General features: G+C 48.5%; 5 protein-coding genes, 1 long non-coding RNA gene and 1 other non-coding gene across 12 annotated transcripts; 2 read left to right on the forward strand and 5 right to left on the reverse strand.

Annotated features, from left to right (window-relative positions):
* Positions 1-930: 930 nt before the first annotated feature.
* On the reverse strand, positions 931-1057 carry LOC119626662 (small nucleolar RNA ACA64). Its single transcript, XR_005242815.1, has one exon. It is a non-coding gene; the product is annotated as a small nucleolar RNA ACA64 (small nucleolar RNA).
* Positions 1058-16558: 15501 nt separating this feature from the next.
* Positions 16559-19377, forward strand: RNF26 (ring finger protein 26). Its single transcript, XM_008021193.3, has one exon. It carries the CDS (start codon positions 17180-17182, stop codon positions 18476-18478), a length of 1299 nt encoding a protein of 432 aa, XP_008019384.1. The 5' UTR covers positions 16559-17179; the 3' UTR covers positions 18479-19377.
* Positions 19378-21007: 1630 nt separating this feature from the next.
* Positions 21008-23422, reverse strand: C1QTNF5 (C1q and TNF related 5). 2 transcript variants are annotated; one of them, XM_008021198.3, is made up of 3 exons: positions 22758-23422; positions 22247-22503; positions 21008-21910 (listed from the first exon to the last, which is right to left on the reverse strand). In XM_008021198.3, the coding sequence occupies exons 2-3, from the start codon at positions 22458-22460 to the stop codon at positions 21393-21395; spliced, it is 732 nt and encodes a 243-aa protein (XP_008019389.1). In that variant the 5' UTR covers positions 22461-22503; positions 22758-23422; the 3' UTR covers positions 21008-21392. The 2 variants fall into 2 exon arrangements, with proteins under 2 accessions (XP_008019389.1, XP_072877856.1); XM_073021755.1 differs by lacking the exon at positions 22758-23422 and having other exon boundaries at positions 22247-22674.
* A 155-nt stretch (positions 23423-23577) lies between these two features.
* On the reverse strand, positions 23578-32241 carry MFRP (membrane frizzled-related protein). The gene is made up of 14 exons (XM_008021195.3): positions 32144-32241; positions 28529-28614; positions 28342-28444; positions 28116-28229; positions 27843-27998; positions 27489-27702; positions 26948-27078; positions 26695-26820; positions 26373-26449; positions 25879-26027; positions 24944-25074; positions 24667-24798; positions 23939-24066; positions 23578-23853 (listed from the first exon to the last, which is right to left on the reverse strand). Exons 2-14 carry the CDS (start codon positions 28580-28582, stop codon positions 23629-23631), a joined length of 1740 nt encoding a protein of 579 aa, XP_008019386.1. The 5' UTR covers positions 28583-28614; positions 32144-32241; the 3' UTR covers positions 23578-23628.
* A 4422-nt stretch (positions 32242-36663) lies between these two features.
* On the reverse strand, positions 36664-63321 carry USP2 (ubiquitin specific peptidase 2). 5 transcript variants are annotated; one of them, XR_503381.3, is made up of 14 exons: positions 63217-63321; positions 54265-55079; positions 41650-41700; positions 41015-41138; positions 40709-40820; positions 40502-40612; positions 40251-40315; positions 39628-39731; positions 39459-39539; positions 39234-39312; positions 38958-39065; positions 38666-38786; positions 37306-38392; positions 36664-36891 (listed from the first exon to the last, which is right to left on the reverse strand). XR_503381.3 is itself a non-coding variant. In XM_008021202.3 (13 exons), exons 2-13 carry the CDS (start codon positions 55036-55038, stop codon positions 38305-38307), a joined length of 1818 nt encoding a protein of 605 aa, XP_008019393.3. In that variant the 5' UTR covers positions 55039-55079; positions 63217-63320; the 3' UTR covers positions 36664-38304. The 5 variants fall into 5 exon arrangements, 4 of the variants coding, with proteins under 4 accessions (XP_008019393.3, XP_008019395.3, XP_008019394.3 ...); XM_008021202.3 differs by having other exon boundaries at positions 36664-38392; positions 63217-63320; XM_008021204.3 differs by lacking the exon at positions 63217-63321 and adding an exon at positions 60720-60827 and having other exon boundaries at positions 36664-38392.
* A 200-nt stretch (positions 63322-63521) lies between these two features.
* On the forward strand, positions 63522-181616 carry LOC140712963 (uncharacterized). Its single transcript, XR_012094831.1, has 4 exons — positions 63522-63647; positions 79101-79274; positions 154006-154172; positions 179719-181616. It is a non-coding gene; the product is annotated as an uncharacterized lncRNA (long non-coding RNA).
* Positions 89222-94166, reverse strand: THY1 (Thy-1 cell surface antigen). Its single transcript, XM_008021201.3, has 4 exons — positions 94059-94166; positions 91882-91942; positions 91064-91399; positions 89222-90523 (listed from the first exon to the last, which is right to left on the reverse strand). Exons 2-4 carry the CDS (start codon positions 91916-91918, stop codon positions 90411-90413), a joined length of 486 nt encoding a protein of 161 aa, XP_008019392.1. The 5' UTR covers positions 91919-91942; positions 94059-94166; the 3' UTR covers positions 89222-90410.
* Positions 181617-284565: the final 102949 nt, after the last annotated feature.

The raw sequence follows: 284565 nt of genomic DNA on the forward strand, positions 1-284565 counted from the left end.
TGGTAAAATGCACATAACAGAGTTTTAGCCAATTTAAACGTCAGCATTCCGTGGTATTAAGCACATTCACAATGCTGTGCAATTATCACCATTATCAAGTTCCAGAATTTTGTCTTCACTCCAAGGAACTAAAATTTGAACCAAGTTTTATCTAACTAACTCCAAAACCTGCACACTGTATGTGTAATAATTACAACTGAATTAAGAGCTCAGTTGTGTGGTAAAGACAGGAAGTGCGACTGGGATTCAGAAAAGGGGGTGTCAATGTGGACTGTGCTGGTTGGGAAAGTCTTTCCGGAAATATGAAGCCTTCAATGAAAGGTCAGGTTTAGATAGGGAGGAGTGAGGAATGATCTTTTGAGGTAGGGGAAATGACACAAGCAAAAAGAGAGAGATGGGACCCGTGAAAGGGGCACCTATATGGACAACTACAGAATTTCCTTATCAGAAAGTGTCAGAGTAGCCCCATCCGGCTAGAAGATGGAGTTGGTGGGGAGGCTAGGTGACTTGTCTTGAGATTATATTCACATAGCAATCCCACTACTTTTTTTTTTTTTTTTTTTTTTTGAGACAGAGTCTTCCTCAGTCGCCCAGGCTTAAGTGCAGTGGCTCGACCTCAGCTCACTGTAACCCCTGCCTCCTGGGTTCAAGCGATTCTTCTGCTTCAGCCTCCCGAGTAGCTGGGATTACAGGCACACCACCACGCTTGGTTAATTTTTGTATTTTTAGTAGAGATGGGGTTTCACCATGTTAGCCAGGCTGGTCTTGAACTCCTGGCCTCAAGTGATCCGCCAGCCTCAGCCTCCCAAATTGGTGGGATTACAGGTGTAAGCCACCTCACCTGGCCTAGTCCACTACTTTCATTTCCAGTATCCATTTACTTGGAACGCATTGAGGATAGCTTTATTTATGTATTTATTTTTATGTGGCGCCTGTCAGGGCCTGGGTTTCACTGCCACACACAGGGCAGTGCATGGTGAGCTGAGGCCCCTAGAAGCTCTGGGCACTGAATCTCACTTGTGGCCACTGGCAAAGCCCAGGATGATTTTCATCCAACCCCGGGCTCCCCAACCACCAGAGGGATGTGGGTGGTTGACGCAGCCAGATCTACCTAAGTGGAGAGGGGGCTAGCTTTAGCTATACCATTACCCCTTGGCATCACCCTTATCAGTTACATGGCTAAGCAGAAATTCAGCACGGTAGAAGGTGCATGCACATGGGAGCTTGGGCAGATGAGATGGGCTTAGGTTATAAGGGAACAGCTTAAGATAGGGTGGGCAATGGGGAGCCACTGCAGGTTCTTGAGCAATGGAAAAACGATGTGACATTGGAATTTAGGTTTACCATGGTTTCTTGATTTCATCTTGGCCTGAGAGCACCCCCTGGTGCCGCTAGTTTGAATTGTTTTCTCATCTTACAGAGCAGGTGGGAGGATGGGGGACTGAAAAGCAGGATTGATGAATTGCAGAAGCCAGACTCTTGGGTCCTATTTCACTTCATCCCGGGTAATGACAGCCTTGCAACAAAGCTAGGCATGATATGCGGGCAGACAGGATTTGAGGTCAAGAGGGGCATCGTAGTTCCCTTCTCTGTCTCATAACTCAGTGCATATGTGTATTGTGATTTGGGATACAGCACACTAGTCAGGAACTAAGCTGGGGGCTGGAGACAGGATAATAACTAAAAACAAAGGTCATGTGCTTGAGAAACGTACAGTCTCGTGAGGGCGACAGACAAATAAATAATTATAACCCAAAGAGCTGCGTACCAGGGTGCGAATATGCACATAAAACAGTTACTTAACCCAGCCTGAGGTGATGAAAGAAGGCTTCTTGGAAGAGTTGATGCCTAGCTTCATTTTAGGTGATGAATAGGAGGTAACTAGGTAAATGGGGGTGGGCTGTGTTGTCTGAAGTGTGACAGAGCTCGCTATGTGCAGGGGGCTGCTAGGAGTTGGTTAATATTCTTCAAGGGAAGGCTGAGGTTAGTGAAGGATGAGGCCAGATTACAAAGGATTTGTAAGCCATGGTCAATTACTCAGAGCAACAGGCTGTGTATAAATGGTGGTGTTAAGCAAGGGAGCAACCACAAGTGACTTTAAATCCATTAGAGCTCAGGCCCCAGAGAGACAGAACAAAAGGCCCCTCTTACTAAGTTTCCATTTCCCTTCTCTGATCCCTCCTTTCCCTTGGGTGATGAGGCGGAAAACAGCCAATCCCTTCTGGGGAGCCTGCCTCCTGCACACTGAATGTGGCCTTGTTTTACCTCCAACAAACCAGTTCATTTTATCATAATAGTCCCACAGTAGAATCAGAGGTAAGTGTGGGGAGGGGGGCTCTTCCCTTATGTCATCCAAATGTGACTGAGATCCCCTTGGCAACCTCTTGGAGGTGGGATACAGCACTTCACCGAGTCCACTAAAAACAATCCTTGCACCAACTCCACACAGTGGAGTACTATGCATCTGTTAAAAGAATGAGGACAGGCCGGGCACGGTGGCTCACACTCAACACTTTGGGAGGCCGAGGCAGGCCCATCACTGGAGGTCAGGAGTTCGAGACTAGCCTGGCCAACATGGTGAAATCCCCTCTCTGATAAAAATACAAAAATTAGCCAGGTATGGTGGTGCGTGCCTGGGGTCCCAGCTACTTGGGAGGCTGAGGCACAAGAATTGTTTGAACCTGGGAGGCAGAGGTTGCAGTGAGCCAAGATTGTGCCACTGCACCCTAGCCTGGGCAACAGAGCAAGACTCTGTCTCAAAAAAACAAAAACAGAAACAAAAACAAAACAAAAAACAGTGAGGACAATCTCTATACACTGGTGTGGACTATAAGGGAATAAAACCCATTCAATTTGAATAAAATAGGAATCCATGACTCCAAACTGATAATAAAAAGATATCCATAAACAGGCCGGGCACAGTGGCTCACGCCTGTAATCCCAGCACTTTGGGAGGCCGAGGTGGGTGGATCACGAGGTCAGGAGATTGAGACCATCCTGGCTAATATGGTGAAACCCCATCTCTACTAAAAATACAAAAAATTAGCGGGGCATGGTGGTGGGTGCCTGTAGTCCCAGCTACTCGGGAGGCTGAGGCAGGAGGATGGTGTGACCCCGGGAGGCAGAGCTTGCAGTGAGCTGAGATCGTGCCTCTGAACTCCAGTCTGGGCTACAGAGCCAGACTCTGTCTCAAAAAAAAAAAAAAAAAAAAAAAAAGATATCCATAAACAAATAAATGAGAAGGGAAGGCTATTCTTTACAGTCTTTACTGAACATGATTTTAAATTAAAAAGATAGGTATATGGCTGGGCAAGATGGCTCATACCTGTAATCCCAGCACTGTGGGAGGCCAAGGCAGGTGGATGGCTTGAGCCCAGGAGTTTGAGACCAGCCTGGGCAACATGACGAAAACCCATCTCTACCAAAACCCAAACAAAAAATTTCCAATAATTAGCTGGGTGTGGTGGCACACGCCTGTAATCCCAGCTATTCAGGAGGCCGAGGTGGGCGGATCGCTGGAGCCTGGGAAGTCAAGGCTGCAGTAAGACAAGATGGTGCTGCTGTACTCTAGCCTGGATGACAGAGCAAGACCTGTCTCAAATAAATAAATAAATAAATGAATAAATAAATAATAAAAAACATAAAAATAGCTACCTAAAGAGGGATAGAAGGAACACCCTCCACCCTCATAATATTTGTGGAGATAGGGCAGGGTATAAATGCAGGCTGTCATATCATACATCTAAATATTTGAAATATTTGAAAGTTAACTAGCTGTTTGGTATGCTCTATCTTCCTACCTTGACAAATATATCTTCTAATGACAAAATTTAAAAATATGTAAAGCTGCCTGTAATCCCAGCACTTTGGGAGGCCGAGACGGGCGGATCACGAGGTCAGGAGATCGAGACCATCCTGGCTAACACGGTGAAACCCCGTCTCTACTAAAAATTACAAAAAACTAGCCGGGCAAGGTGGTGGGCGCCTGTAGTCCCAGCTACTCGGGAGGCTGAGGCAGGAGAATGGCGTAAACCCGGAAGGCGGAGCTTGCAGTGAGCTGAGATGCGGCCACTGCGCTCCAGCCTGGGCGACAGAGCAAGACTCCGTCTCAAAAAAAAAAAAAATGTAAAACTGGCCGGGTGCGATGGTTCACGCCTGTAATCCCAGCACTTTGGAAGGCTGAGGCAGGCAGATCCCTTGACGTCAGGAGTTCAAGACCAGCCTGACCAACATGGTGAAATCCTGTCTCTACTAAAAGTACAAAAATTAGCCAGGCCTGGTGGCACCTGCCTGTAATCCCAGCTACTCGGGAGGCTGAGGCAGGAGAATCACTTGAACCCGGGAGGCAGGGGTTACAGTGAGCTGAGATTGTGCCATTGCACTACAGCCTGGATGACAGAGAGATACTTTGTCTCAAAAAAAAAAAAAAAGTAAAGCTATGGTTTTTGTATGATCCAAATTCAACAAAATATCCAAGATAAGTTAACTTAGCTATTATTGCATATATTATTACATATATTATTGCCTGGGTACACTTATGATGGAGTAGCAATATTTAGATGAGTAATAAAGTGATACACAATTCATAATTATCTATTTATTCCATAAATTAATTTTCCCTGCCTTCACTTCAGGAAATTCCTGAATTATGTTGTTATAACAAAACATTGCTCATAATTCATGTTCTATTGCCAGTAATGCCAAATTAATTGGCCTTTCTTGAGTCATAGTTGTTCTGAGGTCTTCAAAAAACATATATATATATATCTTGAGACAGTCTCGCTCTGTTGCCCAGGCTGGACTGCAGTGTGTGCGACCTCAGCTCACTGCACCCTCTGCCTTCCAGGTTCAAGTGATTCTCCTGCTTCAGCCTCCCAAGTAGCTGGGATTACAGGCACATGCCACCATGCCCTACTAATTTTTTGTGTTTTTGGTAGAGACAAGATTTCACCGTGTTGGCCAGGCAGGTCTCCAACTCCTGACCTCAAGTGATACACCTGCTTTGGCCTCCCAAACTGCTGGGATTACAGGCATGAGCCACTGTGCCCCGGGCAATTTGTTTTTGTTTTTGTTTTTGAGACAGGGTCTCACTCTGTCACTAGACTGGAGTGCAGTGGTGCCATCTCAGCTCACTGCAACATCTGCATTGCAGTGCAACCTCTGCAACATGGGCTCAAGTGAGTCTCCCACCTCAGCCTCCCAAGTAGCTGCGATCACTGTGCCACCACACTCAGCTAATTTTTGTTTTTGTTTTTTTGGTAGTGATGGGGTTTTGCCATGTTGCCCAGGCTGGTCTTGAGCTCCTGGGCTCAAGTGATTTGCCTGCCTCTGCCTCCCAAAATGCTGGGATTACAAGTGTGAGCCACCGTGCCCGGCCTTAAATAATAAATTAATTATTATTATTATTTTTTGAGATGGAGTCTCATTCTGTCACCCAGGCTAGAGGGCAATGGCACGATCTTGGCTTACTGCCAAGTAATCTCTGCCTCCTGGTTTCAAGCGATTCTCCCACTTCGGTCTCCTGAGTAGCTGGGATTACAGGTACCCACCATCATGCCCAGCTACTTTCTGTATTTTTGTAGAGAGGGGGTTTCACCATGTTGGCCAGGCTGGTCTTGAACTCCTGACCTTAGGTGATCCACCTGCCTCGGCCTCCCAAAGTTCTGGGATTACAGGTACGAGCCACTGCGCCCGGCCAAAAAATTAATTTTAATATGGAGAAACTGCTCTGCTGAGGCCTTAGCAAATAAAATTATTACTAATATGTTAAGCAAGACTTAGATTCAGAAAGGAATCATAAATTTTGTATGTCATGTTCAAATATTTTAAGGAGGCTACATATAATAAATATTTGATCCCAGAAAATATTTGAAAATTTTTTTTTTCTTCTTCTTCTTAGTTTTTTGAAACAGAGTCTCACTCTGTCACCCATGCTGGAGTGTAGTAGTGCAGTCTCAGCTCACTGCAGCCTTGAACTTCCAGGCTCAAAGTGATCCTCCCACCTCAGCCTCCCAAGTAGCTGGGACTCACAGCATGCGCCGTCACACTTGGCTAATTTATTTACTTATTTTAACATTTATAACAAACCTGCACATATGTTTTATTTATTTATTTAGTAGACACAGCGTTTCACCATGTTGCCCAGTCTGATCCTGAACTCCTGGCCTCAAGTAATCCACCCACCTTGGCCTCCTAAAGTTTTGGGATTATAAGCATGAGCCACTGCGCCCGGACTCATTTTTTAATTTTTTGTAGTGTTGGGGTCTCTCTCATTATGTTGCCCAGGCTGTAAAATTGTTTAATCATATATAAATCTTTATCGTTTATGGTGTAATTTTTTTTTTTTTTTTTTTTTTTTTTTTTGATACGGAGTCTTGCTCTGTCACCCAGGCTGGAGTGCAGTGGCCAGATCTCAGCTCACTGCAAGCTCCGCCTCCCGGGTTCACGCCATTCTCCTGCCTCAGCCTCCCGAGTAGCTGGGACTACAGGCGCCCGCCACGTCGCCCGGCTAGGTTTTTGTATTTTTTTTAGTAGAGACGGGGTTTCACCGTGTTTGCCAGGATGGTCTTGATCTCCTGACCTCGTGATCCGCCCGTCTCGGCCTCCCAAAGTGCTGGGATTACAGGCTTGAGCCACCGCGCCCGGCCTATGGTGTAATTTTTTTTTTGCCATCTCTTAAATCATTTCTTAGGTTTTACTTATTTCAAATTCTTTAATGCTGAGTTATAAAGAAAACCTCAAAAGGGAGTATGTGGCTACATTTCTTCAAATCTCTCTTCATTTGAGACTGTAACTTGATGTTGGCCAGAAAATTAGTTTGGAAATTATTGGCATGTGAATTTTTTCCTTCATAGGTTATGGAATATATGGAGAAAGAGAGAGAGAGAGATTGAGAGATAAATGACATCAAACTTAGAGAAAAGTTGCAAGGATAGTATGAAGAGTCCTCAAAGACGCTTTACCTAGAGTCACCAGCTAATAACAGTTTTTGCTTTTTCTTCATCACCATATCATATGTGTGCAACATGTGTTTTTTTTTTTTAATGAATTACCTGAGAGTAGGTTGCATACATCATGTCTCTATACCCCTTAATACTTCAGTATTTCCTAAAAACAAGGATTTTCTCTAATATAGCCATGATACAGTTACCAGATTTTAAAAATTTAACTTACCCAGGCACGGAGGCTCATGCCTGTAATCCTAGCACTTTGGGAGGCTGAGGTGGTGGATCACCTGAGGTCAGGAGTTCGAGACCAGCCTGACTAACATGGTGAAAGCCCGTCTCTACTAAAAACAAAACAAAACAAAACAAAACAAAATTGGCTGGGCATGGTGGTATGCACCTGTAATCCCAGCTACTCAGGAGGCTGAGGCAGGAGAATTCCTTGAACCCAGGAGGGGGAGGTTGCAGTGTGTCGAGATTGCACCACTGCATTCCAGCCTGGGCGATAAGAGCAAAACTCCATCTCAAAGAAAAAAAAAAAATTAACTTAATGTAATACTTATTTCTAATCTATAGTCCTTATTCCAACTTGACAAGAATACCAATAGTGTTGGCATTCTTGATACTTTTCCCCCTGATACTGTATCCAGTCTAGAGTTCTCTGCTGCATTTAGTTGGCGGGTCTTATTTACTTTCCTTTAGTCCAGAAAAATTTCTGGACTTTATCTTTCATGTTTGTCAATTTGGATTTGCCTGATGTTTCCTTATGCTTAGATTATGGCTGTGTACTCCAGGTTGGAGCAATGCGTAAGTAATATGTAGATTTAGCATCCCTTGGTGGTTCTAGCCTGAGCCAGTCTTTACTAGGATGGCTGTAAAATGGTGATTTTTTTTTTTTTCCTGAGATGGAATTTTGCTCTTGTCGCCTAGACTGGAGTGCAGTGGTGCGATCTCGGCTCATTGCATCCTCCGCCTCTCAGGTTTAAATGATTCTTCTGCTTCAGCCTCCCAAGTAGCTGGGATTACAGAAGCTCACCACCACACCCAGCTAATTTTTGTATTTTTAGTAGAGACGGGGTTTCACCATGTTAGCCAGGATGGTCTCGAACTCCTAACCTCAGGTGATCCACCTGCTGCGGCCTCCCAAAGTGATGAGATTACAGGCGTGAGCCACTGTGCCCAGCCTAAAATGGTGGTTTTAACCTCCAGCATGTTCCTCCACACATGCCAGCCCACATTTGACTATAAAGAAGAGCCCTCTCTTCTCGTTTGTTTATTGGTATCTTTTTATAATCAGTTTGGACTCATGGACTCCTATGTTATTAAATGGGCTTTAGTCCTTGACTCTTTATTTCTTTTGATGCTGAAATTAACCCAGATCGGGCCACCTCTGAGCTGGCTCCTATGTCCTTTGATGCCCCCCACCCCTTTCCCCCAACAATTTTTGGGATCACTTTTTTTCTTTCTGGCACACTTGATGTTCCAGGTTTACCTTGTTCCTTCTCTGCCCCAGCCCTGGAATCACCCATTTTCCCAAGGAACCCTGGTTCCTTTTAGGGGGAATGGTAATTAGAAATTAAGATCTGGGGCCGGGCGTGGTGGCTCAAGCCTGTAATCCCAGCACTTTGGGAGGCCGAGACGGGCGAATCACAAGGTCAGGAGATCGAGACCATCCTGGCAAACACGGTGAAACCCCGTCTCTACTAAAAAATACAAAAAACTAGCCAGGCGAGGTGGCAGGCACCTGTAGTCCCAGCTACTCGGGAGACTGAGGCAGGAGAATGGCGTAAACCCGGGAGGCGGAGCTTGCAGTGAGCTGAGATCTGGCCACTGCACTCCAGCCTGGACGACAGAGCCAGACTCCGTCTCAAAAAAAAAAAAAAAAAAAAAAAAGAAATTAAGATCTGGGCACTAAGTGTGCTCATTGCTACTAGGGTGCTTGTTGCTTTTGGGCCCATTCAGTGGACAGAGCTAGGAGAAACAAATTATATATTATGCTGGTAACTTATTTATTTATTTTTCTTTTGGAGACAAGGTCTCACTCTGTCACCTAGGCTGGAGTGCAGTGGCATGATCAGGGCTTACTGCAGCCTGGACCTCCTGGACTCAAGTGATCCTCCCACGTCAGACTCCCAAGTAGCTGGGACTACAGGGACACACCACCACACCGGGCTAGTTTTTTCATTTTTTGTAGGAGAGGGTGTGTCTCACTATGTTGCCAGGGAATGTCTTGAACTTCTGCACTTGAGTGATCCTCTCGCTTCTGCCTCTCAAAGTGCTGGGATTACAGATGTGAGCCACCTTGCCCAGCCCACTGGTAACTTCTTATTTTGATCTTGCTCAATAGGGCTTTACCTTGCCTTCCTGGATTCTGTTTATGCCTCCTTTCTTCCAAAGAGCTCTGGCTCCCAACAATATTTACTCATTTTACTCAATCCTATAGTATATATAAAATAGCAGTTTCAGAATGACTACCTTCATATCTCTATGGAAAACAAATTAATACAAATAGTTCAAGGGACCTTTTCTCCCCGCAGGCTGAGGGTCTACAGTTAGCTTGTACCCCTCCCCTTTTTGTGTGGATATATTATTCTATACGAAGCACAGCTGCGTTTATTTTTTCTATTTGCATGTTGGTTTTTTCTTTCTCATTTCTATTGATTTAATTTAATTTTTGAATATATAGAACATTAGCATTCTTCTAAAAGTCAAAATTAGGCCAGGTGTGGTGGTTCATGCCTGTAATCCCAGTACTTTGGGAGGCCGAGGCGGGTAGATCACAAGGTCAAGGAGTTCTAGACCAGCCTGGCTGAGATGGTGAAACCCCGTCTCTACTAAAACTACAAAAATTAGCCAGGTGCAGTGGCAGGCGCCTGTAATCCTGGCTACTGGCGAGGCTGAGGCAGGATAATCGCTTGAACCTGGGCGGTAGACGTTGCAGTGAGCCAAGATCGCACCACTGCACTCCAGCCTGGGTGACAGAGTGAGACTCTGGCTCAAAAAAAAAAAAAAAACAAAGTCAACATTATACAAAACCAGTATACTCAAAGGAGTGTCACTTCCTCCCCATCCCTTCCATTCCGTTCCTCCACCCCCCCACCCCTTGTAGTAATTAATTTTATTTCTGGTTTAACCTTCCTGTGTTTTTATTTTTTCAAAATTAAGCAGCTTTCAAGAGAATAAGAAGACAGGCTACACACTGGGAGAAAATATTTGCAATAGACACATCTGATAAAGGACAGTTATCCAAAATATACAAAGGACTCTTTTGTTTGTTTGTTTGTTTGTTTGCTTTTTTTGAGACGGAGTCTCGCTCTGCCGCCCAGGCTGGAGTGCAGTGGCCGAATCTTGGCTCACTGCAAGCTCCACCTCCCGGGTTCACGCCATTCTCCTGCCTCAGCCTCCCGAGTAGCTGGGACTACAGGCGCCCGCCACCTCGCCCGGTTGGTTTTTTGTATTTTTTTAGTACAGACAGGGTTTCACCGTGTCAGCCAGGATGGTCTTGATCTCCTGACCTCGTGATCCACCCGTCTCGGCCTCCCAAAGTGCTGGGATTACAGGCTTGAGCCACTGCGCCCGGCCTTTTTTCGTTTCTTTTTAATACAGGTTCTCACTATGTTGCCCAGGCTGGAGTGCAGTGGCTATTCACAGGTATGAGTGCACTACTGATCAGTACAGGATTTTTGATCTGCTCTTCCTTTCTTTTTTTTTTTTTTTGAGGTGGAGTCTCACTCTGTCACCAGGCTGGAGTGCAGCAGCACGATCTCGGGTCACTGCAACCCCTGCCTCCGAGGTTCAAACGATTCTCCTGCCTCAGCCTCCTGAATAGCTGGGACGACAAGCGCGTGCCACCGTGCCCAGCTAATTTTTGTATTTTTTTAGAGACGGGGTTTCACCGTGTTGGCAAGGATGGTCTTGATCTCTTGACCTCGTGATCACCCACCTCAGCCTCTAAAAAGTGCTGGAATTATAGGCATGAGCCACCGCGCCCGACCAATCTGCTCTATTTCTGACCTGGGCTGATTCACCCTTCCTTAGGCAACCTGGTGGTCTCCCACTCCTGGGAGGTTACCACATTGATGCCAAACTTCGTGCAGACACCGGATTGGCATAGTGCACTACTGCCCAGAACTCCTGGGCTGAAGTGGTCCTCCTGCCTTAGCCTTCTGAGTAGCTGGGACTATAGGTCTGGCATAAAACAAACTCTTAAAACTTAAAAATAAGAAAACAACCCAATCTAAAAGTGGGCCCCAAGCCTTGACACCTTATTAAAGAACATATACAGATATAAAATAAGCATATGAAATGATGTTCCACCCTAGGTACTATCAGGGAAATGTAAACTAAAACAGCAATGAGATACCATTACATACTCATTAGAATGGCCAAAACCCAAAACTGACACCACAAAATGCCGAGGAGGATGTGCAGCAACAGGAATGATCATTCATTGCTGGTGGGAATGCAAATGGTACAGCCACTTTAGAAGATAGTTTGGTGATTTCTTGCAAAACTAAAAATACTCACCCCATACTTATGATCCAGCAATTGTGTTCCTTGGCCTTTACCCAATGAGTTGAAGACTTATGTCCACCCAAATGCACATGCATGTTTATAGCAGACCTTCTTCATAATTCCCAAACCTGGAAGCAATCAAGATGTCATTCAATTGATGAATGGATAAATTAGCTAGTACATCCAAACAATGGAATATTGTGTAGTGTTAAAAAGAAATGGGCTATCAAATCATGAAAAGATATGGAGGAAACTTAAACCTATATTGCTAAGAGAAAGAAGCCAATCTGAAAAGGCTATATATTGTACGATTCCAACTATATGATGTTCTAGGACAGGTAAAACTATGGAACCAGTAAAAAGATCAGCGGTTGCCAGGAGTCTGGGGGGAAGGAGGGATGAATAGGCACAGCACAGATAATTTTTAGGGCAATGAAACTATCCTCTATAACACTGTATGATGGACAAATGTATTAAACGTTTGTCAAAACCCATAGAATGTACAACACCAAGAGTGAAGCCTAATGTAAACTATGGACTTCAGTTCATAATAAAGTATCAATATTGGTTCATCACTTGTTTAAAAAAATAAACAAATGAACAGTATTTTGGTTACACTTTTATCAATACTATTCATACTAAGAAATCATCTCAAATATCTGTGGGTAGCGCACATGCAGGGGTAATTTGATTTTCCATTTGAGACCATAATTTGCTCTTTGTGAATCTTCTTAACTCCGCTCAGTCTTCTAGTTTCTCCTTTCCTCCTTCCCTCCTTCCCTCCTTCCTTCCTTCCTTCCTTTCCAGGGTCTCAACCCTGTTGCCCAGGCTGGAGTAAAGCGGTGCAATCACAGCTCACTGCAGCCTCGACTTCCCAAATTCAGGTGATTCTCCCACCTCAGCTTCCCAAGTAGCTGGGACTATAGGCACATGCCACCACGTCCAGCTAATATTTTGTATTTTTAGTAGAGACAGGGTTTCACCATGTTGCCCAGGTTGGTCTTGCACTCCTGGGCTCAAGTGATCCACCCACCTTGGCCTCCCCAAGTGCTGGATGAAAAACAGGTGTGAGCCATAGTGCCCAGCCCTTCTAGTTTCTTGTCTAAATTAAATCGACTTGTTTTAACAGCATTTAGCCAGCATTCCCATCATGTATCCAAGAGTAGTTGTACGGTCAATTGTGATATAGTTTTTTCCAAGATATTTCATCTTTGGGCACATCCAGAATATTGCATAAATCTTTTTAGTTTTTCAAAGATGCCATTATTATCAGCACAATTAGGCTGTGTCTTCTAATAACTAGTTCAACTATGTTCCACACAGGGGACATATCATCAAAAAAATGCTTCTAGATTTTTGGCCAAAATCCTGGCTTGTTCATCTTTATTATCTTTACTAACCATGTCATTGCTGTTATCAGACTTGCCCTTGATAATCTTTTAAATCAAAGACTAAAATTGTAAGTAGGTTTTTTTTCCTTAGTGCAAAACTAGGGAAAACTAGTTTTTCCTTAAGTCAAAACTAGAATGTAGCTAAATACACATGCGTGTTTCTCTAGATTTACATATATGCAAATTTAAAGAGAAATAGGAATTAATATTGAAAAATGTTCCTTAGCCACATTGCACAAACCACGTTAATTTCTTTTCTTTTCTTTCTTTCTTTTCTTTTCTCTCTCTCTCTCTCTCTCTCTTTCTTTCTTCTTCTTGTAAGATGTGTAGGACAGAGCCAGCATGGTGGCTCAGGCCTGTAATCCCAGCACTTTGGGAAGCTGAGGTGGGCAGATCGCTTGAGGCCAGGAGTTCAAGACTGGCCCGGCCAATATGGCGAAACCCCGTCTCTACTAAAAATACGAAAGTTAACTGGGTGTGGTGGTGCACGCCTGTAGTCCCAGCTACTGACGGAGACTGAGGCACAAGAAGCACTTGAGCCTGGGAGGTGGAGGTTGCAGTAAGCTGAGCTTGTGCCACTGCACTCCAGCCTGGGTGACAGAGCAAGACTGTTTCAAAAAAAAAAAAAAAAAAAAAAAAAAAAAGATGTGCAGAATTGCTGAAGAGCTTCTTCGGCCCTGAACCGTGTTGTTTGCAGAGCTGATGTTTGGGGTTATAGGCTTTTCCATACCAGTAACGAACACTGGATCCTGACTGACAGAGGACCCCAGGTGCTCCTTTTTGGAGATATTTTTGGCTATGTTTGTAATACTTGGGGTCCTCTGAAGCTTGGGTGGCACTGGGAGGGAACAGGGTAGAGGGTACAAGGATGAAAGCAAACCTTCTGTGACTGTATCTTTTTATAAAGTTTTGACTTTGGGACTCTGTAAATGATTTGCATAATTAAAAAAGAAAATATAAAAGACCAACCTAAAACCATGGCAATAATATAGATTTTACTGAATGATTGATAAGGAGACGATGGGAAGGGCCATAATACACACAATAGCACAAAACAAAAGCCCTGAATTAGACATTCTTTTCTGGTTTTTCCAATCTCTTAATCCTCAATCCTCATAGTCTCTGAAAATCCCTTCTATTGTCCCAGCTAGAATCTTACGCTGAGCAAAACAAAACAAAACAAAACAAAACAAAACAAACCCTGAAGTTAGCACAACAGCAGAAATCAACTGCCGCCAGAGCACGCTTCCACAGGGCTTTCCACTGCATCTTCCATTAGAAAATACTACAAGAGGCCAGGCGCGGTGGCTCACCCCTGTAATCCCAGCACTTTGGGAGGCCGAGGCGGGCGGATCACAAGGTCAGGAGATCGGGACCATCCTGACTAACACAGTGAAACGCCGTCTCTACTAAACATACAAAAAACTAGCCGGGTGTGGTGGCGGCGCCTGTAGTCCCAGCTACTCGGGAGGCTGAGGCAGGAGAATGGTGGGAACCCGGGAGGCGGAGTTTGCAGTGAGTGGAGATCATACCACTGCACTCCAGCCTGGGCGACAGAGCGAGACTCCGTCTCAAAAAAAAAAAAAAAAAAAAAGGAAATACTGCAAGGATAGAGCTTCAGGGTGTTCAGCTTTCTCAATATCTCAATATCTGGCTTATTTTCTTCTCAATCCCTGGGACTAACATTGTCAAACAATTTGAACCTGGGACTAACATTGTCAAACAATTTGAACTTCCTCCCTAAAGCCAGTTGGAGTCTTTTTCCCTGCCCAAAGCAGGATTACCTGCTAGGTTTCCTGGGAGTCAAGGGTTGTGGCTCATTAAAGATGGCTTTGCATTAGTGAGTCTCACATCACTCAAAGGGGAGGTCTTGGTCCTAAACAAATGGAAATACTCTCTTAGAGGATCCTGCCAACTCTGAGAAGGCCTTTACATGCTTCTTGGTGTGTAAAACTGGCCAGTTAATTGCACATAGTGCAGGCACAGCACGTTTGCCAAGTTTGACTTTGGACATAATGAGTAGGAAGCACCAGTGGGATACCCAGGAACTCTTCATGTCCAGGAAGCAGCTGGAGCCTGAACTTTGCAGGACAGGTTCAGGCTGAAGACACAAATTTAGAAATCATTGTGTACACAGGAGAGGAGGCTATGATGGAAACAGAAAGAATATAGGAAAGGGTAATGCCTCTGAGGCAGGAAGTGGTCAGTGGTGTCAAGTGCTGCAGGAAGATTGATTAATAACAACACAGTGTTCACTGGACAAGTAAGATCCCTGAAGAGGAGATGGTACGGGTGATGGGATCAAGTGTCTTGAAAGGGAAGTGGGCACATTCTCCAAGATTTGACACTAGCAGGAGGATGCAAGTGGGAAAATAAAAACATCAGCAACACATCACAACACAACAAACCATAACCTGGGCAGGGCCTGAGAGCAGCGAGAGAGAAAGGGTAGGAAGAAGCCAGAGGAGTTTCAGCGCCTGCAGTCCTTCCTCTGCACCTTCCTCTGCGTAGCCGCTACCACGACCCCACGGCCTCAGTAAAGGTTTGCTGCACGCCTCAGCTTCTTATCAGTGATGCTTTGGAGAATGAAGGACTCCGAGGCAGTGTTCAGGGCAGAGTGAAGGGGGATGGACAATTTGAGGAGCCCAGGAGTGGAGATGGAGAATTCAACGCAAGTAGGAAATTCAGCAAAGGTAACCAGGGGAAAGATAAGTCCGCTAGGAGTCCGCTAAGTATCCTTGGAGTTAGTAGAAAATCCCAGGATTCCCAATATATTTGGGATGGGGTTTCAAATATATTTTGACTATTGTTTGAGTATTAAAGAAAAGGGCAGGGCCAGGCTTGGTGGCTGACGCCTGTAATCTCAGCACTTCGGGAGGCCGAGGCGCGTGGATCACGAGGTTCAGGAGCTGGAGGCCAGCCTGGCCAACATGGTGAAACCCCGTCTCTACTAAAAATACAAAAATTAGCCGGGTGAGGTGGTGGGCGCCTGTACTACCTGGCAGGCTGAAGCAGGAGAGAATCGCTTGAACCCAGGAGGCAGAGGTTGCAGTGAGCCGAGATCGCGCCACTGCACTCTAGGGTACGAAGGCCGAGGGTAGGAAGCTGAGCTGTTTCGAAATCTGTAGCCACCTTTTCTCAGTGACAATGAAGTAATCTTCCAAGATGTTGACAAACCTGGTGCAGAAAGTTTGGAGTAGCAGTTTGGGAATCCCCTGTAATAATCTGCTTTCCCTTGTGAACCTCAGGCACTGTCTTAAAATTTTTTGTATCCTCAATGCACTGTAGGAGCTCAACAAATGATAGAATAGATGAATAAATAGAGGAGAATGAGGAGACGGATCTGAACAGGCTGCGAAGGAGGTGCTATTCCAAAGCCCAGCCCAGAGGCAGTGACCTCGGACCCAAGCCAAAAAAAAACAGCTCGCGTTCAGAGGCCGGGAGAAAGAACAGCTCCCAAATTAAGGGGAGTCCAAGGCCTTGCTCTTTTAGAGGGCGGGGCTAGGAGAACGTATTCCGGCGCTGCCCGTCAACGAGCCAATCCCCGCCTCAAGGGGGAGGGGATTTAATCTGTCGCCGCTCCTTCCCTTTGGAAAGTAAATACGTTCGGGCGCCGTTCAAACGGACCAATGAGTGATTGACGTTGTTGCGGTTGGCCCTCACCGATTGGCTGGAGTTTGTCGTCCCTCCCTCCTCGTCATCCCTCTGGCTCCACCCCTTTGCACACAAGATGGCGGCGCCCAGCGGAGTAGGGGCTGCGCTTGGGGTTTGCTGAAGCTGGTTGCCTCTCCCACTCCCCTTTTGGGTGCAAAGCGCCGCTAACGGGAGGACGGGGGCCGGGCGGGGACAGGGGCACCTGCGTAGCTGGACTGCGAGCCCGCGCCCAGCTTGCGTCGACCCCACCCGGCCCCGGCCCGATCCGACCCGACTCGACCCGATCCGATCTAATCCGATCCCATTCCATCCGTTCCCCGTCTCCTCCCGGTCTGACCCATTGCCCGGCCGTGGTTCGCCACACCAGGCATCCAAAGCTGAGGTCGCTCCTACGGCCTGGGCTCGCCTTCGCTTTGGAGATGTTTGGGCTCTTCCCTCCCAAACGGCCCATCTTCAAAACCTGGACTCTTGGACTGGCACCTGGCCCCCTTTCCCTCTACCAAGACTCCTCTTCCCTCTTACCCACTTCTTCTTCAGATTCTTGGTACCCCCTGTGTTGGAGACTGCTCATTTTCCTTCCAAATTAATCCCAGACCCCCTAAAATATTGACAACCTTGACAACCCCACAACCGAGGAGCCAGACTTTCTTTTGGACTAACCTCCATAGCCCTATCATGGAGGCAGTGTACCTGGTAGTGAATGGGGTGGGCCTGGTGCTGGACGTGCTGACCTTGGTGTTGGACCTCAACTTCCTGCTGGTGTCTTCCCTCCTGGCTTCCCTGGCCTGGCTCCTGGCCTTCGTCTACAACCTGCCGCACACGGTACTGACTAGTCTTCTGCACTTGGGCCGCGGAGTCCTGCTTTCATTGCTGGCCTTGATCGAAGCCGTGGTCCGGTTCGCATGTGGGGGCTTGCAGGCCTTGTGTACCCTACTCTATAGCTGCTGCTCTGGCCTGGAGAGCCTAAAGCTCCTGGGGCACCTGGCCTCTCATGGGGCACTGCGGAGCAGAGAAATACTGCACCGGGGCGTCCTCAGTGTGGTCTCCAATGGCCATGCTTTGCTGCGCCAGGCCTGTGACATCTGTGCCATTGCCATGAGCCTGGTGGCTTATGTGATCAACAGTCTGGTCAACATCTGCCTCATCAGCACTCAGAACCTCTTTTCCCTGGTGCTGGCCCTGTGGGATACAGTGACCGGGCCTCTGTGGAGGATGACGGATGTAGTGGCTGCCTTCCTAGCCCACATTTCCAGCAGTGCTGTGGCCATGGCCATCCTCCTTTGGACACCCTGCCAACTAGCCCTGGAGCTGCTGGCCTCAGCTGCCCGCCTCCTGGCCAGCTTTGTGCTTGTCAATCTCACTGGCCTGGTGTTGCTAGCTTGCGTGCTGGCAGTGACGGTGACTGTGTTGCATCCGGACTTGACCCTGAGACTGGCTACCCAGGCACTCAGCCAGCTCCATGCCCGGCCATCCTACCACCGTCTTCGAGAGGATGTCATGCGGCTCTCTCGCCTAGCACTGGGCTCAGAGGCCTGGCGCCGAGTCTGGAGCCGCAGCCTGCAGCTGGCGAGTTGGCCGAACCGGGGGGGGGCACCTGGAGCCCCCCAGGGTGACTCTATGAGGGTGTTCTCAGTTAGGACCCGGAGACAGGACACTTTTCCTGAAGCGGGGCGCAGATCAGAGGCAGAAGAGGAGGCCAGGACCATCAGAGCGACACCTGCCAGGGGCCGAGAGAGGCTCAACGATGAGGAGCCTCCAGGCGGGCAAGACCCATGGAAGTTGCTGAAGGAGCAAGAGGAGCGGAAGAAGTGTGTCATCTGCCAGGACCAGAGCAAGACGGTGTTGCTCCTGCCCTGCAGGCATCTGTGCCTGTGCCAGGCCTGCACTGAAATCTTGATGCGCCACCCCGTCTACCACCGCAACTGCCCGCTGTGCCGCCGGGGCATCCTGCAGACCCTCAATGTCTACCTCTGAAGACTCCTTCCCTACCTGCCCACCCCTCCACGCTCCACGCAGGCACTCACGCTAGGATAGCATTAACACCTCATCTCCGGGTCCTGGTCTGAATCCCTCCTACCCCTGTGGCTGTCCTGCCAAGCCTCCAAGCCATACATCCAGGACATTGAGATGGAAGACTATGATCTGGGTGGGGGCAGGATAACATAGCTTCTCCTTACCCAGTGGGTCCCTTCGATGCTGAGGGTGGTGAGTATGTCACTATGCAAGGGCCTTGAGACTGTTTGCTGTGGGCTCTCCTCCAGCTTGCCCAGGGCCCACCCAGCTGCCTCTGGGGTTACCCCTCTCTGCTTCTGGTTTTTCTGTTGGAGATCTGTAGGTCCTTTTCCTGCCTCCTTCACATTTCCTCCCCAGCTTTTGTGGCCACAACATATCAGTGTTATTTGGGTGTTTTGGCAACTCAGGGGCCTTCAGATGATCTTGAACCTTTGTGTTCAGCCAGAGCCCCTGTGCCCTGGTAGGCTTTGGGGTTAGTATCTCTCAGGTACCCTCAGAGCCACCTCTGCCTGTCATCATCTGATGAGGCTCCCTCCCAACCTGATCCAAAAGCTGGGCTCACGAGTTTACCCCTGGGATGGGGGAATGCATCTGCACCTGACTTTGGGACCATATGCTCTCTGGCACACCAGCTCACTGCAAGTCTCAGGAGGGATAACCAGATTTCTGCTCATTCCCCTTTCACTCCCACATCACACAGAAAAATGGCATTCGTCTCTGTCTCTCCCTGGCATTGGAGAGGGCAGACTGTGCACAGTTCACTAGGGTCCAAATACAGAAGGGGCCAGGGCCCAGGGGCTTGCAGCTTCCTGAGGGGTCTCTGGCCCAGTTTCCTATGAATAAAGTTATCTTGACAGCTCTGACAGTCTCTTGTGCATCCCTGCAAGGGAGCAGCTGGTCAAGGCAACAGACCCTGCATCAGGGTCCTTCAGCCCTGCCGGAGTCAGAAGTGTGGGCTGTGGGAGTACCTGGGCTTTAGTGGGGGAGACAGGGAAGGAGCTAAGATAGGCTGGGAAGACTGTGTCATGGGGAGAGTGCATGCCAGGCGGGGCTCTCTGAGCTGTCATCCCTTCTGATTTGTCCCCTTGCACACGTGGCTTTTGAAAAGCCTTTGTATTTTTTCTATTTTTGCCCAAATTAAGCCCTTGTAGAGAGGAATGTGAACCATCTCACCCCTTGAGTCAGCCTTCCCAGCTCCTCCCCCGGGCCAGTCTTCCTGGGAGGGAGCATGGGGTTCCTGCTGCCTGGAGTCCAGTCTTACCCTCGGATCCCAGGAGGAGCTGGTGTGTGTCCCTGTGTGTCTTAGCATGGGGTCTGGTGCAGGGTTGGGTTGGAGTGTGGCTGCGGGACCTCCTGATGGAGGCTGCCTGAGGCCTGTCTCTAGCTCACATTTGGGGCTCAGTCCCCATTGGCTGTATCTGCCCTCACATGACCAGCGGAAGAGCAGGGGCACTCCCCCATAATTGTATGTTCTGTCTGGGACCACAGTGCCTGGGACTGCCTTCAGGAAGGGGGCGCCGGTAGCTCAGGAAGAACTCTGAGGAGAGGCCCCCCTTCCTTGGGTTGAGGCTGTGCAGATGGGGCTGGGCAGTCCTGGTTTGTTAGTCATTGGGTTGGAGGTGGGCCCCCGGGGTGGGGGAGCTTTGAGGGGCTTTGTGGCTAGCCTCAGACACAGTGGCTCGGCCCACCCAGGCTATGCCCAGAGCAGTGGGGGAGGGCTCCTCATCTCCACCTCAGAACTGGGAGGCCTAGGGAGGGCTTGGCACTTGCTCTTTCCTTCCCTCAATCCGGGACAGGAAGCTGAGCAAGGGGAGGCCCGGCTCCTTCCAGTCTCTGTTTAATGTGGGGATAAACATTTTATGATAGAAGATAAACTTCCTGAGTTGGGAGTAAAGGACTCCCCTTTTCTTCCATCTGCATCTGGAATTCCTTTGGCCGACCTCAATACCCCTCCTCCCCCTCACCACCCATAGTCAGGAGCTCAAGCTACCCAGTATCCCTGCGGCATTCTGGGGCCAGGGCACCCCCTTGTGGTCATCTCAGAAACTACTTATCTCTAGACGCCCATTCAGGCCACTCACTCGGGTTACAGAGCAATAGCTTTCCAGTCATCTGGGGACCAGGCAAGCAGCCAGGGCAATCATAGACGAAAGTCCTCGGCTCTTTTTTGTTGGATCAGGGCAGGGATATGTGTGGTGCAGGCAGCCCCTATGTGGTTTAGTTGGCATCTTTGAATTAGAAAAAGGTACCCCCTTTCTTAAGGGTGGCTGGAGCCCTACACCAGGAGGGCATCCTGCTGTCAGACACTCCTATTCACAACCTAGGTGGCAGCTCTGTGGAGCCTCTCATTCCCCTGAGCTGGCTTCCTGTATATCTGTCCCATATCTCTATTTCATCCAAGAACCCTCCCTTCTACCTGAGTACCCCCTCCACACCATGATCCCAGAAACAGAACCCCCACCACTAAAGAAGAAAGGCTGGAGCCAGTAGGAGTGTTCTTAGATTTATTGAGTGATCTCTGAGTAAAGGGCCGGCCCCATGCGCAGGAGGGGGTGAGGAGGATCCAGAGAAGCAGAGGACCAGGAAGAGAGCACCCCACCATGGGCTCCTGGGCCAGAGCAACTGGGGGACTCACACTTGCCAGCACAGCACACTCCTCTGGTCTTGGGCAGAAATCCAGTCACTGCCCCATGCTGCCATACCTGATTGCAGACAGCCACTGTCCCCATTCCTTGGCAGCGGCAGGACGGAGAGGCCCCTACCCCACCTCCCTAGTCATTCACAATATTCCAGGGGGCCAGCCCTCCTGGATGACCTGGTTGTCAGCGTCACACCCTCCTCCTAGGAGTGAGCGTGAGCCCACTTTGCAGTGGCATTAAGCAAAGACTGGGGAGCTGTGCCAGTCAGAGTACACCAGAAATCCGGAGAAGGTGCTGTCTGTCTTGATGCTGGCATAGATGCCAATGTAGTCACCCACACCCACCTGCACCCACACTTGGTCCTCGGGCTCCAGCCTCACCATGGCGCCCCCCGAGAGCGAGGCTGGCTTGGGCCAACCCCCGAAAAACTGGAAGAAAGAGGCAATGGATTCGCCGTTCTTCACCAGATCAAACTGCAGGCTGGCCCGGTAGACAGTGGCATGGACGGCGAAGTAGTAGACCCCAGGCACCTGGCAGGTGAACTTGCCGGTGACGGCGTCGTAATGTCCCTGCTCGTTCACCAGCACGCGGTCGAAGGGCAGGGGAGCATCAGACGGCGGAGGCAGCCGGCTCTCGGAGCGCTTGGCGCTGAAGGCGGATCGCGGAGGCACAGAGCACTCCCCTGCAGGCCCGGTGGGTCCCGCGGGTCCCGCCTCTCCTCGCGGCCCGGGCTCCCCTCGAGGTCCCGGCAGTCCTGCGGGGTAAGCGGGGCGGCAGGTTGAGCGTAGCGGCCGGGTCAGCCCGCAACGGGGCGGCGACTCTAAGGTCACCGTACCCCTCCCCGCCCCTGCCTGAGCTTCGGCCAGCGCCTCCTCCCGCACGGGTACCTCCTCCACCCATTCCCGCAGGGCAGATCTAGGGGGCTGGCCAAGGGGGCGCCCGCCGCCTGGGCCCTTCCCCCGCTCTGGGCTGCAAAGCTCAGGGAGTGGCGCCCCCTGGCGGGAGCCCCGAGCCCCGGGCACTGGGAGTGGGAGCTGCGGCGGAGCCTGCTCGGACGTCGCCACCTACAGCCCCTGCGGTGCCTTCTTACCCGGCCTCCCGCCCTCGCCTTTCTCTCCCGGAGCCCCGGGCGCGCCGTCGCGGCCGTCGCGGCCATCGCGGCCCGGCAAGCCCTGGCTGCCGTGGTGGCCCGGCGTGCCTGGAAGGCCGGGGTGCCCCGGGCACAGGCTGGGGATCTTGTTGTCGTCCAGTGGGGGCGAGCCGGCCGCCAGGTCCAGGAGCAGCAGGACAAGGAGCGGCCTCATAGCGCTGGCACCGGGAGCCCGAACGCCAGGGTCCTCTCGCGGTCTGTGGGCCAGGCAGGACTGGAGTCGGGACCCAGAATCCTGGGACCTACCTCGATCCCCACCCGGGCGCGGCCCACTCGGTCCCCACCCCACTGCTGTGCCCTTGAGGCTGAGCGCCCGCAGGGCCGAACACCGGGAGAGCACAGGCAGGCGAGAGCGGGTAGGAGCGGCCAGCCCTCCCTCCCACCGCCGGCCCGCGTCAGCCTTTCCCACAGTCCCCTCCCCAGCCCCTTTCCCCTCCTCTGCCAGACTCACCCCCCCTCCCGGCTCCCCGATGGCCTCCTTCGGGGCGCTCGCTACTCCGGACCCTCCAGTCGGTGGTGCTCCAGCCCCTGCGCCTCTCCCGGGCGAGGCGCCCCCTGCCCTGCCGTCACCTCAGTCCTGGTTCGCTGCCTGCCGGCTCCGCTCTTCTCCTCCCAGACTCCAAGAGGAAACCAGTTGTTCGGGGGCCAAGAGCTCCCGGACCGGGAAATAGCTGGGAAATAACTAACTCGTGGTGTCGCCCGGCGGCCGGCCAAAGTTTAGGGGGAGAAAGGAGGGGTAGAAAGACTTGAGCCGGGCACAGAGAGGCAGAACTTCGAGAGACGGACACACAGGGCACCTCCTGTTCCCAGGGCCAGAGGAGAGGCGGAGCAGTGGCAGAGACCAAGGACCAGACCCCATTTCAGGGAGAAATACGTAGGGAGATGAGGGTGGAGAGTTCTAGAGGCAGACAGCCAGTTGGATCCCTAAGGCCTAGGACAGGGCCTGCCACATGAGTAGATGCTCAGTACATTTCTGTTGAATCAAGGAAAAGGTCAGAAGGCAGGCGATAGAGAAGCTGAAAAAGCAGATGGAAAGGGGAAGAGGCAGAAGGCGGGAAGTCTGGGTCAGAGGCCTGGATGGGAAGCGGTCTCGATTGTCCAGTGGCAGTGTGGGGCCAGTCAGCAGCCTGGGGCCAGTAAGGGGACAGGAAGGTGCAGGGAGGGTCCCATGAGCCCCAGGTGAGGACTTCTCCTCCCCCTCCCTGGGAGCCCCAGAGAAGATAGTTAGAGACCCTGCTGGTGCCGCTTCCTTTTTCCCCTGTGTGCCAGTCCTGACGGGCAAAAGAGGACAGGCAGAAAGAGGGCAGGGGCTGGCTTCAGGGTCAGGGCTGGGAGCAAGCTTCCAGACCAGCTGCCTCTGGCAGTCTGTTGCAGTTGAAGGGCCAGGGGGTGCCCAGTAGTGCCAGGCCAGACTGGCACTGGTGCTCTGCTTCCTGGCAGACAGAGCGGCAAGGGGGCAGAACACTGCCTAGTGGGGTGCAACGGGGCACAAGCAGCCCACACAGGAGCCTCCGGAAATTCTGGTAGCAGGGCAGGCTTGTCAGGCTCTGCGGAGGGACAGCGGCCTTCAGGCACCTGCTCCCAGGCTCCCTCCCCTCCCAGGCCTGCCCTCCTTCCCTCCACCCAGAAGACCTTGTAACCGCTGAGGACTTCTACCACCTCCTCCTGGGTGGCCATGCCCACCCAGATGTTAGGGAAGGCCGTGGTGTTGTAGCTCAGACCGAGGCACATCTCCACCTGGACAGGCTCACAGGCCAGCTCTGCAGGGGTGGAGGGGAAGGCCACTGTGGGGACTGCTCACTGGCTGTGTGGCCTGTGGCAAGTCACCGAATCACTCGGTCCTGTGTGTACGTGGGTCCAATAGGGGTGGTTGTGAGGAAGCAAGAGGATAACAAGGAGAGAGGCTGTACACACACTGAGGATCCCTGCCATCCCTGAGAGCCTGCTCCAGCATCGGTTGCCAGCCCTGGGCATCACGCAGGCACGTCTTTGATCTCAGGGAACATGGGGCACCCGCGTTTGCAGGGACCGCTTGGGCATCTGGAAGAAACCCCCTGCTCTCTGTAAGAGGATGCCTTCATCTTACATGGGCTGTGGAAAGGGGCTCTGGGTGACAGAAGGGACTGGTTCTTGGAGTCCCACCACTGATTCCCAGATTCCCATTTCCCTTGGGGTGACACTCAGTGCCATTGCCACCACAAGCCGAGTGTCTTCCAGGACTCTGCGAAGTGGTCCCAGAGTCAGCTGGCCCCGCCCCCTCAGAGAGAATGGGATGGGACGGGACGCTATTCAGTATAGCAGCAGGGTTCTGTGAGGTGAGCACCCAGCCTATTCAGGGTCCCCAGGGGCAGGCCTCTCACCTGGGGGTGGGAACAAGGGACGGCTGCAGTTGTCATCGCTGCCATCGGTGCAGTCTCTCCACATGTCACACATCCACTGCACACCCTTACACCCTCCTGCCTGGCAGGAGAGCTCACTGGGCCCACAGGGGTCTGTAGGCACAAGGGGCATGGCAGTGCCTGGGGACATACCTACACTCCCAGTACCCCCAGAGTGTCTTGACCAGGGTCCAGAACCCTTCTCCGTCCCCCTGGAGGTGCCTCTACTGTCCACACCCACTTGCCCAGGGGCACCTACTCTCCGTGGCATTGAAGGCCAGGTAGGTGGCTGAGAAGCCTCCACTGCTGATGCCATGATCTGTCCTAAAAAGCACAGCCAGCTCATGGTGTGAGGAGACGAGGTGGGGGGGTGGCTCTGCTCCACAGAACCTGCCCAAAGCAGACAGCAGATCTGGGCACCAGCCCTGGCTGACTGAGGGGGCACTGCAGCCTCCCACAGGCCTGGCTCTGAGCTGGAGCCCTGGATGATGCCAAAGTTGATGGGAGACACAGGGTTAGGGTCTGGTGAGGAAGACACACATATTCAGCAGGCAAAGCATTAAACAAACTGCTTGAACTTGAGCCACTTCGAGATGGGGAAAAATCAGCGGGACAGCCTGGCGTTGTGGCTCACACCTGTCATCCCAGCATTTTGGGAAGCCAAGTCGGGAGGATCACTTGAGCCCAGGAGTTTGAAACCAGCCTGGGCGATATAGTAAGACCTTGTCTTTACAAAAAAAATTTAAAAAATTAATTATCTGGGCGTGGTGGCATGTGCCTGTGGTCCCAGCTACTTGGGAGGCTGAGGTGGAAGGAGCACTTGAACCTGGGAGGTCAAGGCAGCAGTGAGCCATGATAGTGTTACTGCACTCCTGCCTGGGTGACAAAGTGAGATTCTGCCTCAAAAAAAGAACAAGAAAAATCAATGAGGGTTTGTAAGGGAGGTGGAGGTGGCCCCTGCCGGTGGGGATAAACTGGGGCAGGGAGAGGTTTGGGGAAGGACCTCCTGGGGACAGGGAGAGTGTGGGGTGAAGGTTTTGAGGTGAGAGCTGTCTTTAGGGTAATGGTGAAGAGACCCCCGGCCTAGAGTAGCAGAAGAAAGTGAAGCTGGGGAATGTGCTGGGCTGACACAGAAGGCGGGGGTGGCAGACTGCGAGGATGGAGTTATCTGTGGCTTTTCCCTGGCTCCTGTACCTGCCCAGGAGGCTGAAGGCCCCTGAGCTGCTGGTCTCATACACCTCCACGTAGTCAAACTTGCACTCGTCCTGAGCCTCCAGGCTGAAGTTGTGGAACTGCAGTTCTATGCTGTGTCCAGCCGGCACCGAGATATGCCAGGTGCAGAGCTGGGGGAGGGCACAGGTGGGCAATTCATGACCCCTTCTGTCTCATCCTGGGCACCCAGGCTGAGCTCCAGAAGGGTCTTCTTCCCCCACTGCTGGCTGGGGGGTGGGGTCGCGCTTTCATCACTGGTGGCTCTTAAGGGCCTGGTTTCAGAGGTGAGTTGACCCAGTGTGGGCACATCTGGGTACACATCAGGCACTTACTAATATCCCCCATCCCCCGTCTGCTTGATCTCTGACCCTCCCAAGTAGAAGGTAGTGTCTATCATGCCGTTCCATTACACTGACTTGGGTGCTCAGGTGCTTCCATGTGTGCCCCTCCCCCTCTGCGTGGAGCACCGTGCTTACCTGTTGGTGAGGGTACTGCTGCAGGTAGTTGGGAGTAGAGAAAGTGCCCTGGAGCCCAGTCAGATTCCCCCCACACCCTGTAGAGAGATGAAAGGGCTCAGGAGTTTGCCAGGATCCGCGCTTCCATCCAACAGTGATTGTGGGCAGTGACTGCAGAGCAAGAGTTTTGGCCATGCCCATGGGAAGCAAGTTCTGGGCCAAAGAATGACAAAGGAGGAAATGCTGGCAGAGGCCCTGGTTTGAGGCTGGACCAGAGCTGGGGGGCCCAATTTGAACCCAGATCAGATGCCTGAAGAGAGGACCCCCCATGCCTGGCCCGTACCTGAGAACTTGGCACTGCAGTTGGTCTCATCGCTGCCGTCAGCGCAGTTGGCAAAGCCATCACACACTGAGTCAGGTAGCAGACAGATGAGCTGGTCACAGCGGAACTCATCATGGGCACAGCTCCCTGGGTGTGGGCACCAGGAGTCAGGGAGGCCCCGAGTCTCCACCCCTTTGGCAGGGCTGGGAGTGGGTGGAGGGGAAGAAAGTGGACACTCAACAGGCAGCTGGGGACATGGTGGGAACACACTCACCATGCCCAGGGGCCACAGCCTGGTACCAGGCATGGAAACCAAATCCTTCCACACTGCTGTCAGAGACGAAGACCACCAGGAGGTGGCTGGCATTGGTGTTGAGCGTGGGGGGAGGCACCCTCCCACAAATCCTGCAAGAAGCCGGGTTGGGGGTGATGGAGGCTCCAAGAGCAGGGCCAGCCAGAGAGGAGTTTGCCTGGGCCTTGCAGTCCTATTAACCCCCAAACTGGTGACCATGTGGTCAAAAAGTCTCCTCTGATGTCCCAGGGAGCTCTGACCTTCTTAGCATCTGCACATTTATCCTTGTAGCATTTACTCATAGGAAGATAGAAAGGAGATCCATGTTACAGACTAGGAAACAGGTCAGAGAGGGGAAGTGATCTTCCTCATGGCATACAGCAAGGTGGTGGCAGAGCTGGGCCCAGAGGTCTAGTCTCTCAGTTTCTTCCTCGGTTAGCCCTTCCCCCTGCCACTCCCTGATTCTGCTCTTTAGATAGTGGTTCAGGACACGGTGGGATGTCCTGGGGACAGAGGGACCTACCTGAGGAGGGAGCCTTCAGGCTCAGGGGAGATTTCCAAGCGATCAAAAAGGCAAGAGGCCACACTCTCTATGCTGAGGGCTTCGATTTTGAGCTGTATTGCATGGTCTGTGGCCACCTGGATGCGCCACATGCAGTGGGTGTTGGGGGGATAGGGGTCTGGGTAGTTGGGACTGCTGAAGAAGCCCCTTGGGCCAGAGAGGAGGCCTCCACAGGCTGCGGAGATCGAGGTCAGAGTTCAGAGGTCAAAAGGAGTGAGGTCCTTTATTCTCCGAGGTGCCTCTTCCTCACCCTCCCCTCACCCCCACCCCATCATCTTGGGCCCTTCTCCGGGAAGACCTGCCCTGAGTACTCACTGGCCTGTGGGGAGGGGCTCACACCTGACTCCTGCTGCCCTTCAGGGGTCCCAGCTGCCTGAGAGGTGGTGATGGTGGGGGTGGTGGGGGTGGTGGTAAGGCCTCCGGCAGGCAGTGGGCTATGGGAGGCCCCAGGTGGGGGTGCAGCCTGCAGCTCTGGAGGCGGGAAGATGGAGGGTGGCGTTCAGAGGAGCTGGATCCTGGGAGGCTGGGAGAGCGGCTGATGGAATTTCATTCCAAAGCCCTCCTTTCAAGTTGTCCCGGGGTACTTACGGGCCAGGATGATGGCCACCAGCAGCCCGAGCAGCAGGAGCAGCAGGCTGGCGAGCAGGAGGACACAGAGCCAGGAGAAACGGCAGTCTGGCCGCAGCCCTCGAGGACGCCGACCTGTGAGCCGGCAGGTGGGGTTTTGAAAGCCCCTTCTGTTGGGCATTTCTCATGCTGCCCTTGGCTCCTGGGCCTCTCTGTCCTCCCCCAGGTCACCCCTTGGGATGGTTACCGTGCCAGGGAGCTGGGACACTATAGCTGGCATCCTCTGGGAAAGCTGGGGGAGGGCAGGATGGCCCAGACTCAGGCTCGAAGGCAGGATTGCAGAACTCGGTCTGGAAGGGAGAGACTTGAGGGCTGAGGCAGTGGTGGCCACTGGGATGCTGGGTCTTAGGAGCACGATTCTATGTGGCCCTTACCTTGCTCGATTCTGTTGCCTCCACGCAGAGGATGACATCTGAGTAGTCCTTCATGGCCCAAGGCTCTGCATGGCTTTCTGGAGTCCCTGTGACAGCCCAAGACCCCCAAGGGCCCACTCTCTGACCACAAACTCCCTATCAAAGGGGCAGCCTCTACTACCCAAGGGAAAATGTTGCCAGGCTAGACCAGCTCTTGGGCTGTCCTTGGTAGAGTGGTTTGGCCTATGGGCTACTCTGTCTCCGTGTGAGGGAAGGGATGGCAGCCAGGAAGAATTCACAAAGGCACGAAATGGTCCCTTAATCCCACTCAGCTGAGGATGCCGAGGCCAAGTCCCTGGCACAGGGTGGCCGTTCTTAAAGGCACAGGCGGTGGCTGAGAACACCCAGCAGAGGAAACTAGGTGCTCTGTGCAGGGGTGTGACGAGGGGAGCTCTCCATCCCCAGCACCCAAGGCACTGAGTGAGCACTTGGGGGGTCGCTGGGAGAGGAGAGAAGTTGTAGGCAGAAGGGAACCTTGGGTGGTCTGAGAAAGAAGCAGGGTGGAGGGAGTGGACAAAGCCAGCTGCCCACCTTTCCTCCCCACCAGGGTTACAGGGGCATTGGCCAGGTCGGGTCTTTGGAAGGGCCCTGGTAGATCACCAGTGGGTGTGACCAGGACAAGGAGAGAAGGACATGGCGTGAGCCAGTGACTGACTGCTCATTCCTGGGACCCCTAAACCCGCAGGAGAAAGGACAGGGAAGGGGGAGAAGGTGCCCAGGTCTTAGGGAGGGTTGGGGTGTGGAGTCTAGCCATCGGGGCTGTTGCACGGTAGGAAACCCACACACTGCAAACAAGATGACTGCACGCCTCTTTCTCCATGGGCGAAGTCCTCTTGGAAAATCCCAGCCTAGCCCTGCTGTCCTCAGGGAGAAAGGAAAGGGATTGGTAATCTGTTTTGTGTTAGCCATGCTTAGGCCGAGAGTTTGGCAGGGAGGGAAGTGGGGAGAGAGCCTCATATTTCTGGCTACTATTTGTAGAATGTCTGGGCAAGAGGGCTACATGCAGTTTCCCTCCTTTCGTAACTATAAGGTAGTGTCACCATTTTACAAATGCTGGTGCTGGGCTCTGAGAGGTTATGTCACTTTCCCAAGGTCACACAGCTGGTAAGATACAGAGATGAGAGTTGAGCCTAGGACTGGATAGAGCTCAGGCTCAACATTTTCTATGATGTACCTCTTTCACCCCACATTGGGGCTGAGGCATGCTGGGGTAGCGGAGGGATCAGAGTGACACGGGGGCAGAGTGAGGAACCCCTTGGGGATGGAAGCAAAGAGGGCAGGCTGCCCTCCTTGCACTCAGGAAAGGAGATGCCTCCACCCACACGTTTTTCTCCATTTGTTACTGGAGGGCCTTAGTTTGCTTTTGTCTAGGAGGTCAAGCTATTTCCTGGAACCTTGGAAGTCTAATGGTACTTGGTCTTTAGGGAAGAGACTTTTTGGGAGCTGTAGGGACAGGTGCTCTTGGAGAGGATCAGACAGTTCCTGACCACAAAGTACTTCTCATTCTGGCTGGATCAGGACAGAGCAGGATCCCCTGTCACACAGTATGTTAAGAGCCTCGCCACAGGGCAGCTTCATGGACACAGTGGCCCTGCGCTGAGCTTTGAGGATGATTGGCTGGGCGAGCCATGCCCCTGGGTCTGCTCCTCTGAAGCCGCTCGTTCGCTGTCATCATTGAGAGAGAGGCTGCTGTGCCGGGGTTTGGCTGGGCACTGGGCTCTTGGAGCTGACTGAGACAAGGTGCCCTCGTCTCAAGGAGCCCCTGCTCTGCTGTGACAGCTCTCAAAGTGGGGCTCGGGGCCTTCTTTTAGAGGGCTTGAGAGCTTAGAACTAGGCTCATAATAACACTAAGACATGATGTGCCTTTTTCACACTCATTCATGTTTTCCAGACGCTCCGTGACATATGATATGACATCGGGTTGAATGCTGAAGGAGACGCAAGTCCAGCTGCCTTCTATTAAGCCAGATGCTAAAGAGATTTGCACAAATGTAAAACGATGCTGCCATTCTTACTAATTTTTTTTTTTTTTTTGGAGATGGAGTTTTGCTCTGTTGCCCAGGCTGGAGTGCAATGGTGAGATCTCAGCTCACTGCAACCTCTGCCTCCCGGGTTCAAGTGATTCTCCCACCTCAGCCTCCTGAGTAGCTGGGATTACAGGTGTGCACCACCAAGCCCAGCTAATTTTGTATTTTTAGTAGAGACAGGGTTTCTCCATGTTGGTCAGGCTGGTCTCATACTCCTGACCTCAGGTGATCCGCCTGCCCAGCCTTCCAAAGTGCCAGGATTACAGGCATGAGCCACTGCGCCTGGCCCATTCTTACTGTTTTTTTTTGTTTCAGAAAATATAGGTGTTTTTTTAAAAAAATTATTATTTTTATTTTTTTTTAGTTATACTTTTAGTAGAGACAGGGTCTCACTATGTTGCCCAGGCTGGTCTCAAACTCCTGGACTCAAGTAATCCTCCTACCTCAGCCTCCCAAAGTGCTGGGATTATATGGTTTTTAAAAAAATTATTGGCCGGGCGCGGTGGCTCGCGCCTGTCATCCCAGCACTTTGGGAGGCCAAGGCGAGTGGATCACGAGGTCAGGAGATTGAGACCATCCTGGCTAACACGGTGAAACCCCATCATCTCTACTAAAAATACAAAAATGTTAGCCGGGCGAGGTGGCGGACGCCTGTAGTCCCAGCTACTCGGGAGGCTGAGGCAGGAGAATGGTGTGAACCCAGGAGGCGGAGCTTGCAGTGAGCCGAGATCGTGCCACTGTACTCCGGCCTGGGTGACAGAGCAAGACTCTGTCTCAAAAAAAAAAAAAAAAAAAAAAAAAGAAAAGAAAAAAGAATGTAAGGGGGTTGGCCAGGTGTGGTGGCTCACGCCTGTAATCCCAGCACTTTGGGAGGCTGAGGTGGGTGGATCACCTGAGGTCAGAAGTTCAAGACCAGCTTGGCCAACATGGTGAAAGCCCATCTCTACTAAAAATACAAAAATTAGCTGGGTGTGGTGGTGAATGCCTGTATTCCTGGCTACTTAAGAGGCTCAGACAGAAGAATAGATTCTGTCTCAAAAAAAAAAAAGGAAAGAATATAAGGGAGTCTTTTGAGAAGTGTGGTTCACTGGACAGAGATGAAGACAGTTTACTGGGCCGTAAGTCCAGAGATTAAATGCTGTGTAAACTGAAGAAGCAATGACTTCCTCTGATGGGGCCAGCAGGAGGACTTCCTGGAAGAGATGAGCCTTTAAAGTTTGAGGGTTGAAAAGGATTTGAACAGGCAGAACTTGGGGGTTGGGTAGGGAATTCCAGGAAGGAGGAGAGGCTTAGCACTGCGGCCTGAGGAACTTGGTCACAACTGGGTCTCAGAACTGTTCCTGTGAGTGGGGAGACAACAGAAGGGAGGCCAAGGGAAGGCCTGGAAGACCAGGAAGTTTTTCTCTGCTTTGCTGTTGCCCACGGCCATCCTGGACTACACCCAGGACTCTGTGGGCACAGACACTCCTGCACCTGGCTGCGTTATGAAGGGGTTTCTGGAGGAAAGGAGGGAAGCCAGAGGCCAGCTCAGGGTTGGGGAGTGGCACACCTGAAACACACTGAGAGTGAAATCCACTGCAGACCCCTCAGCTCATCGCCTCATTTCACCCTTATTTCAGTCCTGACGGCAAGAGGAGGGAGGTGTTTTCCTCTCATTTTCTGGATGTCATCGAGGCTCCTGGAAGTTAAATGCCTTTGCCCAGAGTTGTACAGCTGCCCAGGGGCAGGGCTGGGTTGCAGAGCTGGAGCTGTTGGAGTCCTGGTTTCCACTTTTTTTGTTTTTGCTTTTTGAGACAGGGTCTTGCTGTGTCACACAGGTTGGAGTGTGATCACAACTCACAGCGGCCTCCACCTCCCAGGCTCAAGCAATCCTCCTACCTAAGCCTCCCAAGTAGCTAAGACTACATGTGTGCACCACCATACTCGACTCATTTTGTAGAGAAGGGGGCCCCCTATGTTGCCAGGTCTCGAATTCCTGGGCTCAAGCAATTCTCCTGCCAAAGTGCTGGCATTATAGGCTTCCCTAGTCTTGAGAAGCGTGGGACCTAGAAGCTCAATCCCATTACTACCTCCAAGAGGCAGGTGCCCCCAAATATCGGGAAATTGGAAAAGCCAATTCCTTGATTTTGGAATGCCTATTTAATGGGCATTCTGTTTAGTTTGGGCAGTGCCATACTTACCTACATCAAGTGTATTGTTCCGGAAAAGAAGGTAGAAGCATCCAGAGAGATGAGAGGAACTAAATATTTGCTAAATAGGGACAGTGTTGGTTAAAAAAAAAAATTTGCTGAGGATCACCCACCATGAGAATCTCAATGGAGCTTCGATGGTGTAGTCCTGGAAATGGAAGTGGGGGAAATGGACATTTGTGGAGTTGCTGAGTACCTACTATGTGCCAGACACCCACCCAAGCCCTCCCCTCCCCACTCTCTCCTCCCCTCTTTCCTTTTTCCCTTTCCTTTCCTCTCTCCCCACTTCCTTCGGGGTGTGTGTGTGTGTGACAGGGTCTTGTTCTGTTGCTTAGGCTAGAGTGCACTGGTGTGACCATGGTTCACTGCAGCCTCAACCTCCTGGTCAATTGATCCTCCCACCTCAGCCTCCCAAGTGGCTGGTACTATGCCTGGCTAATTTTTGTACTTTTTGTAGTGACGGGGTTTCACCATGTTACCCAGGCCGGTTTCAAACTCCTGGGTGAAAGTTATCTGCCCAGCCTGGCCTCCCAAAATGTTGGAATTACAGGCATGAGCCACCGTGCCTGGCCAGACACTGTTTTTCTTAACTGGCACTCACAACTCTGAATAGGTAATGTTATGCTCAGATTACAGATGAGGAAATTGAGGCTCAGAGAGATTAAGTAACTTGCTTGGGCTGTGAATGCCAGTCTCTTTCTGCTGCCTCCTGCATTCCTGCACAGGTGCTTGTTTCTGCTCTTACAGCAATGAAGGATGGGGACCCTCAGAGGTGTCTAGCTCAGACAGTCCTACTAGGGCCCAGGTAGGAGGCAGATCGTGGTGGTTTTGCCGTTGGGTGTGTGTGAATGTCACACTGCTGTTTGGCTCAGTTCCTAATAGATGCAGGGTTGGAAAATTTACTGCAGAAAGTCCTGCAAAATGCTGTCAAGTATTCAAACTAAAGGCAGAGTACTCAGATGGAAAGAGAACTGGATAGGCAGTCAAGATACCCAGGTTCCATCCTGTCTCTGCTCCTGACATGCTATGTGGCCTTGAGCAAGCCTTACTCTAGGGCTCAGTATCCTCACTGCCAAATCGAGATCATGGACAAGGTGACCTCTATGATCTAACTCTAAAGCTTTATAGAGGCCGGGCATGGTGGCTCACGTCTGTAATCCCAGCAGTTTGGGAGGTCAAGGTGGGCGGATCACCTGAGGTCAGGAGTTCGAGACCAGCCTGGCCAACATGGTGAAACCCCATCTCTACTAAAAATACAAAATTAGTCGGGCGTGGTGGTGCATGCCTGTAATCCCAGCTACTCAGGAGGCTGAGGCAGGAGAATCACTTGAACCTGGGAGGTGGAGGTTGCAGTGAGCCGAGATTGCATGACTGCACTCTCAGCCTGAGTGACAGAGTGAGACTCCATATCAAAAAAAAAAAAAAAAAAAAATATATATATATATATATATATATATGGCTTTATAGAAAGAAACAAGCATTCTGAGCATTGGTCACTTAAATAAATTCTGTAAACTGGAACCAGGGAACTAGAGCTAAGTTCCCTATCTTAGGACTTGAGCATGTATTTAGAGAAAAGTGACATAGAATGATTGATAACACGGGAGTGGAGACCTTCAAGACCCATAAGTCCCATCTCAGTAATTTGCAGATGAGGCACAGAGGCCCAGAAAGAGGGAGGTTCCTGTTCAAGGTCACACAAGAGCAGTCGAAGGGGAAGCCCCTCCCCTAGGGAGAGGCCAGCTGGATCAAGAGCAAACAATGAGGGAAGAGAGCCAAGTTGCTAGGAGGCAAAGCTTGATGGACAAAAAAACGTGGGGACAGACCTGTGTGTGTTTGTGGTCTGTGTAACACTAGGGCCTGTTGCCATGGGGATGAGAAAGCACCACAGATTAGTTACTGAAGAGCTGCGAGCAAGGGTGGCGGGCCTGAGTGGAGCCCCTGACCTCAATGTCACCTAGAGCCCATCTGTTCCCCAGTGGAAGACAACAAAAATTATAGGGCTGCTTCTACCTCCAGTGAAGAACTAGTCAGAGTACAGCTATTCACTTTGCTACAAGCCTAATGTTTTTATTTTGAGGGGATCCTGTTTGCCTGTGGCTTGGGGGCAATCATCAGGTTAAGATTTCCAATCACACCCTGGATCAGGCCACCCTCAGGGCAGGCCAGGGAAGTTTGGGTCCCTCAGGGAGAAATTCCAAGTTTTAAGTCACTGTTATTTTCAATCCCTCTTCTTCACTCTTGGGAAATGCTTAGAAAAATGCCTGTCTCCCTCCATGAGGCGGGTTTGATAGCAGCACACAGGCCTTACGTGACAGCAGGTGCTTCTGTCTCAGCAAGGATGGAATAGTCAGGCCTTTATTTTTTAGTGTCTGGAGCAGTGGAGGCAGTGAGGAAGAATCCTCATGAAACACTCTAGGATCACCTGGTGGAGCCTTTGGCTTCCCTACTTCTAAGACCAGCAGCAGAAATGGAAAAACTGAACAGTGCTAATGAAGAGGTGAGACCAAAGGAGACATGGGTCACCGAGTGCACCAAAGACATTACCTCTTTTAGGGGTTAAATCTGAAGTCTTGAGAAAAAGCACTTTAGGGAACAAATCCTATAACATAAAGGTAACTGTTTCTAAGTATTAGGGGGGAAAGCTGAGATCTTTGATCAAAGACTAAGCCCTGGCTGGGTGCAGTGGCTCACGCCTGTAATCCCAGCATTTTGGGAGGCCGAGCAGGCAGATCACCTGAGGTCAGGAGTTTGAGACCAGCCTGAGCAACATGGAAAAACCCCGTCTCTACTAAAAATACAAAATTAGCTGGGTGTGGTGGCGCATGCCTGTAATCCCAGTTACTTGGGAGGCTGAGGCAGGAGAATCACTTGAACCCAGGAGGCGGAGGTTGTGGTGAGCTGAGATTGCGCCACTGCACTCTAGCCTGGGCAACAAGAGTGAAACTCTGTCTCAAAAAAAGAAAAGAAAAAAGACTAAGCCCTGGTCACTCCACATCCAGGTAATGATACTCTACTCTAATAGCAAGTTTTGCTATATTTGACATCTGCTGGAGAGATGTATTTTATCTCATCATAGGTCTGTGAAGACACCCAAGTGTTTCTTTTTTCATAGAGACAAGGTCTCACTATGTTGCCCAGGCTGGTCTCAAACTCCTGGCCTTAAGCCATCCTCTCACTTCAACCTCTTCAATTACTGGTGTGAGCCACCGTGCGCGGCCCCGAGTTTCAACAAAGAATTAAGAAAGTAGCCCATACCAACATTAAAAAGTAGACAGTTCACTAAAAAGAAATGGATATGTGAAAACCGTGTCACATAGGAGAATGTCCTGATTCTTAGGAGATGTATACTCAAGTATTTAGAAGTGGTGATATAACACCTCACCTGTAAATGTTTCGGCAGAGAGAATAAAGTACAGTTGACCTTTGAGCAATGTGGGCTTGAACTGTGCGGGTGGATTTTTTCAACCAAATAAGGATAGAAAATACTGCATTTGTGAGATGCAAAACCCACGTATATAGAAGGCTGATTTTCATATATGCAGGTTCTGCTGGGGTGACCTCAGGACTTGAGCATGGTGCAGATTTTGGTATGTGTATCTTGGAACCAATCTCTCTGTGTATACTGGGGGATGGCTATATATTTAAATGTGTATGTAAACAAGTGGTGAATCCAGATGAACAATATAGTGTCCAAAAGATGTATTGTTTCAGTTTTAAAAAAATTAAACTTAAATGTTCAAACTAAAAAGTGGGTAACTTTTTCCAGAAACTTGGAATTTACGAACTGGTTGAAGCAATGAAATAGATGGCCCCTAATACACTAGGAACCCTTCCTAGGTTCAAACACTCCCAAATCAAGATTCCAACATCTGCCAACTGATTTCTCAAAGCTATTATTTATTCTGTACAAGGTTCCACTGTACATTAGACATTCTTCTACTCTTGCTTACACAGTAAACAAGTGTATACTTGCCCTTGGGCTCAGGTTCACAGGTCTTCCCTGGAGAAGGGTGTCAGGCCAGTAAAACTCAGGGTGTCTTTCTCTGATGCCTCCTCCTGGGGGCCTGGAACGTGCCAGGCTCCGTGGGGCACAAGCCGGGCCCAGCTGTGTGGGTGAACAGCTTTACTCACTAGGACAGCACAGAGCTTTGTCCAACTATGTAGGGCAAAATTGAGCCCACAGGAAAGAACCATACAACTGAGGGAAGATGGCCCCAAATACCCAGGCTCCAGCTCCCAGGGCAGGACTGGAGACCAACGCCAAGAAGGGCTGAGGGGCGGCCTGGGCATCCCTGAGAAACTCGGTCCAAAGGGCCTATTGTCTAGGAGGCTCTGAGAAGGGGGCAGGGGCAGGAAGGCCGGGGGGAAAGGGGTGTTAAGAGAATAAATAAAAGGGGAGAAAGAAGCTCTAGGGACGAGGGGCTTGTGCTATCCTTCAAACAGCTGGGGAGCAGACCAGGGGTGGGTTAGAGGACGTGGGCGGGAAGAACTTGATGCACCGTTGGAAGGAATCTCCTACCTGCTTTCTTCTTCGCCTCACTGCAATGCACAACGAGCCAGGGCTAAGGGCAGGATCCCTTTCCCGGGCGGGTTTGAACATGGCACTGGGGAAAAGGGAAGAGGCTGAGGGATATTTCAGGGAGGGGCAGTTACCCCCTGGTCCCCAAATGCTATAAGGCACAATTCTTGGAGGCAACTAAATTCCATTCATAACATTAAAAAAAAAAAAAAAAAAAAAAAAATTCCCGAACCCCCCAAACAGAAACTTGTTTTAGATCCCAGGTCTACTGTGGCTGTGCTTGGGGCCTGGCCAACGCCCACCTAGCACCACTGCTAGCATTAGAAAAGTTGTACTTGGAAAAACAAAGGACCAGTGCAATGTCCCAGCTATGAAGAGGCCTGAAGGAGAGCACTCCAGTCTGAACACTTTAGTTATGGAAATTAAAAAAAAAAAAGTTGGGCTTTTTAAAATCCAAAACCAGCGTTTTCCAAAGATGTCCTTTCGTCTGTCCCCTGGAGTTAGCAGCGTGAAGAGGGCTCTTGGCTCATGGGTGTTTTCGGGCTCTGGACCGGCGAGCGGTGCGGATGGAGATGGGCGCCGGCTTCTCCGAGGCGCGGGCGTCCAGGCGGCGATGCTCCCAGCAAGCTCCAGAGGGCGCTGTCCCCTCGGAGGCGCGGGCACTGCGGCGGGCAGCGGCGCAGCGAGGGTCTGCTCCCCACAGACGCGGTTGTTTCTGACACATAGGAAGCCCACAAGTTTACAAATGCAAACGGAGACGCCGAGGGCACGGGGCGACGCTGGCTCCACGTCCAGGCGATCTTCCCTGCCGGGCCACAGCTCATGAGCCCGGCTGCTTGCTCCAGACCCTGACCAGGCTGCGTCCACTCCTGCTCGGCAGCTTCACGTTTGTTTTTCTCGTCAGGTTTGTGTGTTGTTGTTGTTGTTGTTTTTGTCTTTTTAAGAAACTTAGGGAGCGGGGCCACCACGGGGAAGGGAGAAGGGACGTGGCTCCTGGCGCTACATTCGGGAGGGCGGGCTGGCCAGTTCGTAGAAGAGCAGGTAGGCGTCGCTGGTGCGCACTTGGCTGGAGGACATGGGAGTGACGCTGCGGAGAGAGTGGGGAGTCAGCCCGGAGAGGGGGCAGGACCCGGAGACCCCGCGCCGGCCTCTTCCGGTGCCCCGGAAGCCGGCCGGCCGGCCTTTCAGGGAGGCTCCCCACGGGCAGCGGCTTTGTGGCCCTGAACTTTCCCATCCATTCTAGGTGTAAGCCGTGGGGGGTTGGGGGTTGGTGGGGGTGGGGGAGGGTGGGGGGGGGTGGGGGGAGTGGGGGGGGGTGGGTGGCTCCAGCCAGGGGCTCCAGCCCTGCCCTGGCTCTCACCTGGAGTCGTTGAAAGTGTGCCACTCGCCTGTCCCTGGGCTGCGACAGTAGGCTGTATAGTGGCCACCCATGGTGGTTCCAGAGTGATTGGACACAGCATACAGGTTGTAAACAGCATGGTCTGAGGAGGAGGCAGCCGTCAAGCCCCCGAGGCCCCCCTGCCCAGACTTCCTCCAGCCTCTCCTTCCGCGTCTCTCAGCAGCTAGAGCTGGCAGCGCCCCTTCCTCCTGCCCTCCCTCCGGCCTTGCACACCTGCGTCTTCATTCTGCCCTGTCTACTGGAAGATACTCACTGGTGTTTTCTGAGGCAAATTCTCTTAAGTCCAGGTCTCTTAGGGGGAAGTTCACAAATGTTGTGAGCTTGCTGGTTCGGATCCTGGATTCTGAAAACCGCTTCAGATCTGGCATTGACGTGAGTCAAGGACAGTCAAACCAATGCAGAAGGGCAGACAACAAAAGGAAAGCCTACACGGTCCGTTTCTTCTGACTCTGCTCCCCTCACCTGTTGGCCCCTTGTCATCAGTCCCCCTTGGAAGTCATGTCCCAGCCCTGATGGATCTTAAGGATACGGAGCACCAAGATCTTTGGGAACCTCTGGATGGAGAACTTCTTTATACACCGTTTTCTGCCTCGGCAGCGACAGCATGTCTGAGAGAGAAGACAAACAGAAAGAACTTGTGGGGGAAGTCAGTGGGCCCCAGTCCAGTCACTCCTCAGCTGGATCTGCTGGTATCAGCCTCTTCCCAGTAGGTCCCATGGAAATTTGTTCTTGCTATTACTGAAGGGTGACTTACTGGCTTTTCATCTCCATCAAGCACATCCTCTTTGGTGAAGAGCCTCATGCAATCCATTAATGTCACCTCAGGATAACCTCGCTGGGAAGGGGAAAAAAAGCAAAGGTCAGAGGTCAACATGAAAGGACGGGAGAGGGAGTTCAACAAGGTGGGAAACTGGGGTGCATACCTTAGCAATGGGCAGTGAGAGGTCCCAGAAGGGGTCGAAGACTGTAGAACAGTAACCACAATCTGTACACGTCAGGGAGCTCTTTAGCTGCCCAACAAAGAGATCTGGGGAAGAGAAGGCCATGAGATGCTGAAATACAGGAAATAGAGCATGGTCTTCTGCACAGCATCTTTTATTTTTTTTTGAGATGGAGTTTCGCTCTGTCCCCCAGACTGGAGTGCAGTGGCGCAATCTCGGCTCACAATAACCTCTGCCTCCTGGGTTCAAGTGATTCTCCTGCCTTAGCCTCCCAAGTAGCTGGGATTATAGGTTCCCACCATGGCTCCTGGCTAATTTTTGTATTTTTAGTAGAGATGGGGTTTCGCCATGTTGGCCAGGCTGGTCTTGAACTCCTGACCTCAGGTAATCTACCCGCCTTGGCCTCCCAAAGTGCAGGGATTACAGGCATGAGCCACCACGCCTGGCCTGCACAGCATCTTCTTTCTTGCTGTTCCTGCTTTGGTTTGTTGGACACTGGGCAGAAACAGGCTTCCCCGGGAGAATGATTCTTAGGGCTTTTTATGCTCCACTCAGGCAAGAGCAGGCAACAGTGAAAACAAGCATCTTCTCTTCCATGTGCTTACCCCCGATCCTACTGTCTTCCCGTTCTAGATATTTTCTCCACATCTGTCGGCCTTTCTCGTCATCTCTGGGAACCGGAGAGAGAAGACAATTCGGTCAAAGCTCAAAACTTAAGTTTAAGGGTCTGTCAATCTAGATCCTTCATCTTCAAAAGTAAATCAGATTCTTCCCAAATCATTAACCCCAAAGTGGTGGGTAAAAATCTCGAGTTCACAAAAGTTTTGCTTCCCCACAGAATTCTCCTCTTACTTACGGAAGATGATCGAGGTTCTCAGGGTTGGACTTAGGCCTCAGTGTCACTCGGTTCACCTCATTATGGAGCCCATCCAGAAGAAAGCGAAGGAACTCCTGAGCGTCCTGCTGACTGAACCCAAAGGAAGGAGGGTGAGCAACACCTCTTATCCTAAGAACCTGCTCCTGCTGCCACCCACCCTGGAGGACATGTCTGCAAGGCCCTTACTTATAGCCGACAAAGCGCGGTGCGTATCTCTGGATCTGGGTCTTGAACTCAGATGGGCTCACCACATCATTGGGGGATGAAGTCCATATGGTCTGAATTAGTTTTGCAAACTCTATTGGAAGGAGAGAGTGTATAGGACAGCTGAGATATTTTCTATAAGAAACTCTGAAACTAGAATCCCAACAAAAAGCAAGCAGAGAAAGAAAGACAGGATAGGAGTGTCTAAGACACAACTCCTAGAACAGCCCCAGTGGAATGGAGGACCATCCAGGGGTAGGCAGGGGCACGTGACAGAGGGCCCCTCACCTTCCATGAGGGCTGTGTGTGCATTGCTGCTGTGGTGCAGGTCCCGCATGTAGAGCCTCTGGAGGCAGTAATCTCTCAACTCTCGGGTGTTGCTCAGGCACTGCAGAATTGAGTTCATGAAGCACTGCAAGAGATGACCAGGCAATCAGTGGGGAGATGAGAGTCCCACCTTCACCTCTGTTACTTACTACCAGAGGCTCTCTGGTTCATCTACCTAGAAATGAATCCTTTCATAGCCTCAAGTTCCTTTTTTCATAAGTGAAAGGGGTGAAGTGAGGCAAATCCCCACTCCAGGCATAGGTAATGTAATTGGTTATTTACTATAGGGGTGCACAAAAGGGCATGGATGCGACGGACAGAAGTGTGTGGGAAGTGATGGGTGTCCTTGAGGGGAAGGATCCAGGAGAAGAGCAGGCTGACGGGTAAAAGAGCAACTCCCTTTTAGCAGTGCTTCCTGCTGGGGATGGGTAAAGCACAGCCCAGCAATTCTGTGAAACACCAGCCGGGAAGGGCGAGTGCCAACTAGCTAAATGGGTAGGAAGTCAGCCACAACCAGGAGGGAACTCTGGTTATATGGCTCCAGTCAGGATAGTAGGGGGTGGGCCTGGGGAAGAAGCAGGCCAGGAGGAACTCACCGTGTTCCCAAGGTTTCGAAGACCAGCCAGACCCTGGGCACTCTTAGAATTCTGCAAGCAAAGAACATATGGCGATAAGGTGGAAGCAAAGATGACAGGCCTGTGCGGGGCTCTCTTGTTCAATTTTCTAACCAGCTGGGGTCACAGGCAGCAGGCCACACATAATATTCTTTCTTCAACTTTACCCGTCTATGTACTTTGTAGGAAAGAGGATTGAGGAATGCCTGTTATTTTCTTTCTTTTTTTTGAGACAGAATCTCACTCTGTCACCCAGGCTGGAGTGCAGTGGTGTGATCTCAGCTCACTGCAACCTCTACCTTGTGGATTCAAGCGATTTTCCTGCCTCAGCCTCCTGAGTAGCTGGGACTACAGGTGTGTGCCATGACGCCCAGCTAATTTTTTGTATTTTTAGTAGAGATGGGGTTTTGCAATATTGGCCAGGCTGATCTTGAACTCCTGACCTCAGGTGATCCAACCGCTTTGGCTTCCCAAAGTGCTGGGATTACAGGCGTGAGCCACCGTGCCTGGCCTAAATGCCTGTTATTTTCAACACCCAACAAAAATATTCTTCAGGGCTTTGCTTTATTGAGTATATATTGACTATGTATCTCCCTGTCCCCCATATTTATGTTATTCTCCATTCTCTGCTATAATGGAGACTGGGAATTCACATATTTGGTACATATTGACTCCTTACTATAAGAAATTTTGAGTCCCAAATCCAGGTGCTATCTCAAATGACCTATATTTGTACTCCTAGAAGTCCAATATATAAAGTAGCTCTCATAATAGACACTTTGAGGAGGTTTTGAAAAGTTAAATAACAAAACACCTTGAGTTTCGATCTTCAGTTGGGAAAAACTCAAGCAAGCCTGCCATTCTGAATTGCCAGAGACAGGTGAAATTCCTTCCAGCTGAGATCAGCTCCTAAGGGCTGATTAAAGGCTGGGAGAATCCTCCCTGCCTGGCTCAGGTTTCAACATCCTGACTGGCCACTGGCTGGGAATCCTGGAGATGGCAGATTGGGCCCGCAGAGGCAAGGGCCTGGCTGAAAGTGCCACTCTTGCTGTTGGCCCTATAGCGGAGGCAGGTGAGGGGGCTGGAGAGAGAACAGGTGCTGGATTGAGGACTCTGAGCTTATTTGTCAAGGTCTCTTGGCTAATCCTGGGCATATCTCCAAGGAGTCAGAAAACCTTCAGGCTCAAAGGGTTAAAGAAACAGTTTGCAGATGAGTCTGCCACCCCCTCTCTCAGGGAGGGGACTGGGAGCAGGCAACTCTGGAGCAACACTGGGGCATGCGTGGGGCCAGCTCAGCCCTGATCAGAACAGGAGCCTGAAATAACTCAGCTAAAATTACTCATGCCGTGTGCTGACAGCCTATGAGGCTGTCAGCAGCTCAAAGCCCATGAGGTTGTCAGCTGGGGGGGGGGGGCGGGGAGGGGGGTGGGTGGGGGAGGAGCAGGCTGAAGGAGGGCTTTTCTCAAGAACTGCCTTACCGATCCCACAAGTAAGAGGATCCCTTCCTGGCCAGCTGTCAGGGCTAGCCCTAACAGGTAGGGAAAAAAAATATACCCAGAAAAGAGACCCAGTTTAAACCTGCAGCTAGAGAGAAAAGCCAATTGGCAGCAGGTGGGATATAAGCATCCTTGGAGAACTTGGCTAGGGCTGGCAGTATATGGCCCCAAACAACATCTGAATCTGACTTATTGACAGTAACAAGAGGGCCGCAACAGAGATAATTCCCTGGGACAAAGACCTTCTCAGCATTTTCCAGAATAGGTGAAATGCTGCAAAAGTCTCCATGTTGCCCACTAGGAACTGAATGTTGAAGCTTGCCCCCAACAGAATACTCACCCTTACGTCTATTTTTGGCAGTGCTTTATTAGTTCTTAGCCCCCGTGCCTCAGATGACATCTGTCTAAACAGGCTGCAGGGGAAAGCATTCTACCACTGGTGACCGTGTCAATGTTCACCAAAGCAGGCCCTCAGCTGAGACAACAGTCACTCAGCGCTAATGGGGGTGGGGAAATGGGAAAACGGAGTCATCTGTCTACAGAAGCACTCCTGTGGTGTTTTAAGATGTTGACACTTAATTCTCACCCAGCAGTGAGGGGCAAGAAGGATACCTTGTCACCCACGATTACTATTCTTGACGATCTAACCCCTCTGTTGGCCTGGGGAGTGGGGAGATGGGAGAAGCTCCTTTAAGGCATCGTTAGGACCCTTAGTTGTTATGTTTTAGGGTGGGAGTTGATGCCTTTGTCTAAAATTTCCTGAGCTGAAAACCACATGCCAATTTCTAGGTGCTCTGTGTAGAAGGCGGGTGGATAACAGGAGTGGGGGCGACAAAGGATGGGGGAGCGGGGCTGCTCTATGCCCAGCCAGATATTCTTCTGCCAAGAATAGGAAATCAGGAGCTCCAGGGAAAGTCAGCACTTTTCATTTCAGAGGGGAACAGAATGTCCCCAGAGTGACCTTTCTTACAGGACAAACAATCCTACCTCAGGGTCGACAGAGAGAAAAGGGGCTAGAACTTCAGAAGGTGGGAGACCCTGCAAAGCCAGCCTCTTTTGGGGAAAGCCAGAGAAGGAAATGACCCCAGGTGTGTTATACTGGGACACATGTGCAAAGAGTTGAGAAAGTTTGGACCCAGTCTTCCTTCCACTGAGCCATCAGCAAACCTAGTTTTGACTCAGTAGCAAACACTGTTGCAGGGAGCAGATGGCACCTCCACCGTCAGCAAATAGCATTCACCTTCTAGAGGAGGAGCGGGGGCTCAGGAGAGCCCTGCCTGGGTGAATGCGGAGGTAGCATCTGGGGACCCTTTGGTAGGAGAGGCCGAGGTTTGTGTCTTCACACTTGAGACCCCAGTCAAGGGCTTTCCCGCCTACCTCACCTGTGTGGTGAGGGTCGCCTCAAGTCCTGGCTGCAGCTAGGAAGCCTGGTGTGGCCCTGGCACGGGGCAGGGCATGCACTGCCAGCATGGGAGCTGGTGCCTGTTACATAAGACCTGTCAAGCTCGGGCCCCTTATCCCTTCCCCAGGCCGGCAGCGCCCAGCCTCGGCCCCGGCATTCCCCTGGGGGCTGCTTCCTCGGAGGGACCCGCTGCCCGCTGCAGAAATGGAGAGGACGGAAAGAAGGGGAAGTTACCCTCTGTCACCTGTCTGCACCTCCTCTGCCCTTCACAGGGTCAAAGGACCCCCGTCACCAACCCTTGGGAAAGAGTCCTTGGTGGACAGTGAGGGGGAGGCGGCCCCTTTCTGCCCAGCCTTCCTGGCCGGGGTTTGGCCTCGGAGGAATACCCCCGCAGGGTCCTGCGTGCTGCCCTAGCACACCGACCGAGACCCAGTCAAGGTTATGCTTTCTTGCACCTGTCCTGATAGGTGCCAGGAATTGAGAGGCCAAGAGCCACCACCTGGTGCCGGGGTCACCGAGAGGGAGGGGGAAAGGGGGGCTCGTCGGACATCCACCAGGGGAGGGGACCGCGAGTAAGCGTGCGATCACCTGGGGAGGGGGCATTCCTTGCCAGGAGACCCTGGGAAAGGAGGGGTGGGGGCTGGGAAGAATCCGTCCCTTCACCTAGGGGCGCGTGGCGGGCAGGGGCCAGGGAGAAGGCGGGACCCCAGGCTCTCGGCGCGGGGGTCCCAGAAAAGGGCCCGCGTACCTTGGCTTTGTTGAGCAGGAGCCCCACGAAGGTGGAGAGCAGCAGGGACGGGGAGAGAGGGGAGCGCGGCCGCAGCTCCTTGGCGAGGGCGGGAAAGGGGGCGGCGGGGGGCTCCTCGGGCAGGGTCACGGTGTACGAGGTGCGCATGCTGGGGGGCGGGCGGCGGGCTTTGGCCCTCGCTTAACGTTGGCAGCGGGGGCGCGGGGGGAGTCCCCGCGCGGTGCCACAGTCCGGACGCCGAAGCCGGCGGGACCGCCACAGGACACTGTCCGCGGCGCCCGGAGGTAACCGTTACCGCGGGGCCCGAACGCGCGCTCTTCCGCCTCAACCTCCCCGGCGTGCGCCGCCAACCGCCCGGGTCCCTGCTCTCGCGCTCCGGCCGACTGGCTGCCGAGCCGGCGCCTCGGGATCCGCGACGTCAGCGCTGGGGCGGGGCTAGGCCCGCAGCCCCGCCCCACCCCGCCTCCGTCCCGCCCCCGGCGCCAGCACGCGGACCCGAACGAGGCAGCAAGGTCGGTCCTCCCCCGCCGGGCCTTCCCCGCGCTCCGCGGCGCCCCCAGCCCGCTGACCCCAGGCGAGGCAGGCCCGCGGGGGAGGCAGGACCGGAGCCCGGAGGCCCTGGCCGGCCTCGGGGTTGAGGCTCAGCTCAGGATAAGTGATCTTTGGGGCCCGTAGAGGACGTCTCCCCAAGACCCAGTGTCAACCGGGTGAACTTCCCCCAAGGCAGCATTACACTTCCTAACTCTTGGGGGGCTGCAAACCATTTTGAGAACGTGATGAAAGCTCTTCTCTCTTCAGGGCGAAATACGCATATGCACAAACTTTTGTCTAGCGTTCTGGGGGTGCTCAGGCCCTGGTGAAGCCCCAAATTCATGCAGTCAGTGGAGGTCAGTGGGCCCAGGTTAAGAAGATAGACCTTCACGGCCTAGGGGCTGAGCTGCCCTCCTCGTAACAGTCCTGTCTGGCCTCTTTCAAGAGAGGCAGTGCCCATATTTTATAAGGCCCAATAGGTCACCTTCTCACTTGGCTTCTGAAAAGAACCTTTTCTGGTCTCTTCTAACCAATTACCCAGCTCCAGCTGTACCCACTTTCAAATTTGACTTGTTTTGGAGAGCTGGGAAGAAAGTAATAAATAGTGGGGAAATAGGCGCTCAGCTGGCATGGGGGCGAGTGTTCTACTCTGACCCTAAGCACAACCATGCTTGAAGATCAGGGGTCTTTAGGCTTCATTTCTGATGCTCCACCCCTCCACCTAACAGGGAAGCTCACGAATCTGCCTAGAGAAAGTGTCTTGTTTGGAGCTTGCTGGCTATTTTTAGCCAGTATTTTTAGCATTTAAAAATACTCCAAGAGGCAGCAGTGTATGCTGTTACTCATCTGTGGGCTCCTTCTGTTCCTTCTGGTGTGCTCATCCCCACATGTACACGCACACATGACCACAGCTACGTGGGGACTGTGTCCAGGACACATGTATGGCGGTACCCTAGGCCACCCACAAAGCAGCAATTTCATGCCAATGAGAGAGGAGTGGCGACAGTTGCCCCCTCCCCTGTGTGCCAGCAGTGTGGTGGGAGGAGGGGGCAGGGGATAGGAACCACAGGCAGTCTGCTTGTGATCAGTGAGAGTGGGCATGTGAGGACGGGTGATCTCTACAGTCACTGTCCTCACCCAGACTCTGACTGAACCTGGACCCTGGACAAACTGCAGCAGCCTTTCTCCAAGCCTCCTTTCCAGCCAGACGCTTTCAAGCCAGCCCTACACCATCTGAAGCAATGTTTGCATCTGATCATCTGATCACAACTAGAGCACCTGCCCTTGCATCCAGTCCCGAAGCCTCAGGTAGCCTTTCTCCAAGGCTGTCTGTCCACAGGCCCACCACCCTCAGTCTTCTCTGACCCCTGCTGTCGACCAGCCTGTGCTTATCCTCTGCTGAAAAACCAAAACTGCCACTCATTAAGTACTTATTAGATCCCAGGAACTGGGTTAAGGGTTTTATATATATTATCCCAGTTAATTTCTATAATAACATCATGCTGTAGTAACTACTACCTCTATTTTATTTATTTTTTATTTTATTTTATTTTTTGAGACAGAGTCTCGCTCTGTCGCCCAGGCTGGAGTGCAGTGGCACGATCTTGGCTCACTGTAACCTCTGCCTCCCGGGTTCAAACACTTCTCCTGCCTCAGCTTCCGGAGCAGCTGGGATTACAGGTGCGCACCACCATGCCCGGCTAATTTTTGTATTTTTAGTAGAGATGGGGTTTCACCATGTTGGCCAGGCTGGTCATGAACTCCTGACCTCAAGTGATCTGCCCACCTCAGCCTCCCAAAGTGCCAGGATTACAGGCGTGAGTCACCGCGCCCGGCCTATTACCTCTGTTTTATAGGTGAAGGACCTTAAGCCTAGAGAGGTCAAATGAATTTCCAGGACTGCAAAGAATAAATGACAATGTGGGGCTTTGTCTTACAGCAAAACCCACGCTTTTAACAGGAAATTCTGAGATGTACTTCTTGCTCTCTGCCAATTACCTACTTGTAAATTCTGCCTAAAATTTGCATCTTCCAAAAGACTTCCCTAATTAACTCCACCCAGCTCTAAACTCTCCATTACTGCACATCCTCAGTCTATGCGCATTCAGTTTGCATGGTGTTAATTTATCTTAATATGCTTATCTTTGTTTTATAAGTGTTTCAAAGTCCTTTATAAGTGTTTCAAAGTCCTATAAACACTTATAAGTGTTTATAAGTCCTATAAATGGTCTTAGATTGCGTGTGGCTTGTCATGGTTGTGCCCGCACACCGAAACCTCCTCAAGGGCAGGGTTGTGGGTTCGGTTCTCTTAGTGGGTTCTTAATAAACGGTGTTGATCTTGTCTCTAAAGAGGGCCAGACCAGGCTCTGCTGGGAATCCTGGGAGTCCCACTAAGCCTCAGAGGGTGGGGTGTGAGTCTGGTTTTGCATGTTGAACACATGTGCTGCTGGGCTTGGGGGGACCTGCCCAAGAGGTGCTCACCCACTATAGCATTTGGCCTGTTTCCCCATGACTTAGACACAGTGATGTAAGCACTCCCACCCAGGACATCTGGGTGTTCTGCTAGCTTGCTCTCCCTCTTCCCTGGGATTTAGGAGGTTAGAGGGGTTGCTAGGAGCAGGGAGGGCCAGAGGCGAAAGCTTTAGTGTGGGAGCACTTTGAGAAGTCTGGGGTGGGAGGAAAGAATTCACACAGGGTCCAGTCTAGTCAAGCAGGTCTGACTGCTGCAGGACATGGCCACAAAGGACCTTGGCTCGTCTCTCAGCCAGCCAGGTCTCTGTGAGACCCCTTCTCTTCACTGCCATTCTTGGAGTGGGATGGATACAAAGGATAGAGGCTTCTGGCATCTGAATCCGGCTCTGGCTCAGTGACTCTCTGTGCTTCAAATACACTAAGCTAATCTGAGCTGGGCTCATTCCTGCATCCGGACTGCTGTTCCTCAGAACCTGGGCTTGGCCTGCTTCCCCTGTAGGATAAGTAATTGTTTTCACCTTAAGTCCTTCCTGGCATGAGATGGAGTGATATAAATGAAAGTCAGGGCTAGCTCTATGAGGGCTGGGACTGAGAGTATCCTGCTTCTCTCAGATCTGCGTGGGCAGCTTGGGCCAGGGTTTGGGGACACTGCTGGGGCTAAGGCAGATGTCTCAAAGCCTGGCTCCCAGCATGTGCCTGCGATTACCACAGCAAATGGAAAGACCGGTGGCCTGATTGATTGATGGATGAAAAGGTAGGGGCTCTGAGTCCTTGTTAAGGGTTGGGCTTTTGCCCCACAGTGCACCTTGGGGAGAGAGGGTCAGCCCATCCTCCCCACTCTGTGTAGGAAGGTCTGCTTCCCTGCATGACATGGACCCCAAGAGGCCAAAAGCTCTGCACTCCTTTGAGGCCAGGCAGTCTGGCCTGAACCAGCTGGATTCCAGAGGCCCACACACCTCCTTCTTTTGCATATATCTCTGTCTGGGGTGCTAGTTTTATGTATATATTGAGGTGAGAAGGTACAAGGGGCCACGTGTGCAGCTTTGGGCTCTGAACATGACGTTCATTTCTGCAGCCGGTGGTCAGTGGAGCGGCTCCCCCAGGGGCAAGGAACATTTTGCCAGGCTTGGATTAACTTCTGCATTGCTGAGCCCCACCCCAGCACCACATTAACTCATGAAGACATCCTGGAGTGGGGGTGGAGGAGGAGGTGGGAGGAGGGTGCTGAGCACCGATTGAGAAATTGAGCCTGGATAAGGCAGCACCAAGGCTAACAGCCAGGATACAGCCCACAGCCAGTCTGCAAGGCATGGCGACATCAGTGTCTTGCTGATTCTAGTCGCAAACCACAAACCCACTGCCCTTTCCTTCGCAGCAGCTAGTACAGCTCCTGGTCAAGGGGTCCCTCTGGCTTAAGGTCCTTTGGTGACCTTCTCATGCTGCCAACACAGATTCATGACTTCAGGAAGTTCAACCTCCTCAGGGTGGCTGAGTGAACCTGGGGTGGGAGTAGGTGAGGACAGACCCCAGGATCTCAGGCTGCCAAGCTGGACAAACAAGGCAGCAGGGATGCAGGCCAGTATGGCTGCGTGAACGGAGCGAGAACACAAGGAACGAGAGGCGAGTTGTACTTCCCACCTAGGAGCTCCAGGACAGCCCCTGCTATCCGCAACTTGTTCTCTTTGGAGTAACCTCCGCTCACTGCAGGGCAGCATTCAAGTCCAAAGTCCCACCCGAGGGAAAAATCACATGACCTCAGCTTATATAATCTCTCTGTCACTGAACAGCTGGAACCCAAGGCTTCTGAAGATGAGTCAGCAGCCCCAGTGGCAAATAGGACCCAGGTATTCAGTTTCCCAGACCTTTTGCTCCTAGAAACAGATCCTGGAGCAGAGGGTAAGGGTGTCGAAGAGACTGGGTGGGTGAGAATAGGCTGGGCCAGACTCTGAGCCTCAGCCCTGGCTCTGCGTCCGAGTTGCAGGTGCCCAGCTTGCTGACTGTGCTCTGGAGGGCCCTGGGCCAACCCCTGGCTCTTCTTGGGGAGAGGAGAGGGTGGCCTGGGCAGGGCGGGGCAAGGGCTGGGCAGAGGCCAGCGGGCAGAATGCCAGGACTAGGGAGGAGCAGCTGGAGGGGTGGAGCAGAGGGGGATTAGGAAGGATTGTAGGGGTTAAAGCGCAGCCCTGGCAGGGCTCAGTGGGAACAGCTTGTCCTTCCATAGGCCCCGGGAACAGGAGAGGTGGGGTGGAGTGGGGAGATGACAGGGTTGGGACTCGGGCTCCTGGCTCTCTGCAGGGCTGAACCACCTGGACTGACTTGGAGTCCCCACTGGGGGTAGTGAATGCTTTTTTTCCACCATCACTGTTCCTCCTCTCTGCATTTTAAGCAGAAGGTGGAGTCTCAGGAGAGGCCCTCGTTATAGAAGTGCTGAGCTGCACCCCCCTGGCCTGGCATTTTGTTGGTGCTTACACAAGCATGGGGAGGGGATAATTCTGAATTTATGTGGTGCCCCCTGCCCCCCGCCCCCGCCAGCTCTGTACTCATGCTCAGCTGAGTCTGTGATATTCAAAGGTTCGTTTTGAATGTTACTGTTAATGAGGGAAATAAGTCTGGCTAGAACCGTTCTCCCTGGTCACAGCCTGCGGTTGACCTCCCTTAATGAATGCCAGCTGTAGCTCCGGTCAGCTACCCTGAGAACCCCCTGGGACACAGGATGTACTTTTTTACCTCTGTTTCTCCCACGGGGTTGGTACGGGGGAGACTTCCTACTCTAATCAGCTGCCAAATGCCCCCTTTCTATGATCTCTTTTTCCCCCTTAAGTTTAAATGACCTCTTCCGCAGCATTTTATTGATTTCACATTCCTCCACCTTCATTATTTGCTTTGAGCCTCACGGCATGCTTGTGAGGTGGGCAGGGCAGGCGTGATTGTTCCCTTTTATAGTCTAGGAAATACAGCCCAGCTGATAGGTGTCCAAGGTTAGAGCAGCCAACTGTTCCTTCCACTGGTCACGAGCAGCCTGTCCCAGCCTCAGATGACCTCTCCCTTTCCCTCCACCTGTGACACTCAAGAACACCCAGGGCTGCCCTCTCATTGTACCTATTTAATAACTTATTTCTCGGCCAGGTGTGGTGGCTCACACCTGTAATCTCAGCGCTTTGGGAGGCCAAGGCGGGTGGATCACCTGAGGTCAGGAGTTCAAGACCAGCCTGGCCAACATTGTGAAACCCCATCTCACTAAAAATACAAAATTAGCCTGGTGTGGTGGTGCATGCCGCTAGTCCTAGCTACTTGGGAGGCTGAGATAGGAGAATCACTTGAACCCGGGAGGTGGAGGTTGCAGTGAGCCGAGATCACACCACTGCAGTCCAGCCTGGGTGTGACAGAGCGAGACTCCATCTCCAAAAAGCAAAACAAACTTATTTCCCTAAGTGAATTGTGAAGGCACTGAGGGCAGGGACTGTTGCTCACACACATCTCTTGCCTCCCAAAGCACCGGAAGGGTACAAGGAGGACTAACATTTATAAGGCAACATGCCAGGCCCTTTCACATACATTATGTTTTCATTCCTCAAGTAATCTATGAAGTGGGAACTATAATCACTCATTTTATAGAGGAGGACACAGTTTCAGAAGCTAAGGGGCCTATCTGAGGTCACACTGCTAGTCAACTGAGCAACACAAATGAGTGCCTCAGAAGGCAAGATCCCCAGATGGAGATCTAGAAAGAAACTGGAACCAGTTTTAGAAAGAAGTGGTCCAGGCCCCGCGAGCAGGGTTGTTCTCACCTCAGCAAGATGCACTCTGCTCCAGGAAATGAGGATAAGAGGGGTGGAGAGAGCGGGGTGAGGTTAAATAAAAGTCTTGTACCATTGACCCTGGAGAGGCCTCTGCTGGTTGGCAGTATCTTCTGGGGCATGAGCTCAGAATGAAACACTAGCTCAACTGCAGGGCATTCCCGGCTAAAGCGCCTTATGAGTTGCTTCTGGATGAAGGTGGCTCAGTTTGTCCCAGGGCAATCTGCCACTTCTTTGAGATCCTCTCTCAAAATTCCCTTCACCTTGGCCCTGGAGCCGTGGGGAGGAGCCAGGGTTGTCCCTTCTGGAGAGGTGGAGGGCAGCAGACTCCCAGGAGGGTTGGGCCATGCCTGTGCCTGGAGGAGGCGGATTCCCAGTGGAATCTGACCCCCAGTAAAGGGGAATACTGACTGCTCTCATGGTTGGGGCTGAGGATGGGTCTGTAGTTTAGTCTGTGGTGAGGTTTTGCATCTCAGCAGGCCTAGAGATCACCCAAAGAGCTTGTGGAAAGAGCGGCTTCCCAGGCCCCATCCCGAGAGAGTTTGTGTCAGTGGGTTTGGGTGAATCGTTAAGCCCTGCAGTGACTCTGACACAGGCAGTCTGCAGACCCCACTTTAAGGGGCACTGCTGACCATGAAACAACCCTTCTCTTCTGAGCAAGGGGAGGGAGCCCTGCAGAGGCTTCTAGGACCCAAACCCCTCTGAGGAGAGCCATATTCTAATTGCCCTGGGGATGCACAGCACCAGCCGAGTCCAAGTGAATCCTGCTCCACCACAAGCCCAGTATGTGGCCCCCTGAGAGCTGATACTTTCCCCCCAGGCCAGCTCTGTCGTGACACACGTCTCTTCTCCACTCCTTTCTACAGTGGATCCGGCCCTGCCTTGTCAGGTTCTGAAAGCTCTGGGAGGCACCAGCATTTCTATCTCCTGTGCCACTTCACAGATGGCATAGCAAAGCCAAGACTCCCTAAGTAATAGTATCAAAGTTGCCCTCTCAAGATGTTTACTTATGCAAGCTTCAAGGTCCTGCCCCTAGTCCTGAACCCCTGCTGCATTTGTCTGGATCAGCCCTCCAAACAGCATTTCTTGCTGTGGCAGGCTGTTGTTTTCAAAATGTACTTGTCCTAGCAGTAGGGAGGGGTATGTAAGGTAATGGAGGAGACACAGCACCCAGCCCTTCTGTCCATATGCTTGCCTGTCCATCTGTCCACCTGCCACTACCCGTGTATCCACCCACCCACCTATGCCACCACCCACCCATCCATCCATCCATCCATCCATTCATCCATCCAATCAGCAGGTCAGCTCCCGTTGTGGGAGGCACGTGGCAGGGGATCTAGAGACAGGATTTCTTTTTCCTCCTCTGAGAGCTTGCCACCTAATGGGCACACTAATAACTACAGAAAGGCAGATGTCGTCAGTGCCCCAAGAGAGGCGCGTTCAGAGATTAGTTGCGAGCAAGGCCATGCCAGCCCTTGGTCAGTCTCCAGCAGAGCCTCTTCTCTCATTCCAGCTGAGGCAGGGCTGGAATAGAGGTATTGGATTGTCTCAAACCCTAGATAAAAATTTCTCCACTACTTTCTCCAAAGCCAGATGATAAGCCTTGCTGTCTGATACCCTAGTCCTGAGCATGCCAGTGTCACTCAGAGGAGAGTCCCTCTTCCCCTGATGTCTTATGTCCAAATGTAAAGCCAGGCCTCGGGGCTAGGGAATAAAACCTGCACAAAAGGGGAGATGTAACCGCAGCAAGGACGTCCTCCTGCTACTGGGTGCACTGGTGGTCTGGGGCCCCCACATCCAGCCCAGGTCGGGACAGGGCCTGCAGGAGGCACTGGCATCTCAGATGGAAAAGGAGAAGGTGAGAAGAGTGGTTCACTGGGGGCAGCGGAGCATTCCTGAGAACACTACTGGACTATCCTCAAGTGCACAGGCCCTGAGTGGACTTTCTAGGCAGAGTGGGAAAGCCCCTCCCCTTGGCACGGAGCCCCAGGGGCACCAGATGTGCTGGGATGACCTCTCTTGTTTGTCTCCACCAGGAGCAGCCACCGGCTGCCGTCAATCATCAGTTAGGTTGGAAGTCAAGCCCTCAGCCTGGCTGTTCTCCAACAGTGGCTGCCTCCCCAGCCCATCCCCGGTCCCCAAGGGTAAACTCACCATGCTGTCTCTCCCTGGGGAGCTGGAGCGGCTGGGCCCAGGGGCCTGACCCTTTCCCTTCTCCCACAGCGTGTAGCGGCCAATGGGTCGGAAGGTTGGGCTGAGGATTTCAGGGACTCGTGAAGGAGGGGTCTGGGAGGGCACCTGAGATGCACTGCCCTTGCGACCATAGTTCTCCAGGTAGTCCACCAGGTACTCAGGGTGGCTGGCTGCCTGGTAGAGCCCCTGCAGGGTGCAGAGCTCCTTGCGCGTCCGGGCCAGCATGGGGCTGCGACCCAGGTTCCCAGGGTCTATCCGGTAGTTATCTGAGGTCCGGAGGCTGGAGAAATCCCGGGCCAGGTCTGATTGGCTGTCCGACTTCTGGGTTAGGGTCACCCCCTGGTCATAGGCATTCATGGGCAGGTAGCTGAGGCAGTTGTTGCTCACTCCATAAGGGAATCCACTGCCCCCACTGAGGCCACTGCCTGAAGGCCGCTCAGTACCCCGGGTCTGGCTCTCTGCTCGCTTACCTCCCCCAGTGATGTCAGGTCTCAGCAGGGGGCGGCCCCGGTCATAGTCCAGGATAGAGGAGGGGCCATAGGTACGGGGACGGGTGAGGAAGCTGCTGGCGGGGACCGGCTTGAAACCAAATTTCTCTTTCTCCAGTAAGGAGGCAGCCAGGTTGGCCCCGTAGGAGGAGGGGGTATAGGCACCATAGCCCGACTTGGAATAGTGGGCATCTGTGTAGTGGGCTGATTCTGTGTAGCGCTTCAGGGTGGAGGAGAGCTGGGACATCCTTCAGGGTCGCACTCAGTGGGGACTGGGAGCCTCATGGGCTGAAAGACAAGGAGAGTAGTTGTCAGAGGGCCCTGCCAGGTGTCGGGCTCCCACAGACCCGCTCCCCATCCCTAGCTGGGCCAGAACCTAAGAGCTCCCAGTCCATTTCCACAAGAGACAGGCTGGCTGCTGAGAAACACACATGCACACAGGTGTGCACACGGGCTTGCTTGCACCTGTGTGTTCACGCCTCAGTGAGAGTGCAAGGGATGAGGTGGCTTTTATATGCCACCCAGGGAATCAGCGCATCCTGGCCATTCAAAGACTCAAACACACAAGCAGGGGCTACCCGACCTCCACAGCCCACCAAGCCGCGCAGTCTTCCAGCTCAAATCCCATTGCCTCAGCAACTGCAGAAACTCTTGAGCTGGGGGGATGCCACAGACCCCTGGGTTGAGAATGCTGGATATTTCCGGAGTTAAGACCACTTCTGTCCCTTCTGACTTATGTGATGAGCAGCTGTCTTTTTGGAAACCTAGACTGTGCTGGAATGACCTGAAGATCATTTGGTCAGATCCCCTGTGAGGCCAAGGAGGCTCAGGAGAGGAAGTAATGGGGTGTGGGTGGGCAGGGGAGGCCGTGAGTGAGCATGCAACAGCGAGGGGCCAGAACATGGTCTCCAGACCCTTTCCCCAGACACCAGCACCTGCTGCTGGTCCCACAGTGAGGAACACTCGTGAAGTAGAACCCACTCACATCACTGAGCTAAGCTTCTGTTCTAAGTGGAGTTAGGGCCCTGGGCCTCCCAAGAGTTCCTCTACCAACACAGGGTTCCTCTACCGACATGGATCCGGATCCCAAATTGGTCCTGGTGATGTTTGTGCAAAGGGGGCCCCCTACAGTCCCAAATCTTGCACTGCACGTGGCATTCCCAGTCCTTCCCTGTTCCAGTCCAGCAGCTGGGGAGGGTCTAGTGAAGGAACTGCTGAATGTGGAGCTTTGAAAGCCCCAGAGGATCATGAATTTTAATCTAGCTGTTGTACAGATGGGAAAAGTGGTGCTTATTTCTCCCCAGCCACACACCAGCAGAGCCAGGACTGGAATCCAGGTCTTTGAAATCCTGGCCAGTGTTCTTTCCACTTAACCTTGAGTTACCACCCCCTCATCAGATTTAGGGTCAATTGGGGACCCCCAGAGGCCTTCCATTGCTGTAAACGTGCAGCCTGTATCCAATGGAGCTGGAGTGGCAGAGGAGCAAGTAGGGTCAGAAGCCTGTCCTCGAGGGCATCAGGGGCTCTTGGGGGGCTCTCTAGGGGGACGGAAGCAGAGCCATCCAGGACTCTCAGAGTGGTGGGACTTGCCCTGTGATAGACTAGCTGGGTGATCTTGCACTAATCATGTAACCTCTCTGAGCCCCAACTTCCTCATCTGTAAATGAGTAAAACCACCATCCTCATAATTCCTACCTCACAGGGCTGTTGTGAGGAATAAATGAGATAACAACACGTGAAGGGCTCCACAATGACAGTGGTTACCATCTCCTCCCCGAGCTACTGCGAGGCAGCCTGGCTCTGCCCTCTGTAGGTCTATGATAATATCAGGGCTGGCTGTCTCCCAGCCTGGCCAGCCTCTAGCCTCAGCTTGGGACACCAGGCCTCCCCAGGCAGCCCCCAGTGAGAGAAGCAGGCAGTGGGCAGACATCTGGCCACTCAGCAGACACTGGCTGGGCAACCCAGCCCATCAGGGCAGAGAGGAGATGGTGCCAAACCCCAAATGCAAGGGCTTGGCAGAAAGCTCTAGAATCCCAGTCCACACAAGGCTTTGGGGTAGGTACAGGGGTGAGAGATGAGCAGGTAGCTTCTATATAGGACCCAGAACAGCATTCCTTGACCCTGCCTGAGAACTCCAGCAGTTTTCAGTCCAGGCTGACATCAGAAAGGCCTGGTCCATCTTATTGTCCTTTTGCCACCTGGCCCAGGGGGCCCCGGCCCTCCACGTATACTTCTTTGCCCACTGTGCCCAGCACAACTTTCACCCCTTTCTAGGGAAAGGTAACTGGGGGATGACATCACACAGGGTTAGAGGGAAACCGTAGCGGGAGAGACAGACAGAGGCACAGGGTGGGGGTGGGAGGCCCAGTCCTGCTCTATTTCGCTTTGGAGAACTCTATCAATAATGCAAAGTCAAAGAGATTCCAGGTCTCAGGAGCTGGGCTCTGGGACACCAGGCAGCCAATCAGATACAACCCCCACAATAAGGGTATGAGCTCATGGCTCCTCCCCACAGCTCTCCCTCCCCCTCCTCCACACTAAGACTCTCAGGGAATTGGTATTCTACGGGCAGCGCCCCAAGCCCGTGACATCCCTTGGCCCTGGTGATGACGCAGAAGTGCTGGGGCCAAACAAGGTCCAGAGGACAGCGACAGACAGCTCTGAAAGGCTTTAGAGCTGGAGTTGGGGCCACACCTCTGGCCCACAGATTCCCAGGAAGGCTCCCAAATCCCCACTCTCCTTTCCATCTGGCAGGTGATTGCCAGACCCCTCCCCCTCCTCCCAGCAGCCCTAAGAGTCATGCCATCACTAATACTCCATGGAAGCTGCTTCTCGGCTCTGACATCTAGCTACAATTCCCATGTCTGGGGAGAGGGTTCCTATTGGGGTGGGGGCCTTCCACATGTCTCTCCCCTCCCACAACCCCCAGTTTCACTCTCAAAGGTCCTAGCACCTTCCAGGTGAAGGCACAGCCTGGGTTGGTGCCCCTTGGCATTACCTGCACAGCTGTCCCTGGAGGCCACAGAACGCACTATGGGCAGGAGAGCGGGCTGGGGCCCTGGCCGGAGTCTCGCCGCGCAAGACAGGGACAGGAAGGGCACTCACATGGCTGCGAGTCTCCCTGTTGCCACAGGAACAGCCTGAACTGAATGGCCCTTTCATGGGACAGTGGGAGGCAAGCCGATTGGCTGGGATCCCCCATACCCCTCCCTGCCCAGTGCGGGGCCCCTGTTGCCCAGCTTCTTTCACTGTTTACCCAGAGCTGGCAAGTACAGGCACGCAGCTCCAGGCAGCGCCTCCCCAGGTGTCTGCCACCTTGGACAACGGGGGCAGTCCCCTGCCCAGCTCCTCTTCCTGGCCATCTTCACTGAGGTGTCTGGACCCTTCCTTCTCTGTCAGAGATTCCTGTCATTTTGCACAGTTTCCCTCTCCTGGGAGGTGCAGCAGCACTCCTCTGCACAGAGGCCTGGGCTTCCTGTCAGGACATGTGAGCCAAGCAGCTGTCACCCCAGCCGGCTAGTGCTGGTCACCTCTGAACCAGGCCCCAGGCATGCTGAGTACTTCACATGCAGCTTCTGAGTCCATCTTCTCTGCAGCCTTACATCAGCTCTCATTGGCCCTCGCCATGTAACGCATTCTTCTAGGTGTGCTTTATGCACAGAGCACCCCAAAAAGTCTTAGTGCAGGTTTAAGCTGGAGTTCTTTCAGACATAAATGTCTCCAACTTACACACCGCTTTGGACAGATTAAATTATTTAAATTAAAATTAAAAAAACCTTCACAGTTAGAAAATAAATATATAAGACATTTAAATATGGAAACTTTCAAATGAAGTTTTTAGCATTTGTATTTCTGAAGTTATTTAAGCTTAAAACTGCACTAAGGCTTGGGACACAGTGTATTAACTCACTGAACCCTCCCGACTCCTTTAAGCGGTAGGTGCTGTTATAATATCCATTTACAGATGAGGAAATTGGCGATGCTGGGAGTGATGTGGATTCCCCAAAGTCACACTGGGAGCAGTGGCAGAGCTGGGCTGGACCTGTGCTCTATGCTCTGTCTGCTATAGCTGGCCTGAAGCCCAGACCCCTGCTTCACTCTTCCCTGGCTCTCCATGGGACGGGTCGGGACTGGGACCTGTAGGTGGGGTTTGAGGGAAGGACCGCCACAGGATCCAGGTGTCCGCCCTCCGGCATCTCTACACTTCCAAGACAAGGCAAAGAAATGGGCCTCTAGGCAGAACTGGATCCTTAAATTCTCTTTTCCAACCACCTATGCACAAGTACTCTCCTGGCGTCCCCTCCCCACGGGAGAGCCCTGGTCTCCTTCCCTCTCCTCTAGGTACAACATGGGGTGTACAGACTCTGGCAGGAGCAGCCTTCTGGATTTTCCACTGCAGGCGAATGAAAGTGAAGCCAGGTGCAACTCGAGCCCTAGAACAATACTGATCGGCCGCGAGATGGTCCAGGAAGCCTCCATTTCACCCACTGTGCCAAGCCCCTGTGTGTTCCCTGGCAGCAGCATCTACCCCAGCTCAGAGCCTTGGGTCCCTGGCCTGGTTATGAGCAAGTCCCTAGCCTCCTACCCTGGCTGCAGCTTGGCCCACTCCTCAAGGTACCCATGCTGGGTGAGTCAGGGGTTAAAATGAACCCCGTCCCCCTGGGGCAGCCAACCCCTTTGCTTCAGCCACTGTCACTTCCTGTTGCTCATGTGAAGGGCTCCCTAACCTGCCGAGCCAGGGGAGGGACTTGCTCCCCAGGAATTCCAGGCACTCCTGGCCCCCAGGCTTCTCTCTGCCTTCATGGCTTCTCTCTGCCTTCATGGCTTCTCTCTGCCCAGATCTGCTTGGCTTTCTGAGGGTGAAAGCCTGCTTTGCTACTGGGGCCTGGATAGAGAACCTCTAGCTGAGTTTCAGAAGCATGCCTAAACAGGGTTAAGTCTTCCCTCCTACTCAGGTGCCCAGAAAAGGTGAGTGGGGAGTCCCAGCCAGTCCCGCCAGGTGGCTGGGAGTCTCCACAGTGGTGACCTCAGAGCCTCCTGAGGCCACTTGCTAACAGAATCAGAATGTGCTGACCTTGAAGGACAAGGCGGGTGAGAGGGGCCCTGTCTCCTTCCATCTGCACTCTGACCCGCCCTCCCAGCTGCTCCGGTCACCTGCTGCACTATCTGGGCACAAGGGTCTGGTCCTAGAGGATGGGATGAGGGAATCCTGGCAGGTGTAGAGGATGTGGGTAGAGTAGGGGATTGTGGGGGCAGGGGCATATTTATGCTCAAACAGTCCTTGAACTCAGCCTACTCCTCTCAGGCCCCAGGGCCTCAGCTGGCCCCCTCCTCTCCAGCCTGTCACTAGGCTCTGTCTATCAGGGGCTAGCACCCACTGATCCACCAGCTTAATCCTCTTGCCTGCCCTGGCAAGGGGTCATCCAAGGGAATTTGGGTCCATTTCTCTTTCTCCTGCTCCCAGTAGTTACCCAAGAGCTGGGGGAGGGGAGGAGGTAGGATAAAGAGATTGGAGATTAAGGCAAGAATCCTGACTGGTGGAGAAGAAGTGGGTGGGCCCAGGGCAGTTTCTATAGGGTGCTCCTTGATTTGGGGTTGTGAGTGGGGTGGGCATCTCTATGCTTCCAAGACAAGGCAAAGAAATGGGCCTCCAGGCAGTATTGGGATCCTTAAATTCTCTTTTCCAACCACCTCTGCCCAGGTACTCTCCTGGTGTCCCTTCCCCAGGGGAGAACTCTGGTCTCCTTTCCTCTCCTCTAGGGCCTTATCTTTCCTCTGTTCTCAGCCTCCGGAGGAGCCTTTGGTCTTGCCCCTGACACCCACCAGGCCCACTGGAGTGGCCTCTTACATGCTATCCTAGATACACTGATGTCTTTCCTCTAGGTAGAGTCCCAGAGAAGCTCAGATACCAAAGGGGCAGCTACTGACCTGTGTCCAGGGGCACTGGATGGGAGCTGGGGGCTTCTTCTTCCACAGCAGGGCAGGGAATGCAGTGGAAAGTCCAGAAGCTGGAGCCTGACTCCGGGCTGGGTAATCCGGAGCTCAGGTTACTGACTCCGATATATATAGTATCTTATCTGACCTCGCACACTCGCAGAGATGGTGAGCGCAACTCACTTGCATTCCAAGCCCTGGGAGAATTAAAGGGGCAGTGGCGTACCCACCCTTGAGGGGCTGCCCTTTCAGGCCAGTGCCAGCCAAGGAGGTCTGCAAGGACTCTTGGAAGGGGGGCATTTTGAAGGGGAACAATGGGGAGATTCAAGAGGAAAGAGGACTGAAAAGAGCACGGAGGGGTGGGGGTGGAACTTGAGAAAAAAATACAGAGAAAGTGGATTTTCCAGAGCAGTCAGTCACAGGATTAGAGAACAGGAAGAAGCCATACCGTTAGCCCCACTCTTAATTTTGAGATAGAGTAGACCTAGAGAAAGAAAGCAGCTTGCTCAAGGGCATATACAGATAGCCAGAAGCAGAAAGGGGACTAGTACTCAGGTTTCAGTCCAGTATTCTTTTCTAATGGACGTCAGGGCCTGGGCTTGGAGGCTTTCCCTTATTGGCTCCGAAATAGTGGATAAGTCACTTAAGTTCTCTGAACCTTAGCTATTTAATCTACAAAACAGGAATAATAATAATAATGGTCTATCTCAGTTGTGAGGATTAAATAAATGAATATTTGTAAATTTCCTGGCCCATAGTAAGAGTTCAATAAACATGATGATTATATTGAATACTTCCACTTATTATAATTAGTGGCATTATTAGTAATGGCACCTTACCAGGAGAACTTTCCTAGGGAGAAAAGGAAGGTTACTCCTGGGAAAGGAAGGGTTCTTTTCTTTCTTTCTTTCTTTCTTTCTTTCTTTCTTTCTTTTTTTTTTTTGAGACAGAGTCTCCCTCTGTCGCCCAGGCTGCAGTGTAGTGGCGTGATCTCGCCTCACTGCAAGCTCTGCTTCCTGGGTTCACGCCATTCTCCTGCCTCACCCTCCCGAGTAGCTGGGACTACACGCGCCTGCTACCATGCCCGGCTAATTTTTTTGTATTTTTAGTAGAGACGAGGTTTCACCGTGTTAGCCAGGATGGTCTCGATCTCCTGACCTCATGATCCGCCCGCCTCAGCCTCCCAAAGTACTGGGATTACAGGCATGAGCCACTGCTCCTGACCAGACGTGTGCCTTTCTAATGCCAGAGAACAGTCCCACGGTTTTCTGAACTGACCATGTCCCATAACTGGGAAGGGCAAACAAGGCTTGCCATCTTCCTAGATGTCCAGTCCACCAAGCAGAGAAAGGCCAAGCCCATTTGGGCTCCTTCCCCCTTTGCCTAGAAAAATAGGGCAAGCACAGCTTCCCCCAGACCACCAGGAGAATGCTTGGCCCCTCTGGGGTGGTTCCACTCTACCTGTGGGAAGGCTCAGGATTCCAGGGCCACAGAGCCGGGCTGGGCAGGGTCACAAGAGGAAGGAACAGGGTTCTTAGCCTCTCTGGCCTTGGTGCACTTGTCTGCTCCCAGGATGTTTTCTCGATGGCTCTCCCCCAGGACTGGGAGTACCCAGCTTGGTGCCTCCACCCTGTCTTAGCACAGGCTACTGACTCAGCCCAGGTCCTGATGATGCACTTCAGAGGACGCCCTCATTCCAGTCCTCATTCTGACTCTAGTCTGACTTGCATCTACAGCATCAAAGGAAGGGGCCTGCCTCGACCTTAGCCCAGTCAGTTCTCCTTCCCTCTGCTTTACCGGGGTCCATCTGGGGGATGTTCTCATGCCCATTCCAGGGGAGGTGAGCAGCCCCTACCACTACTTCCAGCTCAGTCCCATTCTAAAGGCAGCCAGGTCAGGAGGTAGGATGTTCACTCTTCAGGGAAGGGCTGGAATGGGTTGGCTAGGGCTTCCCTTGACTGTTGAGAAGTTGCTCTCTTCGGAGCACCGCGTGCATGCTTCTGGTTTGGGATTGGTGAGAATTTCAAAGCTGACTTTTTCTGGTTAGGGATTGGTGGAAAATCTCCCTTTCTGCTTAATTGTTGCACACCCCCTGCCCCCAACCCCCTTTAGCAAACTGACCAGATAGAACCCAGGGAGCTTTAAGAGCACCGAGTGACCTGCACGCACACATGGGGAGGGGTGTCAGTGTCACTCTCGGGCCACATACCACCGATATACCAGGGCACAGCGAGGAGGACCCGCCGAAGCAGCATTTCCTTAGAATACACTGATCAACACACAGATGGCTTTTCCTGGCACCCTGGGCTGTCAGCAAGCAGCCCTCACACAACTGGCAGACACAGCTGGAGCGTCCCTGCACAGCCGGCTCTCTCCCTATATTTCTAGTGTTCACTCTGCCCAGGCTGTCGTGAACACCTTACTTTCTGAGCCCCAAACCGGCACTGATCCCCGAATCCCCCCTCCCCGATTCCCGACAGGTGGCACGTACCTGCCTCTTCTTGGAGGATGGACGAGTCGAACCGGGCACAAGCATGGAGCTGCGGGTGAGTCCCGGCTGGCGCTGGCGCGTCGCTGTCCGCAGCTGACGCAGAGAGCTCCCCGGCCACGGCTCCTGCCTGCCTCTCTCCCACCTCCGCCGGGGTCCCAGAAGGGACCTCCCCGGGAAATCGGCGCCACCCAGCGGGCAGCCGCCTCATAGCGCCTGGGCCGGCAGAGCCACACCCCGCGTCTCGCGTCACTGAGTCGCGTCAAGGCTATTGGCTTGTTCCTATTGTGGCGTCATTAGAGCCCGGCCCGGCTGGGGTCTCCCAGGCAACCGATATACACAGAGAACCACGTGGAGGAAAAGCGCGCGAGTTTGGAGGGGGTGGAGCAGGAACAGAGGTGGACTGGAATGTCACACGACGGGGCAGCTGGAAGGTATTGGGAAAGAAGAGGGGTCATGGGAGAAGGCTCGGAACTTGAGCCCCGGGGCATATCAACTTCCAGTTTTTAGGGAAGGCTAAACATCCCCCACTGCCCTTCTCACCGGACTGGGGGAGGCCCTGTTCCTCAGCCTCTTCTCTTTTTCTTTACTCTCAAAGACACTCACCGCTCATTTTACTTCCATGGGACCAGTGATTAGTGATGAGTGCCCGAGTGGGTAAACGGAGGCACTGAGTCAATGGAAGGAATTCTCTTTGGTCTTTTCAAGAAAAAGCCGAGACAAAACTTGAATTTTTGCCCCTCCCATTACTTTTGTGTAACCTTCTCCCCACTCCCCCGATGTTGATGAGGAAAACTGCACAACCAGGTAGCTGGGTACCAAGGCAAATCCAAGTTTTCAACTTCAGCTGCTCCATCAACCCTTGCAGGTGCCCTTAACGCCTCCCATCTTCACCCTAGATCTCTCTCTCCATTGTTACTCTCCTCAAGTCCTTCCTTCTCTTCTATTTCCCAGAGAAATCAGATGCAATCAGGAGGAGAATACTTAAATTTCTACCTGCAAACATGTCTGAATCCATTCTTACCAGGAGCAATGAAAGAGGCACCCCTGTTCTTGTCCAAGACGATTCCCTTCTCGATTTCAACTTTTTTTTTTTTTTTTTTTTTTTTTTTTGAGACGGAATGTCGCTCTTGTTGCCCAGGCTGGAGTGCAATGGCATGATCTCAGCTCACTGCAACCTCTGGGTTCAAGCAGTTCTCCTGCCTCAGCCTCCCAAGTAGCTGGAATTACAGTTGCGCACCACCACACCCGGCTGTTTTTTTTCTTTTGACAGAGTCTTGCTCTGTTGTCCAGGCTGGAGTGCAATGGCACAATCTCAGCTCACGCAACCTCCTCCTGGGTTCAAGTGATTCTTGTGCCTCACCCTCCCGAGTAGCTGGGATTACAGGCACCCACCACCATGCCTCGCTAATTTTTGTATTTTTAGTAGAGACAGGGTTTCACTGTGTTGGTCAGGCTGGTCTTGAACTCCTGACCTCAGGTGATCCACCAGCCTCAGACCCCCAAAGTGCTGGGATTACAAGCGTGAGCCAGTTGGCCCGGCCCCAGCTAATTTTTTGTATTTAGTAGAGATGGGGTTTCACCATGTTATATTTCCTTAGGGCCCTCATTCCATCACTTCATTTTACAGATGGATATTGGACATGCCAGTCACTCGTCTAGAAACTGGAGATATAGCAGGGAACAAAACAGGCACAATCCCTGCCCTCAGGGAGCTTACATTCTAGTAGAAGCAGGACAATAAATAAGTAGAATACGTAATATGTTAGATGGGCTAAGAGCTATGGGGGCACATCAAGCAAGGAGGAGGTGTGTTTGGAGAAGGTAACATTCAAGTGACCTGAGGGAGGCTAGGCGTGAACCACATGTAAATGTGGGGAAAGAATCTTCTAGGCAGAGGGAAGAGTAAAAACAAAGGTCCTGAGGTGAGAGCGACCTGCCACTTTCGAGGAAGAACAAAGTCAATGTGGCTGGAGTGAAGAGAGAGAAAGATAGGGAAAGAGTGGGAGATGTGATCAGAGAGGTAAGGGAAGGACCCAACCTGCATGTTCCCAAGGCCTTTCTGAGGACTTTGGCTTTTATGGAGCTATTGAAAGGTTTTGAAACAGGGGTGTCCAATCTTTCGGCTTCCCTGGGTTATGGTGGAAGAAGAATTATTGTCTTGGGCCACATATAAAATATACTTAACATTAAAGATAGCTGATGAGCTTTAGAAAAATCACCAAAAATCCTCATTTTTTTTTTTTTTTCTTTAAGAGACAGAGTCTCGCTCTGTCGCCCAGGCTGGAGTACAGTGGCCCAATCTTGGTCCACTGCAAGTTCTGCCTCCCGGGTTCACGCCATTCTCCTGCCTCAGCCTCCCAAGTAGCTGGGACTATAGGCGTCTGCCACCACACCCAGCTAATTTTTTGTATTTTTAGTAGAGACGGGGTTTCACTGTGTTAGCCAGGATGGTCTCGATCTCCTAACCTCATGATCTGCCCACCTCGGCCTCCCAAAGTGCTGGGATTACAGGCGTGAGCCACTGGGCCGGGCAAAACCTCATAATGTTTTAAGAAAGTTTATGAATTTGTGTTGGGCCGCATATGGCCCGCAGACTGCGGGTTGGACGAGCTTGTTTTGAGCAGAGGAGGGACAGGGCTCCTACCTTTCGCTACTGTGTAGAGAACAGATCTGAAGACAGCAGAAGCGCGAGACCATTGCTGAAGAGAGCAGAAACAGGAGACCATTTAGGAGGTCATTGTGAGCGTCTGGTTAGTGTGGTAGCAGGAGAGGTGATGCAAAGTGGTGGATTTTAGAAGTATTTTAAATGTGGACTAACAGGATTTTCTGATGGATTAGGCAGTGTGGGGAGGAGGGAGGAATTTTTCACCTGAACTTTAACTGAGAAGGGGAAGGCTGTGGTAAGAGAATCGCTGGAACCTGGGAGGCAGCGGTTTCGGTGAGCCGAGATGGTGCCACTATACTCTAGCCTGGATGACAGAGCGAGACACAGCCTCAAAAAAACAAAAAAACAAAAAACGTATGTCTCCTAGGCATCCAAATGGAGATGTCAAGAAAGCAGCTGCATGTGTAAGTTTGGTGTGGTCTGGGCTGGCGATAAAAGATTGAGAGTCATCAGCATATGGAAGTTATTTAAAGCCAGGAGATGAGAAGAATTACCAAGGGAGCAAGTGTAGATAGAAAAGATGTGCAAGGACTAAATTCTGGAGCTCTCCAATATGAGCTTGAGATCAGCTGGAACCATCAGAGAGACGGAGGCATAGGGTCAGTGTAGTGAGGAAAAAAACCCCAAGAGATGGTGGTATGCTGAAGGCCAAGAGAAGGAAACTTACCGAGGAGGAGGGAAAGGTCAATTGTGTCAAATGTGGCCCGTAAAGTAAGTAAGATGAGTTTGAGAATTGATTGATTGATTGATTTTTTTGTTTTATGTTTTGTCCCTCCCTTGCCCCCCCACTGGAAAGTATATAGAGCAAAGATTGAAGGTCATTGGTGATTTTGACAAGAACAGTTTTGGTGGAGTGGTGGGGGTAAAAGTCTGATCGCTGATGAGTTTAAGAAAGAATGGGAGGAGAGGGCTGGAAACAACTCTTTGGAGGCAACTCTTTGGAGGAGTTTTGTTGTAAAGGAAGGAGGGAAATTGGCTGGGAGCTAAAAGGAGAAGTGAGGTCAAGAAAACTTCTTAAGTGGGAAAAAATAGTTATATGTTATATGCTGATGGGGAAGAGCCAGTAGAGAGTGAAAATTGACAATGCAGTGGGGAGTGAGGAGAACTTCTGGAGAAATGTCCCTGATGAGGGGAGAAGGGACTGGACAGAGTCCAGAAGCAGAGGGGCTGGCTTCGGTTAGAGGACTGATGGCTCATGCAAAGTAAAAAGAGAGAAGGCATGATATTTGGGCACAGATGTGGGAAGGCGGATTGATGTAGGGGAAGCTGGTGGATATTATCTCTTCGTGGCCTTTTTTTTTCCTCTTTGTGAATTAGGAAGCAGGGTCAGCTGACTGTGAGGATGAAGGGAAAGGCTTAGAAGTTTGAACCTGGAGGAGGAGTTCTAAAAAAGTCACTGAGAGCAGTAATTCTCAAACTTTAGTGTGTACCAAAACCACCTAGAGAGCCTATTAAAGCCCTCCCATAATCTGGGCAACATAGAGAGACCCTGTCTCTTCAAAAAATAAAAAAAATTAGCCGGGTGTGGTGGTGTGCGCCTGTGATCCAGCTACTTAGGAGGCTGAGATGGGAGGATTGCTTGAGCCTGGGAGGTCAAGGCTGCAATGAGCTGTGATCGTGCCACTGCACTCCAGCCTGAGCTACAGAGTGAGATGCTATCTCAAAAGAAAGAAAAAAAAGCCCTCGCTTCCCCCAGACATTCTGATTCAGTAGGTCTAGGATGGGCCCAGGAATCTGCATTTCTAACAAGTGCCAGGTGATGCTGCAGTCGCCTGTATGGGGATGACCCTTTGAGAACTGCTGTGTGAGAGAGTGGGGCAGTGACTGGACTCGAATTCCCACAAATGCAGTGTGGTTGTCAGGCAGCATCAGGGGCCCAGCTGAGGTTAGAAATCATGACTTGAAAGTGTCTCCAATCACATCCCACTCACAATTGCTTGCACATGTTTGGAGACCTATCTCTTTAAAACTTCCATTTTCTACTGACTTTTCCTTTGCCGTGTAAAAGGCTCCACACCCTTCCTCTTTAAAAAATGAAAATCTTTAACTTAGGTTCTAGCTCTCCCCTCTTCCCAATTTTCTTGGCAGAGTTGTGCATGCTGTATTTCCCCACCTCCTAGTCTATGCAGCATCCGCAACATGTCTGCTCTCCCTCTAATCTCAGGACACTTCTGTTAGGCATCATCACTGATCTAGACGCTAATTCCAATGGGCACTTTTTAGTTGTAATCAGTCACTTGACCACCTACAAATCTGATACCTCCAACCATTTCCTCCCTCAGCTGTCTCCTCCTTTAGGTTTTGTGGACACACTGCTTTTCTGGTTTTCCTCCTGACAGCCGTCACCTCCTCATTCTCCTTTTCCCCTGGTGTTCCTTTATCCTCCTTTAAGGCAGAGTATAGCACAGTGGCTGTTATATGTGCAGGTTGTAGATTTACTGGGATAACTTCTGATTTCTCTGGTTCCTAGCTGTGAGACCTGAAACATTTATATCCGTTTCTTCATATATTTACCAAAGTGAGGCTGGGCATGGTAGCATGTGCCTGTGGTCCCAGCAGCCTGGGAGGCTGAGGTGGGAGGATGGCTTGAGCTCAGGAGTTCTAGTCCAGCTTGGGCAACGTAAGGAGACATCGCCACTTAAAAAAGAAAGATAGGCTGGGCGCAGTGGCTCACACCTCTAATCCCAGCATTTTGGGAGGCTGAGGTGGGCGGATCACGAGGTCAGGAGATAGAGACCATCCTGGCTAACACAGTGAAACTCTGTCTTTACTGAAAATACAAAAAAATTAGCCAGGCGTGGTGGCGTAGTCCCAGCTACTTGGGAGGCTGAAGGCAGGAGAATAGTGTGAACCTGGGAGGCGGAGCTTGCAGTGAGCTGAGATCACACCACCATGCTCCAGCCTGGGCAACAGAGCGAGACTCTGTCCCAAAAACAAACAAACAAACAAACAAACAAACAAACAAAACCCAACATAGTAGTAATACCTGCTTCACAGGGTTCTCATCTGAGGATCCAATGAGTCAGTAGGCATAAAAAGCTTACAACAATGCCTGGCTCATACTGAGTATGTAAGGTCATCACTCGGAGCTACTACTCATCTGTCAGGTGCTATTTGTATAGGCTGATGATGCAAAAAATCTGTATTTTCAAGCAGGCCTCATTCCTGAGCAGCAGTCATAATTATCCACCTGCCTCCTGACATCCCTAGATGCCTCATCAGCATCTCAGCCTTGACATGCCCAAACCTTCAACTCAGCATTTTTCACTCAGTTTGCCCCCTTTCTTTATTCCCCCACATCCATGAATGGCCCCACCATCTGTCCAGTTCCCTGGCCAGAAATTTGGTAGTTTCTAGCTTCTCTCAGTCCCTTGATTCTTTTTTCTTTTCTTTTTTTGGAGATGGAGTCTTGCTCTGTTGCCCAGGCTGGAGTTCAGTGGCGCGACCTCGGCTCACTGCAAACTTCACCTTCCCAATTCAAGTGATTCTCCTGCCTCAGGCTCCCGAGTAGCTGGGATTACTGACACCTGCCACCATGCCCGGCTAATTTTTGTATTTTTGTAGAGATGGGGTTTTGCCATGTTGGCCAGGCTGGTCTCGAACTCCTGACCTCAGGTGATCCACCCGCCTTGGCCTCCCAAAGTGCTGGGATTACAGATGTGAGCCATTGCGCCTGGCCACAGTCCCTTGATTCTTATAGTGGTATTAACTTATTCTACAGACTCAGATATGTGGGAGCATAAATATAACATTGTTTTTGTATAACTACATTTGTAATTTTTTTTTTACACATTTTTTTTATTTTTCTGAGACTGAGTCTCGCTATGTGGCGCAGGCTAGTCTCGAACTCCAGGGTTTAAGGGATCCTCTGACCTCAGCCTCCAAGTAGCTGGGATTACAGATCTATGCCACAGTGCCTGGCTCTTATGTTTCTATTCTGAGCCAGCTCCTGTTCTCCTGGAATGTTGGATGCTTAATTTTAATCCATTGGTGGAATCTCCCCTCTCTCCAGGGATTGCCTTAATTCTGGGAGGGTGTCTCTTATGTATATATTTTGCCAAAGCACTGGCGGAAGTGGGTTCTGTTATTAAGTGGTCACCCAGAGTCCTCTGACATATCTTCTGCCTGGCTCCTGCTTGCATGGCCTCTTTAGGTCTGGTGTCTCTGTGCTACCTCTCAGTTGCTCTTGAACACAGGGTTCATTCTGCTGCTCCCATGCCCTGGAGTAGCATGAGACAGTGTGGCACTGTCCGTGGTTCAAGCTGCCTCCACAATAGGCTGCACTCTGCAGCTATGTCTTCTTTTGGGGGTCTTGTCTCCTTAGGTCTGGGGTTCCACTGCCATCAGATCTCGAAAACCTACTTGGGGGTTTTGCTGTCTTTCTGAACTCAGGTGCCTGAGGACAGAACCTACCACTGTCTGTGCAGTCACTGCATTCCCGTTGGCTCTTGCCTGTGAGTTGTGCTCGTGCCATGGAACTGGGGTGAAATCAGTGCGAGGCCTTGCTTTATCCAGAATATTTCCTGCACATCTTCTATCCAGACTGGGGGTCCTTTCTGTTTTCCTAAGGACCTGCCTAGGCGATTGAAATTCAAAAGTCAGAAGTGGCTTTCCATTTCCCCTCGTTTTTGTTGTTGTGTCTTTTCACTAAGGCATCAGCACAAAAGCTGGGCTGCTCAAAGTGAGGTTATAGGGGAGAAGGGGAAGAAACTACGAATAATATTGTAAGATGTCATCATATTCCCTATATCCAGTGGGGGCCATGGATTCTACATCTTTAGCCCCCCCCCCCAAGTTTCCCCCTTTTCACCCACATTGCTTCTGTCGTAGTTTGGGGTTTTATTGTTATACTTCTCCTGGTTTGAGAGTATTCCCTTCCTAATCACAGGGTTAGGTTGCTGAAACAGTGGGAGGTTTTGCAGGTGAAGATTCTTGATAAAAGATAAGATTCAGAAAACTGAATGACCTATGAAATGCCTGATAAATACTCGCTCTTCACTAAAATCACAACTAAAATTTTGCACAGTAAATAAATTTTCAACAACAGATCTGAAATTAGCAGTAGCGTGTATTGTGTAATTTCCACGTATCCCTGGGTGATTTAATGTTTTTAGGATTTCCCTGCAGTTACCATTCTCGTAAATCCAGTTTGTTTTGATGCAGATGATGTATAGTTAGATGTTCTCTTTGGGTCAAGTTGTTAATCCAGACATCCAATACCTTCTGATTTGAGGATTTCCAGTTATTGCTCTCACTGGCCCCATCATGGTCTTCAAAACAGCTTTTGGGGGACCTGGCTTGAGATTAGATCCTATGATTTTCAAAACCTTGGTAAGGGGAAGCAGGAAAAACTATTTAAAAGTTGCAGGCTGGGTGCGGTGGCTCACACCTGTAATCCCAGCACTTTGGGAGGCCGAGGCATGTGGATCACAAGGTCAAGAGATCAAGACCATCCTGGCCAACATGGTGAAACCCCATCTCTACTAAAAATACAAAAAATTAGCTGGGCATGGTGGCGGGCGCCTGTAGTCACACCTATTTGGGAGGCTGAGGCAGGAGAATCACCTGAACCCGGGAGGCAGAGGTTGCAGTGAGCCGCGATTGTGCCACTGCACTCCAGCCTGGCAACAGAGCCAGACTCCATCTCAAAAAAAAAAAGGCTGCAGCCAGGAGTGGTGATTCACGCCTATAATCCCAGCACTTTGGGAGGCCGAGGTGGGTGGATTGCTTGAGCCCAGTAGTTTGAGGCCAACCTGGGCAACATGGAGAAACCCTGTCTTTACAAAAAATTAGCCAGGAGTGGTGGCACAGGCCTGTAGCCTCAGTTACTTGGAAGGCTGAGGTGGAAGGATCACTTGAGCCCAGAAGGAAGAGGTTACAGTGAGCCTTGATCATGCCACTGCACTCCAGCCTGGATGACACGAGGCCCTGTCTCAAAAAAAAAAAAAAAAAAAAAAAAGCAAGCACTTTTCACTTTCTAGAGGAAGAGACTTCGGTTTTTCAGTTCTTCTTGGGGGTGACTGTTCTTTGCTTTGGGAAAATCACTACAAACGGCTTTATTTCCTAAGTACAAAGCCAAAGCCATATCCACCAGTGATCTGAGCGCAGAATGTTAAATGCGTGAGTGGGAATTGTGTTTTTGTGGCTTCTTACTTTTTAGACGGTGATGGGGGAGAGAGGCGTTTCTTCTCCCCGAGTGTTCAGTGCGCTGTGTGGAACACTGTTGCCAGGGCTTGGCCCAGCAGGTGTTCACAGGAGCTGAGGAGCAAGACAGAGAGGGCTAGGGAGGGCTTTGCCTCGTCAGAGAGCCAGAGGTGAGAAGGAACTGGGTGGTCTCTAGACGTAGGGACCCGATAGACATTTCTGGATGTTCTGACTTGACATGTGCTGTGAGCACGTGAGTGGTTTGCTGGGGTAGGGGCGCTGTGCCTGTGTGATGTCCGTGCTCCTCTGGAGGAAGTGGACTTCTGCTGTCAGCTGTGCTGAGGCAGGAAATAAGGAATGGTGGAAGTGGTGGGCCTTGGGCTAGCTGTAAAGAGAAACCTCCGGCCGGGCGCGGTGGCTCATGCCTGTAATCCCAGCACTTTGGGAGGCCAAGGCGGGCTGATCACAAGGTCAGGAGATGGAGACCATCCTGGCTAACACGGTGAAACCCTGTCTCTACTAAAAATACAAAAAATTAGCCGGGTGTGGTGGCGGGCGCCTGTAGTCCCAGCTACTTGGGAGGCTGAGGCAGGAGAATGGCGTGAACCCGGGAGGCGGAGCTTGCAGTGAGCCCAGATCGCGCCACTGTACTCCAGCCTGGCAGAGAGTGCGAGACTCTGTCTCAAAAAAGAAAAAAAAAGAAAAACCTCCCTCTCTTCGGGCCTCATGGCGCTGTGTCCTGGACTCTGAGGTGGGGGTGCGTTCTGAGCATTCCTGGGCTGAAGGTAAGCTGACGTTTGTCTCAGGGAGCCAGGCAGAGAGGTTCCTACAAGGGCCCTTCCTCTTGTTCCGCCTCCCTACATGAGTGCAGCGAGCACGTAGCAGCTCTGCCTTGAGAAGGCAGTGCTTCAGACACCCCATATGCACCGTCTAGTCCAGCGCTGTCCAATAGAACTTTCTGTGATGACGGAAAATGATTTCCGCTCTATCCAGGACGCCAACTACTAGTCTCATGTGGCCACTGAGCACTTGAAATGTGGCTGGTGTGACTGAGGAACTGAATTTTAAATGTATGTAAATTTAATTGGTTTAAGTTTAGTCTCATATAGCTAGTGGCTACCATATTGTACAGCAACATGGATGGCAGGAAAGTATAAAGCTGTAAAGTTCCAAAGTCTGAGCCCAGAGTAGTCTGGGCTGATGATGGCTGCCATCATCAGAGATCACAGAGGATCAAAGAGGCTGAGTCACAACTGAGTTAACGGTGGAGCTGCCCCAGAAGGCCCTGCAGCAGGAGGGTGCAGTCTCCTGACCGTGCCACGGCCCCTCTCTGCAGGTGACCACACCACAGAAGGTGCAGCGACTCCCACATGGAAAGTATGGTGGAAAAAGTATCAGGCCTGTACTGTAAATGGATTACCTGTCCTCTCAGTGACTGTCTCACTTGACTGTCATACGGGTCCTCCCTGTCCATCTCAGTCCCTATGAGTCTGGAGAGCCCAGGTAATCCATAATCACCACAGCTCGTGTCTCTCCTGTTGCATCTCCTTATCTGAGCCAGGCCTCACCCTTTCCTCTCCCCCTGCACCCTCTCATGGCCTTGGCACTGCTCTGGGCTGAGCAAGCCCCACTTTGTCCTCAAGCCCTCCTCCAAAGCTTCTCTTGATTTTCTTGGCTTAAGTGAAACTCACTTTCCCCTAAGGACATTATTCCCCCTGAAGCCCTCTGAAACAGAGCCTGCTTTTCTCTTACCCTCACATGCCACAGAGTCAGGAGGTGGGATATTTGTTTGCATGGGCTGCCATACAAATTACCACGACCAGGTGGTTTAAAATGACAGCTTCATTCTCTCCTAGTTCTGGAGGCTGGAAGTCTGCAATCGAGGTGTCAGAAGGGCCATGCTCCCTCTGAAGCCTCTAGGGGAGATCCTTCCTTGCCTCTTCCAGTTTCTGGAGCCTCAGGTGTTTGTTGATTTGTGACTGCATCACTCCAATCTCCGCCTCCATCTTCACATGGCCTTCTTCTCTCTGTCTGCTGTTCCCCTGTGTCCAACTTTCCCTTGTTTTATGATATTAGTCATTAGATTAGGGCCCACCTCATCTTAACTTGATTCCACCTGCAGAGCCCGTTTCCAGGTGCGGTCACATTGACAGGTGATGGGGATAAGTGTCTTGCTTACCTCTCTTCCGGTAAGCAGCCCTGCTCTCTGGAGCTCCTGGTGTCTGGTTTTGGTATCGCCATCTTTTGTTGCTGGCAGCTGCTGGCTTCAGGGAACTTCATCTCCTTTACAACTGGCTCCTGGCCCATTGTCTTCCTCTCTGCCCTTCTCCTTCGTCATCTTGGGATGTCTGCAGCCATGTGGACGATCCTTCCAGCTCTCTGGCCTGCCACTTTGGACCTCTTGAGTCGCTTTCTCATTGTGGGTCATCTGCCCACCTGCCAGCATCTTCACATCCTTACACAGCAGACTCTACAATGCCTCATTAGACTCTCTCCTTTGCCAACTTCCTTCATTTTTTGCCCCTCCTTCTCTCTACTGCTCTTGCCCAGAAACACCTGGACCCTTGCTGAAGCCATCTTCTCCACCTCCCTGTGCTTGCACTCATGCAGTTGGAAGATACAGATCACCTGATTAGGTCCACTTTATGTTCACGACCACAGACCTCAGATGGACATACTCAGCACTGCCCAGCATTTCTATTATGTTTCCCTGGTTCGTTTATTTTCCCACCATGTTTTCTATTGCTGTATAACACATGCCCCAAAATCTAGTGCCTAAAAAACAATACCCATTTATTTTATTATTATTTTTTAAAAAAATGATAGAGATGAGGTCTCATATGTTGCCCAGGCTGGTTTCAAACTCCTTAGTTCAAGCAATCCTCCTGCCTCAGCCTCCCAAAGTGCTAGGATTACAGGTATGAGCCACCGCACTTGGACAATATCTATTTCTTATCTTACAGGTCAGAAGTCCTGGTGGGCTCAGCTGGTTCTCTGGTCAGGGTCCCACAAGACCAAAATCAAGGTGTCAGCTGGGCTGGACTCATGTCTGGAGGCTTGGGGCAAGGATCCACTTCCAAGTTCATTCAGGTTGTTGGTAGACTCCAATTCCTCAGGCTGCAGGTGTGTGGCCCCTAATTCTTTGCGTTAAAGAAAAATCTGAGGCATGATAATATTTTTGAGTTTATTTGAGTAAGAAGCAATTGATGAATTGGCAAACACCGAACTGAAGAAGTCTGTTCTGGCGGCAAGCCATCAGGGGCAAGTATTTATGGGGTAAATGCAGAAACAAAATCAATACATTATTTGATTGGTTGCAATTATACAATTGCCTTATTTGGCCTATCCTGTTGGAAAGTCCTTGGTTATATAGTATAAGTGTGTTGGCTATTTCTGACTGGTTGAGCTTATGATTTGTTTTTCCTTAATATAGGCATTTATAAGAAAAACGTCAAGTTCCACTTATGTTTGCAAATCAAGCAAGGTTTAGGTCTCGTTACGAAGCCTCACTGGTTTTGTCTGCTCAGGAATTCTTCAGGCCTAGTACCCCTTTAAATTTACTTTAACAGTTCCCCGCTTTTGGTCATTCTCCCAGCAAGCTGAGAGTATGACCAAACAGTATAGCATTACTCTCGGTAACCAGGTTACCATTATTGACTAGTTACTGGAACAAAGAATCGTGTAGATGTCACTCTCAACAGTTGCGTTGGAATGGAAGGTCAGGTAGTCATCATTATCTGCAATTGCAGAGTCATCATAGGCTTGAGTGGTGGGGTTGTTGAGTTCTTCTAATTGTCTAATCCTGATAGCAATTATTTGATGTGTGAGTGGTTAGGGTCTCACACCTGAATGCTGCTGGAAAGCATTCAAACCCCTTGAGAGGATACAATGGACTACAGAGCTGGAAATCATGATTATAAGGAGAATAACAGCCAAGAATTGAAAAATTCTCTGGAGCAGACATTGAGCTCAGGAGTTCAAGACCAGCCTGGCCAGTATGGTGAAACCCTGTCTCTACTAAAAATACAAAAAGCCAAGAGTTAACCAATTAAATAAATCAGTGGATCAGGTAGACCACACCTATCTGATGAGGAACTTAAATTTGTTTAAGATCCTTTGAATTGGGGGCAATAATTCCTTTTTTGAACAATTTATTTCCATAGGTTTTTGGGGGAACAGGTGGTATTTGGTTACATGAGTAAGTTCTTTAGTGATGACTTGCGGTATTTTGCTGCATCTATCGCCTGAGCAGTGTACACTCAACCCAGTTTGTGGTCTTTTATCCCTCACCTTCCTCCCACCCTTTTCCCTGAGTCCCCAAAGTCCATCGTATCATTCTTATGCCTTTGCATCCTCATAGCTTAGCTCCCACTTACGAGTGAGAACATGTGATACTTGGTTTTCCATTCCTGAGTTACTTCACTTAGAATAATAGTCTCCAGTTCCATCCAGGTTGCTACAAATCCATTAACTCCTTTTTATGACTGAGTAGTATTCCATCATATATATCCACTCGTTGATTGATGGGCATTTGGGTTGGTTCCATATTTCTGCAATTGTGAATTCTGTTGCTATAAACGTGTGTGCAAGTATCTTTTTTGTATAATGACTTATTTTCTGGGTACTCAGTGGTGGGATTGCTGGATCAAATGGCAGTTCTACTTTTAGCTCTTTAAGGAATTTCCACTCTGTTTTCCACAGTGGTTGTACTAGTTTACATTCCCACCAGCAATGTAGAAGTGTTCCCTGATCACCGCATCCACACCAACATCTATTATTTTTTTATTATGGCCATTCTTGCAACAATAAGGATGTATCACGCTGTGGTTTTAATTTGCATTTCCCTGATCATTAGTGATGTTGAGCATTTTTTCATATGTTTGTTGGCCATTTGTATATCTTCTTTTGAGAACTGTCTATTCATGTCCTTAGCCCACTTTTTGATGGGATAGTTTGTTTTTTTCTTGCTAATTTGTTTGAGTTCCCTGTAGATTCTGGATATTAGTCCTTTTTTGGATGTATAGATTGTGAAGGTTTTCTCCCACTCTGTGGGTTGTCTGTTTACTCTGCTGACTGTTCCTTTTGCTGTGCAGGAGCTCTTTAGTTTAATTAAGTCCCACCTATTTATCTTTGTTTTTTTTGCATTCGCTTTTGGGTTCTTAGTAATGAAGTCTTTGCCTAAGCCAATGTCTAGAAGGGTTTTTTCCCCAGTGTTATCTTCTAGAATTTTTATAGTTTCAGGTCTTAAGATTTAAGTCCCTGATCCATCTTGAGTTGTTTTTTGTTTAAGATGAGAGATGAGGATTCAGTTTCATTCTCCTTTATGTGGCTTTCCAGTTATCCTGTGGGGCAATAATTTCTAATTTATTGACATAGAAACAACATTTTTTTTTTTTTTTTTTTTGAGACAGGGTCTCACTCTGTCACCCAGGCTAGAGTGCAGTGGTGCAATCAAGGCTCATTGCAGCCTTGACCTCCTAGGCACAAGGGATCCTCCCACCTCAGCCTCCCAAGTAGCTAGGATTACAGGCATGTGCCATCACACCTGGCTAATTTTTGTATTTTTTTTGGAGATGGGGTTTCGCCACGGTGCCCAGCCTGGTCTCAAAGCTCTAGGCTCAAATGATCTGCCCACCTTGGCCTCCCAAAGTGCTGGGATTATAAGTATGAGCCACCATCCCTGGTAAAACTTTTTTTAAATCAATAAAAGCACAAGCTCTTCTTTGTTAAACTGTGAGGTGTCAAGCACTTCTGTTTTGGAGTACTTTTGAGGCTAAATTGTTCATTTCAGATTATATTGCTTGAAGAGAATTCAAGTTGTTATTCTATGAAAACAAAGGAAAAACAAAGATTAATATTTGGAGCAAATTATGACCTTAGTCTTTGTGTCTGGAAGGTCAAGATTTATAGATTTGAGTTTGAAGTATCTAGATGGTGGAATGGAGATGGCATTTGAGAGCTGGTTGTGTCATTAGGTAGTGTTCTGTTGAACTCATATAGCAGCAGGCATAAAGGTTGTCTATACATGGTCTGTTGCAGTGATTTTTTCTGAAGTTTGAAGTCATTCAGTTTCAGCTTTTAGGACTTGAGAAAAGGGCAGTTTTAGTTTTTAATGAAACTAGAGAACTTCAGGATTCAATCCAGTTTATAGATGGATAACAAATCTTAAACAAAATAAACAGGATTAGAATTTGGTAATTGGTGCTCTACAGTTTTCTAGTGAAGTGTAGTCTTTTTAATAGTCACTCTCATTTTTATAAAAAATAGTCACAGTTAAATTTTTTTAACAGAATAAGTCTAGTTTCATCAAGGTAGATCTATTTATATAAATGCAACACAGGTATTAATTCTATGTAAGTTTTAAAATATGATATTTTAGTCAGACCTTTGGTAATATCCAAGGGGCTTTACTGACTTTATATCCATCAACTTTAGTTTTTTAAAACTGCCTGGTATCAGCACTCCCTTAGCCACCCCAGCTCATGTCTCAGTAAGTTGTGTGTCTCCGCAGTCCAATGACTTTGGGCCCAGTTCAGCACTAGGACTCGTCTAGGAGTTGCAGTCCTTGTGGCCTAGACTGCCTTTCAAGTTTCTTTCTTTTTTTTTTTTTTTTGAGGCGGAGTCTCGCTCTGTCGCCCAGGCTGGAGTGCAGTGGCCGGATCTCAGCTCACTGCAAGTTCCGCCTCCCGGGTTCACGCCATTCTCCTGCCTCAAGACTCCCGAGTAGCTGGGACTACAGGCGCCCGCCACCTCGCCCGGCTAGATTTTTTGTATTTTTTAGTAGAGACGGGGTTTCACCGGGTTAGCCAGGATGGTCTTGATCTCCTGACCTCGTGATCCACCCGTCTCGGCCTCCCAAAGTGCTGGGATTACAGGCTTGAGCCACCGCGCCCGGCCGCCTTTCAAGTTTCTTTAGAGCCCCAGAGCACTTTAGCCCATTGTGGCGAGGCTTGCAGGGACTCAAGTTCACACTACTGGGATTGGCAATTCCCCTCTGGCTAGGGCTGCTTTAAATGCTCCCCCCATGGGTGGGCATTAACTGAGTTTGGTCTGGTTTTGTTTTCTAATATAACAGGGCACCACGGAGTTAGGTACTTCAAAATTGCTGTGCTCTCCCTCTCCCCAGTGCACAGAAATACTCTCCACGCCATGCTGCTGCTGCTGGGGGATGGAGGGATGGCGTTAGCGATTTAAGACTGTTTTTCCTACCTGTTCAGCCCTTCTTTCAGCAATATGAAGTTAAATCCAGGTACTATGAGTGCTCACCTGATTTTTAGTTCTAATGAAGGTGCTTTTTTTGTGTGTGTAGATAGTTGTTAAATTGGTATCCTTGCCAGGGAGGAGGGGACAATTAGTGGAGTCTCCTATTCTGCCATCTTGCTCTTCCTCAATATGCCCTTTCTTGCAGATCTTTTACAACTCTCTATATTTGTTCAGTTTGTGTCTTACTTGTTTTCTTCTTTATTATTCTGGAACAATCATCTTGTTTTCAAGATAACACCATTTTCTTTTTCCTTTAAAGGAAACACATTCCTTACATACTTTTTCTTGCTGAAAACACACCTACTTTTAAATTACATTTTTAATATACAGTTGTTTTCTTTTTTTTTTTTTTTTTTTTTTTTTTTTTTGATACAGAGTCTTCCTTTGTCACCCAGGCTGGAATTCAGTGGTTCAATCTCAGCAGTTCACTGCAGCCTCTGCTTCTCAGGTTCAAATGATTCTTGTCCTTCAGCCTCCCAAGTAGCTGGGATTACAGGTGTGTGCCACCACACCCAGCTAATTTTTTTTTCTATTTTTAGTAGAGAGAGGGTTTTGCCATGTTGGCCAGGCTGGTCTTGAACTCCTGGCCTTAAGTGATTCACCTGCCTTGGCCTCCCAAAGTGCTAGAATTACAGGCTTGAGCCATCACACCCGGCTGAGTTATTTTCTTTCATCTTTACTACATCTGGTAGTCTTTATTACATGTATTAATTACAATTCTTTTTTATTAATTTTTTTTTTGAGATGAAGTCTCTGTCACCTGGACTGGGAGTGCAATGGTGTGATCTTGCCTCACTGTAACCTCTGCCTTCTGGGCTCAAGTAGTCCTCCTACTTCAGCCTCCTGAGTAGCTGGGACTACAGATGTATGCCACCATGCTGGGCTAATTTTTTTTTTTTTTGTATTTTTGGTTGAAAAGGGGTTTTATCATGGTGCCTAAGTGTTTTGGTTTTTTTCCCCCTTTGAGACAGGGTCTCGTGCTGGAGTGCAATGGCATGATCTCAGCTCACTGAACCTCTGCCTCTGGGGCTCAAACCATCTTCCCACCTCAGTCTCCCAAGCAGCTGGGACAACAGGCACATGCCACCAAGCCTGGCTAATTTTAAAAATTTTTTGTAGAGATGGGGTCTCACTATGTTGCACAGGTTGGTCTTGAACTCCTGGGCTCAAGCGAATTAGAATTCTTAAACATTTGTTTTTTAGAGACAGGGTCTTGCTCTGTCACCCAGGCTGGAGTGTAGTGGTGTGATCATGGCTTAAGTGCAGTCTCAACATCCTGGACTCAAGCAATCCTTCCACATCACCCTCCTAAGTAGCTGGGACTACAGGTGCACGCCACTGCACCCAGCTATTTAAACATTTTTTTTTGGTAGAGACAGAGTCTCATTATGTTACCCAGGCCGGTTTCAAACTCCTGGGCTCAAGTGATTCTCTTGCTTTGGCCTCCCAAAGTGCTAGGATTACAGATGTGACCCACCACACCTAGCCTAAAATTCTTAACCCCTAGTAACCTTAATATCTAGTGAAAATTCCTTTCTAGTGAAAAGGAAGCACATGATTTTGTAATTTTGATTTTTACATTTTTATTTATTTTTATATTTTATTTTTGGCCTTTATTATTAGTTTTAATTGACAAATAATGATTGCACATATTTATGGGATACAGTGTAATATTTGTAATATAATGTAATAAATCAGGGTAATTAGCATATCCATTACCTCAAACGTTTATCATTTCTTTGTGTTGAGAACATTCAAAATCTGCTCCTCTAGCTATTTTAATAATACAATCAATTGCTGTTGGTTGTAGTCACTCTATTGTGCTATAAAACACTAAAACTTATTTCTCCTGTCTAACTGTACTTCTGTATCCATTAACCAACCTTTGGCTGTTCCCCTATTTCTCCTACCCTCCCCAGCCTCTAGTAACAAGTATTCTAATCTCTACTTCTACAGGATCAATATTTGTAGCTTCCACATATGAATGATAACAGTGTTACTTATCTTTCTGTGCCTGGCTTATTTTACCTAACATAATGTCCTCCAAGCTCATCTATGTTGCCACAAACGACAGAATTTCTTTTTTTTTTTTTGAGACACTTTTGGTCTGTCACCCAGGCACTACTACATGATTGCAGTAGTGCAATCATGGCTCACTGCAGCCTTTACCTCCCAGTCTCAAGTTATCCTCCCACCTCAGCCTCCCAAGTAGCTGGGACTAAAGGAGTGCGCCTCTATGCCCGGATAATTTTAAAATTTTCTTGTAGAGATGGGGGTCTCATGTTTCTTAGTCTGGTCTTGAACTTCCAGACTCAAGAAATGCTCCAACCTTGGCCTCCCAAAGTGCTGAGATTACAGGCATGAGCCACTGTGCCCAGTTAGGATTTCAGAATTTTTTTTAATGGCTAAACAGTGTGTTCCATTGTGTGTATATACACCAGTTTTTCTTGACCCATTTATCTGTTGATAGGCATGTCACCTACAAAGGAAAACAGTAATTCTCCAGTACAGATCTCAATCATAAGGAAATATATGAAATGTCAGAAAAAGAATTTGAAATAATAATCGTAGGGAAATTCAGTGAGACACAAGAGACTACAAATAGACAATTCAATGAAATCAGGAAAATAATTCATGATTTGAATGAGAAATTTAACAGAGTATATAACAGAGGGTCCAATAAAAATTCTAGAGCTGTAGAATTCAATGAAGGAAATAAAAAATAACAATGGAGATACTTAACAACAGACTAGACCAAGCAGAAGAATTTCTAAACTTGAAGACAAGTCTTTTGAAATCACACAGGCAGACAAAACAAAACGGAAAAAAAAGAAGAACGCCTACAGGATTTGTGGGACACTATTAAGTGGACAAATATTCATAGTGTGGGCATTTCAGAAGGAAAAGAGAAGAGAAAAGGTGAGGAAAACATATTTAATGAAATAATAGCAGAAAGACTCCGAAAGTCTTAGGAGAGAGATGGATATCCGGGTGCTGGAAGCTCAAATAACCCCAAATAGGTCCTCTCTGAAGCACATTATAGTCACATTGTCAAAAGTCAAAGACAAAGAAATAATTTAAAGCAGGAAGGGAAAAATGTCAAGTCACATGTAAGAGAATCCTCATTAGACTAATAGATTTCTCCCAGCGGAAACCCTGTTATAGGCCAGGAGAGAATGGGATAGTATATGCAAAGTACTGAAAGAAAAAAGCTGTCAGGCAAGAATATATACCCAGTAAAGCTATTCTTCAGAAATGAAGGAGAAATAAAATTGTTCACAGATAAGCAAAAACAGAGAATTCATTACCACTGGATCAGCTGTATAAGAAATGCTCAGTGGAGTTTTACATTGGGAAGAAAAGACGATAACCACCATCATAAAAACATGCAAAACTGACTGTATAACTAATTGGTAGAGCTGATATATAAACAAGAAAGAGAAAGCAGTCAAATCTTATCACTACAGAAAACCACTCAATTCCAGACATAAACAATAGGAGAGGAAGTAAGGAACAAATAATATACAAAACAATTAGAAAACAATAAAATGACAAAAATAAGTCCTCACCTATTTTAAGTAATAACCTTGAATGTAAATGGACTAAATTTCCCATTTAAAAGATGTAGATTGAATCTGGCTATGGTGGCTCATACCTGTAATCCCGGCACTTTGGGAGGCCCTTTTTCACCATCAAACGCCTAAATATTGGACTGTCTTAGATTCTAGTCTGAGCCTAAAATTATAGAATTATTCCTGTGTCATGTCTGCCTGCATGATCTTACTCGTCCCATGGTCGATGTCTACCATCCAAATAATAATTTCCAGCATACTTTTATTTCTAGCCTGGACCTCTTACCTCTTGCTCAGGACTGGGATATCCAGCTGTTTCCCTGATGCTTCCATTTGGAAGTCTAGTGAGCATCACAGATTTAATATATCTGCTTTCCCACTGCAATGCTCCTCCAGCCTTTTCTTTCTCAACAGATGTCGTCATCATCCACTTGTTCAAGCAAGAGCCCAAGGATCATCCTAGATTCCTTCTCACTTCCTCTCAATCCAATCCTGTAACATCCAAACCACCAGTAAGCAAGTCCTGCGGGGTTTTTTTTTTGCCAAACATTTAATGTATTTATTTAGATATATTTGATTTATATTGTTTAGCAAACCACAACATTTATAGGGACAAAAAAGTATTACTAGTTTTATAATGTAAAAGCAGTCCGTTACCCCATCCTAAATTCTTACTCCCCAAAGCAACCCTCTCAACTCTAGCTATTTCATCTGCTATTTACTTCTATGTTTAAACATTTCTCTCATATAAAGTATATATATCTAAAGTATATAACATATAAAAGTATATATATAAAGTATATTATATATAGGACTATTTCTTGATTTTTTCAATGTTAAGTATGATCTATTGACTTTTTTTTTTTTTTTTTTTTGAGCTGGAGTTTTGCTCTTGTCATCTAGGCTAGAGTGCAGTGGCATGATCTAGCTCACTGCAACCTACACCTCCCGGGTTCAAGTGGTTCTCCTGCCTCAGCCTCCTGAGTAGCTGGGATTACAGGCATCTGCCACTGCACCCAGCTAATTTTTGTATTTTTAGTAAAGATGGGGGTTTCACCACGTTGGCCAGGCTGGTCTCTAACACCTGACCTCAGGTGATCCGCCTGCCTTGGCCTCTCAAAATGCTGGGATTACAGGTGTGAACCACCGCGCCCGGCTATTGGAACTGTGGTTCTATCTTATATGCCCATTTTCTGCTTTACCAAATACATACACTTAACCTTTTCCCATCCTCCAATATATCATCATCATAATTTTTGGTTAAAATCGCTATTTAATGTTACCTTAGTTCATTCATACTGCTATGACAAAATACCACAGACTGGGCAGCTTATAAACAACAGAAATTTATTTCTCAGACTTCTAGAGGCTGGGAAGTCTAAGAGCTGTTATATCCACCAGCAGTTGTATATTAACCTAGAGAAGGGCTAAGGCCTGTCCTCAGACTGAACCCACGATGGCTTCCTCTCCCTTTTCCCTGATTTTGCAGAGTATAGAAGAAATAACATAAAATTTCTTTTTTTGCAATTAGTTTACAAAATAGTAGAGACTGCTTTTTGCCCTCTTACTCATGACTTCTCCTCTGGGAAGCTACTTTTGCCTGGCAAAAGGGCCCTACATATGTGTTCCCATAGCACTTTGATAAGGTGTAATTTATATTCAATGAAATTCACCTATTTTAAGTGCACAGTTTGATGAGTTTTGATAAAGGTAACCACCCCAAAGAGTTTCCTGGTACCTTGGCTTATTCCATCTATTTAATATTGTGATAAAATACACTGAATATAAAATTTACCATCTCAGTCACCTTTAAGTGTACGATTCAGGCTGGGTGTGGTGGCTTACACCTGCAATCCCAGCACTTTGGGAGGCTGAAGGGGAGGATCACTTCAGCCCAGGAGTTTGAAACCAGCCTGGGCAACATAGTAAAACCCCATCTCTATTTTTTAAAAAGTGTATGGTTCAGTGGCATTATGTACATTCGCACTGTTATGCTACCATCGCCACCACCCATCCATGGAACTGTTTTCATCTTACAAAACCAAAACTCTGTGCTCACTAAACAATAACTCCCCATTCCCTCTCCCCACAGCCCCTGGCAACCACCATTCTATTTTCTGTTTCTATTAATTTGACCTTTGACTTTTTAAAAAAAGTTGTGGTTAAAAAGTCATAAATTACTATCTTAACCATTGTTAAGTGTACAATTCAGCAGTGTTAAGTAGCAGCTTCTTTTTTTGTTTTTTGAAGACGGGGTCTCATTCTGTCACCCTGGATTGCGGTGCTATGATCTTGGTCACTGAAGCCTCAACCTTCCAGGCTCAATTGATCCTCCCACCTCAGCCACTCAAGTAGCTGGGACTACAGGCGGGTGCCATCATGCCCAGCTAATTTTTGTATTTTTTTGTAGAGATGGGGTTTTGCCACCTTGCCCGGGCTGATTTTGAACTCCTGGGCTCAAGCAATCCACTGGCCTCAGCCTCCCAAAGTGCTGAGATTACAGGCGTCAGCCACTCTGCCTGGCCTGCAGATTATTTTTAAGGTAGTTTTAGGTTTAGTTAGTGATGAATGCAGAAAAGCCCAAATAACAGTCGCTTAAAAAAGGTTGTCCATGGCTGCCCTGACAGCTCCACCATCACCAAGGACTCAGGCTTCTATTTTGTGCTTTGTCATTTGCAACACACAAATTCCATCTATCTCATAGTCCAAAATAGCTGTTCCAGTTCCAGCCATCACCTCCACATTCCAGCTAGCATAAGGCGAAAGTTGGGAGAAAGGCACACTTTCTCTCTTCTAGAGCCCTTCATAGAAATTACACATACTATTTTGTGCTTATATCCCATCGGACAGAACTTAATGACACAGGCCCATCTCACTGCAGTGGAGCTGGGAAATAGAGTCTTCTGGATCACACGTTTCAGTTCTAGTTTATGGGTCCCATTGCTGAGAAATAAGAAGATAATGCATGTTGGGGAACCTGCACTGATGTCTTCCACAACTTCCCTTCCTCATAGTGCTGATCACTGCACTGAAATTGATTCCTCCATCTTGTTGGGCTGTAGACCCCTTCAGTCAGGGGCTTGTGTCTTTTATAGCTTAGCACAGAGCCAGGTGCATTTAGGTGCTTAATGTTTGTTGTACAAATACATGATTTCAGCCCAACCAGCTTATTGTTGGTTTTTAAGAATTATTGTTTGTATTATTTTTTTGAGAAAAGGTCTTGCAGTGTTGCTTAGGATGGCCTCAAACTTCTGGGCTCAAGGGGGCCTCCCAGCTCAGCTTCTCAAGAAGTTGGGATTACAGGTGCCTGCCACCGCACCAAGCTCTAATACTTTTTTTTTTGAGACTGAATCTCACTCTGCCACCCAGGCTGGAGTGTAGTGGCCCACTGTAACCTCTACCTCCTGGGTCAAGCGATTGTCCTGCCTCAGCCTCCCAAGTAGCTGGGATTACAGGCGTGTGCCACCACACCCAGCTAATATTTGTTTGTTTATTTATGTATTTATTTATTTTTTAGTAGAGACAGGGTTTCTCCATGTTGGCCAGGATGGTCTCAAACTCTTGACCTCAAGTGATCCACCTGCCTTGGCCTCCCGACAGGCGTGAGCTACCACACCCTAAGTTTAAGACTTACTGAAGTGAAGCCCTAAAGGGGGAAGAGACTAGAGTCCTGTAGTCCATGTTGTCACCAAATTCAGGAAACTGCTTTACTGCACACTTGGCAGGTGGCCTCCACCTGGCCACGCCGGCTGCCAGGCACTCCCCGCCTGCACTGCTGGGCACCTCCAGCCATCACAGCCCCTTCCTGGTGCAGAGTCACACTTGGCCTCCATGGAGCTGCTACACTGGTCCTGCACCACCCTCCATATGATGTGTCTATATCCACAGGTCCCACTGACCCCAGCTCTTCCTTGTGCTGGGCAAAGATGCCTCCTATGGGTCTGCATAGGACATGTTTCTCCTTGAGTGTGTTGGGGACATTCCAGGCCTGAGAGTGTCCTGAGGCTGAGAGCCCCTGTTGAGCAGAAGCGAGCTGATGGCCCTCTTGCCTGGCCAGGACTCTCTGAAGGACTCCAGCTCGAACATTTTCTCACCAGTGAATGAGGTGATTTACTCTTAGACTTGGGATTTATTTCTTTCACATGTAAAGACACCTTCACAGCACGAAAGCTGCAGATTCAGAGAGGGACATCAGGTTGAGGAGGCGGGAGGGATGCTGTGTAGATTTCTTTGTTGGCCAGTGAAAGTCCCCACATCTCACGGAGATCCCCATGCCCTACCCGAGGAAGCCTCTAGATGTCAGAGATGCAGACATTGCACGTCTCAGTGGACAATCCAGTCCAGAAATGGGGGTGCAGAGAGGGGCTTCTGTTGCTCTTGAGCGGGAATTCCACAGCCCTAGGTATAGACTTAGGTGCTGAAGGGGGACCCAGGAGAGAGGTGAGGACTGGCGAGGGAGTGGATGGGGAGGGGTTTGGAGCATGTGCACAGGAACCAGGGCTGGCCCCAGACCTCTATAATTACCTGAGTTACCACAGACACCCCACAACCTCCACAAGGCCTGCTGACTTGACCACAGAGGGACCCACGGCTGTCGCGGACTGTGGCTGAAAGTCTGCGGGCTGCCAGCCCTCGGCATGGTCATTCTGGATAGGTTTATATTATTTTTTATTTTTTTGACATAGAGTCTCACTCTGTCACCCAGGCTGGAGTGCAGTGGCACAACCTTGGCTTACTGCAACCTCCGCCTCCGGGGTTCAAGTGATTCTCCCGCCTCAGACTCCTGAGTTGCTGGGATTACAGGTGCACACCACCATGCCTGGCTAATTTTTGTATTTTTAGTAGAGATAGAGATGGGGTTTCGAAGCTAGTCTGGAACTTCTGACCTCAAGCGATCCACCTCCTCCAAAAGTGCTGGGATTACAGGCGTGAGCCACCGCGCCCAGCTCTGGGTAGGTTTGTGTTGTGAGGCCTGATGCTCTGTTCTTCTCTTCTTTCCTAAAGTCCGTGGCCCTCTGGTGGCCTCTGTGGCTTCTTGAGCTAACCTCACCCACTGTGGGCCTCAGGTTCTGCTCCCCTAAACATGGCTGCAGAGGGTAACACCATCTCCCAGCACCCTTCTAAGAGTGTGGCTGCTAAACTCTTCAAGGACACAGTACTAGAGTGTGACAAAGACCCCATAGGAGGAGTTACACAGGTGCGAGGCTTCACACGGTGCCGCTCATTTCCTTCCAGAAACACCTCCATACTCTCTTACTACCCTGAGGGTGGGGCTCCCTCACCCTCACACATTTCTCTGGCATTTGATCTCCCTTCCCCCACAGCAACTCTTCTCACCAAGACGCCTTTCCTTGGCACGGTGCTGGCAGCCCAAGCAGGGCTGAAGGAGAGGGGCCTGTGTCTCAGGGGTGTTCCTCCCTTTGGAGTGCTCTGGGGTGGTGGCATCTTGCTAAGGGGCTGTCAGCCTCCCAGCCTGGGACACGGACAGCTCCTCCTCCTCCTCTCTCTCTGCATGGTAACTACAGGGGTGGAAGGCAAGGCAGAGAGGTTGACAGGAGGTAGCAAGAGTGGGAGCCGGTGGCATAATTTAGATCTGAGGCCTTTAAGAAAAGTGCTCAGAAACAATCATCCTACCCAGTGCTAAATTATCAGATGAGTCAGCCTCTGGGCAGCTGTCACCTTCCTCCCCCAAATTCCCTGGCAAAGCAGGGAGGCTGGCTTGGGGCTGCCTCTCTAACTCTGAAAGCAATTGGAACCCACAGTTGCCCTGCGGTCCCCCTCTAGCCCCCAATCCCAGGATGCTCGCTCCCATTTTACTCTACTTTTAGGGGAGGAGCCAGGGATGGGGCTCAGTGTTCCCTCCCTACTCCCAAAGGGACAGTATTTGTCCCCAGTCCTTTCTCCTGCCAATGCTTTTGGATTTAGGAAGTGATGCCTCGAGGACATGGGCGTCTCCCAGTAGCGAATGTGCCTGGAGGGGACATTTCTGAAGAACTACCAGAGCTGAGAATTAAAAGCAGACTGCCTAACTTAGCGCAGGTTCACGCAAAGCCACTTGTGCGTTCAAGAGCCAGGGCAAGTGGTTCGGCCCATGTGTTGGCAGGTAAGCGTGTTGTTCTAGCCAGGTGAGTCAGCAGACATGGGATGTTTGTTTATTTGGGCAAATGTGTCTCGTTAGGGTCATTCTGAAAATAAGCCCAGTGTGCAGTCATCAGCCCCTGGGGCAGCGTCACTACTAAGTGGTTGGGGAGAAGTCAGGAAAGAGAAAGAGGTGGCATCTCCCAGCCTCACCTGTGGAGGCCCCAGCGAAGCAGGGCAGGCAGGCACTGCTGGAGGAGCGAAGGCCAGGTGGACACGAGGACAGATTCCAGAGGCTTGGTTTTATTGTGCAGTTTTCTTTTTCCTCAATGAGATGCCATAAGCTGTGGTGGCACTATGCACAGTCACAGAACAGGAAGAACCACCGGGCGGGGGCTGGGGGTTGGGAAAAGCCATTTCCCGAGAAGTGTCCAGCTCCTGGGTCTCACTCCATGGCCTGCCTCGGGCCCCACAGAGGTCCCTGAGAAGGCAGGCCTGCGGGGCAGGGGGCTGTCTGAGGGGCTCAGGCACCAGCCAGCAGGGGCTGGCACTGATGGGCGAGGGGAGGAAGTGCCTCTCTTAGAAACTTGGGCCAAACCCTGTGCAGCTCTGGGACTCCACCCCACCTGACTTGGAGGCTGTGGGTCAGAGCTCTGGAAGCTCTTGGGGGCTTGGGACAGCCTGAGAGGGTCTTGTCCTCCTCTGTAGCCCTCTCCACTGTGGGTGGAGGCAGGGAGGGATGATGAACCCTCATCCTTTACTTCCTCCTCCAACCCTCCACTAGCGCTGCTTTCCCGGTCAAACCTGCATCTTCACTGGCTCATGCCCCAAAGCCCTTGGGGAACTTGCACAGTGGTAAGGAGGGCTGTTTTTATTTTTATTTTTGGTTGTGGCTGAGAATGCTAGAGATGCTCCGTTCTCTCCCTCACAAGGTAGACCACAAATTCTTGGTGGTGCCCTCACATCTGGGGTCTTCAGGCACCAGCCATGCCTGCCGAGGAGTGCTCTCAGGACAGACTGTGTCCATGCTAGGTTCAGGCACAGCCCAACCACTCCTCATCCAAGTCTCTCCCAGGTCTCTGGTCCCAATGGGCAAGGATGACCCCTCCAGTGGCTGGTACCCCACCATCCCACTACCCCTCACATGCTCTCACTCTCTATTAGGTCCCCAATCCTGGCTTCCCTCTTCACGAACTCTCAAAGAAAAGGAAGGATAAACCCTAAATAAACCAGACAGAAGCAGCTCTGGAACAAAGAGTACAAAAAGACAGCCAGAGGTGTGCGGAGAGGGTGAGGTGCCGCGGGGATGTGGGTAGATAATCGCATGCAGCACTGGGACTCCTGATGAGGGATGGGGTCCCCACTTCTCCTCGAGGTGTGAGGGACTGTGGAGAGGGGGTCAGCCAATTCAGAGAAGTAGGATCTCTGCACTGGAATTTGAGGCTTCCTGTCTCCTCCATGGGCCTCACCAGTCACAGGGACATGAAATCCGTGGCCTGGAGAAGGGAGAGGGAGAGCAGGAGCAGAAGCAGCCACGAGGTGTTCTGAGCCAGCAGGCTGATGCCCTCACACTTGACCAGTTTGTCTGCCGAAAGAGAAGAGGGCCAGGGGAGGGGTAGGAAGGAAGAGGGATCAGGAGTCAGTAAGGCACAGGCCCAAAGCAAGGGTATACTCCCTTTGAGAGGCAGGTAGCGTGACGTCTTAGGTGGGACCAGGAGCAGCCTGGCCTCAGAACCAGCCATCTTTCCCGTTTGCAGATTACTTACCTCTTGCACACATATCATCTTATGAAAACCTTACTAAACATCATCACAAGAAAACTGGCTGAGGGAAGTGGTGTCATCCCTGTTTTCCCGTTGGGGAGAGGGAAGATTAGGGAGGCCAAGGGCCTTGCCCACAGTTCTGGTGGAAGCATCTACCACACTACTCTGCCTGTCTGACTGGCCCTGAGCTTTTCACCCCATTTACACTGAAGGCAATGGTTCCCCAGTTGACCAGGCAGCAGTTGGGAGAGGGTGAGAGAGTTATGGGGCTATTCTCCTCTCCAGCCCAGCCAAGGAAACTGCCTGCTGTCCCCGAGCCTGGCTCTCCCAGTTCATTTGGCCTTTTTAGGAGTTTGCCTCACCTCTGAGCACAGTGACGTTCTGGGAGGAGATGGGCGGGGAATGGCCAGAGTGGTGGAGTGCACACGTGTAGGTCCCCTCATCCTTGCTGGTGAAGGCGGATAAGTAGAGGACCTTCATGTTGTATTTGCTGGTGAAGTTGGTTCGGGAGCGGTATGTGTGCTCAGGCACCCCCACGGTGCCAAAGAGCACGTGCTTCTTTGTCTCACGGGTCAGGCTGAACTCGTACTGGATGGGTGAGCTGGTGGTATTCTCATGGCGGCAGTCCAGACGAAGGCTCTGGTCCACTAGGCAGGCCGTTAGGCTGGTCACCTTCTGCCCTCGGGAGACCTGCAAGACTGGCACCAGCAGTGCCTCCTTCAAACTGGAGGGGCCTACAGCGTAGGCGCCTCCCACCCACCTGAAGTGGAGAGATGGGCCTGGCTAGGGAGGGGACTGGGGTCTGCTCTCTGAGTGCCTTTCCCCACTCCAGGGATCCCACTTCTCCTTTGCAGACCCCAGCCTCCCTCCCAAGTCTGCTTGAGCCTTGGATCCTATCAATGTGTTTCAAGGACAGGAGATTTTGGGGAATTGATACAGGTTCTGGGTTCTCAATTGGGGATTTTAGTTCAATAGGAGGGAGGGCTCAGCAAACTGTGTTTCCAAAAACCACCTCAGGCCGTCAGAGTATCAGCGAGGTGGGTTGGCTGACTTTGGGATGAAAAGAGCCCTCTGAAAAACAGTCACCTGCGCTTTTCTGAGACTGTGAGGGAGAAGCCACTTCTCTGGAGGGAAGGAAGCCAGGGTGCCTGGAGCCCCAGCCCTGCCCCATGCCGGGTACCTGTTAGCAGGAGAGCGATGCTGATGGCCGGGTTCATGGTTCTGGGAGCTCAGTCCTGGATCTGGGTTGGGAACAGGATGGGAATCAGCCAAGGTGTGCCACACTTACTGCCAGGGCTGGGAGTCCCTGGGAACATGACATAATGGCTATGGCAGACATCTGAGTCCCTCTCTCCATCCCCCCTCTCGTCCCTTCTTCTCATTGAACATGATACAGCCACTGGCTCTTTCCTGCTCAGGGAAAGCAAGTAAGGAGGGAGAACAAGCCCTGTCATGGTGTGTTTCTGTGCTTAGCCATGGAGCACTGACTAGCTGGGTGCCTTTAAGTGACTTTACCACTCTTTCTCCTCTTCTTACATTAACACAGTGTATGGTAATGTAAGACCTATGAGGGCCAGGGCTTCCTATTTTTTAAAAAAATTTAATCGTGGTAAAATACAAAAAGCAAAATAATTACTATTTTAACCATCTCCGGAACTCTTTTTGTCTTTCAAAGTAAAACTCTGGATCTGTTAAACAAAGACTACCCATTTAGGGACTTCCCATTTCCTGTTCAGAAGAAAATCCCCAATGCTCAAAACCATTTCCATTTGCAGATTACTGGCATATAGCATACACTCCAAAGATATTTATTGTGAATGAATGAATGAATCTCTCTGAATCTTACATACCCACAGGGTTATGATGGGAGTTAAGAAAAACAACCAACATCTGGCGATGACTGCTTCATATAAGTGAGCCACAAATCCCTAAGTCATTCACCATCCCCAGTGGATGGCTAGAGACCATCCACCATGGCTAAGGATGCTCCCAGATAGGGAGCATCTATTCCTATCTGGATAGGGCACAGGCTAAGCGTGTTCCCGGAGGAGAGAAAGCCACAGTGATCTCCGATTGTATGTGAGTCAAGGACGCTTCCCAATGTCCAGCTCTCTGGAGTTCCTGGGACTGCAGTTTTCCAGCCCAGTTTCAACAGCCACCCTGGCTAGGCTGTCTGGTCTTTTTGTTTTTGCAGCCTTGGCTGAACCAACCCTTGGCGAGGCGAGGCGAGGCGACGCGGAGCCGGTAGCCCAGCCTGTCCGCAGAGCAGTGCTCGCCTAGGAGAGGCCACAGAAGGGGCGTGCACCCGCGAGCGCGCGCAGGGCATTGCCTCAGTAGAGTGCGCCCGGGTGCGCAGGGTGCACCACTCGCCGAGTTCAGGGTCCCTGGCGCTCAGCCCCTTGACTGGTGAGGCTAGGATCCTGCGGCGGCTGCAGCTACAATCAATGCTCTCTCTGTCCCGGGGTGGAGCTGCTGCCCTGAGTCAGATCCAGGAGGAAGGGGGGTCTGCATCTGGCTTTTGATTCGAGGACTCTTGTTTGAGATGATGTGAGGGCTGGGGATCCAGGAGGGGAAGGGGGAACAGTGGCAAGAGCAAGAAAGGGAAGAATTGGGTCTGGGGCTGGAGAGGGTAGAAGAGCCAGGGGAGGGGTGGAGAGCGGCTGGGGAGGTTCAGTCTGTATTCATTTCCTCTGGTTTGTGTCCTCAGGCGGCTGCAGACCCGGAGAAGGTCTGCTCTTCCTCCCTCTCAAGCCTCCGGCGGGCCTCACCCTTATTCCATTTCCGTATTCCAATCCTCTCCTTTCTCAGCTGAGTCCCCCTTCCCCCTCTCTCATCCTTTTCCAGTTCTCCCCTCCCCCGTCCGCCCGCCTTCCACCCAGTCCCCGCCTGCGGCATTGCGGCTTCCTTCTCCTCCGGTGCCCCGCACCCAGCCCGCCGCGAGGTCACCGGGCAGATTCCCTCCACTCGCCATCCTTCGTCCTCTCCCCGCAGTTTCACCCGTCCTCCTCTCCACCTCTGCGAGCTGGGTTTGGGGACTTCTGGGTGGAACGTAGACCAACAGTTTATCCTTGGTGCCCTTCCTCCCTGTTCTCCAGCGCCCCAGCCCCAGACACCCGTCCCCCAGCGGGCGAAAGCCCGGGAGCGCCTTCCCCGAAAGACGTCGCGGTGCGACGCGGCCCCTGCCCTGCAGTAGCATCCCACTCCCGCCCCTGCCTGGAAAGCAGGCCCCTCCCTAAGCTCTGCGCCCTCTTCCCTGGGCGCCCTCGGACCGTGGCCCGAAGCCTAGTGTTGGGAGGGCTTGCATGGGCGCTTGACGGCAGTCCCCGAGCCCCAGGTCCCGCCGGCTCCAGTTCCCACCTGGACTGGGGTCTTCCGCTGCCACAGCCTCCTCCAGACGCGCCGCCGCCTCCGGTTGCTGCACCCAGCTCGGAGCCCGCAGTTTTCACCGGGGATGGAGGAGAGGGGGAGCGGGGAGCCGGGGGCTCAGCCAATCAGAGGCGGAGATGGGGGGAGAAAGGATGGCAGGGTGGGGTGGGGGGGTGGGGAAGGAAAAGAAGGCGGTCCCGTACTGGTGTGAGAGTGGCAGGTTGCGGCGGAAGGGGGCCCTCATCCTGTGGCCGGGGATCAGGGTGGGGGAGCCCAAAGAACATTAGCCTCCTCTCTGATCCCCGCAATGGTGGTTCCCCTTTTAACGCTTTAACCCTTTTCTTCTGACCTATTCTTCAGAAGTCTGTGGGAAAGCCACAGTGTAAGAGGTGCAGGATGCAGGCCGGGAGCGCCCACGCCTCTGCATTTCCTTTTCAGCTGGAGCCCACCTCCTCCGGAGCCTCCAGTGAGAAGTTTTGGAATATTCCAGTCTTTCTGAAAGGAAGCTGGTTGGGTGTTTTTCAGTGTTGGAGCAGCCCTTCGGAAGCAAGGCAGGCCCTGGACCCACCCTGTCCGTCCCTGGTCCCCAGCCCCATTTCGCCCCCTCATCTATTCCAGAACACCCAGCCCTTCAGGGGGCCTGCGGGTGCTTTTTGCTCTGGGCATCACATCTCCTTCAGCCCCTGGGCTGGCACCTGCTGGTCCAGACAGCTGGAAGGTTCTTCTGGCTTTCTTGAGTACAGTCTGCTTGTTTGGTCTTCAGACCAGGGAGGGAGGGTTGCCTTTCAGCAGGCACTGTGCTGGGCACATTACATTCATGGCCACCTTTACCTCACGGCCGCCTGCTGGGTTCATCCCATCTCAATCCTCACCTCCTGTCTTGGCTGGTAAGTGGGAGAGCTGGAGAATTGACCTGGGCTATGGAACCCCAGTTCTCAAGGGTGAGCCATTCCTCTTGCTCATCCCTGCCCGTTGGGAGAGGAGAGGAACTCTGGGAAAGAGGAGGAGACAGCGCCACAGAAAGGACTCAGTCGAGGCCAGCTTCTGATCACCTGGGGCACTCCTGATAACCCACCAACTGGATGTCACCAGAAGCCCTAGGCTCATTTTTGTAGACAGTGCTGATGACTTGTCTCTCTCTCACAGGTGTGGTGAATTTTTTGAACCAACGTTTATTTGGTTGATTTGTATCCTGCCGGTCTCTATGAATTCTGGTGGAGACATTCTGTGGGCTGGCCCTGCCTCTCCACTGTCTGCCTGCCTGTTCTCCTATTTCTTCATGGAAGTCAGCCCTGGCACCTTCCCTGCAGTTTCTGATACTGCAGTGGCCCTGTTGGAAGCCACTGTTGGAAGCTTGCAAGTGGGAGGAGATTCGCTTGGTTTCCCAGCATTTAGGGTGATGGAACGTTCTAACTGGAATGAGCCTTGCAGACTGTTAAGTCCAAAGGAGCTATTCACTTTGGTAAACTGCAGAGGCTTCTAGGGCATTTTATGAAAAATGCAGCCCACCTTGCCCACCTAGGACCTCCTTAATCTAGTACTAGAGCCAGCTGAGTCTGCACTTCTCTCATGCTCCCCAGGATCTGGGGACTCTAACACATGATCTGGTAAGACTGTCCCTCTTCATAGGCGAGCTAACCTGGCTTCTTGTTTGTAGGGTACTTTTTAAGGCCATGGATGTCCTTGCCCCTTGCTGCTGACATCCCTCCTCCCTCCAACTCCATCCCAGCCATCTTCCCTTTCATCTACCTGATGCATTCCAGACATGCTGGCTCTGGCTTCTTTCTGTCTCTTCATGGCAGTGTGTTCCTTCCTGCTTAACAGCTTTCTGAGTCTGAGTCTAGGGATCTTAACTGCAGAAGGCATCTGGGCTCTGCTGGCTGAGACCCTGGATGCTCTGTTTCCCACTCTTTGGCCCTGTCTCTGAGTGTTGCTGCGTAGAAGGCCTAGCAGTGCTATTTTGATAAGGTTATGAGGACCTGGCCTAATTTCTGGGTCCCCAAGCACCTTGCTTTCAGGAAGAGGGGGGGGAAGCATAGACTGTAGAAGGTGTGGCAATTCTGTGTCTGCCAAAGCAAGATCTCTGATTGGATGGAATTAATGGCTCAGATGAGACATCTGAGGTCAGGGGATAGACCACAAGGTGGTGGAGGGAGGGAAGAGATTTTAAAACTCCATTTACTGTGGATAGGATCGGAGTGCTGAAAGCAGCAAGGCTTTAGAGGAATCCAGCTAAGGCGTGACTTCCTGCCAGAAGTCTGTGGCTGCCCTGTTGGTCTCTTAGATCTCTCTTCTCCCACCATCTCCTGTTGTCCCACTCAGAAACACATGGGGATAAAAAGTCTTCTAAAAACACACAGTCCTTTAGCATGACCTAAGGACTGCCAGCCATTCACTCATTTCATCAGATTGTCTTTGTAGAATCACAGAGGTGGCTACAGCTTTCCCATCTTTTACATTTTATTTTATTTTATTTTTGAGACAGGGTCTCACTCTGTTGCTGAGGCTGGACTGCAGTGGTACAATCACCGCTCACAGAAGCCTTGACCTCCTGGGCTCAAGTGATCCTCCTGCCTCCGCCTCCTGAGTAGCTGGGACCATAGGCACTTGACACTATGCTCAGCTAATTAAATTTTTTTTTTTTTTTTTTTTTTTTTTTAAGAGATGAGATCTAACCATGTTGCCCAAGCTGATCTTGAACTCCTGGGCTCAAGTAATCCTCCCGCCTGGACTCTCAAAATGCTGGGATTACAGGCGGGAACCACTGCACCTGGCTTGCCCCACCATTTTATAGCTGGGACTTGAGGCCCAAGAAAGGTAATGATTTGTCGAGGTCAGACAAATATTTTGAAGAATGGTCTGGACTATTAGATCTTAGGTCTCCTGACTCCGTGTACAGTGCTCTGCAGTGCTCCCAGAGCAGATCCTCAGATCTCTGCTAGACTCATTTCCCTGGTTCATGGTGAAATAAGTAAAACGAGGACAGTCCGGGGTACTCTGAACATAGCTGTCAGGTTATCACCTTGTTTTGATTTTATGTTCTTCACCCTATTGATGAGGGAGAGATTCTCACCCCCTAAAGTTAGGAGGATCACAACATGACCTCAACACTGGACAAAAGAGATCAATAGCAGTTTATTAGTCACATATGCTCATACCCAGGAGGATAACACTGCATGCCATGGATTGCTACATGGGAGTTGCACTCAGGGATTACCAGGAGCTGTGGGAGGCAGGCTTTGTAATGTCAAAACGGTGGAATACCCCCGTTTCCTATAAAAGAATGTGATTGGCTGTTTGCATAATTCTGTGGGCTGGCACGGTGCTGAAACCCACTACTCAGGGATAAGCAGAAATTGTGCCTGGCTCCCACAATAAGGAAGGTGGTTTGGCTGGGGGACCTCATCAGCAAAGTAGGGAGGGGATCTTGTAATCAGGCCATTTGAGGTCTCACTGATATCAAGGCAGCCATAATATTGAGCTCTAATCTTTGACTAATTGCGACTATATACCTGCCTTTCCTATACTTTCATTCTAAGGTTATACCTTTCCAGTTTTCTGAAGAGGTGGTGGTATTGATATGTGTGTATGTATGTTTTTAATGTCCTACTTTTTTTTTTTTTTTTTTTTTTTTTTTGAGACGGAGTCTCGCTCTGTCGCCCAGGCTGGAGTGCAGTGGCGCAATCTCAGCTCACTGCAAGCTCCGCCTCCCGGGTTCACGCCATTCTCCTGCCTCAGCCTCCCGAGTAGCTGGGACTACAGGCGCCCGCCACTGCGCCCGGCTAATTTTTTCTATTTTTAGTAGAGACGGGGTTTCACCATGGTCTCGATCTCCTGACCTTGTGATCCGCCCGCCTCGGCCTCCCAAAGTGCTGGGATTACAGGCGTGAGCCACCGCGCCCGGCTTAATGTCCTACTTTATAAAAAAAAAAAAAAAGAAAATTGGCAACTTTCTGTTAACCCTCACACTTCTTTGGAAATGTGACTAAGTCTATGAAATTAAAAAATCTTGGAACCGCTGTTCTACACTCTGCTACTTCTCCTAACCTCTAGTCGAGGTCAACTTCCTGAGCGAGGTTAGCTCCCTGAATAACTGCATGTTTGGTTGGAGAATGTGACAAATACAAACTAAACATTATCTCTTGGAATGCAGGGCAGAAGCTGAGAGAAAACACCAATGGAGATAATTTAATCTTTGATAGTTATTTTAAAAACTTTATTCATGGATGGTTTAATTGATCAAATAATTAAGACATTATTGATACCAATAATGTTCCAAGGCACGGGGCTAGACTCTAGGTATACAAAGATCAATAGAACACAACCTCAAAGGCTTGTTCCAATGAGGGAAACAGAAATGATACATAGATAATTAGAAAAAAAGAGGGTAGACACAGAGGTAGAGATGTGTAAAGGGTACTGTGGGAGTCCAGAGGAGGGACAGGTGATGACCCAATCTGTCAGAGAGGGCTTCTTGGAGGCTAGGCATGAACCGAACTTTTAAAGATAAATGGGAGCTGCCCAGGTATGGTAGACTGTTGCACCAATGGCCTCCAGTGAGTCATGCCCCCCGGGTGTCCATGCTTTTGTGTGATCCCTTCCGCACTGATTCTGGGGTTCGCCATGTGCCTTACTTTGGCCAATGGGCCATCAGCAAATGTGATGAAGTCAGGAACTTGTGAAATGTTTGTACATTGGGGCTTGCTTTTTTGGAGTTCAGTTGCCACTTGAGGAAGTCTGAACTATCTCAGTTTACATCAATCACCATTTGGGATCTGCCAGGCCCCAGTTTATCTGCCATGGGACCACACAGGCATGTGACCTGCCATGGGACCACAAAAGTATGTGTAATTCCAAGTGATGCCACACAGAAGAGATATGACCCACATATCTCTGTGGTGAGATAAGGCTACTGTGGTGATTCTAAAATGTGGACACAAATTCTTTGACATTCCTTCATCAAGAGGTGACATCTATGTCCACTTGTCTTAAATCTCAATGGGCTTGTGACTGCTTCAGCTAATAGAGTAGGACAGATGTGATGCTAAGAGACTTCTGTGCTGAGGCCTTAGAAGGCCACATAGCTTCTATCCTTTTTGCCAGAACACTCACTCTTAGAGCCAACGTGGAAAATGTCTGGCTCTCCACCTGCAGCCACCATGCCTGGCTCCAGGCAATTTCAAGTAAGGAGAGACTCTTTGGTGGCTGGAACGGGGTGAATCAGGTAGTGGTGAAACAATTGGCAAAAACAAAGTTTCTCGTGGTAACTTAGACAACAGAAGTTGTGCTTAATGAATTTGTAGATTTGGGCTAAAGGGACCTGGAGACAGAATCTCAAAGTGTCATTTGGGTGCTTCTAGTTGGCATGATAAAGTATTAAAAGAGAGCTGAGCTACAAAAGGACCTGCTCAGTTTGTTAGGTGGAAAAGAAAACCAGCTCTCATTGCCAGTCTCAATATCAGGCAATGGTCTCTCAAAATTAGAACTGGCCTGAAGGTAAAGATTAAATAAAGGGTATCAAGGGTATGATTTTACCACCTTTGTTAAGACCCCAGGGGATTTAAATGGTGTTCAGTAGACCTTCTTGACAAAACAGAAGAGTTTCCAAGAATGTTAAGGATGTTGTCCTTGCCAGACACAGTGGCTCATGCCTGTAATCTCAGTACTTTGGGAAGCCAAGGCAGGAAGATCACTTGAACCCAGGAGTTTGAGATCAGCCTGGGCAACATAATGAGACCTCATCTCTACAAAAAATAAAAAACTAACTGGGTGTGGTGTCACGTGCCTGTGGTCCCAGATACTTGGGAGGCTGAGGTGGGAGGATCTCTTGAGTCTGATAGGTTGAGGCTTCAGTGAGGCACCCTAGCCTGGGCAACAGAGCAAGGCCATGTCTATTGTCCTATAGCTGAAGTGGAGTCTTTTTGAAATTAATTATGTATGTGACTTTTGGTGCATGAAGTGGACCCCAGTAATATTCACAGAAAACCCATAAAGTTTTAAGGAGTATTGTATTGGCAAAAGCTCCACCAGTTTGGAGTAAAAGGAACTGAAACAGTTCAAAATGAAAAGAAGCCTCTGGACCTCCAACTTTCTATGGGCAGGAAGCTGGCCCCTATACACAGGTCCTTCTTTTAGGGAAAAGAAGGATCTCTTGGAAGGCAAAACCAACAGCCCAGAGAGTATAACTAACAGCCAGGGAGAAACATTCTCTGCCTCTAGCTTAGGGGTCCCAGTGACATGTGCCTGCCTGGATTTCAGAATTGCTTTGAACTAGTGATTGCTCTGTGCCTCTCATTTCTCCCTTTTTAATGGGAGTATCTATTGAACTTATCCTGTCCCTGTGTCACCATTGTACATTGGGCGTGTGGTCTTGTCTTTTTAGCTCACAGGTCCCTAAGTGAAGAGGAGCCACCCCTGAGGAGTTGTACCCAAGGAGACTCAGCCACAGCCAGACCTACTGCACATTTTGAGATCATGGTCTTGGAGCCTGATGTCGTGATTGGCTGCTTTGGGAAGGATGGGTGTATTTCACAAGTGGGAGGACAGAGCATCTTTAGGAGTAGAGAGCAGACTGTGGTAGAGTGCCACATTAATGCCCTCAGCCAGTCATGCCTCTTTCACACTGACTCTGGGCTTGGCCATAAGACATGTTTTGGCCCATAGAAGTTCAGCAAACGTGGTGCAAGTGATTTCCTGAGTGCTTGTCATCTTAGGCAAGGACCCTGGGGCCCTGTGAGGAAGCTCGAGTTGGTCACAATGGACAGACCTGAACAGAAGTACTGTGGCTACCATCCCTCACCCCAATCTGGGAGTTGCCCATCACTGAGTAAGCCTTTCCAGGATCACCCAGTGTCCAGCCCGCTTGTCACCTGGCCACACATGCAGGAGTGAGCCCAGACAACCCCGTATGAAGCTGTTCCCTGACCAAACTGCTGACCCACAGAATAGCTGCCTTTGGTTACTAGTTGGGGTGATTTGTGACAGAGCAATAGCTAACTAAGAAACCAGGTGAGGAGAGGGGAGAGGATCTAAGACACAGGAGGCAGTGTGAGCAAAGGAACAGAAATACAGCAAAGCAAAGCAGAGGCAGGAAAAAACAGGCAGTTTGGTTTCTCGTGGCAGTGAAGACTGGGAGAGGATAATGGAGAAATGGAGAAGAGACAGTTGAGGAAGTCCTCGTCCGTCTGGACTTGGATAATGAGGATCATGATGGGTTTACAGGAAGAGTGTGAAATGGTTGGGTAGGTGTATTCTTTAGAAAGATTACTCTGGGAGGTCGGGGTGCAGTGGCTCAGGCCTGTAATCCCAGCACTTCGGGAGACCGAGATGGGCAGATCACCTGAGGTCAGGAGTTCGAGACCAGCCTGGTCAATGTGGTGAAACCCCATCTGTACTAAAAATACAAACATTAGCCAGGTGAGGTGACAGGTGCCTGTAGTCCCAGCTACTCAGGAGGCTGAGACACAAGAATCACTTGAACCTGGGAGGCGGAGGTTGTAGTTAGCTGAGATCGCACCATTGCACTCCAGCCTCAGCGACAGAGTGAGACTCTGTCTCAAAAAAAAAAAAAAAAAAAAAAAAAAAGAAAAGAAAGATTACTGTGGGGGCAGCCTGGTGAGTGACTGGAGGGCCTCATGAATCCTCTCCTACCTGTGGTTCTTTGCCCTGCAGTGCACTCAGTGCGGAGGTAGGGAGGTGGGAGGTGGCTTCTGGGGAGGAGGGTGGTGTGATGCACACTTCCTTGGGGTCAAGACCCGTATTCGTCTTATTTACTGCTGTAGCTCTGGGGCTTCCAGTTCCTGGCACAAAGTAGAGTCACACAATAAATATTTTTGGATAGACCTAAGGAATAAGGGTGTTCAAGTATCATAGGTTCCGCCCATGAGGCAAGAAGGTGGGAATTCAAAGAAGGGTTTGGGAGAAAGCAGTGGTTGTTTCCTGGAAAGGGGAAGAAAGGCATTCCCGACAGAGAGAACCCCAGAAACAAGGGTGGAGGTGTGAAGTGCGCCTGGGAGCTGCATCAGTGAGGGGGATGAGGGTCTGAGATGGGTCAGGAGCAGTGGAGGTGGAGAAGGTGGGGCAGATGGGAGAGACCCAAGTCAGGGGATGTTCAGTGCCTTCCTGGATGTGTTTGGGAGGCATCACAAAGACTCCCAGATTTTGGGGGTGGCTCCTCTGAAGGATGAGAGAGAGGAAGCAGCTTCAGTGCAAAAGATCATGTATTCAGTGCTGGCCCCGTTGAGCTTGAGAGCCTGTGGGATGTGCACATGGAGAGGTTCAGGTGCGAGCTGAGGAGTGAGGTCGGAGGAGAGGAGAGGTGAACTGCTGGCTGCTGGCAATTAGGTGGTAATGAGCACCCTGGGAGCATGTGTAGACCTAGAAAAAAACGGAACCCAGGACAGGACCCCGAAGAGCGCTGACACTTAAGGGAGTGGTTGCAGCTGAGGAGTCTGGGGAGGTAGCCAGAGGATGGATAATGAGGAGAGGATGAAGCCACAGGAACAGGTGAGTTCAGTGAGGGTGTGGTCAGCGGTGTGAAGTACAGATGAAAATGTATCCATTAGATTTGGCGACAGGAGGTCACCTGGCGAGGACAGTTTCAGAAGAGTGGGAACTTTTTTATTATTAGGTATGGCAAAGGCCGCAGGGCAGGAGGCGGCCTCCATTGAAAAGATGATTTGTTAAACTCATAAATCCTGAGCTGGGGGCACATCACACAGTGGTGGCCACTGGGAAGCACTGGGCCGGTCAGGAGGCACCTGGGGAGGGGGCAGTCATGGGCGGGAGCCTTCATTGTGGTTTTCAAGGGAATAAATAGGCAAGGCAGGGTGAGCAGGCTTAGGATTGGCTATGTTGAATAATTGCAGTGGGCTCTGGGCATAGGAGCTGTCCTAGTTGTGTGGAACCTGGCCTTGGGCAATCAGGGCAGGTGGCTGGTGGCTCTGAGTGTGAGAGTCAATAAAGGAGGCGTTTGGAGCGTGCACTCTGGACTGGTTGAGTGGGAGAGTTATCTCCGATCTCTACGAATTGGCTAACCGTGGGAGGAACAGTCACCTCAGATGTTAAAACATCATAATAGAGAAAATAAAAGACATGGTTAATATAGTCGTGGGTTGAGGAGCAAGTGGGGAGACAAGATGGAGGCTGCAAAGCAAAGAGGAGCTTTTAAATGAGCAGCAGCTGCTTGAGGGCCACAAGGTCCCTTCTTCTCCTGAGGGGCTGGCCTGGGAGGTGGCTTGCAGGGTGGCTGAGAGACGGCCAGCATCTTCTGTGGAGGCCTGGGCCTGCCTCCTGGTGAGATCCTCCTTGTGACTTCCAGCCGAGCAGCAGCATCTGGCATGGACACTCCAGGCATGAGGTGTGGGGCTGCTCAGCTTCAACCTTGTGGTTTCGGTTTGGCTGAGCTCAGCTGTTCTCAGTGTGCACCAAGCCAAAGGAGAGCCAGACAGGGCTGTCTGAGAGGTGAGGATAGCCCCCGAGACTGAGTCAGTCTCTCCAGCACAGAGAAAATGAGTTAGCTTTTTTCTTTTTTTTTTTCTTTTTTTTGTCAGGGACAGCTACGCCTAGGGAATAAGCAAGACTCATCCTTGTGGAATGTGAGCAGTTAGTTTTTTTTTTTTTTTTTTTTTTTTTTTTTTAACGTCTTTTGAAGAAAAAATACACAAGCAGAGATCCCACGGTTGTCCGAGGCCACTTCTACGTCAACTGTCCACAGCCAGGACCCATCAACAGCAAAAGTGCTTTGTAAGCAAGCCGCTGCTCCCTGATATACAAGCTGTAGCATCCCCACCACCTTCCAAAGAGGCCGACAATTCCCCAACGTCCCTTGCCAGCTGGCTTCAGTTAGTAGTTGCAGAATGCAAATAAAGCATGCTGCAGCTACTCTGGGTTGGGCTGCTCCAGAGTGGGGGGAAATTCACCTCCCAGTACGGAAGAGGAAGAAAGTCAGAAATACTTTCTTTATATTAGAGGCATTTCTGCTGCTCCTTGGCAGGAAGGAAAGGAGAATGTCGTGGGTGTTCATTTTTCCAAAGTGCACTGTGTAGGAAAGCATGTGAGTTTCAGCTTCTCCGGGCGAGAGCATGGGGAGCAGCCTGAGAGTCCATGTGATGGTGTGCATGTGTGTGCATGCGCACACGTGTGTGTGTGCACATGTGTGTGAGTTGGCAGCAGTCGGAGCTCTCTACTCACTCAGGTACAACCTCAGCCCTGGATACCCCTGTCTTCAGCTCACCCAGGCAGATGTCTGTCCTTTGAGCCTCCCAGAGGCTATTGGAGGAAGGGGCAGACCTGAGGCAAGTGACTCCAAGCCTGAAATCTTTCTCAGCCAAATCCTGTGGGTCATCCTTTCTCATCTTCACTGCCTATATCCAGTCATTCATCCAAGTTTGGATTCTATCTGCAGAATGCTCCTTGGAGCCAGGTCTTTCTCTCCATCCTCACTGATACAGCCTTAACCCCTAGTCTTCATCTCTCTTGCTTAGACCATTGCAGTAGCCTGCTAGCTGGTATCCTGTCTCCAGTCTCTTCCTCCATGCTGCTACTAGAGTAATTCACCAACCCCAACCATGTTTTGTTTTTTTTTTTTGAGACAGAGTCTCACTCTGTCGCCCAAGCTGGAGTGAAGTGAGTGGCGCGATCTTGGCTCACTGCAAGCTCCCCACCCTGGTTTTACGCCATTCTCCTGCCTCAGCCTCCCGAGTAGCTGGGACTACAGGTCCCCGCCACCATGCCCAGCTAATTTTTTTTTTGTATTTTTAGTAGAGATGGAGTTTCACCGTGTTAGCCAGGATGATCTCGATCTCCTGACCTTGTGATCTGCCCGCCTCGGCCTCCCAAAGTGCTGGGATTACAAATAGGCATGAGCCACCGCACCTGGCCTATTTGTTTTTTTTTTTTTTTTTTTTTAAGAAATTGTATACTTAAAAAAAGTCTAATACATGTATGTGGTTCCAAATACAATGGAAGTAAGAACATAGAGTAAAAAGTACATCTTTCATCAAATCCTGTCCTCTAGCTATTGCTACAGTTGTTAGCAACTGTGTAACTTCCAGAAATCTTCCGTGCATGTAACAATATTAGCAAATCTGTTTTTTTGGTGGGAGTAGGGGGCACACAAATGTAGTCTATTATACACTTTATTTTGCCTCTTGCCTTTTTTTCACTGAACAATGTTTCTTGGGGGTCGTTCTGTATGACAACATATACAGTTGACTTATTTTTATCAATTGTATAATATTCCATTTTATGGACATATTACTGTATATTTGATGAGTCCTACATCAATGGCTATTTAGGTGATTTACAAACTATACTATTGCAAACAATGCTCTAATGAATGATTTATGCAAATGCAATTTCATATGTTTGATCTATCTGTAGGACAAATTCTTTAGAATTTGGGTGCCATTATTATTATTATTATTATTATTATTATTATTAGATAGGCTCTTGCTCTGTTGCCCACACTTGTGTGCTGTGGCACAATCATAGCTCACTGCAGCCTTGAACTCCTGGGCTCCAGTGATCATCTACCTCAGCCTCCCAAGTAGCTGGGACTACAGGTGTGTGCCATGATGCCTAGTAATGATTTTTCTTTTTTGAAGAGATAGGGTCTCACTGTATGGCCCAGGCTGGTTTCAAACTCCTGGCCTTAAGCAATCCTCCAGCCTCAGCCTCCCAAAGTCATGGAATTACAAGTGTAAGCCACCATGCCCAGCTCCTTTGACTATTATTACTAAATATTTAATTCAAATTAAATTATTTACATGTTTTCTTTGTAAAAGATGAAGAACAGACCTCTATCTTCAGTCCAGAACTCTTCCCTGAGCTCTGACCCATCGATGAGCAATGACTTAATATATCTACATGGCCATATCAAATCGTTTACTATGTCCTAAATTAACCTCCAGTCTTTCCCATCACATAAATGGGGGACCCCCCCCCCATGCATGCAATTGCTTAAGCCAAGCCCCTGAAGTTATCTGCGATGTCTTCATCTGCACCCGCTTGTCTAGCCCATTGTGGTTCCTGTGTGCTTCACCTCCTATTAGCTTTCTTTTTTGCCTACTTCTCCCCATGCTCTTGCACCATCAGTAACCCTTTTAACTCCACAGCCCCTTCAGCTGCAGCCCTCTGCAGGAGTGATTTCACTGCCCCACTCAGAGCCTGCATCATTTCCTTCTGGACTAGTGCAGTCATAATAAGAGCATGGCATCCAAAGTGCTTGCAGTGTGTCAGCACTGTGCTGGGTACATTGTCCACACCAGCTGCTTTTCACCCTCACAGTCACCCTCAGGGTAGCTGTACTATCACCATCCCCCTTTCACAAACGAGGAAGCTGAGGCACTGAGAAGTTCATCAACTGGTAAGGGGCTGAGCTCTTCAACACTATTCTTGAGTGTTCTTTGAACCTCCTAAATGATCCTCTGCCTCCATTCACACCCCTTGCAGGCCATTCCCCAGCATTCAGCAGATCATGGCCCGCCCAACTGTAAAACCTTCAGTGGCTCAGCCTCCCATTTTTCTTAGAAGGAAACTCAAATTCCCACAAGGGGCTGCATGTGGAGACCTCATGACCCTCTCCGCCTCGCCACAATCTTCCTCACCAGCATCACACCTGACAGCCTTTCTTTTGGTCCCTAGAGGTTTCAACCATTTCCCACCTCAGGGCCCTTGAACACACTCTGTTTTTAGGGAATAGTGCTTCTCTACTTGGGTTATTCTCCCACCCTCTACTCCCTTCCCTTCCTCTGGGGATATTTGGCCATGTCTGGAGACATTTTTGGTTGTTGCAATTGGGGTGAGTTGGGGATGGTATTGGCATTTAGTGGGCAGAGGCCAGGGATGCTGCTTAACATCCCACAACATGCAGGACAGTCCCCAGCAAAGAGTTACCTGGCCTAAAATAACAACCAATAGTTGGTAAACCCTGGTCTGGAAACCGCTGCATCTTTGCCTGCTTCATTCATTTCCATGTGGCAGATGTTGGCTGAAAATATCACCTCCCCAGAAATGTCTTCCTGACTCTTCTATTTAGAAGAGAGCCAGCCTCAAGCCCTATGCAAGTTATCACTATCATTTCCCTAATGATTAGTACTTTTGCTTCATTTTGTTCTTTTTTCTGGTTTTCTGGGTTCAGTGCTGAGGCACTGTTGCTAATCTTCATTAAAAAAAGAAACAAACAAGCAAAACTCCCTAGTGAGCTCTTCTAGGTTTCCTTAGTTGGAAACATATTTTTACTGTACCTTTTCCGTGTTTCCATATGTTTAGATGCACACATACTGACCATCGTGTTACAGTTGCCTGCAGTGTTCAGTACAGTCACAGGCTGTACAGGTTTATAGACTAGGAGTAAAAGGCTGTCCCATACAGCCCGTGTGTAGTAGGCAGTACCATCTAGGTTTGTATGAGTACACTCTATGACGTTCCCCCAGTGATGAAATTGCCTAATGATGCATTTCTCAGAATGTATCCCTGTTGTTGAGTGAAGCACAACTATATACTTACTTAAACAGTTTCTATTTCTTTTTTTTTTTTTTTTTTTTTTTTTTGAGGCAGAGTCTCGCTCTGTCGCCCAGGCTGGAGTGCAGTGGCTGGATCTCAGCTCACTGTAAGCTCCGCCTCCCGGGTTTACGCCATTCTCCTGCCTCAGCCTCCCGAGTAGCTGGAACTACAGGCGCCCGCCACCTCACCCGGCTAGTTTTATGTATTTTTTAGTAGAGACGGGGTTTCACCATGTTAGCCAGGATGGTCTCGATCTCCTGACCTCGTGATCCGCCCATCTCGGCCTCCCAAAGTGCTGGGATTACAGGCTTGAGCCACCGAGCCCGGCCAAACAGTTTCTATTTCATCCAAGGGAAAGTAACACAGTCTTAAAACTTCCCTTCATAATGGGAGGATCTAATTTCATAAATGAATCCTCCAGGAGTATTTTAATTTTAACTTTTAAATTTTACTTTAAGTTCTGGGATATATGTACAGAACATGCAGGTTTGTTACATAGGTATACATGTGCCATGGTGGTTTGTTGCACCCATCAACCTGTCATCTAGGTTTTAAGCCCTGTATGCATTAGGTATTTGTCCTAATGCTCTCCCTCCCCTTGCCCCCCAACCCCCAACAGGCCCCGGTGTGTGATGTTCCCCTCCCTGTGTCCATGTGTTCTCATTGTTCACCTCCCACTTACAAGTGAGGTATTTGGTTTTCTGTTCCTGTGTTAGTTTGCTGAGAATGATGGCTTCCAGCTTTATCCATGTCCCTGCAAAGGACATGAACTCATTCTTTTTTAAGGCTGCATAGTATTCCATGGTATATATGTGCCGCATTTTCTTTATCCAGTCTGTCATTGATGGACATTTGCATTGGTTCCAAGTCTTTGCTATTGTAAATAATGCTGCAATAAACGTATGTGTGCATGTGTCTTTTTTTTTTTTTTTTTTTTTTAAGACGGAGTCTTGCTCTGTTGCCCAGGCTGGAGTGCAATGGTATGATCTCAGCTCACTGCAACCTGAGCCTGCCGGGTTCAAGTGATTCTCCTGCCTCAGCCTCCTGAGTAGCTGGGATTACAGGCATGTGCCACCATGCCTGGCTAATTTTGTATTTTTAGTCAAGATGGGGTTTCTCCATATTGGTCAAGCTGGTCTTGAGCTCCTGACCTCAGGTGATCCGCCTGCCTTGACCTCCCAAAGTGCTGGGATTACAGGCGTGAGCCACCACACCTGGCCGTGCATGTGTCTTTATAGTAGAATTATTTATAATCCTTTAGCTATATACCCAGTAATGGGACTGCCAGCTCGAATGGTATTTCTGGTTCTAGATCCTTGAGGAATCGCCACACTGTTTTCCACAATGGTTGAACTAATTTACTCTCCCACTAACAGTGTAAAAGCATTCCTGTTTCTCCACCACGGAGACTTCTTTTATAAGGGCAGTAATCCCATTCACGAGGGCAGAGCCGTTCGGACCTAATTGACTCTCAAAAGCCCTGCCTCTTAATGCCATCACCTTGGCTGTTAAGTTTCAACATGAATTTTGGCGTGACACAAACATTCAGACTATATGTAGCAAAAGGGATGCCAAAAACCTCAATAACCAATATAAATACTATTATGAAAGCCTGGTGAATAAAATATCAATATTCTTTTTTTTTCTTTTTTTTTTTTGAGACGGAGTCTCGCTGTGTTGCCCAGGCTGGAGTGCAGTGGTGTGATCTTGACTCACTGCAACCTCCACCTCCCAGGTTCAAGTGATTCTCATGCCTCAGCCTCCCGAGTAGCTGGGACTATAGGCACACTCCACCATACACAGCTAATTTTTGTGTGTGTGTGTTTCAGTAGAGACGGGGTTTCACCATGTTGCCCAGGCTGGTCTCAAATCCCTGAGTTTGGGCAGTCTGCCTGCCTCAGCCTGGAGTGCTGGGATTACAGGTGCGAGCCACTGCGCCTGGCCAAAATATCTAGATTCTAAACAAAGACAGGATCTGACCTTGCACTTGCGTGAATCATTTCATGTTACCCTCACCCTGGCCTGTCACTGGATAAAAGCTACTGTTACCATCTTAAATGCAGCAGGAAGAACTTCCTTTTTATAAAAAGAAAGCAAAACTTCCTTTTGTTGGAGTTTAAAACACATAGACAGCATGTGCAGATCGCTGGTATGTGGCTTGATGACTTTTGGCAAATTCACACACAGGTGCAACCAGAACCCAGCCCAAGAACCTGAGTTGACCAGCCCCTCAGGAGCTACCCTCATGGCCATGTTCCAGGCACTAACCCCACTGCAAGGTGAGCTAATCCCTAACCTGGGTTTTTTTCTTGATTTTTTTCATTGAAGTGAAATTCACATAACATAAAATTAACCTACTTAAAGCATACAATTCCGTGGCATTTCGTATGACTCACAATGACCACCTCTGTCATGTTCCAAAACATTTTTATCTCAAGGAAAACTTTTAAAATTTTATTTTTTATTATTGCTTGGGAATGACTCTCACAAAAAGAAAACTTTTATCACAGTTTTTTTTTTTTTTGGAGACAGAGTCTCGCTCTATCACCCAGGCTGGAGTGCAGTGGCATGATCTCAGTTCACTGCAATCTCTGCCTCTGAGGCTCAAGAGATTCTCCTGCCTTAGCCTCCCAAGTAGCTGGGATTACAGGAGCCCACGACCATGCCTGGCTAAATTTTGTATTTTTAGTAGAGACGGAGTTTCAACATGTTGGCCAGGCTGGTCTTGAACTCCTGGCCTCAGGTGATCCACCCACCTCTGCCTCTGAAAGTACTGGGATTACAGGCGTGAGTCACTGCGCCCAGCTTTATCATAAGGAAAACTTTGTGTCCATTAAGCAGTTACTGTTTATTCCCTCTACTCCCAGCCCCTGGTAATCATCAGCCTGCTTTCTATCTATAGGAATTTACCTATTTGGGATATTTCTAATTACAATATGTAACCTTTTATGTCTAACTCTTTTACTTAGTACAGTGTTTTCAAGGTTTACTCATGAAACCAATATCCCGGTTCATCCATATTCGAGCAGGTATCAGCACCTCATTCCTTTTTATTGCTGAATTATAGTTCACTGTATGTCTGTACTGTATTATCATTTATCCATTCATCTGTTGATAGACATTTGAGTTATTTCCACTTTTTGGCTATTGTGAATAGTGCTGCTAAGAGCATTTGTGTACAAATGTTTGTTTAAATAGCTGTTTTGGCCAGGTGTGGTGGCTCGTGCCCGTAATCACAGTACTTCGAGAGGCTGAGGCGGGTGGATCACTTGAGATCAGGCGTTTGAGACCAGCCTAGCCAACATGGTGAAACACCATCTTTACTAAAAATACAAAAATTAGCTGGGTGTGGTGGCATGTGCCTATAGTCCCTATAGCTACTTGGGATACTGAGGCAGGAGAAGTGCTTGAACCCGGGAGGTGGAGGTTGCAGTGAGCCGAGACTGTACCACTGCACTCCAGCCTGAGTGACAGAGTAAGACTCTGTCTCAAAAAAAAGAAAAGTAAATAAATAAATAGCTGTTTTAAATTCTTTTGGGTATATACCTAGAAGCGGAATTGCTGGGTCACATGAAGATTTGGTGTTTAATTTTTTGAGGAAATACCAAACTATTTTGCACAGAGGTGGTACCATTTCATATTCCACTCTTAATGCACAAAGCTTCCAGTGTCTTCATATTTTCATCAGCAGTTACCACCAACAGTTATTCCTTCTTCTCTTTTTTTTTTTTTTTTTTTTTTTTTGAGATGGAGTCTTGCTCTGTCGCCCAGGCTGGAGTGCAGTGGCGCGATCTCGGCTCACTGCCAGCTCTGCCTCCCGGGTTCACGCCATTCTCCTGCCTCAGCCCCGCCGAGTAGCTGAGACTACAGACGTCCGCCACCGCGCCCAGCTAATTTTTTGTATTTTTAGTAGAGACGGGGTTTCACCGTGTTAGCCAGGATGCTGTCTGTCTCCTGACCTCGTGATCTGCCCACCTCGGCCTCCCAAAGTGCTGGGATTACAGGCGTGAGCCACTGTGCCTGGCCTCCTCCTTCTTTTTTTTTTTTTTTTTTTAAATTACAGTCATTCTAGTGGTTGTGAAGTGGTTTCTCACTGTGGTTTTGATTTGCATTTTCCTAATGACTAATGATATTGAGCATCTTTTCATGTGCTTATTGGCCATTTGTGTATCTTCTTTGGAGAAATGTCTATTCAAGATTTTTGCCCTTATTTTTTTCTTTTTTCACTTCCATCCTCTCAGAATGTGAACCCGTTCCCCTTTTTATTGGGTTGTTTATTTTGTTGAGTTATAAGAATGCTTTATGTATTCTGGATACTAGACACTTAAAATATAGGATTTACAAATATTTTCTTACATTCTGTAAGTTGCCGTCTTAGTCTGTTCAGGCTGCCATAATGAAATACCATAGACTGAGTGGTTTAAACATCAGAAATTTTATTTTTTCATAGTTCTGGAAGCCATAAGTCCACGATCCAGGTTTCAGACAGTTTGGTTTCTGGAGAGGGCTTACTTCCTAAGGCTTGTAGACTCTTATCTTCTCCCTGTGTCCTCATGCAGCCTTTCCTCACTGGGGGTGGGATAGGAGCAAGAGAGCTCTCTGGTGTCTCATATCTCTTTGTACTAGTGTTTCACGTTGCTGTAAAGGAATACCTGAGGCTGGGTAATTTATAAAGAAAAGAGGGCCGGGTGCAGTGGCTCACGCCTGTAATCCCAGCACTTTTGGAGGCCGAGGTGGGTGGATCACTTGTGGTCGGGAGTTCAAGACCAGCTTGGCCAATATGGTAAAACCCCGTCTCTACTAAGAATACAAAATTAGCCAGGCGTGGTGGCGAGCGCCTGTAATCCCAGTTACTTGGGAGGCTGAGACAGGAGAATTGCTTGAACCCAGGAGGCAGAACCCAGTGAGCAGAGATCATGCCACCACTCTCCAGTCTGGGCATCTCAAAAAAATTTAAAAAATAAAATAAAATAAAAGAGGTTCACAGTTCTGCAGGCTGTACAAGCATGGCACCAGCATCTGCTCAGCTTCTGCGGAGGCCTCAGGAAGCTTTTACTCATGGCCTCAGGAAGATTTTACTCATGAAGGGGGAGGAGGTGCAACACGTGGGGAGAGCGGGAGCAAGACAGAAAGGGAGGAGGTGCCAGGCTGTTTTAAACAACCAGCTCTTACATTAATTAACAGAGCAAGAACTCACTCATTACCACAGGGGAGGGCACCAAGCCATTCGTGAGGGATCCACCCCCATGACCCAAACACCTCCCGCCAGGCCCCACCTCCAACACTGGGGATCACATTTCAGCATGCGATTTGGAGGGGACAGACATCCAAACTGTATCACTCCGTAAGGGCACTAATCCTATCAGATTAGGACCCCACCCTTGTGATCTCATCCAGCCTCTATTACTTCCTTAGAGGCCCCATCTCCAAATATACCTGTACTGGGGGTTAGGGATTCAACAGATGAATTTGGGGGGACACAAACATTCAGTCCATAACAATTGTCTTTTCACTTAAATTTTTTTTTCATTTAATTGTTTTTAATTTAAAATTTTTGTGGCTAGGTGTATATATTGTAGTAGGTGTATATATTTATGGGGCATATGGAATATTTTGATATAGGCATACAATGTGTAATAATTTCATCAGGGCAAATGAGATACCTGTCACCTCAAGCGTCTATCCTTTGTGTGACAAACAATCCAGTGATACCTTTTTGGTTATTTAAAAATGTACAATTAATTTATTATTGAATAATAATCTGTTTGCTATTTTTTTTTGTTCCTATTGACCATTGATCCTTCTTCCCCACCCCCACACTATCTTTCCCAGCTTCTGGTAACCATCCTTCTACTCTCTATCTCCATGAGTTCAATTGTTTGAATTTTTAGCTCCCACAATTAAATGAGAACATGTGAAGTTTGTCTTTCCATGCCTGGCTTATTTCACTTAACATAATGGCCTCCAGTTCCATCCATATTGTTGCAAATGACAGGCTCTCATTCTTTTTATGGCAGATTGTACTCCATTGTGTGCATGTACTACATTTTCTTTATCCATTCGTCTCTTGACAGACCCTTGGGTTGTTTCCAAATTTTGGCTATTGTGAATAGTGCTGCAATAAACATGGGAGTGCAGATATCTGTTTAATATACTGATTTCTTTTCTTTTGGATATCTACCTAATAGTGGGATTGCTGTATAATATGGTAGCTCTGTTTTTAGTTTTTTGAGGAACCTCCAAACTGTTTTTTAGAGTGGTTGTACTAATTTACATTCCCACTAGTAGTGTACGAGGGTCCCTTTTCTCTACATCCTCTCCAGCATTTGTCATTTCCTGTCCTTTGAATAAAAGCCATTTTTAACTGGGGTGAGATAATATCTCATTGTAGTTTTGATTTGCATTTCTCTGATGATCAATGTTGAGCACTTTTTCATATATCTGTTTGCCATTCGTATTTCTTCTTTTGAGAAATTTCTATTTTTTTCACATGATATCCTTTGATGCACAGAAGTTTTTAATTTTGGTGAAGTTCAACTTGCCTGTTTTTTCTTTGGATGCGTATGCTTTTGGTGTCATATCTATGAATCCATTGCCAAATCCAAGGTCATGAAGATTTACCCTTACGTTTTCTTCTAAAAGTTTTGTAGTTTTAGCCCTTACACAGGTTGTTGATTCATTTTGAGTTAATTTCTGTGTGTGGTATGACATAGCTTCATTCTTTTGCATGCGAATATCTAGTTTTCCCATCACCGTTTGTTGATGGTTATCTTTCCTCACTGAATAATCTTGGCACACTTGTTGAAACATTAATTGGGTGTAGGTGTATGGGTTTATTTCTGGACTTTCTGTTCTGTTCCATTGGTTTGTATATCTCCATGTCTATTTTTATGGCAGTACCTCACTGTTTTGATTACTGTAGCTTTGAAGTAAGTTTTGAAATCGGGATGCGTGAGTCTCATGGCTTGGCCTTTATCACCAGGAATTAATTTTGCCTAGTTTAGCAATTTATATAAATGGAATCCTGTAACATGTACTCTTTGTGTCTTCTTCTTCCACTTTATATTATGTTTGAGAACTACCTTTTCAAGTTAAGTAAAAAAAAAAAAAAAAAAAAAAAATCACTTAACACATTTAAATTATTTTAAACATTTAAAAAGGATGAAAAGATTAAAGTGAAAATCAATGCTGTGTACCCAGTGTGAGCAGTTTCTTGAGCATTTCTGGAGGGAAATGGTAGGCATGAACAGGCCTCTGACTGTGAACCTCCCCGCAACAAAGAGATGGCAAAGCATGCTATACCTGGAAGACAGTAGCTCGTTAGACTTGCTTTCTAAATCTTCCTTCTGTTAACTTACTTTTATCTCCATTCCTATTGCCATTTTCAGTCCATTTTTTAAAGAGTGCACGGCTGTTACTTTGCAGCCTGTCACTCAATTTGGGGGTGTCTGGCATTTCCTCATAATTATGTTCAGTTTACACATTTGGGCAGTGCGAACCACAGAAGTGACTGTGTTCTTCTCAGTCTGTCATATCACAGGTACCTCATGTCAGTTGCTGCTGTTACAGGTGAAATGAATTTTAACCACTGGGTGAAGGGGGAGTCTACCAGGTTTATCCACTGCAAAATTATCAATTTTTCTTTTTCAATTAATAAGTAATCTGTGGGAAGACTTTTTGAGGTAATGTATTTCTTGTTCCTCATCAAACATTCACTTAAGGTTTTAATCTCCACTGACGATTTTTCCCTGAATCAATGATTACCCTGATGATGGCAAAATGGTTTGTATTAATTACACTTGCATGGTCTTTGAGCTCTCCTGAACTCTACAGCCAGACCGGGTCAGTAGCTCTGTAAGGTGCCTCTTGCAATGCTTCTACCTGTCTCTGGCTCCTGAAACCTGGCCTACCATCTCCAGGAGGCTCAGCTTCTAGGCCCAGGGGGGAATTGAAGACCCAGGAAGAGTGAAAGAGATATCTGGAGCCCAGGGCAACACTGTCAGATACACTGAACTTGCTTCTATGCTCCCACTCCTGGCTCCAGAGAAATCTGATGTCTGAGGGACAAAAGCTACACAAAATGGTGTATCTTGAACTGTCTCATCTCAGAGGTCATGTCTCTTATTTTTGGTCTTATTTTTGTTCTAAGGCCTGATCAGGATCTCTTTTTCTCTGAGCCAGGATCTAAATCTAAATCTTTAATTTTGAAATGAAATTTGGACTCTTGGCTGTTAGAACCCCAATTTCCAGAGCGAGTTGTCCTCTGGAATCGATCCTAGAGTAAGGGTTGTTCTCACACACCTTGATTAGGGTATATAACTAGGAGAAGGTGTGTTTGGAACAACACCATCTGGCTTCTCTACCTTGAATTCTGTCTTCTGTCTTGTCCATGTCCTAGGTTTGGTTCTAAGGCCTCTGTAGGCCCTGGCCTTTTCTGGAGTAGGTACCCATATCTTCAATTCTGAAACCAAATTTGGGTTCTGGACTCTTCAGTGTTGCTTTCTAAAGCGACTTTTTGTTTGGAAGCATAACCTGGGTAAGGTTTTTGGTTGACTATGTCGATGTGGATTTTCAGTGGATTCTCTGTGACTTCAGTGCGACTGCGCCTACCACGTGTGGCTGCATCATTCTTGTTTGCAGAGTTGTCCTGGGGCATGTGGGAAGAGCATCCTGGCATCCGTCCTAGGATACAACTAGGCAGAGCGATCTTTTAAAAGTGAAAATCTGAGAAGTCCTGTGCGTGACTGAGGATCCTTAGATAGCTGCATCCCTAACTTTAGGCCGCCAGCCCCTGGGATCTGTGAATCCATGTGCAGCATCAAGCACAGTCATGTTGGCCTTTTTTTGGCCCCAGGGATATGAGATGTGAATTTAAAGGTGACTAGAGTCAATAACACACGCACAGTTCATTGTCGTTTTTGTTGTTAGGCATTTCAATCTGTAGATTCTAAAAATGTGATTGTTTTATCAGGGGGATACCCAAATTATTTCAACATTAAAAAGGGGAATTCTTATTCAGACAGTGAAATGTTACTCAGAGTAGAAAGAAATGAGCTCTCAAACCATGAAAAGACACAGAGGAATTTTAAATGCACATTGTTTAGTGAAAGAAGCCAATCTGAAAAGGCCAAACACTGTATGATTCCAACTGCCTGACATTCTGGAAAATGCAAAACTATGAAGACAGTAAAACATCGGTGGTTGCCAGGAGTTGGGGGGGGAGGGAGGAATGAACAGACAGAGCAGAGAGGATTTTTACAGCAGTGAGGCGACTCTGTCTGACACTGTCATGGTGGATGCATGTCAGTACATATTTTTCGAAACCCATAAAATGTACACACCAATAGTGGACCCTAATGTCAACTATGGACTTTGGGTGATAATGATGCATTAATGTAGATTCGTCCACTGCCATAAATGAACCTCTCTGATGAGGGATGTTGAAGGTTGGGGAGGCTGTGTGTGTGGGTGAGGAGGGGAGTATGTGGGAACTGCCTGTACTTTCTGCTCAATTTTGCTGAGAACCTAAAACTGCTCTACAAAATAAATGTATTAATGTTTTAAAAAAAGGATTCTCGTGATCAAAAAATGTTTAGAAGCCCCAGCATTCTGGGTCAAGTCCGGACTCCTCTGTGTGTAGCACCGTGATGATTAGACTCTGTGCCCGCCCTGCCCCACACCCAGTGGGACAGACTGTGCCCCGGCCACACGGATTGCCTTGTTGTCGCATTCTTCCTTGCATTGTGCCTCCATCGCTTCCTTTCCTGCAGGGCTCTGCCTGGTGGAATCCACAAGTTCCTAGGCTCAGCTCACATGCCTGGTCCACCGTGGAAGATTCCTTGGTGCATCCTGTTCTGGGCACCACTTTGCCCCCAAAGCCCTTCCATCAGCATGTTTTAGAGCAGCATCTTTTGGCAGACACAACTGTGCTTAGATTCCATTCTTGTTCTTTATCTATGATTTATGTCTCTTTCTCCCCAGCTAGATTTTCCTTTTATTTAAAGGGTGAGGGCCTGGAATGGGGTGGGATCCACGGATGAGAAGATCTGTGTGACATAGGGCCAGGCAAGAATGAAGTCCCCCAAATTCCAAAGCCCAGGCTGCTCATGTCTCTGTCTCCCTTTCGTACATGACTTCTCATCTGATCCTTTCAGCAGCTCTTCAAGCGGGTTATAGTATCCCCATTTTACAGATGAGGAAACTGAGCCTCAGAGAGTTCAAAGGGCTTGCTCAGGTCACATAGAGGTAAGGCAGGGATATAAACCCATGTCCTCTGACTGTTTCAGAGGACCAGACCCAGGACCAGAACACCATGTTGACTTCGTGTCGCAAAAACACAGCTGAGATCTTCCCTGCTTTGAGAGTTGGGGACATGGTGGCACAGATGGTCAAGGCTTGCTTGCTGGCTCCTGGGCATGCCCAAGTTGAGGGGGGAGCTCCAGAAAATCATCTCCTGCCTGATTTTCCTCCATTTCACCCAGCTGCTTCCTTCTAGCTTGGGCCTAGATTTCCTTTCTCTTCACCTGGCAACCCCTCAGAGAGCTGAGTCAGAGGGTGGAGCTGGGGGGTCTTGGGGCTTAGGCCACTACCACCTTTATGTGGCCTCAGACCAGAGGACAAATGCTTTCTTCATGCTAGGACAGTTCTGTTCCCCTCTTTTCTCCTCCAGCAATGTTTGGCCTGTGTGAGCCTGGGTGAGGTCTGTCCCCGCTCTGGCCTTGGTATCCTCTGAGAAGCAGGCTGATGTCTGCTCTGCCTACATCGCAGGCCTGGGGTAAGCATCCAGCATCGTTCCGGGGCTGGATCTGGAGGCTGTGCTCTGGGTCCTCCCACATGCTGGGTCCTCAGAGAATCAACCTCCTGCTAGGATATTTTCAGACACAGCTTAGTTGAATAAATCATGACCAGGAAGAGAAGGGACTGTGACGGGCTCCTCTGAAGGCCCGGAGCTGGTTCCTGAAACGCCTGGGGGTGTTGCCTGGCTCCTTCCCCACCCACCTTTCTCTGCTCCTCTGCTCCAATCCACATCTTCCTCCTCTCCCAGGACCATCCCCCAGCTCCTTTAAAAGATTTCCCCACCTGTCTCCACTTGCCTCTACCTCTGAGCAGCATCAGCTCCATGTTTCTTGTTATTTTTGTGTCTTGACCCAGGGCCCATTTCATTCAATTTTTTAAAAAACACCAATTGAGGCCGGGCGTGGTGGCTCACGCCTATAATCCCAGTACTTTGGGAGGCTGAGGCGGGTGGATCACGAGGTCAGGAGATCGAGACCATCCTGGCTAACACGGTGAAACCCCGTCTCTACTAAAGATACAAAAAATTAGCCGGGCATGGTGGTGGACGCCTGTAGTCCCAGCCACTTGGGAGGCTGAGGCAGGAGAATGGTGTGAACCCAGGAGGTGGAGCTTGCAGTGAGCCAAGATTGTGCCACTGCACTCCAGCCTGGGTGGCAGAGCAAGACTCCGTCTCAAAAAAACCCAAAAAACAAACAAACAAAAAAAACACCAATTGAGTCCTTGCCTGGGGTGAAGGTGGGTTGGAGGCAGTGGGGTGAGTGAGGTGTAGTGTTTCACCTAGAGTTGCTCATCCCCCATGGGGATTTCGAGGCAAGAACACACATACGAGGAAAATAACACATGTGTGGTCTCATCAATGCCAGATGCAGCTCAGAAGAGGGGAACATGGCACTGGTGGGAAAGGTGGTGAGGGGCTCAAGGAGGTGCTGGCCCAGGCTTTTCCATGTCTGTCTTCTTTTTTTCCCATTTCCCTTTCCTATATTTGTCTTTTTCAAACATGCTGTTCTGTATTAGAGTCTGTTAGGCATTGGGAATCCAAATGCACTGATTTTAGTTAATTAGCTCAGATATGCAAGAAATAATGCATTTCTTTATTTTCTTTAAGGCAACTTACTTTAGACTCCAAGCCACCTTTCTGCTGGGCTGTGGGAAATGCATCTTTGTCCTCTTGGAGCCTCCCTGCCCCAGGTAGTGCAAAGGTCCCAGGTTACAGTAGAGCCAGGGCCAGGGTTGTAGCCCCCGGTTTGCTTTCTGTGCTGCTGAGGCTCCCTTGGGTCTGCTCTGCTGGACTCTTCAGGTCTCAGGCTCAGGACATGGTAATCACAGGCTAGGCTGGGAAAGATGTAGCTCTGTCTCTGTGGAACTGGTCATCCACTGGGGAACGAATGGGGAGGTGGCCGTGGTCCACACTGCTGGTGATACTGGCTCATGCCTGTAATCCCAGGACTTTGGGAGGGCAAGTCAGGAGGAACACTTGAGCCCAGAAATTGGAGACCAACCTAGATAACATAGTGAGACCCTGTCTCTACAAAAATTAGAAAAATTAGCCAGGCAGTAGTCTCTACAAAAAAAAAAAAATTAGCCAAGTGTGGTGGTGCATGACTGCAGTCCCAGCTACTTGAAAGGCTAAGGTGGGAGGATTGTTTGAGCCCAGGAGATTGAGGCTACAGTACTTTGTGATCACACCACTGTGCTCCAGCCTGAGCAACACAGCAAGATCCTGTCTCAAACATAAACAAATCTTCCTCCTTGCCTCTCTGGCTCAGGGGAATCTTTTAAAAAAATTTTAATTAGTTAATTTTTTTTTTTTAGAGATAGTTCTGTTGCCCAGGCCAGAGTACAGCAGTGTGCTCATAGCTCACTGCAGCCTCAAACTCCTAGGCTCAAGTGATCCTCTCACCTCAGCCTCCAGCGTAGCTGGGACTACAGGTGCGCACCACCATGCTCAGCTAATTTTTAAAATGTTTTATAGAGATGGGGTCTTGCTATGTTGCCCAGGTTGGTCTCGAACTCCTGGCTTCAAGCAGTTCTCCCACTTCAGCTTCCTAAAATGCTGGGATTACAGGCATGAACCGCTACATCCAGCAGGAGAATCTCTTTTTAGTTCAGAAAAATCTCTCTTCCCATGTTTACAAGCAAGTCTCCTCTCCTTCAAGGACACCTAGTGTGTTCACTCAGGGAAAACAGGAGCCAGGTAGAAAAGTATATTAGTTGGTATTATGGTCTGGATTGTGTACCTCGCCACCCCCCGCCCCCCCGCCAATTATATGGTGAAGTTCTACCTCCCAGTATCTCAGAATGTAAAGTATCTGGAGATAAGGCTTTAAAGATGGAATTAAGTTAAAATGAGGTCTTTAGTGGACCTTAATCCAATATGACTGGGTCCCTATAAGAAGGAGATTTGGACACGTATGTGTGTGCACAGAGAGAGGACCATGTGAAGACAGCAGAAGAAGATGCTTTAAAAGAAATAAATGCTCCTGACATCCTGATCTCAGGCTTCCTGTTTCCAGAACTGTGAGAAAATAAATGTCTGCTATAGAAGCCATCCAGTGTGTAGTACTTTATTATGGCAGCCCTGGTAAACTGAAACAGTTAGGGTTTGTGTTTGACTGCTGCAACAGAGGAGTCCAAAACACAGTGGCTTAAACCAAAGAGAGGTTAATTCTTTTCTCATGAAGTAGTCTGAACATGGGTATAAGGGCTGATGTGGGGCTGGGGCTGGGATTCACACTTCTGATGTGCTACTCTGCCGTCCTCTGGGACGATATTTTTATCTTCCTGATCCCACAGAGCTCCCCATCTTGTTTCTTGGTCCACATCTGACTAGCAGGAAGTGAAAGAAGGAGAAGGAAAGGGAGTGACCCTTTTTTTAAGAGCAAGAACTGGAAGGTACGCACGTCGTGCTACTCAGATATTAATGGACCGAATTTAGTCCCATAACCACATCTAACAACAAGGGAGGTTGGGAAATGGAGTCTTTGTTCTGGATGTCCATGTGTCCAGCTAAAATGTGGGGGTTCAAACATAACAACAAGAAGATAATAACTACTGGGGGACAACCAGCAGTCTCTGCCCTCAAAGAAGCAAGGAAGAACAGGAATGGTCAATTCTCTTGAATAAAGGAAAGGGAAAAGGGAAGATGGCAAGGAAAAAATCAGTATCTCAAAAACTTCTGCCTGAAGCTGAGGAACAGTAAGACCTGTGTGGACCCCACTCTCAAGTTGCTGCCAAATTCTCCCATTTCTAAGGAGCACCACTTAAAAACAAGCAACTGTAACACAATATGGCAATATACAATGGAGTGAAAACTCTTATGTTTACAACTTTCACTGGAGTTGCTCTTAGGAAGAAACCATGTCTGTTTGCAAAAATTTCTTGCCGAGTCACGTGGTGATGGATAGTGAGGGCTTGGAAACAAGGTTTAGCAAGATTCTGAGAAAGGAGAGCAATAGTCCAACCAGATCTGTGAAAGAAACATACAGGAATTGGTCATGATGGAGGGCAGAAGGCAAGACCAAGCCATAGGTGGGAAGGCAGAAAGGAAACTGATGCAGTTATTAGGACAGGATGCTTAAGTTCAATTTAAATTATTTGGGTTCTGTAGTGTAACTCTCCCCTACAAACCTTCAGTCAAATCTACTAAACTTGTAAAGATTTTTGTGTGGCATGATTTCATATCTGGGTCATTTCAGGGCAGAATGGGGCAGCGTTATGAGATCATGATGTAAATGTTCATTGAATAAATTAGGCAAAAGCAGGACTGAAGTGGAGGTAACTGGAGAACCATGAGCTAGTATCCCCTTTAGAACTCCAGAGAGACTGGGTCAGAGGTGGGAATGGGATTTTAGGCAATTTTTTTTCTTTTTTCTTTTTTTGAGACAGAGTCTCACTCTGTTGCTCAGGCTGGAGTGCAGTGGTGTGATATCGGCTCGCTGCAACCTCCGTTTCCCGGGTTCAAGCGATTCTTGTGCCTCAGTCCTCAAGTAGATGGGACTACAGGTGTGTGCCACCACACCCAGCTAATTTTTATATTTGTAGTAGAGATGGGATTTCACCATGTTGGCCAGGCTGCTTTCAGACTCCTGACCTCAAGTGATTCGCCGGCCTCGGCCTCCCAAAGTGCTGGGATTACAGGTGACACCGCACCCGGCCTGGTCAACTTCATCAAATCTCAAAGAGTGAAGTACTTCAGCCAATGCCTGCATTATAACTATCGTGGTAGAAACCAGGTATCTGAGCAGACTTCCCTCTGCCCAAGGGAGTCCCAGGAAGTATTACAGATGAAGTGACACTTAAGGCTACCTTGAAGGAGTGTGTTAGCCAGTGGAAAAGAGGATCTCTCAGAAAAGGGAAGAGGTTTTGTTACAAGGCATTGGAAGGTTTTAAACAGGGGCAACATGATTGGATCTGGGCTTTAAGAATGTATTGAGGATTAAAGTTTTTTGTGTGGATGTGAGTGGTCACATCTTCTCTCTTCCTCTGCTCACTAAGGACAGTGCTGTCTTTTTCTCAAGATCTTCTCCCCTGTCCTGTCCTCTGGGGGATGGTTGTTTTCACCAGCTTGGCACCTGGGTTCTTGTGAAGCAAAAATCTGTTGAGAGTGGCAGAAAGAGAAGGAGAGAAGCCGGGATAGGGACAGGCACTGGGAAGGACTGAGATCCACCCATGGGAGATGTTTGGGTGTACAAGGTGACTCTCTAAGTAGTGTCCCTCTTCCTTGCCTAAATCTTGGCACAATTGAAAATTAAGACCAAAGGCTGGGTGTGGTGGCTCACGCCCGTAGTCCCAGAACTTCAGGAAGCTGAGGCCAATGGATTGCTTGAGTCCAGGAGTTCAAGACCAGCCTGGGCAGCATGGTGAAATCCCATCTCAAAAAAAAAAAAAAAAAAAAAAAGACAAGGTGTCAGGCTGGATGAAGATGGACTATTTACATTATGAAGGAGCCATTGTTGGAGATTGTGACTTTTTTTTTTTTCTCTTTTCTAATTTTTTAATTAAGAAGCAAAATAATAAAAAACAAAAACACAACAAGTTTAAGGCTGAAATAGCAATAAGCCAAATTGCTGCAGCAGTTCATGGATGTACCTGGGGTACCTGCTCCCTCACTGTGAGGCAGGATGTAGTTTCTTTTATTAACCCATGGGGCTTCGCCATTAAGTCTTTGATCAGCCAAGGAGTTGTCTGTCCCCTCCCTGGGGAGTTGTTCTACAGTCTCATTTATCTTTGCATTCTCAGCACCTAGCACAGTGCCTGGCAAAATGGCAGGTAACTCCTTACAAATTTATTTTGAAGGAAAGGGGAGACGAAGGAAGGCAGACATTGCCTAAGAGGAGAAAAGGGATTACGAGACAGCACCCTGTCGTCCCTTGACTCAGGGTTAAACTGTACTTTAACCCACATAGAGAGATGAGGGGAGAAGCCCATGTCTCTCTGGGATCTTGAGGAACGTAGACACATCCCTCCCTTTGTTACTTCCCATGTTTTTCAAGGTGCTGATCAATTTAGTAGGTTATGACCATAATTTAAAATGAAATTGAAAATATGAAAGGGCATTATATGTAGTGAGATAGGGAATTGTTTTGTGAAAATTGCTTTGTGTGTGTTTGTGTTTGTGTGTTTGTATTTGTACTGGGTTGCTGTGTAAATTGTGTATTTTACTATGAGTTGCAGTTAAAAATGTCAAAACAGTGAACTTCTCCCATTCAGCAGGACTAATGGCAACTTCTATCCTCCTATAAGGGAGTGAATTGTAAATAGTGGGGTACAAGTAATCAAGGGATGAGGAAAGAAGAGGGCACTTTAAGCTGAAAATAATAAGCCTATTAGTCAACCCTTCAGGGATTGTGGCCAAGGGCTTTGTCTGGGTGGTGTTTTGTAGCAGTGCTTGTCCAAGGCTAGGAAATAAAATTACGCTTGAGCAACTGGCTGCCGTGATGGCTCCACACCATTGCCAAAGCAGGAAACCCAGGAATTGTGCAAAGATTTCAATTTTATATTTTTCCTGTGTGTGTGGAGCTGGTTCATGTAACCAGGGTGCTGGTTATTGTGATTAATTTTAGTAACAATATTGATACTAGCAGTACTGACATTGTTGATTTGAGTTCTTTCCAGTTTTCGTAGGTCTTTTACATCTGTCTTCTCATTTAATTCTACAACAACCCTGGGCATAGTCAGCCAGGGCAGGATTACTTTAGTGGAAACAGGCTCGGAGAGGGTGGTCTGTGCTCATGCAGCCCCTGCTGTGTTTCCCAGTTCTCAGCTGGGTCCTTTTGGCATTTGAGGGGTTCCAATTAGTAATACCTCTTTCCATGCTGGAATTCAAAGCCTACTGAGAGACAGAAACACCAGTGAAGACAAAAATATCAGCTTAATTATGGACAAATGCTGAAATGAACCAGGATTATGACTACCAGGGGCTCTGGGAGACCCTCCTATGCCACCACAATTCAGTCCCAGATGGGACCCAATCTTTGAGGCATCTCTGGTCTCACATAAAGAGAGGTCTTTAGGGATCCACCCTCTAAACCCACACCAATCAACCAATCAACCAACCAACAAATGTGAGCTGGTTCTAGAGTGGCTAGGGGCGCCATTTGTTGCAGCTGGGAACTGGGATTTGGTGGCTACGAGTTGTGGAAGGAACTCCCTTACTTCCTTCAGGGAGGGTGGGTGGCTGGAAGCAGGAAGCTGGATGGGGCCGAGAGAAGCCAGAGTGGTGGGAGCTAGCCCGGATTAGCAGGCATGGGGAAAGAGAGCCTGAGCCCGGGTCCTACAGCAGCACTGTTATGTGTTTACTGATGTGGAAAAGCTCTGAGGTGGAGATACTGAGCCTGGATCCATTTTATGAGCCAAACTCTCAGGGGGGACTGAGGTGGTCTTGATCACAGGTGCCTTAAGCAAACCCTCTCTGGAAGAAGGCATTCGGAAGTCAAAGGACCCTCCCAGCATAAGATCAAACAAGTAACTCATGAATAAAGATTACTAAACCCATAAGAAGCCACATCACTGTGCTTGAGAGTCGGCAGAAACGATGGACAGCGATAAACAGCAGATTCAAGGGCTGCAGATGGTATTAAATATAGGATAGTTACATGGAAAATGCTTAAAGAGATTAAAATACCACCTTTTTCTGTACCTTTTCTACATTTAGATATGTATAGATGTACGAATACTTACCACTGTTTTGCAGTTGCCCACAGTACTCAGTACAGTAACATGCAGTGCAGGTTTGTAGCCCAGGAGCAATAGTTTATATAATACAGCCTAGGTTCGTAGAAGGCTCTACCACCTGGGTTTGAGTAAGTACACTCTAGCATGGTCACACAATGACAAAATTCCCTAACAACACGTTTCTCAAAACATATTCCTTTGTAAAGTGATGCATAACTTAACAAAGCATGACATATTTGGAAAAAAAGAAAACACTTCTAAATGTCTCATGCATCAATGAGAAACATTATCATAAACTTAAAAGTACTTAAAACTGAACAATAATGGAAATACTATATATAAAAACTTGTTGCATGCAGCAAAAAATGTTTCAAGGGGCTGGGTGCGGTGGCTTACACCTGTAATCCCAGTACTTTGGGAGGCCAAGGTGGGCGGATCACGAGGTCAGGAGATCGAGACCATCCTGGCTAACACAGTGAAATCCCGTCTCTACTAAAAATACAAAAAATCAGCCAGGTATGGTGGCGGGCACCTGTAGTCCCAGCTACTCGGGAGGCTGAGGCAGGAGAATGGCGTGAACCTGGGAGGCGGAGCTTGCAGTGAGCTGAGATGGCACCACTGTACTCCAGCCTGGGTGACAGAGCGAGACTCCGTCTCAAAAAAAAAAAAAAAAAAAAGTTTCAAGGGAAATTTATAGTCTTAAATCTTTATATTAGAAAAAATGAACTTTAATATCGTGTGTCCAATCTGAGTGGCTGGGAAAAGAACAACAGAGTAGGCCCAAAGAAAGCAGAAGGAAAGACATAGTAAAAATATAAGCAGTAATCATAAAATAGAAAACATCGATACTGTAGAAAGGCTCCAGAAAGCTAAAAATTGGTTTTTTAAAAAGAGTAATAAGGCCGGGCGCGGTGGCTCAAGCCTGTAATCCCAGCACTTTGGGAGGCCGAGACGGGCGGATCACGAGGTCAGAAGATCGAGACCATCCTGGCTAACACAGTGAAACCCGTCTCTACTAAAAAAATACAAAAAACCAACCCGGCGAGGTGGCGGGCGCCTGTAGTCCTAGCTACTCGGGAGGCTGAGGCAGGAGAATGGCGTGAACCCGGGAGGCGGAGCTTGCAGTGAGCTGAGATCGGGCCACTGCACTCCAGCCTGGGCGACAGAGCGAGACTCCGCCTCAAAAAAAAAAAAAAAAAAAAAGGGTAATAAATAGACAAACAGGTCGGGTGCGGTGGCTTATGCCTGTAATCCCAGCAGTTTGGGAAGCCAAGGCCGGTGGATCACGAGGTTAGGAGTTTGAGACTATCCTGGCAGACATAGTGAAACCCCGTCTGTAATAAAAATACAAAAATTAGCCAGGCATGGTGGCGCATGCCTGTAATCCCAGCTACTTGGGAGGCTGAGGCAGGAAAACTGCTTAAGCCCGGGAGGCAGAGGTTGCAGTGAGCTGAGATCGCACCACTGCACTCCAGCCTGGGTGACACAGCAAGACTCTGTCTTGGAAAAAAAAAGACAAACATCTGGTGGAACTAGGAGGAAGAAAGGGAGGAAGAAAGAGAGAGAGAGGGAGAGAGAGAGAACATTAACAATATGAGTAAAGGGATGTAATTATGGATGTAACAATGTTTAAAAAGATAATATGCTGTCAACAAATAATACCATCAATAAATGTGATATTGGAAAAAATAGAAAAATTCTTAGAAAATGTATAACTTACTAAAACTGTGTCAAAATAAAATAAAAATTTGGAATTTCCCTATAACATTAAAACATCAGTTCCATATGTTTTTACAAGACAGTTCTACCACACATAAACAAAAAAAAATTAATTGTATTTTATTTTAAGTTCTGGGACACATGTGCAGGATGTGCAGGTTTGTTACATAGGTAAACATTTGCCATGGTGGTTTGCTGCACCTATCAACCCATCACCTAGGTATTAAGCCCCATATACATTAGCTATTTATCCTGATGCTCTCCCTCCCCCAGCACCCCTAACAGGCCTCAGTGTGAGTTGCCCTCTCTGTGTCCATAGGTTCTCATTGTTCAGCTCCCGCTTATAAGTGAGAACATACGGTGTTTGTTTTTCTGTTCCTGTGTTAGTTTGCTGAGGATAATGACTTCCAGTTCCATCTGTGTCCCTGCAAAGGACATGATCTCACTCCTTTTTATGGCTGCATAGTATTTCATGTTATATATGTACCACATTTCCTTTATCCAGAATATCAGTGATGGGCATTTGGGTTGATTCCATGTCTTTGCTTGTGAATAGTGCTGCAGTGAACATATGCGTGCATGTATCTTTATAACAGAATGATTTATATTCCTTTGGGTATATACCCAGTAATGGGATTGCTGAGTCAAATGGTATTTCTGTCTGTAGGTCTTTGAGGAATTGCCACACTGTCTTCCACAATGGTTGAACTAATTTACATTCCCACCAACAGTGTAAAAGCGTTTCTATTTCTCCACAGCCTCGCCAGCATCTGTTGCTTCTTGACTTTTTAATAATCGCCATTCTGACTGGCATATCACACTTTTAAGGAAAGGGTTATAACTGCAATTTTATGTAACTCATCCAGATAGTAGAAAAAGAAGGCACGTTCCCCACTTCATTCTATGAAGCTAGCATAACATGACACAAAAACCACATAAGGACAGATGGTGTGAAATTTATACGCCCATCTAAATAATAAACATACATGCAAAATTCTAAACCAAATGTTAGCAAATTGAGTAAAATAGTAATAAGAAGATAAAATTCTACAACCAAGATGTTATTTAAACAAATAAAGGAGAAAATGTTTTGATCTTCTCTACAGAAAAAAGCATTTCATAAAAGTAGACACCTATTGATAAAAACTCAGTAAATAGAAATAGACTAGAATTTCTAAACCTGGAAAGAAGGATTGAGAAAAACCCTACTGAGCTTTATTCCAAGTGGGAAAATGGGAGGAGCATTCCCTATAAAATCATAAAGACAAGGATACCTACTGCTACACTCCTTCCCCACATTATGTTAGACATTGTTTTTAGCACATTATGTGCACGCGTATGCGTACATACACACACACACGATCAGAAAGGAGGAAACAAAATTATTGTTACTTCCAAATGGTATGGTTTCTATACAGGAAATGCCAAAGAATATACATGATAAATTACTTGAAATAACAGAAAATTTAGCAAGAATTTAAGATATAAGATCAGTAATATACACAAGTCAACTGTGGGTCTAGATCTTAGCAACAAACAGGAAAAACAGTTAATCAATTAAAAAAGTATATTAACAACAACAAAAATCTTAAACTACCTAAGAATAGATGTCATGAAAGATATGTACGATCTGTAAGCTATGATTCCATTAAATGTCATTTTGTTAAAGACCATGGTATAGGAACAGAGGAGAAATGTCGATCGCCTGGCATTTGGCGGGGCTGGGGTGGAGGAGGCTGACTGCACAGGGGCCTGAGAGGAAGGTTTTGGGTTGATGGAAACGCTCAGTCTTGATTGCAGTGCTGCATGGCTGCATATGTTTTCAGAATTTGTAGAATTTTTTTTTTTTTTGAGACAGAGTTTTGCTCTGTCGCCCAGGCTGGAGTGCAGTGGTGCCATCTCGACTCACTGCAAGCTCCGCCTCCCAGGTTCACTCCATTCTCCTGCCTCAGCCTCCTGAGTAGCTGGGACTACAGGTGTCCGCCACCACACCCTGCTAATTTTTTGTATTTTTAGTAAAGACAGGGTTTCACCATGTTAACCAGGATGGTCTTGATCTGCTGGCCTCGTGATCCACCCACCTCGGCCTCCCAAAGTGCTGGGATTACAAGCATGAGCCATCGCTCCAGGCCTAGAATTTGTAGAATGTTATACCTAAAGGGTGAATATAAATTATGCCTCAATGAACCTGTCTTAAAAAAATAAGATTATTTTGTTTGCTAAATGACAAAGTAGGCCAGGTGCGGTGGCTCACGCCTGTAATCCCAGCACTTTGGGAGGCCGAGGTGGGCGGATCACCTGAGGTCGGGAATTTGAGACCAGCCTGACCAACATGGAGCAACCCCGTCTCTACTAAAAATACAAAACATTAGCCGAGCATGGTGGTACATGCCTGTAATCCCAGCTACTTGGGAGGCTGAGGCAGGAAAATCTCTTGAACCTGGGAGGGGGATGTTCCAGTGAGCCGAGATCATGCCACTGCACTCCAGCCTGGTCAACGAGAGTGAAACTTCATTTAAAAAAAAAAAAAAAAGACAAAGTAATACACCCATATTCATAGCAGCATTATTTACAATAGCTTGAGGTGGAAACAACCCAAATGTCTGTCAACAGATGTAGTATATACATATAATGGAGTATGATACAGCCTTATAAAGGAAGGGAATTCTGATACATGCCACAAGGATGAACCTTGAGGGCACTATGTTAAGTGAAATGAGCTAGTTGCAAAAGGATAAATACTGTGTGATTCCAATTATATGTGGTTCCTAGAGTAGTCAAATTCATAGAGACAGAAAGTAGAATGGTGGTTTCCAGGGGTATTGCCAGGAGCATGGGGAGTTAACGTGTAATTGTCATGGAGTTGCTGTTTGGGAAGATGAAAAAGTTCTGAAGTAGATGGTGGTGATGGTCGCACAGTTATATGAATGCATTTAATGTCACTGAAAATGGTTAAAATGACAAATTTTATAAAATTTAAAAAATTTAAACATTAATTAAAAAATAAAATAAAAATGTAAAAATCACATACAAAAAAGGCAAGGCAAACCTAGACCAGGAGAAGAAGGCCATAATATATAGATTCAGCAAAAGACTCATATCCAGAGTATATAAACAGCTCCCACACATCAATAAGAAAAAGTCAAACGAGCCAACTTAAAATGGACCAAATGGCTCATGCCTTTAATCCCAGCACTTTGGGAGGCTTAGGCAGGAGGGCTGCTTGAGCCCAGAAGTTCAAGCCCAGTCTGGGCAACAAAGTGGCATGTGATCTCTACAGAAAATAAAATTAGCTGGGTGTAATGGAGCACACCTGTAGTCCCAGCCACTCAGGAGGCTTAGCCTTGGAGATCGATCACTTGAGCCTGGAAGGTCAAGGCTGCAGTGAGTCATGATCGTGCCACTGCACTCTAGCCTAGGTGACAGAGTGAGACCCTGTCTCAAAAAAAAAAAAAACCAACCCCCCCCCCAAACCCAAGAAAGTACCAAAGACTTAACAAGCCTTTTGTATATCCAAGTGGCACATATATATATTCACTACTAGGTATATTTTCAAGAGAAATGAGTACATATGCCCTCCAAAAGACATAAACAAAAGTGTTCATATTTATTCCTAATAACCAAAATTTAAAAACAGTTCGTCGATGGTAGAATGAGTGAATTGTGGAAGATACACTCAAACACTACACAATCATAAAAAAGAACAAACGACTGCTATGTATAACTATGTGGATGAATCTGATGGATGTAAGGATGAATAGAATAATCCTGACACAAAAAACTACCACTACTGAGATTCTATTTATATAAAGTTCAAAACCAGGCAGTACAGTTTTGTGGTTACCTTGGGTGGGAGGGGATATTGATAGAAACAAGGGAGTGTTTTAAGATGTTGAAAATGTTCTCTATTTTAACAGTGGCTACATGGATGTATAACTGTGTTAAAATCATACAGTTGAGGCTTGTGCAACTTGCTGTATGTCATACTTTAATTTTTAAAAGGTGTCATATAAAAGTGAAAATACATGATACAAACTGGAAGAAGACATTTATAATACAATTGACAAAAAAATATTTTTTATTGTCAAAAATAAATATTTCAAGAGCTCTTAGAAATCAATTGGGAAAAGACAAACAACCCAGTACAAAAATGAGCAAAAGTCATGAACAGGAATTTTATGTAAGAAGGAGCCCACATGGCCAATAAACACATGGAGATATGCTCAGCTTCATCAGTAGTCAGGGAAATGCCAAACAAGACTACAAGATAACATCTTACATTCATTTGATTAGATTAGCAAAGGTTAAGAAGCCTGGCCAAATAAAATGTTAAAAAGATGTAGAGCAATAGGATCTCATATACCTTGCTGTTGGGAACATACTGTAAATTGGCACAATTAGTCTGGAAAACAATGTGGCATCAATATATAAAGTTAAACGTCCACAGCTCAGCAGTTCCACCCAATGTCCACTGGACAAGAATGTTCACAGTATCACTATCCACAATAGCAAAAACCTGGGCACAATGCAAATGTGCAAATGATCACTGATGAGAGAATGTGTAGATAAATTGCAGTATATCCAAACGATGGTATATTATATGACAGGGCAAATACGTGAACTGCAGTTGTGTGTTCAACATGGATAAATTTCAGTACAAATATGAAAAAGCTGAATCCCAGATGATTACATACCATGTGATACCTTTTGTGTAAAATTCAGAATCAAGCACAACTGAAGAGTAAGTATATCATTGTACATAAACACAGAGGGAATGCCAAGCACACAATTGAGGTTTGGGAAGCCTCTGTTGGGGGTGGGGGGACTTAGGAGGATGTGATACGGAGGAGTTCATAGGTAGATGTAAGTTATGGGTGATAGTCTTGTTCTTGGGTTGGCTAATAGGTAAATGGGGATCCCTTGTGTTATTGAAATAAACAAATAGGGTCATACATTAATCAGTAGTACCATGTTATAAGACAGGGTTATGATGAACTCAATTCTACATTACCTGTCTCCTCCAGAAATCTTTTTTTTTTTTTTGAGATGGAGTCTTGCTCTGTCACCCAGGCTGGAGTGCAGTGCTGCAATCTCGGCTCACTGCTACCTCTGCCTCCCAGGTTCAAGCGATTCTCCTGCCTCAGCCTCCCAAGTAGCTGGGATTACAGGTGCACACCACCATGCCCAGCTAACTTTTATATTTTAGTAGAGACAGGGTTTCACCATGTTGGCCAGGCTGGTCTTGAACTCCTGACCTGAAGTGATCTGCCTCCTAAAGTGCTAGGATTACAGGCATGAGCCACCGCACCCAGCCTTCTCCAGAAATTTTTATTTTTATTTTTTTTTAGAGATGGGGTCTTGCTCTGTTGCCCAGGCTGCAGTGGCATGATCATGGCTTACTGCAACCTCTGTCTTCTGGGCTCAAGTGATCCTCCCACCTCAGCCTCCCAAGTAGCTGGGACTACAGGTGTTCACTACTACACCCAGCTAATTTTTAATTTTTTTTTTTTTTTATAGAGATGGGGTTGTACTATGTTGCCCAGACTGGTCTTGAACTTCTGGGCTCAAACAGTCCTCCTGCCCCAGCCTCCCAAAGTGCTGGCATTACAGGCATGAGTCACCACGCCTGGCCTCTTCCAAAAATTGAAAGCTGCATTAGACTACTTAGTCCTAGGACTGGCATATTTGTTCTTCTCTCCTTCCAGATCCAAGGCCTCTACCACAAACATGCTCCTCTAGATCTGTATTAGTTTGTTTTCACGCAGCTGATAAAGACATACCTGAAACTGGGAACAATAAGAGGTTTAGTTGGACTTACAGTTCCACATGGCTGGGGAGGCCTCAGAATCATGGCAGGAGGTGAAAGGCACTTACGTGGTGGCGGCAAGAGAAAAAAGAGGAAAAAGCAAAAGCGGAACCCCCGATAAACCCATCAGATCTTGTGAGACTTATTCACTACCAGGAGAACAGCATGAAAAAGACAGCCCCGTGATCAATCGCCTCCCTCTGGGTCCTTCCCACAACACGTGGGAATTCTGGGAAATACAATTCAAGTTGAGATTTGGGTGGGGCACAGTCAAAGCATATCAAGATCCTTAGCCAGGAAGCACTGGAGCCTGAGCCCGTCTTCGTATCTCTTGCAGCTAGAGGTACTCCAGTAGCACTGCATGCCTTGTGCCTGGCATTGCTCAATCCAGATGTCAGTGGGGACAGAGGGAATATCCCAGAATCCTGGAACAAACTGGGTCCCAGTGACCAATGCAAGTTCTACTCAGTGAATGTGGTGATGGCTGAGGAAGGGATGCCCTTGGGGCTCTGGGTCACAGAAGTACAAATGCCAGTGCAGAGGCAGCCTAGGGGAGCCTGCTGCATGTCCCAGGTTTTGTGTCTCCATGTGGAGAATGTGCAGCTAGTGCAATCATCCTAGCCCTTCTCCTCCTCATTCCTCCCCGTGGGAACGACTTGTGATTGCCTAATCAGCATTACATTCTTAGGTTTCCCTTTTCCTTTGAGCTTACAAGGGTTGGTTCTAAAGTCCACACAAAGGGTTGAAATCCCACAGGAAGTGATGATAGGAAAACATGCCTCCCCTGTGAGTGGCCCAACACAGCCAGCTCCGCTCCCGAGTGGTGCAGATCATTTATTCTTCAGCTGAGTAATAGACAAGGTAAGTGGCATATGTTAGGTGCCATGTGTGAAAAATGTTGATTTTTATTTTTCTTATTATTATTTTTTATTTTTTTGAGACAGAGCCTCACTCTGCTGCCCGGACTGGAGGGCAGTGGTGCGATTTCTGCTCGCTGCAACCTCCACCTCCCAGGTTCAAGTGATTTTCCTGCCTCGGCCTCCCGAGTAGCTGGGATTACAGGCGCCTGCCACCATGCCTGGCTGATTTTTTTTTTTATTTTTAGTAGAGATGGGGTTTCACCATATTGGCCAGGCTGGTCTCAAACTCCTGACCTCAGGTGATCCACCCACCTCGGCCTCCCAAAGTGCTGGGATTACAGGTATGAGCCACCATGCCTGGCTGGAAAAATGTTGATTTGTAAACACCAGGACAAAGCTCAGCTCAGCAAGATGCCCACACTATGAGAGGCACAGGAGAGAAAATTCAGGTCTCTGGGCTCAGAGACTCACTCTAGGGCAAACACTCATGGGTCAGAGGTGAGCATAACTGCCCACCCTATGAAACTGGCGCTTTCCCCTCTTTCTGAGCTGAAAGATTTGAATTCATATAAGTGAAGTGCTCATGTGATGAACTACACTGTAGTTACGTTTGCAATTCCTGGCCATAACGACTCACCAGTGTCTTCTTGGAGGTGTGAAAAAAGCTGCCCTTGGCTGGGCATGGTGGCTCACGCTTGTAATCCCAACACTTTGGGAGGCTGAGGCTGCAGCTGGCAGACCACTTGAGGTCAGGAGTTTGAGACCAGCCTGGCCAACACAGAGAAACCCCGTCTCTACTAAAAATACAAACAAATTAGCTGGGCATGGTGGCAGGTGCCTGTAATCCCAGCTACTCAGGAGGCTGAGGCAGGAGAGTTGCTTGAACCTGGGAGGCCGATTGCAGTGAGCCAAGATCATGCCACTGCACTCCAGCCTGGGCAACAGGGCGAGACTCTGTCTCAAAAAAAAAAAAAAAAAAAAAAAAGCTGCTCTCTTACAGTCTTAGGAACCTGTCAAGAAGACCTATGAGGAGCTTTGTGCATAAGCCACAAGGGTCAGAGGGGGTCTGCCACCTTCTGCAAGGTATGGGTCAGAAGCCAGACCGGAAAATGAAACCGATAGCAGGGATTGTTCAATACACTTGCAAGACACGTAAGAGCTCCTGGGTGGGCGGAGGTGGGATAAGGGAGAAGTCAGAAACGGAAGGAAGAGCCTGGGGAGCAGTGTCAGGGTCAAGAAACTGGGACAGTTCCTGGTTCCAGCAGCCAGGAGGTCCCGGGTGAACACAGCAGGTGGTTTTAGTATATTGATGAGGGCAGAAGACTGCAGAGTTGAGGAGTAAGTAGGGGGAGGTAAATGGGAGAAGTTAGGTTAGGAAGGAATGCCGAGTGGTAGGAAGGAAAGGTGGGAAGGAAAGCAGCGTGATAAGCACAGAAGAGGGAGACCTTCACCCTCCAGCTGGTAGCCCAACAGGCCCCTGATTAGCATGGAAGGAATGAATTAGTGAAGGAGGAAATGAATAATATACAGAGGTCTGGTGGTGAAGGGGAAGGAGCTGATGGAAAATACTAAGGATGGGGCAGTACTTTAGAGGGGGCCTAGGTAGAATTTTAGGAGAACTGTGGGGGTTACAGTCTTGTCCAGTGTACAGGTCTCCATCAAGAGGCCGAGCAGCCCAGAGGAAATCGCCATGGTGGGTGCAGCCCAGGGCTGGGAGGTCCTGGCTGGAGGTGGCAGGAAAGCTGGCTGACAGGTGGCTGGAGGCAGCAAGCCAAAGACTGATTTGTCATCAAGGAGGGTGTGAGGGTTCAATGTGGTTGAACAATGAACTGGGGGCTGAGGGCTGAGGATGGGGGTCCTGGGGGCAAATCTGGAGTGGCAGGTGAGGTGAGAAAGTGTGGGAGGCCCGACGTATGTGGGTGCTTGCGGGCAGCTGGGTGCGAACGTCGCGGAGCAGCATTTTTCCTCCCCGAGATGACTCCGTATGAGACTGTCCTGCTTCCTTGCTTAGAACCTCCTATGGTTACAGCAGTTTTTGCTAAAACTGGGGATTGGGAGGCCCAGCACTTGGGCCCTCGGGAAGGAGCTGGGGGACCCAAATTATTTCACTCGCTCTTCTCCCCCACCAGTCATGCAGAAGGCAACTGCTTATTTTCTTGATCTGCATAGGCATCCTATAATTTATTGTCCAAGTTGGGACACTTTTGAGTGTGAAATGGGATGCTATGAATAATTATGCCAGGAAAGCAGGCATAAACTGGGACCGTCCCAGGAAAACTGAGGCATATGATCTCCTACCTACAACCCCTAATATTAGATTTTCTGATAAAAGCTAAAATTGAAATTTTAGCTTAGATCCAAGGCTAAGGTGTGGCCCCACCCTCCACCCCAAATCTAAACCTTGGAAGGCACATGCGGACTCAGACTGTCCCTCTCTTTGCAGTCAGTCAGGGAGTCACCTGCTGGCCTGGGTGACTGAGGTATAGAGAACAGTGGGTGTTCCCATGGGGTGTGGCTAGGGTGCTGCTCAGGTGTGTAAACCGCACACAGATAAGAAATAGAGCTCAGGAAGTGAATGAGGAAGTGGGGAATGGGCAGGAGGTTGAGCCACACCTCCTGCAGTGACCCTGCTTTCCAATAAAACCTTATGCAGTGATGTCACACTCAATGCAACCTATTAAGCACAGAGGAGTGAGGCGGGAGGGTCTCCTGCTGCATTTACCTGCTTAAGGAAAGAGACTAGAAGTTCCAGTCTTGACGAGAGTGATGGAAACCTGCAAAGTTCTTTCTCCCATACCATCCACCGTATGGCCTGTTTCCGGCCCCCACTGCACATGCGGGCTACTGTTGAAGCCTCTTCTCCCACCACTTTGCAAAGTTGGCCTCAGAAAACAGGTCTCCCCATCAGGCATCACAGGTTGAGGGAAGAGGCCAGGATCAGAATTTTTAAATAATTCCGAAACTAAAAATTATACAAAGAGAAAAAAGATGAAGGAAACACATAAAAGCTGCTAACAAATGATTTCAGTACTTTGATTTGTAGGCCTGTGGATGATTGTATTTATTTATTTATTTTATTTTTACTTTTTAGAGATGAGATCTTATGTTGCCCAAGCTGGTCTTGAACACCTGGCCTCAAGTGATTCTCCTGCCTCCCAAAGTGCTGGAATTATAGGCATGAGCCACCACACCCAGCCTATTGTGGGTGATTTTTAACATTTGTAAATTTCAGTGCTTTCTAGTTTATAAAAATGAGTATTCTTTTTATGTTGGAAAAACATTTTAAAAATCCCTCCTCTAGTTACCGTTTACCTATAATAAGCTCATTTAAATGGCTTACAGAGAGAGCTGTTACCTGCTGAATCTTACCCACCTTTTCTGGAAGGAGATTCATGCCTGTTACTGTTATTCACTCCCTGTGATTCCTGCATGTCCTGATCATACATCACTTTCAACCCAGAGCCCAGACTTGTACACCTGCCATTCTATAAAGGAGAATATTTGGGGAAGTGTCCAGTCCCCAAAAGCTTTTTCTGTTGCAAATGACAGAAAACCTGTTTTAACTTGGTTTAGGCAAAAAAAGGTAATTTGTTGACCTAGGGATTATGTCAGTTTCAGGTGAGGCTATACCCAGGACTCTAATGATTTAATAGGAACCCGGTTTCTCTTTCTCACACTTGGCTCCTCTTTCTTGTGTTGGCTCCACCCTCAGACCAGCATTCTCATCATAGCCCCAATATGGCGGCCAGTAGCTCCCTGGGGTCCTTTTCCTTGAGGATCAAATGACTCCTTTTTCAATGACTTGAATGGATGAGGTGCCAGCACTGGCCAGAAGGAAAGGGTTTTCTGGAGTCTAGTGCTTGGCTTAAGCCTATAAGCTTCTCTCCTCACCCCTTACTTCTGGAAGTAGAGAATGGCCATCCATTCTGCTAGAAAGAATAGAATGAGGATGGGGGAGGAGAAAATTGAGCAACAGTTATCAAAGCAGGGGAGAAGGATGCTGGGCAACAAAAAATGAGAAATCCCCTCATACTTGGACATGACAGTAGATAATAGGAGTATTGGTATTGCAGGATCAGCCACCATATCTCAACAAGGCCCAGGGTGCAGAGACAGGAAAGAAAGTTCTGATCTATGGAGGACAAGCCCAGGACTGGGCTCCTGGGGTGGGTGCTTTGAGTTGGCATGGAGGGTAGATCTGGAATAGCACAGCTGGGGCAAATGTCAAGGTTAGCTGTTAAAAAATGAACTTTTAATGAATGAATTCACACATGCATTCATTTATTCAATAGTATTTGAAAGGCCCACCCTGTGCCACACACTTTGTTAGTAGAAGATTGGATTTGTGCAGAGGACTTATACTCTGTGAGAACCAAACAGACAGAAACTATCAAATGAGTGAAGCAGCAGGGTGCTACAGTAGGGCAAGGTCGGGGCTGTGGCAAACTGGAGAGTGTACACCCTGTCTGACTGGCCAGTCTATTTCCAGTACTAGTTAATTGTTATCAAGAGAAAATGCCAGGGAAATATTGACATGTCTTCCCTTTTTTCCCCCAAATCCCCCCAAAATCTGTATTTTTATATAAGATCTAATTTTTATAAGTTAACATCTAATGCAAAATTTTAAATGGCTACAAAGGCCAAGCAAAACATGTCTAAGGGCCAGATTGCTTCCTCTGACCAGGCTAGATGGTCTATACAGTCCTTCTGGCTTAATTAGTCCTTGTATTCCCTAGCAGAGGGAGGTAGGTGGGAGGGAAAGGGTGGTAGCATTTCTAGTGGAAGCTAAAACAACAATAACAACAAAAACCAAAACAAAACAAGCAACAAACAAACAAAAACCAAAACCCTCAAATGCAAGAAGATAGATGCATGCAGAGCTGGGCTAGTCTGTCAAAGGCTCCTGCTTTTCATGTTCTTTGGAGGCTGCCTATGTCTCCCTCTTCCCTTTACATCCCCTGACATCGCCCCGTCTCCATTCAGCTGAACCAGTCTTCGTCTATGTCAAAATGGTGGGGAAGTGTATCCAGAAGAGTGTATACTGTTGAATAGAAAAAACAAGTAGTGCTTTCTCAGCTCATACAACACAATGACCAACCAGAAGATGCCTGTGACCAAATGTGTGTAGTTTCCTCCCCACAACAAGCAAGCAAGGAATTCTGCAGTGGAGACCAGTTGGGTGTCCTCCAATTCAATTCTGATACTACCTGCCTGAAGACAGTGTAAGATCCCACACGTTGAGGGCTCAGTCCCATAAGACTGCTTCTACTTCAGACACCATTTGCAATTCTGGGCCTCCAGAACTTCTGACCTACCTATTTCAAGTTGGGGCTCTCACAACCCCCTCTTTGGGTTTGATTAACTTGCTAGAGCAGCTCACAGAACGTAGGGAAACTTACGTACATTTACTGGTTCATTACAAAGGCTATTTTAAAGGATGCAAATAAACAGCCAGATTAAGGTAAGGTCTAGGGAGGGTCTGGGAGGGTCTTGAGTGCAGGAGCTTCTATCCCTGTGGAGCTGGAGTGTGCCACCCTCCCAGCAAGTGGATGAGGTCTTGTTCACCTTCCTGTAAGCCTCCATGTGTTCAGCTATCCAGAAGCTTCCCAGACCCTGTCCTTTTGGGCCTTTTGTTGGGACTTCATTGGATAGGTATGATTGGCAACTGTGCAGAAATGTGACTGGACAAAGGGTATGATCTACTACTAATAGGCTAAGTTGGTAAACCCAGTAAGGCCTGTCTGTTCAGATTCTCCTTGGCCTCTCTGTGTAGCATTCCTTCCTCCAGGATATGGGGCAGGACCCCTTCTGAAATGGGGGTCTTAGGACCTACAATTAATAAGGTAGGTCAGGGAATTTCTTTATGGTCAGCTCCTTGACCATAAAGGTGGGGTGGAGTGTGGGGACTGCCTTGAGGAGAAACGGGAGCAGGTCAAAGGAGGGCAGGAAAAGATCAGAAAGATTGATTCTGTTTTCTGAGGCCTGCTTCTGAGGTCTAAAGTGCCCCAACATTATAACAGGGTAATGGGAGCTTTGAGCCAGGAATCGTGGATAAAAATGCGGCCCTTCTAGGGATAGTGCTGAAGGAAAGAACTCCCCAAAAGGGAAGCTATTTCATTTTCATGCATCCGTCCATCCATGCATCCATGTATTCATCCATCCATTCATCCATTCATCCATGCATCCATATATCCATCCATCCATCCATCCATGAATCCATCCATGCATCCATGTATCCATCCATCCATCCATCCACCATCCATCCAGCCATCCATCCATCCATCCATCCATCCATCCATCCATCCATGTATGCATGCATGCATGTATCCATCCTTCTATCCATGTATCCATCATCCACGGACCGATGCATCCATCCATCCATCCATCCATCCATCCATCCATCCATCCATGTATGCATGCATGCATGTATCCATCCTTCTATCCATGTATCCATCATCCACGGACCAATGCATCCATCCATCCACCATGCATCCATCTATGCATCCATGCATGCATGCATGCATCCATCCATCCATCCATCCACCCACCCACCCACCCACCCGTGCATCCATCCATCCACCCACCCACCCACCCGTGCATCCATCCATCCATCCATCCATCCATCTACCCATGCATCCATCCATCCATCCATCCATCCATCCATCCATCCATCCATCCACCCATGCATCCATCCATCCATCCATCCATCCATCCATCCATCCATCCATCCAGCTATCAATCCAGCCAGCCAGTCAGTGATTTATAAATTGTTGAATATCAATTTATTTTTTATACTGCTAGGCACCAGGGACCCCACCAGCAATGGCCCTTTACTCAGAGCCCCCAAGCTCTTCATAGAATACAAATTCTTCTGCTAACTGGTTAAATCCTGAGGATAAAGACATTTTTGCAAATTGGTACATCATCATAATTGTTTTGTTACTGGCCAGATGCATTTCTCTCAAGTAGGAGCTACAACTCTCAGGAGCATTCAGAGAACCAGCTCCTTATCCAAACATTCAGTGACTTAGGGACCCTTCCAACTTGCAATTCTTCCTTAATGTTTTGTGAAGGCAAATTTTCTACATTTTGAGGCCTCCGGAAAGGTCAGCAGATAGGTGTGGGGCCCATAGAGAATTTACACTAACTGGCAAATAGCAGTTCTTTGGAGGGTGATTTTAGAGTTCACAGCAGCTGCAAGAACCTAGTAGACTTATAACCCGTCTCTCCATTCATTACATTAAGTAAGTCACTGAAAAAGGTTTTGTCATGTCACCAAAGCAGCCTTCCTTGGGCAGGGAAAAACCCACCATCCTGCTCACAGATAATCTCTGGCTACCTGTCTCACATCCAGGGAGGGGGTGCAGGGTGAGGTTTGAGGAATGGACCCCAGGGGTTGCCTTGGATATGACAATCTCAGGTCTAGCAAGGGGTACCCAGAGCTCTCACATTTTCTTTCCTTTATGTGTGGTTCCCAGGGCCAGGAGACCCTAAGCTAATGTCCTGTGGTGGGAATGGTGTCAAGCTATAGAGAACCACATTCCTATTTCAGTCCTGGCTGACTGTGAGGCCTCACCAGGGCTCCATGCAAGCTCGTTAGCATGAGAACCCATGTGAGTGCTAGGCAGCTGTGTCTGGCTTCTAGTGCTTGCTGGTAGCTCTTAGTAATCAGAGCTTCCCAAGTGGGGTGTCAGGAATGGGTTCCAGATATGCAGAGGTATTGATCTTGGTGGAGCCCAGGGTGGTACAAGTTCCCAAGCCTTTCACCTATAGCTCTGACCAGCTTTGTCTGTTTATGCCAGAGTGCCCCAGTAGTGTTGTCTTCTATGCATGTTGGATGTAAGAGTTTGGAGGATACTGTCCTGGTTATCTCTAATCAGATAGCAGCTGACTATCTCATCCTGTGAGGCTGGCCTAGTAAGGACTGGGATGAGCACCGGTCTAGACCAGAGATGCTCAAGTTTCACTGTATATAAGAATCTCTTGAGGAGCTTATTTAAAATGCAGATCCCCAGCCCCCAGCCCCAGAGGGTCTGATTGTCAGACTCGGAGGTGGGGTCAAGGTATCTTCTGCCACCACTGGCCTGGGGACCCCACTTTGAGAAGATATGGCTAAGGTGCTTGTCCTGTCTTTTGTCCTCTCTTTCTTTCAGCTTTTACTGAGGCTCTTCTTGATGCACAGGGACCTGTGTTGGGCCACAGGACTGCAAAGCTAAAATGACACTTGAAAGATTGAACAAGTGATTACAAGGCAGTGTGGTGAGTGCCAGCACCCAGCAAATGCAGACATTCTGAGAACTCCAAAGAGCCTGGGAGGCCTCCCAGGGAAGGCACCTACTGTCTGGTCTGAAGGAATGAGAAGCTTATTGGACAGAGAGGAGAGAAGGCTATTTAAGGTAGAGGAGGCTGCAGGGGCAAGATAGCCATCAGTGGGTGGAGGCAAGCACGGCTGTTCTTTCTGGCTGGGGTAGGGTGTGGGCTGGGACAGCCTGGGGAGAATCCTGGACACAAGGCTGAGGAGTTTGCATTTCACTTGGAGAGCGATGAAGAGGTAATGAACTGGCGTGACCAGGTCTGCATTCTGGGGAACAAGAAGGAAATGAATGGGGCTGAGGCATGGGACTGAGGCTGACCCAGGCTCCAAGTGCTCGAGGCTCTGCCCCTGGTGGCTCTAAGACTTGGGAAGGTTGCTTATCCTTTCTGAGGCTCCGTTTCCCCACAAGTAAAAGTGAGTGTGTTATAGAACTCAACTAGGTCTAGTCATCTGGCACAGTAAGACTAGACATCCACACTGAGGTTGTGCAGCGGGAGAAAAGAAGGTGTTTATTGCAGGGCACCCGCAAGGAGCACCAGGCATCTCATGCTGAAATCCTGGCCTCCCCGATGGCTTGGAGGTAAGGGTTTTTAAAGGCAGGGGTAAATTTCAGGGAAGCAGAAGTTACAGGTAAAATCATAAATGAATACATGGAGGTCACACATTGGTTTTGGTCTGAAAGGGTAGGATATCGTGAGGCGAGGCTTACGGGTCACAGGTAGATTCAAAGTTTTCTGATTTGCAGTTGATTAAGGAAGAGAGAAGCTTTGTTTAAAAATTTGGGACCAGGGGCCAGAGAAGAATGTTAACTCTGGCTCGTGGGTGTGACTCCCTTCAGGCCACGCAGGAAGAAATTTAGAACCAAGAACAGTGGTCGGCTCAGTCCCCACTTTCCCTGTAGCTGAGGCCTGTGTGCTGGTGGATCTGTTTGATGGGGGTCTAGGTGTTTGAAAAACAACTCAGGGACATATGTTAAGATGTTATCTTTAGTTTCTATAGGGAACCAAACATCTGACCCTAACTTTCTTGGCTGTTATTTTTAGTTATTATTACCTTCTTGCTTATCAAGTTGTTTATTTACGTCTCAGGACTAGCTAGGTCCCTGAAATTTCTCTTGAAGGAATTCAAGATTTTCCTTTATTTCCATGCTTGGGGGGCCTGTAGGTCCCTACAAAAGGGGTCCTTGCTCCATCTCAACTGTAATAATATCTAAAGTACAGGGTCATTGGAAGAGTAAATGGCATGGCATATGAGAAAGCTTTTGGCACAGTGCCTGGCATCTAGTGACTGTCAACAAAATAATGTCCCTTGCATTCTCTAGCTATATGACTGGCAGCCAGTAGGCAGGGGGAGGGGCTGGGTGAGGGTCTCTGGGCAGGAGCTGGTAGGAGGCTGTCTCTCCAGGCCTGGACAAAGGGAATGCAGGTGGATGGAGGGCTGGGGACACTGTGGGGAGGGTCACTGGCACATCAGGCAAATAAATGGATGTGGAAGCCTGGGACACCCTCTGCATCTGAAAGGAGAGGGGAGCAGGGGGTGGATTTGAGGTCATCCTGGAAGGTGACGGCGTGAGAAGTGGATCTAGGACAAAATTCTGGAGAACATCGTATTTGAGGAGCTGGCTGAAGAGAAGTCAGAAAAGAAATACAGGGAGAAGCAGGAGAGGCCACATCATGCAAGCTGAGGGCATGGCTGTGGCTGGCACCGGGCACTGTGGAGCAGTCAGCAGGAAGCTTGTGTCACTGGACCAGGCTCCAAAGGTCGTGGCCGTCTTTGTGGTGCGGCTGGAAAAGCAAGGGCCCAGAGAGCACCGGACAGACGGTTGAGAAGATTCAAAGTCATGGGAGGAGGGCTTAAGAAAATGAAGTGCTGTGTGAAGGTTCTATGCCATGGGGAAGCAGCCATGGGCTGAGAGCAGCTTTGAAGTGGGGAGAGGGGAGGAAGGAGGCAAGAGGCGAAGGCTGAAGGTTTCATGGGCGGGTCAGGCAGGGAGTTAGTGGGGGCTGCCTGGAGGGTCCCAGTTGTCTCTGAAGGAGGAAAGACTTGAGCTGGAGCTTGACAGAGGGAAAGCATCAAACAGACAGGCCAAAGGACATTGTGGATTAGGATGAGGAGGAAAAGGAGGGACGAGGTGTGGAGGTGGAAAATTGGCTAGAAAGGGAGGGGATGAATTGCGGAGAGATAGCCTGACAGCACAGGACAAGCAAGAGCTCGGCAGCGAGTGATGGAGGATGGCGTATCGCTGGCCAGGTCTGGTCACTCCCTAAGGGCTGGGGCCTTGCAGGCCAGGAGGTGGCTCCGTGGGCCGGAGAACCCTCCCAGCGCACTCAGGTGGGGTGGCTGCCACGGGAGATGGGCAGGGCCCCTCCTTGCAGACTGGAGGCAGGGCCGAGTTGTTGAAACCGTCCTGAGTTGTTGAAACGGTCCCTGATAGTTTGCTTTTCTGCCTTCTCTCTCCTCCTGGATTCGTGGTTTGTTTGTTTTGGCTTCCCCCCCACCACTTCTCCCCGCACCCCACAGTCTCTGGAGACTGAGCCAGGGTCTCCATGTTGCAGTTACATCTCATGTATTTAATTTGGCCCCCTTAATAAACAGAGGGTGGAGCAGAGGCTGTGAGGGAAGGATGGAATTAAAACCACAGCCTGGAGTAATGAGATCTCCGTTTGGCCTCCTTCCCTTCTTTTCCCACTCCCAGGCTCTGCTCCTCTACCCTCCTTTCTTGGAGAGAAACACAGCTCTGCTTGCCTAATGGAAGTCAGTGGGAAAATTCCATTCACATTCCATATATAGTCGTCACTCAGTATGTGTGGGGGATTAGCTCTGGTACCCCTCACAGATACCAAAATCCACAGATGTTCAAGTGCCTGATATAAAACGGTGTCGTGTTTGCATGCAACCTCCTGTATCTCTTAAATCACACATCCTCCTGTATACTTTAAATCATCTCTAGATTACTTAGAATACCTAATACAATGTGAATGCTATGGAAATAATTGTTATACTGTATTATTTACAGAATAATGACAAGGAAAAAAGTCTGTACATGGTCAGTACAGATGCAGTTTTTTCCAAATATGTTCAATCCTTGGTTGGTTGAATCTATGGACACAATCCATGGATATGGGGGCAGACTCTATAACCTTGCTGGCATAAACCCGTTCCACGGTGAGAGAGCTTTGAGGAGTGGAATCTGTTTATGAATGTATTTATAATCACATTGGGATGACTGCAGGCTTGCTCTTGGGCAGAGCAGAGTTGGGCTGTAAAAAAGGATGGGAAGATTTTCCCATCAATGGAAAACTCCCTGTTTGCCCTGACCCTTAGAGAAGGGAATGGCAGAAAGCTCTGAGTGATGTGGCCTTTGGGAGACCTCATGGTAGGGAAAAGCCAGGGAGCAGATCTGAGCTGCAGGGAGATGATCTGTACAGGAACTGACTTGTAATAAAATCAAATCTCAATTCTCCAGGCTTAGCGTTTATAACTCAAGATTGGATTCTGAATTCTCATTCATCTTCCGGGATTCTGCTCCCCTTGGCTCTCTGATACAGGGCTCTATGGCCACTCCCTGCTAGCTTTAGGTGGCTGGCCCAGCCCAGGTTTGATCTGGGATCATTGCTTCAATTTCCCTAAATACAGCTGAGTCAAGATTGGGGTACTTAACACAATATTGTTCAAGGTTCAGGAATGACAAAGGGGAAATAAACACAGAAAGGAACATGAAACCAGCCCAGGTGCCAGGGGCAAGGACAGCTGCTGCTTCTTCCCCCTCCTGCCCAGGGCTCTCTCCCTGGCTCTGGCCCTTCACAGAGGCCACCTTCTTCCACCTCTCCTGTCCCTGGGACATAGCTTTGCCTTGTGGGCCCCAGAGAACAATTTCATCAGACACCATAAAATAAGCCTGTAGAAGCGAGAAACACAGACAAGCTTGGTTGGCTACTGCAATTCTTCTTTAGCTGTTTTCCACTCCCCAGCTTCAGTGGCAGCAGAGGGTCATGAGGTCATTTGTTAGGACAAGGTCCCCATTATTTGCATCTTGAATTTTTTTTTTTTTTTTTTTTTTTTGAGACAAAGTCTTGCTCTTGTTGCCCAGTCTATAGTGCAATGGCGTGATCCCAGCTCACTGCAATCTCAGCCTCCTGGGTTCAAGAGATTCTTCTGCCTCAGCCTCCCGAGTAGCTGGGGTTACAGGCACACACCACCATGCCCAGCTAATTTTTGTATTTTTAGTAGAGACAGGGTTTCGCCATGTTGGCCAGGCTGGTCTTGAACTCCTAACCTCAGGTGATCCTCCTGCCTCGGCCTCCCAAAGTGCTGGGATTACAGGCTTGAGCCACCACGCCTGGCCTTTTTTTTTTTTTTTTTGAGACAGGATCTCACTCTGTCACCCAAGCTGGAGTATGGTGCACAATTTCAGCTCATTGCAACCTCTGTCTCCTGGGTTCAAGCGACTCTCCTGCCTCAACCTCCTGTGTTGCAAATGACAGGATCTCATTCTTATTTATGGCTGAAGAGTACTCCATTGTGTATATGTGCCACATTTTCTTTATCCATTCACCTATTGATAGACAATGATATGGTTTGGCTGTGTCCCCAACCCAAATTTCGTTTTGAATTTTAGCTCCCATAATTCCCACGTGTTGTGGGAGGGACCCAGTGGGAGATAATTGAATCACAGGGATGGTTTCCCCCATACTGTTCTCGTGGTAGTGAATAAGTCTCATAGGACCTGATGGTTTTATAAGAGGAAACCCTTTTGCTTAGCTCTCTCATTCTCTCTTGTCTGCCACCATGTAAGACATGCCATTTGCCTTCTGCCATGATTGTGAGGCCTCCCCAGCCACGTGGAACTGTGAGTCTGTTAAACCTCTTTTTCTTTATAAATTACCCAGTCTCAGTTATGTCTTTATCAGCAGCATGAAAATGGACTAATACAGACACTTAGGTGCTTCCAAATCTTGACCATCATGAATAGTGCTGCAATAAACATGGGAGCACAGATATCTCTTCAATACACTGATTTCTTTTCTTTTGGGCATATACCAGCAATGGAATTGCTGGATCATATGGTAGCTCTATTTTTGGTGTTTTGAGGAACCTCCAAACTGTTCTCCATAGTGGTTGTACTAATTTACATTCCCACCAACAGTGTGCAAGGGTTCCCTTTTCTCCACAGCCTCATCAGTCATTTGTTATTGCCTGTCTTTTGGATAAAAGCCATTTTAACTGGGGTGAGATGCTACCTCATTGTAGTTTTGATTTGCATTTCTCTGGTGATCAGTGATGTTGAGCACCTTTTCATATGCCTGTTTTCCATTTGCATGTCTTCTTTTGTGAAATATGTGTTCAGATCTTTTACCCATTTTAAAAACAGGATTATTAGACTTTTTCCTATTTAATTGTTTGAGCTGTTTGTATACTTTGGTTATTGATCCCTTGTCAGGTGGATAGTTAGCAAATATTGTCTCCCATTCGGTGGGTTATCTCTTCACTTTATTGATTGCTTCCTTTGTTGTGCAGAGCTTTTTAACTTGATGTGATTTCATTTGTCCATTTTTTGCTTTGGTTGTCTGTTCGTGCTTGTGGGGTATTACTCAAGAAATCTTTGCCCAGTCCAGTGTCCTAGAGAGTTTCCCCGATGTTTTCTTATAGTGGTTCCATAGTTTGAGGTCTTAGATTTAAGTCTTTAATTCATGTTTATTTAATTTTTGTACGTGGTGAGAGACAGGGGTCTAGTTTCATTCTTCTGCATATGAATATGCAACTTTCCCCATACCATTTGTTGAAGAGACTCTTCTTTCCCCAGTGTATGTTCTTGGCACCTTTGTCAAAAATGAGTTCACTGTAGATGTATGGATTTGTGTCTAGGTTCTCTATTCTGTTCCATTAGTCTATGTGTCTGTTTTTATGCTAGTACCATGCTTTTTTGGTTACTATAGCTCTGTAGTATAACTTGAAGTCATTTAATGTGATTCCTCCAGTTGTGTTCTTTTTACTCAGGATGACTTTGGCTATTCTGGGTCTTTTGGGGTTCCATATAAATTTTAGGATTTTTTTTTTTCTATTTCTGTGAAGAATGTCATTGGTATTTTGATAGGGATTGCATTGAATCTGTAGATTGCCTTGGCTAGTGTGGACATTTAAAAAATCTTGACTCTTTCAACCCATGAACATGGAATAGCTTTACTTTTTTTTTTGGTCCTCTTCAGTTTCTTACATCAGTGTTTTATGGTTTTCATTATAGAGATCTTTCACTTCTTTGGTTATGTTTATTCCTAGATATTTTATTTTATTTGTAGATGTTGTAAATAGGATTACTTTCTTGATTTCCTTTTCAGATAATCCACTGTTGCCATATAGAAATTCTACTGCTTTTTGTATGTTGATTTTGTGTCCTGCAACTTTTCTGAGTTTATCAGTTCTAATAGTTTTTTTTTTTTTTGTAAAGTCTAGGTTTTTCCAAACATAAGATCATATTGTCTGCAAAAAAGATAATTTGACTTCTTCCTTTCCAATTCGGATGCTCTTTATTTCTTTCTCTTCTCTGATTGCCCTAGCTAGGACTTCCAGTACTATGTTGAATAACAGTGATGACAGTGGGCATCCTTGTCTTCTTCCAGGTCTTAGAGGAAAGGCTTTCAGTTTTCTCCCATTCAGTATGATACTACCTGTGGGTCTGTTGTATATGGCTTTTATCGTATTGAGGTACATTCTTTCTATACCCTATTTTTTGAGGGTTTTTATCATGAAGGGATGTTGAATCTTATCAAATGCTTTTTCGCCATCAGTTGAACCAATCTTATGGTTTTTGTCCTCTATTCTGTTGAAATGATATATCCCATTGATTGATTTGTGTGTGTTGAACCATCTTTGCATCTCTGGGATAAATCCCACTTGGTCATGATTAATGATTTTAAAAAATATGTTATTGAATTTGGCTTGCTAGTATTTTGTTGAAGATTTTTTTGCATCAGTGTTTATCAGGGATATTGGCCTATACTTTTTTTTTTTTTGATGTGTCTTTGTCTGGTTTTGGTATCGGGATAATCTCAGCCTTGTAGAATGAGTTGAAAGTATTCCCTCTTCCTTTTATTTTTTGGAATAATTTGAATAGTATTGTTAATGGTTCTTTAGTTCTTTAAATGTTTAGTAAAATTCAACATTGAAACCATTGGGTCCTGGGCTTTTCTGGGAAACTGATTATTATGGCTTTGATCTCATTACTTGCTATTGTCCTGTTCAAGTTTTGGATTTCTTCATGGCTCAATCTCGGTAGGTTGCATGTGTCTAGGAATTTGGCCATTTATTCTAGGGTTTCCAATTTATTGGCAATTTACTGGTAGGCTTTCCTATTTATTAGTAGCCTCTAATTTAAATCCTCTGAATTTCTGTGGTATAAGTTGTAATGTCTCTTTTTTCAGCTCTGATTTTTATTTATTTGAATCTTTTCTCTCTTTTCTTAGGATAAAGATTGGTCACTTTTTTATTGTTTCAAAAACCAATTTCTGTTTCTTAGATCTTTTGTATTTTTTAAAATTTCAATTTCATTTATTTTTGCTCTGGTCTTTATTATTTCTTTTCTTCTACTAATTTTGGGTTTGGTTTACTCTTGCTTTTCTATTTCTTTCAGATGCATTGTTAGGTTGTTTATTTGAAATCTTTCTACTTTTTTGATGTAGGCGATTATTGTTACAAACTTTCTTCTAGTACTACTTTTGCTGTACCCCATAGGTTTTGGCATGCTGTGTTTCCATTTCCATTTGTTTCAAGAAATTTTTACATTTTCTTCCTGGTTTCTTCATTAACCCACTGGTCATTCAGGAACATACTGTTTAATTTCTATGTGTTGGTATAGTTTTCTAAATTTCTCTTTTTTTTGGTTTCTAGTTTTATTCCAGCATGGTCAGAGAAGATACTTGATATTGTTTCTTTTTATTTTTTTTTTTGAAATTTTAAGACCTGTTTTGTGGCCTAATATATATGGTCTATCCTTGAGAATGATCCAGGTGCTGAAGAGAAGAATGTGCATTCTGTAGCCATTGGATGAAATGTTCTATAAATATCTATTGGGTTGATTTGGTGTATAGTGCAGATTAAATCTGATGCTTCTTTGTTGATTTTCTCTCTAGATGATCTGTCCAACGCCGAAAGTGGGGTGCTGAAGCCTATTATTGTATTGAAGTCTATCTCTCTCTTTAGCTCTGATAATATTTGTGTTATATATCTGGGTGCTCCAATGTTGGGTGCATATGTATTTACAGTTGTTATATCCTTTTGCTGAATTGATTCCTTTATCATTATATGATGACCTTTTAAAAATCTCTTTTATAGTTTTTGTCTTGAAATCTGTTTGGTCTGATAAAAGTACAGCTAATCCTGCTCTTTTTCAGTTTTCATTTGCATGGAGTATCTTTTACCATTCATCTTTTTATTTTCAGTCTATGTGTCTTTATCGGTGAAGCATGTTTCTTGTAGGCCATAGATCATTGAGTCTTGTTGTTTTATTCATTCAGCCACACTATGTCTTGATTGGAGAGTTTTGTTCATTTATATTCAATGTTATTATTGATAAGTAAGGACTTACTCCTGCTATTTTGTCATTTGTTTTCTCTTATTTTTGGTGATCTTCTTGTCTTCCTTCTTTCCTGTCTTCCTTTTAGTGAAGGTGATATTCTCAAATGGTGTGTTCTAATTTCACGCTTTTTATTTTTTATTTATCTGTTGCAATGTTTTTCGAGTTTACCATGAAGTTTGCAAATAATATCTTATAACCTGTTATTTTAAGCTGATGACAACTTAATACTAATTGCATAAACAAACAAGCAAGCAAAGACAAAACTAATACAAATTCTACACTTTAACTTCCTCCTTCTGATTTTTTTTTAACTTTTTGTTGTTTGTATCTTATTGTACTGCCTATGTCTTAAGAAGTTGTAGTTATTATTTTTGATAGGTTTATTTTTTAGTCTTTCTACTTAAGATATAAGTAGTTTACACACCGCAAGTACAGTGTTATAATATTTTGTGTTTTTCTGTGTACTTACTGTGACCAGTTTTTTTCCTTCGGATGATTTATTGTTCATTAACATTCTCTTTTTTCATATTGAAGAACTACCTTCAGTGTTTCTTGTAGGACAGGTCTGCTCTTGATAAAATCCCTCAGTTTTTGTTTGTCTGGGAAAGTATTTCTTCTTCATGTTTGAAGGATATTTTCACCAGATATACTATTCTAGGGTAACAGTTTTTTCCTTCAGCACTTTAAATATGTCATGCCACTCTCTCCTGGCCTGTAAGGTTTCCACTGAGAAATCTGCTGCCAGGTATATTGGAACTCAATTATATATTACTTGTTTCTTTTTTCTTGCTGCTTTAGGATTATTTCTTTATCCTTGACCTTTGGGAATTTGATTATTAAATGCCTTGAGGTAGTTTTATTTGAATTAAATCTGCTTAGTGTTCTACAACCTTCTTGTACTTGAATATTGATATTTTCCTCTAGGTTTGGAAAGTTCTCTGTTATTATCATTTTGAATAAACTTTCTACCGCAGTCTCTCTCTCTATGTCTTCTTTGAGGCTAATAACTCTTAGATTTGCCCTTTTGAGGCTATTTTCTGATCTTTTGTGTTTGCTTCATTCTTTTTTCTTTTGTTTCCAATGTGTGTTTTCAAATAGACTGTCTTCAAACTCACTAATTCTTTCTTCTACTTGATCAATTCTGCTATTGGGAGACTGACGCATTCTTCAGTATGTCAATTGCATTGTTCAGCTCCAGAATTTCTTCTTGATTCTTTTAAGTTATTTCAACCTCTTTGTTAAATTTATCCGATAGTATTCTGAATTCCTTCTCTGTGTTGTCTTGGATTTCACTGAGCTTCCTTGAAATAGCAATTTTGAATTCTCTGTCTGAAAGGTCACATATCTCTATTTCTCCAGGATTGGTTCCTGGTATCTTATTTAGTTCATTTGGTGAGGTCATGTTTTCCTGGATGGTGTTGCTGCTTGTGGGTGTTTGTCAGTGTCTGGGCATTAAAGAGTTGGGTATTTATTGTAGTCTTCACAGTTTGGACTTGTTTGTACCCATCCTTCTTGGACAGGTTTTCCAAATATTCAAAGGGATTGGATGTTGTGATCTAAGTCTTTGGTCACTGCTGCCATATCTGCTTTAAAGGGTACCCCAAGCCCAATAATGCTGTAGCTCTTGCACTAGCAGAAGTACTGCCTTAGTGGTCTTGGGTAAGATCCAGAAGAATTCCCTGGATTACCAGGCAGAGACTCTTGTGCTCTTCCCTTACTTTTCCCAAAACAGAGTCTCTATCTCTGTGATGAGCTCCCTGGAGCTGGGAGAAGGGTGACATAAGTACCCATTTAGCCACCACCATTGGGACTGCACTGGGTCAGACCCAAAGCCAGGACAGCAACTGGGCCTCACCCAAGGCATGCATTGACCACTGCTTGGCTACCACCTATGTTCACTCAAGGCCCAAGAATCCCTACAGTTAGCAGGTGGCATACTAAGCCAGGTTTGTGTCCTTTCCTTCAGGGCAGTGAAGGACCCTCCTGGCCCCAGGAGGGTCCAGAGATGCCATCCAAGAGCCAGGACCAGAGTCAGGAACCTACCTGGTGCTCTATTCAACTGTGGCTCAGCAGGCACCCAAGCCACAAGCAGAGAATCCTTCCCACTCTTCCTTCTCCTTTCCTCAAGTACAGGGGTCTCTCCCGTGACCACTGCCACCCCAGACCTGTGGTAAATACTGCCTGGCTATGTTCAGTTGAGACCCAGGCTTCTTCAGTCAGCTTGTGGTGAATGCTGCCTGTACCTAGCCCCTCCCTTCCAGGCAGCAGGCTTCCCTCTGGCCCAGAGCAGGTCCAGAAATGCCATCAAGGAGCCGAAGTCTAGAACTGGGGACCCCAGGAGCCCATTTGATGCTCTACCCTACTTGGGCCTAGCTGTACCAGGTTCTTAGGATTTTCGGTTCTTATGAAGGTGCTTTTCTGTTCTTATGAAGGTGCTTTTCTGTGTGGATAGATGTTTAATTTGGTGTTCCTGCAGGTGGGATGAATGCTGGAAGCTTCTATACAGCCATCTTGCTCTGCCTCCCCCTCATTGTGTTTTCTTGTCTTTTTCTTTTTCTCTGAGATGGGGTCTTGCTCTGTCACCCAGACAAGAGTGTAGTGGTGTGATCACAGCTCACTGCAGCCTCCACCTCCTGGGCTCAAGTGATCCTCCCATCTCAGTCCCCCAAGCTGGGATCACAGGTGTGTGCCACCATGCCTGACTATTATTATTATTATTTTTTATTTTTATTTTTTGGAGACGGGGTCTTGCCATGTTGCCCAGGCTGGTGTTGGGATTATAGGTGTGAGCCACTGTGCCTGGGTCCATTGTGCCTTTCAATGACACATTTTAAAAAGTTTCCTGGCAGGTCCTTGGTTAAGGCTTCCTCCTGGGAGTTGCTCTTTCCATAAATCATGGTAAGGAGGTTGTGTCCTCTGAAGCTGAGCCTATCCCGGCCCTCCTGGGCATGCGGAGAACAAAGCCTCCTCCCAGTTCCCTCAGGGCTGAGGGAGGGCTGGAGAGATGCATGTTTTAGAACAAGGGCATAGTCTGTCCCTTTGGGCTTCTCAGAAGGCCATGATCACAGTGGCTGTTTTCTGGCCTCTAGGTCTCCCCTTGAGCTGAGGAGGAGGAGATGTGGCCACCTGGTTAGGCTTGGAGATTCATCGCTTGGTCCCTGGATTTTTGAGGGTCTTATTTATTTTCTCAGGCTAAGTTCCCACCTGGTGGGAAGCACTGTGCAGGTTCCTGGGGATGCAGCCCTGCACAGCCCAGACTGGACTCCTTCCCCATGGAGCTTACAACACACAGGAGAGGCAGAGAGATTCAAGCGCACAGAAAAACACACGAAGATTCAGCCCTGTCATCTTGTGCTAAGTGAGTTCCACATAATTCAATTATAAAATGAGAGATTGTGTTTCTGTGAGCTTCATAAAAATGAATTATTTCTCTGTCACAAAAAGTAAAGATAGTGCAAATGACACTGTGCATTGTAGTCCTTACACTGAATTGAGAACATCTCAAATGGTCCTGAGGCCACCACTTTCTGGACATCGCATCTCCTGTCCCAAGACATGAGCTAGGGCTTTGCCTCATCTAGACCGGGACTGGGTGCTGGCTATGGGAACAGCATGTGCAAAGGCCTGGAGCCCCCTCTGTGTCTAGCCTGATGGGTGCCAGGTGCGGACGCCAGGACCATGAGCATCTCCTGGGTAGCCCCAGCACCCAGCCTGGTGTCAGCACATAGTAGGGCTCATGGGTATTTCCGGACTGAGGGAAGCTCTAAGGGGAGGTGCTCAGGGCCCAGGAGGCAGGGCTGGCCTGGGAAACATCACTGCACTCCTTCCTGGCAGCATCTTCTCTCTTGCCTTGGCAGATGTTCCAGGAAAGCTGGTCCACGCCCTTCCCGCAAGCCTTAAGATGGCTGCCTTTTGCCTGCATTTAAATGCAGCGTACCAAATGTCAGTTGGCCACTGACTCATAACCTTTCTGAGACCATGCATGCCTTTGAAATGCTTGGGAGAGCACTTCTTACAGAAAATCCGTATACTGCACCCACCCAATTAGATATGGAGTGTTCTGGGGTCCTCTCCACTGGCCTGCCTGCTAGGCAGCCCCACTGTACAGCCCAGAGACCCTGGCTCCCACCCCACCCGGCCCCTCTCCCTCCAGACTCTCTGATGCCTGCTGCGTCAGGTGTCCCAGCCTGCCCTGGGAGATCTCCCGACCAGGCTCTGCCTCTCTCCTGTGCCCACAGCTGGGCCTGGGGACAGCAGACAGTCAGACCACCCCCACCTGGTAACTCAGGCTCCTAGAGCCCAAACCTGGGGGGCTGGTGATGGTGCCCCCAATAGCTCTCCCTGTCTCTCCCTGGCTCTTCCTCCTCTGAGAGGCCTGGGAAGGTTCAGAGGCTCCAGATGCTTTAACACCCGCCTCCCTGCAGAGGCTCAGCCAGCCCTGCTCTCCCCTTCTCTGTGATCCCTGTGGTGCCGCCCCGCTTGCTGGCTTCTAGTGTCATGAATGCCTCTGCTTTCACTCCGTCTCCCATCTTTGCTTTCTAGTCTGCACTGATCGCGACATTTCCACCACTCTCTTGTTAGAACCCTGGACTCCCTTACCCCTCTGCCTTTGCTGCTCCTGCCTGGTGAACCCCTAGCCCTAGATGGCCCCAACAGGGTGTCCTCCCCAGCAACCAGTCAGGCTGTTCTCCCTGTGCTTTCCTCCCCCTTCCCTCACTCCCAGGTGGTCTTCCATTTCCCAGGGACTAAGGGAGGTGAGGGGGCAGTGGCACTCTGAAAAAAGACCAGAGGCAGCAGGGGGTTGGGGGAGGAAGAGACTGAAAGTGAGCAGTACTCAGCCGTACCCAGCAGGACTCAGAGTACTCAGTTTTATTCAGCAGGACTGAGAGTGCCCAGCCGTACCCAGCAGGACTCAGGGGCCTGGTCGTATCCGGCAGGACTCAGGGTGTCCAGAATACCCAGCAGGACTCAGGGTGTCCAGCACACCCAGCAGGACTCAGGGCCCCTGGCTGTACCTGGCAGGTCTCAGGGTTCTCAGCCGCACCCGGCAGGACTCAGGGTTCTTGGCTGTACCCAGCAGGTCTCAGGGTTCTCGGCTGTACCTGGCGGGTCTCAGGGTGCCCAGGCATACCCAGCAGAGCTCAGGGCACCCGGCCATACCCGGCAGCACTTTAGAAATACTCAGTAGTACTTAGGGTGCTCTAGTGTGAACTTTGTCTCCCCATTGCCTTCGGCTGAATTGTGTCCTCACAAAATTCGCATATTGAAGTCCCAACCCCCAGCTGGGACATCAGAATGTGATTGTACAGTTAACCCTTGAACAACAAGGGGTCAAGGGCACCAACCCCCTTGTAGTCAAGACTCACATATGACTTTTGACTCCCCATAAACTTAACTACTAATAGCCTACTGTCGCCTGGAAGCCTTACCAATGACAAACAGTTGATGAACACATATTATGTATGCTATATGCATTACGTACTGTATTCCTACAACAAAGTAAGCTAAAGAAAATGTTATTAAAAGAAACACAAAGAAGAGAAAATCTATGTATTAGTCATTGAGTGGAAGTGGATCCTCATCAAGGTCTCCATCCTCCCGTCTTCATGCTGAGTAGGCTGCGGGGCAGGGCGGGGGGTCCTGCTGTCTCAGAGGCAGAAGAAAATCTGCATGTAAGTGGACTCACAAAGTTCAAACACATGTTGTTCCATAATCTCCTGCGTTTGCAGACGGGGCCTTTACCGAGGTAATTAGGTTACCATGAGGCCATATGGGTGGACCCTAATCCAATAGGACCAGTGTTCTTATGAGAAGAGGAAATGAGGGCATAGATTTGCACAGAGGAAAGCCTGGGTGAAGGCGCAGGGGAAGGCGCTGTCTGCAAGGCAAGGAGAGAAGCCTCAGAAGAAACCAGCCGCGAGAATGCCTTGATGTCAGACTTACTTCCAGCCTCCAGAACTGTGAGGACATTTTTGCTGAGGCCTCCCAGTCAGTGGTGCTGCGAGCTGGAAGAAACCTTGGAGGTCATCTCATGATCCATCCACTTCTGTTTACTGATGGGGAGACGAGGCCAAGAGCGGGAGTGCAGGGCCACAAAACGGGTCAAAGACAGTGCTCCCAGGCCAAGGCTGGCTTCTTAGCCTGGGGGACGCCAGGACCGAGGTGCTGGAACAAGAGAAGCTGGGGGAGAGACAGGAGGGGTGCAGGTGACTGGATTGTAACTATGACATGGTCCACATCGCTCTTCCTCCTCGTTACATTGGCTGTTCCAGAGCGGTAGCCTGAGGACTAGGCTTTATTGTGGAATGCAGTCCTGTATCCAGACATTTTGTTCTGTTCATGCAGCCCAAAGCTGCACTTGGCTGCTGCTGATCGTGGGGTCAGTCAAGATCCCTCTGGATCTATGTGAATCGAGCCTTGCACCCAAGAGCCCACGAGGTCCTCCTCATGGACCAGGCCGCGTGGCAGGAGCTGAGGGCAATTCTCAGACCTAGAATCCTCACTTGCCCTTTTCAGGCAAAGACAGGGAATTGATGGACATCTTGAGGCTCCGTCCTTCAGTGCTCTGCGAGCCCAGGCAGCTGTCAGGAAAGGGACAAGACCAGGCACTGGGGATGTGGAGGGAAGGGGCAGGTTTGAGGAGATCCTGGGTGATGAGAGAGGGACTCTCCAGGCTAGGGCATAGATGCTCTGGGTCCGCCTATCCCAGCCTCTTACGTCTGTCAGTGAAGCCATGTCCGCTGCCCATGACAGGGAGCCTGGCTGTTACCATCTTTTGGAAGTTGGACGCCTGCTAGTGGCAGTGGCTGGAGCAATGCTACCGCCTAGTGGCCTGATCTGCAAGTGCAGTCAATGGATGTGCCAGAGATCTCAGAGCTGCCCTCTGGGACCCCCACCCCACCTCTCCTGGGGTCACAGACTGCCTTTTGGTCAGCCTGTCTCAGTCTTGTCTGTAGCCACCTGTCAGCCTGCCTCCAGCTGTGTTTACCTCAGCATGTCCCTTCCGTTCTGGCTCATGTTAGCCATTGCTCTATGGCGTATCTCTGTGGCGTATCCCTCTTACCCTGTCTGCCCTGCTGGCTTGGGCTGGCTGTTCCTCCGTGTCTCATTCCATCAGTTTCCGCCTCACCCTCTGCTGGGCCCTGGCTCTCTATTCTGCTCCTCACCTGTTTTAGACTTGCTCCTTGCCCCCCATACCCCATCCCTGTGTGCCCGAGTTGGGATCATGCCTGCCCTCTTATTAACATTGAAGCTGGTTCTTGAAAAATACAGAGGCTTTTCTGCTTTTTCCAGGATGAGTCAGGAACTCCTGGAGTGAGAAGGGCTCAGGCCTCACCCAGCAGTGACCTCAGAGAGGGTGTGCAAGGTCAGAGGAGCCTCTGGCTGAGCTCAGCACTATGACAAGAGACTTTCCAAAATATGCTTAAGGGTCTGGCCGGGGCTGGGCATGCTCCAGCAGGTGTCAGGGAAGAAGAATGAGCGAGCTGGCTGAGTCGCCTGGCCCCACCTAATGTTGTCTCCTCCCTGAAGCCTCCCCTCCCTTCTGTGCTACCGCAGCTCTTAGGTCTGTGGCGTCCCATCCTGAAGCCACTGGTGCCATGTGATGGTTTGCATTTAAATTAATTAAAATGAAATGAAATGAAAGACTCAGTTTCTCAGTCACACTAGCCACATTTCAGATGCTGAATGTTCACACATGGCTAGTGTCTACTGACCATATTGAGTAGCACAGAAGAGAACATTAGCCGCTTCACGGAAAGTTCCATTAGTCAGCACTGTCTTAGAATAATCTTTGGAAAACCTCCCTTTCCTCTTATACTTTCCTACCCTCAGAGGGAGGATAGGATCATGATGTGTCCATCTCAGGATCCCTAGGGTCCAGCATATCAGGTTATATACATTTGTCAGCTGGTCGGCTAGATGGATATAAGGATGGATGGATGGATGGATGGATGGATGGATGGATGGATGGATGGGTGAAGGGAGGGAGGGAGAGAGGGATGAGTATATGGGTGGATAGATGGGTGGGTAGACAAATAGATGGATGATGGATGGATGGATGGCTGAATAGATGGATGATGGGTGGGTGGGTGGAAGGATGGGTAGGTAGAAGAATAGATGGATGAATGATGGATAATGGATGGATATATAGATGGATGGATACACAGGTGGATGAATGGGTGGATGGGTGGGTGGATATATGGATGGATGGATGGGGGTGTGGGTGGGTGGATGTTGGATAAATGAATGGATAGATGGATGGATGGGTGGATGGATGGATGGGTGGGTGGCTGGACATGTGGGTGAGTAGATGAATGGATGTATGTATGGATGGATGGATGGATGGATAGATGGAAGCTTGAATTCCTAAATTTCTAAGCCATGCAAGTCCCAGGGGGACCCAGGAAGCGGGCAGAGTTGCCTCTGAACTGGCCAGGTGAACTGGTCTGTGGAGATGTTGCTCTGTGCTCCAGGTTCTGCAAATGAACAGAGGGCCTTTGATGACCCTTAGCCTGAAAACTTGAACTTGTGTGTAGCTCTCAGGGGACTTAGAGCTACAAAAGCTTGAGGGTTTCTGCAGGTAAAGTGAAGGACTGAAGGGCCAGCTGTGGAGACTTCATGTTTCAGGGCGAGCACCTACCTGTGTCTAGGGTGGAAGTAGCCAAGGTGGCTGGGAGTGGATGAGCTGGAGGAAGGGTGGCCAGATCCAGACCTCAGGGATGGGCGGTCTGTGCTCACCCTTCTGCAGCTTGAACCCCAAGGAGCGGGGCCAGGCTTCTCGGAGAGGGATGAGGCAGCTGCAAGGCTTGAGTCCAGCTCAGTCCAGGGCAGACAGGAGTTGAGGTCGACCTGGGAGGAACCCTTCCCAACACAAACCCTTACCAGCAGCTGGACCTGGACAGCCAGGGCGGTAGTGGTCTGACCCACAGCAGGAGTCTGATCCAGCTGGAGCAGGAGCTCAGTGGCAGCCTCTGTTCTATCCCCGCGGGCTGCTCTCCATTCAGTACTCCCGAGGGCTCCTGAGCAGCCTTGCTGCCTTGTTTGGACTGCTCTGAAGGGAAAAGGATCTGCTCATCCCTGGGCAGGAGAGAGGGTGGTGCAGGCCACAATTAATTCAACAGACACCTGCTGAGCACTCACTGGCTGCCAGGCATGTGTCAGGGCTGGGGTCTATGTTGAGGATGCCACAGTCTTGCCCTGGAGAGTACCTGACCCTAGCAGACGTCGCGTGACCCAGAGCCACAGAAGAGCAGAGGAAGGAATGAGGAGGGCGGGACTGTGGCTTCGCAGGGGCATGGCTTGCAGAGACCAGTGTGCCGATTCTGCAGCCTCACTGTGCAGGTTCCACTTACAGAAAGATGGTAGCATCATGGGCAAATTACTTGGCCTTTTGTGACTCCTATTTGTTTGTTTGTGTTTTTAAAATCTACAATGAAGGATAGTAATAGTGTGGAACCCATAGAGCTGTTGTGAGTTCGTTCATGAGAAGTGTTCAGAATGGTGCCTGATACACAGTAAGCATTATATAAATCCATGCTATTAGCATTATGGAGCTACCTCTTTCACCTTTGGTTCTACTGGATTGATCAGATGCCTTTTTCCCCAGGGAGGTAGCTGGAGGGGAGCAGCGGTGACGTGAGGGGAGGAGACAAAATGGAGGTTTGGGTGCTGCAAGTGTTCCTGCTTTTCTGAACCTCATCCGTTGTCTGGGGGTGAAGAGAGGTGGGCAAAGGGAAAGCCAAGGCATCAGGACCCGCCATGATCTCCAGGGACCAATGCATGGCATTGTCTGGGCTAGGGAGGATGCTGGCCTTCCAGGGTCCCCCAGTCCAGAGAGGGAAAGAAGCCCAAGAGGGCACAATGAGTTCTTTCCTTTTTATTTATTTATTAATTTTTTTGAGAAAGGGTCACCTTGTGTTGCCCAGGTTGGAATGCAGTGGTGTGATCACAGCTCACAGCAGTCTCAAACTCTTGGGTTCAAGCGATCCTCCTGCCTCGGCCTCCCAAAGAGCTGGGATTACAGGCACGTGCCACTGAGCTTGGCCTTCTTTCCTTTTTAAATTTCCAAAGCATATGTACTCCATGTTACATGTACAAAAGGCATAGTTCAAAAAACATAAAAAGCACACAATGAAAGCCTCCCTCTGAAATCCCTTCTGCCTCATCAACCCCCCTCAACCTTTCCCGCAAAACCTAGTTCTCGAGATTAACAGCATTAATAATTTAGAGGGCATACTTTCCAGGCCTTATGTATATTTTAATAATCTAAACACACACATGCATACATACCATTTTGTATAAAAAGAAAGGAAAGAAAATTATATAATATGACACACATTATTCTGCAACCTGATTTTCCACCCATGATATGCCATGGAAATCCTTTCTTTCATGTTAGTATATCTGGACCACTTCATGGCTTTTACTGCTTCAGAGTATTCTATCATGTGGATGTATTATAATTTTTAAAAACCACTTACCCAGTAATGGACACTTACGTGGTTTCCCATCTTTGGTGATTGCTAACAATTCTGCCTTGAGCATCCCTGCCTATGCAGCTGTGTCTGCGTGCAAGTGTTTCTGAGACTGAATTCCCCAAGAGGAATTGCAGTGACAGGGAATGTGCATTTTAAAAGGCGATGGGTAGTAGGTAGGCATTCTTTTAGGGTTTGTTTCAAACTCCCATGGGAGCCCCTGTATGTCCAGGGAGTGGGTGGGCTGTGTTATGGGGGGAGCACAATGCTGGTGACCCAGGTCTCCACACTCTCAGGCTGTTGGGCCCACTCGACATGGGACCACCGCCCCCCAGCACATATTTATCGCACCTTTGCTTCCTTCCCATGGGCCTGTCTGGGAATCCTCCTGAATCTCCCTGGCCCATTCATTTCCTCTTGCGGCGACATACCCGTTCTGTCTCTGTGCTCTTCCCAGGAGCCCCCATCTCTACTCTCAACTGATGATGTAACTTCCTGTCTCACTGAGAAGATAGAAGCTACCCGGAGAGAATGTCCATGGTCTCCACTCCCACACCACCCACCTGCTTGCATCTGCCTGGGTCTTCTGCCTCCTTCCTGGGCCGAGGCAACCCCTCCACTTCGTATGACCAGATCTTAAAAAAAAAAATTATTATTGAGACATAACTCATACTCCATGAAATTCATCCCTTTAAGGTGTATAATTTAGTGCTTTTTAGCATATTCACAGAGTTGTGTAACCTTCACCGCCACCTAATTCCAGAACATTTTCATCCCCACAGGAAACCCCATTCCCATTAGCAGTCAGTCCCCATTCCCCCTCCCTGGTCCCTGGAGACCACCGATCTATGCTGGCTCTGAAGAAATCTGGTCTCTCTAGACTCACCTGTTCTGGACATTTCATATAAATGGAGTCACACACCGTATGGTCTTTTGCAACTGGCTTCTTTCACTTGGCATTTTGTACACGACTCATCCATGTTGTAGCCTGTATCAGAACTTCGTTCTTTTTTATGGCTGAGTAGTATTCCACTGTATGGATAGACTTTATTTTGTTTATCCCTGCGTCAATTGATAGACATTGGGGTGGTTTCTACTTTTTGGCTCTTATAGACAATGCTGTTATGAATATTTGCATACACGTTTTTGTGTGGCTGTATGTTTTTAGTTCTCTTAGGTACACACTTACGAGTAGAATTGCTGGGTCATATGGTAACTGGCAGGTTTAACTTTTTGAAGAACTGCCAAACTGTTATCCAAAGTGACTGTATCATTTTACATTCCCACCAGCAGGGCCTGGGGGTTCCAGTTTCTCCCCATTCTTGTGATTGCCTGGCGTTCCATTCTAGCCCTCTGGGGACCGTGAAGTGCATCTCCTCTGGAAGCACTGTCAGATCTTCTCACCTGCTTGAGGACAGCACTCTCATTTCTCCCCAGCCCCTCCTTCAATACGTGTTCCCCTTTGTATCCCAATCACCCGTCAGCATGGAGATAAGCTCTTATTTTTTCCCACCTTTAAAAAACTCTCTTGACCCATGGCCCCTCCAGCAAGCGCCCCATCTCTCTCCTCTCTTTTACAGCAAAACCCCACAAAAGAGTTGTCTCAACTTGTCTCTGATTTCTCTTTTTTCATTCTCCTTTGAACGTACTCTTGTCAGACTTTTGTCCCACTCTGACTGCAGTCAAGGTCACCAGTGACCTCTACATTGCAACCCCAGGGGACCTTTCTCAGCCCTGACTCAGTGGCTTTTTACATGGTTGGTCGCTTCCTCCTCTTTTCTGACTCGGGTTCCTGGGAGCCCCTCTTCCTGGTGTCCTCTCCTTTGCTGGCTCCTCCTTCTCATTCTCCCCAGTTCCTCAAAATCTTCCTGATCTGGAAATGTCAGAGGGCCCTGGGGCTCAGTCCTTGGTCTCTCCGCTCTGCTTTCAGAGTGCCTGAGATCTCATCCAGTCTCACTCTGAATGTCACCCAAGTGCTGACGACTTGCTGATGGTAGCTCCAGGCAGGGCCTCTCCTCTGAGCTCCACACTCATTTATCGACAGCCCCCTGTGACATTTCCCCTGGCAACTCTGACCACCAGTTCCCAAACAGAACTCCTGGCTTCTCCCATTGAGCCTGCCAATCCCACAACTCAGCAAAAGACAGTACTGAGACAGCTTCTTTCTGTACCTAAGGCCAAAGGCTTGGCATCGTCCTTGACTCCTCTCTCTCTTACACCTGGGAGAATCCTGCCGTTTTTCACCTCCCCACTGTCTCTGCTACCCCAGGGCCAAGGTGCTTTGAGGTCGCAGTGGACTCCTAACTGATGTCTGTTTCCACCCTTGATCCCACGGTCTGTTCTCAACACAGTGCCCAGAGGGATCCTCTTAAAACACAAGCTAGGTTACACCATCCCCCAGCTCAGAGCCTGGCCATGAAGCCACATGTCATGGAGGCCTCACAATGGCCCACAGGGTCCTTCAGGGTCTGCCCCTATTCCTGCCCTCTCCACCCTCCACATAATCCTCAGAGCCTTTTTCGGTTATTCAGACCCTCCAGGCAGGCCTCGGGCCTTCGCACTGGCTGTGCCTGCTGTCTGGGATGCCCTAGCTCAGAAGTCTGCTCGACTCTCTCCTCGTCTCCTCCCAGGCTTTACGCAAATGTCACTGCCTGGGTGAGACCGTGTCTGGCCACTTTGTGTAAAACCACAACCTCCCCGACACTACTCACCGCTTCCGGCTTTATTTTTCTCCTGGGTGCTTATCCCTCTAATACACCGTCTGTTTTATGTGTTGACCTTACTTATGCATTACCTCTTTCCCCCATTAGGATGTAATCTCTGCAAGGGCAGGGCTTTTAGTCTGTTTCTTCACTGCTGTATACCCAACCTCTAACATCACTCCTGTCCCAAGGGAGGTGCTGAGTCAATATTTGCTGGATGCCTGATCCAAGGCCTGCGGTCTGGAAGTTCTCCGACGGTGGAGCGGCCCCTACGGCCACGCCACAGCCGGCCGGGAGGTGGCGCTGTGACTGCAGAAATGGCGGGCTCCGGCTGCCCGGCCGCTTCTCAGGAATGCACCCGGGACTCCCCGCTTCAGAGGCAACGCGCTGGGGGTGGGGGGCACGGGGGTACGGCTGTGTGTGTCCCCAGGTCAACCTGCTACCTTTCTCATCTGCGGCAGGACTCCGGGGAACCTGTGCTTATTTCTGGGCTGATAAGGGTCACTAACACCACCCTGATCCCAGGCCCGGTGACATCTGCTCGGGGCAGCCTCTGGAAGCCGAGTGGATTTGGTTGGACGCGGGAGTCTTTCCTGGGCCCTGGGACAGGGGCGGGGCTTCCCTGCCTGCCTGCTCTTGCTCTCAGCCAAGGGAACTGTCCTGCCCTGGCCTGCATCCAGCTCTGAGCCTCCTCAGCAGCTGGGAGAGGCCCTAGGCTCAGGGCTCCTTATAGCTGGCTTTTGGAGGCGCCAGCGAGGACACTGCCGTTCCTGACGCTGCCACTTGCGGCTGGGTGACCTTGGGCAAGTGCTGAGCCTCAGTGTTGTCATCTGTTCGATGGGAGAGACAGGCTTGCCTTGACGGTCGTGGGGAAGGTTAGATACTTGTAAAACCCCATTTGCTTCTGGGCAGAGGTGGAGCAGGTGCCCTCGGCCAGTGCCAGCTCCCATTGAGGCAGTGTGCAGTGCCAGTGCTGGCTGGGCTCTGGGGTCCGACCCAAGGGGCTGTCCCAGGTCCTGCATGTTCATGCACTCACTCAGACACCTGTGCAATGTGGCTCCTACGTGCCTGGTGCTGTGTAGGGGATTGGGGGAACCACAGGGATGAAAAAGACATTGCCCCTGTGTTCCAGAAGCTGAGAATTAATGGGAGAGACGGGAATAATCCTACGTGAGACAAAGTTAAGTAACAAAGATGAGACAAAGCACAAGAGGGGCAGGCTGCTGGTGATGAATACCCAGTGAGCAGGACAGACAGGAAGTGCTTCCAGCCCTGCCAGAGGAGCAGTGGGCTGTGTGGTCCCGGGAGGTCACTACAGGCTTGGGGCTGGGAGACAGGCAGAGATCATGGCCGTGGCTATGGAGGGAACCAGCCTGCAATGAGGCCCGCTGTGCCTCTTTCCCCCACTGACGTCCTCCCCCCACGGCCTGGTCTTGGGCTGGTTTCCAGAGGTTGCTCCTGACTGTAGTCCAGGGTTCAGGCTTTTGAAAGGAAGGGTGGGCTGGAGAGCATCTGCTGCCTGCCGGGGACTGGGACTGGGACTGGGGCTGGCACCAGCTGAGGACCCCTGGAGTTTGACCTGGACCTTGCTCAGAGAAGGTTCCAGGGATGGTGCTGTCCGTGGACATCGCAGAGCAGGAAGGTGCCCTGAGCAGCACCTGAACCTACTGAGCATTGGTTGGGGTGGGGATGGAGGAGCTCGTACAACCAGGATGGGGGGTCCTCCTCTGGGAACAGGGGTCAGTTAGGACACTTCTGCTGGACTCTGAAGTTGGGGAGCATGATGACGGACATCACCACTCTGCCCGCAAAGTCCTAGTGTAACTTCTGGGAAACAAAACTGCCAAGAGCCTGTGAAAGCCGCTACGTTTAGGGGATGAGAAAAAATGCAGAGGTCGCGGGCACAGTCTCCTGGTGAAACTTCTAGCACCACGTCCAATCAGCCTGTGGCCCACTTTCCTCCCATGCATTTTCCAGGTTATGCCCAAGCAGGAAGCTGTCAGGATCTTGGGTTAGCGTGGGGTGAGTCTTGGGGAGGGTGGAATGGCTCCAACACCCTCCAACCGTTTGCCCTCACAGACCTGTGGCCACCATCCCTGCCAACATCAGTGCAGTGCCCAGCCTGTGGCCAACTTCCCATGCCAAATCTTAGACCTGCTGCCTCCACCCTTCTTCCCACCTTCCCCCCTCTTTTACCGTGGTCCTGTCAGTTTCCCCGAGGGGGTGATTGAGACAGCTGGGAAGGACCCAGGAGCCTGGGATGCTTCTCATCACCAGAGATCCTGCCCTGCCAATGCTTGCCCCTCCGAGCAGCTGTCTCTGGGTCTCCTTGCCAGGGAAGCTGTCATCTTGGGTGGCCAGGAAGGCACTGGGCAGAGAGGCTCAGGCTGGTCCTGGAGGGTCTGCTGCCTCTGCCCCTCCCGCCCGTCTGGACTTGGTGCTCAGCTCTGCCCATGTCCTGGTGTGGCCCAGTTGCCTGCCTGGCACAGAGGACCACTGCTTGGTCTGTGGCTGGGACACGAGCCTGTTTGCTCCACTGCACCCTCCCTCATAGCACAAAGCAGAGCAGGTGCTCACTTAGATTAATTAATCTGCTGCCCAGCCTGCTCCTCCGACCCATCTTTTATTCATGGACAAGCAGCGCTCTCTGCTTTACTAGGACTTGGGCATCAATATTTCATCCTTGCTTCGCATGCCAGCTTTCTGCTCCCTCCCTCCCACCTCCTGTGGCTCTAGGACCCACAAGATGCTAGGACCTGGGGCACACTGGCCGTGCCTGGCTCAGCCTGGATGCCAGGAGAGCTTCTTGGGCCTCTCGACTGCCTTCCAGGCACCAGAAGCCTTTCTGAATCAGCAAGCTGGGGAAGCAAGGCAGAGTGGTCGGACATGGAGGAAGGGGTCCCAGGAATCTGAGGGGTGCAGGGGATCTGGTCTTGGGGAGGCTGGGGCTGGCTGGCCCAGTCCTGCCTTGGTGTTGCTGGGTTGTCAGGATCGGAGCTGAGGGCTGCGCAGTGCCAGGCACAGGTCCTAGCGTGGAGTCCTTCCCCTTTCCACCGCAGTGTCTTGGCCAATGCTCGTAACCCAGGTCTGTGGAGGGCCTTCTGGAGGGTCATGAGCCCTGGAAACACAAAACCAAATGTGATGTGTGTGCATGTGTACAAGAGTGTGTGTGAGTGTGAGTGTGAGAGAGAATGGGGGTGAGGGTCCCTGGCTTTCACTGAGTTCTCAGCAGGGTCTATGAGCCATAAAAGGTCATAAGCCACATGATTCTAGGCAGGTCCAGCCTCCTCTTTTTAACATGGAAGGAAGAGAATTACACACCCAGGGAGCCCCAAGGAGTAAGTGTGCTTGGCAATATGGGCGTTATGGGGGTACAAATACACACCCTGTGTGTGGGTGTGACTGTGTGTATGTGAGTATGAAAGCACGTGTAAATGTATGAATGTGAATGTGAGCATGCAAAATCATATGTGTGAGCATTTCGAGTGTGCAAGGGCGTGGGAGCGGCTGTATGTGAGTGCGTGTGTATGAGGGTGTGTGCGCGTGTAAGCATGTGTGTGTGTTGTGTGGTGGCACTGGGGTCACAGACACGCATTGCTGTCCTGTGCTGGAGGAGCCCAGTGCAGAGCTAATGAGGCAGTGACACCAAGGCGCTGGGGACAGTTTAGGCCTCCCTTCCCAGGCTGGCAGTGCCCTCATCTCTGCAGGGGGCCTGCGGTCGGGGGGTGCCAGCTGGGCTGAGATGAAACCTGGGGAACTGCTCTGGCCCGGGCTGTACTGGGCAGGAGTGGGGACGGGGGTAGGGGGTGTGGGGAGGCAGGAGCAAACTCCCCTTTGAGCTTAGTGTGGAAGCTTCATGAGGACACCATGAAGCGCTGCACTCGCCGCTTTTCCTCACACCCTATTCCCAATCTGCCAGGAATTGCTGCCACCAACCCTCCAACTACACCCAGAACCCAACCAAACTCGCCCTGCCTCAGGTCCCTCCATGGCCCCTGCAGTCCCTGCTTAGCACAGCGGCTCTACCCTGCCTCTGCTCCTAGGAGAGCCAGGCTCTCAACTGCCCGGAGCCCAGACTGCTGCCCTGCAGGCCTCCCCACCGCCTGCACCTCGCTCAGGCATGCCAGCCACCCCAACCGCACACGCCTGCACACCCGCACACCCGCACACTCACCCGCATTCCCGCAGGCTCCCCCAGGGGCCTCTGCATTTCTGGCTCCCCACATGGCTGCCTGGCTCCCTCCCTCACCTCCTGCAAGTCTGCCGCCTGACCCTGTACCTTTTATTTCCCTCCATGGCACGCATGACCTTCTCACACCCCAGTCCATCGCTCGTCCGTGTTATTGCACTGTCTTCTGCCAACACAACAAAAGCTCCCTGAGGGCAGGAATTTTTATGTTTTGTTCACTGATTCATCCTAGAGCAATGTGCACTGGGAGGGGCTCAACACATGTTGGAGGGTGAATGAATGGGTGGGTGAATAAATGAATGGATGAACTGCCCATCCCATTCCTCAGTGGCCTGTTTGGAACTACCCATGGGGGATGTATTTTTTTCCTCAGGCTTAAGGGCTAACAAAACCTTAGCTGTGTTGAAAAGCTGGTGTTCATTCATCAATGATTCGATGTACTTACCGTGCACCTACTGTGTGCTGGGCACTGACCTCGCTGCGGCTAGAGGGTAACAAACACACAAGTAAACACCACTCCTTTCTCCCAGGGAGCGTTTGTCTCTTGGATCCTGAGGACCTTGTCACTGTTTTTCCTCTCTGTGATGACTGCCCCCATGCCCAGAGCCAATTTTCTGAAATGTTCTAAGTACAAAAACATCCCCTCTGATCTCACCTCATTATTCTATGCTTCTTCTCCCTGTGTCTTGGTTGTTTTTGACAGAAAAGGGAAATTCATGACAAGCATGTGGAGCACTTGGTGGCCCAGTGCAGGCCTGGGGAGCTGCCGAGTTGAGGCGTTCTTGTTTCTCTCTGGAACCTCTCGGTCGCTACCTCTGCCCCTCACCTCTGTCTCTGGGTCTTTGCCACCTGCCTCCTTCTTTCCTCCCTCCCGGACCTGCTTTCCCTCTCACTGGCTGAAGATGAGGCCCCACCACTCTTGCTTTGATGAAATCATCCATTTATGTGTTTAATCGTATAGTATTATATGCATTCTGTTACATGATTTCAAAATCTTTTGGCAGCAAAATATGCATAAATGACTGCTTATAGATGAATGCACGTGCACGTGTGTGTTTGGGGAGGGGGTGGTGCTGGCTCTCACTGGAGAATTCCCCCTCCCAGTACAGATGGAAGATTCCCTGGAGAGGAAGCTTGAGGTGACAGATGTCTTGCATTACAGGGGAGTTCCCTTGCTGCTGCTGCCCCTGACAGACTCCTTGGTTAACAGTCCATGTGACTTGCTCAGCCACAGCCTAGCATTGCTGGGTCTGGATATACTTTTGGCACCAATCTCCTGGTTAGCTCTCCTCTCCCTGACCCATCAGCCAGGCTTGAATGTCCTGGTCGCATTCCCAAGTGATGTCACTGGTCCTTTTGTCCTTGGCTCCCTGTGAGTGTCCAGTGGCTGGGGTGACCCTGCCATCTGAAGCTTGGTGCCAGGAAAAGGGATGAATGGGGTTAAGGGAAACGGGGGCAACTGGCACAGAGAGCCAGAGATGGGGGACACCCAAAAGGGAGATTGAGAAGCTCCGGGGTGGAGTGGAAGGAACCAGGGAGACTAACACCAAGCAACCATGTGTCCCAGGGTATCCAGTCCACACCCACTCCTTCCGCACTGCAGCCTTGAACAGCAGGGACTATGGGTGTATGCTGGGTGTTGGGGGAGAGGGGTATGATAGACAGAAAAGGTGATTTTGACCTGAAAGTCGGGGCAGAGGCACCCCCAGCCTCCCTGTGGGTCCTGGGTCTGGGGTTCTTACTCTGACACTTAGCCCCCTTTTATTCCTTGTCCCCCAACTCCCACAATGTACATTCTGGTTCAGGAAGAGGAGTCAGTGGGAGGAGAAGCAGCTTCCTCGGTGTCATGGCTGAGGCTGTAAGGGGCTAACTAGTCACGTGCCTTTGAATGTCTTAAGCAACCTCTCTGTGCCTCAGCTTTTCCATCTGCACACTGGAGATGATAACAGTACCTGTCTTAGAGGATTGTAAGAATTAAATGAGTTAACAAGAGAAAGAATTTAGCAGAGTACCTGCACACAGTTAGCCACTACATAAGAGTGGCTAGCAAATGACAATAATAGTGGCCAATCTGTGCAGGCTGTGTGCAGGTTAGCAACCAATGGTGGCTCATTGGTCCACCAACCAATGAGCCAAGCCACACCCTACTCACCAATCCACCGGCCACCACTCTACCTGTTACCCTACACCCTGCCATGCCACCAACTCAGCAAGTTTCTAAGAAACATACCAATGTACCAACCAGATAATCTACCAACCAGCCTATTCTTCCACCATCTAACCACCCCACTAACTAGCCTATCAGCTAACTCACCAACCAACTCATTACCACACTGTCCAATCAGGTGATAGAAGCTACACAGTGCTATGAACAGAAAGGTTTAATATAAAGAATTATTAACTATAACAGGAAATCACCCACTAACCATGACAGGAGATCACCCAGTAACCGTGACGGGAAATCACCCACTAACCGTGACAGGAGATCACCCAGTAACCGTGACGGGAGATCACCCACTAACTGTGACGGGAGATCACCCAGTAACTGTGACGAAGATCACCCACTAACCGCGACAGGAGATCACCCAGTAACCGCGACAGGAGATCACCCAGTAACCGCGACAGGAGATCACCCACTAACCGTGACGGGAGATCACCCAGTAACCGTGACGGAGATCACCCAGTAACCGTGACAGGAGATCACCCAGTAACCGCGACAGGAGATCACCCAGTAACCACGACAGGAGATCACCCAGTAACCACGACAGGAGATCACCCACTAACCGTGACGAGAGATCACCCAGTAACTGTGACGGAGATCACCCACTAACCGCGACCGGAGATCACCCAGTAACCGTGACGGAGATCACCCACTAACCGTGACGAGAGATCACCCAGTAACTGTGACGGGAGATCACCCAGTAACCGTGATGGAGATCACCCACTAACCGTGACAGATCACCCACTAACCGCGACAGGAGATCACCCAGTAACCGTGATGGCAGATCACCCACTAACTGTGACTAGAGATCACCGAGTAACTGTCACGGGAGATCACCCACTAACCGTGACGGGAGATCACCCAGTAACCACGACAGGAGATCACCCAGTAACCGTGATGGCAGATCACCCACTAACTGTGACTAGAGATCACCGAGTAACTGTCACGGGAGATCACCCACTAACCGTGACGGGAGATCACCCAGTAACTGTGATGGAGATCACCCAGTAACCGTGACAGGAGATCACCCAGTAACCGTGACAGGAGATCACCCAGTAACCGTGACGGAGATCACCCACTAACCGTGACAGATCACCCACTAACCGCGACAGAAGATCACCCAGTAACTGTGACAGGAGATCACCCACTAACTGTGACAGGAGATCACCCACTAACAGTGACGGAGATCACCCACTAACCATGACGGAGATCACCCACTAACCGTGACAGGAGATCACCCAGTAACCGTGATGGGAGATCACCCAGTAACCGTGACGGGAGATCACCCACTAACCGTGACGGAGATCACCCACTAACCGTGACAGGAGATCACCCACTAACCATGATGGAGATCACTCATTAACTGTGACAGGAGATCATCTACCTAAGCAACACTTCTACCTCTAGGGCTGAGGCCAAGCATCGAAGGCAGTAAGAAACCTGGAAGCGTCTTCCCGCAACCCCAACATCCAGGACTGAGACCTAAACCTTGTTAGAGAAGGTACAGCTGAGGTGTCCTGGCAGCAGGAAAGTTTGCTGAAGCGCCGGTGCCGGTGGAACTCTCTGGCAGGCCACTCTCTGGGCTGCTGCAGGAGGCTGGATGCTACGGGACACCTCACTGCCGGAGCCGGCAAGAGAAGCCCTTCCTCCTTCTGTGCTGTTCCTCCAGCACCGTCTCCTGGGAAAGCCGAACATACAGCCAGCTGGTTAAAGAGAAATATTGACAGGGTCTAGCTCCACGATCACAGACCAGGCCCTGGAGAGTAGATCTGAAGCTGAGACGCAATTCGGTAATAACTGGCACACCTGTTCTCTTGCTTCCCCACCAACCCTGTAACCCACTAACTAATATGCCATTCATCCACCAAGCAACCAATCAGCTAACAAGCCTACCCTTCTGCCATTTCACCACCCCACCAATTGCAGTCCTCTGACCAGAATACCCATCTACCCGCCTACCTGCTACCCCAGCAACCCAGTTTTCTTGAAAGTTCCAGGCACTGTGCTGAGGGCAGTGAGGAATACAGCAGTGAAAGGGAAGTCTGCACCCTAAAGGAGAGACACTCATTTATTCAAATTGGGCGACATATGCAACCTATGCCTATGATTTACTCTGGGCCGACAAGGCCCTGTTTCACGCAGGTGACATCCATTAAATGGACAAACAGTGGGCAGACAGCGTGCTCTGAAGCTAGTGGTGGGAGAGATCACTGCGGCCTGAAGGTAGGGAGCAGCCTCGTGGAGGAGGGAAGTGATCTGGGCATTGAAGAATGAGCAGAGTAGAGATTCCGATTTGGAAAAGGAAAAGAAAGGCACGGGGGCAGTAATGTCTGGTATCTGTGGTGCGAAGGAGGACTCGGCACAGGGAGACTTCCTCACAAGAAGGGCTCACCATGCTGGGGGTGCCACAGGCCCCAGCTGCACGGGCGTGCAGGGAGCACACGTCCATTTCGTCTGTGACAGGCAAGAGCTATCATGCCCCTAGGAGAGGCTGATCCTATCACCAGCTTCTTTCTCAGGCAGCGAAGGGGCTTCTCCTTTTCATCAAGGGCTAAACTGCAATTCCAAAAAAAAAAAAAAAAAAAAAAAAAAAAAAGAGGTTCACCCAGCATCAAGCAGACATCAGAAAAAACTTCCAGTCCAGACCAGCAGGAGGCTCAGGAATGCGATTCTTCCAACTGTCTGGGGTGGCTGAAATATTCACCTGCTCAGAGGCAGGGGAATATCTGCAATGACCCTTCCTAACCCTGTTGTTAAAGGGCTCCTTGTGGCTCAGGTCCACCTGCTCCCAGGCTTCCATCAGCCCAAGTGCCATTAAGTATCTCAGAATAAAAATCTGACTTCAGAATCAATTGATGGAGAGAGGTTCTCCAAACATTCGCCGGCGAAGGTAATTAAATTCCAATCGGGGAAGATGGAGCTGTGTGACGGGGTGGTGGGGGCAGCGGCTGGCGCCTGGCTGCTGAGCAATGAAATCACAGGCGTGCGCAGCCCAGAGCTGGCAGCGGCACAAAGGAAATTGGAGCAGTCAAATATTTCCCTCCTCGTTGAGTTCCATTTACATGTTTATAATAGAGGTTCTTAAGGCCCTAATGAGAAGGCTGCTCATTGCAGGCAAGAGGATGATTAAGGCTCTGCCAGACGAGATCAGGGACAGGAACAAAGGCCTGTTAATTACTACAGAGGGACAGGAGGAGCGCCAGGCTCCAGCTCGCTGCTGCCCCAGAGCCTCCCCAGCCTGGTGCCTTCCGGTTCGCTGTGGCTGCCTCACCTTTGCTCCCAACCCAGGTGACCTCCCAGGGGTGGGCTAGATAGATTCCCCAGAGCTACAGTCAGGGACCATTCCCACTTTCCCTCCCTGGGGGGTGATTTCAGTCAGTTCAGGGACCATTCCCACTTTCCCTCCCTCGGGGGTGATTTCAGACAGTGCCCCTGGCACATGCAGATTTGTCCTGCGAAGGTGCCCTGTTGGGGGACATGGCTCAGAGGAAGCCACACTGCTGAACTGCTTGGCAACCCCCTGAACCACAAGGTTCACCTGCCCACCAGGGGGTTGCTCATTTGAGTTTCCAAGCCCTAGAGGGAGGACCACCCTGGGCAGATGACAAAGCCCCTCTTCCCAGCCTTCAGGGCATCCAAGAGACACAGTTCTACCTGTGGAGACCCAGGCCAGAATTAGTGATGGATGATGTCATCTGGTACGAAGGCAGAGGGTTCTTGCCAAGTTGATTTTAAGGCCTTTCTAGCAACTGGAGTTCATGGTATGGTGGAAAAAGTATAGGCTTTGTGTCAACAGGCTTAGGGTCAGGCAGACCCGGGCTCAAATCCCAGGTCTTCTGTTTGCTAATGAGGTGCCCTGGACAGGTTATTAACTTCTCTGAGCCTCAGTCTGTTCATCAGTTAAAAGGGGGGTAATCTCACCTACTACACTTCGGCTGGTTTTATGATGCAATGAGATAATGTTGAGTAGGTCTGGCACAAAGTAGGTGGTTTGTTCATATTGGTGACCTTGTCCCCTATTCTGTGGGGCTGGGTTGGTATGCTTCAGAAGTCCTGTCCATCTATGACCTGCAGGACATGGGGCTGAGTGTGGGCAGTATCTGGTGTTGTCAGCCTGTCGCTGCTCTGTAGCGCCTCTTCTTGTGACATGGCATCTGGCGCTATTGAAGGAAAAGAGGAGATTGTCTGGCCAGGGCTGGGAGGAAATCAGACCTGTGCGCTGCTTGCCCAAGTGCCGCTCACCTGTGTCCCGCTCTAACCCCGAGGCCTCCAGAGATGAGGGGAAGATGAGAGGAGGGAGAGGAGAGTCATATGTTTGGAGAGCTCCCTGATTTCTCCATGAGAAAGAAAAATCAGAGAAATAAGTTATGCCATGCAAAGTGGAGTGAATCTGGGAGTCAAGAGTCGAATTTGAAGAACTTTGATTTTTAGGAAAATGGTCATCTTGTAAAGGCCCAAACCAGAGCTTTCTCAACTAGAATCCGATTTTAGGCCCAGGGGATATAGGGTCTAAGAGGAGAACGATTCTGCGGTTAACACAAAGACCTAAAGATGAGAGATCCCCAACTCCCTGGAGGATATGGTGCCATCTTGGTCTTCCCGGGGTCAGTGTTGGCAGCTGGGAACATCTCAGTGGCTTCTTGGCTTACTAAGGTGCTTCCCTTGGAGCTGTCCACGGTGCTGGCCTCAAAGCCTATCTGGCCCTGGCTGCCTGGCCACACCTACCTCTCCAGTTGGCTGTCTGCCAGGCCTGTCACCTGCAGAGCTTCTGCCCAAGTCCACAGCACTGAACCTTGCTGCAAACCCCAGGATTTTCAGACACACCTAATGCTAAGATGCATTTTAGCTCGAGCCTTAGGGCTAACAATAACCTAGTCCCTAGAGTCCACCTTAACCAGAACTCTCACCAGAATCCAGACTGGAATCCATACCAGTCTGAAGTACAGCTTGAATCATCATCCGTTCCTTAATATGAATCTTAAACCCTATTCTCATTTCTAGTCTCCAATCGAGTACTGGTCTGAAGTTCGTCTCTTACCGTAACCTCAGAATGAACCTGAGCCCTAAAGACTTGATCTTGGGCAAAGGATTGGCCCCTCCCCTCTTTTCTCCCTCCTTGTGAATGTGGCTGAGCCTCTGTGGTGAGCACCACGGGTAGAGAGACGTGTCCTGTGCTGCCCCTGCTCTCCAGGAACTTGGCTGTGTGCCCCTACCGCCCTCACTGTCAGACAAATTCATGTCAGTGTCAGCACTGACAATATTCTCCTAAGAGGGAAAGTCTTTAGAGAAGATGTCACCATCATTTACAAGGCAAAACCTAGAGGTGGGTCATGGAGCGCTCTGAATTCTGTCTACTGTGCACCACCTGCCAAGAGCCTCTGGCTCCTGCCTCTTGCGCCTTTGGTCCACGCTGCATGCTGGTGTGGGTGGGGAGTGAAGAGTGGAGGAAACTTTCATAGGGGCAAGGCCCACCTGTCTCTGTGGAATATGGTCCACGTAGTTGTAGGTAGATGCTGAGGAGGCCCAGGTAGCACAGGAAGTACCAGATCCTGAGTACCTACCGTTAACAGTCCCCTCGCTGACCTTCACAACATTCACTGAGCGGGGCTGAGGAAGCTGAAGGGCCTTTATATCCATTACAATGATAACAGGTGGAAGAGCTGGGAATGAAATACAAGTCCTCTGGCTGCTGAGTCCTAGAGGCTGGGGATGGTGAGGGAGAGGCTTTCTAAAGGAGGTGAGGTGCAGGCAGTGGGGACACAGGCAGTGTGGGGTGCAGCATCAGGAGGGATGAGTGGGGGTTGAGGTGAGAGGTGAGGAAGAGATGTTGACCAAGGCTGGGAGATGCAGATGGGATGGGGATGGCCCCAGGAGCTGGTCTGGACTTTCCCTGTGCCCAAGGCCAGGCACTGGGGAAAGCTCAGGGAGAGAAGAGAACTTGCAACGTGGAGTCACATCCTTCTTTCCCGTGGCGGGTTCCTCCTGAGGGGCCTGCTCTTGTGGGATGACATGAAGAAGGGGAATGGGGAGAATGGCAGCTGGGAGAAGACATACGACATTCCCCAGGGTCAATGGTGCAGCCCTTGTGTCTGTCTACCGGCCCTCCACTCCTCCTGCACCCACTTCTTCTTTCCCCACAGCCACCATCCTAGTCCAGGTCATGCCTGGCCACTGGCTGCAGCCTCCATTGCCTCCTTCTCCATCCTTTGGGTCCTCTGCCCACAGCCAGAGGGACCTGCCTGAGGCCCTCGTGAGGACCCTCTTCCCCAAGAAGCTGGGCTGCTCCCTCTTTCCCGCCACATTCCACTCACCTCTCCTCCTTGGCTTTCTGTCACTTGTAGTTGGGGCAAACTCGTCCGAGCTGGGACACTGATGTTGAAGGCAGTTCTGTGGACGATGATGAGGGCAGCAGGCCTGATGCCAGGATGTCCCCTGACTCCTGCCTCCTCTCCAGCCGACCCCCCAGGGCTTCCCAACACCTCCCTCAGCTCCTCCAGATCCTGCCAACTGCTAGGCTCAGGCCCTCCCGCAGCTTCCCGGGCCTGGAAAGGGCGCTCAAATGGGAGTCAGAGGAACCAAGCCCAGTTCTTTACTGACTGCCTTGAAGCCCTGGATAGGGCGCCTCTGCTCTCTACTGCCTCCCCTGTAAAATGGGGATAATCCCTCCTGCTCCACTCCTCTCCCAGCAAGACGCAGACTATGGCAGCACTTGGTAAGTAACCACACTGCATAATGAGGCCTGCTGGAGTTGCTGGCCCCCATTCCTGCCTACATTTTGGCCCCATTATTTACATTTACTTTTATTCCCCTCCTCCTGGAGTCTCTGTTCCCTGCCGCGGGGTGTGCAGCTCGCACCCTTTGTGTCCTCCAGCGTTCTCTGGCTGAGCCCGCTGCCTGCCACTGTTCAGGCCCCCAATTAGCCACAGCCTGCCAGCCCTGTGCAGGGAAGGTGGTCCCTTTCTTCGCTGCCAGTCTTAGCACAGTCCTGGGCTCGCAGGGGAGTGCCGTCTAGTTGACTCGATGTTGACTGAACCCAGCTTTAGATCAACGGTTCTCAAGCTGAAGCATGTATCAGAATTACCTGGTGAGCTCATTAAACCCCAAATTGCTGGTTCTCTCCCCAGTTTCTGATTCTAGAAGTCTGGGTAGAGCCTGAGGATGTGCATTTCTGACAAGCTCTCGGTGATGCTGATGCTGCTGGTCCAGAAACCACACTTTGAGAGCCACTGTTGTTCTCAGCGAAAACCTGGATGGTCCTGCCAGGAAGTCTTCTGTCTAAGTGGGCTGGGATGAGATGGCCTCATGGGGAGGGTGTGTGTGGAGGGGCCTGGGGCCGGGGCACCCCAGACACCAGGAAGTGAGCGCCTCTTGCCTAGAGGCAGAAGCAGCGTTGAATGTCCTCAGTCAGAGCTGTGAGATCTGAGTTTAATCTGCGTGGAGCAATTCAAGGGAGGGAGCCAAGGGTTGGGGGAGTGGGAGCTGGGAAGGTGGTGCATATTTCATACTGTTCCCAGCTTTGAAGGTCCAGGGAAGGCCTGTGGCAGTCGGTGACAGCTTCATCATAATGAGGGATGGGGAGAAGCACCCTGCTTGGGATGAGGCGCTCATCAGAGGGGTGGAAGGATGGCCAGGGAGGGGAAGGGAGGTGGTGGTAGGTATAGATGGGAAGTGGTGGGGGGGTAGAATCTGTAGTGTGGGCCCTTCCTCTAGACTCATCCCCGTTGCCCCAGCGTATATGGGTGGTGATGAGATTCCTGGAGGGTTTTCAGATGCAGTCTCTAAGGGCCTGTATCCATCCCCAAGGTCACATCTGGAATATCCTTTCCCTCAAAGAGGTATCTCAACATCAGCAGAAGCTCCAGCAGGGCAAAAGCCCCACTGTTCTGAAACTGTCCCCGCTGGACCCTGGTGGTATCTGGAGCCTCTGAACTGCATGAGAATAGGGCTCATTACTATTCCGCCTCAGATCTGCACCCTGTTCGCTCTTCCTGTTCCATCCCCCATCCCCGACCTCCCACCAGCAGGGGCCAAGGCCATTTCTAAAGACCTTATAATCCAGGGCTTGGGAGGAATCTCTGAACATTCTAAAAAAGTGTCCTCCTTTGTCTTAGTTTTGGGCCCCACCTGCGGTACAGCCCTGATATAGGAATTCAGCATTCCAGATCTATGGCGATGGGAGAGTGGGGGAGACACTGCTCAGAGGCAGGGTTGGCTGGGGGACACTTTCTGGGACCGGAAAGGGGGTGTGCACAGGCTGAGTGTCCCCTGTTTACAGCCTCAAAGGGCTCTCAGCACCCAAGTTGGCTGTATTGACAAACATGTCCCTTCTGGGCTCAGCAGGGATTCAGGCTAGCCTCGGAGGAGTCACAGAACCATTAGAGTCAGTGACCATAGTTTCCTTACAGACAGCGGGGTATGCACAGAGGGATACCTGGGCAGGAACCACACAGACTTTGCTGCTCCAGAGCTGCCCAGCCCTGCCCCATGACCAGGGCTGTGTTTGCTCTTCAGAGGCCTTTGCAACCACAGGGTGGGCAGGACCCTGGGAGGTAAGAAGCGAGGATGGCAATGCAGCCCGGCTTCCCTCAGACAGACCCGGGCCCAGCCCTACCTTTGCCTCCTAGTTTATAAGGATGCGACCTTGGGCAAGTCATGTGGCCTTTCAGAGCCTCAGCTTGCTCATCCTTAAAATGGGAACAATTGTATCAATTTTGCAGGGCTGATATGAGATGACATATGGATAGCACTGAGCACAGTGCCTGGCACTGGTCCGCTCTCAATAACAGCATGTGCAGACCTGGGGTGGGAGGCATCCAAAGCTGCTTAGGGCCCCAGCCCCAGGGCCTCCTCCCTCCAGCCCAGACCTGGTGGAACCAAGGACCAGCCTTGAGCCCCCTCCCTCGGAACGGCTGGAGTGAGCATTCAATCCTGATTAGCTCCACCGGGCTCCCTCGTAACCTTTTCATTAGGAAATTATGTTTAATAGAAATTGTTCTGACACCTCTCAGCAGCATTTCCCTGCAATTCATTACTACTGGGGAGGGGCAGGTGGCAGAGCGGCTCTGGGGCCCAGCTCCTTGGGGGAGGGGCTGTCCCTCTCCCCACCCCTTTCCTGGTTCAGCCTTTGCTGTATGGGTAGAAGGGACGCAGGACAGAGGTGTTCCTGCTTGGCTTCCCCATAGAGAGGCAGGCGAGCTGCTGAAGCACATCTGGATGGGGCCAGTCACTCTCAGCACCCTCCCCTGGGTCTGATTTGGGACTACCCAGCTGTTGCCAGTGATGCTCATGTGTTAACAGCACTCTCTATTCTTGTTTAGTCCTCACTGTCCTCAGAAGGAAGAGAGGCACACAGCGCTCCCCAGCTGCTGGAATGCAGGAAGAATTGAGGTGCTCAGGACCCACCACCTCTTTGCGGCAAACTAAGCTCGCTTTCCTGCTCCCTTGCTCCCAGAAGTGGCACTGGATGGATCCCATCCAGGTCAGCCCAAGCTGTCACTTCCTACCCTTCTGTACCTAATCCCAGCGCGATGAAGTGTTTACACCTGTTTCTCACTTGAATCAGGGAAGTCTAGTTTGCATTCTCCCGACTGGATGGGCCTGGGGAAGGCAGAGACTGCATTGAATCTTTCATCTCATTGGTCTGGGGATTTGGTTCTGAAGACCAATGCCTTCCAGAATCTTCCTGTCTCTCCCCAAATTCTGGAGAGTTCTGTTTCCAGCACTCAACCATGATGGGGGGCGGGTACAGGAAATGAGTGTTGAGGGAAAGGCATCCCACTTTCTCTCTGCTCCACCTTCCAGATCTGACAACTCACTGGAAAGTTCCTCTCTGTGTCCCTGTCCCCGGTCTGCGTCTGAGGTCGCTGCTTTCCCCAGCCTTGGTGCCTTGGGTTTTCTGCTCTGTGAAAGGAACCAGGTCCCTTATCCTGTTCTCCCCTGAAGAAAAGAGGGTGTGCAGGGCTTGGCACAGGAAATGGCCCTTGCCATTCACAGGCTTTGGGGTCTTAGGGCAGCTCTGATGCCCCCGCATGCTTTTCCAACCCAGCAACTGGGGAGACCCCCTTGCCATTTTACCACCGAGTATCTGAAATTAGCAGCCGCCTAATCTCTCTCTGCCATATCACTCAATGGTGTAATTGTGCAGAAAAAAATGTATTAAAATGCAAAACACTCAGTTGTACTTCTTTATGTTAAATCCCTTCTTCGCTCTATCTCCCTTTTAATTTTACAAGGTTTTTTCTCTCTCCCCCTTTCATAAAAGGGAGAACTGGGCACGCAGGGAATCATTTCAACTCCCCTATAAATCTCCAAAATGAATACTTAAATTCGAGGAAAAAAATACATTCTTACACCTTTAATTTCCCTGCTATGAAGTGTAATGAAAAAGCCTGATTATTTTTAATTCTTCCCTTTAATAATTCAGTGGCGGAGTGATTTAAGACTAGGATTCATAATTACCTTTCCGCTTTCTTGGCAAATGGAGTTTTAATAGAATTGAGAGCTCTGGCGACTGAAATGGATTTCAACAGGTCTCTGGGGGGTCAGGCTCAACACCAATTGGTGGAAGAATGTTCCTAAAGCCCCTCAGGTGTGGGGTCTGGACTGGTTACCTGGGCCCACGCGGAAAGAGGAAGTATATCACCTTGTGCTCACTGGGAATCATCTGTTGTAATAGTAACAGAAGGTCACAGTGTGGGTGCTTAATGACCCATTTATCCTGGAATGAAGAAACCAGTGAAAAATGGCCATCAGGACAGTCTTCCTGATTAGTAATAATAACTAATAACTATGATGTTAATGATAGCAGCTACCATTAATTGAGCAAATACTGTGTGTCAGGCAGTGTTAAGTGCTTCAGAGACGTTCTAGGCAGGCATGGTGGTGTGCACCTGTAGTCCCACCTACTCAGGAGACTGAGGTGGGAGGGTCACTTGAGCCTGGCTCACTTGAGGCTGCACTGAGCTGTGATCATCACTACCACCATCATCCAGCCTGGGTGAAAGAGTGAGACCCAGTCTCTAAAAATAAAAAAATTGGGTCCTTCTCATGCTGTTCTCATGATAGTGAATGGTTCTCACAAGATCTGACGGTTTTAAAAACGGGAGTTGCCCTGCACAAACTCTTTTTGCCCGCTGCCATCCACTTAAGATGTGACTTGCTCCTCCTTGCCTTCCACCATGATTGTGAGGCTTCACCAGCCACGTGCAACTGTAAGTCCAATAAACCCCTTGCTTTTGTAAATTACCCAGTCTCAGGTATGTCTTTATCAGCCTTGTGAAAACAGACTAATATGCAGAGGACCTAGCAAGTTAAAATTAAGGAAGATGGCAGAGCTGGGGTTTGACCTACATTCTCTCTTATTCTAAAGCCACCACTCCACTGACTAACTTCCCAAGCACTACCCAGAGCTCATTACCCAAACAGGGTACCTGCCTCCCAGGAGTAAGCAGAGATAACTAGACGCAGTGGTGGAGTAGAATTATAGAGAGACCTGTGGAAAGGGCACCAGGTGGGGTCAGAGTCGGAACCCTGAGCCTTCCTACCAGCTCCATGGCCTATGAGCTTGGAGACACTGGGAAAGCTGCCTTTCTGAGCCTCAGTTTCCTCACCTATAGAATAGGGACAATAAAACCAATTTGTCTAGTTCAAGGGATGGTAATGAGATTCAAAGGAGAAAATACATGTGAAAAAGCTTTGTAAATCCCAATTTGCTCTACAAGGGTGAAGTTTAATTAGTATTATTTGATAACAGAATATACTTAAAACTGACCCATGTTTGTCCAACCCTCCACAGTCATTTTTCCTGCTCTCTGCATGCCCAGCCTTCCCATCAAAATCCAGCTCATGCCGGGTGCAGTGGCTCATGCCTGTAATCCCAGTGCTTTGGGAGGCCAAGGTGTGCGGATTGCTTGTACCCAGGAGTTCGAGACCAGCCTGGGCAACAAAGTGAGACCCTGTCTCTACCAAAAAAAAAAAAAAAAAAAATTAAAAAATCAGCTGGGTGTGGTGGTGCGTGCCTGTGGTCCCAGCTACTTGGGAGGCTGAGTGAGACAGGAGGATCCTTTGGGCCCAGGAGGTTGAGGCTGCCGTGAGCTGTGATTGTGCAATGGCACTCCAGCCTGGGTGACAGAGAGAGACCCCATCTCAAAACAAAAAACAAGCAAAAAATATCCAACCCAGACCTTACCTCCTCCGCCAGAAAACCTGGGTTTACCTCTCAGTCCCCATTGTTCCGTGACCCTCCACTCCCTCTTTTCCTACATTTCCCATTCAGTTGTTTTTCAGTTGTTTTGAGTCCTTAAGTTCCCTGAGAGAGCACAGAGGTATGTGTGTGCACATCCTCACATCCTCTAGATTGTCACATCCCAGGCCAAGGCTTTTTTATTCCCTTTGTTTTGTCAGCTCAGAACTCAGCCTCTGCATTCAGTGTATCTCATCAGTATGGTTGATTCACTGCCCGAACAGAAACATAGAGGGTGAAAACCCACAGACAATCCCAAACCATGAAATATGGGTATTGGAGTGCTGAGGCACGAAGTGAGACGCCGGTGCAGACGCGTGCACATGTGCACGCGCACGCGTGCACGCACACACACACACACCCCTACCGTCACGCCTGTGCCTGGCTCACCTGAGCTTGCTTCTATTGTGGTTATCCAGTGGGGAAAATTGTACCCAGTGCTTATTTTCCAGTTTATCAAGTGCTTTCCCATACATTAAAGAACATGATTCTCTCAATAGCTTCCTGCAGAGAGAGGCAGGGCTGGGAGGGCGGGTTGGATCATTGTCTCCTTTCAGAGCAGGAGAGATTAGGTGGCTCGCTCAAGGTTCCTGGGTGGAACAGGGAGAGCCGGACCTTCAGACGCCGGAGCCATGGCTCTTTCCAAGACAGCCTCAGGGCCGCTGCTGCGCATGGGGAGTTCTGGTGCATGTGCCAGGGAGGATCCTGGCTGAGGGCAGAGGGTGCTGCTCAGGGCGCTCAGGACTGCCAAGGCATGAGCTGGGAGATAAAGCCCTTCTTGAGTCCAGCAGGAATTTGAATTCAGACCCAGGCTCCTCACAGGCAACCTGTTGGGCTTCCCTGTACCGGATCTTACTGAAGACCAGGGGGTTGAGCCTCCCAGCTCTGGAGTCCCCACCCCACCCCACCTACCCTGCGCTCTGTGCTTTGACTTGTGGGAGTTCAACCCCTCGGGGCCTCAGAAGGAAAAGAGGGTGCTGGAGTCAGAGGAATGGGCTGTGAGGACCTCTGCCCAGACCCGGTGGGTTCCCCGCCTCCCCTCCTCCTATTAGTGCTCCCTGGAATAAGAAGGCACCAGAGGGGCCCTCAGAAACACTTGAGGCCTGATTGGGAATAAGTGTCTGATAATGACTCCCATCAAATGTCAAGCGGCCGTGCTGCGCTCCTGGGTCTGATTGCTTCTCCTTGAGGGGGGTGCGTTTGGGGGACGTCTGGCCCTGGATGCTTTGCCACTGCGGAGATGCCACCCCAGGACTTTGTCTCTGAGGTGAGCTCTTCCTGGGCTGGGGACAGCCTCCACTCGCTTGTCCCTGTGTGCAGCAAGGGGTCTTCACCTCTCCTGATACTGCTGAGGGGTGGGGCCTGCAGGCGGGTGGAAACGGTGGGGCTGAAGCTGGAGCTGACGTCACTGCCCTGTGTGGGTCAGAGCCTCGCAGCTGGACAGAGGAGGTGGACGCTCAATCAGGCTCTTCACCGAAAAGGGTCCTCCTGCTTCTTCAAGGCTCTGGGTGGCCACAGGCCTCAGCTCCTCAAAGGCTATGGCTTCGGGGTCTTTCCTTTACTACTATTATTAGCTAGTACTTGGAGAAACTCAGTGACTTAAAATGATATGTATGACTTCTCATGAGTCTAGGGGTGAGCTGGTTGGTTCTTCAATTCTTGGTTGGGATCACTTGTGTATCTGAGTTTGGCTGTGGGTTGAGGAGATGCTTGTGTTGACCTAGGATGGGTTCCTACGTTTGGGGGTCAGCTGGCCATCAGCAGGTTTAGAGAGGTGATAAAGTTTGGGTGTCATCCTCTCAAAATCTCATGTTGCAGTGTGATCCCCTGTGTTGGAAGTGGAGCCTCGTGGGAGGTGTTTGTGTCATGGGGGTGGATCCCTCATGAATGGCTTTGTGCCTCCCCATGGTAACAAGTTTATGTGAGATCCGACTGTTAAAAAGAGACTGGGGCTTCCCTCTCTCCTCTCTTGCTCCTGTTCTCACCATGTGACATGTCTACTCCCTATTCACTTTCTGCCACGAGTAAAACCTTCCTGAGGCCTCACCAGAAACTGAGCAGATGCTGGTGCCATGCTAGTACAGCCTGCAGAACCACGAGCCAATTAAACCTCTTTTTAAAATAAATTACTCTTCCTCAGGTATTCCTTTATAGCAATGCAAAATGGACTAATATAGGAGGCCTCTGCTGACACAACTGAGCCTTTCTCCACGGGGTCTGTCATCCTCCAGGTGGCCGGCCCAGGGTAGTTCATGGGGTACTGCAGGGCTGTAAGAGAGAATGGAAGGCTGCAGAGTCTCTTGAGGTCAAGCCTTGGAATTGGCTCACAGTTGCTTCTGGTGAGTTCTGTTGGTCACAGTGAGTCACAAGGCAGCTCAGATTCAATAGGAATAGACTCCACTTCTTATTGGGAGGAGCTGCAAAACTATGCTACAAGGGGACATGGACGTACAGAGGGGAGAATCTGAGGACATTTTTACAATCAGTCTACTATGTCCAGTCTCTGAAGCCTCTGTCTCTGCTCATGCAAGGTCTGAGTGGGAGGACTTGGCTTGGATGGCCAGGGAAGGATTGGCAGGGTTTGACCACATGACCTCCTAGGATTCTTCCAGTTCTGACATTTTGGGATGAGCTCACGGTCTTCTGTCAGCAGGTCTGTCACCTCATTTTCCAGCTGTGTGACCTTGGGATACTCACTACTTCTTTTTCTGTCTCAGTTTCCTCATTGGGGAAATGAAATAGTTGGATTAGACCTGATGATTAGATTAGATGATGAATTGCTGGGGACCTACTCTGTGCTGGGGATAGGCATTATGGCAGGGAATGGACTGGAAGAGCTCTAAGCGCCTTCCAGGGAGACAGAAGAGGACTGCAGAGCCCATGATGGGGTGGACAGGATGGAGCAGCTGGTTCTAACGTGAGGTCACGTCCTTCTCCACCACTTTGTGCAAGTCAATTCCCCAGCCTGGGTTCATTTCCGCTTTGGCACAAGTGGGCTGTGAAAGCATTTGGCAAGATAGTGAGACAGCCAGCTTGAGCAACAAGGCAAGACCCCACCTCTACAAAAAAATTTTAAAGTTAGCCAGGTGTGGTGGCACATGGCTGTAGTCCCAACTGCTTGGGAGGCTGAAGTGGGAGGATCTCTTGAGCCTGGGAGTCATGTGAGTCATGATTACATCATTGCATTTGCTATCTGTAAAGTTGTAAAGTTGTAAAGTGTGGTGCGCAAATTCATTGCTAGAGTCACTAAACCCCTCCAATTTATATGGTGGAGGACTATTCTCTAGTCTTGGGGGCTCATGGGTTTTATTCACTTCTGCTCATATCTGATGTTGGTTTCACACCATTAAATAAGTACTCCCCAGGCTGAAGCAGCATTGAGGAATTTGCTGAGCTAGGGTTGAGGTGAAGAAGGCTGTGGAAACAGGGTCATGGTTTATCCTCAGGTAGAGGCGGCTCAGGGGACTAAGTCTCACTCTCAGAGTGTTTGAGCAGATCCATATTCAATTAACATCCCTGCCTGCCACATCCCAGGCATCTGCTTAGATGATATTGAACCGACTTAATCCTCACCATGACTTTTTGGGGAAGGTGTTTTTTTCCTACTGTATAAACAGCCATGCCGTAGCCTGTGACTGAAGAAGTAGAGTGATGTCCGCATATCCATACAGCTAGTGATCATGTACTTGGAATCTGTCTTGTGCCAACTGGATTTAAAGAGAATCATGGCTAATAGACCTGAGATGGGAGTTGAGCATAGCTCTTTGTTTTCTAGCACCATTACTCTTCCTGCCACATTGCACTGGGGACTGCTAAGCCCCATGCCCACCGGGAATGGAACAGGCTGGAATGGCCTTAATAGGCTGTGGGTAGGACTCAGATGAGATGAACCAGGAACTTCCTGACCATGGTGAGTCACAATAATAAGAATAGTTAACATGGGGCCAGGTGCAGTGGCTCATGCCTATAATCCCAGCACTTTGAAAGGCCAAGGCAGGAGTGTTGCTTGAGGCCAGGAGTTCAAGACCAACCTGGCCAACATAGCAAGGCTCCCATCTCTATTTCTAAAAAATAAAAAAAAATTTAAAAAGAATAGTTAACATGACTGAGGACTTCCTATGTGCCAGGCACTGTGCTAAACCCTTTGCAAACAGTATCCCAGTTAATCCTCAGAAGGACCTGTGAGGTAGGTAGTATTTATGCAACTTGCCAAGGTCACACAGAGTGAGAAGAGGAGCTGGGCTTTGACTCCAGGTGATCTGGCTCCATCTGGGTATAGCACTCATAGCTAAGGTCATGGGGCAGGTGCTTTCTGTTTTGGGCCTGCCTAGGCCCCTCTGCTGACGCAAGGCTGTGTGCTGCCTGAGGAAGGGGAAATGCATAGTCTTGTCCATGCCCAGGGAGGTGCTGCTGGGCTTTGTGTGAGTCTGCTCCAAGCAGAGAAGTGTACGGAGAAAATGTTCGTGTGGAGAGAGCATCTGGACCAGGCTTTGTTTTTCAGGGAGTGACGCATCATTGAGCTACCCAAGGCCATTAGCTCCTGAGATGGGGGCTGCTCTCTGCTTGGTTATTTATCATGCCCAAGGGCATGAAATTGATTCCAGAAAGTCTGTCCATTTCCTCTGGCTCTTCCCGTAGAAGGGGTAGAGTGGGGAGTATGTGGGCAGGGCTGGTCAGGATGAGAGACACCCCTGGGTTGGCAACATAACCCCCCTGAGAATCTCTCTCCAAGGGCCCTAGGAGCACCATCTCCATGTCCAAGGATGCAGACCTTGTCCCGGGCTGCAGGTGGAATGGGAGTGTGTGGCAGGTGGAACGGCTGAGAGGGGATCAGCTGGCCAGAAGAAATAAATGCAAGGCATCTGTCAGGGGTGATCAAGGAGTTGGGCAGGGGCCAGAGGGCACTCTTGTGGTATTTTAGGGGACATTCTGATGGGGTCTGCGGCATCTAACGCCCGTGGACATAAGGCTCGTAGCTGATTCTGGAGAGAGTAAGGATGAGGTACAGGCCATTCTCTATGTGTATTGCTCAACCCAGAGTCAGGCACAGCAGGCTGTTTCATGTCAAATAATGATGACAGTGGCAATGATCACATTAGCAACAAATACTTAGTGAGCGTCTTAGTAAACACTCTGGGTTCTAAGCTAGACCTGAGGATGTAACAATGAAAGAGACATGGTCCCAGGTCTCAGAGAGCTCAGAGGTGTGTGTGTGTGTGTGTGTGTGTGTGTGTGTGTGTGTGTGTGGAGTGTGGAGGGATGGTGGAGACTCACATAGAGGTTTATGCCTCTGTTCACACTGACATGATCAAGGCATGAGGCTGGGCATGATGGCTTACACCTGTCATTCTGGCATTTTGGGAAGCTAAGGCTGGAGGATTGCTTGAGTTTGAGACCAGCCTGGACAACATAGTGAGACCCGGTCTCTACACACACAAAAAGCTAGATGTGGTGTCATGTGCCCGTAGCCCCAGGTACTCGGGAGGCTGAGGCAGGAGGATTGCGTGAGCCCAGGAGTTTGAGGCTGCAGTGAGCTATGATCGCACCCCTGCACTCCAGCCTGGGTGATAGAACGAGACCCCATATCTCAAAAAGGGGTTGGGGAGGGTGGGGGGAAGAGGAATGAGCAAAATGCCTGGGCTTGAGGGAATTCAGGCAAGGTGCCACCCAGGCTGAGTCTTCAGAATGAGTCATTCTCATCAAGGGTGGGGCACATTTCTGCAGCAGTCAGTGCTATGGTCTGATTGTGTCCCCTCAAGATTCTTATGTTGAAATCTTGGCCCCCAAAGTGCTGGTATTTGGAAGTGATGGTATTTGAAGGGTGATTAGGTCATGAGGGTGGAGGCCTTGTGATTGGCATTAGTGCCTTTTGAAAGAGGCCTTAGAGAGACTCTGCCCCTGCTACAATGTGAGGACACAGCTAGATGGTGCTGTCTATGGACATGAAAGAGGGCTCTCACCAGAGACTGAATCTGCTGTACCCCAGTCTTGGCCTTCCTAGTGTCCAGGACTGTGAGAAATAAATTTTTGTTGTTTATAAGCCACCCAGTCTATGGTATTTTGTTATAGAAGCCCAAAAGAACTGAGACATCCAGGGTTCATAGCTTTAGGCAATAGAAGCCGATTCAGACTGGCTAAGCAGAAAAGGAATTTATTAGAAGAATATGGGGTGTCTCACGTAATCAATAATGTTAGGGAGGGCTGGTGAACCAGACTTAAGGCTATGCTTCCAGGCACGATGCCCACGACATACAGAACTAGATGGATAGGGAAACCACAGCTACTGCTACCTCACCAGCTTCAGCTGCCACTGTCACTCCCCACTGATTGCACTTCCGGGCCAGGAACTTAATCTTGCTACTGCTTCTACCCCCCAGAGCTGGATGCATTCTTACCATCCTTGTCAGCATGATGGGTTCTGGGTATGGTCTCCTTCCCCAAACTCCTCCCTTCTAGAGAGGAGTCTCTGGGGAGTGAAGCCAATGGGTGGAGTCAGAGTCACCTGCTGTGCTCCAGCTGCAATGGAGGTTGGGTAACCCAGTTTCTGCTTTCTGCTTTCAGAAGGTGTGACTCATAAGACTGGAAACTCCTGAACATAGCAAGGATGTTTACAACCAAGCCAACTGACTACGAACAGGATAAAGTCCATTATAAGGATGGAAAGTCCACAGAACAGAAAATGTGTCTGTTTTTTCACCAGTGACCCTCTGGCACTCAGCTATGCCTGGCACAAGGTAGACAGTCAGAATAAGATGTAGAATGAGCGAATGAATAAATGGCAGAGAGGGGGGTGATGATCATGGAGCTTGGACAAGCAGTCCTTTTACTTACAGATATCCCAGGAAAGATTTGAGGCCTCTGGACAACTCTTTGAGCTTAATTTGGACCTGTCTTGCCACCCAGTCTGCAATCTGCATCATTGATCTGATTCTCTACTCTTTGATGAATGGGCAAAGGCCTGGCTCTTGGAATTAGGCAAAAAGAAATTGACCCAGCTCAAGCGGGGAAGGTGGAAGCATGCATGGCTAATGATTAAAACATATATTGATTTCAGCAATCTCTACACATTTCCACCACTGTTACTATAGTGGACGTTGTTTAATCCAGTGTCCAGTCCGAATTTCCTCCTTCCTAACAGGCCGTATTTTTGTTCTGGCGCCCCTCCTCAGGGTGTGTGTCTCAGGGAGGAGGTGGCCTCAGCCCAGCTCCTGAACCACCTGATTGGTCTAAAGTAATCCTCTCTCTTTGCCAACAATTGGTCAAGAGTGGGCCAATAAGATCCAAGCAGAGGTTTTTGGGGAGTGGGGGTGGGATGGAGGAAGACGTCTTTATGCTTTTGAAAGAGTCTGAGAAGGTTGCTCTATTCTAGTTTTTTTCCGGAATGTTGTTGTGGGTGAGTCTAAGGCCCTTAATTACCCCAGCCATCTCTGGTCTAGTCATAGGATAGTGTACATACACACACACACACACACACGTCACAGGGAAACAGGGCCAGGCTTCCAGACCACACCAGCCCTGAATTCTGTTCTACCTGCAGGTTTCCAGAGCTCCATAAGATCAGGGCCACTTTGAGTTATTGGATATTTGGTGTTTTGTCTCTGAATACACGCCGACAGTTACCTGGACCACTGGTTGCTCATGTGTGTGATGGCCCCAACCCCAGGGCAAAACTGGTATCTGGCTGATGCTGAGGGGTTAGTAAAGGATGGTCCCTGCCCATTCTCAGTGCCCTCCTATGGGCCCATGTGAGTCTGAGATGCATCAGGGAGGGGCTTTCCTTTCAAGGCGGCCCTGTGTGTAAAGAACCGTGTTTAGGATAGAAATGCTCCAAGAATAGGTGATCCACAGCCAGTTAGCATCTCAGAGCATGAAGGAACTGGTCAGGGAGATGTGAAGCCAGCTGCCGGCCACCCTCGGGACCTGGATGGAAAGAGACCTTGGGCAGAGGGAAGAGAGGCAGAACTTCCCTTGGGCAGAGGGAAGAGAGGCAGAACTTCCCTTCTGCCCAAGGTCTCTGTTGAGCAGACTCTGTTGAGCACGTGGCATGTCCTGTGACCCCAATTAGGAAAGCAGTTGTGGGAGCATTTCTGCCTCCACATCACCGCCCGACAGGGGCATGGACTGGTTCCACATTATTTAAAGAGAAAGGAGGGCCTGTTCTTCAGGTCTCCAAAGGGCTCCCTATTTCCCTGGGAGGGGAGTTGGGCAGAACATAAATAAGACAATTTATTCAGAGAAACCATCTCCCCTATTTACATTTAAATTGAATAATTTAAAACACCTTTACCCATTTCCATAAATTATCCCCCGTTGGACGGGCAGCACGACTGTGCAGAGGGGTTCCGTCCTGGGGAAAGGCCTAATTACATTCCCTGCTCCAAGGCTGGGTGGGAGAGGGTGTGTGGGGAGGTGGGCAGGGGCGGGCAGGCCTGGGAGGAGGGAGCTCCACGAGGGGCAGGTGTTTGCCTTAGAATTGGCAGGAAGAAGGGAGTGAGGTAATAAGAAAGTGAAGTGCCTTTAAGAGCTTTAAAATCCAGGGGTAAAGGGCCAAAAATCTTCCTCTTCATAGGAGCAAAGTCACTGGGACCAATCCCCTGCCTCCCAGCCAAGGGCATCACTCAGACTTTGATCCTGGGTCATCTCTCCTAGTTTTACAACTTTTGCAGCCTCAACCTCCCATGCCAAGGGAGGAGGAGGAAGCGGAAGAAGGAGCAGGGTTTCCTCAGCGATGAGTTAGTCACAGTGTTTCCCAGGCACCTATTGTTTGCCAGGCTCTGAGCTGAGTGCTGAGGACACAGGGGTAACCAGCCCCAGCTCCACCCTCCAGGGCTCCCCGGGGATGGGGGAGGAAAGTGACTTTCATACAAGCTGTGTGCTCAGAGCAGAAGCGTGAGAGACAGAGGGGCCCACAAGAGGTCAGAGGAGTAAGAAGAGCCGTCCCCTGGGAGTATCCGGGCTTCATGGAGGAGGTGGCTGTTTAGGTGCCCCTTGGAGGATGGGTAGCCTTGGGCAGGTGCTGAGGCAGGGAGAGGGCATCACCAAGCAAGGTACAGAAGCAAGGAGGTCTCAGGCCAAGATTCCCACAGCAGACTGGAGAGGCTGGGGAGGGGAGCGTCTGGGAGAGGGGCCTGAGGCTGGGCTTTATCTTTCAGGAGGAAATGGAGAGGGTGCAGGAGGCAGAGCTGTTGCTGGTCTTGGTGGCCTTGCCATAGTGCTATTTTCTTTAACAGCACAGAGAGAGCTTGCGTGGGTGGAGCCTGGGCATTTGGATTCTCTGTTATCGATTTCTTTTAAGAAGTCGATGCTTAAGAAGGAGAACCCTTCTATTGCCCAAATGCCTCCGTTTCCCCACCAAGGGCCCAGTGCAGCTGGAGGCTCTTCCCAGGTCCTGCTGATGCAGAGGGGATCTGGCTCCTGGCAACTGCCTGCTAGCTCTTCCAGGCCCTGGTGTCTCTGTGCCTCCAGGATCTCCTGGCTCACTCTTGAGTCGCCCAGACACAAGAGCTACTGACCTTCCCCACCCTCGCCCAGGATCTCCTCTTGGCCTTTCCCAGAGATGGGGTTCTTGCCAGCTTCTCTCCTCTCTGGACTCAGATCAGAGCCCCAGATGACTCCACTCCTCCCCGACTGAGGGGGAAATGGCTGGTGAACCGTGTGGTGATTTGGCTTAAAGAAGAGAACAGCCAAGGGTGGCCTGGAAGGAAGGCCAGTGACAGACTTTTAAATGCTTTTTACAATCCTACAGGGCAAGCAGGATTAGCTCTGCCTAAGACTTGAGGAAACTGCGGCTCCAAGCTGGGGAAAGCAGGACTTGCCCTGCGTTCTGTCTGCCTTTGAAAGTCCCCGCTGCTGCCGGCAGGCTGAGCCATGTCGCTCGCGAGGATGCTGACAACAGTGGCTGGCGAGCAGGGCTGTGCCGGGGGCCCTGCAAGCAGATGGGGCATAAACTTCTCTGGGAAAACAGATTAAAGTGGCCATGGTGGTGCTTAAAAGCTCTGCGGTCCGCTTGCATGTTCATGGAATCTATTCAATGTGTTCCTCTGCCAACTTCAAGGGCCCTCCTGGGGGAGGAGGGGTGGATCCAGCAGTGAAAAATGCCTGTGGGACAAGGCACACCTGGTCGCGTCTCCTGCCTGTTCAGAGCCAAGGCTCCTTATTTTAAGCTCCTCTATGCTAAGAAAGAGGAGTCTCCAGCAGTGCCCTCGGAGCTGTTTTTCAGCCTCTCCCAGCACCTGTCTCCTCCAGTCAAGTCAGTGGCTTATTCTCTCCTACAGATCCAGATCTGTATCTAGCATTGACTGGCTGTGTGACTCTGGGAAAGTCACTGTCCCTCTCTGAACCTGAGTCTTGCTTCAGAAGGTGGTCATGAGAGTTGGATGAGATTGTATAGTGAGTCACATGGCATGGAGTGGCACACCAGGCAGCTGCTCACTAAATGCTGGCTTCTGCCCTGACAGGCCTGCCGCCTGTTAAGGAGCTGCTCCTCGCCTTTCTCAAAAGTCCCAGGGAAGCTTGTCTGGGAGACCTACCAGAGTGTACTCCCTGCAACAACTGTCACAACATTTGGTGTGCCCTGGCACTGAGGTGTTCAGTTTGCAGGTGTTCGCGTGTGGCTGGTGGTAGAGCCGGACCAGGCAGATCTGCTTCATCTCCTGGCTCCGCTAACTTCTTGCTGTGTGACCTTAGGCAATTGACATAAGCCACTTGTGTCTCACTCTATTTGTGTCTCATTCTCCTGTTAAAAGAGGCAAAGTAATGGCTACCTTACAATGAAATTGTGAGAATTAAGTGAGAAATAACTGGAGTTAAGTAGATAGCATGGTGTGGAGTACACAGCAGTCACTCAGCAACTGCACCGTGTGTGTTGAGGGGAGTAGGCTGCTTCCTATCAGGCTGAGTCCTCCTGGGAAAGGACTGACTCCTCTTTGTCCTGGGTCTCCCCAAGCACCAAGCAAAGACAGTCCCCATTCTGGAGGGTTCATGCTAATGGGGGAAAAAACCACGCCCCTCCTACTGCTCACTTCCTAGGCTCCCAGGCCATTCATCTTATTAACTTGGTAATTGTGCATTAACTATTGGCAGAGGGCTTGCAAGTGTGACTGGGATAACAGTGGAGCCATTTGGGGATGATTATCATCCCTCTTTTGAGGTTTCCCATTTGAGTTTAGGGGATCAACGATCTACAAATGGAGATCTATTTCATAAGACTAAGAGTGATTGAGGATCTAGGATGTGCAAAGCAAATGCTAAGCTGCATCCTGGGCTGGTATTGGGGCATCAGAGATACCACAAGATTCTAGCTCCAAGGCGTCCCCAGATGCCATCTTGCTCATGCTAGCCCAGCCCCAAGCATGGTCAATTAGCCAACTTTTTAGCCCTGGGAGAGGGAGTCCAGCAATGGGCAAAGGATGGTTTTGTTGGGGAGCACTGCCCAGGTTGTCCTGGATGATGGCTCAGCCACAGTCAGCTGTTTGATTTTTGAATGAGTTTCTAATTTCTCTTGGCCTCAGTTTTTTCATAAAATTGGGAATTTCATTGGATGACATTCAAGGTCACCTGTCAACCCTAAAGTACTGTATTTCTAGAACTTTAGGTTCTTTGGTGGGTCTAAACTGAATCCCTCTTGCTGCATTTGAAGCCAGTGGGAACTATATACTTGGTAACAGGTGAGCAACATGGGGTAGGGGTGAGCAAGCCTAGTTGTCAGCATAGAGGGCTGCATTATTTATTTATTTATTATTTTAATTTTTAAATTTATTATTATTATTTTCTTGAGGTGGAGTCCCACTCTGTCACCCAGGCTGGAGTGCAGTGGTGCGATCTCGGCTCACTGCAACCTCTGCCTCCCAGATTCAAGTGATTCTTCTGCCTCAGACTCTCGAGTAGCTGGGACTACAGGCATGTGCCACCACATCCAGATACTTTTTGTATTTTTAGTAGAGATAGGGTTTCACCATGTTGGCCAGGCTGGTCTTGAACTCCTGACCTCAGGTGATTGGCCCACCTTGGCCTCCCAAAGTGCTGGGATTACAGGCGTGAGCCACCGCGTCTGGCCTGCTTTTTTTTAAGTCTCTCATAGTGAGAGAGCTCTGGTGGGATTGCATTCTAATTAAATATTTAATGGAGAGTGTCTGTCTGTTAAAATCACTGCCACCGCCTTGGGGATGGGTCTCCTTTGTATTCTTATTTGCAGCTTGCCTGCAAATTGCAGGACTAAGCCTAGCTGGAAATCTCCCCCTAAGACCACGTGGGATCTCTGAGTCCAAAGAGATTGTACAAAGGCCAAAGGAGCATTTCAGGGCTCTGATCCCACCCCTCCTACCCAACTTCTCAGAACCTATTATGGTACCTCAATCAGGAACCAGGAAATGGGCTCAGCCCCACGTTTGGAGCTTCTCTTTATTCTGCCTGCTCTCTGAGAGCTGGGGGGAAAAAAAGAGTGTGTGCTTTTTTTCTGCGTTAATAAAACCCGAAATGAGTCTTCATTAAGGGCTCCATTAAGAAGCCACTGTTATTCTTGGCACTCATTAGCATTGCTACTCACCACTAAATTGCCACACTGGCGTTTTCCCCGGGCTTCACAGAGCCTCCTCCCGATGCTGGAAAGCTGCTCTTAAGATAGATCTCGACTTGCTGAGCTTCAGAGATGGGGGGACTAGTTCCTGATGAGTTTATCTCATCCATTTCCCTGTCTCCATACACATGCTTTTCCTTCTAGCTCTGCCAGCTTCTAGAGCCTCTCTCACTAGACTGTTTGAAGACTTAGTGGGCCCCAGGTGGAAGTTCTTCCCCTTGTGGAACTGCCCTGTTTTGTTGCAACGTCACCCCATGTAGATCCTTCACTCTGACACTAAAGAATATCTTTCTTTCTAAGAGCACTTTGCTTTCTTCCTCCTACTGAATTCAGATCCTAGGTCAATTTTTGTGAGTGATGAAGCCCTGCCTCCTTCCTGTATCCCTGTGGTAAGACCCCACCCTAGACAATGTACTTCCCTAGGGTAGGTTTGTCTTTTAGGTTCATGGCCCCCTGTATTTGTGCCCTTTTTAGAGAAGAAAGCTACTTCACCCTTGCTTTCAAGGCAAGGCCTTTGACAATGGCCAGGCCTCTATCCAGGACCTGTGGCCACCTGACCGCTTCTCCCCAAGCAATCAACTAACACATATTAAATTCATATGATGTGGCAAGCACGGGGTCAGGTTTTCCATCTCATTTAGCCAGAATCATAATCCCAACAAGTGAGATTTTGGTTGCTAACATGTTATCAATGAAAAAAACAGACAACTTTAAAGGAGTTTAGGCCCTTGATCACACAGATAGTAAAAAGTAAAGGCAGAGTCAAACCCAGATCTCCTGGCTTCAAGTAGAATGCCTGCCCACCTCCCCAGACTGTCCTTGTCTTCTCTCTCCTTCAGATAATGACCAGTAAACATCAGAAAGGACTCTGAGATGCACTGCTAATGGCGAGCTGCTGATGTGACAATAAAAAGTTAGACTAAGGGTTTTGCTCACATGTTAGAACTTTTACATCCAAGTGGCATTGTTCCCGTCAGTGTAATTCACTTGGAAAGCTCAATACCCATTTCAGTCATGTCACGCTGTCAAATCACTTTGGGAACTCCCCTTTGGAAGTCTGTGGCATGTGGTCTTGAATATTGGCAAATGTTTATTCTTTTAGGGTAAACTGTATCTTTGGAAACAACCCCAAAGGCATTTGTATTCAAGTCTGGAGAATAGGTAAGTCAGCAAAACACGTGACTTTGCTTTGGGTCAAAAACGTCTTAAAACATTTCTCAGTGACGTGTGGATACTTACTGTAAACAGGTCCCAGCTTCTGTGTTGTAAGAAAGATTTCTCAAGTGTTTCAGAATCTTGTCATGTGAAATAAAGCCTGACTGACCATTTGGTGGGTATGGGGTGGGGTAAAGGTGGACACTGATACTTGAAACCAAATGACCCATATTCTCCCCTCATGCTTTCACCACTATTTTGGGTGTGGGAGAGATGTTGGCTCCCTGATCCTGGATCAGCTGGGCATCAAAGGTCATTGATCACCATTTTCCTGCCACAGGCACTGCCAGGTCTGGTTTACCTGGACAACACGCTAAATAGAGATGCTCTGTCCATCACAAGAGTGAAGCTCAGCCTTTTATAAAGCCATTCCCTGTTCCTGCATTCCCTGAGCTCTTCAGCCATCATGGTCACTTTTTTTTTTTTTTTTTTTTTGGAGATGGAGTTTCACTCTTATTGCCCAGGCTGGAGTGCAATGGCCTGATCTCGGCTCACTGCAACCTCTGCCTCCCAGGTTCAAACGATTCTCCTGTCTCAGCCTCCCGAGTAGCTGGGATTACAGACATGTAATTACCATGCCTGGCTAATTTTGTATTTTTAGTAGAGATGGGGTTTCACCACGTTGGTCAGGCTGGTCTCAAACTCCCGGCCTCAGGTGATCCACCCGCCTTGGCCTCCCAAAGTGCTGGGATTACAGGTGTGAGCCACCGTGCCCAGTCTCACCATGCCTGGCCTCATGGTCACTGTTAATTATCTCTTCCAATGAACTAAGGCTTTTACCTTCTTTAATATTTTCATTAGTCCCAGAGAGGAAAGAGGAAGAGGGCCGGACAATTGCTTCTGGCTTCTGGGTCCTTGGTCCTCTTTCTTTCTTTCTTTTTTTTTTTTTTTTGAGATGGAGTCTCGCTCTGTCGCCCAGGCTGGAGTGCAATGGCTGGATCTCAGCTCACTGCAAGTTCCGCCTCCCGGGTTTATGCCATTCTCCTGCCTCAGCCTCCCGAGTAGCTGGGGCTACAGGTGCCCGCCACCTCGCCTGGCTAGTTTTTTGTATTTTTTTAGTAGAGACGGGGTTTCACCGTGTTAGCCAGGATGGTCTCGATCTCCTGACCTCGTGATCTGCCCGTCTCGGTCTCCCAAAGTGCTGGGATTACAGGCTTGAGCCATCGCGCCCAGCCGCTCCACTTTCTTTAAACTTGGTGAGCCTGTGTAACAACCAATTGTTTTTTGACATGACTTCACTTGGACACACTTTTTTGAGATGCTCAGGTGTCCCCCTTTGAGCTCTCTGACTTAAGCCATGTTTCACGTTGATTTTCAGGCCTCAGGAATCCTCACTGGGGCTGAATGCAGTGGGAACAGGAAGTGCGTGATGGGATGATGTTGAGGAATTGCTGCTATGGACTGAGAGCTGTTGGTCTCTCCTCCTCCGCTTTCAGGGGAAACCCATCTGGTGAAGTTGCTGCCATATTAAGCATAGACAATTTAACAGGGACCCCTAGAATTAGATGCCCCTGTCTCTGCTATTTCAGGCAAACTCAATGGGAACTTGGACAGTGACCATCCCTGTGAGCTTCAGTTTTGTCATCTAAGAGTGGGATAATGATACCTGTCTTCAGAGTTTGTGAAGACCAAGTGAGATGATTCATACAAAGAGCTTGGCTTGTGACTGGTGCATACCAGGTGTTCAAAATGAATGCCACTATGTATGATGATACCAGTGTATTAGTGACTCCAGCTGGCTATGAGCTGGAGCTAACTCATCTGAGAGGGAGGGGAGGGGAGTGGTGAGGAGTTGGGTGGGAGCTGTCCATGGTTCTGCATCCATTCAGCCAAGAAGCCATCTGACTGATTCAGTAAACATCAGTGATCACCTCTGTTGTGTCAGCACCCTTCTCTGCACCGAATTCTTCAGGCAAAAGGAAAGCATTTGTCTAGGTTCTCAGAGTCTCATTCACACAGAGGTGAGAGTGTTGGCATGGGGCTGTCTCATGTACGTGCATCTCTGTGGGCATGATGTTCACTCTGTGTGTGTTCTGTGAGTGTACTCTGTGTGTGTGTGTGGCGGGGGAGAGAGAGAGAGAGGGAGGAGGGAAGGTGGGAAGGGGCCGCGTGGGTGGCAGCTGAGATGAAGGCAGGGTATTGCTGTAATAGAGCTCACCTGTGTAAACTGGCCGGTAAGGAGGCCCCAGCTGAGCCACGAGGAGAGGATGGCCTCCCAGAAACCCCTGTAGAGACTGTAGGGCACACTGACTTCCACCCCATCCCCATCCCAGCCCACTAGAACAGAGTAAATCTGAGGACAGAGCTGAGCTGTTCCCCTGCTGGGCACTCCAAACTAATTTTCTGGTACATTATACACTTGGCCTTTTGAACAATCAATGGCCTTAAATGCTGTTTGGTTCCCGCAGCCAAATCCAAGAGAAATAAGACTTAATCCATCTGGCGGATATGGCCAGGGCAGAGAGGGAGGGAGGGAAAGAGGAGTCTAGAGCCGCTGGGACCAGACCTCTGCCTGGCTCAGGAGGGTGGGGTGGGACTGGGGGTAGAATTGAGAGGGACCTGCCAGCTTTGGAGAGAATGGGCCTTTAAGGGGTATTGATGGCCAGCTAATCACAGGCCCGTTTGTCTCAATACATTCTGGCCACTCCAGCTGTCACTCCCTCAGGGGCTGAGCTCTGGCTGGGGAGGGCTGGGATATGGCTCAGGATTCAGGGCTCAGGGCGGGGACCCCAGCCTTGATGTGGATATCCTCGAGGCCAGAACAGATGTGTCTCAATCTGAAGTTAGATTTTGGGCAGAATCACCTAGAATCCCTGAGATGGCACCGGGCAGGATATCCTGAGGGCAGGGACTGGTGTCCCAGAACAGGTTAGGACTGATTGAAGAACCCACCCTGGCTCAGGAGGACAGCATGACTACTGCCAGCCCTGGTCTGGGGCGAAGCCTGGCAGAGGGTGGAGTGGAGGGGCTGCATGTGGAGGAAGGGGCTCGGTTATTCCATAGTGAGAAGGAAAGCAGGATCTGCCTCCTTCAGAGTCTCTGGTGCCCGCAAGTGTGAGACCCCTGGAAGGACCAATAGCCCAGAGTCTCAGGCTGCCCTGCTACCACCAATGGCCCAGCTAGAGGACTGTACCCCAGACACCCCAGGAATGAGGTGGGGGAGTCAAAGACCTGGCCCAGGGCCCAGTTTCCCATCTTTTCTGGAAACAATCACTGTCTAGAAACAGGTAGGTAGAGGATGCAGACCTCTGCTGGACCCATGGGCTTGGACCTCTGCTGGACTCAGGGACCTGTGGGAAACTCTCTGGAGCTGGGGTAGCTGATGTTTGCGGTGTGAGGTCAATTGTCTCAGCAGCCTGCTGAGATGTGGGGGAGGTGGGAAGACGCACCATCCCCAAGGGCTATTTGGAAGTGGCTTCCCTGGGCAGGCATGTGGACGGAGCGGGTGGTGTGTGGGAGGTGGCAGCTCCCTTCACCTGGCTCTGGGGAATGGGACCCACCCTACCTGCCTGTCTGCATCTTCAAGCACTGCCTCCTGCCTGGGTTGCTGCTGGTACCATGCCTGAGATACAGGCCACACCTCAGCCCCTGGGGGGAGTGGGGGTAAAGGAAGCTAATAAGGGGCCCACCCAGGTGCCAGGGCAGAGACAGAGATAGGGGACAGGGAGCCTGGGGAGGGTGAAGAGGGGACCTCCCTCGAGATGGGTAGGTGGGGGCTCATGGTGGGTGATGACAGGAAGGAGAGAAGCCAAGCTTGGCATTTATTTGGGCTGTGGAATCCCCTCCCTTCCAGTTATTCACAACCAGGGCCCACAAGTTCCCCTCCAAAGCATGGCCCTACCTGGCCCTACTTACCTAGAGAACTGCTCCTGCTTCCTTGGTTCGGGGACATGCAGCCTTCAGCTGCTGCAGCAGCGACAATACAGTGGTGGCAAAGGCTCTGTGATAAAGGCGGGGCTTGTGCACCTCTCCAATAAGTAATTATGCCGAGAGTGTGTTCTACGGAGACACGGGGCTTGTCTGACAAGGCACACTCTTGTTCCTGCTGCCGAAGCAGCCGGGGAGCTGAGTAGAGAGGCCAGGGGCTGGAGGCGATGGTGCTGCCTGGGGACCCGGCATGGAAAACGGGCTGCTGATCCCCAGGGGCTCTCATCCAGGGGGTGCACCTGCCCCCCCAGGCCAGAGGGAAGGAAAAGGGGGGCTAGGTCAGAGGACTCCCCAAACAAGGATGTGTAGAGGAGCTGGGGGATGTTACACACTTACATTAATACCTTGTTTTAACAGTTATTATAGTAGCAGAGATACCTAATATTTACATAGTGTTCTGTACTTTTCAGAGCATTTTCATGTTTGATTCTTCCCATAACCCTTTCATGAAAGGACAGATCTTTTCTCCCATTTGAATGATGAAGAAGCCAAGACCTGAGAACATTCGGCGGCTTGACCAAGGTCGCCGGACAGAGCTGGGTTTCTTGACTAGCTGGTTGGGCTCCTTCCCTAGGTCGGCCAATCTCTCGGACACAGCCGAACCCTCATGGCACACCACAGGCCCCGTGTGTGAGGTCCCCAGGCAGGAGCTGAGAGGAGAGTTCTGGAGGGAGAAGGGACCTGGGACCCTGCATTGGGAAGCTTCTGGCAGCAGGACAGGCCATTCCTGAAAGGCAGAATGAGGCGGCTCCACAGGTGTGGACGAGTGCGTGTTTCCGTGTAGACACGACAATGTCCTAGGAGGAGGCTGCTGACACTGATTGCCATCTGCGTGCCAGGTCTGGTGTAAAAGACACTGCATGACAAACAGCCCTTTCCACACTCTGCACACGTGAAGATGGTGCCAATGAACCCCACAGATTCTGCCCAGGAAGCACCAAGAGCCCAGAAGAGATGACTGGCACATTCAGTGGGCCTGGGTGAGCCAGGGAAGCTTCCCTGTGGAGGCAGTTCTGAGCGGAGTCTGGAAGGAAAAAAAAAGGACAGGCCACATCAGATGAGAAACAGAGGGCCTGGGGCAAAGGGATGAATGGTCTAGGACGGTGAATGTTTCAGCTTGGGTAAACCCGGGGGTGGATGAGGGACCCGGGATGGCTGGCAGTTGAAATAAAAGGTCAGGTATGAATTTGATATGCTAGAAATTAAGGAGCCCCTGAGGATTATTACAAGGGAAGAAATATGATCAAAACAGTGTGACGTGAGGATGGGAAGGAGGGACTGAAGACAGGCATGGGGCGAGCACTCTGGTCAGCAGCGTTCCATCTCACTTGGAATTCCAGGCCACCATGGAACCTGGAATTCTTTGGCTGGCTGCCAGGCTTTGGGACCTCTAGTGCATCCTGCCACCAGATTGGGCTGGGTTCTAGAAGGTGGGGATGGATGACTCCCACAGCCCATTGCCCCGACCCATGACGCCTTCCTCCCCCGAGCCAGGCCTCAGCCTTCCCTCGACAGGATGTCAGTTCAATGCTGGATTCTGCCTCAGGCTCCAGGAAAAATCTTGCTGCTCTAGGAAGATGCCCTGCTGCTCCTTCTGCTCTGCTCTGTGGTGATTGATGGCTGTGGGTAGGTGGGTAAGAGCCTTCCTTTCCCTGCTCCAGATGGTTGGAGTCAGTGAGGCAGGCTCCCGGAGTAACCAAAGAGGAGTGGATGGGCCAGGGAGGTGCCCAGAGGTGGGAGGTGCTCCAAGCGTGGTTCTAGATGTAGTGGCTGGTTCTAGGGGCCAGGGGATGGCTGTAGAGTACCATACCATTCTCTTAATACTGAGTTCTTTTTATTTTTATTTTATTTGTTTATTTATTTTTGAAGTGGAGTCTCACTCTGTTGCCTGGACTGGAGTGCAATGGCGTGATCTCAGCTCACTGCCACCTCTGCCTCCTGGGTTCAAGTGATTCTCCTGCCTCAGCCTCCTGAGTAGCTGGGATTACAGGCATGCGCTACCACCCCCAGCTAATTTTTGTATTTTTAGTAGAGATGAGGTTCCATCATGTTGGTCAGGCTGGTCTTGAACTTCTGACCCCGAGTGATCTGCCCGCCTTGGCCTCCCAAAGTGCTGGGATTACAGGCGTGAGCCACCACACCCAGCCAATACTGGATTCTTCTAAGTAGGAGGAAAGTGACATTTTGCTGCCTAATTTCTTGGCTTTTCAAGGCCACCCCGGACTAAGGCCCTGAAGTACTCATGATGGTTGAGCAGGAAGGTCCTGCTATTGTCATAAACGGGAACCAAGGTCCAGGGCAGAAAAAGGTGGTTTATCCTTAAAAGGGTGTGCTCTGTGAGTGACACTCTGAAGCGCCTTCACTAACCCGTCTGGGTCCCCACATTGTGAGGTAGGACAGGGTTTGTTCTGTCTCCCTCTGCCAGGCCTTCCTGGGGAATTTTAAAGAGACAAATTCTCTTCCCAAGACTGGGGGTGGAGGGAACCCAGGAGCTATAGGCACCTGTAAACCCAATTTGAAAATCAGTCTAGCCAACCAGCCCCCAAAGGAACCAGAGGGAGCTACAGAGTAACTCAAAAGCAGACACTAATGGAGGAGAAAAGAAATGTAGTTACATATTCATCAGCTTTTAAATATTCATGAGGATTGTAAAGCAGATTAATTTTCATGCCTCATTTCTCCCGAGGTTCCTGCTGTCCATATTTTACCACACCAAGAGAAGAAAAGGGAGCGATGGATCACCTGGTCACTGCCCTTACCATCACTTAAGGAGCAGCGTGCGTGAGCGTGTGTGTGTGTGTGTGTGTGTGTGTGTGTGTGTGTGTGTGTGTGTAAGGGCCAGGGAGCAGGAGCTGTGGTCGCTGTGGAGGTGTAGGCGCTAACCTCCTGAGGGGCCAGCTGTACCTCCTGCCAGGCTGGGACAGCGTGAGAACAGCAGTGCACAGCTGCAGACAAGTGTGGGGAGGAGATGAGGGTGTCTGAGGACAAGGGAGCATCCTGGAGTGGGACAGACTCTGGAGCCATCAGGGTAATTTCGGGCCTCCCCAGGGTGAAGAGAGAAGAAAGAGGACCTTCACCAGAGTCAGCAAGAGCTCCACCTCCACTCCCCTCAATTCATGGTCGAGACAAATGATTGAGTGAGGTGAGGGAGTGGAGGAGAGGGCATGTGGAGGGGAGGAGAGGCATGAAAGAGACCGAAGGACATAGGGAAGGGGAAAGAAACAGGGACAGACAGAAGCCACAGGCGAGGAGAAAGCAAAAGGGTGAGGGTTCCAGTTGGAGGGCTGAGAATGAAAGGACAAAGGGGAAAAGCAGCGGGGATGGAGGTTAGATATCTGGAAGGACTTCCAGATCTCAGGGCTATTGGACTTTCTCTCTATAGGGCATGGGAGAAATATTCACCCAAGCCATGCACCAGCGGTGAGGCACAGTAGAGAGGAGCTGAGATCAGAAATGTGCCAAGATTGCTTGGGAAACAGCCAACAAGCGTCCCGGCCAGCAGGGGCAAGGCAGAGTCGGGGGAGACTCCCTGTCAAATGCAAGATGTCCAGATGAGACATCCCATGGGCTAAGGGGACAAATCTTGTTGTCCAGAGTCATGAATGGGAACCAGAGGGTTCTGTGAAGAGCAGACTATGGGCCCTTGGGGAACAGCTGCCTGCACAGCTTCTTGGAGGTCCTGGAGTGTGGTTCTTGGGTAGGGATGTGGTCCATTTAAAAAAAAAGGCCTGGCCAGCAGCCTTAGGTAGCTTGAACCCACTTTCTTGGAATTAGAGGAGGAATGGTCCAGACTCCGAAGGGGCCAGCTCGGTTTTCCAGCTCCTGCCACTACATGGAGGCTGAAGGCTGTTCCATGGAGTGGGAAACACAAGGAGCTCTCTGGTGATGTTTGGGCATCACTAGGCAAGACCTTCACCAGTGGGCTCCTTCCCCAGCTACCTTCTCTCCACACTCTCTGGGATCTCCCCACTGAATTTCTAACTTGTGTGTCAGCTACTCGTGGGATATGTCCACTGGGAGGTCCAGTAGGCATCTCAAACCCAGCATGTCCACAGCCACGCTGACCCACGCACAAGCCTGTCTGGCTGCAACCTTCTCTATACCAAGCCAGTGCAACTCCATCCTTCCAGCTCCTCAGGGCTGTCAAAATCTAAAGATCTTAAATGGCTTTATTTGTGGTTCTAGAATCAGGTGACACCTTGTTTTATAAAACAGAATGAGTGTTCCGAAGAACTGACCAGAGGAGGTAGGTTTTATGGACAGGAAAAGGCTGAGCAGAAACAGGGAATGAAAAGTGAATTGGTCATTTCAAAGCTCCTTTTCCTTGTAAAGGTTAAAGCAGAGGGGACTTCCTTTCTTGCCGATGAAAACTGGCCAGTTTGGAGACTTGGCTAGTATCTCTCTCTCTCTCCTGATCCCTCCCAAGGTCAGATAAAGACCTTAGTTTTGGCTTGGTGGCATGGAACTTGAGTATGAATGACTCCACTTTGGTTTGGTCTGTTAGGCCCAGTGCAGGAGCTTAGACCAAGCCATTGGTCGCCTATAAATTGTATTTAACAAGGCAAACAACTTAGGAGTCACCCTTGCCTCCTTGCTCCTTCAGCCTTTCAACATCATAGTCAGAACCCCACCGCTCCCACCAGCTCTGTGGCTTCAGCTGGGCCCAAGCCCACATCTTCTCTCGTTTGGTTGCGACAGCAGCTGTCTGCTTCCCTCCTGACCCTCCCCTGTCTATTCACACAGTGGTCAGAGTGAGGCTTTTATCAGGGCAGAGCATGTCCTGTCTCTGTTCCCATCTAAGAGTCACAGCCCACATTCTCCATGGCCCAGGAGACTCTTTGCAGTTGGCCTCCCCATTTGTCTTCCTGCCTCGCCTCTTTCTCACGCACACCCCTGCAGCCACACTGGGCTCCTTGAGCAAGCCAGGCCTGCTGCCACTGCAGGGCCTTTGCACGGTGCTCCCTTCCTCCCTCCCGAGCACTTGCCTAGATTTGCCTTCTCAGTGAGGTCTTCTCTAAGCACGGGATTTAAAATGACCATCCCGTTCCCTGGCTCTCTCTCACCCTGCTCTATTTTTTTCCCCCATAGCGCTTTTTGCCCTCTCCCATGCTACGCAGTTATTTTGTTTGTTGGTATTATATACTGTCCACCTCCACCCACTGGAGTATTAGCTCTCTGAGGGCAGAGATTCTGTCCATTGAGTTCAGTGCTGCATCATCAGTACCTACAGCAGGGCCTGGTACATGTGGAAATCCTGTGGGAGATTTCCACAATCAATATTTATTCCACAGGAGGCATCCCCTTCTGACCATGAAGGGTTAACCAGTATAGAAATTGCTCATCTACCCAGCACTTTGAGAGGCCAACGTGAGCGGTCACTTGAGGTCAGGAGTTCAAGATCAGTCCGGCCAATATGGTAAAACCCCATCTCTACTAAACATACAAAAATTAGCCAGGTGTGGTAGCACGAGCCTGTAATCCCAGCTACTCGGGAGGCTGAGGCAGGAGGATGGCATGAACCTGGGAGGCGGATGTTGCAGTGAGCTGAGATTGAGCTATTGTACTCCAGCCTGGGAGACAAGAGTGAGATTCTGGCTAAAAAAAAAAAAAAAAAGAAGAAAAACGAAAAAGAAACTATTCATCTAATGCAAACAACTGAACACTGGATGAAATACAGGGCCAGGTGCGATGGCTCATGCCTGTAATCCCAGCACTTTGGGAGGCTGAGGCGGGCGGATCACCTGAGGTCAGGAGTTCGAGACCAGCCTGATCAATACGGTGAAACCCTGTCTCTGCTGAAAATACAAAAATTAGCCGGGCATGGTGGCAAGCGCCTGTAGTCCCAGCTACTCAGGAAGCTGAGACAGGAGAATTTCTTGAACCTGGGAGGCAGAGGTTGCAGTGAGCCGAGATCGGGCCACTGCACTCCAGTCTGGGTGACAGAGTGAGACTCTATCTCAAAAAAAAGAGAAAGAAACAAACATAGGAAATGACTGCTTTCAGACAGAGGGCATCAGGTGGCATAGGGTGGTGGGCCCCAAGAGAAGGGAAACAAATTAAGTGCCCCCTCCCCAACACACAGTGCAGCAGCTTACTGCCTGGAGAAAGTTAGCAGAGCCAGGTAGTTGAGTGGTGAGATGGAGGTTGGGCTGGAGGAGGCTAGAATCTGTGAGGAAGAATCCTGGGAAGAAGGGAGCTGCAGGCAGAGTTCGGGAAGCCTGTAGAAAGGTCCTTAAAACTTTGGCTGAACACTGATCTGACAGAAAGCAGAAGGCTGAGCAATTAATTCCTGGAGCTTACATGGGGCTGTGGCTCAGATTCCCACCAGTGAGTGGAGAGTCCTTGCAGTACATGGTGCATTGGATAGAGGCCTCAGAAAGATGCTACCGTAGCCCTGACGTCTGTCCTGAGCTCATTCTGACAGAATTTGAAAACAAGCATTAAAAGGATCAAAGCAATTCCAAATAACTGAGCCAGAACAAAGTCCAACACTCTTTAAAAGAATAGAATAAGATCCAGAACTCAGCAATGTAAAATTCACAATATCCATCATCTAATAAAAAAATTAAATCACGCAAAGAAGCAGGAAAATATGGCTTATAACCAGAAGAAAAATCAATCAACAGAAACAGATCCAAAAATCAACAGAAACAGAAAAATGATGAAATTAGCAGAAAGGATACTAAAGCAGTGATTATAGATTATGTTCCATATGCTCAGAAATGCAGAGGAAAACGTGAACATGATGAGAAGAGAGATGGAAGATTTAAGAAAAACAAATGCAATTTATAAAGATGAAAATAGAATATCTGAAATAAAAATACTGTTGAACAAATAAATGACTTTATTTCTGCTGTTGCTCCTATCAAAACCATACAGGTTGGGGGTGGGGTAGAGCGACGCAGTGGCTCACGCCTGTAGTCCCAGCATTTTGGGAGGCCGAGGTGGGCAGATTGATTGAGCCCAGGAATTCGAGACTAGCCTGGGCAACGTGGCAAAACCCTGTCTCTACAGAAAAAAAAAAAAAAAAGAAAAAAAATTAGCTGAGCATGGTGGCATATGTCTGTAGTCCCAGGTATCTGGGAGGCTGAGGTGAGAGAATCACCTGAGCCCGGGAGATTGAGGTCACAGTGAGCCATGATTGTGCCAGTTGCAGTACAGCCTAGGTGACAGAGTCACTCACTGTTGTTCAAAAACAACAATAACAACAACAAAAAACCCCACAGGGGGTGTGAGAGGCATATCTTTCCAAAAAGCTTATTCTCCCTGCAGACTGTGCTTGCCCCTCCCCCCACCCTGAGATGGCACGAGCTGGCTGCATTCACTTTCCCAGCGCTGCCGGACTCTGCAGAAACAGGCTTCTTTTCTATTTGGTCCTCAAATATAATCTAGATTTCAGGTTGCAAGCAGCAGCTCTCCTCAGTCACCTTTCAGCTGATATTTCCTGAGCCGCCCCTCTGTCCTCTGAGCTGAGTGCACTCCACCTCCTATCCAGCATCATCATGAACCTCTCCTCTCCTTCAGTCCCGCTGGATCCCACACTTAGTCATGGGGGTCTTGTAAGGGGATGATGAGCAAGGCCCGGCCTCTGTGCTGTGGAGCTCTGAGTCTAGCCAGGTTTGCACAACGCAAGGCAGAACGTGACAAGGTTCATGAGATCAATGTGGACAGGTACTTAGGGAGAAAGAAAGCTTCATGTGGAGGTCAGAGAAGGCTTCATGGAAGAGGTGGCATCTGTGCTGGGTTTTGAAGGATGAATAAGATTTGGGCTTCTGGGAATGAAGGGACGGGTATTCTGGGCAAACTGGGCTTCATCCAGAACTCCCTCACCTCTTATTTCCCCTTCTTTCAGCACCTTTGTCTGCTGCCTACTGGCACTGCCATGAAGCCTGGTCCCAAGCATCTGAGCCTCTCATTTCTCATCCCCCTCGCATTTCACCTCATCCCTTTCCTTCTCTCCCCATTTTGCATTTTGAGTGCAAAATATGAACAATTCCTAAAAAGGGCAGAGTTGTTCATCGGTTGCTTCCCACATATCAGCTGACCTTCAGGGTGCCTCGGGGTGTGGTGGGCATGTGCAAATGAGCAGGGCTGGAGGGAGGCTGAGCAGTGGGTGCCCATCCTTCAGGTATGCTTGTTCTGGATAAGGATGAGCTTGTTATTGACAATGATGTCACTGGACAAAGTCCAAGGAGGGAGGATCAGGAGTGGGGGTTCCCTGTGGTGGGAGGTTTGAGCAAGATGGGGAGCTCAGACACCAGCTCTGAGGTGACGCACACACCCCTCTTCCCCTCCCACCTCCCTGGGTCTGCCATCTTCCCTGGAATGGCTTCTGCCTGTCATCCAAGCAGATGTCCCTCCCTTCCCTGCCCCACAGCAAGGTGGAGAGGTGGAGTCCATGGGGTAGCAGAGAGAAAGTCTGGGTGAGCTCTCAACCCCTCAGGAATTCCCACCTGAAATCTCAAGATCCAAGCTGGGGCAGTGCTGGCCTGTGGCCCTGGGCATCAACTGAGCCAGCCTGGGGAAAATCTGGAAAGAGGACACCACAGTGGGGTGGCTGTGAGGCCTGATTTTGGTGCCCTGTGGTGCTGGGCCAGAATTGCATCTCCATTAAGTACTTGAGGTGAGTTACTTAACTTCAAGTCTGCAGTGTCCTTATCTGTAAAATGGAGATAATGATACTGCCTACCTCTCAGTGTGGGCATGTTAAGCACTGCGTAAAGGCAGGTGCTGTTAGGATTATGTCACCTCGTTGTTCTTGGCAGAGTTGCTGAGAGGACGGTGGCTGCACCCCCACACCTTGTCCTGGCTCCCCTCTCATCACCCCCTCCTCCAGCTGCTGTTTCTAAACCCCAGCTTCCTGACCCCTGCTCTGGACCCTTGTCTGACAGCCCCCAGAGGGACTCATCATGTCCTTAATTGTAATTCTCTTGCTCAGCAAAGCCATCAGCACCTAATGTCCCATGTCATTGCTGGTTCTCTGTCTGCAGACACCTCACTCCTCCTTGGAGCTGCTCAGCCACGCAGGGCAACTCCATCTGGCCAGGAATGGCCACGGCACGGAGCAGTGCCAGGACCTTCTAGGGATGCATTGGTGACAATTTGCTTACAAATAATTTAATATCAGAGGGCAAAAGACTTCATGACTCTATCCCTGGCTCTTTCTGCCACTATGAACCTCCACCCTATCTCCTCCTTGAAATCACAGAGGTACCGCTTCTCTCCCCACCAAGACCTTCCTCATCTCCTGCCGAGCTGGCCCCGAACCCAGTGAAGAACTGCCGTCCCCCCACCTGACTTGGCTTTGATGACCTTGTTGAGTGTTTAAGATGGGGCCCAGTAAAGAGCCAGAGCTGGGGAAGGGGAACTCGAAGGAAGACTTGGAAGCCCCAGAAACCAAGATCAAGGGAGAACTTATCCCAGGAGTCTGAGTTCCCATTCTCTGGGCCCCAGCGCAGAGCCCCCTACCGTGGGCAGAATCTCTGCTAATCCAGTCAAGCCACTGCTGAAGCCGCCCTCGCAGGGTGAACAAGAATTCGGGACAGAAATGTGGTGATAGGCATTAATCAGGCTGCACTTTGACCCACTTCTTTGTAACCGACAGTCACGTAGCACTTGACACTGGTCATGCGCATCCCAATTATTCCTATAGATAAGATTTCTGATGTTAGAGTCCTAAGACTTTTGTTCAAGAATTACTTAAGCAGATCCTGAATTCCAGTGAAACAGCTGACATCAACCAGTCTGAAGACCCCCAAAGAGGAACCGAATCAGGGTGAGAACACAGTTTCTTCATCTTCCTGTCCCATAACTTCACTCTGCACTCGAATCAATCAACAATCTCCACACTCTGGCCCGCTCCAAAACCACTAACAACCCTGGCTCCGGACTCCTTGGGGAGACGGATTTGAGGTTTCATTCTGTCTCCTGGTTTGGTGGCCCCACAGATAAACCTCTTTCTCTGATGTAACCTGGTGTTTCAGCACATTGACTTGTCATGCACAATGGGCAACAAACCCCTCCTCCCAGCCTCAGCACCCAGGGGCACCCAGGGTCACAGGGAGCAGCTTCCTCAGGAGTCCACACCCTGGCCTGGCCTGAGAGTGGCTTGCTTAGGCTGCCTGCCCCCCACCCCCAGGATGAGGCCAAAAGTATGTGGGCAGTTCTAACAGCCAGCCCAGTCCAGTCCAGGACAACAGACTTTGTTCCCAGGGAGCCCAGGGACACCCCAGGTTCAAAAGAGAGCTCAAAGAGAGGCCTTTCAGGGGAGCAGGAGCCCTCCTGGCTGCAATCCTGGTCCCCCCACCTCCAGTACCCTCCACGTCCAGCCATGTTCTGGCCACCTCCACTCCCAGGCTTGTGGGGGATTTGTCTCTCTCACCATGAGCCCAGGAGCAGACAGAGACTCCTTTGCTAGTTTCTTTCAGCACTGCTGGGATCCGCTGGCATTCTTACAAACAACTTCCATAAATACTAAGGGAGAACAAAAGGGAAGTAATTACAGAAAATACAAACAGCATGAAAATAGTCAAGTTTTTAAAGTACTGGTTTTCCAGGCTCAGACAACCACCCTGGAGCCCCGGGGGCTGGTCTGCCTTCCCAGCAGGCCCTGTGCCAATGCTCCCACCTTCCCAGACTAGCCTGGTGCTGTCCATCAGGATCTTGGCACCTGCAGGTCTGGAGGCCAGGACGAAGCCCCCATCTTTCAGTTCTAGTTTTCCATGTGAGGATTTGCCTCACCACAGCTGGTCACTGGAGCTGCAGTGTCTGACACACTTAATAACTCACCTTTCAGGTACACGCAAAGGCCTCAACCACCTGGAGAACACCTGCTGCAACAGGTAACACCCCCGTGTCCAGGCCCAAGGCCTTGTCCACTGCACACCCACCACCCAGCCCTGTTTTCACTACCATGATGGACAGCTGTTGGAGTTAACTCTCCAGCTATCCACGAACTCTGATCCATCCTGCTCACACACAGCAGTGAGCACATCGAAGCCATTTGTTCAATATGACCCAACCCCCTGAATCGACACTGGCTGGATTAGAAAAGGCACCTGAGCCAAGTTGGACCCATGAGAATTCAGTGTTTGGGGTACCGGAGTCAGGGCGCAGGGACAGTCTCTTCAGAGAGTTCTCTGTCTATTCCACATACATTTGGGAGCTGTGGGTGGCCACTTTGGGTTGTGAGGTCTGCCCACAGAAAAAAAATGAGGCAGGTGGGCGGGAGAGATGGTGACCTGGAATTCCCAGTGCCTGTGGCTTTGCTGGCCTTGCTACCCTTCCTTGCTGAGGCTCCACCACACTCCTGCCTTTAGGTTCTACAAGACACTCCTAAGTTCTTTCAGTAAATTGGCTCTTTGAACTTAAATGCTAGTTTGAGTGGGTTTCTGTAACTTGCAACCCCAGAATTTCAACCCCTCGCCACACTGTGATAAAAACATAGTGTAACTGGGGCCCCAAGAGGACCAAAGCTGGGCACTTGCTGGGGACTTGCAGGAGGAACTGAGAAGGCCCTTGGAAATGGGTGAGAGAATGGAGGGGCACCAGGTATATCTCTCCTCTGTAGGGCAGCTGTTGGGGTGGGGACCCCGGGGAGCTCATGAATGGGGCAGGTGTAGCAAAGGAGAGACCCTTTAGAGCACTGCTTGTCCCGTAGGATCAATATCAACTTGTCAGTAAATGGACTGCTGATACAGCAGGATCTTTAAGCCCGAGTCCCCACACTCTTTCCAGCATCCCTTCTGGCCAGGCCCCCACTCCCAACCTCTGCCTCCATGGCCATGTAACGCACCAGAGTAGGAGTCTGAAATCTGAGTTTGAGCCCCAGTTCAGCCATTGATGGACTGTGTGAGTTTGGGCAAGTAACCCCACCTCCCTGGGCCTACTCATCCAAAACATGGCCCCTATAATCCCCTTCTATTATGCAAGGTTCCTTCGAATTCTGCCCTCCCTTCTCCGGTCCCTTCCTCCTTTGCCCCTTCCTTCTGCTTGGCACTTACCTGCCCAGCAAGCCTCCCCTTCTGATCCATGCAGTTCAGTGCACTCCCACCCGCTTCCTACAGCTCAGAAAACTGTGAGGGCCAGGCACAGGTGTGTACGGCGCCTTTGAATCTTACTTTCAGTTAAGATGCTCACCCAGTCTCCCCTTTCAGAAGGAGATCCTCTGAGGGCAGAGCTCTGGTCCTCTTCTCCTTCTAGACCATTCAGCGTGCCTGGAACAGGGCTGAGCTCAGAACGGGGTGCCTAGATGAGCCGAGCCCTGCCCTGCCGGCCTGCTCCCTGACCTTTCCTCCTGACCTTTCCCATCCCCTCTCCTGGCAGGGAGGATGCTCCGGAGCCCGCATTCCAAACTAAGCCAGAGTTGGGGATCCCCAGCCTCTCGAGAAAGCCAGCTCCAGCCATGGGAGGGGGCATTGTTGGCTGTTTCTTCCCCACAGGCCTGCTGTCCTCACCCCTGCACGCTTCTGTCTGCAGGGGAGGTGGTGTGCCTCACCTGAGCCAGTCACCACAGCTCCAGTGCAGCTGGCTCCTTCCCTTCCTCTCCCGCTCCCTGGCATGCACCGGAACACCGTTCTCCTCCCACCGCCCATCCTCAGTCGCCCCTCGCCTCCCCACCCCCCGCCTTCACTTCCCATGCTGGCGTGTCTCCCCCCCAGGCAGCTGGGAGCAGGGCGCCTTCGATTTCTCTATTCAGTCTGAGGCGTAGCAATTTTCTGCTCTCCCATAATTAGGGGAATTTTAAGCAAACTCCCCGACGGATGATTACAGCAGGTTCAATCCCGGCTCCTTTGATCAGGGAAGAATGAGGACGTTGTTGGAATATTCCTCAACCTGCTGGCCAGACAGGCTCTGAGGCGCACGCCCGGCTCTCGGGCTCCCCCTGGAGGGCTTTGAACTTGTGTCCTGGCATCTGAGTGTCCCTGGGTGCTGGAGTCTCCCCAGGAGAGGACTGGGTTCAAATTCTGCTTCATGAAGAATTATCCCAGATGTAGCTTCTCTAGCTTTGGGCCAATATCTGGGTTCAGAGCCAGAGTTGGAGGTGTTCTCTTGGGTAGGAAGGAAAATTAAAGGGTCATGTAGGGCAGTCTCCCAGGGTTGCCGTGAATGGCTGTGCAGGTCATACACCGTGCCCTCTAGGGGACACTATTCTCCCTGTAGCTTGTGGGAATGGGACTCCTAGGGATGTGCAGTGTCCAGCCTGCACAGTACAACTGACGGGTTGAACTGCTTGAATGACTCCACTTTTCTAAAATGGCAGAAGAGCCACCTCCTTAGAGTTGAAAGGGGCTCTCCTCTGTTTAGTCCCTTTCCCTCGCCTGTTGTGCCTGCCCAAGGCAGCGTGGAAGAGAGAAAAAAGCATGGCCTTTGCAGCCGCAGACTAGAGGGGAATTCCAGTTTGAATGTTTCCTGGCCGTGTAACCTTGGGTTAATTAATGAATCTCCCTGAACTGTAATATCAATCTTAAAGGACTGTTTTGAGGATTAAGTAAGAAATGGACTAAAACATTGTTTGGACCTTATGGGTCCTCAATAAATATCACACCCTTCTCCTTTCCCTGCCCATGTCACACTTTCCTCTTAAACATTTAATCTTCCCAGGCAAACCCTATTCTCTTCTGTCTGCCCCAGCTGTGCCAGATAGCAGACTGGATAGCTATATATATATATATATATACACACACACATTTTTTTGGGGGAGGGGTCGGAGTTTTGTTCTGTCACCCAGGCTGGAGCACAACGGCGTGGTTTTGGGTCACTGCAACCTCTGCTTTCTGGGTTCAAACAATTCTCCTGCCTCAGCCTCCCGAGTAGCTGGGACTACAGGCGTGTGCCACCACACCCGGCTGATTTTTGTATTTTTAGTAGAGATGGGGTTTCACTATGTTGGCCAGGCTGGTCTCGAAATCCTAACCTAGTGATCTGCCCACCTCGGCCTCCCAAAGTGTGGGATTACAGGCGTGAGCCACCGAACCCGGCCCAGACTGAGTATATTAATAGACTACTAATGTCTCTGGCATCCCCGAGCAGTGGTCCTGGCTTTTCCGTAGGTTAATTAGGCCATATTTCAGGATAATTATGACTGTATATTCCTACACTAATTAAGTGGCTCTAAACCCTCTCCACAATGCAGCTCTGCGAATCATAATTAAGCCTTACCCCGAAGTTCCTGTGCCAGCCACGGAGCCCTGCGAGCAGCCTGTTGTCCCCACTCCCAGTCACAGGAAAGGCTGCATCTGAACCATGGACTTGAAAAGGACCTGTTTTCCCGGGATCATGTCGAGATGATTCCCAATGAATATTGGATGAGGCTTTGCGTTGTTCCTCTTTTGTTTTCACAAGGAGAGAGAGGAATAGAAATACAGTGTTGATATAGGTTTATCTCCTTCTCCTCCCCGCTCTGTTGAGTAGATGTAAGTGGATTCCCAGGGGATACAGGTAGGCAGGGATGAGAAGGTGACGCCTGCATGCCTGGGCATAGGGGTGTGTGTGTCACACTTCGGTGAGCGTACGTGAGAATGTGTCTGCTATAGCTATTGTTCACTAGGGACTTATGTCTAACATTAGCCAGTCCAGTTCATGACTACCCAATGGTGAAAACATGTGAACCAGAAAACACCTGTTGGAGAGGGCTACATCAATCTTCTCATTCCCAATTGTTTTGTTCTTTAATTTTTTTTTTTCTTATTTTAGAGACAGAGTCTCTGTATTAGTCTGTTCCTCACACTGCTATGAAGAATGACGGGATATTGAGTAATTTATTTTCTTAAAAAAGAGGTTTAATTGGCTCACGGTTCTGCAGGCTGTACAGGAAGCATGGCTGGGGAAGCCTCTGGAAACTTTCAATCATGGTGGAAGTGGAAGCAGGCACGTCTTACACGGCCAGAGCAGGAGAAGGGAGAGAAGGGGGAGGTGCCACACATTTTCAAACAATCAGATCCCGTGGAAACTCACTATTACAAGAATGGCAAGGGGGAAATCCACCTCTGTGATCCAATCCCCTCCCACAGGCTCCTCTTTGAACACTGGGGATTACAATTTGACATGAGATTCGGGCAAAGACACAAATTCAAACCATATCCTGGTGGACAGTCTTGCTCTGTCAGTCAACCTGGAGTGCAATGGTGTGATCATAGCTCATTACAGCCTTGGACTCCTAGGCCTAAGCAGTCCTCTCACCTCAGCCTCCTGCATAGCTGGGACTACAGGAGCACACCATTGCACCTGGTTAATTTTTTTTTTTCCAGAGACTGAGTCTCACTACGTTGCCAGGCTGGTCTTGAACTCTTGGCTTCAAGCAATCCTCCTGCCTTGGCCTCCCAAAGTGCTGAGATTACAGGTGAGAGTCACTGTGCCTGACCTGTTTTGTCCTTAATGGACCTTGCAAATTAGGCTGCGCACACCTGGCGCTGGCCAGCCCTTCAGGCTAATGTCAGGATTAGCCTGAATTATGGAGTTGTCAGAAGATCTAATTTTGAGTCTTGGCTCTACCACTTGCTGATTACGTTACCTTAAGGAAGTCATTTGGCCTCCTGAGCCTTAGCTTCTTATCTGGAAAATGAAAATATTACCAACTATCTCACAGAACTGCTGAGAAAATTAAATAAGACATGAGGATGGAGCCAGTGACCCCATGTGAGAAGGCCGTGAATTCTGAGCTGTTCTTTCAGCCATGGAGAGGGGCTCACGTGGAAAGGGCCACCCTTCCTTCCGGGTCCTGTATTTGGTGGCTCTTGGTCCTGGTGTGTTCCATCCGTGTTCATGGGCCACAGAGGGTCAGAATCCAGGACGTCATTGCAGTAGCACCAGCGTTTACCACTAGGGCTCACTGGGATGCAGGTGTTCTCCTTAATGAGGGAAAACACGAAGCCCCTCTCATCTTGTAATGCAGGAGCTTGGTGGAGGATGGATATGAAGATGTCCGGAAAGGGTTTCTGAATCAACAATGCACGGACCTCGATCCCAGGCTTGCAGTCCTTAAAACCCCTGGCCTCCTTGCCCTTGAGAGCAGCTTCATTCCCCAACCCTGATCCCTGTAGTCCCACCTCCCCTGCCGTTCTGGGGCCAGCAGCCCAGGCAGCATAGAGGAAACAGCGGAGACGTGTCCTTTTTCTTGCTCTCTTTCTGTGAAGAGGTGGCTCCAGGCACTCTGAGTAAGACACTAATCAAAGAAGGACAGGTGACAATACACCAACATCTGTGGAAGCCAAGGAGACACTCAGTTGTCCTCAGTAACAGGACAGGGAAGGGAGGCAGCGTTTATTTAACCTGGTTGTCAAACACCGCCCCTGGCTTCTTTGACAAGAGAGCACTGTGTGAAGGCACAGATAAGCTCTGCTGGAAAATTGACAGCAATGAAGGAGGCCCCAGCCTCTCCACTGCTGTGGCCTGTGGATTATGGCTCTGTTCAAATAGAGGGAGGTGAGAGGCACGCGCAGCTTCCCCGAAACAGGATCTGTAGGTGCAGGGGGAGTGAACCTTGTTCTCCGTAAGGAGGGAGGGAAAGCCCACCCTGGGCTAGCAGGAGATAAGAGCTCAGAGGACGGTCCTAGCTGACTTTTGATGGAGAAGGAAACTTGCTTTCTTGGTAGAGATGCACAGCAGGTCCAAGGTGGACTTTCTACTATTTGTGCTGAGGGAGGTGAGAAAGGGTGGAGCGTAAGGCAGAGGCTCAGCACATAGGAGTGGTGAGTGAGCTGGTCACAGTGAGCCTGCACAGCCGGACTGTGCCCACAGAGCTCCCTGGAAGCACAAACAACGCTTGTAAGAGATCTCAGTCGAGGAGGAGTTTCTACTGAAGTGGGAGGTTGGGCGAGAGATGGGGGCGGCAACAGAGCGGAGCCACAGAGGCCAGGCTAGGGAAACAGATCCTCTTGCATGTGGCTCTCACACTCACTTCTTGTGCACAGGAAGGCATGCCCAATGCCTATTTACACACTTATGCACGCCCATACGTGTACAAACATCTGTGCATGCACACTGCCATGGTGGTATATTTGTTTATTTTTGAGGTAGGGTCTCACTGTGTTGACCAGGCTGGAGTGCCGTAGTGCAACCATGGCTCACTGCAACCTCTATCTCCTGGGCTCAAGGAATCCTCCTACTTCAGCCTCCTGAGTAGCTGGAACTATGGGCATGCACCACCATGCCCAGATAATTGTTTTATTTTTATTTTGTAGAGACAGGGTCTTGCTACATTGCTCAGGCTGTTCTCAAACTCCTGGACTCAAGTGATCCTCCCACCTTGACCTCTCAAAGTGTTGGGATTACAGGCATGAACCAGTGCACCCAGCCACAGTTTGATTATATGAGCCCTCTAAATCTTATGTTGAAATCTAATCCCCAATATTGGACGTAGGGCCTTGTGAGAGGTGTTTGGGTTGTAGGGTTGGAACCTTCAGCACCATTCTCATGGGAGTGAATGAGTTTCCACTCTTAGTTCCCACAGGATTGTTGGAAAGAACCTGGCACCCTCTCCCCTCTCTCTCTTGCTTTCTCTCTTACCATGTGAACTACACATGTGTCTCTATTTGTCTTCTGCCATGAGTGGAAACTTCCCAAATCCTTTACCAGAAGCAGATGCTTTGGTGCCATGTTTCTTGTACAGCCTGCAGAACCACGAACCAAAGAAATGTCTTTTCCTTATAAGTTACTCAGTCTCAGGTATTCCTTTATAGAAATGCAAATGGATTAAGACATAGACATGGTGTTATGACTGAATGTTAATCCCCCCTCCCCACGAATTCCTGTGTTGAAGCTCTCACCCACAATGTGATGGCATTTGGAGACAGGGCCTTTGGGAGGTGACTAGGGTTAGATGAGGTCACGAGTGTAGGATACTCATGATGGTGAAACCAGTCCAATTTCCCCATAAAACTGAAGCTTGAGAAACTTACATTTGTTTTATTTGAGTTCCTTTCTCAGGAAACTGTTAGTCCTCTAAGATACTATCAAGAAAATAGAACAGGCTTGGCGTGGTGGCTCACACCTGTAATCCCAGCACTTTCAGGGGCTGAGGCAGGAGGATTGCTTTAGCCCAGGAGTTCAAGACCAGCCTGGGCAACATGGTGAGACCTTGTCTCTTAAAAAAAAAAAAAAAAATTAGCCAGATGTGGTGGCATATACCTGCAGTCCCAGATATGCAGGAGGCTGATGTGGGAGGATCACCTGGGCCTGGGAGGTTGAGACTGCAGTGAGCTATGATTGTACCACTGTACTCCAGCTTGGGTAAAAGAGCAAGACCCTGTCTCAAAAAAAAAAAAAAAAAAAAAAAAACAGAAAAAACAAACAAAAACAAACAAACAAAAAAACGAACAAACAAACTTCCCAGACCACCACATCCAATGAGACACACCTGCTGCCTGTTGACCAACTCCTCTTCCTTACTACTCCCTAAATCTCCGCTATCTTAGCCCCTAACTTCACATTTTTCAGAACTGAAGAAACATATAAGCCCTCAGACAGAAGGGGTTAAAGGAGTACTGAATCAGATAGAAAAGGAAAAAAACCTTACATATAGACACATTAGAGTGAACTTCTTAAAAATTGTTAATAGATTTTTTTTTCTGGAGCAATTTTAGGTTCATGGCAAAAGTGAGCAGAGTTCCCATATACCCCTGCCCTCCTCACTTGGTGCCACTATCAGCATCCCAGCACCAGAGTGGTATATTTTTTACAACACACAACTATCATTAAAAATCCATAGTTTGCATTATGGTTCAGTGTTGGTGCTGTCCATTCTGTGGGTTTGGACAACTGTATAATGACATATATCCACCACTGAAGCATCACACAGAACAATTTCACTGTCCCCCAAATATTCTGTGCTCTGTCTGTTCATTCCTTCCTCTACCCTAACCCCTGACAACCACTGATCTTTTTGCTGTCTCCATAGTTTTGCCTTTTCAAGAACACCTTACAGCTGGAATCGTATTGTATGTAGCCTTTTCAGATCTGCTTGTTCCACTTAGTAATATGTATTTAAGATTATTCCATGTCTTTTCATGGCTCATTTTTTTTTTTTTTTTTTTTTTTTTGGCAGAGTCACCCAGGCTGGAGTGCAGTGTCATGATCTCAGCTCACCACAGCCTCTGCCTCTGGTATTCAAGCGATTCTCCTGTCTCAGCCTCCTGAGTAGATGGGATTACAGGCGCCCACCACCACGCATGGCTAATTTTTGTATTTTTAGTAGAGATGGGGTTTCACCATGTTGGCCAGGCCAGTCTCGAACTCCTGACCTCAGGTGATCAGCCCGCCTTGGCCTCCCAAAGTGCTGGGATTACAGGCATGATCGTGGCTCATTTCTTTTTAGCAGTGAATAGTATTCCATTGTCAGGATGTACCACAGTTTGTTTATCCATTCACCTACTGAAGGACATTTTGGTTGCTTCTAAGTTTTACCAGTTATGAATAAAGCTGTTATAAACATCTGTGTACCGATTTTTGTGTGGACATAACTTTTCAACTCCTTTGGGCAAATACCAAAGAGTGGGCTTGCTGGATTTTATGATAAGAGTACGTTTAATTTGGAAGAAACAACCTAACTGTCTTCCGCCGTGGCTGTTCTATTTTGCCTCTCCACCAGCAGCGAATGAGAGCTCTCGTTACTCCCTGCTTTCACCAGCATTTTGTGGTGTCAGTGTTTTGGATTTGGTCATTCTAATAGGTGTGTAATGATATGTCATTATTGTTTTAATTTGCAACTTCCTCATGACATCTGATGCTAAGCATCTTTCAATATGCTTATTTGCCATCTGTGTATCTTCTTTGCTGAAGTGTCCAGATCTTTTGCCTATTTTTTAATCGGGTTGTTTGTTTTCTTTTTGTTGTGTTGATTTTTTTTTAATTCTTTGTATATTTTGGATAACGGTCCTTTATCAGATATGTCTTTTGCAAATATTTTCTCCCAGTTTGTGGCTTGTCTTCTCATTCTCTTGACAGTGTCTTTTGCAGAGCAGTTAAAATTTTTTTTTTCATTTCTGGAGATGGGGGTCTCCCTATATCTCCCAGGCTGGTCTCAAACTTCTGGGCTCAAGCGACCCTCCTGCCTCTCTGGAGTAACTGGGATAATGGATGTGTCCTACTGTGTCCAACTTAGAAGTTTTTAAATATATATATATATATATTTTTTGAGATGGAGTCTCGCTCTGTCACCTAGGCTGGAGTACAGTGGTGCGATCTTGGCTCACTGCAACCTCCGCCTCCTGGGTTCAAATGATTCTTGTGCCTCAGCCTCCTGAATAGCAGGGATTACAGGCATGCACCACTATGCCTGGCTAATTTTTGTATTTTTAGTAGAGATGAGTTTTCACCAGGCTGGTCTCGAACTCCTGACCTCAAGTGATCTGCCCGCCTAGGCCTCCCAAAGTGCTGGGATTACAGGCGTCAGTCACTGTGCCCAGCCTAGAAGTTTTCAATGTTAATGTACCCCTGATTATCAATTATTTTTTTCATGGGTTGTGCCTTTGGTGTTATATCTAAAAAGTCATCACCGAATTCAAGGTCATTTAGATTTTCTCCTATGTTATCTTCTAGGAGTTTTATAGTTTCTGTGATCCATTTTGAGTTTATTTTTGTGAAGGCTATTTTTGTGAATGTGTCTAGATTCTTTTTTTTTTGGCATGTGAGTGTCCAGTTGTTCTAGCACTATTTGTTGAAAAGGCTAAATTTTCTCCATTGTATTGCCTTTGCTCCTTTATCAACGATCAGTTGACTACATTTATATGGGTCTATGTCCTGCTTTCTATTCTATTCTGTTGATTTAGTTGCCTCTTCTTTTACCAATACCACACTGTCTTAATTACTATAGGTTTACAGTAAGTTTCGAAGTAAGATAGTGTCTGTTCTCTGATTTTGTTTTTCTCCTTCAGTATTGTGTTGGCTATTCTGGGTCTTTTGCCTCTCCATATAAACTTTTTGTTGTCAATCTCCACAAAATAACTTACTTGGATTTTAATTGGGTTGCAATGAACTAGAAATCAAGTTGGGAAGAATGGACAACTTGAAAATATCGAGTTTTCCTTTTCATGAACATGGAGTATATCTCCATTTATGCAGTTTTTTGATTTCTTTAATCAGAGTTTTATAATTCTCATCATATATAGAAAAGGAGTTAGATTTATATCTAAGTAGTTCATTTTTTTTGAGTGCTAATGTAAATGATACTGTATTTTTAATTTCAAATTCTGCTTGTTGCTGGTGTTAAAGCGAAATTTAAACACATAGAAAACAAAGACAGAAAGATTCCACAGAGAAAAGCATATCACCTACAAATAAGGAGAATTAAACTGACACTGAAACAATAATCAAGCGATATCGAGAAACTGTTGGGAAAAAATAATTTGAACCTAGAATTTTGTATACCACTGATAACAGTGGTGGGCTGTCTGGAGCGGCTGCTGCCATCATGCTGGTTGCTGCTGGGAGAGTGCTGGGAGGAGGTAGATAGCTCCCTCACAGCCCACCACCCTGGGAAGAGAGAGGCCCTGAGGCGGAGCTGGGCCAGGGCCAGTGCTGTGCTTGCACACAGAGTGGGGTGGGGTGGGGGTGGGGGACCAGGCCTGGGGTGCATAGCTGGGGCTGTGTTTCAGGGGTTGGGGAGGAAAATGGGAGTAGCGCCTGCTTTAGGGACTGGCCAGTGGGGCACAGCCACTGTGCCTATGCCCCAAGGGTGCGAGGTTCCTGTGCCTCAGGAGGAGACTCTGCGAGGGGCCACCAGGGGCTGCCTGGTCTGTGTCTCTGGGGTCTGCCCTGTGATGGGAGACCATCGAGCCTGACACTCCAGATAGCTGGGCCCAGGTCCTGAGATCCACTTTGCCTTGGGCTGCCCCTGAGCACCAGGGCAATGCCAGGAGCTTGTGGTGATGCCACCCCTGCCCTGAACACTGGCCTGGGCTCAGTGAGGACTGCAGCCCCTGCCCCAGGCTGCCAGGGCGCATGGCCGGGGCTGCATGCTCCACAGAGCTGGCTGGAGCCAGAAGTAGGCAGCAGCCCTGCCCTACCAGGTGCAGCTGCAGCTGCCCAAGTTGGGGTTGTGAACTTGGGCCTCCATATGCTCTTAGGGGCCCAAGAAGACCTCGTCACCCCCTCTGCCCTTGCAGGCTTGGAAGTGCCTGCTCCTGCTGCCTTGCTTCTCCCTGCTGTCTGTGCTGACTCCCATCTCAGAGCAAAGTCGGGGCCAAGTCTGGTTGTTGTCACAGCCCAGCTGGGTGTGCACATGCTTGGGGCAGTGCTGACACACCAGCCGTCTGCCACCTTGGCCCCTTCTGGACTTTGGGCACCAATAAGCATGGGAGGGAAGCCAAGGGGGTGGTGAGGGCAGCTTGGCACTGGTCTGCAGGCACCCATTGGCACAAACAGCCTGGGCCCCGTGAAAGGCAGCAGGAGGCAGACAGACTCTTGGGCAGAAGCGGGTGGGTCCCAGTGAGGCCCCCACCTTCAGGCCAGGAGGGCCAGTCCTGTGGACTGCATGCCTTTCCACCTGCCTATGGTCATCCATGGACCAATCAGCATGTGCTTCCTCCCCTCTGAGGCCCATAAAAGCCCCAGGCTCAGCCAGAGCTGAGATGTCTGATGACCAGCTGTAGGGGGAAGCAACCCACTTCAGGGCCTCCTCTCTGCTGAGAACTGCAGAGACAACTGGATGACCTGCCTGCAGAGAGGAGTTTCCCACTCCAGGGTCTCCTCTCTGCTAGGAGCTGAACACCTCTTGGGACACCCTGGCTGTGGAAAGGAGCCACCCCCTGGGGGAGACTGAGCTGTTCTATCACTCAATAAATCTCCTCTTCATCTTGCTCACCCTCCACTTGTCTGTGTACCCCATTCTTCCTGGTCACAGGAGAAGAACTCAGGACCCATCAAATAGCAAGGCTAAAAGAGCTGTAACACAAACAGGACTGAAACATACCGCTTGCTTGCCACATTGTGAGTGAAGAGGAGAGAAGAGCTGCAGCCCTTCAGGGAGCCCAAACCTGGGAGCTCCCCAAGTCAGGACTGTGACTTTCTTTTTGGGGCCCTGTGATTCCTGGTATCTCCAATTTCTAGGTGCCATTGTGTTCCCTGATGCCAGTGTGGAAGCTGCTTGCTGTGTGCCTTGTCTGGGTGCAGTCTCATAGACAGCCAATGCTCATGCCAGCACCTGGAGCTACCCACCCCATTGCAGCAGCTGGCATGTCTGACTGCGAGCAGTGTCTGGATCACATGCTTGCTCACACACCTTTCACCATTCCTTGCCTGACTTGCCCTTGGCAGGCATGGGACCCAGACCACTAGCATGAGCTGAGCACAGCCTACCAGGCCAAGAGGGTGAAACAAGTCCAGCATTCTCAAACAAAACTTGGGCAAAGGTGCCACGGCCACAGAGGTTTCCGGCCAGAAAAATGATACCCCAAAGATTCCATAACACTGCTAAATATTAATTTAAATATGAAGCCAAAGTAAAGTTATTTTCAGGCATAAAGATTGCATGAAAAAATGTTATTTCAGCAATTTAAAAAAAAGTGGGCTGGTGCGCTCCTGTAGTCCCAGCTACTCAGGACTGAGGTGGGATGATTGCTTGAGCCCCAGAAATCAAGGCTGCAGTGACCTAGTATCGCACCACTGTACTCTAGCCTTGGTGAAGAGCGAAACTCTGCCTCAAAATAATAATAATAATAATAATAATAATATAAAGTGACTCTAAGAGGTAGTATAAGAAAAATAGGATTGGAAAAGAACTTATTGGTCAGGTGTTGTTGCTCAAGCCTGTAATCCCAGCACTTTGGGAAGCTGAGGCATGTGGCTCACCTGAGGTCGGGAGTTTGAGACCAGACTGACCTACATGGAGAAACCCTGTCTCTACTAAAAATACAAAATTAGCCGGGCATGGTGGCACATGTCTGTAATCCTACCTACGTGGGAGGCTGAGGCAGGAGAATTGCCTGAACCTGGGAGGCAGAGGTTACGGTGAACCGAGATCACACCATTGCATTCCAGCTGGGCAACAAGAGCGAAACTCCATCTAGAAACAAAGAAAGAAAGAAAGAAAGAGAGAGATAGAGAAAGAAAGAAAGAAGGAAAGAAAGAAAGAAAGAAATTTATTAAATTTTATTGATGCTTGAATAAATGATGAATATATATCATATCTATAGCTAATATACAAATAATATCAACATGATAGTAGTCAAGAGAGACAGGAGGTGGGAAGAGATGAAAAGAATAGCCAAAATATCTTCTATGTCTGAAAATTAAAAACATACTACTTTCTGGCCTTTGGATTAAAGAGGGAATCTTAAGGGAAATTATGAATTACTTAGAACTGAATGTAAAAAAAGCTCTACATATAAACAATACTGCTAAAGCATAGCAAGAGGAAAATTTATAGCTTTAAGTAAATCTCTCAGAAAACAAAAAATTCTGAAAACAAAGGAACTATGTACTCAAACCTAGAAGAGAAAATAGTAGAGAAAACCCAAATAAACAAGAAAAGGAGAAATGATAAGGTAAGAGCAGAAGTCAATGAAGTAGAGAACAATACCAAGAACAACAGAAACAATATGAATGATGAGTAAAAACAAATTTTTTTGAAAACACTCACAAAATAAACTTCTTTAAAAATACTGATAAAAGAAACATCAAGAACAGAAGATAACATTTCAAATAACCAAACTACAGAATTAAACAGGGGCTAAAACTAATATTTTAAAATATAAAAATAATACTAGAACAATAATACACATATACAACTATATACATTGAAAACCTAGATGAAATGCACAAATTTCTGGAAAATATATAATGATGAAATTGATACAAGATAAATAGAAAACTAATAGCAAAATAGCAGACAGATTTAAATGGCAATTATAAAAATCTCCCTTCCATCTTGAAAGTCCAAAGGCTCAGGCTATTTTATAGGTAAGGTCTACCGAAATTTGAAGAGACAGCTAATTATGCACATTATATATGTTCAGTGTTTCATATTCCAATTATACCTCAATAAAGCTGAGGTAGTGGGAAGAAAAAAACCCAGCTAATTGGTATGTAACAAAAATTGTTGCAGAAATAGAAAAGAAGGAAAGCTGTTCAGGCTGTTTCATGAACTTGATATAACTTGTATAAACTTGATTCCAAAAAAGAAAAAGACACAATACAAAAAGGAAATGTTAGGCCACTTTTTTTTTTTTTTTTTTTTTTTTTTTGAGATGGAGTTTTGCTCTTGTTGCCCAGGCTGGAGTGCAGTGGCACAATCTTGGCTCACTGCAACCCAACTTCCGCCTCCGGGTTCAAACGATTCTCCTGCCTCAGCCCCCCGAGTAGCTGGGATTACAGGTGCCCGCCACCACACCCAGCTAATTTTTGTATTTTTACTAGAGATGGGGTTTCACCATGTTGGCTAGGCTGGTCTCAAACTCCTGACCTCGTGATCCACCTGCCTCGGGCTCCTGAAGTGCTGGGATTACAGGTGTGAACCACTGCACCTGGCCTAGGCCACTTTTATTTACAAACATAGGTACAAAAAACTTTAGTAAGGTATCAACTGAATCTAATACTATATTTTAAAATGCATAATTTTTCAAATAACATAATACTAAATAATATGAAACATCTAACTACCGACATACATAGTATAATTGGATCCTTACTGTTCAGCGAAAAAGTCAGACACATAAGACCACACACTATATGATTGCATTCCTAAGAATTTCAAGATAGTAAAATGGATCTATAGTAGGGAGTTCAGAATTGTTACCTTGAGGGTGAGGGGGTTGGCAGTGTAAACTGGCTGAGAGCATAAGAAAGCCTACTATATTGCTGGAAATACTCAGAATCTTGGTCTGAGTGATATTTAAATGTGTATACATATGTAGAAATTCTTCAAGTTGTACATCTAAGATTTGTGTAATTTCCTGAAGTAGGTTATGCTACAATGAAAAAAAATAGACTGAATGGAAAGGATTTATTTCAGTAATGAGAAAGTAGTTCAGTATTAGAAAGTACAGTATATCAATGTAATCCATCACTTTAAAGCAGAAGTTAGACAACTTTTTCTTGTTGAAGACCAGATAATAAATCATTTAGGCTTTGTGGGCTAGCTGGTGTCTATCTCCTTATGCAACTCTTCCATTGTAGTGTGAAAGCAGCCATAAACAATATGTAAATAATGGGTGTGGCTCTGTTCCAATTAAGCATTGTGAAAAACAGGCAGCAACCCAACTTGGTCTACAGCCTACATTTTGTCAACCCTGATTTAAAGGAATAGAAGAGAAAAATTATAGGGTCTTCTGGGTGGATGCAAAAAACTTCTGATAAAATTCAACACCAAAAGTTGAGTTTTTAAAAAAACTCTAAGGAAACTAGGAGCTTTCTTAACTTCATAAAAATTAGCTAACAAAACCCTGCAGCAAACTCATGCTTAAAGAAGACACTTTTTATGAATTCTTATTAAGGTTGGGAACAAGAAAATAACATCCCCTGTCACTGCTATGCTGTTCAGCAGAATAATGAAGGTCATGACCCATGCAATACATCAAGAAAAAGAAATGAAAAATATAATATTGGGGCCAGGTGTGGTAGCTCATGCCTGTAATACCAGCATTTTGGGAGGCTGAGGTGGGCAAATTGCTTGAGCCCAGGAGTTGGAGACCAGTCTGGGCAATATGGCAAAACCCCATCTCTGCAAAAAAAAAAAAAAACAACAACAAAAATTAGCTGGGCATGGTGGTATGTGCCTGTAGTCTGTAATCCCAGCTACTTGGGAGGTTGAGGTGGGAAGATCACTTGAGCCTGGGAGGTGGAGGTTGCAGTGAGCCGAGGTGGTGACACTGTACTCTAGCCTGGGTGGCAGAGCAAGACCCTGTATTTATATATATATAATATTAAAAAGAAAGAGATAGTCACTATTTGCAGATGATATGATAATTTGATGAGAAAACCCAAACAAGTCAACAGATGAACTTTTCGAACTAGTAAGAGAGTTTAGTAAGGTTGCTGGATTCTAGACCAAAATAGAAATTTGAATACACAAAACATCAATACCATTGATAATACCCATGGACAAATCCAGGTGTTTTTTTTTTTTAATAGAGGCAGGATCTCACTATGTTGTCCAGGGTGGCCTCAAACTCTTCACCTCAAAAGATCTGCCTGCCTCAGCCTCCCAAAATGTTGGAATTATGGGTGTGAGCCACCGGGCCTGGCTCAAATCCGAGTTTTAAGGAGTGGAAGTTTGTGCAATTTGGGGAGCTCGCTTTCAGAAAAATAAAATAAAACCACAGATTCAAAATTAGGTATAAAATAAATGTTTATTTAGAGATAGAAATCACAACTAATTACAATTTTTAAAAACTGAAAAATGTAATGAGCATGACAATAGAAAAGCAACATTAAAAAAATTAACTGCTGTCTTTGCACTTTTATGTTCAGATATCCAGTGAGTCAGGAGAGTGGCTGGAATGAATTCCAGGAATTTCTGAAAGTCACTCGGACACCAAGACATCTAGCCATGACTTAACTAGACCTGGATGTGATCCTGAGACACATAAATACATCCCATCAACCCCAAGTTAGTGTATCCCCGTCTCAAATTCCTCTCAGCTGGAGCTCCAAAGCACTTGTGATCACTCCAGTGCCGATGTTAGGGGAGATGTGATGGAGGGGAACTTGGGATGGAAAGAGACAGTAGCCTTAACCAATTGTGGTTAAAATACTCTACTTTTAAATGTTTACAATGATAGAGGCACTTTTCTGGCCCCCACCCAGGATCCTGGAAAGTAAACTTGCCTCTGATAATGGCAATAAAGATCACAAAGTTCCTAAGAATTAAGATAACAAAGAAGGCCCAAGGGCATAAAGGAAAAAAAAAAAAAGTGAACTTTACTAAAGGCCATTACATAAAAGACCTAAATAAATAGAAGTACTATATCCGTGTTTGAGATAATTTAATCTTAGAAAGATGCCTATTAGCCCCAAATGAATTTCTACATTTAATTAAATTCCGGGAGGATTTTTGGAGAATAAAACAACTCGATTATAAAATTTGTAGAGAAGAATTGAGATCCACAAATAGCAAATCCAATTTTAAAAGAAAAACAGGCAACATTTGTTCTGCTGATAATCAAACTATGATGACAAGGTCACAATAGTAAAAGCAGTGTGTTATTGGCACAGGGACAGACAGACTGAAGAAACAGAGTAAGAGACTAGGGACAGATGTAGACATACATACATACATTTACTAAATAAAAAGAAGTCTAAATTTAAAAACTACAAGGGAATGCAGCATATGATAGAGGACACATCACACATCAGTGAGGGAAGGATGAGTTGCTTAGTGCAGAGTATCAGGAAGAGTGGTTCACTGCTTTGGAAAGAAGTTAAGTTGGGCTCCTACTTGATACAACATTAAAAAAAAAATCCAACTGGAGAAAGACCTAAATGTGAAAAGTAAAATTATAAACAATAATATTAATAAAAGAAAATGTATTAAAAATAACTCTGGCCAGGTACGGTGGCTCAGGCTTGTAATCCCAGTACTTTGGGAGGCTAAGGCGGGTGGATATCTTGAGCCCAGAGTTCAGGACCAGCCTGGACAACATGATGACACGCCATCTCAACCCAAAATAAAAAAAATTAGCCAGGTGTGGTGGCACACCTGTAGTCCCAGCTACTTGGGAGGCTGAGGTAGGAGGATTGCTTGAACTTAGGAGGTCAAGGCTGCAGTGAGCCGAGACTGCACTATGGTAGTCCAGCCTGGGCAACAGAGCAAGACCCTGTCTCAAAAAATAAATAGATAAATAACTAAAAATAAAAATAACTCTGAACCTCAGAGTTAATTTTTTTTATTCTTTTTTTCTTTATCAGTCAAGATTCAAGTTAGTCTTTATTTGAAAAGATTAAAAATAAAAAATTACATAAACCATTAGACACCAAAATAAATGGATTTGATTACATCAACATTAGAGATTTCTGTTAAAAAAAAAAAAAAAAAAAAAGACAAACGACAACAAAGTTAACAGTGGAATGACAGAGTGAAAGCAGATTTTTTTTTTTTTTTTAGACAGAGTCTTGCTCTGTCACCCAGGCTAGAGTGCACTAGTGTGATCTCAGCTCACTGCAACCTCCACTTCCTGGGTTCAAGCGAGTCTTGTGCCTCAGCCTCCCAAGTAGCTGGGACTACAGGTGCTCGCCACCATACCTGGCTGATTTTTTTTGTATTTTTTTAGTAGAGAGGGAATTTCACCATATTGGCCAGGCTGGTCTCGAACTCCTGACCTCAAGTGATCCACCCACCTCGGCCTCCCAAAGTGCTGAGACTACAGGCATAAGCCACCGCACCCTGTTGAAAGTAGATATTTTTAAAAGTCTAAAACTGGCAAAGGTTTACTCTCCAGCTTCTATAAATAAGAGCAAATCCATAAAAATACCACATGAATCCAATGGCGGGAAAAAAGGAAGAGTATTTAAATCAGCCATTCACTGAAGTGGACATTTGAATAACTAATAACTGTAAAAAGAATTGCCTAATCTCTTTAATTCAAATTAAAATAAGAAGGTACCATTTTAACCCCTCAGATTGGCAAAAAATAGAAAATGGTAATCATATCGAGTACTAGTGAGGAAGTGGGAAAGGGAAAACCTTTCAGTCCCTCTTGTTAGGAAATGTGAACCAGGACAGCCAGGTTGCAAAGAAACCTGTATTATTAATAGCTTTGCGTTGGGAGGTGGAGATTGCAGTGAGTAGAGATCATGCCACTGCACTCCAGCCTGGGTGACAGAGCAAGAACTGGTCTCAAAAAAAAAAAAAAGAAAAAAAAAAAAGTTAAGCATGAACCTTCCCCATCACTGGTACTTACCCTTGGCATACATCTTTAAAGAGTGGCACAGAGGCCCACGAGAGACGTGTACAAGGATGAGACAGTCATGCTGGTCTGGATCTGTGTCAGCCTGGTGTCCTTCACTAGGGGATGGGTACATAGAACATGTTTGTGCAGGGTGGAATACCACGCAGCCGTCAGAAGTAATGAACTGGGTCTTCATTGAGCAACTGGGAAGATCTCCCAGGCAACGCAGAAGGAAGAAATGGAAGACACAGAATGGAACTGATAGCATGAATTCATTTGCTTAAATTTCACAAACACAAACAGCACGGTGCTTTTAAAGGGCATCCATATGTCTAAATAACCAAAACCCCAAACATTAGAATAAAAGAATGTTTTGACCCCTCACGTTTAACACAGGAGACATTTCGATGGTGGCTTATTATCCAGAGTGTTTGCTATAGAGATGCTTGCCTCTTCCTGTGCCCCTAGCGTGGGTTTTGGGGAAGGGATGAGGAGTCCGCTTTGCTGTAACTTGGCAGTAAGAGCAAACTATAAGTTTAATGGCTGCTTTAGAGGCCACATCAAGTGTCTTCATGTCAAAATGGTTTCATCAAGATGTCACTTACTCTCCCAGAAATAAGTTAAAAGCCCTGTTCCGGTAAGCCCTCTGGGCTGTGGAGGGGCTAATCTTATCTTCTCTGTGAGAGTCATTTGCCCTGTGAATCTCTGCGTTGCTGAAATGAGTCATTTTAAAGTGGGAATGGCAGCCTTTCCTGGAGGACAATTCTGGGGCCAAAGCTCATGCCCTGGGGTCCCTGGCCTCAAGATCCAGCCTCATTAGCCCGGGAACCTCCCTCTTGGCCTCTCCTCTGTGATTCTGCTGTCTCCCTACTTGCATGTAAAAGCAAAAGATAAAAAAGAAGAAAAGTAAGTAAGACCAAAAACATTTTTTAAGCTAAAGGATGACTTAATAAAACGGTAGAGATTGGCTGGGCGCGGTGGCTCATGCCTGTAATCCCAGCACTTTGGGAGGCTGAGACAGGAGAATCACCTGAGGTCAGGAGTTTGAGACCACCTTAGCCGACATGTTGAAACCCCATCTCTACTAAAAATACAAAAATTAGCCAGGTGTGGTGGTGGGCACCTGTAATCCCAGCTACTCAGGAGGCTGAGGCAGGAGAATCACTTGAACCCGGGAGGCGGAGGTTGGATCTACAGTTTTGGGCTGGAAGTACAGTTCTCACCTCCCGAGGCACCCTCCTGGGCCCCTGCTTGTTCTGTGCCTGCCTACCATCTGCCTTCCTCCTCCCTGTGCCTGTCTGCCCATCATGGAGGGTGGAGGGGCCACAAAGTTTGGGCTTGACTCCCACTTCTGTCACCTACTAGCTGTGGGACCTGGGAAAATGGCCAAGTCTCAACTTCCTTCTCTCTATAAAGGTGAAAATCGTCACAGGCATCCTTTGGAATCCTAGGGCACTATGGAAATGGGAGGGTTTTTTGTGAATGGAGGCTCAGTTCAGGATGGCCTCCTCCTTGAAGCCCTCCAGGAAGGAAAGAGCCTTCAGGCCTCTTCAATATTGTCCTAACCAAACCCCTCGCCCAGGCTCTGGAGCACTTAGAGTGCACTAGTTTATACTTTAACATACTGCTATTAACACCTAAGATATCCCGTGTATGCCTGGAAAAGTGTGGTGGTTATTAGTTAGTGTTTAATAGATATTAATCGGTTGATTGAAAGGTCTTCTATTCTCTTTGTTTTCCTGCTTCCCCAACCAGATTGTGAATTCTTGGAAAGACAAACCTCTTCTTCTTCCTCCCTCCCTTCCATTTATCCTATCAATCAACAAATACTTGGACATCTATTAATATTATGTTCCAAACCTTGCTGTAGGTCTCAGAGATACCAGACAGACACAACCCTGTCCTCATGAAGCTTACATTCTTGTTGGCAGAGCGGGGAGAAGGCAGTTAAACACTTTAAAAAGAAACAAATAGATAAAAACAACTACAAATTTTGAGAAGCACAATGGATACAAAAAAAGAGATTAAGCTGGGAAGCAACTCGGGGAGGGGATCTACTGAAGCAGGGTGGCCAGGCCAGGCCACTGCCTGGGGAAGGCACTTTAATGGGAGAGCTGGTTATTAGGAAGGGATGGCTGGTGGCTGCTGGCCGAGGTGGGAAAGAGTGGCGTTCCCGGCAGAAGAAACACTCTGTAAGGCTGGAGGCAGCAAGCAGCCTGTGGTTTTGAGGCAGAATAGGGTCCAGAGGCAGGGAACCTAAGGCCAATTATACTGACTTCCTAAAACTAAGTCAAAAGGAAACCCCCAACACTCCACACCCAAGTAACAAAAGAACAAAAGTAACAAAAGGCTACTCCCTTTGCAACCCCCCATCTTTTTGTGTCCCAGGTGAGAAATGGAAAGTATCTCTGACTGGTCCCCTCCTGCAACCAATCAGACTGGTCACGGCTCTAGTCTTCATTTGCGTAGGGGTATAATTTTGTAACTTCACTTCAGGCTCTCATTGGTCCCCTCCCACAACCAATTGGATGTTTGCGTAGGGGTGTAACTTTGTAACTTCAGTTCAGCCTCTGACTGGTCACCTTCCACAGCCAATCAGACTGGTTGCAGGCCACTACTTCATTTACATAGGATGTAAACCAAGAAACCAATGGGAAACCTCTAGAGGATATTTAAACCCCAGAAAATTCTGTAACCAGTGCTTTTGAGCCCCCTGCTCAAGCCTACTCCTACTCTGTGGAGTGTACTTTGGTTTCAATAAATCGATGCTTTCATTGCTTTATTCTTCCATTGCTTTGCTACAGCATTTTTTACAATTCTTTGTTCAAAATGCCAAGAACCTGGACAACTCATAGTCAAAACCCTCCACCAGTTACAGTTCCAAAGTAGGAAAAGGAGACAGAGGGCACTGGAGCAAAGCTGAGGGAACAGGACAGAGGGTGGAGGGGTGGGAGGTGAGGTTTGACCGATCATAAGGGCAGGTCCTTGCAAACGCCAAGAAAAGGGTATGGATTTTCTTTTCAGGGCAACAGGAAGTTGTAGAAGGGTTTCAAGCAGGGGAACGATGTAACCATTTTATACTTCTGTAAAGATCTTTAGGGAGACTGAAGAGGATGTTAAATAACATCATGAGAATGCAATAAGTCACTGAGAATGTGGGACATTCCACAGGACAATGACCTATTTAAGGTGGTGGGGGCAGGAGGGAGTGGGGTGCAGAGGCCGGGGCAGTTAAAGATTCAGGAGACATCAACCCCATGCAATGGACAGGCCTTGTTTGGATCTCGACTTGTTTTGTTTTGTTTTTGAGACAGAATCTCGCTCTGTCTCCCAGGCCAGAGTGCCGTGGTACAATCTCAGCTTACTGCAACCTCTGCCACCCAGGTTTAAGCAATTCTCCTGCCTCAGCTTCCTGAGTAACTGGGACTACAGGCACCCACCCCAACGCCATACTAATTTTTGTATTTTTAGTAGAGATGAGGTTTCGTCATGTTGGCCACGCTGGTCTCAAATTCCTGACCTCAAGTGATCTGCTCGCCTCACCCTCCCAAAGTGCTGGGATTACAGGCATGAACCACCACACCTGGCCTGGATCCCAATTTGAACAAATTAACTGTGAAAAGCTATTTGGCAGGCAACTGGAGAAATCTGAACGTAGAGTATTACATAATATTAAAAAGCCATTGCTCATTTTGTTAGGTGAGTTAATGGTGTAATTAGGTTAAGGGAAAAGAAGCCCTTATGCACACCGAAGTATTTACAGGTGAAATGAAAGAATGTCTGAGATTTGCTTAAAATCTTCAGAAAAAAAGTGCATGAGGGAGAATAGATGAAATAAGATTAGTAAATGTTGATAATTTTTGAAGTTGGGTGATGAGTACATGGGAGTTCACTATACTAGTTTCTGAAATTTTCCATTAAAAAGTAAAAAAAAAAAACAAAAATAAGTTCTCTAGTTTTCTGTGGTGGGGTATGTGGTGCCCAGCATGTGCAGCACCCTGGCACCAGTTCCAGAGAGTGGGACTCTCTCTAAGGATGAAGTGAGGACTGTGGTCTGGAAGATGACATGTGTGGGGACACTTTGTGAACTGATGGGGGAGGAAGTGATAGGGAGCCATCTACGGACACTGTTCACTGCCCCCAGGCATGAGCCCAGCCTGCACCCAGTCAGAGGCAATGGAGGAGATTGACTGTGAGTGGTGGGGTCAGACAGACCCAGGGCAACCCCCCAAGCTGGCCAGTTGCTTTCTGCTACCTTGGGTGGATCCTCTGTTTCTTAGCTGTGAAATGGGAGTACTTGCAGTAGCTTTCTCATTGGGTTGTATATTAGTCTGTTCTCATGCTGCTGATAATGACATACCTAAGACTGGGTGATTTATTAAGAAAAGAGGTTTACATGGCTCCACATGGCCTGGTGAGGCCTCGCAATCATGGTGGAAGGCAAAGAAGAAGCAAAGGCACATCTTACATGGCGGCAGGCAACAGAGCTTGTGCAGAGGAACTCCCATTTATAAAACCATCAGCTCTCATGAAACTTACCCATTATCACAAGAACAGCATGGGGGAACCACCCCCATGATTCAATTATCTCCAGCTGGCCCCACCCTTGACAGGTGGGGATTACTACAATTCAGGGTGATATTTGGGTGGGGACATAGAGCCAAACCATATCAGCTTGTTACAAGCATTAAATAGAATGGTGCATGTAAAGCCCAGAGCTCAATGCCAGGTGAGGGTCATTGTTCCCTTCCTGGTAGCCATCAGAGGCATGACACAGGCTGCACTGAGGCACAGCAGGACTGGGTTCTAGACCCTCTTGGGACTGGTCTCCAGTATCTAGAAAACTGAGAGCTAATACGTGTGTTGAAATACATGCATCATGCGTGTGCACACACCTGTGGCTGCATTCATGCACATGCACACACACAGACATCCCTCCAAGGTGGGGGTGGGCTCCTCATGGCAGACCTGAGCAGGCCTGGAGCTTGGCATCCAGGAAAGGCTGTGGATGGTCCTCCCTAGAGGACCCAGCATGGAGGCGAAGGAGGGTGATGCTCAGAGGAGACTCGGCTAGGGGCCTAAGGTTGAACCTGGGCACCTGGTGAGCCCAAATGGGAGAACAGAGCTAGACACAAGGGCAGCACCAAGGGGTAAGCCAGGGACTGAGGAGGTGCTGTCCTGACCAGAAAGGTATAGGCTGGGGCATAGGAAGGGCCTGGCTGGAAAGTCTTTAAATATGAGGGAGAGCATCACCACAACTGCAAGCCTCATGAGAGTGGCTCGGTTTCCGGGGGCCTGCTTAGAGCCCTCAAGTTGCTAACCTTGAGCTGCCAAGAGCTGGACAACCCTCACAGGCCCCTTGCTGCTCCTGCAGTCCCCGCATGTCTCCACAGGTTCTTTCTCTGTGGTCAGGCCAGATAAATGTAAGCCAGCCAGGCCTCCTGAGACCCTTCCTCTCTGAAGAACCTTCTGGAACTCAGGTCTGAGGGAGAGGAGGGTTGCAGAGAAAAGTTTGGAGTATCATGCCGGGGCACCCCTGGCTCCCAGGAAGGGATGCCAAGGAGGCAAGGTAGAGAGGACAAGCACCCCCCTTCCTGAAGCCTCTCTTCCCTAGACCACAGGCACAGGACAACAGCCCACTAATTCAATCCTGTCTCTATCAGTGGGAAGAAGCTTTTCATCAAATCCTAATTTGAGTGGTGGGGGAGAGGAGATCCATTCTTCCTTCACTTGCTCTATTCCAGATAACAATTTGGGGAGTCGCTAATCCTGCGGACATCACATTAACACCAATAAAACACCACTACCGCTCCCGCTTGCTAAATGTCAACATTTATTAACTTCAGAACCCAGCACCATTTCAGACCGGCCTCCCTGCAACACAGGCCTGGTGGGAGGAGCAGCTGGAGTGGGCCCTCAAGGAGGGAGACCTGTGGCTGTCACCGCTGGACCTGCCATGGGTCTTGCCCTGAGCCCTGGGGCAGGCCAGGATGGGGCTCAGAGCTAGCAAAGGCTGAGGCAATATCCCCCTGGCAGAAACTTGGGGACATCTGTGTTGGGGACGAGACTTCCCTTGCTTCCCCTAATTCAGAGGACCTTGGGGAAGTTCCTCTCCCTATCCCTCATGCTAGGAAAGAACAGCTCCCCTTCTAGCTTGGCCCGTGCCCTCCCCTAATTTCCCACTCCCTCTCCTGGAAAAGAAATCAAGATATTTTTTCTTAGACATATTTTGAGTTGGGTGTCAGAGGGCCAGGAAACAGAAGTGGCCCTGCAAAGCTGTCTTTTGGTGGGAGATTTGCATCTGCAGAGAATCTGCCTTGATACAGCCCAGCCTTCCCTCATCCTCAAGGCAGTAGATAAGCTTCTGCACCCCATCGTGGGGGTGGGGTCTTCATTCTGAAGGCTCTTGTGTCACATAAAACTATGATCAAATAAAGTTGTATGTCTTTTCTCCAGTTAATCTGCCTTTTGTGAGCTGATCTTTTAGTGAACCTTCCAAAAATGAAGGGAAAGCTTTTCTCTCCCACTACACCTGGGAAGGAGTCCTGGTGACATTTGAAGGAGAGTGTCCTGCTTGCACTCGGGCCCTCCCCAGGCCAAATATGACTGGGACCTATGGCCCCTTTGATGCAAATCAGAAGACCAGATGCAGAAGGCTAGTGGGTCTGCAGGCCTGGGGCTCAGGGCCAGGAGGGTAGATGAGCTCTTCCTCTGTGCAGTCCCCAGCCAGCCCCACCTACCTCAGGGCACTCAAGAGCCTTTGCAGCTGAGATGTCCAGGAGGCCCAGCAGTTTCCAACAGCTGAGCTCTTGAATCTGGGAAATCACCTTCAGATTTTCCTTCTTAGGAACCCTTCCCCCACACGGGGGTGAATATGAATACCCCAAAGGTGGTCACTGCAGTGGGGGAATCTGAGGACACAGTCCAAAACAGCCACAGCTTTTCTCTGAAGCTCCTTCTTTCTCTCTCTTTCTTTTCCTCTCTTTCCCTCTTTTCCTTCCTTCCTTCCTTCCTTCCTTCCTTCCTTCCTTCCTTCCTTCCTTCCTTTCTTCTTCTTCTTCTTCTTGTTCTTCTTCCTCTTCTTCTTTTCCTTCTTCTTCTCTTTCTTTCTTTTTCTTTCTTTTTCTTTCTTCTCTCTCTATTTCTTCTCTCTTCCTTCCTTCCTTCCTTTCTTTCTTTCTCTTTCTCTCTCTCTCTTTCTTCTCTCTTTCTTTCTTTCTTTCCTTCTTTCTTCTTTTTTCTTTCTTTCTTTCTTTTTCTTTCCCCTCCCTCCCTCCCTCCCTCTCTCTCTCTCTCTCTTTCCTTCCTTCCTTCCTTCCTTCCTTCCTTCCTTCCTTCCTTCCTTCCTTCCTTCCTTCCTTTCTTCTTCTTTCTTTCTTCTTTCCTTTCTTTCTTTCTTTCTTTCTTTCTTTCTTTCTTTCTTTCTTTCTTTCTTTCTTTTTTCCTTCCTTCCTTCCTTCCTTCCTTCCTTCCTTCCTTCCTTCCTTCCTTCCTTCCTTCCTTCCTTTCTCCTCATTTCAACAGAGTCTCAGTGGATCACTGTAGCCTCAAACTTCTGGGCTCAAGCCATCTTCCCACCTCAGGCTTCTGAGTAGCTGGAATTACAGGCACACACCATCATGCCCAGTTAATTTTTTGTACTTTTTGTAGAGACAGGGTTTTGCCATGTTGCCCAGGCTGGTCTTGAACTCCTGAGCTCAAGTGATCTACCCACCTCAACCTCCCAAGGTGCTGGGATTACAGGTGTGAGCCACCATGCCCAGCCTCAACACTCTTAAAGAACAGAAAGTCCAACTCAAAACTTCATGTCTGGCCAAATTAACCTAATAAGGAAGGAGAAATAAGATTCTTTTCAGGCAAGCAAATGCTGAGAAAATTCATTACTACCAGACTTGCTTTACAAGAGCTCCTCAAGGAAGCACTAAATATGGAAAGACTGTTACTAACTTCTAGAAAAAAACACATTTAAGTACACAGACCAGTGACACTATAATGCAACCACACAAACAAGTCTACATAATAACCAGCTAACATCATGAAGACAGAATCAAATCCACACATATCAATACTAACCTCGAATGTAAACAGACTAAATGCCCCAATTAAAAGGCACAGAGTGGCAAGCTGGATAAAGGACCAAGACCCATTAGTATGATGTCTTAGAGTCCCATCTCACATTTGATGACAGCCATAGGCTCAAAATAAAGGGATGGAGAAAAGTTTACCAAGCAAATGGAAAACAGGAAAAAACAGGGGTTGCAATCCTAATTTTAGACAGAACAGACTTTAAACCAACAAAGATCAAAAAAGACAAAGAAGGGCATTACATAATTGTAAAGGGTTCAATTTAATAAGAAGACCTAACTATCCTAAATATATATGCACCTAACACAGGAGCACCCAGATTCATAAAGCATGTTCTTAGACACCTTCAAAGAGACTTAGACTTTCACACAATAATAGTGGGAGACTTCAACACCCCGCTGACAGTATTAGACAAATCATCGAGGCAGAAAATCAACAAAGATATTCAGAACCTGAACTCAGCACTGGATTAAATGCACCTGAAAGACATCTATAAAACTCTCCACTCCAAAACAACAGAATATACATTCTTCTCATCACCACACGGCATATATTCTAAAATTAACCACACAATCACACACAATACACTCCTCAGTAAATGCAAAAGAACTGAAGTCATAACAACCACTCTCACAGACCACAGTGCAATAAAATTAGAGATCAAGACTAAGAAAATTATTGAAAACCATACAATAATATGAAAATTGAATAACCTGCTCCTGAATGACTTTTGGGTAAATAATGAAATTAAGGCAGAAATCAAGAAATTATTTGAAACTAATGAGAAGAAAGATAAAATGAACTAGAATCTCTGGGACACAGCTAAGGCAATGTTAAGAGGGAAATTTATAGCATTAAATGCCCACACGAAAAAGTTAGAAAGATCTCAATTTAGCAATCTAACATCACAACTAAAAGAGCTAGAGAACCAAGGGAAAACCAACATCAAAGCTAGCAGAAGACGAGAAATAACCCAGATCAGAGCTGAACTGAAGGAGGTGGAGACACGAAAAACTAGCCAAAAGATTAATGAACCTAGGAGTTGGTTAATTGAAAAAAGTAATAAAACTAGATAGACCATTAACTGGACTAATAAAGAAGAAAAGAGAGAAGGTCCAAATAAACACAATTAGAAATGACAAATGGGATGTTACCACTGACCCCACAGAAAATGAAATAATTGTCAGAGAATAACATGAACACCTCTATGCACACAAACTAGAAAATCTAGAAGAAATGGATACATTCCTGGACACACACACCCTCCCAAGACTGAACCAGGAAGAAATTGAACCCCTGAACAGACAATTAATGAGCTTTGAAACTGAAGCAGTAATAAATAGCCTACCAACCAAAAATAAAAAAGCCCAGGACCAGATGAATTCATAGCTGAATTCTACCAGATGTATAAAGAAGAGCTGGCACCACTCCTACTGAAAGTATTCCAAAAAATTGAGGAGGAGGAATTCCTACTTGACTCATTCTATGAAGCTAGCATCATCCTGATACCAAAACCTGGCAGAGACACACCAATTAAAGGAAACTTCAAGCCAATAGGCCAATATACTTGATGAGCGTTGATGCAAAAATCCTCAACAAACCTCAACAAAATACTGGCAAAACAAATCCAGCAGCACATCAAAAAGTTTATCCACCGTGATCAAGTAGGCTTTGTTCCTGGGATGCAAGGTTGGTTCAACATACACAAATCAATAAATGTGATTCATCACATAAATAGAACTAAAGAAAAAACCATGTGATTATCTTAATTGATGCAGAAAAGACTTCATATAAAATTCAACACCACTTCATGTTAAAAACTCTCAATAAACTAGGTATTGGAGGAAAAATACCTGAAAATAATAGCCATCTATGACAAACCCACAGCTAACATCATACTGAATGGGCAAAAGCTGGAACCACTCCCCTTGAAAAATGGCACAAAACAATGATGCCCTCTCTTACCACTCCTACTAAAAATAGTATTGGAAGTCCTGGTCAGAACAATCAGGAAAGAGAAAGAAATAAGGGCACCCAAATAGGAAGAGAGAAAGTCAAATTATCCCTCTTTGCAGATGACATCATCCTATATCTAGAAAATCCCATAGTCTTGGCCCAAAAGCTCCTTACATTGATAAACAATTTCAGCAAAGTCTCAGGATACAACATCAATGTACAAAAATCACTAACATTCCTATACACCAGCAACAATCAAGCTGAGAGCCAATCAGGTACATGATCCCATTCACAACTGCCACAAAAAGAATAAAATACATAGGAATACAGCTAACCAGGGAGGTGAAAGCTCTCCACAAGGAGAACTACAAACCACGCTCAAAGAAATCAGAGATGACACAAACAAATGGAAAAACATTCCATGCTCATGGAGAGGAAGAATCAATATCATTAAAATGGACATACTGCCCAAAGCAATTTATAGGTTAAATGCTATTCCTATCAAACTACCAATAACGTTCTTCACAGAACTATAAAAAAACTATATTAAAATTCATATGGAACCAAGAAAGAGGCTGAATAGCAAAGAGAATCCTAAGCAAAAAGAACAAAGCTGGCATCACGCTACCTGACTTCAAACTATACTACAGGGCTACAGTAACAAAAACAGCATGGTATTGGGACAAAAACAGACACGTAAACCAATGGAACAGAATAGAGAGCCCAGAAATAAGGCTGTGCACCTGCAACCATCTAATCTTCAGCCAAGTCAACAGCAACAAGAAATGGGGAAAGGATTCCCTATTTAATAAATGGTGCTGGGATAACTGGCTAGCCATATGCAGAAGATTGAAACTGGACCCCTTCCTTACATCATATACGGAAATCAAGTCAAGATGGATTAAATATTCAAATGTTATAGTTTTGGGTTTTACATTTAAATGTAAATCTAGGCAATATCATTCTATATATAGGAATGGGAAAAGATTTCATGACGAAGTTGCCAAAAGCAATTGCATCAAAAGCAAAAATTGACAAATGGGATCTAACTAAACTAAAGAGCTTCTGCACAGCAAAATAAATTATCAACAGAGTAAACAGACAACCTACAGAATGGGAGAAAATATTTGCAAACTATGCATTTGATAAAGGTCTAATATCCAGCATCTATAAGGAACTTAAATTTACAAGAAAAAACAAACAATCCCATTAAAAAGTGGCAAATGACATGAACAGACACTGTTCAAAAAAAGACATACATGGGGCCAACAAGCATATGAAAAAAAGCTCAACCTCACTGATCATCAGAGAAATGCAAACAAACCACACTGAGGTACCATCTAACACCAGTCAGAATGCCTGCTATTACAAGGTGAAAAAGAAACAAAAACAAACAAAACAGTTACTGACAAGTTTGCAAAGAAAAAGGGACACTTATACACTATTAGTGGGAGTGTAAATTAGTTCAACCACTGTAGAAAGCAGTGTGGAGATTCCTCAGAGAAATACCATTCAACCCAGCAATTTCAATACTGGGTATATATGCAAAGGAATATATATTGTTCTTTAATAAAAACACATGAACATTTATGTTCATTACAGTACTATTCACAACAGCAAAGAGATGGAATCAACCTAAATACCCAACAGTGGTAGACTAGATAAAGAAAATGTGGTACATATACACAATGGAATACTATGCAGCCATAAAAAAGAATGAGATCATGTCCTTTGCAGGAATGTGGATGGAGCTGGAGGCCATTATCCTTAGCAAACTAATGCAGGAAAAGAAAACCAAACACCATATCCTGTCACTTACAAGTGAGAGCTAAGTGATGAGAACACAGAGACAGAAAGAGGGTAACAAGAGACACCAGGGCTCGTTGGAGGATGGAGGGTGGGAGAAAGGAGAGGATCAGGAAAAATAACTAATGGGTCCTAAGCTTAATACCAGGGTGATGAAATAATTTGTACGACAAACCCTTTGGACACAAGTTGACCTATGTAACAAACCTGCACATGTACCTGTGAACTTAAAATAAAAGTTAAAAAAAGAAGTATATTTTGGGGTGAAATATTTTGGTTTCCCTTAACCTCATCTCAAACCTATTTCCAAACAGAATCACATTCACAAGTACCAGGGGTTAGGACTTGGACATAGCTTTTTAGGGGCACTGTTCAATCCAATACAGGAGCCAATTTTAGCCACGCTGGGTGGTGTAAGGACACAAAGTGAAGCAAGGCCCACACGCTGGAGTCAGACAGGCTAGGGCTTGAGCTCTTGCTGTGTCACCAACCCTTACCAAACCTGACTGGGTGACTGTGCAGGTCATTAATGCTCTCATTGTTACAATATTTAACGTGGGTATAATAATAACCATGATACGTTATCTCATGGAATTGTGGTGAAGGTTAAATGGCTGAATGGTTTGAATGTGTTCTCCAAGATGCATGTGTTAGAATTTAATCTTCAATGTAGCAGTGTTGGGAGGTGGGGCCTAATGAGAGGCGTTTGGGTCATAAGGGTGGAGCCCTCATGAATGGGTTAATGATTTTTATAAAAGGGCTTGAGGCTGCAAGTTTGGTCTCTTGCTCTCTCTTTGCTCTTACACCATGGGAAGATGCAGCAAGAAGGCTCTTGGTAGATGCCAGTCCCTTCATCTTGGACTTTTCAGCCTCTAGAACCATGAGCCGATCAATTTCTGCTCATTATAAAGTACCCGGTCTCAGGTATTCTGGTACAGCAGCACAAAATGGACTAAGACAATGACCTAATGAAATGAAAGATCTTGGAAAATTATGACGTGCTATCTATGTACAGGGTAATTAGCAAGCATCTCAACTTACTCATTGTGTGAGCTCAGGCAAGTTTCCTCACCTCTCGGAAGCTGTTTCCTCATCAGTAAAATGGAAAGTACTCACCTCACTGGGCCGCCGGAAGGACTCAGTGAAACTGCATGCGAGGCACTTAACACATAGAAAGTGCTCTTAAAGTAAAAGCCATGAGCATTGTGGTGAGGCCCGTCCAGAGGGATGGGCTGGCCTAAATGTCCAGAAGAGAAGTGAATCAGACCCTTGATTTTTGAGATTTTGTGTGTGTTTTTTTGAGACAGAGTCTCCCTCTCTCGCCCAGGCTAGAGTTCAATGGCACAATCTTGGCTCACTGAAACCTCCACCTCCTGGGTTCAAACGATCCTCCTGCCTCAGCCTCCTGAATAGCTGGGACTACAGGCATGTGCCACCACACCTGGCTAATTTTTGTATTTTTAGTATAGAGAAGAGGTTTCACCATGTTGGCCAGGCTGGTCTTGAACTCCTGACCTCAGGTGATCCACTCGCCTCAGGCTCTTAAAGTGCAGGGATTACAGGCATGATCCCCTGTACCTGGCATTTTTGAGAATTTAGGAGATTAAGCACCTGTCCCCCACCCCTTGGGGATTTGAAAATTAGGTGGGAAGAAGCTGATTCTAGGTTTTGCAAGTAAAGGGGGACCTGATACTGCTGGGGCCAGCTTGCACCCAGGAAGTGGCTGGTAGCTGAGCAGAATGAGCCGCTGATGACAACTTTGGCTCTTTGGTCTTAGGCCTAGTGGGTCCCCAGGGTTCTGCTGATCTGAGCATTTTGCTGGGGAATTCCCTTTTCTGAAAGAGCTCCACACTAAGGTGGGGGCATCAGCTGGGGCCGAGGCCAGGCACCTTCTGTCTATGGACTCCAGCCTGAGTTTCAGGGACATCTTGACTCACAAGGGGAATTTTTCCCTCCCACCAGTCATGGCATTGGGGGTGGAGGGTGGGCAGCCACCCTGGATGGCGTCACTCAGTGCACACCATTGCTGGCCCCTGTGGCTGTTGCATGAAGAGGAGACGGGGCCCCATTTTCCAGAAACCGTCTGTGCTAGGCATCTCAGTGAAGGGGGTTGAGCCAACCACTAGGTTTCCTCTAAGACACCAGGAAACACTGGGGGAACCCTGGATGCACCCAAGCAGGGACTGGATCCGGGAGGCTTGAGGATTCGCTCTTTTCTCCCACACCGGTTGGAGGCCACTCTGCCTCAGTGCCATCCTCTACATTTGCATGACTACTGTCCTGTGAAAAATCTCCACTTGTGAGCCAGCGCAAGTATGACTCAGCGTGTCTCTTTAATTCCCTTTGGGCACGACCATGAGGGTCAGTTTACAATAACTAGACACCTGGCTTTACAATCACTCCTCATTGTTGACCCAAAACAGTATCCCGCAGCTCGATCACTGCCCATGTGCTAGACTTCTCGCAGAATGACTCTTACTAAAAAAAAAAAAAAATCCACATCTGCTGCATTTAGTGGCCTACAGCACATGCCTTTGAGAATTCATCAAGGCAGAAAGTATTCGTTATTCGAGGATGGGTTTGATTTTTGGCAATGATGTTGAGACTCTCTGGGTCAAGTCTGAAGATTATGCAGCAGGGAGAGCTCTTTGCTTAGACCACTGCGTCAGACCGCCCTCCTCAGTCTCCGTGCTCAGCTACTGCTTCCCTTCTATAGCTCCCCCAGTTGCCATGGCAGATGTGGTCAGACACCTCACTCTCTTGCCATCTGCCCAGGGTTTCTCTACCACCAGGGCCATGCCCAGCTCTTCCTCATCTCAGATGCATTTTGCATGGTTCTTCAGAGGTTCCCTAGCAGGATGGAGCCTCAGTGACCCACGGTGATGGCCAGCTCAGTTAAGACACCTTAGCTTGGCCTTTCTGCTTCCCTGTTTTATGTTTCCCAATCCCACTTGGGATTGTAGGGAACCATTGCTTTTCCCTGGAATCTCTTTCCAAAATAAGCTACTTGAACCAAAGGCTCTTTATGTGGGGGAACCCAGGCGAGGACAACTGCCCTGCTGAATTTTTGGTAGGACTTTCAACAGAGCTTGAGGATGGAGTTACGGGGAGTCTATTGAGATACTGGTCATAGGAGCTCATAGTGTCCCGAGGCATCATATATATGGGCCATCTCTTTTGCTCTCTCTCTGCCCCTTTTTAAAAAAACAATTTATTTTTTAGATATAACTCACCTGCCATATAAGTCCCATTTAAAGTGTGCAATTTGGCCAGGCATATGACTCATGCCTGTAATCCCAGCACTTTGGGAAGCAGAAGTGGGAGGATTGCTTGAGTCCAGAAGTTCAAGACCAGACTGGGGAATACAGTGAGACTCCATCTCTATACAAAAAAATATATATATAATAAAGTGTGCAATTCAGTGGTTTTTAGTATATTTACAGAGTTGTGCACCCATCACCACATCGATTTTAGAACATATTTATCACCCCTAAAAGAAACACAGTACTCATTAAAAATCACTCTCCATTTCTCCCACAACCTCATCCCTCTAGGCAACCACTGATATACTTTTTGTTTGCCTATTGTGGACACTTCACTTAAATGGAATTGTATAATATGTGGCTTTTTGTGTCTAGTTTGTTTACTCAGCCTAATGTTTTCGTTATGAAGGAATGAAGGAACCTCAGCAGAAGGTTCATCTTATTGTGGCATGTGGCATGTATCAGTACTTCATTCTGTTTTTTTTTTTTTTTTTTTTTGTGAGACAGGGTCTTGCTCTGTTGCCCAGGCTGGAGTGCAGTGGCATGATCATGGCTCACTATAGCCTCGAACTCCTAGGCTAAAGCAATCCTCCTGCCTTGGCCTTCTGAGTAGTTGGGACCACAAGTACTGTTCCACCATGCTGGCTATTTGTAGAAGTGAAGATTTGCTATGTTGTCCAGGCTGGTCTCAAAACTCCTGGGCTCAAGCAATTCTCCTGCCTTGGCCTCCCAAAGTGCAGGGATTATAGGCGTGATTTCATTCATTTTATGGCTGAATAATAATCCCTTGTATAGATACGCCACATTTTATTTATCCATCAATCAGTTGATGGACATCCCAGTTTCGTCCACCTTTTGGCTATTAAGAGTAATGCTACTATAAATATTTGTGTACAAATTTCTTTCTGTGCAGGTGTATGTTTTGGTTTCTCTTTGTTATATACCTAGGAGTGGAATTGCTCGTTCACTTTGCTCCTCTTTTAATTTTTAATTTTACTGTTAGGTTAGACAATACATTCCCATGCTATCTCACAATTTAAAAGGTACAAAAGGAGAATTTCTATTGTCTCCTTAATCACAAGCAATATTTCCCACTTTAAATGTATTTTTGGAGATATCTCTAGCATATATAAACAATTACGAATATTTGTTCTTTCTTTTTCTATCACAAATAGTGATACAATATACACTGTTCAGTACCTTACTTTATTTGTTAAACATTAAATCTTAGAGATTGCTCCATATCATTACAAAAGAAGCTTTTCATTTTTGTATCTATGTAGCATTCCCTTGAATGGAGAGAAATAGCTTATTTAATTTAAATAATTTATTTAACCAGTCCCTAATTAAAAGGCATTAGGTTGTTTCCAATCTTTTGTTATTACAAACAATAGTGCAATGAAAAACCTTAAACAAATACCATTTCCCACATGTGTGAGTTCATCATAGGATATATTTCTAGAATTAGAAAAACCGTATCACAATGTATGTGAACTTGGCTGGGCCTGGTGGCTCATGCCTGTAATCCCAGCACTTTGGGAGGTCAAGGTGGGAGGATCGTTTGAGCTCAGGAGTTCAAGACCAGCCTGGGTAACATAGTAAGACCCCATATCTATTAAAAAAAGAGAAAGAAAGAAAGCTATGTGAACATTAAATCTTGACACATATGCCAATTGCCTTCCATAGAGGTTATACCAATTTACAGCCCATCAGCAACGTGTGACCTCTTTGCACATACCCGCACAACTTTGATGGGTGTAAAATGATATCTCCATGTCATTTTAATGTGAAATTATGAGTGAATTACAGTGTCTTTTATTTCCTTTTGGTAAAATGCCCATTCATATCTTTTGCCTGTTTTTTCAATCGATATGACCATTTTCTTGATGATTTGGGAGTATTCTTATTTATCGGAGAAATTAAACCTTTGTTTACAAGATGAGTATCTAAAACTTCTCCCAAAGGGTCGAGTCTTTTGCTTTTGTGTACTATTGTTCATGAATACCCAGTATCCCTCCCTGAAAAGGCATTACATTCCCACCCTTGTGAACCAAGGTGTAGCTGTGTGACTTGTTCTGGTCAGTTAAATGTAAGTGGAAGCCCACGTGACACTTTGGGCTGAAGTTTGAAGTGCTGGTGCTTTGCTTACCCTCTTTCTCTCTGACATGGGAATTGGCATCAGCAGATGATGGCTGTGCCTTTAACTTGGGAGCCTAAAGTGAAAATGACAATACTGACAACATGGGAGTGGAGGCCCCAGCCATTCCACAACAGGATATGTACTGTGGGCCAGAAATAATCCCTTGTTGCTTTATACCCCTCAGATTTTGGCTTTTTTTCTTGCTGCAGTGTAACCAGCCTATCCAGACTCATTTTTGCCACAAAGACTTTTGAAAAAAATTTTATTTTGATGAGGTTAAAATGATTAATCCTTTATTTCATGACTTCTAGGTTTGTGCCAGAAGATCTTCCTCAATCATGCAATGAATAATCTTAAATATGATTTCCCTGCCAGGCATGGTGGCTCACGCCTGTAATCCCAGCACTTTGGGTGGAGGGCCGAGGCAGGTGGATCACCTGAGATCAGGAGTTCGGGACAAGCCTGGCCAACATAGTGAAACCACGTCTGTACTAAAAATACAAAAAAATTACTCAGGTGTGATGGTGGACGCCTGTAATCCCAGCTACTCAGTAGGCTAAGGCAGGAGAATTGCTTGAACCTGGGAGGCGGAGGTTGTGGTGAGTCGAGATCACACCACTGCACTCCAGCCTGGGCAACAAGAGCGAAATGAAACTCCGTCTCAAAACAAACAAACAAACAATAAACAAATGAACACCCCCAAAACCAAATATTGTTTCCCACATCTGGATTATTATTTTAAAAATCCTCCCATGGTTTGTTGAAAATGTATTATTTATCTTGTAATTTGAAATACCGTCAGGTGCCATTCCTCTGACTGTCATTGTTTCGTAGTTCAAGAAGTGGAGCTTAGGGCAGCAGCTGCTCTTGCCTGGGCCAACCACCACAATCCCAGTGTTTGAGACTCTGGCTGCTGCTGAAAGCAACTTGACTGCAGATGTGTATTCCAATCAGGAGCTTCTCCTGTCACACAGAAGCCTAGCATTGGGCATTTCAGGGCCAGCAGGGCAGCTCCAGGGCTGTTCTTATGTGGTTCTGTTTTACCCTCCTTAGCACGCGGCTTTCCCAGACGTCATGGTCCAAGATGTCTGCTGGAGCTCCAGCCATCAAGCCTGAGTTTCAGGCAGGAAGTAGGAGAAGGCAGGTGAGGCCAAAGGGACTATGCCAGTTGTTCATCTCCCTTTTAAGGAACTTTTTTGGATGTCTCACCTACAGTCTTCTGTTTATACGTTCTTGCCCAGAAGTTAGTCATACAGCCACACCTTGTATCAAAGGGGCAAGACATGCAGAGTTTATAGTGCTGGTGTGATGGAATGCTGGATGTTTGATGAGATAGGGTGATAGATAAGTTCTCTGACAGCCTCAGAACTTTGGGGGCAGGGTCTGCTCCTAAAAAACAGAGCTCCCTGGTAGCAAATCCCAGCAGAAGGCACCACAGCCCTCCTCATCCCCTCCTTGCCTTCTGGCCATCTCAGGCCATCCCCAGCTTTTGGGGACTTCCCAGAAGGGTCCGCACCTCTGAGTGGTAGCTGAAAGCTGGGAGGGAGCCTGGCCCCTACTCTGGGAGTCAGAAGCCTTCTCGGTCTTTGGTCAATTCACCTTTGGCTAGCGCTGACTAACTCTGGCTTGAATCTCTGAGCCTAGTTTTCCTTCTGTAAACTTGGGAAACAGGAGTGGCTTCCTAGGGCTGCTGTGCTAACAGAGAGAAATTACATCTAGGAAAGCCTTAGGACCTTGCAGCTGTTGATTTTGGGAGAACAAGAGAAGACTGCCTGAAAGTTCCTGCTGCCATCAGCAGGGGTGGCCTGGGTGCTGTCAGAGAGACCCGGAGGAGGAGAAGGGTGTGGTGCTCCATTGCTCCCACCTTTCCCACTGCTTCCTGATTCTCCTTCAGGATTTTTCACCTGTCCACACACCCAAAATCACCAGCACTTCCCAGCATCCTCACCCCAACTTCCCTGGCTCAGGCGTTCCTCCCATCTCAGCCACCCCAGTAGCTAGGACCACAGATGCATGACACCACACCTGGCTAATCTATTTATTTTTTGTACAGATGGGGTCTGGCTATGTTGGCTAGGCTGGTCTCAAACTCCTGGCCTCAAGCAATCCTTCCACCTCAGCCTCCCAAAGTGCTGAGATTACAGGCATGAGCCAGCATGCCCAGCCACATTTGTTTCTTGTTCTTATAAAATTCCCATGACTCTTTGGGACAGCTGTCCCTGGCAATCCAGACAGCTTAGATCTGCTAAAGCCTCCACCTCAACACTTGCCACAAAGAATGAAGAGAGAATGAGGGCCTCATATCAACTCTTTTATGCTTCAGTCTGGAGGTAACACTTAGACCCATAGACTGCTGGCCAGAGCAAAGTGCACAGCTCTGTGACCTGCAGGCCCTGGGAAAAGTAGGGAGCACCCAGATCGAGTATCTGCAGTCAAGCCTCTGTCAGTAGCAGTAACAAATGCAGTAGCTGTGTCTGCTAAAAGCCTATAGGACCATGCTACCAGTTCATGTCCAAGTTCCTGCCCAGTCCTCGATAACTATGATCTGGCCTGGCCGATGCCTCCCAGCCCATCACCCCCATCTCTCTTCAAATGCATCTCGCAAAGTCCTTCCTCTCAGCCCTATTCATGGTCTTCTTCTGCTTTATCAACTGTCACCACTTCTTTCCTCTTTACTAAGTTCTTCAGGGCCCAAATCAAGCTCAATCTCTTCCTCAAAGCCTTTTGGCTTATCCCTAAGTGCTGTCCCTTCTTTGAGCTCCTCCAGGGCGATTTTTAAGCTTCTCACTCAGCCCTGAGCATACACTCCTTCTATATGTCCTGTCTAGTGTAGGGGAAGAAAAACAATTTTGTCTTCAACCTTCATAGGTTCTTCGTTAGCATGAACCCCTGTAACAGAGGACAGATTAACAAGAGAAAATAAAGTTTATTCACCTATATATTTCATATATACATGGGGGACACCCAGAGAATGAGTGGTTCTCAAAGAGGCAGCTTTGAATTCTGACTCATAAGCATCTTCAACAAAGAACAGTCAGTTTTGTTTGTTTTTGAGATGGAGTCTCGCTCTGTTGCCCAGGCTGGAGTGCAGTGGCGCAATCTCAGCTCACTGCAATCTCCGCCTCCCAGGTTGAAGCGATTCTCCTGCCTCAGCCTCCCGAGCAGCTGGGACTACAGGCGCCCACCACCATGCCTGGCTAGCTTTTGTATTTTTAGTAGAGATGGGGTTTCACCGTGTTAGGTCTCCAACTCCTGACCTCATGATCTGCCCACCTCAGCCTCCCAAAGTGCTGGGTTTACAGGTGTGAGCCACCGCGCTCGACCAGAACAGTCAGTTTTTATGGTCAGGTGCAGTGGCTCATGCCTATAATCTCAGCACTTTGGGAGGCCAAGGCAGGTGGATCACCTGAGGTCAGGAGTTCGAGACCAGCCTTGCCAACATGATGAAACCCTGTCTCTACTGAAAATACAAAAACTAGCTGAGCCTGGTGGTGCACGCCTGTAGTCCCGGCTACTGGGGAGGCTGAGGCAGGAGAATCGCTTCAACCCGGGAGATGGAGGTTGCAGTGAGCAGAGATTGCACCACTGCACTCCAGGCTGGGTGACAGTGAGACTCTGTCTCAAAAAAAAGAAAAAAAGAAAAAAAACAAAACAGACTTTGACTCTCCAGGGGCAGCAACTTGTGGGTTGGCAAATAACTGGCAGATAAAGGTTATTAGTAAAGCTTGTTAATACAGATTCCTGTGGTACCATCTTCAGGCTAAAGTTATCCTCCATGGTTAGCTTGCATTCTCCTAGGTAGAAGAGGGAGTGGGATATCTTTTGTCTTTGTAAATCAATGTCCTGCTTTTGGGCACATAGAGGAGAGTAGAGAGCTTTCCTGCATCTGCTTCTAAATTGCCTTCAGCTCAACAATCCATCTTTTGGGGTGGCATGTTCTGGTCTCCCCTATTAAACTATAACCTTTGGAGGTCAAGGGTTATATCTTTCCCTTCTTTGCCCTCTCAGTGCCCTACTCTGTAGGGCTCCTAATGACTTTAATTCCCAAATGGTCACTGGGCACCTATTAAATAGCAAACAGCATGCTAAGCACTAGGGATGCAAAGAACAGTAAAATATGACCTGGGAAAGGAATAGGATTTATATGCACCTGCTGTGTATCATCTAATGACTAAGAAAGAAAGACAGCTCTGGAGTCTGCCTGGGGTTGAATCCTGTCTCTGGTGTTAAATTAACTACAAGACCTTGGGCAAGTTACTTAACTTCTTTAGCCTGAGTTTTCTCATCTTCAAAAATAGTAATGATCATTACCTACTGTATTAGCTCCCTAGGGCTGCCGTAACAAATCACAAACTGGGTGGCTTAAAACAACAGAAATTTATTCTCTCAAAGCTCTGGAAGCCAGAGTCCAAAATCGAAGTGTCAGCAAGGCCATGCTCCCTGGGAAGGCTCTGGGGAAGAACTCCTTCCTTGCCTCTTCCTAGCTCTGGTGGCTCCTGGCAGCCCTAGGTGTTCCGTGGCTTGTAGCTGCATCTTTCTAAGCTCTGATTCCATCTTTACAAGGCATCCCCTCTTAGGCTGTCTGTATCTCTCTGTGTCCTCTCCTCTTCTAAGAAAGACACTAGTTACTGGAATTTTTTTTTTTTTTTTTTTTTTTTTTTTTTTTTGAGACAGAGTTTTACTCTTGTTGCCCAGGCTGGAGTGTAATAGCGCTATCTTGGCTCACTACAACCTCTGCCTCTCAGGTTCAAGTGATTCTCCTGCTTCAGCCTCCCGAGTAGCTGGGATTATAGGCGCCTGCCACTATGCCCGGCTAGTTTATTTGTATTTTTAGTAGAGAAAGGGTTTCACCATGTTGGCCAGGCTGGTCTCGAACTCCTGACCTCAGATGATCCGCCCACCTTGGCCTCCCAAAGTGCTGGGATTACAGGCGTGAGCCACCACAGCCGGCCCCAGTCACTGGATTTAGGGCTCGCCCTAATCCAGTGTGACTTCTTCTGAACTAATTACATCTGCAAAAGGCTATTTTCAAATAAGGTCACACTGTGAGATTCTGGGTTGACAAGAATTTTTGGAAGACACTTGTTCAACCCACAGCACCTGTTTTATCAGGTCATTGTGAGGATTAAATGAGATGATGCCTGTGAAGCACTTGGCACAATGCCTGGCACATAGTACAATTCGTTGAATGTTAGTCATTTTTAGGGCAGTAAATTAGCATTGTTTTTATTTGTGAATGTCAGAAACCCAGTTCAGTCCTTGTGTGGTTTAATGAGGCTATGGAGTGCCTTTCCCTCTTCATCGCCCAGCTTTCTTCATTGTCTTTATCCTTAGGCACACTCTCCTAGAGAGGTGCCAAGAAAATCTCTCAGCAAATCTGGAGCTCCATTTGACCATGCTTGATGGAAAAGGATCACCTCTTTCTCAATAGTTTCAGCCAAAGTTCCAGGGCTGAATCTCATGGAACCAACTGGAACATGAGCCTATCCCAGAGCCAGTCCCTGTGGCCAGGGGGATGCAATATCCTGAACTAGGGGATGGGGTGGAGGGTGAACCACCTGAGCTGCAAATGAGGGAAGGGTGGCTCCCAAAAGAGAAATCAAAATGTGAACCCTCAGATACCAAATCTGCAAAAACACAAATAGTCAACTATAGACTGTGACAATGTTGTGTGCCAGCTCCTAGCATGGTCTTTGGCACAGTATAGAAGTTCAGTAAATGTTTGTTGAATAATCGTATGAATAATGCAAAAAAACATGTTAGGCACCAAGTAAGATGCTCATGTTGGCGGGGCGTGGTGACTCACCTCTGTAATCCCAGCACTTTGGGAGGCTGAGGCAGGCGAATCACTTGAGGCCGGGAGTTCAAGACCAGCCTAGCCAACATGGCGAAACCCCATCTCTACTAAAAATCCAAAAATTAGCCAGGCATAGTGGTGTGCGCCTGTAGTCCCAGCTACTCAGGAGGCTGAGGTGGGAGAATCGCTTGAACCTGGGAGGCGGAGGCTACAGTGAGCCGAGATCATGCCACTGCACTCCAGTCTGGGTGACAGAATGAGACTCTGTCTCAAAAACAAACAAACAAACAAACAAACAAACAAACAAACAAAAAAAACCCCAAAAGCTCATGTTTTCTCATTTTCTCATTACTTCCCACTGCAAAGAAGATATTCCACTTTGCAGGTGTGGAAATTGAGGCTGACTGAGTTTAAGTGATCTAAGATGACAGAATAAAAAGCAGTAGAGCTAGGATTCAAAGCAGGTGGGTTTCATTGCAGTGCCTGTGATATTTCTATTACACCATGCTGCCTTTGTCCACCAGACTCATAGCCAGGGAAGAAAGTTTGAACACACACCACTGTTGGGTGCAAAAACACAATGAGTTTGTTGATGAAGGTGCTGATGTACAGCAGGTAGTGGAGGAGGAAGGAGACGGTAAACCTAAAGAGAATGTTGTAGGGATTTCACCCTGAGAAATTCAGATCTGCATCTGGGGCTGGATAAGGAGGACATTCCAGGAGCTCTGAAAGAGCCCAGTAAGTGGGTGAATCAGGTGACCTAATCCACCAAAACAGCTTCAGTGTCTCCAAGAGGGAGGGGGACATGAAGCCTGTGAGGGTCACCCATGCGTCAATAGTTCATCAATTATTGACATTTTTTCTTTTTGATTGCTATGTAGTATTCCATTGTGTAAATATGCCATAATTCTGTTTTTTTAGATGGAGTCTCATTGTGTTGCTCAGGCTGGAATGCAGTGGCCTGAACTCCTGGGCTCAAGTGATCCTCCTGCCTCAGCCTCCCAAGTAACTGGGACTACAGGAAACATGCCATAATTATGTTCTCCATTCTGTTGTTGATGATATTTAGGTTGTTTCTAGTTTTTTGCTATTAGGAATAAGCCACTATGAACATTCTTGTGCATGTCCTTTTGTGGTCATAGCATGCATTTCTGTTGGATACACTCAGGAATAAAATTTTTGGGTCATCCAGATGTCCCCCATTCATCGTTGGCTGTTCTTTGTCTTCTACCTCTCAAAGCCCCTCAGATAGTGCAGAACTCATGCCTGTCTAGAGCTCTCTAAGCCTGGAGGCAGGGGGTTGGACAAGGTGATCCCCCGAGGCCTCTCTCAGCATTTCTCTGAAGGATTTAGCCACGGGTCTCTGGCCCCAGCTCCCACCAGCATCACTGTTTGCTCATGAAAACGTTTCATGCGATTAGCCAAGTAATGACATCTTAAAACTGTAGAGCTAATATATTACGTAATAAAACACAGAAGCAAATCTCTTTGACACATACTGGTGATTTACTCCGCCAGCCATAAAGATAATTACATTTCAGGTTGATATATAAAAGGCGGCAGGCAGAGCTTATGAAGAATTAGCATAGCTTTGTGTTGGACCTCTCCATTCATGTGGACCAGTTCATCATTCCTCCTGCAGTTAGCCAGCAAACATTGACTCAGCTGGGCCTTCCCAGTGACTGGTCACCGCTGCCACTGGCCCTGTTGGCAGCATGGAAAGGGCAGATGGAGAGGGCCAGGTCTGAGGTGTAAGGCATTCATTCCTACAGGCAGTTCTGTGACATTGAAGCTGTCTTCACGGGGTTAACAAGAATTCTGAACAGAAATATGGGGATGATTAAGCATTAATCAGGCTGCACTTTGACCAGCTTCGTTGTAACCAACAGTCACAGTAGGTCTAGATACTGGCCGTTTGCATCCACATGGTTCCTATAGATAGGATTTCTGATGTTAGAACCACAAGACTATCGTTTAAGCTAGACAGGATCTCTGACATTAGAATCACAAGGCTCTCATTTAAAAATTGCTTACCATGTTTTTCAGATCCCCAATTCCAGTAAAACAGCTTGTGCCAACCAGTTTGAAGACTCCCACGGAGGAACAGAATCAATATGAGAATACAGTTTCTTCATCTCCCTGTCTTATGGCTTCCACCTGCACTCTTTGACCAATCAACAGTCTCCACACTTTCACTCCAAAACCCTTAAGAACACGATCTCCAGACTCCTCAGGGAGTCGGATTTGAGGTTTCCTCCTGCCTCCTTGTTTGGTGTCCCTACAATTAAACCTCTTTCCTGCTGCAACCTGGTGTCTTGGGCATATTTAAAATTGCCTTTGCAAAGATTATGACAGTGAGAGAAGTCTAGCAAGGCTGACTCCATCTTGCTTCTAACCCCCCAGGCTGGCTGTCCTCCCTCATTCCTGGGCATAGGCCAAGCTAACCATGGGAGGAATTTAGTTTACAGTTTAACTTTGAAGCAAGGATGATAATAGTCCCTCTCTAAAACTGATCCCCTCCTTGTTAGGGGGCTGAAGCTGCCCTTGTAAGACCAATGGAAGGCCACAAGATTAGGAATACCAGAGGGGCCTGAATTCTGCTTAAATGTAGGGCAGGGCTGGGCATGGTGGCTCATGCCTATAATCCCAGCACGTTGGGAGGCTGAGGCAGGCAGATTACAAGGTAAGGAGATCGAGACCAGCGTGGCCAGCACGGTGAAGCCCCGTATCTACCAAAAAAAAAAAAAAAAAAAAATTAGCCAGGCATGGTGGTGCATGCCTGTAGTCACAGTTACTTGGGAAGCTGAGGCAGGAGAATCACTTGAACCCAGCAGGTGGAGGTTTCAGTGAGCTGAGATCACGCCACTGCACTCCAGCCTGGGTGATAGAGTGAGACTCTGTCTCAAAAAAAAAAAAAAAAAAAAAAAAAAAGAAGTAGGGCATAGTTTCCATAATCTCTTATTTCTAAGGAGTTGTTGTGGCTAGAGATCACAACTTTTGTGACCTCCCCATTGCTCCTACAGATAACACCACTACCAATCCCAGAATCTAAGATTGGTCTTCTGAGATGTTTCTCAGACTTCTGCATTCTGGCAACTGACTGAGCCCACCTGGACTTAATGACTCATGACTCAACCAGTCCTGTGCCCTCACCCCAACCAGAGGCAGACACAGTGCATGAGGACAGTTTTCCACCAGGATCGCATCCCTGACCAATCAGCAGCACCCATTCCTTAGTTCCCTGCCCACCAAACTATCCTTGAAAAATTCTAACCTCCAAGCCTTCAAGGAGATTGAGTTGAGTGATCCCCAGTTCTCCCACGTGGCTGGCCTATCATTAATTAAATTGTTTACTGTAATACCACGGTATCAGTGAATGTATCGTTAATTAAATTCTTTAATACTACAGTATCAGTGAATGGGTTTTGTCTGTACAGCAGGCAGAAAGAACCCACTGGGCAACTAGTTGCTGACTTGCTGAATACATCAGGCAATGGACTTACTACAGTTACAACACTGCAGAAGAAGCATCTGGCCTGGTAGATAGGGTGCCTTTTCTCTGGGCCTGATTTGCCACCACCAGCCTTAAGCAACTCACCACCTCTCTTGGAGTCAACATATATGCTGGGAGCAAGAGGCTCCCAACTCCTCACTGATCACCCAGGAGAGGTTTACAGTAAATGCTCTGAACTTCCAGGACCAATTTTCCGAAGCAAAAGTCAGGTCTCTCAGTCTGACAAGTTGTTTCTTCTTCTTCCTTCTTCCTTCTTCCCTTCTCATTCTCCTTCTCCTTCTCCTTCTGCTTCTCCTTCTCCTTCTCCTTCTCCTTCTTCCTCCTCCTCTTTCTCTTCTTTCTTTCTTCCTCTTCCTTTTTCTTCTTCATCTCCTTTTCCTTTTTCTTCTTCTTCGTCCTCTTCTTTCTCTTCTTCCTCTTCTTTCTTTCTCTTCTTTCTTCTTCTTCCTTCTTCTTCTTTTTTAAATCAGAAAGGCTCCCAAGCCCGAGTAGGCACAGAGAGGTTACTGGTGCATTTCTAAGGATGAAAGGACAAGGAATTTGCAACTGAACTGTCCTGGTGTCCTTGACCTCAAGGATTCCCTTCCCCATTGTGGCCGTAAAGGAAAAAACGGAGGCAAAATTAATATAAGAAGAGAGTTTGTTTGCATCAAGTTTGAAGACTGCAATCAGGGAGCATAGATTTAAGTTGCCCTGAACATAAGCTCTTAATTAGCAGCAATTACAAGTGGGTTTTCAAAAGAAAAGAAGCGGCAGTTCACAGGTTGTTTACCAAGAATGTACACTAAGATAAGCTGGGCAACAGAGTGAGACCCTTGTCTCTACAAAAAAAAAAAAAAAGGCCTGGCACAGTGTCTCACACCTGTAATCCCAGCACTTTGGTAGGCTGAGGCTGGTGGATTGCTTGAGCCCAGGAGTGCAAGGCCAGCCTGGGCAACATGTCAAAACCCTGTCTCCACTAAAAATACAAAAAATTAGCCAGGCGTGGTGGCACACGCCTGTAATCTCAGCTACTGGGGAGGTTGAGGCATGAGAATTGCTTGAACCTGGGAGGCAGAGGTTTTGGCAAGCCAAGATTGTGCCACTGTGCTATAGCCTGGGTGACAGAGTGAGATTCAGTCTTTAAAAAAAAAAAAGTTACCTGGGTATGGTAGTACCTGGTTGTAGTCCCAGCTACTCCAGAGGCTGAGGCAGAAGGATTGCTTCAGTAGAGGAGGTTGAGGCTTCAGTAAGCAGTGATCATGCTACTACTCTCCAGCCTGGACAACAGAGTGAGACCCTGTCTCTAAAAAACAAGTAATAATAATAATGACAGCAACATAAGCCATTCATTCGTCATTTGCTATTCTTTGTATCACAAATTTAGGAACCTGAAGATAATGGGTGAGGCAGCTGGTCAGGAACAGAATCCCTTTGACCAACTGTTCCTGGACCTGGGTGGAGTATGAGGAGAGATGTGTATGACTGAATTCCCAAACTCCTGTCTCTCAGGGCCTGATCAGTTTTGCAGGGCTTAGACTGCTCTGAGCTATTTTTCTTTTCTTGCCATATTCTCTACTGCCCTTCACCAAGAGGCAAGGGCCCAGAGGGGTTCAGAGAGAAAAGAAGTTGAAAAAACCCTCAGGCATCAATATTCAAAGTCCTTGTTTAGAAATAGGAAACTGAGGAAGACAGGAGCTCCTGGGTCATTCAGATTCTGTAGGGGAAGAAAAGTACCTTTTCCTTCCACCTTCCTTAGGTTCATTGGCTGGAACACCTGTAACAAAAGACAGATTAACAAGAGAAAAACAAACAGAAGTTTATTAACCTCTATACCTCATGTACACATAGGAGATGCCCAGGGAAAAAGGAGTAAATCTCAAAGAGGTGGCTTAGAATTCAGTTTGAAATACTGTCTTCAGCTGAAACAAAGAAAGGAGGGTATGAGGGAGGCCAGTTACGGGAGGTGACCAGGAAAAGCACAGTAAACAAGGGTAAGGTTTGCTATGCATATTAAAGTCAGTACGTTCTCCATTGATAAGTCTCTAGTGATTTGGAGACATCTTTCTTTTCCTGGTACACAGAGGGAGACATCCTTACAAAGGGAGATTTCCTTTGTAAATGTAAATTTCCCATACAAAAGGGTAACTTCTACTCTGTTTTCAGTTTCTCCTGTGTCTGCAGTTTCTCAAAATAATCCTTATGCTAGAAAGGCATATTTTAAGGTGGCATATTCTGGTCCCCTACAGTCATATTTTGGTCTCCTACAATTCACAGAGAAAATTAGTGTCAGAGTCGAGACTAGAAGCCAGCACAAGATGTATATAGCCAAAGTCATGCTGCTGCCATCCTGGGTAATGGAGCCCAGAATCTAATATGGTATCTGCTCCTTCTCTTACCTGGGCACAAACTGAGAATTTTTTTTTTTTGTTTGTTTTTGTTTGAGATAGAGTCTTACTCTATCGCCAGACTGGAGTGCAGTGGTACGATCTCAGCTCACTGCAACCTCCACCTCCTGGGTTCAAGCGATTCTCCTCCCTCAGCCTCCTGAGTAGCTGGAACTACAGGTGCATGCCACCACGCCCAGTTAGTTTTTGTATTTTTAGTAGAGATGGTGTTTCACTATGTTGGCCAGGCTAGCCTCGATCTCCTGACTTCGTGATCCACCCACCTTGGTCTCCCAAAGTGCTGGGATTAGAGGCATGAGCCACTGTGCCCAAACTGCAATCTTAAAGGAAACCCAGCCTCATGCTTCGTCTTTTCTCATGTTTCCCCACCCCTCTTCTCTTGCTCAGGTGCTGGCGGCCTGTCTAGTGGAGGGTTGCTCCGGATGCAGCAAGGTTGGACAGGATGAGCTCTAGAGAGCCAGGGCTTTTGATCCTTAGACTTGGGGAGAGGTGGGACCTGGGAGGTGAACTGCGGGTAACCCAGCTGCAGTAGCCATTAGCCAGCTGTGAGCCCTTGGGAACTGGGAACCGGGACTCCTGGGATCTGCCCCCCTTCTCTCTCCTCCCTGGTCTTCTGAGGCCAACTCACCTTTGGTTTTCCACTGGAAAGTGTGTTCACCTCTCCAGACCTGGACAGAGCACCTCCTCCTGGCTGAGTGGGAACGTTCTCCAGCGAGCCTTGGGACATTGGGGAGCAACGGCTGCACACATGGGGTTTATAAAAAAGCCATTTGCAGGCCAGGTGCGGTGGCTCACACCTGTAATCCCAGCACTTTGGGAGGCTGAGGCGAGTGGATCTTCTGAGGTCAGGAGTTCAAGACCAGCCTGGCCAACATGATGAAACCCCATCTGTACCGAAAATACAAAAATTAGCTGAGTGTGGCGGCATGCACCTGCAATCCCAGCTACTCGGGAGGCTGAGGCAGGAGAATGGCTTGAACCCAAGAAGCAGAGGTTGTAGTGAGCCAAGATTGCACCACTGCACTCCAGCCTGGGTGACAGTGTGAGACTCTGTCTCAGAAAAAAAAAAAAAAAAAAAAGCCATTTGCATGGGTGAGAATTGCATCCTCTGAGCCCCCAGCCCCTCCTCCTTGGCCTGAATGCAGGAATGGCAGGTTTGGGCACTAGTTGGATGGTTGGAGGAGAACTCCAACTCAGCAGAGCAGCACGCGGGGCCTAGAAGGCAGTATGGGAACCACTTCTAGGTTCTGGAATGTGCAAACTCAGCCACGCACAGACCTTCAGCTTCCGGCCCAGCCTCCTGCTGAGTTATCGAGGCAGATAATGGAAGAGGCGGGTGGGGGGGGGGGCGCGCCTAGAAACCCCCAAGCCCCTCCTCCTGCCCATTGTTCCCTCCGAATCCCTCTCCCGCTGCTCAGCGCTGTGGAGCTCAGGGGCGCAGGCTCTTTGAGCTGCGGTGGGGCGGGGGCCGCGGGGCGTCCGTTTGTTCTCCGCGGAGGAGGCGACGCGCCGCCAACGACCGCAGCTCCACGTCCTCGAGCTTCTGGGAGCCGCCCCAGCGGGAGCCAGGGAGAAGATGAATCGCGTTGAGTGACACAGGACATGGCAGATTGGATGTTTAATTTGGGTATCTCTTTACAACGCCCCCAACGCCCACCTCCTCTGCTCCCACTTAGCATCCAGCCGGCGAGAAAGCCCTGCTCCTCACAAATTGCCTTGTCGGCTCAGAGAAAAATGCCAGCGTGACTGATTGCTAGCTGGGTCCCTCCAAGTGCGCGGGAAGGAACCGGCACGACCGCACAGTACTCCTTCCTACAGAGACGCGGCGTCGTGCCAGAGCCGGAGATTTGAGTCAGACACCGGGAAGGACTGCCCGTGGAGGAGGGCCGCTCGTGGGGCTAGGGGTTTGTTTAGGGGTCTCTCGGGGCCAGAGGGAGGGCCAGGCGACTCTGGCTGGGGTCTGGCGGCTGTGGGGGGCCTGCGGGGCCTGGAGGCAGGGGCCGGCACCCGGTCGGCGAGAGGGGGGACTTGCGGGGCGCGGAGGCGGAACGCAGCCCCCAGCAGACGGACAGCCTTCCCCAGACTGCTTGGAGCTTGGAGCCCGGCGCCAAAACCTGCAGATCACAACCTGTCAGTCGCGCTTTCCCGGCAGCCTCACCTGCCTCCAGATCTTTCCAAACAAGGAAAGGAGCTGCAAACATGGCAATCACCTTCCTGGCAGCGGCAGACAGCTGCTAAGGAGCAGCAGGCGATGAGCCAGCCCAGTCCGGGAGGCGGAGACGTGATCAGGCTGTGGCAGCCCCCCATACCCAGCTAGAGCTCGGGCGGACCCCCCTCCTCCCGCAGGGAGTGTGGTGGATGTCCAAGGTCACCCTCGGCTCGGCAGGGGTTCAGCACCAGAGCAGCCACCTGTTCAGGTGGCAGTTCTGGAAGGACCCCTCGGGGCTCGGGGAGGGTGGGACTAGAGCCTCACCCTGGCTTTTGCTAACCATTTGTGTGACTGGGGCAAGTGCCCTGGCCTTGGACTCTGACCGCACCGCACAGGGCCTGGGGTCGCTTCCATGCAGCTCTCTCATTCTGATTTTGGAGATCTCTTGGGAAGAGCTAAGGGTGGCTTTTAGGCCCTGAAGCTGGGGAGGGCCCAGAAACCACGCTTTCTAGGCTGTGGAGTGGCCCTGATCCTCTCATCATTGTCCAAATGATTGCTTGAAGCCAACTCAGTGGGGTGTTGAGGTGGCTAATCCAAGCTACTTGAGATGAAGAGGTGTTGGAGGTCTGACCCTGGTTAAGCCTGAGTGATCTGGGACTCAGGGCTCCCAAAAGGTTGGAATGAAGAACTTCCTTTGGAGGGTTAATATAGGAGAATTTAAGGGGTCCCTACCTTCCTTCCCATCAGCCTGTGGGGTGTTACTGCCCATGCCAAGGACAGCCTGATGGGTGCGCCAGCTTCCCTTAGAACTGACTGCCTTTTACTCCATGAACTGTTTGAGATTGCATGGGTTCCTCTGAGTTCTTGAAAGTATGAGGACAAACAGAAGGGAGGATGCTCTCAACGTGAATGTGGATAATTTGCCCCCAGTGAAGCCGCGGTGTAGGTAATTTACCTGTACAAATCAAGAGATGGATATTTTTCCATCTGGTCTCATTCAGATGTATTCTCAAATCAGAAAATATCTACTCTTTAGCTCCCAGCCCAAGTGATACTACTCCTTCACCAAGCCCACCTTCCCAGCTTCCTCACATACAGTAGTGGATGAATCGCGCCCCCTTGCCACATGGAACAGGGCCATCAAAGTGGCCCTAGGCCAAGGGGAGGTCTCTGCCGCCTTCCCCAGCCCTGGGCTACCCTTGGGTCCTGCTCCTCAGGCCACTCCCCTGTCTCTGGCCCTGTGGGGAGGAGGCTGCCCTGGTCATGGCCGCCTGCCTGTCATTCCTGACTCACCACTGTCCCCAGGTGTACCATTCCTGCCCTCTCCTCAGCTACAGTTGAAGCCTTTAATTTTGCACACTTTGGGATCATGGTTGTGTCACTGGAATAAATCAAGCAGGTCTCAATGCCCGCTCCCACCTTGGCAAAAAAAAAAAAAAAAAAAAAAAAAAAAGTGGCCCTAGGATGAGAAAGCTGGAGGGAGCGGGCAGGAATCCACTTAAAAATATTCCATAAGCTTAAAACATGCTGTAGGTGGGGAAAATATCACGATCAGATGGAAGTTAGGGTGGCAGAGAATGTCACCAAGTCACCTTGATCCATTGCAAGAAAGAGGCTGGGATCTGGGTGCCGAGGAAACCTTCACCAAGCTGTGTGAAGACTCAGCCTTTCCTCAGTATCCTAGCTAGCTCCCCCTTCCCGTGCCACACCTTCTCTGCTCTATAAAGGGGCTTAACATCCTCATGCTCTCTGCTTGCTCACCAAGTTTTCAGCGAAGTATCTCTAATAGTCATTTACACCTGCATTAGAAGATAAGTTCCTGGGTGGCAGCTTATGTAAATGTTCAGGTCAACTTTTCAGAAGGTATTTGCTATGGTTTGAATGTGTCCCCCCCAAAAGCATGTGTTGGAGACATAATTGCTATTGTAACCGTATTAAGAAGTGAGCCTCTTAATATGGTGGCTCATGCCTGTAATTCCAGCTATTTAGGAGGCTGAGGTGGGAGAAATGCTTGAGGCCAGGAGTTTGAGACCAGCCTGGGCAACATAATGAGACCCTATCTCCAAAAAGTAAAAACATAAAAAATTAGCTGGGTGTTTGTGGTATGGCTATTAGCTGGTAGTTGGTGCCAGCTACTCAGGAGGCTGAGACTGAGGTGGGTGGATGGCTTGAGCCTAGGAGTTTGAGGCTGCAGTGAGTTATAATTATACCATTGTACCCCAGCCTGGGCAACAGAGTGAGACCTCATCTCTAAAAAAACAAACAAACAAAAAAAGAGGCCAGGCGTGGTGGCTCACACCTGTAATCTCAGCACTTTGGGAGGGTGAGATGGGTGGATCATGAGGTCAGGAGTTCAAAACCAACCAGCCTGGCCAGCATGGTGAAACCTCATCTCTACTAAAAATACAAAAATTAGCTGGATGTGGTGGTGTGTGCCTGTAATCCCAGCTACTCGGAAGGCTAAGGCAGGCGAATCGCTTGAGTCTGGGAGGTGGAGGTTGTAGTGAGCTGAGATTATGCCACTGCACTCCACCCTGGGCGAAAGAGCAAGACTCTGTCTCAAAAAAAAAAAGAAAAAAGAAAAAAGAAGAAAGAAAGAAAAAGAAAGAGGCAGGATCTTTAAGAGGTGGTTAGGCCATGAGGGATCTGCCCTCATGAATGGATTAATGCCATTGACCATTATCTTAGGAATGGGTTCCTTATAAAAAGAGGAGGTCAGCCCTTCTCTCTGTCTTCACCCTTCTCCTCGAATCTCTCTCTCTCCCCCACCTCCTCTCTCTATCTCCCCCACCTCCTCTCTCTCTCTTTCTCTCTCTCTCGCTCACCCATGTGATGCCTTCTGTCATGCTATGATGCAGCAAGCTCTTACTGCCCCCTCAGTCTTGGACTTCCCAGCCTCCAGGACCATAAGCCAGTAAATTTCTATTCACTGTAAATTACCCAGTCTGAGGTATTCTGTGGGAGCAGCACAAAACAGACAAAGATGATATTCATATTTAAATAATCTAAGACTTTTTATATCTAACTCTGGGCTTTCTTCTCTGGTAAAAATAAGATCAATGTTGATAGCACTTGGTCTCAGAGCCCCTGACGTTAGCACTAAGTTATAAGCACTTACTCTGCCATCAGATATGGTGTCCCTGCTGAGGCTCTGGCAGTAGGACGAGCCCAAAACAAAGCAAGTAGTCCCAGTGCCTTTCCCTACTTCCACTTCCTGCTCCAGGTTGATGGGCTGGACATAATGGTTAAGATTAAGGGATCTGGCCAGGTGCAGTGGCTCACACCTGTAATCCCAGCACTTTGGGAGGCCGAGGTGGGAAGATCACTTGAGGCCAGGAGTTTGAGACCTGCCTGGGCAACGCAGTAAAACCTCATCTCTACTAAAATTACAAAAATTAGCTGGGTGTGGTGATGCACGTCTGTAATCCCAGCTACTCAGGAGGCTGAGGCACAAGAATCGCTTGAACTCAGGAGGCAGAGGTTGCAGTGAGCCAAGATTGTGCCACTACACTCCAGCTTGGGTGACAGAATGAGACTCTGTCTCAAAACAAAACAAAACAAAACAAACAAAGAAACAAACAAATTAGCTGGGTGTGGTGGCACACACCTGTAATCCCAGGTACTCAGGAGGCTGAGGCAGGAGAATTTCTTGAACCCAAGAAGTGGAGGTTGCAATGAGCAGAGATCACGCCACTGCACTCCAGCATGGGCCACAGAGCAAGACTCTGTCTCAAAAAAAAAAAAAAAAAAAAAAAAAGAAAGAAAGAAAGAAAGATTAGAGAGTGAGGCTCAGAGATTCCTGAGAGGAGCTTTGTCAGTTCCCCCTAGTCCAGAAAGGACTGAGTAAGCCCACTCTTGGTACTTTTCTGAATCAGCCTAAAAGTGACTTCTCTTGGTTGGGGCAATTTTGGAGAGCGAATTGCAAGGGGCAGAAGCTTGGAAAGGACTGGAAGGAAGAAAGGAGGGTGTTGTTGCAGCCAATGCCAGCTGTTTCCCCTCCCAATCCAATGCTGTGGACTGCTGGCTAATGGGTGCAGATGCTTTTTAGCCTCTGGCTCTTCTCTGCCATTCCCACCCCACAGCTGGACTGTGCTTGGCAGAGGCACATAATTGGCTCTGTGCATTGGAGCCAGTGAGGGAAGAACTACAGCGGGAGGGAAAGAAGGGGGACAGCAGGGAAAGAAGGATCCTACACCTTTCTCTCTGCCCACTCACTGTGGTCCCCTCTGCCCTCAGGCGGGTCACAGAATGGTGGAACGGAAAGCTCAAGAGATCTGCAGTCAGAAGACCTGAGACCTCTTCATGTGCTAGCTGTTACCTAACTTTATTTAGCCTTATTTTTCCCATCTGTAAAATTGCAATATTAGTTAGGTTTACAGACAAACACAGGTTGGGAGGACGCTCTTTGGTGTGGGAAGGAACTTGATAGTCTGTAGAAGGATGTGCAGATGTGAGTTGTTATTCCTACTCCTGTCTTGCAGGAAGCGGGATGCCTGGCCGGACACCTCAGCATGCATGTCACTTATCAAGCCACCCCCACCCCTGCACATACAGGTGCATGTTCCACAGTAAGCCAAAACAGCCTCAAAAACAGCCAACAAAAACTGAAGGTGTGATGTTTATCCACGTGGGTCCCTCCTAATCCATAAAAACTTAGACTTGGGCCTCTAGGACTCATTCCAGTGAGGATGCTCTGAGCACTCATGAAGCTTTCGTGGGAGTCTGCAGGAGGGAAGGCGGGTGGAAGAGGGACAGGATCTCTTCAAAGGGCAAATTAATACATGCCAAGCTAACACATGCCAACCAACATTACTGAGCATCCCCTGAATGACCATACCTAAGCTGGACATTTCACAGGAGCCAAGATAACTCTGAAGGGTTTTAGAGTCAGTGGAGATGATAACTAAACCTTCCTTCAAACAGAGAAATAATGGGAAACATAGATTGCAGTACCCACAATTGTAGAAGGAAGGAAGTTGTTCTCCTCAGAGCCCCAGGCCCATCCCATCAAACAATGGTGCTCCCAGGGTAAATGGAGTTCTCTTTGGCTGGGCAGAGAGCATGAGGCCAAGAGGGAAACATACTGGGGTGCCGGGCATCACAGCAGGCTCCCTTTCTGCTTTCCCACACCAGTCCCCTGACACCAACTGGATGTCACTCAATTCAATTCAATTCAATTCAATTCAATTCAATTCAATTCAATTCAATTCAGTTCAGTTCAATTCAATTCAATTCAATTTTGACATCAGCTACTTGAAGTTAGCACAGATCCCACAGGTTAAGGGGCTTAGTCCTGCAAGACTGCCCACTTAGATACCAACTACAAGTCCTCAAGTCACCCACACTTCTGCCTGCCCAGCTATAAATTCAGGAATTCCTCTGCACCCCCATTTTGGGTTGATAACTTAATAGAATGACTCAGAGAACTCACTGGAAGCATTATATTTGCAATTACCATTTTATTGTAAAAGATACAAATAAACAGCCTGATGAAGATGCACACACAGCAAGGTCTGTAAGAGTCCTGAACACAAAAGCTTCTGTTGGAGTCAGGGTGTGCCACCCTTCTGGTATGCCAATATTAGTATGTTTGCCAACCAGGAAGTTCTCCAAGCCTTGTTGTTCAGAGTTTCTATTGCGGTTTCATTATGTAGGCATGACTGATTTAATCATTGGCCATGTGACTGGACTCCATCTCCATCTTTTCCTGGAGGTGGAAGGGAGAGGGGAGGGGCTGAAAGTTCCAACTCTTTAATCCCTTGGTTGGTTTTCCTGAGAACCAGCCGCTGTTTTGAAACTGTCTAGGGGATCTGCTGTGAGTCATCTCATTAGCATAAACTCAGGTGTGGCTGAAAAGGGCTCATTATGAATAACAAAAGACATTCCTATCATTCAAATTTCTGAAGGTTTTTGAAGCTCTGTGCCAGGAACCTGGGACAAAGACTAAATATATTATTTTTGACTTTATCTCACTTTCCTACTCATAGAGAAGAAGGAAGAGAATGGGGGAGCGTGCTGGGTGTTTTGTGACTTCATTGTGGGAGGAGGTGCCAGAATTGTATGAGAGGTTGAAGGAAAGTATGAAGAAAACAGACTCACAGATTGTCTTTACTTAACTGGAGGTCTATCCTACAGAAGAGGGAGCCTCTGCCAGGAGGACTTTGGACCAATGAGTGAAAGTAATGGGAAACCAGTTTTTATCAGGAGCTGATGGGGTGATGGGGTAGGCTGCCTTGAGAAGTAATAAGCTCCTCGAGGATATTTTAACAGAGCCGAATGCAAGTTCCATGTGAGCATCAACTCAGTCGGACTTGACTTCTGCTGTGTGCCTGGGGCCTGGATATTACCTGATAAAGAGTAGATCCTTACTAAATATTTGGTAAATATTTGTTGAATGCACATTTGTCGAGAAGAAGGGAAGTTAGTTTAAATAACATGAAAACCTAGGCCCAGTCATAAGTCTTTAGTATCCAGCCATCGTGCTGGCTTTTGAGGCAAAAAACAAAAACCAAAACAAAAAAATTCTTAAGAAGCTCACCAAAGTAAGTGCTGTAAGTGGGGAGATAGACATTTATGTCTAGAGCAAAGTTTAATAACAAACAAATCAGTTCCAGTTAAAGATGGCAAGTTGAACCCATCCATTAGTTTACACTCCCCAGAGCCCATGGAAATAACAGTAAAATGATTTTATTAAAAGGCATAAGCCCATCAGTTCAAAGGTGGAATGCAGATGGAGACTTCCAGGTAAAGATGGTGAATTGAATGCACACAACTCTTCTTGCTCTTCTTGAAAACCCTAAAGTGACTGTAAAGGGATTTTTAAAAAATCAGAAACCCACAAAGATGGAGATGAGACAGAAATTCGGCAGGACTTGTTTTACAAGATACAGGTCACAAGGATACTGCTGATAAAACAGGATGTGGCAAAGAAACCGGTCAAAACCTGCCAAAACCAAGATGGCAACAAAAGCGACCTCTGATAGTCCTCACTGCTCATTATATGTTAATTACAATGCAGTAGCATGCTAAAGACACTCTCACTAGCACCATGACAGTTTACAAATGCCATTGAAAAGTCCAGAAGTTACCTTACATGGTATAAAAGAAGGAGGAACCCTCAGTTCTGGGAAATCTCTGCCCCTTTCCTGAAAAACTCATGAATAATCAATCCCATATTTAGCATATAATCAAGAAATAACCATAAATATAGCCAGCCTACAGCCCACAAAAGCTGCTCTGCCTATGGAATAACCACTTTTTATTTCTTTACTTTCCTTCTTTTTTTTTTTTTTTTTTTTTGAGACGGAGTTTCGCTCTGTCGCCCAGGCTGGAGTGCAGTGGCACCATCTTGGCTCACTGCAACCTCCACCTCCTGGGTTCAAGCGATTCTCCTGCCTCAGCCTCCCGGTTAGCTGGGATTGCAGGTGCACGCCACCACATCCTGCTAGTGTATTTTTAGTAGAGACGTGGTTTCTCCCTGTTGGTTAGGCTGGTCTGGAACACTGGACCTCAGGCAGTCCACCTGCCTTAGCCTCCCAAAATGCTGGGATTATAGGAGTGAGCCGCCGTGCCCAGCCTATTCCTTTACTTTCTTAATAAACTTGCTTTCACTTTATTCTGCTTCCTCTTGAATTCCTTCCTGTGCTTGAATTTCTTCCTGCACAAAGCCAAGAGCCCACGTGGCCTCCCGGGCTGAGCCCCAATTTTGGGGTTTGCCCTGTGCCAGAAATAATGGGAGAGAAGACAACAGCAGCACAAGTTTGGAAACTGTAAAGCAGTGAATGAGTAAACTGAGTAGACTGGGAAAAGCTGAAGCCTAAACTGAAAGAGGGGAAAGCTAAAAAGCCAATTCCCACCCCCTTTCCCCAAAACCCCTCCAGAGTCTCAGGCATTGGTGACACTACTATTGCTGGAAAGTAGAGTGAGGAAGGGAGCTAAAATAAGGAGATCTTGGGCCGGGTGCAGTGACTCATGCCTGTAATCCCAGCACTTTAGGAGGCCGAGACAGGCAGATCACTTGAGGTCAGGAGTTCGAGATCAGCCTGGCCAACATGGTGAAATGCTGTCTCTACTAAAAATACAAAAATTAGCTGGGAGTAGTGGCAGGCACCCTGTAATCCCAGCTACTTGTAAGGCTTAGGCAGGAGAATCGCTTGAACCCGGGAGGCAGAGGTGGCAGTGAGCCAAGATTGTGCTACTGCACTCCAGCCTGGGTGACAGAATGAGGTGCTGTCACAAACAAACAAACAAAAACAGAGATGGGGTAATTTATAAAGAAAATAATTTTTTTTTTTTTAAATAATTCTGGAGGTTGGGAAGTCCAAGAACATGGTGCCATCATCTGCTCAGTTTCTGCAAGGACCTTCTTGCTGTGTCATAACATGGTGGAGGGCATCACATGGCAAGAAGGCAGGAGCATGCGTGTCAGCTCAGGTCTCTCTTCCCTGATGGGACTGGTGGCTTTATAAGAAGGAGTTTCACCCTAATGATGTTACTTAATCCTAGTAACCTCCCAAAGGCCCCACCTCCAACTGACATATAAATTTGAAGATTGTTTCCAATATATGAAACTTGGGGAACACATTCAAACCATAGCACAATGGGCACAATGGCTTATGCCTGTAATCTCAGCACTTTGGGAGGCTAAATCTCAGCATAGGGGTGGTTTCTCCCGTGGTGTTCTCATGATAGTGAGTTAGTTCTTATGAGATCTGATGGTTTTATAAGTGTCAGGTTTTACACGAGGCAGGAAAATCACCTGAGGCCAAGAGTTTGAGACTAACCTGGGCAACGTAGTGTGACCCTTCTCTCTTTCTCTCTTTTTTTTTTAAGACAGAATCTTATTCTGTCGCCCAGGCTGGAGTGCAGTGGTGTGATCTTGGCTCACTGCAACCTCTGCCCCCCAGGTTCAAGCAATTCTCCTGCCTCAGCCTCCTGAGTAGCTGGGATTACAGGCACCCACCACCACGCTTGGCTAATTTTTGTATTTTTAGTAGAGATGGGGTTTCACCATGTTGGCCAGGCTGGCCTTGAGCTCCTGACCTCGTGGTCCACCTGCCTTGGCCTCCCAAAGTGCTGGGATTACAGGCATGAGCCACTGCACCTGACAGTGTGACCCTTCTCTACAAAAAAATTAAAAAATTAGCTGGGCATCATGATGTACACTTGTAGTCCTAGCTACCTGGGAGGCTGAGGTGGGAGAATCCTTTGAGCCCAGGAGATGAAGGCTACAGTGAGCTGTAATCACACCACTGCACACCAGCCTGGGCACAGAGTGAGACTCTGTTTCAAAAAAGAAAAAAAAAAGGAAACTATAGCAGTGGATAATTGCTATTTCTCCATGCTGGCAGAAGACTGAGGTTTGCTCTTGGAAATGGTAAAACAGGATCTGCGGACTGGGGGATGCCAGGTTGAGGATGGAGATACTATGTTAAAAAAGGGGGGGAAAGAGATGAAACTGTTGGCAGAAAAAACTTCCTCTCTACCAGCTTGGGTCTGTGTAGTTGGGGCCCTGCAAATGAATGGACATTAGACAGATTAACAGGAGAAAAGACAAATGTGCAGAAGCAGTCAGTAGTGAGTGCCTTGCTGGACAGCCAGAGTAAAAGGTTCATACATGGTTAACAAAAGAAGGGGTTAGGGCTTCAAGGATGGGAGGTTCTGATGAAGTGTCTTTACACAATTTTTTTGGAATGTCGTAGTGTCCAAGGTCAGTTGACCTCCCTGGAGGGTGGGAGGGGGGCAGGGTTGTGGCTGCTGACTCACATAAAGCTGTGTTTTAGTCAGATAAGGAACATACGGATCATATATCTTTCTGTTTCTCCTTTTGGGTTTTTGGTCTCTTCAAAATGAACGTATGCAGATAGGAGCTTGAGGCCTCCATATCCATCTCCTGAGAATGCTGGCAGTCAGGCCTTTACCTTCTAAGCCAAAGACTGGAAGAGTTTTTTTTCTGGGGAATCTGGTTAGTTCAAGAGGAAAGACTTAAAGATACAGACATCAGAGGTTCCCCAAATACACAGCCATTCACCCTACAGGGATCTCACGGTCAGACAGGTCCCACCACCCACTAAGAGCTTCCAATTAACACTTGGTCTCCAACTCTCACATAGGCACTAACAATGCGGGAAAGTCAGGACAAACAAGATAATAAGCAACTGAGCAGTGCTAAGTGCAATGTAGGAAGAAGACAACTTCTGAAGAACTATTATTAATATCCTTAGATAAGAGAAGACAATTGCATGAAATAAGAAATGGATGCTATATAAAAGAACAAAAAAGAGCTCTTAGAAATTAAAAATATAACAGGAGAAATTGAAAATTTCAGTAGAAGCATTAGAGGATAACGTTTAGGAAATGTGGGGGCCAAAGCCCTCAGACCTCTGGACTTTTGTGGAAAATTTAATGTGCAAAAGGCGAGTATGGACAGCTGTGTAGAAATATAATCAAAAGAAAGAGGGTCTGACCTAATGCTGATAGACTGAGTGGGGAAACCCAGCAGGGCTGTCTGTCCGGATTCTTCTCGGCCTCTCTGGGAACGCATTCTTTCTGTTGGGTGTGCATCAGGACCCTCTCTGGATCAGGGGGCCTCACAACCTACAATCTAACCAGGTAGGTCAGATACTTTCTTTATGGCCAGTTTTTTTACACAGAAAGGCAAAGGGAAAATGAGAGTAATCTTTTTAGGTTTCATGGCTGGCTTTGGGGAAAACGGATTCTTGTTTCTGTGGCTGGCCTTGAGGGAGAACTGGACAGAGAGACAGAGAGCAGGAAAAGATCAGAGAAGAGCTTTTGCTTCTGAGGCTGCTGCTGAGGACTTCATTTTGGGGTATTGTTTCCTGAGCCCAAAGAAATCTCTCAGAAAGTGGAATGATATGGTTTGACTGTGTCTCTACCCAAATCTCATCTTGAATTGTAGTTCCCGTAATCCCCATATGTCATGAGGGGGAACTGGTAGGAAGTGACTGGATCACAGGGGCGGTTTCTCCATGCTGTTCTCATGATAGTAAGTGAGTTCTCACACGAGATCTGATGGTTTTATAAGTGTCTGGCATCTCCCCCTCCTGGCTCTTCTCTCTCTTGCCGCCTTGTGAAGAAGGTGCCTTGCTTCCCCTTCACCCTCCACCATGATTGTGAGTTTCCTGAGGCCTCCCCAGCCATGCAGAACTGTGAGTCAATTACACCTCTTTCCTTTCTAAATTACCCAGTCTCAGGCAGTTCATTTTCATTTTATTTTATTTTATTTTATTTTATTTTATTTTATTTTATTTATTTATTTTTTTTGAGGCAGAGTCTCACTCTTGTCACCCAGGCTGGAGTGCAATGGTGTGATCTCAGCTCACTGCAACCTCTGCCTCCTGAGTTCAGGATTCTCCTGCCTCAGCCTCCTGAACAGCTGTGATTACAGGTGCATGCCACCATGCCCAGCTAATTTTTGTATTTTTAGTAGAGATGGGGTTTTGCCATATTGGCCAGGCTGGTCTTGAACTCCTGGCCTCAAGTGATATGCCTGCTTTGGCATCCCAAAGTGCTGTGATTACAGGCGTGAGCCCCTGCACCCAGCCCTCGGACAGTTCTTAATAGTGGTATGAGAATGGACTAATACATAGAACAAAGAAGACAAAGACGTAGAAAATAGAAAAGATAAGAAAATTAGTGGAGTGGTCCGGGAAGTCCTCCATATGAAAGAAAGAAAACCCAAACAGAGGAGGGGAAGTTGTAAACTAACTCAAGAAAAGTCCCAGGCCAGAAGAACATGAGTTTCCAGACTGAAAACGCCTACCAAGTGTCCAACATGGTGAAAAAATAGCTCACAGTAAGGTGCAACGTCATGAACAGAAGATTCTACAAGTTTCCTAAGAAAGACAAGGAAAAAGCAATCACTTACAAAGGAACTGGTATCAGAATGGCATCTTTAGCGTCACAATCATGTAAATACTGATCTAACAAAAGTTGCAATATACATAAATCGTCAGAATGGAGAGGAGGATTGTGTGTGTGTGTGTGTGTGTGTGTGTGTGATGGCAGGAGGGGGAAGATGGCCAAATCTTCATGCTATATAATGGAAAGTCAATAGATAATGCTAAAAATGGAATAACAAAGACGTAGCAACATATGCACATTTTAAAGAGATTTGGAGGTAAATATCAAAAGAATCAGCTAAAAGCATTGAAATAGTTGGCTCTAAGGAGTGGTTGCCTCTGCCTGGGGTGGGTGAAGGGTCGGAAAGCAAGGGATTACTGTCGTGTTTTGTTTTTAATTTCAAACCCAGTAGAATTATGTAACTCTTTAAACCTTGTGGATGCATAACATTCATAAAATTAAAAAATAGAACTGAAAAAAGGTTGGGCACATGTTTTTTGCTATGATATTATATGTATTTGTATGTCTGTCATCTTTCATAAGCAACTGCTGACCTAGAGGAGAGGTTCGAGGTGACGGGCTACAGTCCACTGTGACAACCGACGTGTTTCTCAGGCTTTGCAGCCTCCGAGTCCTTTCTCAGGCCCAGCCTCATTCAGCTCTGTGAGAAGGAGAGGCAGACTTATCTCCATTTTACCAAAGGGGAAACTGAGGCTCCCAAGAACTTACCCAATGGGCACATATCAAAACTCTCATTTTTTGCCCAAACCACTGTGGTAGATGATAGGAGTGGACATTGCCCCTGAGGGAGGTGTGTGGAGGGAGGAGAGCAGAGGGTACAAGGGCTGAGCACCCCCAGGTGGAGGGCAGGAGAGGCAGAGGAAGAGTCAGACAGGGAGACAGGAGAAGGGAGAGGCTGGTACAGATGGGGAGAAAGCACAGGGTTGAAGGGGATGTCAGGACCAAAACAGCTGCAAATGAGATGTACTAGGCTCATGCCCCAGGCCGAGCACAGTGCTCAGCTCCTTATCGTATTTGGTCCTGATGACAACTGTATGAAATAGGTGAGGAATTAATGAGGAAGCAGGAACTAAGCCCTTTCCAAGCCCACTCATCAGTGAGTGCTGGAGCCAGGATTTGAATCCCAGCATCTGACTCAGAGACCTGGAATCTCAACTCTGCCATGTTGCAGGCCATAGGCCTGCCAGCCTAGGGGGTAGGAGGTAGGAGCAGTGCTTTTTTAAAAATTTAAATATCTTTTTTTTTTTTTTTTTTTTTTTTTTGAGACGAACTCTTGCTTTATCACCAGGCTGGAGTGTAGTGGCACCATCTCAGCTCACTGCAACCTCTGCCTCCTGGGTTTGAGCAATCCTCCTGCCTCAGCCTCCCGAGTAGCTGGGACTACAGGCACGTGCCACCACGCCCAGCTTTTTTGTATTTTTAGTAGAGATGGGGTTTCACCATGTTGGCCAGGGTGGTCTCGATCTCTTGACCCTGTGATCCGCCTGCCTCAGCCTCCCAAAGTGCTGGGATTACAGGCATGAGTCACCACACCCGGCCAAACATCTGTTTTGTATTAAAAAGATAGATTTTTAAACCATTTACCAAAAATAGTGATGCCTACCATAATAAATAAAAGTAAACCACTACCGAAAGCCAGTAGGACTTCCTCCTTCACCCCCTCTACCCCCAGACATTGGTGCACTCACCCCACTAAGGGTAGGGATGGGACTGCCTGGGACCCCAGATCAAGGGACAAGCTTTGGACCTGGGTGGATTTCATAAAGGACAAAACCCTTGGGATGGTGTGTGAACGTTTGTGTATCTGCAGACACAAACAGCATGGCTGTGGGGGGGGCAGCCATCAGCATGGGGGACCCTCAAAAGTTAAAAAGCTACTGATGCTGCCTTGTGGCCTGGCCTGCTCTGTGGTGGGCGTCCTGCCTCTGCAGAGAGAGGGGAGTGTGTGTGAGAGAGTATGTGTATCAATGTGTGTGTGTGCACATATTTGTGAGTTTCATTGTGTGACTATATGTGTGGGTCTTGCTTGTAATGATGAATTGTGTCTGTGAGCAAAGAGTTGTGTATGTGCCTATAAACCCATGTCTGTGTGTGTGTATGTGTGTGGAGGTATGTGAGTCTGTAAGTGAAAAGTGTAAGGATGTCAATGGTGATAAATTGTGCATCTGGGGATGGGTCCGTTTGTGCATGGGAACGCCTGTGTATTAATGTGTGTGCATATGTGCATGTCAACAGAAGTGTGGGATGCGTGTTCTGTGATTACGGATCATGTAATATAAATATGTGTGTCAATTATGTGATGTTGTCTGTGGATGGAGTGTGAGGTGTATACGGTTATGAATCATGTTCCTGGGGCAGCTTGATTTGGGGTGTGTGTGTGTGTGTGTGTGTGTAGTGGTGCCTGGGCATGAGTGAGAGTGCATAGGTGCAGGTCTGTTTATAGCCATTGCCATTTATGCGCCTGAGTGTGCTGGGAAAAGACATCAGAAGTCCTTGCCATTCCCTCATCCCAGCCCCCAAGCTCTCAGAGCCTGCTCCCATTTGGGTCTAGAGCAGCATGTTCCAGAGAGACGTGAACATCCTTTCAGCTGCCTGTAGCCGGCCTGGGGAAGAGTGACAAAGAAATGTGCTTGTTTATACCCAAGTATCTTAATAAACCATCAAATTTACATGCGTGTTGTGGGGAGGGACGGGAACAGGCAGCATTCGACTTGCAGGACATGCAGATATTAAACTCAATGTGAAAGTTAATTTGTAAGCCCAGAGAGTGAGTCGTGCTGGAGACAAGACTACCAGGGCCCTGAGAGATCTGGGGCACCATTTCCTTTTTCGCTCCTCTCTCCCTTGCACGGCTTTTAGCAGAGCCTTGGAATAACATTAATTTATCTAATGCGTGCACGCCATAAGTTACTTTTTTAATTATTATGATCAAAATATTGCTTAAAATTGACGCCAGCTGCATGTGTTTCTGTCGGAGTTCATAATTGCAATTGTAAATTGGGGAGCTGCTCGGCTCCAGGAGCCTCCCTGAGTAACGGCCCCAATACCATTACCGAGAGGTGGATAAAAATAAAACTGCAGATCGTGTGGCAAAAATACACCAGTGCGAGCTAAAAGGATAATTAGTGAAGCAGAAAGGGAAGCAGGACTTTCGTCTGCTCTGTGGCCCATGGGGCCGAGGACTGTGCTGGAGGCTGGTCCCAGGCTAGGCTAGGGCTGGGTGGCAGGATGGCTCCCAGGGAAGGACCCAAGCAGGTCTCTGCACCTCAGTTTCTCCTTCTGTAAAATGGAGATAATAGGAACACCCAGTGACTCCAACCAGGTGATGCATGTGCAAGTTTTCCAGAAACCCACAAGTTCCCTATCCAAGTAAAGGGATTATTCATGGGCTGGGGAGACAGTGCTTTTTTCACCTTCCCCATCAGGAATGGTTTAGGTTGACTTTGACTTCCAAAGGAAACTGCAGGTCTAGGACCAGAAGGCTGCTTTCGAGTGCAATGGTAAGGAGCACAAGCCTTAGAATTCTTTTATTCATCCATGCACTCACTGGACAATGTTTATTGTGCACCCTCTATGTTCCAGGACCTATCCAGGCATTAGGGATAGAGCGGTGAACAAAACAGAGATCCCCGCCCTGCAGAGCTCACATTCTAGCAACGGGGCCAACAAGCAATGAAGATAGTGAATAAACTGGGTAATACAGAAGTGAATTATACGGCACATTACAAGTGGATACATTGTAGTTGTATGACTTTAGACAAGTTACTTAACCCAGCACTGCTGAACCTTTTTCACATAGTGACCCATGCCATCATCATCGCAGTGACAACGCAACCTAACAATCCATGTGATTATCATAGTGTTAATAGTAAGAACAATCGCTTATATGGCATCAACTGTGTGCCAGACACTGTTCTAAGGACCTGCCATATAAGTGATTGATGATGATGGCATGGGGAGCGCTATCTTTCTTGAACCTTCATGCTGTGCCATTAACCCTCACAAGGAATCTATGAGGCAAGGGCGTGATCATATACTGTAGGGCTGGTGGGGTAGACCCATGGAGCTGCCTTTCTACAGCTGAGAAGAATGAATTTCCATATCAGAGAAATGGGAACAATAACAGTGCTCAACTCCCAAGGTTGAGAAAATGCCTGGGAAGTGCCCAGCATAGTGCATGGCACGGCATGAAAGTTCAAGAAAGACAAGCTTGTTTTTGTTACTAACCAGTAAGCCCTGAGACAGGGGAGAGTCGGGAAGCTGGTTAGGGGCATAGAGGGGAGTTCATTAACGCAGCAGTGAACCTGGTTACCTGCAGAGCTGATACGTCACCTAAGGGACTTGTTCTTGAAGTCCTCCACCAGCCCCTGCATGTTGCCAAGCTCCGCCTCCAGCTTCAGCTTCTCCAAGCTCCGCCTCCAGCTTCAGCTTCTCCTCGCCCAAAGTCTCCAGCAGTGGTCTAAGGTTGTTGATGTAGCTCTCCAACATGTTGTTAGTGTTGCTCCGAGCCATCTTCTGCTGCTGCCGGAGGCTTCACTTGGTCTCCAGCATCTTGTTCTGCTGCTCCAGGAACTGTACCTTGTCTATGAAGGAGGCAAACTTGTTGTTTAGGGTCTTGATCTGCTCTTCTCCTGGGTGCACACGGCCTGGATGTTGGGGTCCACCTCCAGGTTAAGGGGGCTCAGCAGTCTCTGGTTGACCGTGACAGTGGTGATGTCTTCCATGCCACTGGCCCCACCACAGCCTCCGCCCAGGCCACCCCGGAAGCTGCTGCTGCCCACGCGGGAGAAGCTTGAGGAGCTGATGCAGGCACTGGGCCCACTCGTGTAGGAGCAGCTGCTGAAGGCCTGGGGGCCAGAGGTGGGTACCCTGTAGGACTTCTGAGTCACCCTGATGGACGTGGTGGAGGCAGGAGTGGAGGCAGGTGGGCTGAACCATGTGGAGATTCCAGAAGGAGCAGAGAAGCTGCTTCTTGGTCTATTATTTTTAATAAATAAGGCTAAAAGGAGCCAGGTGTGGGGAGTGGGGCCAGCAGGTGGCCTGGCTCCCCTGCTGATGCAGGAATGTTTGCCCCTGCATCCTGGGAGGGGGCGTTGAGAAGGGCGTCCTGAGTTCCCTTGCTGGCTCGGGCTGAGGGTGGGGTAAAGTTCAGGGCAGAGACGCCTGACTCAAGTGTAGTCGGGTCAAGCTGGTGGCATTTCGTCTAGATTGGCTGCTGGTTTGGCTAATCGGTTAGGAGACAAAGGATGGGACTTAGGAGTGTCTGTGCCTGGCCTTCTCACACCTAAGCAAGGAATCTTGGGGAAGGGGACTTCTTGGCAGTGAGCCTTTTCCTAGAACACAAAAGGGTGGGGAGTTTCTTGACCATCGGGCACAGGGCTCAGGATGCACTTAGCATTGTCACTGGCCACTGCAGGCTGGGGTGGAATGGAACAGCCATTTAGTCCCACCTTGGACATGGGAGGGCAGGGATGGGGGGTGCTTTCGAAGCTGGTCCTGGCTAGCAAGAGGTGGCATGTGGTAAGAGGAGGCACTCCCCACCTGTGGCCCCGGGAGACAGTGGGGGCTGGGCCACCACCTGGTCTACACCCTGGACCAGGAGAGGCAGAGTCCCATCCCTCTGGGTGGGAGCAGAGGCTGGAGGTGGGAGCCCAGGAGACTGGGCCCTGCTCTCTCCCACCAAGTTTAGAGGTTGCCCCATGTCTGACCTCTGCCCAGCAGACACAAGGATTTTCTTTAGCCTCTTCCCTCCCAAGCCTTCTTTCCAACCATCCTGTGGTTAGAAGTGCAGGAGCTGGCCGTGGCTACAGAGCGCCCTGAAGCTGGCGGGGGCCTGGAGGCGGGACCCAGAGGCATCCACTTTGTCGAGAGCCTCTCACTCTCACCCTCCCACTGTTCTTGCTGTGCCAGCCATGGGCTGTTTGGAGCGATGGATGCCTCCCCACAGGGAGAGGGCAGGAGAGGAGCTCCGCTGCTGTGCTTTCTCCAGGCTCTGCTCTCCAGCCTGAGCCAGTCCTGCGGCACTCCCAGTCACCTCCGGCCTCCCGGGCTGCCGATGTACCACTCGCTTGTCTTCCCGTCGCTCAGGGTGACTCCCTAATGACTATAATTAGAGTGTGCACGGAGAGGTGAGGGAGGGGACGGCGAGTGCTTCCCTAGACAGCCCATCCATTAGCGGGGCAGTGGCCTGTCACAGCTGTCCAGAGGTAGATGAGCCCGGACCAGGCCAGAGAGGCCTGGGGAGGGAGACCAAGAACCCCTGTCTTCTCTATCTCTTCTTCCCCTCCCCTCTTCCTTGGCCTTTTGCTTAGGAACTCTGCTCTAATTATAAATAGTTTGACAAATTTAGGCCAGGCTTTGTAATTAAAAATAAAGAAGAAGACAGGCAGCATTGTCTCCTAACGATGACTTTAATTGGTGGAGTTAATTTTAACGGGGCCTAGTTCAGTGCCTTGGAGGAGGGAATTCCAGAATTGGGACTCTTACTGGCATCCCCTGAAAGGCTCCCCCAGCCCATTTACCTCATCAGCCAGGGGCTCCTCAGGCAGGGCGGGGGGCAGGATATTTATATATTTATTTTTGTCTCCAGTGCCTGGCACACAGTAAGCAGAAGGGGCCTGTGGTGAGGAAGACCCAAAGCATCTGGAGCTTCTGACCAGTCAGGAGGATTGCCTAAGGCCAGAAGTTCAAGACCAGCCTGTGCAACATAGTGAGATCCCCGTCTCTAAAAAATAAGTACAAAATTTAGCCAGGGGTGGTGGTGCACACTTGTAGTCTCAGCCACTCAGGAGGCTGGAGAGGGACGATCGCTTGAGCTCAGGAGATCCAGGCTGGAGTGAGCTGTGATGATGCCACTGCACTCCAGCCTGGGCAAGAGAGAAAGACCCTGTCCTCCACTCCAAAATAAATTAATTTAAAAAATAAAAAGAAACACATTGGGATGGTGACTTGCAAGGAATAGAAAGAAAGCCTCCCAGACTGACTCAAGTGACAAGGGAGACATTGCAAGGGCAAGGGGGGGCTCTTGTGGATACCCCAAGGAAGGAAGGGAACAACAGCTGATCCACGCAGGAGCCAGTGTCGGGGAGGGAAGCCCCTCCCTCTGCCTCTGAGACTTCCATAATTGAGTCTATGAAATAAACTGACAGCAGGCGGATTAACAGGAGAAAAGGTAGACACGTTTTTTGTGTGCATAGGGGCGTCACGTGAAGGAAAAGTGCATACCCCAAACCCAGTGAGATCTAGAAGCTGAGATGCATTCTTCATGGAGGAGAGAGAAGGGGGGATGCAGGCAAGTGAGGGGAGAGTATATGAGGTTTGGAAAGATGAATGGGCCTTTGGGAGAATAAGCGACAGTCTGACAAAGTCTGCCTGGGTGGGTGCCCCCTAGACCCCAGTTTCCTCTCTCTCCTGTGATAGGAGCCAGTCTTCACTGGTTGATGGATTCCTGGGGAGGGATTCATGACAATTGGCTTATTTTTGGAGGACCTGTCTTTAGGCAGATGCAGGGAGTTCAGAGAGAGAACCCCTGACTGCATTTACTGTACCCCAAGTGCTCTCAGTTTGGGGTAATCAGCATACCAGAGCTGAATATTTTGGGGTGACATTTCCTGAACTTTTTTTTTTTTTTAGAAACCAGGAAAGCCAGAAACCCAACCTACTTTCTCCATCTCTCAAGGCCTCCCCAGTAGCCAAGACTTCTCTCTCTCAGGGGTCTCACATCCCTTTGGGGACCAGCATCTCCAGAGGTAAGCGACGGTTTTTCCCTTTTAACTTCAGCTCATGCTGAAATTAAATCCTTTCTTTAGTTCTTTTAGCACTGCCAAAGACAGGCTGGTATTTTCAAATATAACTGTATCTGTTAAAAGCTAGAAAATAGAAATAGAAAATACAAATAGCAGAATCAGTTTTCCAAAGGGCAGATTCTGAGTGCTAGGAATCCTGGAAGAAGTAGAAACTCAGTTTTCTAAAATTCCGAGCTACGCAATAACCTTTCTCTAACCTTCCAGGAGCTGGGATAATCCTACCCCTGACCCCATGAGATAGATGCCTCAGGTGGAATCTAGAGAAGTAGAATCATCCCAGTGTTTTCGAGGAACCCCTTTGAGAAGAGAGCCTGGCACATAGTAGGTGCTCAGTAAATATACGGCATCCTACTTCCATCAAGTGGAACAGTTTAGCAGGATATTTTATTCCCTCCTGGGAGGAACAAGAAAGACCCCCCAAAGACAAACTCTTCTGTAAATTAAACCTCTTGGATCTAAGCCTTCCCTCATCCCCATTACCCAAGCTTCATCCCTAAATCTTGCTAGTTTCATAAGAGGCTGGATAATGTTTTTGAAATAGTAAACCTACGTGTTCCTATCACCTGGTAGGCCCCGCACCCAATGAGTCAATGACATCGATGCCTCTGGGGAGGGCGGCTACAGCCTAGAACGAAGAAGTCAATTGAGTTGCTGAATGGATTTTTCTTTTTTTTTTTTTTTAACTTGAGGCAGATGCAGATACAATAGTCTATGGGCAAAGCGATTTTGATTTGCAAGAGCTAGAGCTTAAGAGAGAAAGAGTTTAGCTTTAAATTCCAAGAAGGCTTAGTTTAAACTCAGGACTGATCATTGAATTTCTGAAAGTTAACTATAGAAGGTCTGGGGATGTCGTAGATGTTTGTTGATTGAATCAACCTTTCCCCATGTGCAAAAATCCATCTATGTGACTAAACTTTTATTCTCATGCAATGCTTTAATGAGTAGTAGTAGTCAACATTGTGATTACCTTGTGCTAGGTACTGTGCTAAGGGTTAGATAACTGATTTAACATTCTCAACAACCTCATAGAAATGGTAGCGCAATTACCCCTATGATCAGATAAGCTCATGTCAATTGCCTACTACCCAGCTATGACAATGCCTCTGTCTTTCAATCAGTTCTCTCACTTCTGTTTCCATTGCTCCTTCTCCATCCAGATTCTTGTGTGTGCTCTTCTCTCTGTTGGGAAGATCCACTGACACCTTGTCTCTTTGGAGAAATCGGGCCCCCTTGTTCTGAGGCTCCCAGAGACAAGTAATCATACCCTTTTCCATGCTCCAGCTAAACCTGTGCATGCACAGGTTTTCTTTTTGCACTTTGTATACAGAACATTACTGTAATTATTTGTGTGTGTTGGTCTCTCTTTCTGTGTGCTCTGAGAGTAGTGGGGCTTTTTCTGTATCTTTAGAATCTAACAAATGCTTGGCACATAGTACGGACCAATGATTGTTAAATAAGTGACTAAGTGATGGATGAATGGGGGAAAAAAGTTAAGCACAGAGCAGAGACCTGAGGGTAGTTGCCCTTCCACTCAGGAAAGGCTTCCTGGGAAATTGGGAAGCCCAAGGAGAGAGGCAGAACCACCGTTTGGAAGGAGCTGTTGGGTCTGGTCTCCACCTCTGCCTCCTCTACTTTTTACTTAGAGGTCAGAACCCCAGGGGATGACAGAGACCACAGGTGGTTCTGCTGAGCCCCAGGCAGTTTATGCCCTGCTTCCCTCTGGAACTCTCAGAATATCCTGCACCAGCAGGGAACAGACAAGCCGAGCAGAAGGTGCCTTCAGGCAGTGCGAGGGCCTGAGATCCTTGCAGCTGATCCTTCCCTGTAACCCCCTTCAGGCTCTTGGCCTGTGGCTGGTACCAAGGAAATCCAGAGTGGCCTCCAATCTGAGAGATGAGGACTAGGGGCACAAGTCAGGGCTAGCAGGAGCAGGGCAGCCCAGCAATCAAGATAAATAATATTTTAATGCAATACTTAAAAAAAAATTGGCAAAGTATGGTTCATGGGATTTCTGCCTAGTTTTATTTTTAACTCTTTTGTCTGTCTATCTATCTATCTATCTATCTATCTATCTATTTTTTGAGACAAGGTCTCACTGTTGCCTAGGCTGGTCTCGAATTCTAGGACTTTGGCAATCCTCCTGCCTCAGCCTCTGAGTAGCTGAGACTACAGGCGTGTGCCACAGCCCAGCTGTTGCCTGTTTTTGTTTTTGTTTTTGTTTTTGTTTTTGAGATGGAGTCTCGCTTGATCGCCCAAGCTGGAGTGCATTGGTGCGATCTCAGCTCACTGCATACAACCTCTGCCTCCCAGATTCAAATGATTCTCCTGCCTCAGCTTCTCTGGTAGCTGGGACTACAGGCACCTGCCACCACACCCGGCTAATTTTTGTATTTTCAGTAGAGACAGGGTTTCACCATATTGGCCAGGCTGGTCTTGAACTCCTGACCGTGTGTTGTGATCCACCCAGCTCGGCCTCCCAAAGTGCTGGGATTACAGGCGTAAGCCACTATGCCCGGCCTGCCTGGTTTTATGAATGAAATTTTATTGGAACTAGGGCCAAGATTAGAGTGAGGTGAGTGAGACAGGATCATCCATGTGCAGGGTTGGAAACTGCCTCTAAAATTTGCTATATTCTTCTGATTTAAAAAACTTTTTAAAATTAATTAATTGATTTAGAGACAGAGTTTTGCTCTGTTGCTGGGGCTGGAGTGCAGTGGTGTGATTGTGGCTCACTGCAGCCTTGAACTCCTGGGCTCAAGGGATCTTCTTGCCTCAGCCTCCCAAGTAGCCGGAACTATAGGCACGTGCCACCATGTGTGGCTAATTTTTAAAAATTTTTGTAGAGATGGAGTCTTGCTATGTTGCCCAAGCTGGTCTTGAACTTCTGGGCTCAAGCAGTCTCACTGCCTCAACCTCCCAAAGTGCTGGGATTACAGGTGTAAGCCACCACACCCAGCCCAATTGCTGAGTTCTGGGGCTAGACCTCACATTCTGTGCCTGCGGTGGGTGCCTTGGTTTCCTTGCCCCAGTCTTGGCCTAGGAAGTGGGACCTGTGTCAGAGGGGCTGGGGGAGTGGTAAGGGCTGCTGCCTCTACAAGATGCCTTTGCTTTTTGATGAGAGCACAGGCTGGATTTCAGTTCCTTTCACCATCTCAGCAGCCCCATCTGTACACAGTACAATCTGCACAACCGTACGGGGTGGCGGTGTCTGGAGAACAGACTACAGATTAGTCCACCCACAGGTAGTCTACTGCAGAGGCAGATGCACCACGAACAGAAACCAACGTCCAGGACCATTGAGGACAAGCTACCCTTCAGCCTCCCTTCTGGGGAGGCAGCGGAAGGCCCTTGGCTGGGTATGGCGCGATCTTAGCTCACTGCAACCTCCACCTTCCAGGTTCAAGTGATTCTCCTGCCTCAGCCTCCCAAGTAGCTGGGATTACAGGCGTGCACCATGCCTGGCTGATTTTTGTACTTTTAGTAGAGACAGGGTTACATCATGTTTGGCCAGGCTGGTTTCGAACTCCTGGCCTCAAGCAATCCAGCCGTGTAGGCCTCCTAAAGTGCTGGGATTACAGGTGTGAGCCACTGTGCCTGGCCGGT

Source organism: Chlorocebus sabaeus, chromosome 1, assembly GCF_047675955.1.
Source record: "Chlorocebus sabaeus isolate Y175 chromosome 1, mChlSab1.0.hap1, whole genome shotgun sequence".
Lineage (NCBI taxonomy): Eukaryota > Metazoa > Chordata > Mammalia > Primates > Cercopithecidae > Chlorocebus > Chlorocebus sabaeus.

Excerpts from the sequence above, each read along its gene's own strand:
- RNF26 (XM_008021193.3), top strand. The coding sequence starts at position 17,180 with ATGGAGGCAGTGTACCTGGTAGTGAATGGGGTGGGCCTGGTGCTGGAC.
- C1QTNF5 (XM_008021198.3), bottom strand. The coding sequence starts at position 22,460 with ATGAGGCCGCTCCTTGTCCTGCTGCTCCTGGACCTGGCGGCCGGCTCG. Across the intron at positions 21,911-22,246 it reads AGGCGAGGGCGGGAGGCCGG|GACTGCCGGGACCTCGAGGG; the intron begins GTAAGAAGGCAC and ends CTTACCCCGCAG.
- MFRP (XM_008021195.3), bottom strand. The coding sequence starts at position 28,582 with ATGAAGGACTACTCAGATGTCATCCTCTGCGTGGAGGCAACAGAATCG. Across the intron at positions 27,999-28,115 it reads GGTGGCCATCATCCTGGCCC|AGCTGCAGGCTGCACCCCCA; the intron begins GTAAGTACCCCG and ends TCCCGCCTCCAG. Across the intron at positions 26,450-26,694 it reads CTGCAGTGCCAAGTTCTCAG|GGTGTGGGGGGAATCTGACT; the intron begins GTACGGGCCAGG and ends ATCTCTCTACAG.
- USP2 (XM_008021202.3), bottom strand. The coding sequence starts at position 55,038 with ATGTCCCAGCTCTCCTCCACCCTGAAGCGCTACACAGAATCAGCCCAC. Across the intron at positions 40,613-40,708 it reads CCGCGCTTTGTCGGCTATAA|TCAGCAGGACGCTCAGGAGT; the intron begins GTAAGGGCCTTG and ends CTTTGGGTTCAG. Across the intron at positions 39,732-40,250 it reads GGAAGACAGTAGGATCGGGG|ATCTCTTTGTTGGGCAGCTA; the intron begins GTAAGCACATGG and ends TCTCTTCCCCAG.
- THY1 (XM_008021201.3), bottom strand. The coding sequence starts at position 91,918 with ATGAACCCGGCCATCAGCATCGCTCTCCTGCTAACAG. Across the intron at positions 91,400-91,881 it reads CATCGCTCTCCTGCTAACAG|TCTTGCAGGTCTCCCGAGGG; the intron begins GTACCCGGCATG and ends TGCTGGTGCCAG. Across the intron at positions 90,524-91,063 it reads GAACGTCACTGTGCTCAGAG|ACAAACTGGTCAAGTGTGAG; the intron begins GTGAGGCAAACT and ends CTCTTTCGGCAG.